Source organism: Nomascus leucogenys, chromosome 11 (genome assembly GCF_006542625.1).
Source record: "Nomascus leucogenys isolate Asia chromosome 11, Asia_NLE_v1, whole genome shotgun sequence".
Taxonomy (NCBI): domain Eukaryota; kingdom Metazoa; phylum Chordata; class Mammalia; order Primates; family Hylobatidae; genus Nomascus; species Nomascus leucogenys.
The window spans coordinates 75842280-76130637 of NC_044391.1; the positions used below are offsets into that span (position 1 = coordinate 75842280).

The window sequence follows — 288358 nt, forward strand, 5'->3', positions numbered from 1 at the left end:
TGGGTTGCCGGGGGTAGAAGTGGCGGCAAGGGATTGACTACAAAGGGGTAACAGGGAAATTTTTAGCTGATAGAAATGTTCTATATCAGCTGGGCACGGTGGTTCATGCCTGTAATCCCAGCACTTTGGGAGGCCAAGGCAGGTGGATCATGAGGTCAGGAGTTCGAGACCAGCCTGGCCAACATGGTGAAATCCTGTCTCTACTAAAAATACAAAAGTTAGCCAGGCATGGTGGCGCGTGCCTGTAATCCCAGCTACTCAGGAGGCTGAGGCCGGAGAATTGCTTGAACCCGGGCGGACGAAGGTTGCAGTGAGCCGAGATCCCACCACTGCATTCCAGCCTGGGTGACAGAGCGAAACTCCGTCTCAGGGGGGAAAAAAAAGTTCTGTATCAAGATTGTGGTGGTGGTAATTACACTACTATATATTTGACAAAATTCACTGAATCATATACTTAAATTGGTTAATTTTATTATATATAATACCTTAAAATTTATTATATATAAAATAATACCTAAAGTTTATATATATCAAAATGGAATAATGGTAACATGATTTACTTTGCTACATTTCCAGATATTGTCCAGGGAGGACATATTATTTTAAAATCAAAACAAAAATCCCATTTAAAGGCAATTAGCATATTAAAAATATATGAGTATACATGATCACAATGACTTATAAATAAATACAAACTCAGAGCTAAGAACAGAAGGAAATTTACCACTATTTATTTCGGGTAAAGGAGTACTAAAATTCCTCCTAAAGCTTTTGTATAATTCATAACTTTTAGGGGAGGACTTTGTTTTAAAAATGCAGTAATAGAGAATGCCTTGCAATAATTGGTGTAAGTTTATCTAGAACTTTTGCCCAAATTAATTAATTGGGAAGGCATCACATGTGCTCACTTTTCAACGATGCTTTTGAAAGATTATTCAGTAGTTTAATTTCTTTTGTTTTTTTCCTGTAAGTTTCTGTTTCAGGTTTTTTTTTTTTTTTTCAGTTATTCTCTGCATTACTCAGAATGATGAATCAAACAGATTTTCCTTCTTAATTTAATGTCTTATTCTTCAAAATCCACTAAAGAACAAACAGTTCTTAGACCTAGAATGTATTTTCTACTCAGTAATGCCCTATTTTGTAAACAAAAGAAACAGAATGTAAGTAGCACCTTGGATTAAAATGTCCATCTTAATCAGCTGTACAGAAGACATAAATTGGAGGTAACAATAACTGCTTTAATCTCTGTGAATACCTCATCAATTAAATAATTCCTCAGGAACATTTTCCCCATTCATATGGGAATTACATATTGGTTTGCAAACACAAAACCAACTAATAATCTTTTTTACAGAATCTCTAAACCCTTTCTTCCAAGACCATTTTGGTCAACTGACTAGATTTAAACTGGATAATAAAAGGAAAAAAAAAGCACAAACATAAACTCTTATAGAGCAAGAAAGACCAGACGGTCACCTTGACCTCAGAGGCAAACCAGTATGCCCTAATATTGTGACATGACTCTAATGCCAGCATTCAATGAGAGACAGATCACTTTTAGAAGAACAGCCAATATAATGAACTTGAGACATAACAGGTAACACACATTCCCAGGATTGGGAGCAGTACCTGAACAAGTGCTGCTAATGGATCACTGTAGCATTATCAATACATCCCAGTCATTGTATGATACTCTTAACTCTTTTGGTTTCCTTGCATTTATTGGAAGGCACATTAAAATTTGCACTTTTTAGAGTGCAGCAAGATGCTTTTCCTGTTTCTTTCTGCAGCATGTCCAGCACTTTTACACCTTCTGTCAGACAAATAGGTTAAAACTCTTATATTGCAAAATCAATAGTATAATACTCAGTGATGGATAGTGTATGTTTCTGATTAATATCCTTTTTGCCAAGTTAAAAATACCCTACTAGGGACCAGGTGCAGTGGTTCATACCTGTAATGCCAGCACTTTGGGAAGCCAAGGTGGGCAAACGGCTTGAGCACAGGAGTTTGAGACCAGCCTGGGCAACATGGTGAAATGGTTCGCTACAAAAAATACAGAAATTAGCTAGGTGTGGTGGTGCACGCCTGTAGTCCCAGCTGTTTGGGAGGCTGAGGCAGGAGGATCACTTGAACCCAGGAAGTCGAGGCTGCAGTGAACCAAGATCACACCACTGCACTCCAGCCTGGGTGACAGGGCAAGACACTGTCTCCAAAAAACGAAAAACAAAACAAAACAAAAAACCAACAAAAAACTAACAATATCCTATTAAAAGTGGCTTAAACAATTGAAGGGTTTTTATTGTATCAAAATAAGTCCACATGTAGAGCAGTTCTAGAATGGGTTAATTCTAAAGCTTACCAGCATTATCAAAGGCTCTGGTGAGTTCTATTTTTCCACTGAGCTAACCTCAGTCTATGAGTCCGTGTCCCCTTGTGATCATCAGTTGGCTGCAACAGTTCCAACTATCAGAGTCAGACAAAACAATGTCCAGAGAGAGCAGGATTTCCTCCTCTAAATCTATTAGTGAGTAAAACATTTTTTCAGACACCCCCTTGAAGATCACTTCTCAGTTGCCATTCACTAGGACATGTTTATGTACTCATGCCTTATCAATTACTTATAAGGGGGATAAGACCACATGTGATTCATTTAGAACAGCAAGACTCACTCTTAGAGAAACGGTCCAACATACCTGGGCACAAAGCTGCACAGATGGGAACACCTGAATAAGTAAGCAAGAAGGGAGGGACAAAATAGTTGCTGGCCGGCAACCAACAGTATTTATCACAATCTGATAGGGCTGAAAATGTACAGCATGTGTTGTTACACTATTCCTTGGCTAAGAAGATAAGTAGCAATAAAATAAAAAGTGCAATATAATAGGTTGTTAGACATTTACAAAAATATTTCAGGGACAAATAACAACTAAGATTCAGAGAGTACAGGCACTAGCCTATGTGCTTTACATGTATTAATGTATTTCATCCTCACAACTGTTATGTGTACAGTTGTCCCTCAGTATCTGTGGGGGACTGGTTTCCAACCCCAACCCCTCAAATACCAAAATCCATGGATGCTCAAGTCTTTTATATAAAATGACATAGTATTTGCATGTTACCTAGGCACAACCTCCCATATACTTTAAGTCATCTCTAGATTATTTATAATACCTAATACAACGTAAATACTATATAAATAGCTGTTAAACTGTATTGTTTAGGGAATGACAAGGAAAAAAGTCTGCACATGTTCAGTATAGACACAACCATCCTTTTTTTCCCAAATATCTTCTATCCACAGTTGTTTGAATCCACAGATGTGGAATGCATGGATATGGAGGGCCAACTGTATCTTACAAGATAAGGAAAAAGAGAGAGAAGCCAAGACACTGACTAAGTGACAGAGCTGAGACTGGAACTGAGGTAATCAGGCTCCAGACCATGCTCTCAATTGCTGTATTATGAGGCACAGGGTGATATAAAGAGGGCACATGTGTTTTAAAAATAGTAAAAATATCAAATGAACCAAGCCATAGGTGAAAATGTAGAAACCAATCCAAGAAGTTGGCTGAGTTTTAACATTGTACATTTTATTAAATACTGGACTTTATTACAACAAATTAATTTACTTCCGATAGAAGTTTCATTTTAAAAAATGTGGTTGTGTTCAAATTCTTAATTGACACTTTTTTTTGGGTAAACATCCTATTTTTACTGGTGGTATCATCAATCATTACGAGCAGAAAGATTAACTTTGTGTAACAGAACAAAGGAATTTCTCAAGTGGTACAATAATATATATAAAGGGAATATACTCCCAAAGAATGGGCATGACCACAGCAGAGTATATGATCAGAGAACATATTGCTTTTATAGTGTGTGTGTGTGTGTGTGTGTGTGTGTGTGTGTCTATATATATGTATATAGCTACATATAACATCAAGTCATGCACATTAAGTCTTTACTACCTACTGAAGGTTTCTACTTACACACGAAAATTGGTCATGTCCCAGGGTTTGGCATCCAGCCAAAATTTAATGATGAAGAATGGCTGTCAAACTGGCTTTTCAGACCACCTATGAAAAGTTGTCAGCTGTAATATCCATCCTGGAATCGTGGCGGAAAGTTCCTGGGAGTTGCCTTTTCCTGTGTTTTGATCAAGTCTATAATAGCTGACAGTACTGCACAGTCTCTGGATTTAGTGTCATTCCAGTCTACAGGATGAGGACTTTCAATCTTCTCTTGCAGAAGAATATCTAATTCCTTTCTTAATTCCTAAGGTTGGAAAAATTACACATGTTCAACAAAGGCAGATATATTACCAACTAACATAATAAATGAAACTAATTTACCTGATACAAGGAGTTTCACAAGCGATGGCTCAAAAGCTAAAACATTTAGTGAGCAATCAACTGAAGTGTGGTTATGAGTGAATAACTAAAGTGCAGTTAAAATTCACACTGCAATCACACTGAGCCATTTAGAATGGCTGGTCTGTTACCATCTCAAAACACAATTCAGAAAAACCAGGAATCATTTTTTCAAAATTATTTGCTCCGCTGAAATAGAGCAAGAAATGTTAATCTATTTAACAGTTGGAACAAAATCACATGACCACATGCTGACTTACATGTAGATTAAAGATAATCATACAAAGTCAGTCACCTTAACAAGATGGGCAATTCTTGCTGGAGACTGAAATACAATCCACTCATCTACAGCAATAGTTTCCTGATCGTTATCCTTCTGGATGGAAATGTCACCTCCAAAAAACAGGAGACAGTATGGGGAAACCTCTGTGCAGTCATACAAGTATATCTGTAATGAAATACATTCAGGAGTCTGAAAAGATTACTACATAAATTCAACAATATTACCAGTATTAATTAATGAGTACCTTCCTTCTAAAATATTAACCTTCTATTGTAATTACAGAGATTAATTTGTAAGAAATACCATTTTAAATGAGCCATCTTCATTATTCAGAGAACATAGGTATTTTAATATTTTTTAGTTTAAACTAAGCACTACTCTGAACAAAATATTTTCTGAGTGACAAAACCAAAACACTAATGTTGCTGAAGTTATTTTTATCCAGTTTTTTATAAATCATCTCAAATTACTGTTCTAAAGAGAAAAATATAAACAGAATCTCACTTAATATGCTGAACAATACTTATAAGGTAAACTGACATGCTAACAAAACTCTCTATACAATGTAAACTCCTGTACACCATAAAATATGCCAATATTTCTTGAAAGCAAGCTCTGAAAGAAAATTATGCAATCAAATAACTGTCCTAACTAATTAAAATACAAAGATCCATCATTACAGACCTGAAAATTAAAAGAATAGGTTATTTGTTTGAGGGAAAAAGTTACTCATGTCACAGGAATAAGACACAACGAAAAAGAAAATTTTGTATGTAATTGTTAAAACTATACAATCATAAAAATACAATGAGACTGATAATCAGATCCTTAATTATTTTAAATGTTCACTTACACTGCTTGTTCTCATCTTTAGGTGATAGATAAGCCAGTTGTAGTGAAAGTCTGTTTGCTCCACATTAACAGATTTAGGATGAACAGCAACCAGGCCATCGGTTTTTGTGTAAACTTTTACCCTTTAAAAAAAGTTAAAATGCAGTTTGTTAAAAAGAAGTCTTTTAGAGGATTTTTTTTTTTTTTTTTTTTTTTTTACACTACTTGAAAAAACTGATAGAAGAGCTTGGTAAAAACCAAACAAATCCCCGAATCTAAAAAAAACTCCAGAAAATAATTCAGTTTATTTTTGCAAAAAATATATTTATATTTGAGGACAGAGCATAATTTCCTCAAAAATAAATGAAAAAATGCTATCAGTATGAATAATTTAAATCATGTAGCTAATCTTCTTGCAGGTATAATTACTCAACATTTTAGAAAAATGGCAGAATATTCTTTTCCTTAAAGTTAATGCACACTATACCACTGAATAAAGAACAAAAAAGTATCTAAAATAATTAAGTGATTCATACCAACAGTTTATATATTTTACTATGACAATCATAATACTGATAAACACCCCTTGATTTACAAAATAACTGTAAAATTATCAACTTAAAAATTTTACAGAGTATGACCTGTAAAAAAATGAAAAGTTAAGAATTCTGTTTAAATTCATGTTGACAGTTCTAATTCAATCTCTCAATTCCTAGGTCATTTTTTTTGATACTCATATACATTTTATCTCAATTTGTAAAAGTCTTTAGTATTACTCAACGGAGAGATGTTTAATAATTTATTTTTAAATAATGTTAATTACCTGTATTAACTAACAGCATAAAGCTAATAATCCACTAATCTTTCCTATTTGTTTTTACGAGTGTCTCTTTCGAAGTTTTTTTTTTTGTTTTTTTGTTTTTTTTTGAGACGGAGTCTTGCTCTGTCACCCAGACTGGAGTGCAGTGGCCCAGTCTCAGCTCACTGCAGCCTCTACCTCCCGGGTTCCAGCGATTCTCCTGCCTCAGCCTCCTGGGTAGCTGGGATTACAGGGATGTGCCACCACCACGCCCAGTTAGTTTTTGTATTCTTATAGAGATGGGGTTTCACCACGTTGGCCAGGCTGGTCTCAAACTTCTGACCTCAGGTGGTCCGCCTACCTTGGCCTCCCAAAGTGCCGGGATTACAGGTGTGAGCCACCGCACCTGGCCACTTCTGAAGTTCTAAGAATTCATAATACTTGTAATCAAAATCATGAATCATAGTTATGAATTTATAGTTGTAAATACTTAGAATAAAACCAGAAATTATTTTTTCTCATTTCAAGTCAATTTACCAATGCCATCCTGCCACCCTGCATAACTAGAGCAGTAGAAGTTGGCAAATTTCTTTTTTTTTTTTTGACACAGGGTCTCCTTCTGTCACCCAGGCTGGACTGCAGTAGTAGCATCATCTCTCAATGTGCAGTGGTGCGATCTTGACTCACTGCAACCTCCACCTCCTGGACTCAAATAATCTAACAGCCTCAGGCAACCAAAGTGCTAGGATTACAGGTGTGAGCCACTGTGCCTGGCCCAGCAAATTTCTATACAGGACCAGAGAGTAAATATTTTAGGGTCTATATTTGGGGTGCTATAATTTCTGTCCAACTCTGCTAGTGTAGAAGGAAAGCAGAATAGACAACATGAAAACAACATGTTTGTGTTCCAACAATAAAAGGACAAAAACAAGTTTTTGGCCTATAGGTCAAAATTTGCTGGCCCCTAGTCTGGACCAAAACAATGCACCAGTCCAAAGAAAACTACATTTTTTCAGAAAGCCCTCCCAGGATGGCAGAGAGGAAAATAAAATGAATTTCAAAGTGACTCACTGTTAAGCTACCTGTAAAGTTAGGTACACACATACAAAAAAATTTCTGGCCAAGTATTATTTTGAGAAAGTACTTAGGTCACTTAAAATGTGAATAATCCAACCACAATGATTAAAATTCATCAGCTACCCATTACCTTATACCTTGGAATAGGGTTTCTTGACTTTAGTACTACTGACACACTGTTACGACAACCACAAGTATCTCCAGACACTGTCCAATGTCCCCTTTGGGGGCAAAATCACGCCAGTTGAGAACCACTGCCCAAGAACATGTCTGCACTTTGGCCTATCTTTAAAGTCTTTATTTTTTCATGTTTATAATTCTAGAATATCCAACTTTCATTTAACGTCAGTTTAAATATTTTACATGTTACTACACAATGACTGTTTTAATGCCCACCTATGGAGATGCATTATAGTATTATAAAACCACAATTTTCCCATGGCTACTAGAAATCTATATTATTTACAATATAGCTGTTAGAAAACATTTGAAATTACTTCCTTAAGACACGTCTATCAAATTAAAAACTCAATCATCATGCACTGGGTCAGTGACTATTTCAATGACTCAATACATAATTCTAATACAGAATGTCTTCCAAAATAGTAGCAACCACACTACTGGCCATTTGTGACTCTTAGTTTCTCTGTATCCTTTAGCTAGAATGAGCTCATTCTAGCTCATGCTTCACTGTTGTCTCCAATTACTACTGAGGGTACCTGTACATATATTATTATACTTTATTTCTCAAAATAGTGAAATTACAATTTTATTCAAAGAGCTAAGTTATTCATTTGTAAGGCAAGAGGAAAAAAGTTTCTGAAATAAAATCTACTCTAAGCAGTCTTTATCCAGCCACTGGTATTTACTAGCAGGCTGGCTTTTCTAATATTTACACTGGTATCACGTGGTAGCATTCTTTGTGAATAATGGGTTACCAGAGAGGTGATTCCAGGATGTGTTGTGAGGGAAAGTGATACCAATGCTATACAGTTCACCTTCTCTGAAATGATTAAAAGAAGAAGAATATAACCCACATATGAATAAGAACAAATTTATAATATAAGCCTTGTTACATGAGCAGATTTCAAAAGTTTAAGAAGAGAATTACAAGTAATTAATAATAATCTTCAATACTTACATTTTTCTTTTTTTACCCAAATTTAGTCGAATTTTAGCAACTTTGGGATATAAACCAGCACAGATGACAGCTTTAATTATCTTCTCATTATCTATGGGGGATGAGAAGATAGAGGGGAAAAGAAAAGTAAAATACTGATACAATAGACAAAAGATACTTATTTACACTGTTTCCTGCTGTACCTGAATTTATATTAGATTCTGGATCTTTAGGATTTCTACTGCTTACAAATCCAGCTCCAAGAAGATGCTCAGCAAACTGTCCTTTCATGTTATGCAGCATCTAGGGAGCAATGGTAACAAATAGAACTAGAATACCTTTCACACATTGAGGCTATAAAATATACATTAATAGATAAATTAGTTGTAAGCTATCCCTGCTTTATGAAAACACTTGTGCCAACATGTTTTAAAGCAAGGGTTGGCAAACAACAAAAGCTGTTTTTGTCAATAACATTTTATTGGAACACAGCACATCCATTCATTTACATTTGGTTGCTTTTGCACTACAACAGCAGAGGTCAATGCTTGTAACAGATCTTATGGCCTGTAAGCCTAAAATATTACCCAACTTTTCATAGAAAAAGTTTGCATGTTGTAAGGAATAGCCACTGATGTTTAAGGGTTACTCCATTTTGTGAAAGACTAATAGAATTTTTAAAATTACTTTCCACCCCCATTTTTAAAAAAATATAGAAAAGCTTAAAGAAAATAATCCACATCCATATTTCTATTACTGAGAATTAAATATGGTTAACAATGGCATGTAAGCGTTTTTTTTTTTTAAATAATGATACATGGCTTATTATAAAGCATCCAAGTAACATAGAAAAGTACTTCCCTTGCCTCAATACTGTCTTCTATATAAACAAGATTGCAGACACCCATGAAGTATATATACTGATAGAAGAAATGTATCCTAATAACAGAATCATAGTATAGAAATTCTTTATAAAACAATTAACTTTAGTTCAATTTAAAGTTAAATAGAAATGAAAGTGAATGGCCAGATGAATCTTAAATTTTCATAACAGAAATATTTCCTAAGGAATTCCTTTTAGAGATTATGAAACATAAAGTTGGTTATATTTAAGTATATATCCCTTTTATGAAAGGTGTGACTTTCCCCACCTAATTTTTCTTACACCTGACTTTCTTAGACACCTCCTGGTTTTTACTGCCATTATTTTATATTGTTCAGGATAATAATCTTTATATTCTATTTTGCATGTGTAATTCCTAACATCGTTTTGTTATTAACTCTATATTTAAATACTTCTAATGGATACTACACCAGCTGATTAAGCACGCACTCTCCATTCCTGAAATCTCCACTGTGATTCCCCTTTTAACTAACAGCATTTCACCCTCAATGGGCTTTTCAAGAAGAGCTCAGGGGTATAGTATTTCTTGAATGCCTGTTGTTTTTCTTTACACCTGAATTCATATCCTGACTGGACATGACATTCTCAAACACTTGGATGCAGTTATGTTTTCATGCTTCTGCTCATTTCTCTGTTCATTATTTCCATTTCAAAAAGTGTTCTTATATACATCTCAAAATAAACATTCAATTACACAGGATTTCTATGCAGACACTAATATCTACTGTTCTCATAGTGGATCAGTCCTGTCTTCCTGTCTTTAAGATTTTACTTATTGCTTTTTGTCTTTTTCAGGTACGTCCAATAAACTGTGATTACTTCAAGCTTTTTTCCTATGGCAATAACTTGTTTTGAAGGGGTGTCCATTCTGTTCCTTGTGATTTCTTCTGATCTTCAATTTGTTTTCTTAGCTCAGGTGTCTTTTCATTCACTCTACTGTTTATTTTCTAACCTATGTTTTGCTGAATTCATATTATTAGCTATTCCATATTACGAAACAGTTTAAAGGTGTTTTCTATTGAAACATGGCATTCCACTTTTTCTTCTTTTCCTTTCCTTCCGAATAGTGGTGATCCTTTTTTCCATTTTGCTAATGACTGGGCACTTCTGATTTGGTATGTTAGATTTTTTTGTTTACTACTTTGTAGATCTGTTAAATGTCCAGTATCAGGCCTCATGTCACATAGCTGGAGTGTATGTGTACTGGGAGAAGATGAGGATATTTCTATTCCCACTGGCCTCGAATACCCAGTTCAGTGTAGTCTGAAATGTGATGGCATATGCCCTCTGTACTGTTTTCTTCTGTTTTACAAATGCTTGCCTGTAGTGTTTCACTATACTGAACCAGAAAACTTACAGGTATCTATCCTATTTGATACTTTTCAACAGATTTTAGGAGTGTTAGCAAAAATTCTCAGTTTGAATCATCAAAATAGCAACTAGAATGTGGGGACAGGAACAGAAATTGAACCTTACTGTGCTTTGCTCTTGTCCTCTGGAACTGTGTTTTTTTTCCTTGTTTTGTTGCAGTTGATTTAAGAAAGATCCCCCATTACTTTGTGTATATATACAAATATACTCAATTTCCATATATTTGACTTTTTTGCTATAGATCTAATTGTACAAAATGGATATATATATTCTCTAATCTAGCATATATGATAATTATTGCAAAACATTCACCATTACCTGCAGTGTGTTTGAAGACAGAAAATATTCCCAGCAATAGTCCTTTTCGTATCTGAAACCACGTCGCCTAGCCTCTTCCCAGCCCTATGGGGCAAAGAAATGAAGAAATCTATATTCCTCCCGCAAACAAAGGTTACTACTGGTTTCCCTCTTTACTTTAGTAAAAGCTTAATATTCTACTAATATTTAATTTTCTTTGTAAAAAATTCAAAGAATTCTATAACTGATAAAACTAAAAACACATACACTCCTCATGATCCTAGTCCTTAAGAGATAACCACCACTGAAGTTCCAGACCTTTATACAATTAAGCATACAGTAATATATTATGTATTTTACACAAAATGGCATCCAAACTGTACATAACACACTAATCAAAAAGAGCACACTATTAAACTGACTTAAATGCTATTATATATTTTCAAATTCATAAATTTTCTTTATAGTTTGCTTTTTTTTTTTAGAGGAGAGAAATGGGGAAAAAGGAAAGACAAGCTCAACAAGCTCAAAGACAAAAAAAAATTAACTTTCCCATAATATGTCACATGAAACAGAATGTAGAGCTACAGAAAAAAGATACTGCCTCTAAAAACCAAATTACATTTAAATTTTACCGAGATAGGTGATAAATGTTTACCCTCAGATACACCTGGCTTTTGGGAGCAGAAAATGTGTCTTTAATCTGAATTATGTACATGATTATGATCCTCTATTATATGTTAAATCTGAATACAGGGTAGTTTATTAATGAATAGAAAGAGACTGTCATTAGTGTTACTAAGCCAAAGATACAAAGAAATTATTAAATACAAAATTTTAAAATAAACTATTCACTTGTTCATTCTTACCAAAAACTATTATTTCCCCAAAAGGGTAAATGTAATGAGCTATTACAAAATTGAAAATGAATTATAACTTTTTTCAAATGTTCAGCTAAATTTCAACATTCTCAGCAATTTATTCCTGATACTTATGATAATATAGATTTCGTTTTTTTGGTTTTCTTGAGATTGAGTCTCACTCCATCGTCCAGGCTGAAGTGCAGCGGCATGATTTCAGCTCACTGCAACCTCCGCGCCCCGGGGTTCAAGCAATTCTTCTGCCTCAGCCTCCTGAGTAGCTGGGATTACAGATGCCCACCACCACGCCCAGCTAATTTTTGTATTTGTAGTAGAGACAGGGTTTCACCACGTTGGCCAGCCTGGTCTCGAACTCCTGACTTCAGGTGATACACCTGCCTCGGCCTCCCAAAGTGCTATAATTACAGGCATGAGCCACCGCGCCCGGCCTTATAACACAGATTTCAAAAGGTTAAATATGATCCTTATTCTATTATTAGCATTTCATTTGAATAAACTATCATAAACCAGGACAAGATTTTTTTTTTTTTTTACCTCAAATGCATTCACAACTGTTAAGTGATCACTTCTAGTATTCTTTGCCAATTCCTTTCTTCTTGCATCTGCAATCTTTTCTTTTCCCTTAAAAATAGCAGACATAGGCAATTTAAATTGCTGTGATGCTGTAACGGAGAACGACATTCTAATAAAATGCTAATGAAAAATATATCTAAGCAACTCCTGTTCACATCTAAAATAACTCGGTTTTATTTCCATTTTTCTTACCAGTGGAATGACAAATGGATCTTTGAAACTGAGACTAGCAGCAATAGTGAGTACTGGGTCTAAGCAGCAGAACAGTGCTCCAAAAAGAATCATTTTTCCAATATGTGGCTCAACAGGTAATCGTGCCAAGTGAACTCCAAGAGGTGTCAATTCTTCTTGTTTATCCAAAGCGTTCTGTAAAGGAAGAGTGTTTAAAATAGATCCTGTAAAGCATTACATTTAAAACGATTTAGCTTGCTTTAAAAAGAGTAACAAGCCACTACTCTCTCTTCAAAGTCCAAATGCCTGAATATTGTTCAGCTTTAGTTTTCCCTACCAAAACATTAAGTTGTGAGGTCAGCAAAGGTTACAAACTTATTTAAACAAAACCAAAATTAACACACAACTTGGCTTTTCTGTGTTGGGAGAAATACCAGAAATGACAAACTTTCTGTTAAATAAAATCACCTAATAAAGTATAAAAGTTGTAGAAACGAACAACAAAAACAAAAGATACACTATTATACATTTGGAATGCATAATGCACACTCTCTAGATTCTAGTAGTTTAGGTGACATGAGACAGAAAAGCAAAAAAAAAAAAAGGAACTATCAGCCAGGCGCGGTGGCTCACGCCTGTAATCCCAGCACTTTGGGAGGCCGAGGCGGGCGGATCACGAGGTCAGGAGATCGAGACCACCCTGGCTAACACGGTGAAACCCCGTCTCTACTAAAAATACAAAAAATTAGCCGGGCATGGTGGCGGGCGCCTGTAGTCCCAGCTACTCAGGAGGCTGAGGCAGGAGAATGGCGTGAACCCGGGAGGCGGAGCTTGCGGTGAGCCGAGATTGCACCACTGCACTCCAGCCTGGGCGGGAGTGTGAGACTCCGTCTCAAAAAAAAAAAAAAAAAAAAAGAAAAAGGAACTATCTAAAACTGTAGAAAATGGGAGTGACTTCTGCTCTGATTCCCTAGGTAATTTGGTCCAACCACCCCACTGTGGACAGCTGGAAAAGTAGCCTGAAGATACAAGGAGTTAACAAAGAATTACAAGTTAAGAGGTTAGGGAATGACAGACATCTAGGGGAGGTGAGTGCAGAGGTTGGGGCCTCTTTTCCTGGCAGAAAGGAACATAAATCCTTGCTGAAAAAAAGCTACCCTCATCCCAAGCTTCAAATTTTTATCTATAAAGAATTTTGTAAAGAGAATTTCCAGTGCACAATTAAAATAACTAGGCATATAGATGCAAGCAAAAAATAATAAAAGAACCCATAAGCATGCCATCAGACACAGATTTTCACTAAACAGTTTTGGAAAAAATACCCTTAATTTTTTTTTTTAAAAGACCTCTTTCAAATAAAAGAAAATGAAACAAAAATGGAAAACCCTCAACTTGTTTTCTGAACCTAGATAGCTTGATATCTAAATCTTAGTTATCAGTGGTAAAAATACCACTAACCTAGAAGATTAGTGGTATTTTTGGATTCTGCTTTTAAATATTTGAAATCTATTAAAAAATCTAAATAAAGACATATAAAACCCCAAAGAAAACTCTAAAATACTGAGACTGAATACTCAAATAAACAGAGGACTAGATGATGATCTTTTTGTTAAGACTCAATACTGTAAAGATGTCAGTTCTCCCCAAACTGATTTCTAGATGGAATTCAATCAAAATCAAACTCCAAAGATTCTCAAATGTATTTGGAAAAACGAAGCACCAAGAAGGGCCAAGACACTCTGTTTTAAAAAAATGTACTATTATTATTATTTTTTTTTAGAGATAGGGTCTTGTTCTGTCATCTGGGTTGGAGTGCAGTGGTGCAAGCACAGCTCACTGCGTCCCTCAAACTCCTGGGCTCAAGCAGTCCTCCCACCTCAGTCTCTAGAGTCAAGACGTTCTTGAAGAAGAATGAAAGAGAGTGATTTGTTCCACTAGAAAACAAGATTAGTCATAAAGATAGAGTAATTAAGGCAATGTGATACCAGCTCAGGAGAGAAATACAGGCCAACAGATGAGAAATAAGCCTAGAAACAGACACACAAATCCAGACATTGACCTATCAAAGACTGCAGAACAGGGACAAAAAGAAATGAACTTTTCTATAAATGGTGCTCAGTCAATGGTCTACATTTATTTATAAAAACTTTTATTTCTACCTCAACCCCAACACACATCAACTGCAGATGCATTATAAACAAAAACAATAAAATTCTTTAAAATGTATCTTTATGACCTCAGGAAATGACTTATTAAAGGGTAAAAAGCAATAACCTTTGAGAATGATACATCTGACTGCATTAAAATTAGGAATTTAGACTGGGAGTGGTGGCTGATGCCTATAATCCCAGCACTTTGGGAGGCTGAGGTATGCGGATCACTTGAGGTCAGGAGTTCCAGACCAGCCTGGTCAACATGGTGAAACCCCATCTCTACTAAAAATACAAAAATTAGCCAGGTATGGTGGCAGGTGCCTGTAATCCCAGCAGGAGGCTGAGGCAGGAGAATCGCTTGAATCTGGGAGGTGGAGGTTGCAGGCTGCAGTGAGCCGAGATCATGCTACTGCACTCCAAACTGCGTGACAGAGTGAGACTCTCTCCAAAAAAAAAATAAAATAAAAAAAGGAATTTATCAAGGTACTAAAAAAAGGAAAGTTGAAAACAGATATGCAATATACAACCAATAAAAGGTGCAGATCAAGAGTACAAAAGGACAGTATGATCTGCAACCTAACAGAAAAACAGACACTAGTAATTTATAAGAGACTACACAAATGGATAATAAACATAAAAGCTGCTGAAAACTTCAACAACAGTCATAGAAATGCAAATTAAAACCACTACATACCTATCAGCATGGTTAGAATAAAAGGCCGATTAATAAGAAGGGTTGGTGAAGCTACAAAGCAATGGGAACTCTCATCCACCACTGGTAGGAGTTTAAGTAGTTTGCAACTATGGAAAACCGTTGAGCGTTATCTACCCAACTTGATCATACATGTACCTTATTACCCAGGACGTGGAGGTTGCAGTGATCTGAGATCATGCCAGTGTACTCCAGCCTGGGTGACAAAGTGAGACTCTGTCTCAAAAAAAAAAAAAAAAGAGGATAAAGAAAAAAAACCATAGCTAAAGCAACAATACATTTGACTCTCATAATATTAAGTAAAATAATCCGGAGCTCTGCTCCCTCAAAGAACAAAAAAACCACACACATTCTGTATGGGTTCACGTAAAGTTCACGAAATAGGCAAAACTGAACTCTTTATGAAGATGCATACTTGTATGGTAAAACCATCAAAAATAAAAAAAAAAGCAAGCCATTACAGTTAAAGTCATGATAGAGGTTATCTATCATGATTAGGATTAAGGGACAGTGGAGTGATTACGAGAGGGTAGGAAGGGGGCTTTTAGCATACTGGGAATGTTCTTCTTGATGTAAGTAATTACTACATAGTCCTTCCTTTGTGATAAATCATTTAGCTGCACATTTGTTTTACCTGCCAGTAATTAAAGACGAGTAACTTAAAAATTTCAAATTTTATGTAATCTTAAATCAGGCCTACAATGAAAAAAAAATGTGCAGAAAGATCCTAGTCTTTTAAGAATTATTACGAAGATATCTTTCTAATGCCTATCTCATAACCTGATGGTTCTACATTGACAGTCAAATAGCAAATCAAATTTGGCATTGGACATTATTGGTCTACTTTGCAGTAATGAGAGTAAACATTATAATTAACTGGCTTACATGCTCTAGTATTCTAAGTTAGAATTAAAAAAACAAGAAAACAAATTTACCAGCTCCATCAGGTGTCTTATGGAGAGTAACACTGCCTCATTTGATGGTGGGTCCATTAATCTACTCAGAAAATAAGCAATTCCACCTAGCCTTAAAATCTAGGGGGGGCAGACAAATATAATTAAACACATATAATATTAATATATTAGCATTACAACTTAGTCCTACCTGGGCTGATGACTCAAAGCATCAAATTTATACATGACTTTCAAGTTATTTTACCAAAATGAATTAAAATTATATTTGTATTTCTATAAAAACATGTTTAAAGTCCTATATATATTACTACTTTCTACCATCAACTCTATTAATAGGAAAAGTAGCTGGCTAAAATCTCAATGAACAAGTTGATTACCCACTATCTTCAAAAGTAGCTGGCTAAAATCTCAATGAACAAGTTGATTACTCACTATCTTCAAAATAAGGCTAACTATATCAAAAGACACAAGATAGTGAAAAAATAAGTAGTTTATAATGAAGGATGACATGTTAACATGTAATAACAGTAGCTAATGTTTACTGCGCACTTACTACGTGCCAGGCACTGTTCTAAGAATTTTAGGAGGTTAATTTAAACAACCTTCCCAATATAACAAAACTAGCTTTTCCAGGGTGGAAGCAGGATTCAAACACAGGCAGCCTGCCTCCTCTAGAGCAGTATATAATTTAAAAGTGTATAATATACATTTGAAGAAAGTTTAAATACACAATTTACTAATGCACCCACGAAATAAATTGTGAGTTAATAATTCTTTCTTGGAGATTAATACAGTACTTTGTTCTATAAAAGATGTTGAAAATGAGATCACTTCCATTTAATTTCTTCATTCTCCCACCTAATTTACCTTTATTTGTAAACAAAGTTCTTCCAAAGGAGTTCTCAAAATTTCTGGCAGTTGATAGTCATCTAGAAGACTTGCTCTAAGACCATTATACAGATGATAGCAATGACCAGGTTGAACTCTTAGGAAAAAACAACAACAACAACAAAATGAAACAGAGGGACAGTCGTCAATGACTTTTTAGAACTGCAGAGAAAATAGTAGGCAGGGAAGTAGCCAATATCTATTTCTTACACACCACATAATAGCTAATGTACATAATTATTTTTTCCTTTTTATGAATCACGTATTTCTTCTGTTTAGAAAAACCCTACACCCTCTACCCTCGTCACAGTTTTAAGAAAGATACACAATAATTCCTCCCCATGCCAATAATTTGCTTCCCTATTTCTGACAGATTCCAAATTACTGTGCTCAGTAACAGCAGTCTCCTAGGTTAAGGCTAAGAATAGTAATCTCAAGTATGCCTTGTGATCAATCATATTATGTAATGAATCCTGGCATTATGCTAACCTGTCTATATTGCTGAAAAACATTTTAAGTACTGTATATTCTATTTAGTGAGTTCTCAGAGGGATATTAAAAGTTTCTGTTTTATGTATGTAACTAGAGCCTTGAATGACACCATTTTTTGAACAATAAGACTAGATGTAGGCCAGGCGCGATGGCTCACACCTGTAATCCCAGCACTCTGGGACGCCGAGGTGGGTGCATCACCTAAGGTCAGGAGTTTGAGACCAGCCTGGCCAACACGGTGAAACCCCATCTGTACTAAAAAAAAAAAATACAAAAAATTAGCTGGGTGTGGTGGTGTGCTCCTGTAGTCCCAGCTACTTGGGAGGCCGAGGCAGGAGGATCACTTGAACCCAGCAGGCAGAGGTTGCAGTGAGCCAAGATCGCGCCATGTACTCCAGCCTGGCGACAGAGTGAGATTTCATCGAAAAAAAAAAAAACTAGATGTGAAGAGGTGACCATATTCATGTATTCTCAAGTAGAATAGATATTTCTTTAGGCTCTTGCTGCTATAGGAACAAAAATGAATTCTAAAAATCTTAGCTATTTTTTCCATGAGTCTACATAGACCCATTGTCTATTATATACAATACCTGAATACCTCTCCAGTAGAAACTAAAATAAGAGTACCTCCATTGAGAGCCACATAGTATAGCTTTTTCTGATCTCCAAAATAATAAGGCTTTGCTAAAGGAATTTTTATCCATGGAGCCTACAAAAGACTATTTTCCTTTTAAATTAAGACAGCAATTCCACAGTTAACCTACAGCACAGGAGTGAGGACGAAGGATTAGTATTTAGCTCTATTATTGTTTCATGGAACACATCTAAGGCTTAGTATGTTTATTATTCACATATAAAGGTGTGCCAAAACCTGTTCACTATGGTGAATACTTTTTGAATCAATATTTAGAGGTGATGGGTCTACATGGGAAAACCTCAGTCTTTCTGGGTCCCTTATCAAGTTATTCCCTGATAACTGATATTAGGAAGGTATACTTCTTTGACTAAACCATGATTTTGGTTCAATAGCATCCACTACCTAATAAGCTGTCTTGAATTCAAATTATACTGGGATAATGTGCAAAGATTACAGCAAGTCAGTCAGAGCTTTATAGATACTGTACAAACTTAAAACGAGGGGTTGATAAATGGTCTGTAAAGTTTTCTTTCAACTCTCCTTTTCTTAAGTCTGTATCGAAAGATTAATGGAAATCTCTTATTCTATCTGTAAGAGGCAAAAGAAAAACCCTCTTCTGAAAGTCCATATATGGCTCTTATCACTCATATGAATAAGTGCAGAAATACTGTGAAATATGCATTAAAGTCCAATTCTTTGTAAAAGTTCAAGACAAATCATTTTTCCTACCATTAAGACAGAGATAGTTTTACTTCTTAAGTTATTGTGACATTATGAGGAAAAGTACTTTCCTTGTGCTTTCATTGAAAACTACTGGTGAAAAATCAGTACTGCTATAAAATTCAGTGATTAGGAGCCTAGACTGTGTAGTCAGAATGCCTGGATTCAAATCCTGGCTCTGTAATTTAGAAAGCTATGGGACTTTGGACAAGTCATTTAATTTCCTTGTACCTTACTTTCCTTATCCGTAAAATGGATATAATAACCTACCTCATAGTACTGTAGTGAGGATTAAGAAAGTTAATATGAATCAAGTGTTCAGGAGATGATCTGACACTCAAAAAGTATTAGTTGCTATTACTACACAACATATGCTTTAAAAAAATGAAAACCAACTATTATAAGTAACATAGCTTATTAATCAAATTTAGAAATTGAAGGCAAAAGATTCATAAAATAGAAAACTTGGCAGATACTTTTCCAAACAAACTACGATTAAAACAACTTTCCTATTTAAAAACGTTTTGCAGTAAGCTCAAAATAATAAGAAAGGTAACTCTTTTAATAAATATCTTTAAATGCCAGCATCACATTTTGTTACACAAAATTTTTGTGTGTTCTAAAAGCTTTGGACAGAGTTCCCACCTTACCTTCCAGCTCGACCTTTTCTCTGTTTGGCATTAGCTTTACTAACCCACTCAGCGGACATTGTACTGATATTGTTCTGAGTATCAAAATGTGTCTCTTTTATTTTTCCTCCATCTATCACATAAACAACATCATCTATGGTAATGCTGTTTGGAAAACAGATATATAAAATGTTAAAAAAACACACACACACACATCAAAAGCACTATTAACCTACAAAAGACCTATAAATAGGGATTTCAGAGCATTTTTTTTTTTTTTTTACTGCATCAAATGATTTTAGCCATTCAGGATTTTCACTACTCTTCACACCCACATTTACCAATATTATAGGGATCGAGTACCTAACAGTAGGCAGTGTCAGGCACTGTAAGTAACAGCACAGTATTAGTTCTTCAGATCATATACTAAACTCTTACTTGCCTACAGTCAAGTATCACAGGTTGCCTCATACCTAGCACTATGGGAGCCCCAACGGCATGGTTTAATATCAGCTTCCATAAAAGAATCTGTTTCAGTGACTAAACTACATCTTAGTACCTCCAAGAGAATACAAGAACATTTCAAGGCTGGATATAACTAATTACCAAATATTAACCCCAACCAGAAACAGGTGAAAGGACAAAATTTACCTCAGCTCCCATGTTTCTTTAGGAAAACAAAACAAACAAAATCCAACACCCAAAAGCTATTTCTGAGCTAAAGCATTACTATAGGTTAAAAAACCCCCACAAAACTGGCCATGCATGGTAGCTTAGGCCTGTCATTCCAGCACTTTGGGAGGTTGAGGCAATAGGATCATTTTGAGCCCAGGAGTTAGAGATCAGCCTGGGCAACATAGTGAGACTCCATCTCTACAAGAAATTTAAAAAATCAAACAGGTGTGGTGGCACAAGCCTGTAGTACAAGCTACTTGGGAGGCTGAAGTGGAAGGATCACTTGAGCTGAGGAGATCAAGACTGCCGTGAGCCACGATCATGCCACTGCACTCCAGCATGGGTGACAGAATGAGACCCTGTCTCAAAAAAGCCCACAAAAAATAAAACTATGCTCACTGCCATAAAAAATGTTTTATTTTTAATAAATTACAAGGCATGTGGTAGAGAAAAAAGATTAAGGTATATAAACACTTTATGGTGTTTAAAACTTATGTAATCATCAGTATTTGATATTTAAAACTATTTTTACCTAGTCTCTGCAATGTTGGTAGCAATTACTATTTTCCGAACACCAGGAGGGGTTCTTTTAAACACCTGTAAAAACAAATACATCAGAATCACAAAAGTATACTAACTTCTAATACATTATATTTGTAATTAGAGGAATTACCTCAGATACTGTTCATTTTTAGCATTCTATATTCATTTCACTGATATATACATCTAATATTTATCGATGTAGTTATGAAGTATAGATCATTTTCAATATTGCAAAATTATCTTTTGGTAAACCACACTAAATCTCCCACAGATGTCACAATCTTATCACAAACAAGATTTCCAATGAGGTATCATTATTTAAATTTACAGCAGTTTTTTAACAAAAGCTGGAGGTTATAAAGTAGAGGGAGGGATATTTATGTTAAGGACAAGAATAATGAAGTCAAATCTCCATGGGTAAGAACACTGAACAATCAGGCAGATGCCCAACCCAGCAGAATAAATGTCAACTGTGCAGCTGTACCAACCACTGTCTACGAGCTTGAGATCAGATTGGAGTGAAAAAAAAAAAAATCCTCTTTAAATGGGAAATTCTACAAATACTGCCCCACAACCCGACAATGTCACTAAAGTAGAAAGAAGATAGGTAATCAAGTACCACTGGCAATAATGCAAACAAACAAACAAAAAGCATAAACTTATCCCTTCATTTACGAAACTGGTAATCAAGACAGAAAATGTTTCCCAGGCTATTCACATACTCTCCAGCAAAGGAATACATAATTTACTAGGTTATGGTGTCGAAGATGAATACTTCATGCTGGATACTCTTTCAGCCTTTGGAATCAAGAGTTTTCTTTCTTGCCCCCTCTCTTCTCTCAGGTATGTACTCTGTATCTAATTCATGACTAAGGTACCAGCAACAAAAATATTAAAAGGGTCTCAAAGAAAAATATCTTGATATTTTCTTATAAAAAGAGAAAAGGATAAACTAGAAATGGGGAGAGGAGCAGGTTTTCTAATCAATTTCATTTTCTAAGAACCTGCAAATACTATAGATCATAAAATTATCTTGCCTCTGAGAATGTAGTGTTCACTCTAACTAGGAAAGCGCTTGTATCTGATGGAGCCAAACATTCATAATACATTATTAAAACAAGAAATTTTATACCTGTGAATATACTGATTTTGTGAAATTAAATCTCAAATCATCATCAAACTGTAGTATGTCACAGATTATTAATTTCTAGGTTTGGTTACTTTTAGTAGTACTCACATACCTTTTTCTCTTACTCAGGAAACCCAACCAAGTTACTGGTGAAACCAATTCTTTAAACTTTTCCCTAATGTAAACAAAACTAATCTGATTTGTGGGTTATCCGCTGATACTCAAGTTTTTGAGCAATCACCCCCTGAAGACTCATTTGCAAAGGTTCTCAAAGAAGTATTTTTTACATGAATTACTATTTGAAAATGCTCCTTAAAAAAAATAAAGGAAAACAGGTAACAAGCAGTCCTTAAAGCTTACCTCAGTTTGAAATACATTTAACACATGTATCCATTTAACATACCTGTGTCTGGTTAACTGTAGGCATCAGTGAATGTAACGGTATAATTAAAAATTTATCTGAAAATTAAAGAGAATTAAATTTTAAGATAAAGAGTTGCAGAAAATTCCAACAAACACATATGAGACAATGAATTCAGAAGCTGAACCACTTAATTCTTTTTTTGATAAGACATTGAACATTATTTAATGAAAACAGCTAAACCATCTGAGTTATTGACAAATTGCCCATGTGTTTAAGTGAACCAAACAATTATTTATTTATATTTCTACATACAAACAGACCAACTTAATTTCTTTATAGTCTTGTTTTCTGAGTGCTCCAAGTCCAAGCTAACATTTTGTTCTGTTAGTTCATTTCATATTGATAAGTATTTTCCCCAAATTCTTAAAGAATGCTCAAAAGTTGGGAGTAATCTTTTCAAATTACACCAATAAAAATTGAATGAATAGACAAAAATTCTGTTTAACACGAATATGTTTGTACACTTTGGGTGATCCTATTTTTCTGCTGAGACAGGGTCTCACTCTGTTGCCCGGGTGAGTGCAGTGGTGTGATCTCTGCTCACGGCAACCTCTGCCCCCTGGGCTCAAGTGATCCTCCCACCTCAGCCTCCCGAGTAGCTGAGACCACAGGCATGCACAACCATGTCTGGCTAATTTTTGTATTTTTTGTAGAGATGGGGATTTGCCATGTTTCCCAGGCTGGTCTTGAACTCCTGAGCTAAAGCAATCCATCAGCCTCAGCCTTCCAAAGTACTGGGATTATAGGTTACAGGCATGAGCCCTGCACCTGGCAATCCTCACTATTTTAATCAAACCGATAATATCTAAATTTTTAGAGTGAATTACTTATTAAATACCCATGTCCTAGTTAGAAAATAATGAAATAGTCCTTGTTAAAAATAATATATTCCAGGCCAGGCGTGGTGGCTCATGCCTGTAATCCCAGCACTTTGGGAGGCCGACGCGGGCAGATCACAAGGTCAGGAGATCGACACCATCCTGGCTAACACGGTGAAACCCCGTCTATATTAAAAATACAAAAAATTAGCCGGACCTGGTGGCAGGCGCCTGTAGTCCCAGCTACTTGGGAGGCTGAGGCAGGAGCATGGCGTGAACCCGGGAGGTGGAGCTTGCAGTGAGCCGAGGTCACGCCACTGCACTCCAGCCTGGGTGACAGAGCAAGACTCCGTCTCAAAACAAATAATAATAATAATACATTCCAAAAGTGACCTACATTTTAAACATATTTTGTTAAAAATATAAGATATTCCTATTTTTTAAGTTTCCAAATGAAATAGCTCAAGCCCATTCATGATTATTAGCCAACACAGAAAGTCTGGTGTAATATAGTGATGGGTGAAAGGGAGAGTATTAAGAAAGCAAGGGTTAATTTCACATTTAACTATGCTTACGAAAATGCAATCTGACTTAAATGCCCAAATGATTCAAGTCAGCTATATTTCCCCAGAAAAGAACTGTTGTTATCTAAAGGATATGATGATCCCCATGGACTCTGACTGTGAAGAGATTTTACGAATCTTAAAAATAAAAAGTAGTAAACAGCTGCCAAGCAACTGATGTTGCTAAAAAAGAATGCTCTGAATTACTTGTTTCTGTGATGGTATGAAATATTACAACTATAATATTCAAGCCAAAAATACTTAACTTGAATTGAATCAAGCTTTCAGATATAACTTCCAAGTTACAGGAAATAAAGGTTAAGAGAGAATCAAATGAAATGATAGCATAAAGAGTCAGACAAATTCAGAAAGTTGGACTTATTAGAGAACAACTGGCCTGGTCTTTTCTATGACTTTATTACCATGAGGAAAAGCAGGGAGGGGAGGGGAGCAATGTTCTAGAGCTAGATCAAAAGATGTTGATATTTTCTGTAGTTTGAGCAGGCTAGTTGTGAAAGACACTTTACAGAAAAATGGGAAAATCTGATTACAGACTGGATTATTAGATGGTATTAAGAATTAGGTACAATAAAGACATGATGGTTATATAGAAAACTGCCTTTAGAGATTCTTGCTTATACATTTAGAAATGAAATGTGACAGCTGCAATTGACTTTAACAAAAAACTAGGACTGAAAAAATAATTGTTGGCACTGAAGTCATGGATATATATATATGGTATTCATTAAGATTCTCTAGTTTTGGCCAGTTGCAGTGGCTCACGCATGTAATCCCAGCACTTTGAGAGGCCAAGGCAGGTGGATTACAAGGTCAGGAGTTCAAGACTAACCTAAGATGGTGAAACCCTGTCTCTACTAAAAATACAAAAATTAGCCAGGCGTGGTGTTGGGTGCCTATAATCCCAGCTACTCGGGAGACTGACGCAGGGAACTGCTTGAACCTGGGAGGCAGAGGTTGCAGTGACCCGAGATCGTGCCACTGCACTCCAGCCTGGGAAACAGAGCCACACTCCACCTCAAAAAAAAAAAAAAAAAAAAAGTTTCTCTAGTTTTTTTGTATGTTTAAAATGTTTCATTACAAAAAGTTTAAAAAGTTAGCCAGGGATAATAAAAGTAAAAACAATTCTGTTGAAGACTATATAATTGGGAAAAAAAAATTCTATTGCTGACACCATACAACTAAGAGAGTTAATGAGAACAAAATCTATACTCTTATGAAAAGAAAAAAACAAGAAATTGATAAGCATTTAATAAACTGAGTTTCAAAACTCAACTCCTCAGCACAGAGTTAGGCCAATTTTCTCCCCATGATAGTGGTTAACTATACAACTGATTATCAAGGCTAAATTTTTTTCAAAATAATTTGAGAAAAAACACTCAAGTTCTGGAAAGATTTCCTTTAAAAGGAATTGAGCTGGTAGTGGAAGTGTATACATTAGCAACTCTTTCCTTGAGAATAATTAATTCAAAATAGAAAGTTAACGAAGTCAATTATAATAATCTATAAAATCATACCCTTTTCCCACTTTCTATCACATACACTAAATGATAATGTTATATTTTGGTATATATCTTATCTTTATTGGTAAATATATGCACACACATTTTTTAAAATTATAAGTACACTATACAATAATGTTTATAATAATGGGGAAGGAAAGGTCAGAGTTAGAAGATTTAGCCAATAAAAAATTCGAGTTGTTTGAAAAACTCAGCTGTCTAATCATGACAAATTTTTCTATAAAGTTATCACACAAAAAAACAGAAAGCAGTATTTCTTTATAGAGAAGTCAATTAGATCAAAATACTTTGCAAGCTAGATAGTAAATAATTTTAATTACAGAGAATGCTTTCGGAGCATAACAGGATTTAACAAATAATAAATATACACGTTTATTATTTTAGTCAATACAATTAGATCAAAATATTTTCTAGTGCCAATAAATTTTGCCTGGCTGGGCGTGGTGGCTCATGCCTGTAATCCCAGCACTTTGGGAGGCCGAGGCGAGTGGATCACGAGGTCAGGAGATCAAGACCATCCTGGCTTATAAAGTAAAACCCTGTCTCTACTAAAAATACAAAAAATTAGGCGGGCATGGTGGTGGGTGCCTGTAGTCCCTGCTACTCAGGAGGCAGGGCAGGAGAATCTCATGAACCTGGAAGGTGGAAGTTGCAGTGAGCCGAGATCGTGCCACTGCACTCCAGCCTGGGCAACACAGTGAGACTCTGTCTCAAAAATAATAAATAAATAATTAATTTTGTCAAAAGCACTTTAACAGAGTGAGGTTAGAAATTATATTCAGAGGCCACGCGTGGTGGCTCAAGCCTGTAGTCCCAGCACTTTGGAAGGCTGAGATGGGAGGATCACTTCAAGTCTGGAGTTCGAGACCAGCCTGGTCAACATAGTGAAACCCCATCTCTACTAAAAATGCAAAAAGTCGGCTGGGGCATGGTGGCACATGCCTGTAATCCCAGCTACTCTGGAGACTGAGGCAAGGAGAACTGCTTGAACAAAGGAGGCGGAGGCTGCAGTGAGCCGCGATGGCATCACTGCACTCCAACCTGGCAACAGAGCAAGATTCCATCTCAAAATAAAAAAATTATATTCAGAACTGTAAAAATTAAATAGAATTTTCTTTGTAGTTTTTTATATTTGAAGTTAATGACTGCTGAAAATACTCAATTTTATAGAAAAAAATGTTCTCATTCATTTCTCTAGAGTTCATATGTTTCAAAATATGCCGTTCATACAGGATCAAAATCACTTGAGGAATTTTAAAAACTTCAGATGTTCAGGTCACATTCTTAGATTTGGGGTGATGATGGGTCTAGGTATCTGAATCTTAAAGAAGCTCCATGGGCGACTCTGTTGTATATTCAGAATTCAGAAACACTGGGCCAAGGGATTTCTTTTTTGCAGCAGTAAGTGAAAAAATGAAAAACCTCACATACCTATGCTTTAAGAGCCAATTTTATTAGGCAAATTGTGAAAAAGAAAGAAAATATTCTCTTCATAATACTAAATAAAAAGCTTCACCTTCATCTGTGACCTAGTAGAAGCAACACTTCTTCGAATAAAAGAAAAAAAATACACATGCCATATATAATTCAAATACCACTCTTTGAATTACAGTAAAATATATTTACATAGTACCTGATTTAAACATTACTTGTGACATCAAGAGATCATGTAAAGTGCTGATATTGTCCCAGCCTGGTAGAAAGACCAGTATCGCACCATCCTATATGAAGGGGAAATAGCCATTACAAAGGATCACATCAACAAAATGCAGTAACAGTAAAATTGTGTGCACACTGAAGTCTCCATTAAAATTATACTAGCTCAGGATAATTTTCATTAATAATTAAAAGTATATAAGCTTTTTTTTTTTTAATTATTGTTTTTGAGATAGAGTCTTGCTCTGTCACCCAGGCTGGAGTACAATGGCATGATCTCGGATCACTGCATCATCTGCCTCCTGGGTTCAAGTGATTCTCATGCTCAGCCTCCCAAATAGCTGGGATTACAGGCCTGTGTCACCACGCCCAGCTAATTTTTGTATTTTTAGTAGAAATAGGGTTTTGCCACGTTGGCCAGGCTGGTCTCGAACTCCTGGCCTCAAGTGATCCACCTGCCTTGGCCTCCCAGAGTGCTGGGATTACAGGCATGAGCCACCGCATCCAGCTAAGCTCACTTTTAAAAAATGAGATTTATAATCCATATATTTGTTTAGTCTTTTCTTCAAACAGGTCAAATGCCTAAATCTTTTGCTACTATGAGATGATTTCTAGTATCAAAAGTAATTTCTTCCAGTCTATTTCATAAGCATTTAAGAAAATTGTATTTTTCATGGCCTTGATACATTAATAAAATTAAAATTATGTTAACTGAAAAAAGAAAAATAAACAAAACTAACCTCTTCTTCCAAAACAATGTATCGGATAAGGGCAACAATCAAATTCAGATCAACTTTATCATCATCCATCATTTCTATAACATCTACAGTACTTGCAGAATACCTATCAAAGTTAAACACAAAGTCACGAAATACTTAATCAAGTTTTCTGTTAATTTGCTATAAAAGCTTAAAATTAACTCAATCTGCAAATGGAGGAACATAATCTACAGATCAGAGAGAGTTACTGGGGTAACAGTGCTTAAAAGTCAAATCAGCACAATATTTAGCTCGAGTAAGAGACTCACAAGGTATGTACAGACTCAAGAAGATGCCCCCAGCCCCCCGGCTTTTTGTTTTAGTTATTTAGCCACTGATTTCTCACCTTCAGACAAAATAAACTTACCTTCTTCGCAGTTCCCTTACATAATCTGGCCAACGTTCTTTATATATTGCTTCTTTTTCTTCTTTTTCTTGTCTATTTACATGCCCTTGCATGAAACCCCTCTTAAACTGAGATCTGTGTTCTTTTTGTTCTGGAACATACCTAAAATAAAAACATTCTTGAATATTTTCACTTTTTTGAAACTCTAGTTCTAGCTAAAATCTGTGATATTTTATATTTAGGATTTTCAAAAAGGATTCTAAAGAACATTTTCATTATGCTTTCAAGTGAATGCTAGCTAAAATATCAGTTTGTGTTCATTAACTTATAAAACCTGATATTTTGGATAAAAATCATTCTTCTCTATTGAAGTACATAAACCTATAGACCATTTTTAGTAGTCAAAATTTTTAAAAAAGACTAAAGTAAGTAACTTTTACCTTCAATTTTAAGTTTGCTTTAGAACAAAAGTTAACATTAATGTAAGTCCAAATCTGACTGCACATAAGAATGGAATCCCTCAGGGAGCTTGTAAAATACAGACTCCTAAATCCCATCCCTGATGATTTGGATTTGGTAGGTATGCCTTGGGTCTGTTAATCTAAGAATTTTAATTAGTGCCCGCAGGAGATTCAGATAGTATATCCAGATCTACAGACCCACGCTAGACAACTATTTAATTCTGCTCAGTCACACAGTTGTAGCTAATGGCAGATCCAGAATCAGTATTCAAGTCTCTTATATGTCAATCGAGTGCCGTACTATGATTCTACTACCATCCTGTAGTGATTGCTAAAACCATAGAGGGCACATCTGGACAATAATTCTACCTATCATTGTCAGTCCTGCGAGGCACGAGGTGGGAAAAGACAAAAATGAACCCACACTTTAACCCCAAGGAGTCTCTGAGCTCAACTAGAGGACAGCATCTAGACGGAATGGGGAAGGGGTTGGAGCATGGACTCCAATTAATCAGAATTAATATCCTTACTCTGCTACTGACTAGCTGTGTGACCTTAGACAAGGCATTAAACATCTGGCCTTTAGTTATCTTATTTGAGAGATTAATGTTTGTAACAGTACTGGCATGAGATTTTTTAAAATGTGATAAAGTAAAAAAAAAAAAAACAGTGATAAAGCCTCATGTATAGCAGACACCCAGAAAGTGTTAATCCCCTCCCCTATTCAGTACCTGTGACCCAGAATTCCCCTAAGTCTTCGATACATACAGAGGCACCTACTTGAGGTATGGCAACCTAAGACACAGATTGGTCCTAGTCAGCAGGATGGACCCAAAGTCGGCTCCCTTCCCAGAAATTGCAGAACAGAGGTAACCTTCAATCCTCCCACCTCCAATCACAACCCTCCATATCATCTTGCCCTGCTCTTGTTCTGGTCATTGTATTTTCTTTGCTACCTCCCTGCTGTGCAGCTCTTCTTCTGGGAAGGGGATAGCCGGGAGCTTCTGATGAAAATCTCTAACCAAGGACTACCCTCATTCAACTCTCCTCTTAGAGCTGATGAGCAGATGGCAAATGCACAGATACCATCTTTTTGCTTCAAGAGACTGCTTGGCTACAATTCCATATGCATTCCCTGACATCCAGGGAGCTTAAGAAAGCAAGTTTCCATCAGGTGCCTTCAGATTATTGATCCTCAAAACTTTGTTTTCATTGTTGCCAAGCAGTTCCCTATTATTTTCCTGGCAAGCAATTGCTAAATGTGTCATGATAGGGTGTGGGACACATGGTAAAAAGTGGAAATGAAGAGGGAAGTGTACAGAAAATTTATGGCCACTGATGATAAAATCAGGACATGGAAGACCATTACGTGCTGTCTCTCTGAGGCTTTTAGTATGTTCTACCTTCTCTGATACATACATTTCCCTCTTTCCTACTTTGACTTCCACTGCTTTCCTAACTTGCCCAGTCTCTACCTAATATATATAATCTAATTTCCAATATACTCTTCACTTCCCTTAGACTTTATATATAATAGCTTACGTGTCTCCCTGTCTACAAATAAATTGTGAGAGCATATACCAAGTCTCTCCTTGCTTTATGCTCAGACCCTAGCACAGTGCAAGGCATAAAGCTTAATAAATACTTGTGAAATAAATGCCTGGACAAAACTCAGCAGATTTTTCTTCATGTAAAAATGGTTGTAGGACCTTTGCTCTCACCTTCCACTCTCACTTCCTGGTTTTCTTAAGAGAACTTCAGAGTTTTGAAAAATCTCATCCCAAATGTTTCTACATCTATCCCCCAATCCCCTTTTTTTTTTGAAACAGGGTCTCCCTTAGTCACCTAGGCTGGAGTGCAGTGGTGTGATCTCCACTCACTGCAATCTCCGCCTCCCAGGCTCAAGAAATCCTCCCACCTCAGTGTCCTGAGTAGCTGGGACTATAAGCGCATGGCACCACACCCAGCTGATTTTTGTATTTTCTGTAGATAGGGGGTTTCACATTGCCCAGACTGGTCTTGAACTGCTGGGCTCAAGCGATCTGCCCCGCCTCTGCCTACCCAAGCATTGGGATTACAGACATGAGCCACCATGCCTGGCTGCCCTTTTTTTCATTCAGATTTAGCGTAGGTCAGGCACTGTGCTATGTACTAATTACTAAAATAAGACAAAATCCTGGACCCCGAAAAGTTTGAAATCTAGTGCAAGAGGCAAATATAGAGATACACTACACAACAAATAACATAAGGGTTATAAGAGATATGATACAAGGGGTATAGGAATACAGATGAGAAAGAACTAAAGGTGGGGCGTGGTGGCTCACATCTGTAATCCCAGCACTTTGGGAGGCCGAGGTGGGCGGATCATGAGGTCAAGAGATCGAGACCATCCTGGCCAACATGGTGAAACCCCATCTCTACTAAAAATGCAAAAATTAGCTGGGCATGGTGGCATGTGCCTGTAGTCCCAGCTACTCGGGAGGCTGAGGCAGGAGAATTGCTTGAACCTGGGAGGCGGAGGTTGCAGTGAGCAGGGATCACGCCACTGCACTCCAGCGTGGCGACAGAGTGAGACTGTCTCAAAAAAAAAAAAAAAAAAAGAAAGAAAGAATTCAAGTCTGTGAGAGGAATTAGAGAAGGCTTAACAAGCAACGAAGCTGGGATTTTTTTTATATCATCAATAGTGTACACATGAAAGGATGGAGAAGATGGCATATAAAGGTCTAAGAGGAAGAAAAACATAACAGCGCAAAATGGGCATGGCATGCTAAATACACCACTATGGAATGGTATACTTAGCACAAGCAGGCCACAGGACACATGACTGGGAAATGAGGCTAGAAAAGAAGACGGGGACACACTGTAAAGGGCCTTGGAATGACCAGCTAAGGAATTTGAACCTGATCCTATGGGGCTGTGCTTCTCAGCCTTTTTCCCATCAAAGAATACAAATACAATTCTATACAAACTCCTGGAGAAGTCTGCAAGCAGCAAAAGGCCAGTGGTCAGAATGCTGAGGGAATCAGTAACTTGGGCATACCAGCTGAGGTGCTCTGTTATAGCCATGGCAAACCAAAAAAGGTTCTTAACAGTTTGTTGAAGAGATACCACATATGCGAGGAGCTTGCCCAGGAGAAGAAAGCTCACATGAACAAATTGTTTTTAGGAAAATATATGGCAGCAATCCTTTTGGTACTATGAAGAACATAGTACCAAAAGAGGAACTATTGTATTAGCACAGGGGAGATAGTAATGACCTTAGCAAAGAAATAAAAATGAGAAGGCATGTTCAAGAAGAAAATTCCCAGAGTTTGTGTGTGTTTGAAGGCAGTACAAAATGACTTGGATTAACTCGGTTACTCAATGTGTAAAACAGTTGCCATACCTGCCTGATACACACAAACTTTTGATTTATAGGTCAGAAAATTAAGTGGAGGATAATCATTAACCATGATAAAGTATGCTGGGCAAGACACATTGTTTTATTTTTATTTATTTATTTTTTTTTTTTGAGACACAGTCTCGCTCTGTCGCCCAGGCTGGAGTGCAGTGGCGCAGTCTCGGCTCACTGCAAGCTCCGCCTCCCGGGTTCACGCTATTCTCCTGCCTCAGCCTCTCCGAGTAGCTGGGACTACAGGTGCCTGCCACCACGCCCAGCTAATTTTTTGTATTTCTAGTAGAGACGGGGTTTCACCGTGGTCTCAATCTCCTGACCTCGTGATCTGCCCGCCTTGGCCTCCCAAAGTGCTGGGATTACAAGAGTGAGCCACCGTGCCCGACCCATTGTTTTATTTTTTTGGTGGGAGAATATAAGATAATGATTTAGGCTTGAGACATGTTAGGTTCAAGGCATCTGTGGTACTAGAATACTACTGAGTAGAAAGCCAGTTCAAAGATCAGGAGAAGCTTCAGTTCTGAAGCTATACTACCGAAAGCTGTGAAAATATAGAACTACAGTCAGGGATATAAACAGGTTTACACGGTGAAAACATAAATGATTGAGAAGACTGGGGGAAATTATATTTAAAGGTTGGGCAATGGAAGCCAACAAAGGAAAGTGAAAATCAGGCAGGAGAACCAGCAAAAGGGCTAAAACACTAAAGACAAAGGTTCTCAAACTTTGCTGCCCAGGGATCTTCAAAAAACACTGATGCCAGCCAGACGTGGTGGCTCACACCTGTAATCCCAGGACTTTGGGATGCTGAGGCAGGCAGATCACTTGAAGTCAGGAGTTTGAGACCAGCCTGGCCAACATGGTGAAACCAGTTTCTACTAAAAATACAAAAATTAGCTGGGCATGGTGGCACACGCATGTAATCCCAGTTACTTGGGAGGCTGAGGTGGGAGAATCACTTCAACCTGGAAGGCGGAGGTTGCCGTGAGCGGAGATCGCTCCACTGCACTCTAGGCTGGGCGACAGAGAGAGACTCTGTCTCAATTAAAAAAAAACACTGATGCCTGGCTACCACCTCAGACATTATAATGTAATTTAGGTAGGGAGTATAAATCAGGCATCTGGATTTTAAAAAGCTCTAGGTAATTTTAATGTGCAGCCAAGTGTGGCTAATTCCCAGAAAAATGTTTTACAAGGAAGTAGTCAATGGTGGGTTTCTGAGACTAAAGTTTGACATGAGAAAAGTGATATATTAGTACTTTTTAATGTTTTTTATTTCCTAATGTTTACATACCTTATTTTTTCAATTACATCTTCCAAAAGATATTCCACAACCGGAAAGGTAAAACCAGGTATATGTATCATTGGACAGTTACCTATTATGGCAGACAAAATAGAAGCATAAATTTGTACTCAAATGTTAAAAACATCAATATACTGTAAATAGGGCAATGACTCTATTAGTACTAATTCCAGAAAATGGTCCTGTAGCTTTTACAGTTCTACCCTATTTTTCCACATCTACTTTAATAAAAAACAGCAGTCTAGTCTTCACTCAATACCATTTTACTGCTACCAAACTGTACATACATCTCACAGTTCTACAAAATAACACAGAATATCAAAGAATAGTTTTAACTTGAACTCAAAATCCATTAGTTAGAAGCCTATTTTCTCTTCATCATTAACCCAGATGGTACCATAATAGAATATCCAGAATATCAAAGTTTTACTGAATTCTAGATAAGCATTACTACTTGTAGCACCCGGAATTAGCGGAAAAAGGTAATCAAAACAAAACCTAAACAAATAGATTGTTACTATTTCAAAATTACTAATAAAAAAATCACTTCAGTACTGTTATTTAAATGCTCTTTACATTTCATAACAAGCGAAACAAGCAGTACACACTGTAAAAAGCAAACATCACATCAAAGGTCAAAATACCTGAGTAGGTATCACTGCTCTACCCATGATGTGCATACATTTGAGCAAGGTACTCAATGTTAGTTCTACAAGTCTCATTTAAAAATAACAATAATAGGCCGGGCGCAGTGGCTCACACCTGTAATCCCAGCACTTCGGGAGGCCGAGGCGGGCGGATCACAAGGTCAGTAGATCGAGACCATCCTGGCTAATACGGTGAAACCCCGTCTCTACTAAAAATACAAAAAATTAGCCAGGCGTGGTGGCGGGTGCCTGTAGTCCCAGCTACTCGGGAGGCTGAGGCAGGAGAATGGCATGAACCCGGGAGGCGGAACTTGCAGTGAGCCAAGACTGTGCCACTGCACTCCAGCCTGGGTAACAGAGCAAGACTCCGTCTCAAAAAAAAAAAATATATATATATATATATATATATATATATAAAAATATATATATAAAATAAAAATAACAATAACAACACCTACTCCAACTAATCTTACATGGTTTTCAGTATTAACTGGGATGTATTTTAAAGGACTTTTAAAAAGCTGATAAGAACATTTATTAAACATAAATATATTACATTGTAATTCCCTCCCTTTCCCCCTCCTTCCTTCACAAGTATAAGCAGGAAAGACAGTGAGGATTAATTTTAAAACAATGTGCTTTGCAGCTGGTCCAATCTAGGTTCGGCTTGGTAAAGCTACTTAACTGCTCTGAGGCTGCTTTCTCATCTGTAAAAATGTGAATGATAATAGTACCTACCTCATAGAGTATTATAAAGACTAAGAAAGACAAAATGGCAAATATACTATCTGGAACATTGAAGGTGTTCCATAAGTGATCACTAGCAGTATTCGCAGCAAACTGCCACCCTAACCTGTGATAAAAGCCACAGAAAAATGACAGAAAGAAGTTTATAAAATTATGCAAATCTGTGGTTTGACTTCAATGATGCCATCTTAATTGTGTGGTGGTACCAAGAAGAAGCTACCTGTCTTCACTATGAGAGATGATGCCACCATTTAAAAATAGACCCAATTGTCTAATCCATGAAACTGGAGGGTAGAATAATATTAAAATAAAATTAATAGCTAAACATTCATTTTGACTACTTTTTACCTAGTACCATATTAATTTTTTTAATTAAGTGGTTTTCTAGTACTTTTTCTAATGTAATAACTATACATTTTACTCACCAAAATATTCTGAAAACTTTTCCGCATTCAATGTTGCACTCATCAATATTACTTTCAAGTCAGATCGAAAATTGAGAAGATCTTTAACAACAGTCATTAAAACATCTGACTGCAGATTTCTTTCATGGATTTCATCAAGTACGATATGACTAACACTGGACAAATACCTAAGGCAGAAGTGTGAAGTACAAAATTTTAAAACCATTTTTCTTTAACTAGTAAAATCCAATTTAATAATTACATCTTTTGATAATACTTATATTTCCTTAATTGAAACATACTCACGGGTCTGACTGGAGCCACTGAAGGATGATTCCTGTTGTACAGTATAAGATAGAACCCTGTTTCCTTGGCAACCGACTGTGAATGAAAGACATTAATTAATAAGTCTTGGTTTTCTCTTCTAACTACCACAAAGGTTTATATCTTCAATTTTAGAAATGCTTTCAGTTTTAATGAAAATCTTCTTACTTAATTTTTTAGTTATAAGAACACCTACCACAATGGGGTAATGGGAAATACTTCAAGTTCATTATACATTATCTTTGTTGTCACCAATACAATGTTAATTTCTTTTAAAAGATATGACCATTGACATTCAGACAACAACTGAATTACTTATGGGGCCTAAATATTTGGTTCATAATTGGAAAGCTCATTTGAAAAGGCAAATGTGTCAGGCATGGTGGCTCAGGCCTGTAATCCCAACACTTTGAGGCTGAGATGGGAGGGTTGCTTGAGCCCAGGAGCTCAAGACCAGCCTGGGCAACATAGCGAGATCCAGGCACGAAAAGTAAAAAAATTAGCCAGTCACGGCGGTGTGCGCCGGTAGTCCCAGCTACTTGAGAGGCTGAGGTGGGAGGACTGCTTGAGCATAGGAGTCTTAGGCTGCAGTGAGTTGACTGCACCATTGCACTTCGGCCAGAACAAGAGTGAGAACCTATCTCTAAAAAACATTAAGTAAATTAAAACATAAAAAGGCAAATGGAGTTCTAAGCTCCAGAAAAGGACCAAGTATGTACTGCACAGTGGAGTTGGATAGGGGGTTAAGATACCAAAATCAATTAAAAAAAGTCAGTCAGAAGTGTGTGGAGGTGGTACTGAAAGGTATAGAACACAATCTTTTCAGAGAGTAATGGTCTACTAATCTATGTCCAGGAAAAATGTTTATTTTTCTAATCATTCCAAATATAAAAGCACCATTTAAAAAAGGCAATCCAAGTCTGATGTGGGGTTAAAAGATAAATTTGTGGCAGCAAGCCATCTATGCTGCAGTTACTTTAAATGTTAATTGTAATAGTAATAACCGTCATAAAAATGGGGAAAATATCTTTTCTTTTGAATCTCCAGCTTCAAAGTTTCACTAAAATCTGCCTGTATATAAGAAGTGAACATTTCTTACCTCTGGAGACGAATTTGATATCCAGTACTATTACCATTGCCACAAGATTCTGCCCTTTCTGCAGCTACTCTTTCCGCAACCTTTAATTCAAATAAAATATAAAGAGAATATAATTTCCTTTAGACCAAATATCCTGAATATCCATGAAAATCTAGGACTGTTGAAAAACTGTTTTTCAGATTTCTAAATGAGTTAAAAAAATAGATATTAAAATCTGAGCTATCTAAAACAGTGTGTGCCTCTCTTAGCTGTTTATGTTTATTTTTCATTTCCTCTTATAAAGTCTTTTAAGGCCAAGTTCTCTATCATTAGTTTCAAAGTGCCTTTCTATAGCATCCTTTCATTAATTTATACTTTTTTGGTCTTTTTTAAGAGTTGTAAATCAAGATCTAAGCTTGTGGAAGTTATGTGTAATTTGAAAGTAATTACATATTGATACTCTTCCCTTGTGTTTTTGTTTGTGGTAGGGACTGGTGTTGAATTTCTAGATCTTGGTCACGTTTTGAAAGTTATGACTGCCAAAAATAAGATTTGGAAAGATGAAATGTTATAATCTAATACTGATTTGTATAACTAAAAGTAACCAACAGTTATTCTGTGACAGAACAGTGATAATAAGGGATCAGAATAGAAAATGGCATAATTTCTAAGAAATAATACTTTAGACGTAAAACTTTCCAACAAGTATATCTAGTATACACTGACAGACCACATTAACCTGTCTACTCAAATTCCAACAGATGGTCGAAAAAAAGAAGAGAAAAATTACCTACTTAGCATTTCTTCCTACTATCAGCATATACAGTAACTGCTATATATTAGTGAAAATATTTAAGTCTAGCTACAAAACTGTGTTATGACAAAAGTGGTTTTTCACCATTCTGTAATTTTATGCAATTTCCTGGAATATAGTCCAAATAAAAGGGTGAAGACTACCTGAAACTGAAACTACTAGAAGAAAACCTGGGGAAAAACTCTTTTGGACATTGGTCTAGGCAAAGAATTTATGACTAAGACCTCAAAAGCACAGGCGACAAAAATAAAAATAGACAAATGGGAATTAACTAAGAAGTTTCTACACAACAAAAGAAACAATCAACACAGTAAACAGATAATTTCTAGAACAGAAGAAAATATGTGCAAAGTATTCATCCAGCAGTGGACAAATACCCAGTATATACAAGAAACTCAAACAACAACAACAAAACACAAATCATCCCATTAAAAGGAGAGCAAAAGACAAGAACAGACTTTTTCAAAAGAAGATATTATACAAATGGCTAACAGGTATATGAAAAATGCACAACATCACTAATCATCAGAGAAATGCAAATTAAAACCACAATGAGATATCTTACCCCAGTCAAAACGGCTACTATTAAAGGGTCAAAAAATAACAGATCTTGGCCAGGACATGGATAAAAGAGAACTCTTACATATTGTTGGTAGGAATGTAAATTAGTACAGCCTTTATAGAAAACAGTATGGAGATTTCTCAAAGAACTAAAAATAGAGCCATCATTTGATCCAGCAATCCCACTACTGGGTTTCTAACCAAAGGAAAAGAAATCAATGTATCAAAAAAAAAAATACCTGCTTTGCATATTTATCACAGTACTATTCATAACAGTAAAGATACGGAATCAATCTAAGTGCTCATCAATGGATGACTGGATAAGGAAAATGTGGTGTATATATACCACAATGGAATACTATTTAGCTCTAAGACTGAAATCATGTCGAAATAGACACAGAAAGACAAAATACCATATTTCACATAAGTGGGTGCTAAAAACCAGGTATATGTGGACATAGAGTGTGGAATGACAAACGATGGAGACTCAGAAGAGAAGATAGGAGGGGGATAGATGACGAGAAATTACTTAATGGGTACAATGTATATGATGTGGGTGATGGACACCCTAGAAGCTCTCACTTAACCACTATACAACCTATGCATGTAACAAAACTGCACTTGTATCCCATAAATTTACACACTTCTTTTTAAAAAGGGGTGAAGTCTACTGCTCTTTCTTTATAGTACTTCTTAGAAACCAAAGCTTAAAAAACATATACTGTATTTACTGCCAAATGCTGTCATAATTGGTAATGTTTTTAACCACAGATTCTATATTAAATGACTTAGACACATGATAAACAGCACTGTCATAAAACCAAACACAAATCTTTATAATTTATACACAGAATTATATAGCATAAGTAAATTCACTATGCACACTGATATATGACAAGAAACCCCAAACAGCTTTAAAAAATATATAACTCACATATTTAACTAGGTCATCTAACTAAAAACAACAAAGACAACAAAATCAATGTACAGGCTGAGTATTCCTTAGCCAAAATGATCAGGACCAGAAGTGTTTCCGGTTTCTATTTTGGAATATTTGCATTATACTTGCCCTTGTTAAACATTCCGAATCTGAAAATCCAAAATGTGAAATGCTCTAGTGAGCATTTCCATGTTGGTACTCAAACAGTTCTGGATTTGGGAGCATTCTGGATTTCGGAGCATTCTGGAATTCATATAGTCAACCTGAACTAACAGTTACTTATAACTGTTACTTAAGTATGCCTTCCCAAAATTTTGGACTTGACAAAGCAGAAACAATACCTTATTTTTCCTCATAAATTTCCTCTTACTGAGTAGCTGCATTCAAAAATGACTGACTATGGTCGGACACAGAGGCTTATGCCTGTAATCCCAGCACTCCGGGAGGCTGAAGTGGGCAGATTGCTTGAGCCCAGTAGTTCGAGGCCAGCATGAGCAACATGGCAAAACCCCATCTCTACAAAAAATACAAATATTAGCCAGGTATGGTGGCACATGCCTATAGTACCACCTACTTGGGGGGCTGAGGCAGGAGGATCACTTGAACCCTAGCGGTTGAGGCTGCACTGAGCCGTGTTATCACCACTGCACTCCAGTTTAAGTGACAAAGTAAGACCCTGTCTCAAAAAATAAATAAATAAATCACTGACTACAGAAATGCAGCTTAAAAAAAAAACAAGGTTTCCCATTTTCACCACCATTCAGTGTATTTACATACTCAAAAAATGACAGAAGTAAAAAAAATATTAAATAAACCAAGTAGTAAAATTTAAAGAATCAAATGATGGAGATTATTTGAAGCCTGTAATCAATTCTATAAATATTTTATCTATTTCATTCTTGTGAATACGTACTGAAATTTGCCTGGATATAAAGTTTATCTTGAATTCATAAATATCTATTATCTGTTAAGAGAGAGGTTACTCAATTTTTTGGGCTTTATTACTAAACATGTTAAGCAAATATTTGCTTTCATAGTCACCAATCCCAAGCCTAACTAAGAATCACTCCACACCTTCAGAATCAGTAGGTTCTAGCAAGATTACTTTTAAAAAGACATTTTTAATAAGTTAAGAGCTTACTTACTGAAATGGCACTAATTCTTCTTGGCTGAGTACAAACTATCCTGCAAGCAGATCCTTTTCCTCTTTCAATGTAGTTATCCAAAATGAACTGAGTAACTTGAGTGGTTTTGCCACAACCAGTTTCACCACTTATTACTGTTACCTGATGGTTATCAATTAAATTTACCAATTCCTATTTCAAAAGGGAAAATAAGGAATATCACATGTTGACTAAGTCTGAAAAAAGATATTAATCAAAATTCGACCAAACTGAAGATAATTATTTTTAACAAATATATTAATGCTTTCTAAATTTTGCCATATCCAATACTGGCAGTTTGGATATCTGGATCTACCAACCTGCAAGAGATAAGTGCACCAAATTATAAAGAACAAAGCCAAAGCACTGTTAAAGAAAAACATATTGACATAAACAAGAAGAGACAGCTTATAAGTTCCATGGAGAAGAATTAAAATAATGTTGATATGTGGGGCTACTAAGTACAGAAGCAAACTCGTGGCCTAAACAACTACTGAGGACGTTACAAATTTATACCATAATTTATAAATATGGCTTTGTCTGCAGAACAAGTTTTGTATGCCATTTTAGGAGCAAGGAAGAGAATATTGTATTTTAAAATTACCTCCTATCAAATAATTAAAGTCATTAAATATCTAAACCAAAGCTATCTAGAAAACCTTATATTTTGGGAAGACGTTCTTCTTCAAAATTGTATATACTAATATTTTTAATAATAATATTCACTGTATAAACAAAGTCATCTTACTACCTCAAAGGGATGTTAGGGGTTATTTTCATGTATAAAACAATTTAACTTGAAAACCTACCTTTTAAAAATTCCCCACTTAGGCCGGGCATGGTGGCTCATGCCTATAATCCCAGCACTTTGGGAGGCTGAGGCAGGCGGATCATGAGGTCAGGAGATCAAGACCATCCTGGTCAACATGGTGAAACCCCATCTCTACTAAAAACACAAAAATTAGCTGGGCGTGGTGGCGGGTGCCTGTAACCCCCAGCTACTCAGGAAGCTGAGGCAGGAGGATCGCTTGAACCTGGGAGTCGGAGGTTGCAGTAAGCCGAGATTGCGTCACTGCACTCCTGCCTGGCAACAGAGCAAGACTCCCTCTCAAAAAAAAAACAAAAAATATATATATATATATTCCCCACTTATTCTAACACATTATACATACATAGATGTGTATATATCAGAAAAAGTTTTACGTTTGAACACTGAAATTATAGCTGGTAAATACTGAGAAGTGAAATGTGATTTATCCAATCAGAAATTTATTTACTGGAAGTCTTTAGAATGCCAGGCACTGTTCTGAGTCAAGAGACACAGAGTGAACAAAACAAATCCTATCCTCAAGAACTTACACTGGTCTGGGAAGGGAAGACAAACAGATGTCAGGTGGTAACAAGTGCTATGAAAAGCAAAAAATAAAGTAAAATAAAATAAAATAAGGTTGGGAAAACAGAGAAGGATGAGAGACCCTATTATTCTACATAGGGTAATCATATTTTAAGATATAGTGTAATAAATTAAAGAACTGTATTTTTAGTAGTACTTTTTTGTACACTGACTTTAATACATTAATTTGTGCATTATTTTTAACTGAAGTGTTTGATCTTGATTTAACTGCAAGGTATTTATCCAAAGTAACTTATAGGAGGAAATTTTACTTTTTAAATTTCAAAGATTTCAATTATGGACAAAAACAGGAGAAAACATCAGGAAAATTGTTTATGAACCTTTTTTTCTTTTTGTCCTTAATTCAAAAGAATAAAATTAACTTCCAATACCATCCTGTAAAAGAAAGTTCATTAATTTACATTTTTTCTTGATATAGAGCTTTAAAAAAAATTGTGTATTTAATTTGCAAATCAAATTAAATAGTGGAAAAAAGCACTTTACCTTTTGCATTCCATATGAAGGCAGCTTTTCTCTGAAATGCTGAAATTTAAAAAAAGTTTTAAATTTTCACAGAAGATATGTAATCAAATTACAATCATGGTGTTTAGGATACATCACAGGGTAAATTCACTAGAATCCGAAAGTATTTTTATTATCTTATGGCTTGTGTAAAAACATTATAAATAATAATTTACCAATTCCTTTTATGTCTGAAACATTCAAAAGCAGAACTCCATTACATCCAGCAAAATAGAGACAATGCTTTAAAGTCAGTGGCAGTAACATGAAATCGGATCTGTCCTCTAACAGCATTCTAATGATTGCTACATTACTTTCACTATTTTTCAATATGTTTTATATATTCATCTTAGATTTGATTTCTATATTATGTTTTTCCCACCCAACAGTGCACTATTTACTAATACATTAGGCACTGGAGCAGATTCAAAAATTTCAGGATATACTTGCCTTTGAGTGTAAGAGAAAACTTAAAACAAGTAATATCTGCAGTCAGAAAATCTGGTACTGCCATTTTAGAGCTGTGATCTCAGTTAAGTCAAACTTAAAAGTATGAAAGCCTCAAAGATTTTATCTCAGAGGGTTGCCACAAGATCTAAATGAAAAACCTTTATATAAAAAGCAAATACGAGTTTCTGACACATATAAGCTACTCAATGAATTTCAAATGTGTTAAATTACAATTAGAATACTACAAAAGGAAGGACTATTTTTCCTATATTTATGTGACAATTTCTTCCTAATTCTGAAAACTTTTATGGAACTCTATACCCATACTACATAAAAACATTTAAGAAGCAGTACTGTAGTTTACATTCAACTAGGTACATATAATGTAAAAAAAAAAAAATCTTCAGTGGCATAAAAATAAAGTCAGCTTTAACAAACACCCTTTATTAAAATGGAAAAAACTGGCCAGGTGTGGTGGCTCACGCCTGTAATCCCAGCACTTTGGGAAGCCAAGGCAGGCAGATCATGAGGTCTGGAGTTTGAGACCAGCCCGGCCAGCATGGTGAAATCTCGTCTCTACTAAAAATACAAAAAGTTAGCTAGGCATAGTGGTGCACGCCTGTAGTCCCAGCTACTTGGGAGGTTAAGGCAGGAGAATTGGTGGAGGTTGCGGTGAGCCGAGATCGTGCCACTGCACTCCAGCCTGGGTAACAGAGCAAGACTCCATCTCAAAAAAAAAAAAAAAAAAAAAAAAAATAAATAATTAAAAAAAAAAAAAAAGAAAAAAAAATATATATATATATAAAACTAATAAATAAAGAACTGTCTTTGTAATCTAGTATTATATTATTGCCATGTTTGTTATGGTCAGGTAATTCTCACCAATACCATAAAAATAACAGTCAATGTGAAGACTGAAATGAATTCTACTGATTTAAAATAACAAAAGCTACCACACTTATCTTACCTTGTAATAACTTACTTATCTTGTAATAATTTTTAAATTATCTAAAAACTATTTTAATGACATAAGTATTAACACCCCAGGTAGTAAAATGTTACCATCTTAACACATAATTATACACAAGCTATCCCACTGCATTTCAAACTGGCATTGATCATATTTGCTTTATACGTGTAAATGCCACTGGAAGGAGAGGTATAGTCCAATATTCTTTCCCAAAGCAGCCAAAAAGTTTCTATTTGTTAACTTTTGACCATAACCAAGATGTAATTCAACTGTAAGCTCTCTGAGGACAGGAAATACCTTATTACTCTTCAAAAACAGTAATAAGCATAATTGGCTGGTGTGGCTCACTCCCATAATTACAGAATTTGGAGAGGTGGAGGTAGGAGGATTGCTTGAGCCCAGGAGTTCAAGACCATCCTGGGCAACAAAGCAAAACCCTGTCTCTACAAAAAATACAAAAATTAACCAGGCGTACTGGCACAGCTACTCAGGAGGCTAAGGTGGGAGGATCACTTGAGCCCAGGAGGTCGAGGTTGCAGTGAGCCATGACGGCACCACTGTACTTTAGCCTGGGTGACAGAGTGAGATCCTGTCTTAAATATATATACACATACATGTACACATATATAGCACAGTAACTGGCATCTAGTAAGTAGAAAATTAATGTTTATTAAAGAACATAAAGAAAAAATATTGCACATGCTAAAAATGATTAAAAAGCTGAGTTCTTAAACACAGCTGAATTTTAGATCTGATTCTGTTATGAGCTATGCAACCTTAGGTAGGTCACTTAAATCTTTTTCCTCATCTACAACAGACATGTAGTCTCTTATTCAAGGTTGTTGAGAAGCTTAAATAATGTAGTACACATGAAGCATTTATGACAACATAGGGGAAACAGGAAGACCACCAACTTTTTAAATGTTTTACACATTTCTTTCTTTCTCTGAACTAGATCAATCACCCATCTTTAGTATATGAGTTCTGTCCACCACATACAGCAAAGAGAAAGACACTAATTCTCCTTGTTAAGGCTGTTAAAGCAGCTCTTCTCAACCAGAAGATTCTGAATTAATTCATCCTGAAATTTCCTCCATTTTCAAATCACATTTTTACCCAACAGGCATCAAAGAGCTACACAATTTGGCCCTGGACAACCTCAGCTTATCTATTCTAACACGGAAATCCAATTTTCATCAGTAACAGTCAATGGATCCTTTCTTTCCTATTAAGGAAATTCAGCTTTCATCAGTGTGCCAAGGGATCCTTTCTTTCCTATAGGACGTGCTATATCCTTCATCAAAGACAGCAGTATGTATTTACATATTAAAGATATGGCCCTCAGAGTTTCCTCAGTAATTTCTCTTAAAAATATACATATACATGTGACCACTTTATTACATCTCTGGAACACCCACAAATCACACAATTTTATGTTTTAACTGAAAGGGACCTTAAAATATCTTGCCTAGCATAGAAAGAAAATATCAGAATTCAGGAGATCTCAGGTGTTGTGATAGTCCTGTATTTAAAATGTTAGTGAACACAGCACATCACATAATTTTTGAAATATTTAATTTTATCATCTATAAAAAGGAGATGTATTAAGTAATCTGGAACAAGCTTTATAATTTTAACTGCCTTTACTGCACATGGCACCTCACTAAATTGGCCTAGAAAAGCTGAAGAGTAAGTTTTTCTTCCATTGGCACTAGCATTTCTCAAACATTTCTTCTCCTCACCACATAAGCTTCTGTGGATGAGATAGGATACTGTAGGTTATGTGTAACTTCCATTCCCACTGCTTTTCTCTACCATTCAAAAAGAAAGTAATTCCCACAGAGGATGTCTTGTTGAGGATCTCACTGATCTATGCCATGCAGCTACCTCTAACCATACATACATTTTTATCAAGTGTAAGAAAAAAAATGACAAAATATTTTTTGACATCTTTCCACTACCTGCATTTCAATATACCGAAGGTCATTTTTTTTCTTTTGTAAATCTTCCAATAATTTTTGGTCTAAAGTTCCATCTGGTTCATTTTCTTGCAAGAGATACTCAGAATCTCGGTCAATATATGATCTGTTCCTGATTCTAAACATTTTTTTTTCTTGGTTTATCAACTTCTTTTCCTGGACGTCAAGTTTCTTCTCTGAGCATGGTGTGTTCTTAGTAGAAACTTCAGTACCGTATCTGTTTTGACAAAATAAGAAAGGAAGAAAGGTCAGAGGAAGAGCCACTCAAACCCTGGAACAAAACAAAACAAAACAATACGCTGTTGAAATATTGCAAAGTCATCCAAATCCAAAGCTTTTCTTTTCTCTTAGTACAGTAATTATGAAAATATACTTAGATTCTTATAATAAATTCAAATTTTTCTTCCCTTTATATTGCCAGATTAAGTTATTCCTTGTGGTAGTTAAAAATAAAAATCCACACAATAGTCATTCATTCACTGCGGTTATTTACAGTGTTTCTCTTTTTCTGGTTTTCTCAAACTTGTTTTATGTCACAACATCTTTTTTTCGTGCCACCCTTTCTGAGCTACAAATAGGATGCTACAATACACAGTCCTTGAAATACTTGCACTAATTCTTCCTCTAAATGATACAGTTCTTGTAATCTTTCTAAAACAGTAGCAATTTCACTTCTTGCAGATCTCCCAGACAGAATAATTACATAAATACAAAGAGCACAGGTAGGGAGAACAATAAATAACAACTTAATACATCTCATATCCAGATACACTATTATTCACACCATTTAGCTTTCCTGTGGAAACATGCCGTCTAAATTTTTAAAAGTCATTTTCTAAATCTGTTTAATCTACATAAGAAAAAAAAAGTATGTCAAGGTTAAAATTTACTTATCAAAGAAAATAAAGATGTTACTTTTATTATGAAAGTGTTACTCTTTGCCTATTCTTTAAAAAAATATTTCTTGTCGTACCCATGATCCTCAGGAGCAAACCAGGATATCTGTGCTTCCGACTCTTTATCATTCTTCGCTTGAACAGAATTCAGTAACTGTACAATTTGTTCTTCTCGTCGTTCATCCATGTGTACTACAGCTCTCTAGTTTGTGCAAAGAAAAAAACATCTTTGTCAATGTAAGAAAGCATATGCAAAAATTATTTGATACTAAAGAAAATAAAGGCTAAGTAATACATGTTCAACAAATACATATAAAATAAGTTATCCACACGTGTCCTCTAGCCCAATCCCCCTTCCTAGACCTAATTAATTAATGTTAAAATTTTGGTACATATCCTTCTAGCCCTTTTCCAACAAGCATTTATAAAATTAGCCCTAATATGATTGGCAAAGAAAGCTCATTTATGTCTCTTCCTACAACTCTGGTTCTCTTACCCTCAACCCTCACATACTAATTATTATGAATTTCTCCTCATCTTAAAATTTCAGTTATTAAAACTCAAATCGTTTACGAAAAAAGTTGAAAACTGGAAATAGTTTGGTTGTAATGAACATTTGAAAGTTCTTACACTAAACAGAAGAATAAATTGGTAAGTAAGGCTGAGCTCAGAAGGAGTAAATAAAATTGATCAGTGCTCATAAGGTGATCCAATGTGGCAAATGACGCAGTTGCTTCAAAGAATGAGAATAAAACACAACAGACTGGACAAAGATAAAGGTCCTTGGTGAACTATGAAACTTTGCAGAAACTTTACGCATCTAAGAAATGTCCAAGGTGAAAAAAAAGAGAATGAATGCCAAAACCCAATTCTCTGGAGACTTTTATATTTAGACATAGTAAGCTGAAAAGTTGAAAAACAGATTCTTCAAAATTTATGGGACCACAAACCTTAGCTTCTAACGTGCATATAAATCCACAGGCAAAAGGAAACACACGAGGAGTGGTGAAAATTAGAGTGTGTTAGGTTAAAGAACAAAAGGAGGAGGAAGGTAAAAGTATAAATGAAAAGAAAACAGTCAAAAATCGAAAGAAAGAAACCATAGGACTTAATGACTATTTGGTGGAAGTTGGGGAGAGACAAAAAGGAAGAAAGAATCAAAGACAACTGTTTTCAAATTCAAGGGTGGATCCTGAGAGCAGCAGTAAGATGAATCATTAGGAGGAGGCTGCTCTGTGTTACTGTACATTTTTGTGTACATGTAGTGGTGATGGAGGTAAAAATAGGATGCTAAGTTTGGATTTTAGGCAATTAAGAACAATGATGAAATTTCCTGACTTGTAATAATGATTAGGTAGATGAATATATGGAAATTGATCTCTGAGAGGTTTTGCTTTTAGAGTTATGATAGAAATTTTGGAGTGTTCTGCAAAGTTGAAATCACAGAGACACAGGAATTCTCTTAATTTACAAATAATACCACCTCCAAAGATGAGGACAGACGGTTGACCAAGTCTGGCATTCACGGGGCCAAGGCAAGAAAATAAGTCAGAGGAATAATCAAGAGAACAAACAAAAGACTAGGAGCACACAGTGACAAACCAGCCCTAGGAAATGAGGAAAGGTGTTAAAAAAGGACTCAGAAGTATAAAATTGAGGTTAACTAAGGCAGAGAACTGAAAAAATTACTACTGTATCCAACAACTAGGCAGTTGGGAATGATCTTCAAGGTATTTTTGGTTTTTGAGGTTTGGTTTTGATTTTGGGGGAGAAAAGAGAGAAGCAGGAGCTAGGGTAAGGAGACTGATGAAAGCAGACAGCAATGTGTAAAATACTGTAAAATCTAGAGCAATAGATTTCAACTGTTTTTTTTTTCATAGCAACCCACAGTAAAACTAATGACCCAGTACATACATATACGAGTAAGTAATTTCACAAAATACTTTCCTTACTCTGTACAGTGCAACTCTTATCTTCTCTTCACTGTATTCTATCCCAATTAAACAAACACCAAAATAGCTGTTCATAACAAAGTTTAACATAAAGTTTGAAAACCCAGGGTGGGTGGAGGAGTATGTGTCCCAGGAGAACAAGACATACGCATGTTTAAGACAAGAGATAGGGTTTTATAAGACATTCTAATTCTAATCAGTATTACATGCTTTTTGAAAGCTCACATAAGTTTACATGGGTAGGAAAATAACCTAATGTAATAAAAATAAGAAATTATTAGTGATAAAACAACAAACATGAAGAAGCAAAGCAAATGAACTATACGTTACCTCCTTTTTTGAAGTGAAAATGAGTGGCTAATTTCAGTTGTCAGGACACAAAATGTCTCTACTAAAAGTCCTCTTAAGGTTTCTTGATGTATCTGTTTAGTTAGAATATAACCTGTATCTGCCATTCCTACAGTTCTCACTTTTCCATGTTAACTCATTACTCTGTATTTTGTTTAGTAAACAATTTCCTAGATTGACATTTCACAATACATTGCCCACCTCCTGCCCATAACAGCACAAAAGATTATTCTAATTTTATGAGATTTCACACCCCCGGGGAAAGGTGAATTACTGGATAACGTAACAGTCTACAGAAAATAAACAGATCTACACAATCCTTCAGTCCAAACTATCACAACAAAATTCGTTTTCATTAAAAAGTCAACATCATTGGTAGACTTTAAGATACCTTACACAATGCATATGTATCAAGTAAGCATCTGCTAATCAATAAGCAATTAGTTGAATTGTAGTACACCCAGTGGTCAACAGTGGGTAGATCTTTCTGCAAGTATACAAACAGGAAAGATGACCAAAGTATGAAATAAGTCAGTTGTGTAGTAGGATCTTGTTTTTATTACTATTAATTTGAAAAGAGGTTATTCACTCTCCGTAACCTATACTTTTTGCCAGTGTCTCTGTCAGATATAATTCTGGCACATGCTATATGCCCCAGAGAAGTCTGTCAATGGAAGGAATGAACAGTTGAATCTATCTTTTACAATAAACATGTATGATTAGCCCTTGAAAACATAATTTACACTCTAAATAAAGACATTCGTATTTTTTTAATGATGTTCTCCCCACAATGAGTTTCTGGATGCTGCAGGTAGCAGAGAACATACCTTAATTTCAAACTTGGATCTTGCCTTTTTGTAGGATGCCTCTCTCCCCCTCAACAACCTTCTTCTAGTTCTATCACGCTTCACTTTATTTCACTCCTTGCCTGGAGAATCTCAAAACACATTTTTTTCATGACTGTTCTCTTTTATCACAGAATTTTGATTATTTCCCACTTTCTTGGACATTCTCAAATACCCTGCTTCTAGTTTTCAGTTCCTGGCAAAAAACCCTAAATGATGTCCATCAAATTTATCTTATCAGCTTTCTAATTATCTGCAACTACTTCAAACTGTCTCCCCATTATCTGTAACAGGCCAATACCACCTTTCTGTTTGCCCTCAGCATTCACGCACAGTTTTTCACAAAACAAAAGCCCTAAGAAGAAAAGGTCCTTAGTTGGTTATCACCAAACCTAAACCCACCTGTATCAGAATTTATCCTTTTCTCTTCTTTCCTGTTATAAAAGAAGTGCATTTTAAAGGCAAACCCCTCAACCTGAGCTCTGCAGTCCAATTCCTTTCATATCCTCAGGGCCACCTCCTTCACTGAAATTTACCTTGCTTTCTAAATTTCTAACCTCTCCAGTAGACATTAGGCAGTCAACCGATATTCTGGTTTGCTTCTTTTAGTAATGTGGTAGAAAATCAAACCTTGCTTGTTTTAAACCATTAAGATTTGGCAGTTGGTTTTTACTGCAGCATAATTTGGCCCACTTTGATTTCCTCTTCACTGGGTGCTTCCCTCAGGGCATGAACATGGTCAAATCTCTTCACCTTAGAAACAACAAAAACAAAAAACCCTCTCGTGAATTTCCCTACCCCATCAGCTACTGCCCTATTTTTCTTCCTCCTCTTCACAGCAAAACTGCTGGAAAATGTTCCACTTCTTAATCTGTTTCACTTGCCACCCTACTGCAATCTGGCTTTTACTTCCACAATGCCACAGAAAGGGCTCCCACTAAGATCATCAACGACCTTGTTGATAAATCCAATAGACATTCTCTGCTCTTACATCATTTGTGCATGCTTGCCACTATCAATTACTTCCTCTTGTTGATACGCTCTTCTGTCCTTTAAGCACTACTCTTAGATTTCAAAACAACACGCACCTTATTTTTCTCTTCTCTGGCTGATTCTTCCTAGATTCTTTTGTAACCTTCTTTTCCTCAGCCCGTCCCTTAAATTTTCATTTTCCGTATTTGAGAGCCTGAGTGATCTACAGACCAGGAACACTGGCATCACCTGGGAGCCTGTAACAAAAGTCGAATCTCTGATCCCACCAGTGTTCTACGTTTTAACAAGATGTCAGGTGATTCCTATGCACATTCAAGTCAGGTGATTCCTATGCACATTCACGCCGTTTCTGACTGTTCACTCCCACACTCCAACTACTACCCATGAGCCCATTAACTGTCAAATACTTATCTCTATCTAGATTTTTCTAGGCATCAGATCTACATAGCCCTCTCCCTCCTGCAAATCCTCATTTGTATGCCCTATAACAATATCAAACTCATAGTGTCCATAGCTGAGCCTATCACCTTCTTCCAACAAGCCTGATCCTTACACATAGGCATAAAAGAGTCATCATTAACACTATACTCGTCCCTTCAGATAAAATACAACACAAAATCATTTTGAGTCTACCTCCTAAATCACTTTAATCTGTCCACTTCCCTCCATCTCCACTGCCAACGTGCTAATTCAAGCTGTCATTTCTCACCTTAGTTACTGCAAGGGCTACTTAACTGGTCCCCCTGAACCAGGATTGCCTCTCTTCAATCCATTCCTTATACTGCTACCAGAGTGAATTTAAACATTTAAAATCCAGTCATTTCACTCTTTGTTTAACATGTTTTAATGACTTGCTACAGTCCTTAGAAAGACCCAATGTATCTCAAGGCCCTGCATATTTTTCTAGCCCAGAGATTTTCAAATTGCTGTTTCTGAAATTATATTAAAGGATCATGACCAGCATTAATAAAGAGAACAGAGAAGTTCAAAAACAAAAAAACCTCAAAGCAACGTGCAGGTAAATATTATTTTACAAAACTTTTCATCTAGTTATACATATGTGTGTACTGGGTTGTAAATTCAAATATAGTCCTTTTTGGGCAAAGCGGCCAACAAGTTTGAAATTGACTGCACTAACCTCATCTCAATACTCTCCACATCCATGTTCTTATCTTTTACAGTTTCTCGAACTGAACATGTGCTTCCTTGATCTCTATGTTACCGCACATGCTACTGCCTTTGCCTGGAATCTTTTCCAAACCCCAAACTTCAAACACACACACGTACATTCACTTTGCTATCTTTCAAGTTTCAGCTTAAGGGTTACTGTCCCTGAAAAATCTTCTAAAATACCTTGCCCTGAGTTAGGTGATAGCCCAAATTCTCTAATACCTTAATATTGTATTCTATTTATCGCTTCAAGTAGAAACCCCGTCTCTACTAAAAATACAAAAATTAGCCAGAGGTGGTGGCAGACGCCTGTAATCCCAGCTACTCGGGAGGCTGAGGCAGGAGAATCGCTTGAACTTGGGAGGCGGAGGTTGCAGTGAGCTGAGATCGCGCCACTGCACTCCAACCTGGGCGACAGAGTGAGATCCCGTCTTTAAAAAAAAAAAAAAAAAAAAAAGTTGCCTAAATGATGATCTAATTACACTCTATAATACATTTTATAAGGTGCTTTTAAAAAGGAGTCACCAAAGGCCTATACTAAGAAAGTTCCTGCTTTATAATAAAAATTATTTTTTATCAGAATTTTATTTATTAGTCAGTCGGAAAACTTTGTTTCCTTTACTACAAATCTTTAAGATACAAATCAACCTGACAATCACCTGAAGAGAGGAGAGTAAGCCAAATCATCTCTGGATATTCCTTTCACCTTCCTTTTCAAAGAGAATCTGCTAATCAATAGAAATTTCTCCACCCCAACATAAAAAACAAAGAAACAAAAACCAAAGTTTGCGGATAATTTTAACACTAACAATAAAGGCTGGACTATTTTTCTGAACGACCCACATCCAAAATAGTGTCTGACTGCTTTTGTTCCGCGCAAACCTATCTCAAATGTAGAAAGGTCGCTATGTGCTTCTTCACCAAAGACCTTAAAGTGACAACTATTATTCTAAGGGAAAGGACAGCCAGAGATACGACGACACTCCTAATAAAGTTAATTTCGGCTGGAACGTGAACTTAACATTTGCTTTGTCACAGTTCTCAAGTCCTTTAAGCAAAGTATATATTCAGCCTGCATAAACCCTGCCTGTTTTTGATCAGAGGCTAATGTTACGCAGTACACTCGCTACGGGGAGCGCCAGCATAATACATTTGCGCCTCATTTACATTTCACAAAGCACGTGCATCACGTAAGAAACAAAACCAGGAAAAAGGGGGCAGCGGGAGAGAGAAGAAAACCTGTGTTGCCTCATCCCCTCCACTATCGAATCCGAGATTACCTCTTGCCTGTCCGCTTCCTTGTTCTTCTGTCCCTGTTTTTTCGCGTACCACATGCCGATTTCGCGGCCTTTCAGGTGCCCGGGATGCCGGCCCCTGCCGCCTCGACCACCCCCTCCGCCGCCGCCGCCGCCTCCTCCGCAGCCTCGGTTCCCTCCAGGACCCCCTGCTGGTCCCCCTCCATAGCCCCCACCGGAGCTGCGGGGACCCCCATCACGGCCCCAGTTCTGATGGTAGTCATAGCTCATTGTCCTAGCGGACTACAACCCGTCAGAACCAGCAACCGCTGGAAATGGCGTCCGGGCCCGGAAGCCACTGTGCTCCCACTTCCGTTTTGCTTCCGTAGCGCCGCGCAAGAGGGCGGGCCATTTAGCGTCACAAGCAGTGGTTTCTGGTGACGTCACGGGGGAACAACCCAGGTGGTACTGGAGGGTGGCAGGGGTCAGGTTCTGTCTGAGCCCCCGAGTTGTCTATCTTTGTACCTCTGGAGCAACAGCTAGCCAAAGGCTCGTAGATTTTGTTTCCCTAGGCCCAGCAAGTGAGCCAATAGCTTTTGGTTTTTACTTTCTTATTCCTGGTAAAATCCGCAGTTTTCTTGCACTTAGGTCCTAGGGTAGTAAACGTTGATTGAAACAAAAGAACCCGTGGATCAATTCACTGTCTTCTAAAGAAAAGTCTCTAAAAAATGAGTTCTTCTAGTCTTGAAAACAGCCTGACAACTTTTCAAATATATAATTTAAAATACACTTACCTCCTTGAAAGTATTGTCACTATTTACTACGTTTATCCAATAGTGTAAGATGAGCGTGTCTACCCAAATTCAGTGCAGAGCTCTTAGGCAATGTAAATAAACTACTTTGAAGATTCATGTGTTCATATGAAGCCATATACTGTTTATTAACCAGAACACTGAGTGTTTTGTGCAAGCTGTTCTTGAATAATCAAGTAATTGGGCCACGCAGGCTTGGATGTTCACCAGGAGATATCCAGGTCATGTTACGGTTAACTGATGCAAAGGTGCTGGGAATACTCACTGAACAAAGCAAGTATGGCATGAGCTTTTATTTGCCTACAGTCTTAAGGGAAAGACAAAGGCTATCTTTGTGCAGTGAATTAAGAAAGGGAAATGCTGTATGCCAGGAAGGGGTCTACGATACACCACTGTGGCCTAAAAATTATTTTGAGCAAAGACATTTGAGTTTCTGAAATCTATCTGTCTAAATGCAGAACAACACGGAAGAATTCAAATCAAGCTCCTCCCTGGGAGGGAAACCCAGAAAGACTGACTATTATCACTGGAGGTTGGAAGCTGGCAACACCCTTGAATAGACATTGTCACAAAGCTATCATATCTAGCATCTGTTTTAAGGTGTCATTTATTTTTACTAAAAGTCATTTGTTTTTTCCATAAGTGCTGTTTTCCCCTTCCCTTCCCCTTTTAAGATGGTAGATAAGCCGGAACTCTGCCTCCCTGAATCACCTTTTTCTGTGAACTCTATTATGTATGTGGTTAAGTCTGTCTTTTCTCTTGCTAATCTGTTTTGTCACTTTAACTCTGGGGCCTGCAAACGCTGAATCTAAGAGAGTAGACAAAAATTATTTCCTCCCTGAGAGCCATGAGATACTACAGCAAAAGAATTTAATTTTGGAGTTAGGTGAGTTATGCAACAACTTTTGAGATAAGTAGACTTTTGTCAGACTAATGGGCCAAAGAAAAGTATGACAGGTGCAAGGAACAATGTGTAAAGACAGATAATGATGTGAGACACCAGAGAACTTAGACAACTACCCTGAATCTTAAAGACTGATGGGGAAGGCCAAGGAGGTAGATAGGGGTCTGATTATGGACAACCTTATGTGCCACTTAAAGAACAGTGGTATGTTTTAAGCAGAGCAGTGATTATTTTGACTGCTTCAGTTAGAAATAAATGGCGGAGACAAGAGTGGATACAGGGAAACTAATGTGCTGTGATGTAGGGGAGGCAAAATGGGATGACAGGGAATTACATATGGAAAGAATTGGAATCAGGAGACATTAGAAGGTAAAATTACTTAAATTTGATGATTCATTGAATGTGGAGAATTAGAAGGGTTAAATGACTCCAAGTTTAAGATTTGAATTATTAACCCATGGGGAGGCACATTATATCCTGAGATGAGAAACATAGGACAAGGAACATTTTGGGGGTGAGGGGCAGGGCAAATTAATGTGTTTTATTTGTACATGTAGACTTTGAGGAACTTATGAAACATACAAACAGAGTATCTGGAAAGCAGCCTATAAGAGTTAAAAGCACAGAGACCAGGTGTAGTGGCTCACACCTGTAATCCCAGTACTTTGGGAGGCCAAGGTGGGCAGATCACTTGAGGCCAGGAGTTTGAGACCAGCCTGGCCAACATGGCGAAAACCTGTCTCTACTAAAAATACAAAAATTAGCCGTGCATGGTGGTGCATGCCTGTAATCCCAGCTACTCGGGAGGCTGAGGCAGGAGAATCGCTTGGACCCAGGAGGTAGAGGTTGCGGTGAGCCGAGATCGTCCCATTGCACTGGGCAACAGAGCTAGACTCTGTCTCAAAAAAAAAACAAAGAAAAGAAAAGTTGAAAAGTTAAAAGCACAAAGAGAGTAGACTGATATTGTATGTTTTGGGAGTCCTTGGCACATGTGATTAAGGCCATAGGAATGAATAGTTTCTATAAAAGCATCCCAATTGTGCACTCCTTATATGAAAAGTATGTCAATTGTCTAAAAGATGAGATTGAGTAGGCATATTGAAGATGATAGGGGCAAAGTGGGAAGAAAATGGTGAGAGTGTTATGGGCTAAATCTTTGTGTTCATGCAAAATTCATGATGAAGCACTAACTCCCAATGTGGCTGTAGAAGAGGCCTCTAAAAAATGTAATTAAAGCAAAATGAGGTCATAAAGGTCCTGATACTAGGCTTAGTGCCCTTTAAAAAGAGACATCAGAGAGCTTGTTCCTCCCTCTCAGAGGAAAGGCCATGTGAGGACAAAACAGCCATCCATGCTCCAGGAATAGCTCTGTAAACCAAAAATAAAATTCTTTTTTTTTTTTTTTTTTGAGATGGAGTATCACTCTGTTGCCCAAGATGGAGTGCAATGGCACAATCATGGCTCACTGCTGCCCCGACATCCCTGGTTCAAGCGATCCTCCCACCTTAGCCCCCTAAAGTAGCGGGGAGCATAGACGCGTACTGCCACACCTAGCTAATTAAAAAAAAAAAATTGGTAGGGATGGGGTCTTCCTATACTGCCTGGTCTGGCCTTGAACTCCTGGGCTTAAGCAATCCTCCTGCCTTGGCCTCCCAAAGTGCTGGGATTACAGGTGTGAGCCACCACACCTTGCCCCAAAATTAAATTGGAGGCCCTCTCAACCAACTGAATGGACCCGTCCTCTCAGCCAAGAGCATCCTAAAGTAAACCTGAAATACATGGTCAGGCCATGATGGGAATGGGAGGTTGGACATGCTTCATTATACCTTCCTTCCTTTGGAATCAGGTACAGCTGACCGGTATTAATATTGAAGCAGAGACCTTAAGACTGACAGAACAGACTTTTTGTAGCAATATGATATCAACATAGTAGTAGGCCCTGTAAGAAAGCATTTTACCCCAAAATATATTTCTTTGACATATTTTGAAATGGCCCTTCAAGGCTGTCTCTCGTGGGGAAAATCTACATTCTGTAGAGAATCTCCTTCCTTTTCCATATCTTCTCGATGATCCAGGAGAGGATTAACTAAGAGTCTCGAACCTTTTTAAGTTGAATCAGAAATATTTACAATCTATTCTTTCTGAAGCCTGCTACCTTGGAGGTCTTATCAGCATAATAAGAGCCTTGGTCTCCACAACTCCTTATCTTAACCCAGACAGTCCCTTCTATTGATTCCAGGTCTTTAGACAAACTCTGTCTATCAATCAGAAAATCTTTGAATTCACCTATGACCTGGAAAACTCCCTCCTCCTTTGAGTTGTCCCACCTTTCCAGATGGAATCAATGTACATCTTACATGTATTGATTGATGTTTTATGTCTCCCTAAAATATATAGAACAAAGCTGTAGCCTGACCACCTTGGACACATGTTCTCAGTATCTCCGGGGACTGTGTCAAGGGCCATGGTCATTAGCATCTGGCACAGAATAAATCTCTTCAAATGTTTTAGAGTTTGACTTTTCGTTGACAGCTCTCATTAGAAACTGGATTAGCTGGCACCTTGATCTTGGACTTCCTAGTTTCCAGGCTTTAAGAAACACATTTCTGTTGTTTTAGCTGCCCAGGCTGTGGCATTTTGTTATGACAACACAAACAGACTAATACAGAGAGTCAGTGGGGAAGAGAATTAGTGTTTATTTGTCACTTAGCATTTGCTAGGTATTAGACTAGGTGACAGGCATTTGTGGCAGAATAATGGCCCCAAAGATGTCCTTGTCTTTTTTTTTCTTTTCTTTTTTTTTTTTGAGGTGGGCTCTCACTCTGTTGACCAGGATGGAGTGCAGTTGCATGACCATGGCTCATTACAGCCTCAACCTCCCAGACTCAAGCAATCCTCTCACCTCAGCCTTCCAAGTAGCTAGGACTGCAGGTGTACACCACCATGCCTGGCTATTTTTTTAATTATTATTATCTGTAGAGATGAGGTATTGCTATGTTGCCCAGGCTGGTCTTGAACTCCTGGGATCAAGTGATCCTCCCACCTCAACCTCCCAAAGTTCTGAGATTACAGGTGTGAGCCACTGTGCCCGGCTGAGATGTTCATGGAAACTCCCTGGAAACTGTGAATATATTACACGGCCAGGGCAAAATAAAGTTGCTGATCAGTAGATGTGATAATTAATTTTATGTGTCAACTTAATTGGGCTAAGGGATGCTCAGAGAGCTGGTAAAACATTATTTCTAGGTAGGTCTGTGAGGGTGTTTCTGGAAGGGATTAGCATTTGAATTCATAGACTGAGTAATTTCATCAACGTAAGTGTGCTTCATCCAATCCATTAAGGGCCCAAGTAGAACGAAAAGGTGGAAGGCTAATTTACTCTCTCCTCTTGAGCTATGACATCCATCTCCTGTGCTTGGACATCAGCACTCTTGGTTCTCAAGCCTTTAAGCTTGGATTAGAACTATACCACCAGCTTTCCTAGGTCTCCAGCTTATAGAAAGTATATTGTGGGACTTCTCAGTCTCCATAATCATGTGATCCAATCTCTCATGATATAGCTCAGTTTCTGTGTATCTATATCTATCCTATTAGTTTTGTTTCTCTGGGAAACCTGATGAATGCAGCTGACTTTAAAATAGGAAGATATCCTGAATTATCTGGGCAAGCCCTTTGTAATCATAAGGGTCCTTAAAAGTGAAAGAGGGTGGCAGAACAGAAGGTCATAGTGATGTGACATAAGGATTTGACTAGCTGTTGCTGGCCTTGAAGATGGAGGAAGGAGTTACAAGCAAAAGAATTCGGGCAGCCTCTAGAAACTGGAAAAGAAAATAGATTCTCCCCCAGGGCTTCTGGAAAGAAATACAACCATACTGATCCTTTTGCAGTTCATGAGCATGATGACTGGGTATTCGTGTGCATGTGTGAGATGTGCAACAATGTCAAACCTTGTTATGACATTGGCACATTGCTCATCTAACATGAAGAAAAATAAATAAATAAAAAGAAATACAACCATATTGACCCCTTGATTTTAGCCCAATGAAGACTCTTGTCAAAACATTATGCTACAGAACTATAAGATGGTACATTTGTGTTAAGACTGTGTAGTAATTTCTTATGGCTACACTAGAAAAGTAATACAATTCCTTATCTCATTTCACACAATCCTCATGACAGCCCCAGAAAAAGTTAGTGTTATCTCTATTTTCTGAGAAATTGTTTTATTGCCCTTCACCTCATGTTTGCTGATCCTAAGTAGATTCTTAGTTATAAATGTACAATTACTATGTTTTCCATACTTCTTCAGCATGAAGTAGTATTTAAGGTATTGCTTGAGCCTATTCCTTTAGGCAAACACTTTAGTACAAATGTCACTGTAGTAAAAATCTCCACAAAAGGAAGATTTTTCAATGAAAGACCCAAGAGATATTGATGGGAAGGAAAATGTCAGTTGTTACCTGCTTTTTCTTTTTTCCCTGCCTTGATCAGAACTGTGAAAATTTTTACATTACCTAATGTCAGAAAACAAACAGAATAGTTCACTATAATTGCCATTGTTTCTCTTACTGATCCTCTGTTGTGTGCTGTTCTTTGGGCAGGCAACAAAGATGTTTCTCTCAAATGTCCTCTTCATTAATGATGGCCTGGGCCACAGAATGCATAGCCATTGCTTTCAAACCCACAGCATTTGGTGTCCAGCTTCTGCTCTCCCCATCACATCTGCCATCCCATTTGGAATGCAGCAAAGGTGAGCCACACAGAGCCACACCACCACTGGAAACTGTCACAGTTTTCTCAGTATCAGGGAATCTTTTATTCTTCATCTTTTTTTTTTATCTGAACCCTGGGAAACAACTCTTATATAACTCATTCATAGGTGTAATATTCACAAAGCCATGGGGGTGAAGGAGATTTTCTTCAGTGTTCTTGGAAAATGAAACCTTTAACTTCTACTTCCACTTGGAGGTGGGGATAGGGACATGAAGATAAAAGTGACCTTACCCTTCTATAGAATGTAAAGTCTGGCTATGGGCTGGAACACCTACACATAGCCTCTCCATTTGGTTTCTCTGTGTGGCCTAGTTTGAGCCTCCTCACAGCATTGCACCTGAATTCAAGAGCAAGTGTCACCAAGCAAGGTGGAAGTATATGACATTTGACATCTTTATGAACTAGTCTCAAATGTCACGTAGCATCACTTCCACTGTGTTTTACTAGTTGAGACAGTTACAGATGTCCACCTAGGTTTAAGGGTGGCTAGGGCCTTAGCACACCATGGTAGTTGAGCCAAAGTCACATTAGAAGAGCAGGATGCAGGAATTAGAGACCAGCCTGGGCAACATAGGGAGTCCCTGCTCTACAAAAAATCAAAAATTAGCCAGGCATCATGGTGCAAAGCTTGTGGTCCCAGCTACTTGGGAGGCTGAGGGGAGAATAGCTCGAGCCCAGGAGATCGAGTCTGCAGTGAGTGCATTCATGCCACTGCACTCCAGCCTGGAGAACAGAGCAAGACTCTTGTCTCAGAAAAAAAAAAGAAAAGGAAGAAGAGGAAGAGCATGTGGGATGGAAGGAAAACAATTCTAAAATAGCACTATCCTAGGTGAATCAGATATTTGTATGAACAAATGCCATGCCTGCCTACTAATTCCATCTGTTTCCCACAAAAAGGAAAACAAAAATTGTGACTTTGTGAGGTCACAGGATTTCAAGATCCACATTAAATACCTTCTTGAGAGATTTTCATATTTTCCTTTTAAAACTACACAATCTCATTAAATTGGTGGATTTTCCTCACCCAATTTAAGCATACAATCTTAGATCTTAGGAAAAAATATTGTGAAAGAGTGCTAAGAAATTTTATTTAATGAATAGAATTTTTTTTAATTTAAAAAGGATAATGAAAATGTAAGGCCTTAAGGTTTCAGTTAGCAAGTAGATAACATAACTTTGCCACTCTAACTAGGTAACCATGGCTTTGTCTAAACTCTAATATTTTTTGACCCTGACATTAGAAAGTTTTTGGGGCTGGGCATGGTGGCTCACACCTGTAATACCAGCACTTTGGGAGGCCGAGGCAGGTGGATCACTTGAGGTAAGGAGTTCAAGACCAGCCTGGACAATGTAGTAAAACCCCATCTCTACCAAAAATTAGCTGGATGTGGTGGCAGGTGCCTGTAATCCCAGCTACTCAGGAGGCTGAGGCAGGAGAATTGCTTGAACCTGGGAGGCAGAGGTTGCAGTAAGCCGAGATCGCACCACTGCACTCTAGCCAGGGCGACAGAACGAGACTCCGTCTCAAAAAAGAAAAAAAAAAAAAAAAGAAACAGAAAAAAGAAAGTTTTTGGAAGTTTGTATTTCTACTAAATGTTGGAGAATACAATTTACCTCTGAGGCATATTTTTTCCCTTATTCTTGAAAAATTACCCAGTGAGACTATGCATATGTGAAGGTAGAGCAAAGGTCCTCCTCTGTAACAAAGTGTTTCAAAAACAACATGCCTCTGGATATCTAAACTGCTCTATATGACATTGCAAACGATTGTGTTCAAAGTTTTTTTGTATTCGGATCTTTGACTGCTCATTTCCGGAAAGTGACTGCGTATTCTTGAGAGGAATGTATGTTTCTATGAGTGTGTATGAATGTTTGTGTATGTGTATTCTCTATGTATTTGAAATTAAGACTTCAAGACTGTAGGAAAGACTAGTAGATATGATCTTCTTTGTATATTAAGCTATAAAAGAGATTGTATAAACAAACTAACATACATTTGGAGCAGTATAGTCTGAACTAGAGTGTTGACGTCACAGATTCAGGGTTAAGACCATACAATTCAAAGTTGGGAAAATGTATCATTGTTCAATTACCATGTGCAGTGCCTCTGCCTCTGCAGCTTATAAAAATGGGCAGGGAGCGCTATTTACATTCTATTATGGTATAGTATGTGATTGTCTAGTTGGTTATAGGGCATGTAACAGAGACAGGCTAGCTAGCTCTTCACCATATTTTGGGTTCTTCTTCCTGTAAACAGCTAGATATATTTCCTAGTCTTCTCTGGAATCAGCTGTGGTTCCGTATTGAGTTCTATCCAATAGCAGAAGCTGCAATGACTGAGGTGCAGTTCTTCCAAGCCAGTCTCACTAAACACTCCAGTGCAGAATACTTCATGTCCTTTTCCCATCTGTTAGCTGAGGCAGATGAGCATAATGATCATAAGAACTGTACATTAAAAATGTAAAACTACATGAACCTAGGCCCCTGAACCATATCTTAAAGAAGAAAGGCTCTACTGATAAGGAACATTCATTTAACTGCTGCTGCTCTCTGCCTTCCAAATCTTGTACAAATGCCTCTCATTGTTAGATGCTAAACCTGAACTTTGAGGAAAAGAGGGTCTTGGAAATAAAGTTTTCTGTCTTCTAGCCTCTGTGATACATAGAGGAGTTGAGAAACATTGAGATATTGCAGAGTATTGACAGAAAATAAATGTGATAATTGTTTTTCCCTCGAGCTACAGACTTCATAGATAGGCTTTTAAGAAATGTGTAATTTATTTCATGTTACCAAGGAAATCCTCTCCACTTATTGAATCAGAATACAATTCTGATGCCATCCCTACTACTACCACCCTAAACCTAACCAACATCATCTCTAGCCCAGACTAGTAAAATAGCCTAACTGTTCTTTCTGTGGTGGTCTTTGTGTCTGTACAGTCTTTGACCCTTGCAATATACAATCATTTTTGAAATCAGATCATGTCACTTTTTTGCTCAGAACCCTCCAATGGCTTTTCACTTCATTTAGAACAAGACTAGATGTTCATACCTGGTCTGCACGGCCAGTTTCCTCCTGCCATTATCTGTTTGCCTTTACCTCCAACCACTCTCTCCCTTTCTCACTCAGCTGCATTCACATTGACCTCCTTAATGGTTTCACAAATTACAAAAGGCATACTCCTACTTCTGGATACTTGCTGTTCCCTTTGCTGGGACTGTGATTTCCCTAGATAATCACATAGCATGTTTCCTCACTTTATTTGAGACTCTGATAAAATGTTACTTTATCAGTGAAGGCTTTTCTGACTAAATTATTGAAAAAAGCGCTCTTCCCATCTTTGTCCCTTTATTCTAATTCTACTCTTTGGCCATTGTTACCTCTGGTCCCTATTTTCTGTCAATACACTTAATACCAGCATACATATATATGTACCACACACTTATCACTGCCATATGTATATACGTAAATATATAGTAAAGAACTTAACCTACCCAAAGAGAGGTTTGGCCTTTGTCCTTGGCTTCAGGGGAGGTAATTTCTAAGCCCTTGGAATGTCACGGCTGTGACAAACAAATGTCTTTGTTTGTCTGGGAGCCTTGGACCAGCAGATAGTAACAATGTGTTTTTGAGAGGGGACTTTTGGGCATTCTGTATCAACTTGGCCCCCTGGGGAGCCAGAAAGAGACATCAGTCATGTGAGTAGTCAACCATGCTTACCCTTGCTCCTACCATGATACAGCCCCAGGAAGGACGCTGGACATCAAGGTTCAGTTGAGATTTTCTGCTTGGCAATAGTCTGTGCAAGTTGTCACACATTGACGCCAAAGAAAGTAATGCCGTCCATGACTCCGTGGGGAGAGTACCATAGAAGTTCCACATTTGCAACTTTTCCTGGACTTGGCTCTATGACCTCTTCTCTAGGCTGATTTTATTCTGTATCCTTTTGCTGTAATAAACCATAACCATGAGTACACAGTTTTCTATGAATTCTGTGAGTCCTTCTAGTGAATTATTGAAACTAGCAGTGGTTTTGGGAATTCCTTGAATTTGCGATTTATGTCAGGAGTGAGAGCAATCTTTTGTGGACTGTGTTCTCTGACTTTGTGGTTGTCTCAAACTCACAGTAAATATAAATACATATATTTGTTTTGCTTGAGTTTTGTTCAAAAGTTATAAAACCAAGTATCTGGAACAATTTTTAGTATGTAGTAGTCATTTATTAAATATTAGAATGAAGAAATGAATGAAGGTAGCTGAAAAGTATAAGAAATTAAGAGAAAATCGATTTATAAAATCCAATATTACAGAACCACGCCAAGAAAAGCTTCCAAAAAATGCATAACTAAGACTCTTTTATTATATTTTAAGTAATATTGTGGCATTTGCTGTCTTCAAAGAGTTGCCTCTGTCAGTCACAACTCTCAGAAGTCTTAGGGATTATGTATTAAGTGTTTATGCTATTTGGGAGTCTTGGGGATTACGTGTTTGCAGTTTATAGGAGTCACCACCAGATAGCGATATTTTTATTAGGTAATAAGTTTTTGCCTTCAGATACATCGATTTATAGAGAAAAGAGAAAACTATACAAAATATAGTATTTATTAATAAGAAGAACAATATAACTATACAAGGGTAAGGTATTTGGCTATATCACAAGATATCTAGAAAGGTATTTCTTCTACTAGAAACACACTTTTATAATCAATCACTCTAAAGAGTAAGTGGACTTAAGGAAAATTATGTAGTTTAACCTTCTCCTCCCTTAACAAGGATTTGGAATGTCATTCATGCTTAGGCATAGCTCTAGTAGATTTTTCTTGTATATTCAGCTATTGTTGGCTTGGAGTTTGAAGTGTTACAGGTTAGTAATATGATGCTGATTAGCCTTTCAAACTAAGACTTTGGGCTAAATAATACTGGTGTTGTTTCAATGCAGCAGAATTTTTACGTGCATCCATTATACAGTTAATTCAACAACCAAGGGCAATTAAATGGGAATATCCTAATTATTTTTCCAATTCCCCCAGTTTAAGCCCTTGTCCAGTTAAAATAAAATGAGGGGGAAAATGTGTATTATTGTCTTCTATCTATTTCTTAATGCTCTTTAAACCTTGATTTCTGTTACAATCTCTGTCCCATTCAAATTGCTGTGCAGTTATAAAGAATTTGTTTGCCTTCAAATCTTTGCTATTTTCTTCAGTTTTATTATGATCCTGTGTCTAATTTCCTTTTTCCCTGAAATTGCATTTTAAAGCAGCAATATCACCTTTCTCTTTCAGAAAATTATATATCTAAGTTTACGATATCAAAGCCTATCTTTTACAAAGCATTATTAGAATATTCAATTCAGTTTTTCTTTTATAAAGACATTTAAATGCTACTGATTTATAATATCTGATTGATCTGTCCATTTGTCACTGTGTTAAAATAGCTGTTAATATTGGTGATACAGTCCTTTGAAATAAAATATATTTGTAATGAGAATACATTTGACTTTGAATTTATATGTTACACATTATTTGAGGCTTGCTTTACAAACATTATTAATGGTAATACATATGTTTCCCAAATTTAGATAACTAGATATTCAGAAGTTAAAGATCGAGAAAGTCCATTGAGATAATTATTTTGAAAATGACTCGTCCTTGTGGCAACAAAAGATGAAACATTCTGAAAGCCCATGTCAAGTAATTTTGAATTCTAATTCAACCTAATAAAACAGAAACCAAAATAAATCATTCTAAAACACAATTCATTCAATCTGTAAATAAATAAATACAGTATGTGAGTGGGGTGAAGGGCACAAAGTCTAAGACTATGTAAAGTGTCAACTCAGTAACTTTGGAAAATAAACTTTTAGGTAATACATTTCATATATGTTCACAGGAAGGTTAGAATAAAGCAATTTGAAGAAAAATCACTTTATAATTTTTGAAATACACATTACTATTATTCTGCCAAGGTGATTCCTGCATTTTTGCAATGTAATGCATTCTAGAATTATCTTGAAATGTATACCTTACAATCACTTAATAAAATAAGTTCGATTGTTTCTTTGAGACAACACATCTTCAGAGAAGAAACAAAAAAGCACCTAAACTTGATATAATATTTGAAGTAAACTTTTCTATTTCAAGAATGACGAAGAAAGTTCGCCCAATCCACAGCTTTAAAAACAGGTACTTTTGTTTTAGACTTAGAGGATTTTGGTCAGCTGTATCCAGAAGCCTGCCATGTTTGGATGCACCTCTCATAACTGAATCTGCCAGTATTTTTGCCCAATTTCCACTCAAGTTAAAAAAAAAAAAGAAACAATTTTAGGATAAAGTATACAATTACACAATTACAACTTTTTTCCAATAATGTTTGAGTTAAAGATACTTCTAATTCCACCTCTAACACACAACATGTTTGTTTTATGGGACAGTCTTGACATACTGAAAAGATGAAAGGAAAACTGTTATAGGTAAGAAAAAAGAAAAAAACAGTAAACAATTTATATTTGGTAGAAATGAAGGAAACAACTATTTATAGACTAGGAACATGCGTGTTTCCCAGTTGGAAGCTAATTTTTCATTTTACAGAAGAATGTAAAGCTAAAGCAGTAAGTGTAATAAGCTTGTTTTGCTAGCCACATTTAGGCAAGTTCCTTCAAATACAATTTGGGGTTTTGTTACATTTCTTCCATTCCCAAAATTCCCTTTTTTCCCCTTTGCAGTAAAAGCCAACATTATATATAGAAACATATGCATGGAACAATATATTCACTGAGTTTATACAATTTTCTGTTTACTAGGAAGTTGACAAACAAGCGAAAACATTAGTAAACTAGGTCAACATTTGATTTATAAAATATTTTTTGGAAATTAGATAAGAAGTAAAATCTTTTCATTACCACAGTGTGTGATCTTTAGGTAACACATCAAATGCACTTGAGTGTTTACACTAGTTCCAGTTGTTCCCACAAAAAAATTAACTATTAAATCAGTAAAACTTATGTAAACCAACAAATAAAAGGAAATCAGTCTCATAACTAAGGTGTTAGTTTCACAGTTGATGTTGCAGATCCATTCTTGCTCCTGTTAGACCAAATACCCACTAACTACCCTTGCTTTCTTCCTCTCTTTTTCTGTAAGCTTTATTTAACAACTGGATTTCCTCCTGGTAGCCATCCCTCTCTTGATGCTGCCTTTTACTGTTCTGCCTGTGTGCTTCTACGGTGTCTGGAATGGAGATATTGATATCACCATCAGGATTACTGGTGGGCAAAAAGAGGGAGTATGAGGCCGTTTCCCCTAGATCACATGAAACAAATCTGTTTTCTTTCCTGGAGTAACGTAGGGATGGAGATCTGACTTGTGTGGAGGACTGGCTGATGTTACTAATGATTGACACAGTGTCCAAGGCCTCTTCATTATCGCAAATTTCAAGAACCTCCAAGTGTATTTTCACACTGGTGTCCACAAACGTGGATGAAGAATCTTCTGAGTTTGGTTCATGGCCAACACTTTTCGATCGATAGACTTCTATTTTCTTAGAGGCTGGAGTTATTTTTTGCCCTTCTGCACTTACCTCATAGGTAGAAAGAGATAGGGTTTTCCCTGTAGGTGCGTGGAGAGACACAGTCCCCTGGAATGCACACAAGGGAATGGCAAGGGCACCACCGGAACGCTGGGGACAAAAACAAAATTGTTATTATTGAAAGCTAGTTTCTGAGGTTGAGACATTTAGAAATTCATTTTGTTCATCAGAATGATAAAGCTTTTCTATTTCAGATCCATTTCCCTAGAAACATTTTACATATATGGGATTTAAATACTGCCACCAAAGCACCATACCTCAGTTTCTCCTAGGTCAAATCAGACACTTAATGAGGGTAGTTAGGAACCTTTATTTGAAGATGAGGGGCATATTTCCCCAGTTAAAGGCAAAGGCGTGTACTGATGGGAAGCAATAGATGTTTTCAAAGGCAGAATTTGAACATAAAATTGAATGCATATTTACAATCTGAAATTACTTTTATATTTTTGTTACATACTCAGTTACATTAAAACGTTTGAAAAAGTTGGAAGAAATGTAGACTGTGTTATCAACATGAACTTTTTTTTCTGTTTAGTATGCCAAAGTAAATGATAATTGTGAAACAGTGACTTAAGGACAAAAGATATTTCAACTGTTAGGGATGAGCATACTTAAGAGGAACCAAATGTCACCAGAACTGCGCTACAAAGAGCGTACTTTTCCACAGAGAAATCAGTCATTACAGTAAACCCAATAATAAAGAATACTATTCCACCTCTTTCAAAAACTTGCCTAAAAGTGTAAACATTTTCCATTATGCTTTGTGTATTAAGATTTTTTTAAAACTGTACTTACCACAGAGAGGTGCTTCAGAAATGAAGAAAATAAGATTGATTCTTAAAATAGTCTGTACTTTCTATTGCTGATTCATGTCTTCATACTTTCAACTGACATGTTTTGATTTTTGATTATGTGTTAGTCCCGGAAGATGATAATGTACCAAACTTCTAGAGCAGTAATTCTCAAAACTGAGTCTCCAACCCAGCATCATCAGCAGCTTCTGGTAACTTGTCAGAAATACAGGTTTTTAGCATTATCCCAGACCTACTCAATTAGGTCTCAACCCAGGTACAGAGTCAAGCAATCTGTATTTTAACAAGCCCTTCAGGTGATTCTGTTGCATACTAAAGTTTGGGATTGATTGCTCTAACTAAAGAAATGTAGTCCAGAAAAAAAGGGGTGGTGGTGGAGGTAAACAGGCACTTTTTTTATAAGTGCTTACCACCTGTAAAACCTACCGTTACTAATTGGATTGGCCTAAATATGTCTGTCCACCTGGGGAACTGGCATGGGAGATAATGGAATTTTTCCAATTTAGGATGAGCAGCTTTCTCAATTTTCCTGGGACTGTCCCATATTTAGCACTGAAATTTCTGCATCCCAGGAAATCCCTCGGTCTTAGACAAATGGGCAGGAGTCGGGGCAGTGGGAGATTGATCACTCTACTTGCTATGGGCATTTTCAATCTGGACCCAACACTGGCTAGAGGAAGACAGGTTCTCACTATTGGAGAACAGTTTAGATTATTTTCTATTTAAAGAAGTTTGAAAAAGAATGAGTTTCATTGGGGGTGACTTCATGCTCTACTTCTTTTTTTTTTTTTTTTTTTTTTGAGACGAAGTCTCCCTTTGTCGCCCAGGCTGGAGTGCAGTGGCTCGATCTCGGCTCACTGCAAGCTCTGCCTCCCGGGTCCATGCCATTCTCCTGCCTCAGCCTCCCAAGTAGCTGGGACTACAGGCGCCCACCACCACGCCCGGCTAATTTTTTTGTATTTTTTTAGTAGAGACAGGGTTTCACTGCGTTAGCCAGGATGGTCTTGTTCTCCTGACCTCGTGATCCTCCCGCCTCTGCCTCCCAGAGTGCTGGGATTACAGGCATGAGCCACCGTGCCCGGCCCATGCTCTACTTCTTGAATTGAGAGACTAGAAAAAAATACAGTCTGGGCTGTTTGAGACATATGATCAGTTCCTGGTGATTCTCTGTGGAGTGGTCTTGAATTCTCTTTACTCAGAAGGAGACCTGGGAACCTAACTGTAGAGCCTTACACAATAAAGTTTTGGAAATTTTGAAAATTTACACTATAATATTCAGTCCAGCCGTCTGCCAAGACAAAGAACTTCATTGACTCTACATGTGTAATGCTGGCTGAAGTAAGTGAGACAGCGGGACCACACAGGTTCATCACAGCATCAGACTACTATTAATATTTGAGTGGTGGCAACTTTTGGCAAGAGAGAAGTAGGTTTAGTAGGTTTCATTCCTATTGTTATACATCCACTTGTTAAACATTTGCTAAGTAAGGATGTACATGATTCTGAGCTTGCATTGGATGTATGGAGATGCTATCTCTTAAGACCCCACAGATGATTGGATGAGAAAATCATGTAAAGAAACAAAAAATAAAAATTTTAGTTCTAAATGTAGTAACTGAGAGATAGGTACCAAGTTCTATAAGGTCCAAGGAATGACTATCTCGGGTAGGGAGATTTCATATTGTGGAGGGGGGACATGTGAAATTGATCTTAAAAATCAAGAAAAGATTTACAGTTTTGATTGTTTGTTTTTGAGACAGAGTCTTGCTCTGTTACCCATGCTGGAGTGCAATGGCACCGTCTTGGCTCACTGCAACCTCTGCCTCCTGGGTTCAAATGATTCTCCTGCCTCAGGCTCCTGAGTAGCTGAGACTACAGGTGTGTGCCACCACACCCGGCTAGTTTCTGTATTTTTAGTAGAGACAGGGTTTCACTATGTTGGCCAGGCTGGTCTCGAACTTCTGACCTCACGATCTGCCTGCCTCAGCCTCCCAAAGTGCTGGGATTACAGCCGTGAGCCATCGTGCCTGGCCAAGATTTACAATTTTAAAACCTTGCTTTCTGAGTGATAAATCACAAAGGGTTATATTGAAAACTTTCCATCCTGAGAAAACAGTTTTGTTATCAAAGACTGAAACTTCTGTTTTTTTTCCTAAATCAAAATTGACTGAAACATTATTCAATCAGAAAATTTGACTGTCATTTAATAATATCATTCAATAATGTGAATTATAAATTTAAGAATAATATTATTATTTAATAATGTGAATTATAAATACAGCCTAAGAGATATAGTTAATTTGAAAGCTGAACTTTCTGACATTTTACTTTATTACGGAATTTAAAAAAAAAACCAAACTCGGTGCTTAAAAAATGTTTCTAAAACTTAATAATGTGATGATAAAACTGAGTTATTAGACAGTACCCAGCAGTATAGGCATGGCTATCTTAAAGAAACTTTTGCTAGAGCTCTAACAGCGTAATTATGTCATTATATGTGCCAACTTGCATCACTGATAAGTAGTTGATATAAAAGCAAAAGTAATGAAGAATTTTCCTGCACCTGATTTTATGCATCCACACAATGCAGATTTCAATAACTTCCCCATGCTAACCTTACCTTAAAATGAACAAACAAGCTTTACTGAGTTATCAAATGACAGCTCATTAAAATTGGCATTTGAGAATTGCATAGTGCCAGAGTCTGGCTATATATGAAGTCTGATTTTTCTGAAAGAGCACACAAAGTCTCGAGTTATTAAAATCATTTCATGAAACATTCTTATTCAAACAAGTAGTGTTTATATGAGAGTTATAGAGGTAAAACCATAGACAACAACAACAAAAAATAAACAACATAATTAAAAAATGGCCAAGAAACTTGAATAGACATTTCTCAAAAGAAAACACGCAAATAGCCGAGAAGCACATAAAAAGATGCTGAGCATCACTAATCATTAGACAAATGCAGGTCAAAACTATAATGAGATACCACCTCACACCCATTAGGATGGCTACTATCAAAATAGAAAATAACAAATGTTGTTAAGGATGTAGAGAAATTGGAACATGTGAGCACTTTTGGTGGCAGTGTGAAATGATACAGCTGATATGGAAAATAAGATGGCATTTTCTTAAAAAATTAAAAAATAAAATTACCAAGTGATCCAGGAATTCCAGTTCTGGGCAGATACTCAAAAGAATTGAAAATAGGGTCTCAAAGAGATATTTGTTCATAGCAGCATTATTTATAATAGGTAAAATATGAAAGCAACCCATATCCATTGATGAATAAATGGATAGCAAAATATGGTGTATATATATAGCATATATAATATATTATTATATATTACATAATATTAATAATACATTAATATTAATATATTAATCATTAATTAATAGTATTTAAATTATATATTATATGTCATATATAAATATTATATATCATATATTAATATATGATATATAATATATAAATATATCATATATCATATATAAATATATTATATATCATATAAAATATTAATATATGTCATATTTAAAAAATGGGATATTATTCAATCTTAAAAAGAAAGAAAATTTGGGCATATGTTACAACATAGAAATTTGAAGGTATTATGCTAAGTGAAATAAGCTAGTCACCAAAAGACAAATACTGTATGATTCCAGTTACATGAGGTACTTAGAGTAGTCAAAATATAAAGACAGAAAGTAGAATGATGGTTTCCAGGGGCTGGAGGGAAGAAGGAATGGAGAGTGATTGTTTAATGGGTAGAATTTCTGTTTTGCAAGAGGAAAAGAGTTCTGGAGATGAATGGTGGTGATAGTTGCACAGCAGTATAAATGTACTTAACACCACTGAACTGTACCCTTAAAAATAGTTAAGATAACGGCCGGGCACGGTGGCTCATGCCTGTAATCCCAGCACTTTGGGAGGCTGAGGCGGGTGGATCACAAGGTTGGGAGTTTGAGACCAGCCTGACCAACATGGTGAATCCCCGTCTCTACTAAAAATACAAAAATTAGCTGGTTGTGGTGGTATGCACCTGTAATCCCAGCTACTTGGGAGGCTGAGGCAGAAGAATCGCTTGAACCTGGGAGGCAGAGGTTGCAGTGAGCTGAGATCACACCATTGCCCTCCAGCCTGGGCGACAGAGCAAGACTCTGTCTCAAAAAAGGAAAAAATATAGTTAAGATAGTAGATTTCATTTTCAAATTTTACCACAACTAAAAAACGAGGGAAAAACACAGAGGCAGATTATATAGAAACAGATCTAAGTGTACATCTTTATATTATTAATTCAAAATTGATAGGTTAGTTTTGGCAAAACAGTACTGTCACTTTAATTTGGTCATTTTAATGATGCTGGTTTTGAAAGTAGTAAACGTAAAAATTTGGTTTGGTTTTAGATTTGTATAAGAACTATAAGTGTAAGAAGTTTACATCAATTTTATTTGTATATCTTTAAGCAAAATCACAAAAATTTGATTTGACAGCAAGATTCATGAAGTTTTTTCCTTTACAAGGGACTAGTATACTATTTAAGTTAGAGAAACATTTCTCTAGGTAAGAGAAAATAGGAGCTTGAACTGAAAGAGAAGTAATAGGGATACAGATACAAGGAGGAAGCTGACAGAGTCTTCCACCTTTCTTAGGAATATGGAGTGAAGACTAATACAGAGTTAAAAGCTAAGAGATTGGGAGGCCAAGGTGGGCGGATCACCTGAGGTCAGGAGTTTGAGACCAGCCTGGCTAACATGGTGAAACCACATCTCTACCAAAAATGCAAAAATTAGCCAGGTGTGGTGGCGGGTGCCTGTAGTCCCAGCTACTTGGGGGGGTGAGGCAGGAGAATGGCGTAAACCTGGGAGGCGGAGCTTGCAGTGATCCAAGATAGCGCCACTGCACTCCAGCCTGGGTGACAGAGCAAGACTCCATCTCAAAAAAAAAAAAAAAAAAAAAAAGGTAAGAGGAAAAACTAATTGAACCACTATTATGTACTAAGAACTGGGTAAGCCGGTAGGTCCAAAGCAATGCAACGATGAGTGAGACTTTCATACCTTAAGAGCCCATAGAATACAGAAATGCTCAAGCTCATAAACAATTGCATGTCCATGTGTTTGATGCTACAATAGACCCAGGCTGGGGTATTATGAGACTATGGAATGGGGTGCCTAACGTAGGTAGGGTGAGAAAAAAGAAGACTTGAGAATCCTTCCCAGAGCAGGGCTCGATTTTTATAGATAATATCCATATTATTGTCTAACATTGTTCTAGAGGTCCTGGCTGTGCAAAAAATCCAGAAAAAAATAAGACATATATATATAATGAGCAGGAAGAGACAACATTATTGTAATTTACAGATGAAAATATTATCTTCCTAGAAAATTCTGGAGAAGTAATCTAAAAAAAATAGAGAGTTTAGTAAGGTGGCTGAATTTTAGGTAAAAATATTAAGAAATCAATAGCTATTGCCAATCAAAAAATAATTTTTAAAAGGTACCATCCAAAATAGCAACAATACTATAGAGTATGTGAGACTTTATGAAGAAAAAACAGCAATAATAAAAGAAGTGTTGAATAAGTAAGAGAGAAAGAATAATGTTTCTGCATGAGAAAACTATCTCATGACTCTGGCAGTTTTCTTTTAATTTATTGATTTAATACAATATTAATAAAAGTTCCACTGAAATTTTATTTTGGAAGTTTCTCTTAAGATATAGTTGCAGAGGTAAAAGCTTGCAGATAACCAAGAAAACTTGGAAACAAACAATAAGGTGGATTCCCAAGTATAATGTGTAGCTACAGCAATTAATACAGGGTGTTCATCGCAAGATTTGGTAAATCCATGAAGGAAAACAGACAGCCAAGAAAGTAGATATAGTGTACTCTGAAGATGGCATTTCAAAATAAGCAGGGTAATTATACTTTAAAAACAAACAAACAAAAAACAGAATAAGTTACTCAAATAAACTTTTTACATATTTTTCATTATCCATTACAAAATTAAGTTAGATAGCTTTCTCATGTTACATGCCAAAAATTTTAAAAAATTCTTAATAATTCTTTTAAAGTGCTGAGTGAGTAAGACCTTTCCAAATCTGGAATGAAAACTGGAAACCACAAAGTAAAAGATGGACAGATTTGATTGCAAAAAACTTTAAAATGTCTGTATAGAAATATATGCTATAAACAAGAGTGAAAGACTTAAGGCAGCTTAGAAGAATATATTTGTAGTCTATATAGAACAAAGTTTAATAGTGATGCTATGGAGAATTCTTCTAAATCGGTAAGATAAACAATCTAGTAGAAAAATGGAAAAGGGAAGTGGGCAAAACAAAGAAAAATGGAGAGTAAACACATAAAAGTATGTGCAATTTTACCAATTATTTTTTTTTATTATTATTTTTTTTATTGAGACAGAGTTTTGCTCTGTTACCCAGGCTGGAGTGTGGTAGTACATGCGATCTCAGATCACTGAAACCTCCATCTCCCAAGTTCAAGTGATTCTTGTGCCTTAGCCTCTCAAGTAGCTGGGATTAAAGGCGTGCTCCACCAGGACTGGCTAATTTTTGTATTTTTAGTAAAGACAGGGTTTTACCATGTCGGCCAGGCTGGTCTTGAACTCCTGACCTCAGGTGATTCACCCTCCTCAGCCTCCCAAAGTGCTAGGATTACACATGGCCACCATGCCCGGCCTCACAAATAATTTTAAAAGTAAGTAAAAACAATGGTAATTTTAGCTTTTCAGAATGCCCTCCACAAAACATAAACAGAAAAAAAAACCCAGCAGAAATAAAAAGATTGATGCCACCTTTAGAGTATATTTTGATTGTGCATTTGACTATAAAATAAAAACTACATATACTTACCATTGATCCTATGTCTGTGAGTCGGTTCCTCCAAATACCAGAACATCATGTTTGTTTATTTCAGCACTTTTGTAAGCCCCAAATTAGAAACAATCTAAAGATCTACATTTAGAAAATAGTTTAATAAATTGTGATACAGTTATGTTCTGAAAAGCTGTCTTGAACAGATGAGGTAAGGCTGTAAGTTCTGCCACGGTAAAATAATTTCCATATGTTTTAAGATATAAAAGCAAGCAAATTGCGAAACAAGTGTACAGTATGATCTAGTTTTCTTGTTAAAAATAATCATGAGAAATCAGCCCAGAAAATTAAGCACGTATAGGAATGAAAATAGATTCACAGACATACAAGCATACCTATATATGACAGGCATAGAAAAAAAGTTTGAGAGGCTACACACCAGGAATTGTTTCCTCTGGGAGTGAATAGTGGCTTGGCATTTCACTTTCAGTAATTCTATATTTCTAAATTATTTTCTCATTATCATGATTACTCTTTTGATCAAGGAAGTTTATTAGGTAGTGAGGGAGGCAGAGATTACAAAATATTACTAGAAAGGCATCCGGGAGGTAGGGGTAGGGTACTGAGTGTGTGTTGTTGATGGTGGATGCTGGTAGGTAGCCGCAGGGTTCATCATCTGGAGTATGTGTTGGGGTTTGTTCTATTTTTAGTTTAAGAGACAGGAGACAAGTTGGGTAGAGGGCACTATTTCAAAAATTTGCCCTAATGGTTTGGCTGACTAGAATGAGAATCTCAACTGGGGTATAGCTAATTCCCCATTCACATTTGAAAAGGGTAGAGTCTGGGTGCGGTTGTTCATCCCTGTAATCCCTTTGTCAGTCAGCACTTTGGGAGACTGAAGAAGTAGAATCACATGAGCCCAGAAATTTGAGACAAGCCTGGGCAACATAGTGGGACCCTGTCTCTAAAAAAATTCTTTAAATTAGATGAGCATGGTAGTATGTGTTTCTGTAGTGCCAGCTACTGCGGAGGCTGAGGTAGGAGCATCACTTGAGCCCAGGAGATAGAGGCTGCCGTGAGCCATGATTGCGCCACTGCATTCCAACCTGGGTGACAGTAAGACCTTGTCACCACCCCCAACCCCCCAAAAAAAAGAAAGAAAAAGAAAAAATGTAGAGAATGGCACTTATGACTGGAAAGAAATATTTTAAAATTATCTGAAACGAAAAGTGATTAAATAATCCTATGGTTCTAGTAAGACAAATATTTATAGCACTCTGAAAGTGTCCAGTGTCTGTAATAAGTCAGATTATCCTCACTAATTTTACTAGAAAACTGTTATAAACATTTGAGTCCAACAAACTGTCAATGTAAAGTTCAAGTAAAGAGTCTCATCTCAGGAAACAATAACAACGAACAAGGAAATACTATACAACTTGAGTCACAAACCACAATGTAGCCAACATATTTGAAAATCATTCAAAAAGTTTAAGGACAACTTCAAAAAGAAACTTCAAAAGTAAGGCAATAGTGTCTTAACAGAAAATGAACATTAATTGAAAGAAGTAGAATATGATACAAAAACTGTTAATATTGGTTTAATTTATGTTCATGTTTGTAATGAGTTGAATAGCATCCCCTTTCAAATTCGTGTTCCCCTGTAAACTGTGAATATGACCTTATTTGGAAATAGGGTTTTTGCAGGTGTAAGCAAGTTGTATGAGGTCATACTGAATGAGGATGGGCCTTATCCAATGACTCTTATCCTTTTAAGAAGAGGGAAATTTGGATGCAGATGTACCTGGGGTAAGACAGTCATGTGAAGATGCAGATAACAATTGGAGTTATGCTGTCACCAGCCAAGGAACACCAAGCATTTCTGGGAGCCACCAGAAGCTAGGGAGAGGCAAGAAAGGATCCTCCCCAAGAGCTTATAGAGGGAGCATGGTCTTCCCAACACCCTATTTCAGACTTCTGGTTTCTAGAAATGTGAGACAACAAATTTTTGTTGTTTTCAACCATCTTAATTTGTGATAATTTGTTACGGCAGCCCTAGGAAACTAATTCCATTTTGTATGCAAACAGTACAAAAATACATTTGGAAAAAAACTTATTTTTAAAAGTCCTTCAACAGACCATCTTTTTCTGGACACTGGGGCCATGTGGCCCTTTCTGTCAAATCCACATGTGATGTAATCTCTTCAAAAGAAGTGAACATTCTCTTGTTGATCTTTGTCTTCTCTCCTACCTATAACAGTGTCTGGCATATGACAGGCCCTCAAAAATATTTATTGAATGGATAAACAAAAGTGTGCATAAATTGGCAACACTGACCTTATGTCCTTTTCAGATTCCATATTTTAACTTTTCGCACAAAAAATAGGATCATCTTTTAAAACATTGCTGTTTAAAATTTATACTTAAACAGCCTTATATAATAAATGAATAAATGATGATAGTTACAAGCACATCAGAAGGTCGTATTAGAATAGATTGTTTTTATGAAAATAGAATATTATGGCACTGAATTGTATGTGAAAGTTATTGCATGATAAAGAATGATATATTCAGAGAGCATAAAATGATTCATTTTGTAGTCTCTGCTTTCTTTTCATTTAAAAGTCTATGAATTAGCATATTCTGTCAGGAATAATGATAATCCATTATTGCTATATTCTTGAGTGTAGGTGGCAAGGAGCTTTTTTATTTGGTAATAAAGAACAGTCTTTAAGCCACACAAATGCTCCAGGAGAAGACAGCATGCCATGTAAACACACTAGCACACATAATCTTCTGTGATAATTGATTCACACTTACTGATCTTCATCACATTGAATGTTTTGATTTCTTCACTATGAGCCTTCAGGTGAATCCAGGGTGAAATTATAATATAAAAAGAGTTGCAGAAAATTTTTCTCCTAAGAAGGTGAAGTAGTCTGTTGATAATCTGAATCATTCAATTTTAGAAAGACATTATATAGCACCTAGGATCATGGCACTTATCAGAAACCATGGCATTTTAATTTCTTATTTTATGAAACAAGAACTCATACCCAGAGAGGTCAAACACTTGCCCAGGGCCACACAGATAGTATCAGGACTGGCATCAGGACTCAAGGATTCTTAACTCTCAGTTAAGTGCTCTTTCTATTATTTGTATCATGTTGTTATTTTAAAAGAAATCTGCTCTAGCTAAGAGTCAGTTGTAGGTTTTCTGACCTAGAAGGTAGAATTCTGTCACTAACTCATGAGTAACCCGAATGACTGACAATTTTAATCTCAATTAAACTCATGTAGATGATCATTAGGTGATTTAGGTGACTTTAGGCCTCTTAAATTACAGACATTGAGGAATTTAAGTGGAACACGACCATTTAAGATGATTAGTAGAGATAAGGACATTGAGAGGGAAAAAAATAGCACTAAGAACAAGAACTTTGTGAGAAAAACAAAAGTAGATTTTTGATAATTTACTTTTTGGAATTTATTTTTTATTCAATATGCAAAACTATGTAGTTACTGTTTTCACATATTCAACTCGCAGAATATACCTTGTGTCATTCTGTCATTTTCATTTAAATGTTTAATGAACACAAATTAGAGAAAACCCATGAATTCCTCAAGGAAAGAGAGAACAAGGGCAAGAAAATGAGGGCCTTCATCAAGGGTCTATAAGAGGCATGAAATGTGCTAAGAATTTTCACACATTTCACATTTAATCCTCAAAGGTCTTCAAGCTACAAATTAAGGTTTTTCTTTTCTTTTCTTTTCTTTTTTTTTTTTTTTTTTGAGATGGAGTGGCACTCTGTCACTCAGGCTGGAGTGAGTGGCACAATCTTGGCTCACTGCAATCTCTGCCTCCTTCAAGTGATTCTCGTGCCTCAGCCTCCCAAGTAGCTGGTATTACAGGTGTGCCCCACCACGCCTGGCTAAATTTTTGTATTTTTAGTAGATAAAAGGTTTTGTCATGTTGGCCAGGCTGGTCTTGAGCTCCTGACCTCAGATAATCTGCTCTCCTTGGCCTCCCACAGTGCTAGGATTACAGGCATGTGCCACAGCATCTGGCCAGCTTATTCTTTTTGATGATGAAAACTCTAACAACTGAGTAACAGATTTTTAGGACTGATATCCATCCCCCAAAATATTTACTGATCCTGCTGAATAAGAGCCTTGTATCAACCTTCTTGCTAAGCACTGTCTGTGCACTTTCTTATTTAATATTCACAACAACCTTAAAAAATAGAGATAGTAATTATCCTGAACTCATAGATGATATAATTGAGTCATAGGGAGGTAATAAGGGAAGGTAATGAATATATATGAAGTGTCTACTATATGCTGGCACTGCACTTGGCATTTTACATGTTGTATTAGCTGGTTCTCATGCTGCTAATAAAGACACACCCGAGGCTAGGTAATTTATAAAGGAAAGAGATTTAATTGACTCACAGTTCAGCATGGCTGGGGAGGCCTCAGGAAACTTAGAATCATGGTGGAAGAGGACGCAAGCACATCCCTCTTCACATGGTGGCAGCAAGAAGTGCTGAGCAAAAGGGGGAAATGCCCCTTAAAAAATCATCAGATCTCATGAGAATCCACTCACTATCACGAGAACAGCAGCATGGGGGTAACTACCCCCATGATTCAATTACCTCCTACCGGGTTCCTCTCATGATGGGTGGGCATTATGGGAACTAAAATTCAAGATGAGATTTAGGTGGGGACACCGCCAAACCATATTACATGTGAAATCTACTGCATGTGAAATATATAAGATAATCACACAGGTGGTAAAATTATTTACATTTTGCAAACAAATAAATTTAAATGTGAAGAGATTAACTAACTTGCCCAGGTAATATAGGAAGGTAAAGTTTTCACTGCGATCTAAATTCAGCTCGCATTCCAAATCCTTTCCATGATGCCACTGAGGATCTAAGATGAATTGGAGAAAGGAGAGTGTGGTGGAAGGGAGCGCCAATAGAAGGTTTCTAAAATCATATGTGGAAAGAAAAAACAAGATCTGAACTTCAGTAGGTAGCAAAAATGGCAAACGTGGGTTGGACTATAAAAGTATTGCAAAGGCAAAACTATTGAGGCTGTGGAGGGTAGTGGTGAAGTACTGCTGTGGAGTTGCATACATCTGAGTCACTATCTCTATAATCCTTACTTCTCTAAGTCTCAGTTGTCTCACTTGCAAAATATAAAGATTAAATGAGTTAATGCATGTGAAATGATTAGGGGAGTGCCTCATACATAGTAAGTGCTCCATAAATGTTAGTTATTATTGGAAGGTGAGTAAGAGAGGAATCCAAGATGTTTTTAAGCTTTCTAATCCTAGTGTCTAGTCCAGTAGTTGAGACTAGGAAGAGCTAGATAATAAAACATGATTTCTACAATCTTTATCTCTGAATTAGACAGCAGATTCCTCTGCAGTAGTTTATTCTTATAGTCTAAATAAACCAATTGAAAGCCAGACATTGCCAGAATGGATTAAAAACACAACTCAATTATATATTGTCTATAAGAAACTCATTTCAAATATAATACTATAAGCAGGTTGAAAGTAAAAAAAGAAGATCTATCATGCAAACATCAATCAAAGGAAAAACAAGAGTGGCTATATTAATATCAGATAAAATAGACTTCAGACCAAAGAAAGTTATCAGAGACAGGGAAAATTACTATATAATAATAAAGCGATCAATCCGCTTAGAAGACACAGCAATCCTAAATATGTATAGAGCAAGCAACAGAACTGTTAAATATATAAAGCCAAATTGATAGAACTGAAAGGAGAAATAGTCAAATTTACAAATACAGTTGGAGACTTCAACCCCTCTCTCACAACAATTCATAGGATAACTAGAAAGGAAATCAGCAAGAGTGTAGAAGAGCACCATTAATCAATAAGATCTAATCAACATTTGTAGAAAATGTTATAGATAGAAAATTTTCATTTATAGGACACTCCATCCAACAGCAACAGAATACACATTATTTTCAAGTGCCCACGAACCATATACTGAGATAGACTATATCTAGGCCATAAAACAAACCCTAGGGAATTTAAAAGAAATACAATTAAACAGTATGTTCTCTGACCACAACAGAAATAAGGTAGAAATAAATAGCAGAAAGATAGCAAGACAATCTCCAAGCTCTTGGAAACTAAAGTAAACACTTCTAAATCATCTAAGAGTTAAAAAGGGAGTCTTGAGGGAAATTAAAAAAAAAAGTCAATGAAAATGAAAATACAACATATTGAAATTTGTGCTAGGGAAAATCTGAGAGAGAAATTTAAAGCACTAAATGCATACATTAGAAAAGAGTAATAGTCTTAAACCAATAGTCTAGCCTCCCACCTTGATAATCTAGAAAAAGAAGAGCAAAATAAACTGAAAGCAAATATAAAGGAGGAAAATAGATAAAAGCTGAAATCAATGACATTGAAAACAGAAAAACAAAGAGGAAATTAATGAAACAAAAAGTTATTTTTTTAACAGATCGATAAAATTGAAAAATCTCTAGCAGCAATGACAAAGAGAAGACACAGATTACCAGTATTAGGAATGAAACAGAATATCACTGCAGGCTCTGCAGCCATTGAAAGTATCATAAGGGAATACTACAAACACCTTTACACATTTAAATTTGACAACTTACATGAAATAGATTGATTCCTTGAAAAACACAAACTACTACAATGTGCCTAAGGCGAAGTAGATAATTTGAATAGCCCTGTAACTATTAAGATAATTAAACTCATAGTTTAAAAACCTTCAAAAAGAAATCTGGGCTTATGTGTTTTCTCTGGAGAAATCTAGCAAATATTTAAGTAAGGATTAGTATAAATTCTGCACAATCTCTTACAGAAAATGTAAGATGAAGGAATGCTTCTTGATTCATTTTATAAACCTAGTTTTACCCTAATAATAAAACTCTACAGACAGTACAAAAAATAAAACTATGGATTAGTGTCATTCATGAATACAGATGCAAGCATCCTTAACAAATATTAGCAAACAGAATTCAGCAATCTATAAAAAGAATTATGTACAATGATCAAGCAGGGTTTCTTTCAGAAATTCAAGGCTGCATCGATATTTATTTATTTACTTATTTCAGATAGGATTTTGCACTGTCAGCCAGGCTGAGTGCAGTGCTATGCTCACAGCTCACTGTAGCCTCCACCTCTATCTGTACAAAAAATAAAAAAATTTAGCTAGGCATGGTGGTGTGTGCCTGTAATCCCAGCTACTGAGGAGGCTGAGGTGAGAGGATCACTTGAGCCTGGGGGTTTGAGGCTGCAGTGAGCCATAATCATGCCACTGCACTCAGCCTCAGTGACAGAGTGAAACCCTGTCTCAAAAATAAAAAAGAAAAGAAAAGGAAACAAAAATTGTACAGACCAGAAAGGAAGAAATGAAACTGCTGCAACTTGCAGATGACATGATTGATTTATGTAGAAAATCCCAAGGAATCAACAAAAAATCCTCAAGCAATGATTGAGCTAAGCAAGGTCACCACAGGATATAAGATACATGTACAAAATCATTTGTACTTCTATGACTAGCAATGAACACTTGGATGTCAAAATAAAAAATGCAGTACCATTTACAATTGCTAAAAAGGTTAAAGATTTAGGTGTAAATCTTATGAAACATGTATAGGACTAATATACCGGAAACTACATGACACTTTAAAAAGCTGACAATCTGAATAAATGAAGAGACATATTGTGTCCATGGACTGGAAGACTTGACAGTAAAGATATCAATTCTGTAGAAATTGATCTATACATTTAATATAATTCCTATCAAAATCCCAGCAAAATATTTTTGCAGTTATAGACAAGATCATTCTAAAATTAAAATGAAAAGGTACATGAACCAGAATAGCTAAAATTATTTTGAAAAAATAAATACAGTTGATCTTTGGTATCTGTGGGGTATTGGTTCCAGGACCTCCTGTGGATGGCAAAATCTTCAGATGCTCAAGTCTCTTATATAAAATGGCATAATATGTGTATATAATCTGTGCACCTCCTCCCATATACTTTAAAATCATCTCTAGATTACTTATAATACCTAATATCATGTAAATGCTATGTCAATAGCTGTTTACTATATTGTTTAGGGAATATTGACAAGAAAAATGTCTGTATGTGTTTAGTACAGGCACAATTTTGTATCTGAATATTTTTGATCCAAAGTTGGCTGAATTCATATATAGGAACCCACAGATACAGAGAGTTGACTGTATAATGGGAGGAGTCAGGATATCTAATTTCAATATAGCTACAATAATCAAAATTGTGTTGTTGCTAGAGGGATAGAGACATAGAAAAATGAAACACAATAGAGAATCCAAATGTAGACTCACTCAAATATACCCAACTGACTTTTTACAAAGGTACAAAAACAATTCAATGGAGGAAAGTTAGCCTTTTCAATTAGCAGTGTTAGGGCAATTACACATCCACATGCAAAAAAAAAAAAAAGCTACAACTGTTTCATAGTTTATTCAAAAATTAACTCACAATGAATCATAAATATAAAATGTAAAACTAAAAATTTTATTTGAAAAACATTGGAGAAAATCTTTGAGATCTAAGGCTAGGAAGGAGTTATTAGACTTGACACAAAAAGCATGATCCATAAAAGGATATTTGATAAACTGGACTTCATTAAATTAAAACTTGTTTTGTGGGAAAGCAAATTTTGATTCAGGGGGTCTATGGTTGAACCTGAGATTCTGCACTTACTAAAAGTTTTCAGATGATGCTGAAGCTGCTGGTGTAGGAACCATACTTTGAATAGCAAAAGACAGACAATCTGTTTGGCTCCTTACAGTCCTAAAATTACAGGGATAAATAATTTAATGGACAAATAAATTTTGCTATTTTATAGGGTTCACAATTTAGAGAAGTAGAGGAGATAATTCCAGTTGAAGGAATAACAGAAACCCCTCAAAATCCAATTTTATAGCTGCTTTAATAAAATGAGAAACAAAATCTTATCTTTTCAAATTATCTAATATTCTCATTTTTTTCTAAAAAGAGATAATAAAAGGAGGTTTTTTAATTCAAAGGTATAACTGAATAGATAGATTTGTTTACAACTGTTCTCGTGAAACACTTTTTTAAAAAAATACGACCAACTTCTTTGCAAATAGCAGACACATACCTCAACCATCATGAGCTAATTTTTGGTGGATAATGTACATAATTAGGCAGAAATAGGCAAGCTCACACTGGAAGATTAACTATCAAATATTCAGTCAAAACTCCATTTGTGGCCCTCACTTCTTGATCGAGTTCTATTCCCACTTCATCTTCTACCATCTTGTCGACTTCCTGAGTGACTCCCTTGTCAACTCTGTCTACCTGATAGGCCACCAGATGGACCATCTGAGCAGCCTGACCTGCCTGACCAGCCACTTGACCAGCCATTCCTCTGTTGGGGATTAGAAGATTTGTTTCTATCATAATATTCTTCAATTTCAGGTAATTTGGCTGGCACTGAGAGTATCCAGTTGAAATCATGCCACTCTGCCTGTAATCTTTCTGATTCAGTTGTAGGAATATCAAAGCAAACACCCATATTTCCTTTCAGGAGGCATGTACTGGTAATCTGAGACACTGCATTACTACTTAGCTTTCTGTTAAGTTCATTCCAGGCACAGGTGACATCCTGTATTTCCTCTAGGCTTTCCAGAGTCATGGTCATCAGAGGCGATCAAAGATCGTGGTTCAAAACTTGATGCACCAGAAATGTGGGCTAAAATTGCAGCCAATGCATCCACTGCCCCTTTCTCTTCTATCAGTCTCTGAGCTGATGGTCAGAGAAAATCAACAGCAGCATAAGAAACGGAAGTCAGAAACCTGATGGTATCCATGCTTTTAGATTTAACTAAATCCATTGTAGAAGGAACACCTACACATTTAAAAGTAATTCCTGCTTTTTGTTCCACATATCTTAGTTGACCTCTTTCTCTTGGTTGATAAAAACATATACAAATCCCTGTCCAGCTCTACCTGTGCATCCAGAGGATGGATACAGGCCTCAACATCCTGAGGAGGAGAATGTTGAGTCACCAGGTCTACTTCAGGAATGTGCAAACTACGGGCAGCCACGTTGGTTGCCACCAAAACTTTAAAACTATCTTCTCTGAAGCCTTTTAGTGTAATTTCTCTTTGTGACTGTATAATGTCCCCATGTAAATACTGGGCATTCTGTTTTATGTGTGGATTCATGGCCATTTCAGTTACATTCTTCTTGGTCTCACAGAAAATACTAGCCCTCCATTTAGACCCACTGTAGACTTGAAGGGCATCTCCAATAACTTCTGGCCTCTGAGACCAATGACACTGAATGGCCAAGTGTTCCACAGTAGTTGCAGCCTTTTGAGTCATTTTTCCAACAAGGTCAACCTGTTCATATCTGGATTTTATGTATTTTTTTTGCAACTTTTATACCCACTGTGGGCAAGTTGCAGAAAAAAGTAAAGTCTCAGGATGGTCTTCAGATTCAGTTTTGTAGGATTTGTGAATCATATCTTCAACTTGTTCATCAAAATCTAAATCTAACGTTTGATCCACTTCATCAAGCACAACATGGCACAGTTTAGAAAGATCCAATCAGCCACTCTGCAGATGATCTTTGATATGACCAGGGGTTCCAACCAAGATGTCAATACCATTTCGCATATGATTAATTTGGCTTTGATATGGTGTTCTACCATAAAAACACACGATGCTGAGTTTCCTAGTTTTGTCTTTGAAGTCTTTGGCTGCCTGATTTGCCAGTTCCCTTGTTGGAGCCAAAACAAGTACCTTAGGTGAGCAGATTTTTAAAAATTGTTTCTTGATTTCTTTGGAGTCTTTCAATCAAGGGGATGGCAAAAAAGAATGTCTTTCCTGTTCCTGTCCATGCTTGAGCTATTAAGTCTTTTCCTTCATATACAGGACAAGGTCCTAACTTGAATAGGAAAGAGATATGTTACCCTTTAATCTTTCAGAAGCTTTACAGTCTCTTCAGAAATATGGAAATAGGAGAAGGCTCCTTCTTTCTGTTCACATGGTAAGGTCTCCTCTAGTTTATTATCACTTGATTTATGAGTAGAACTATCTAAGGATGATACTTGCTTTGATTTTTTTTTTCATATTCATCAATATTTCCATTTGGTAGATCTTTTCTTCCTATGAGATTTAGAGAATTTATCTGAAAGTCTACTAAATCCTTCTTCAGTGTCTCCATTTAGCTTCTCTTTCATTTTAGTTTTTTTTTTTTTTTTGGACTTGGGAGCATCCAGGTCATCTATCACAACATTTTCTCTTGTTTTTGATTTCTCATCCGGGTCATAATGGTGCCTTGACTTCCTTCTGTCACTCCAGCACTGTGTAATGTGTTTTCAGCTTATCTTGTTTAAATCTTCATAACAACCCTATAAGGGAAGTACAGGTCTATAATCCCTTATCCGAAATTATGATACCCATAGAGCTCTTAGTGATAAGGTCAGGGGGTAGATTCTGCTTTCTAAGCTATACAAAATAAATCTCATTCTTTTATTGAATGTCAGCCTTCAAATATTGCCACCTTAGCCTTTTCAGCTGATTTCTTTTTTGCAGGTCAAATGTCTCCAGTAAAAATTTTACCTGTACATTTTCCAGCACCCTGTGATCCTCTGAGTGTTTCAGGATTTTTTTTTTTCCTTTTCCTTTGTTTTTTGGAGGGCAGGGGGGTGGGAGGAGGAAAGATGCTACAACTCCTCTACAGGCTCCTTGAGGGCAGGGACCATCTTGCTTAGTTTAAGCCCCTTGGTGCTCAGCAAAGAGTATGGTACAAATTAGGGTCAATAAATACCTTTTGCCTCTCCTTCTTCTGGCTCTCAGACTCCTCCAAGGGTGTTTCCAGCTCCATAATGTTGCTCCAAGGAGTTTCCCAGGCACTACTGGCCACCACCACCTCCCTCCATGCACAGTGGCCACAACTACCTATGGGCATTGACAGCGTGGAAGGAAGCTGGGCCTAATGCTTTATTCAAATCACACTGATATTGAAAATGATGAACCATTCTGATGAAAAACGATCAAGTTTCTGCATGAAAGCTCATTTTACATTGATTTTACGGCCAAAACATAAGCTTCTGAAATGAATATATCATGATACTTAAGTTACTTTATTTATTTATTTAGAGTTGGAGTCTTACTCTGTCGCCCAGGCTGGAGTGCAGTGGCGCGATGTTGGCTCACTGCAACCTCTGCCTCCTGGGTTCAAGCGGTTCTCCTGCCTCAGCCTCCTGTGTAGCTGGGATTACAGGTGTGTGCCACCAGGCCCAGCTAATTTTGGTAATTTTAATAGGGATGGGGTTTCACCATGCTGGTCAGGCTGTTCTCAAACTCCTGACCTCATGATCCACCCGCCTTGGCCTCCCAAAGTGCTGGGATTACAGGTGTGAGCCACCGTGCCCGACCACTTTATTTCTTATTATTAAAATTTGTATTCTCATATTTTCAATTCATACTTTTTAGCCCTGTGTGAATCCGTGTGACAATCATCACAGTCTGCAAGAAATCCTTAGGGAGTTTTGGATTTAACTGTGTTGTTGCTCTTGGGATTATTAGACAGGGTTTTCCATTCTCTGTTCTAATAGAAATGAAACCTCTAGTTTTATCTCTTAAAATGGCATTTCAAATCAGATATGATATGTATCCAAATTTATTTCCATTTATTTATTTTATCCATTATTTCTGTTTTTCTAACAAAATAAAAGAGGATAAACTAGCTTGAAAGAAAGCATACACTGATTCTAATTTAACAAGAAAATAAAATTTCTTCAGGAAGAAATGAATCCTAAGAAATGAAATAATTTTTTATATCCTAATGATAAGCACTCATTCAATTGGACGTTAGGAATATCCTACAAAAAATGTTTGCAAGAAAAAAATTTCTCATACCTAATTAACCAGAATTAGGTCCGAAATGATATATTTTCATTTGTAAGACAGTTTCAAAGGATAAATACAATGTTTTTGTAAGGTTGCTATACTCCAGAAAAGGTGTTAAAGTTTACATTGATGTTATACATGTAAGTATGGAAGGCAAGAATACTTTTGTCAAACATCATACTGGGATACAAAGAGCATCAAACTAAAAAGCAAATTTAAAGAGGCAAATAGAGTAGGCAGTGTCCTCGGGTAGAGGAGGCTAGTGACAGTGAATAAGAGTAAATGAGCACTTGGGACCTTATTGGTGTGATGAAATGTTCTAAAACTGATTTATGGTGATGTCTGTACAAGTTGGTAAACTTACTAGAAATCATTGCATTGTTCACTTGAAGTGGATGACTTATGGGCTATGTTAGTCCATTTTCATGCTGCTATGAAGACATAGCTGAGACTGGATAATTTATAAAGAAAAGAATTTTAATTAACTCACAGTTCTGCATGGCAAGGGAGGCCTCAGGAAACTTATGGCAGAAGGCACGTGAAACAGGGACGTCTTACATGGCAGCAGGAAAGAGAAATGAGTGAGAGCAAGGGAAATGCCAGATGCTTATAACATCATCAGATTTTGTGAGAACTCACTCATGATCATGAGAACAGTATGGGGGAAACCACCCACATGATTCAATTACCTCCACCTGGTCCCTCCCTTGACACATGGGTATTACGGGGATTATAATTCAAGGTGAGATTTGGGTGGGGCCAAATAATCAAATTATATCACAGGCTATGTAAAATATTCCTCAATGAAGTATTCTTAAGAAAAGAGCATTTTGGCCAGGCATGGTGCCTCATGTCTCCAATCCCAGCACTTTGGGAGGTTGAGGCAGGCAGATCACTTAAGGCCAGGAGTTTGAGACCAGCCTGGCCAATATGGAGAAATGTCAATCTACAAAAATCACAAAAAAATTAGCCAGGTATGGTGGCATATGCTTCTAATCCCAGCAATTTGGCAGGCTGACGCACGAGAATAGTTTGAACCCTGGAGGCTGAGGTTGCAGTGAGCACCACTGCACTCCAGCCGTGGTGACAGAGCAAGACTCTGTCTCAAAAAAAAGAGCATTTTACTGACATTCAGGAGACCATGAAAGACAGCACTTGTTCTGCCACTAAATAGTTGTATAACCCTGAACAAGTAGTGTATTCATTAAAGATCTTTGTTTCATTATCTATAAAGAAGATGGGAGGATGGAGCCAAGATGGCTGAATAGGAACAGCTCCAGTCTAGAGCTCCCAGCATGAGCGACGCAGAAGACGGGTGATTTCTGCATTTCCAACTGAGGTACCGGGTTCATCTCACTGGGGAGTGTCGGAAAGTGGGTGCAGGACAGTGGGTGCAGCACACCGAGTGTGAGCCAAAGCAGGGTGAGGCATCGCCTCACCTGGAAAGCACAAGGGGTCGGGGAATTCCCTTTCCTACTCAAAGAAAGGGGTGACAGATGGCACCTGGAAATCGGGTCACTCCCACCCTAATACTGCACTTTTCCAATGGTCTTAGCAAACAGCACACCAGGAGATTGTATCCTGCGCCTGGATCAGAGGGTCCTATGCCCAAGGAGCCTTGCTCATTGCTAGCACAGCAGTCTGAGATCAAACTTTGAGGCAGCAGTGAGGCTGGGGGAGGGGCGCCCACCATTGCCAAGGCTTGAGTAGCTAAAAAAAGTGGCTGGGAAGCTCGAACTGGGTGGAGCCCACCTCAACTCAAGGAGGCCTGCCTGCCTCTGTAGACTCCACCACTGGGGGCAGGGAATAGCCAAACAAAAGGCAGCAGAATCCTCTGCAGCCTTATATGTCCCTTTCTGACAGCTTTGAAGAGAGTAGTGGTTCTCCCAGCACACAGCTGGAGATCTGAGAATGGACAGACTGTCTCCTCAAGTGGGTCCCTGACCCCCGAGTAGCATAACTGGGAGGTACCCCCTAGTACAGGCAGACTGACACCTCACATGGCCAGGTACTCCTCTGAGACAAAACTTCCAGAGGAACAATCACACAGCAACCTTTGCTGCTCACCAATATCTGCTGTTCTGCAGCCTCTGCTGCTGATACCCAGGCAAACAGGGTCTGGAGTGGACCTCCAGCAAACTCCAACAGACCTGCAGGTGAGGGTCCTGACTGTTAGAAGGAAAACTGACAAACAGAAAGGACATCCACACCAAAACCCCATCTGTATGTCACCATCATCAAAGACCAAAGTTAGATAAAACCACAAAGATGGGGAAAAAACAGAGCAGAAAAACTGGAAACTCTAAAAATCAGAGCGCCTCTCCTCCTCCAATGGAACACAGCTCCTCAGCAGCAACGGAGCAAAGCTGGATGGAGAATGACTTTGACGAGTTGAGAGAAGAAGGCTTCAGACGATCAAACTACTCCGAGCTAAAGGAGGAAGTTTGAACCCATGGCAAAGAAGTTAAAAGCCTTGAAAAAAAATTAGATGAATGGATAACTAGAATAACCAATGCAGAGAAGTCCTTAAAGGACCTGATGGAGCTGAAAATCCAGGCACAAGAACTACATGACGAATGCACAAGCCTCAGTAGCCGATTCGATCAACTGGAAGAAAGGGTATCGTGATGGAAGATCAAATGAATGAAATGAAGCAAGAAGAGAAGTTTAGAGAAAAAAGAATAAAAAGAAATGAACAAAGCCTCCAAGAAATATGGGACTATGTGAAAAGACCAAATCTACATCTGATTGGTGTTCCTGAAAGTGACGGGGAGAATGGAACCAAGTTGGAAAACACTCTGCAGGATATTATCCAGGAGAATTTCCCCAATCTAGCACGGCAGCCAACATTCAAATTCAGGAAATACAGAGAATGCCACAAAGATACTCCTTGAGAAGAGTAACTCCAAGATACATAATTGTCAGATTCACCAAAGTTGAAATCAAGGAAAAAATGTTAAGGGCAGCCAGAGAGAAAGGTAGGGTTACCCACAAAGGGAAGCCCATCAGACTAACAGCTGATCTCTTGGCAGAAACTCTACAGCCCAGAAGAGAGTGGGGGCCAATATTCAACATTCTTAAAGAAAAGAATTTTCAACCCAGAATTTCATATGCAGCCAAACTAAGCTTCATAAATGAAGGAGAAATAAAATCCTTTACAGACAAGCAAAGGCTGAGAGATTTTGTCACCACCAGGCCTGCCTTACAAGAGCTCCTGAAGGAAGCACTAAACATGGAAATGAACAACCAGTACCAGCCACTGCAAAAACATGCCAAATTGTAAAGACCATCTAGGCTAGGAAGAAACTGCATCAACTAACGAGCAAAATAACCAGCTAACATCATAATGACAGGATCAAATTCACACATAACAATATTAACCTTAAATGTAAATGGGCTAAATGCTCCAATTAAAAGACACAGACTGGCAAATTGGATAAACAGTCAACACCCATCAGTGTGCTGGATTCAGGAGACCCATCTCACATGCAGAGACACACATAGGCTCAAAATAAAGGGATGGAGGAAGATCTACCAAGCAAATGGAAAACAAAAAAAGGCAGGGGTTGCAATCCTAGTCTCTGATAAAACAGACTTTAAACCAACAAAGATCAAAAGAGACAAAGAAGGCCATTACATAATGGTAAAGGGATCGATTCAACAAGAAGAGCTAACTATCCTAAATATATATGCACCCAATACAGGAGCACCCAGATTCATAAAGCAAGTCCTTAGAGACCTACAAAGAGACTTAGACTCCCACACAATAATAATGGGAGACTTTAACACCCCACTGTCAACATTAGACAGATCAATGAGACAGAAAGTTAACAAGGATATCCAGGAATTGAACTCAGCTCTGCACCAAGCGGATCTAATAGACATCTACAGAACTCTCCACCCCAAATCAACAGAATATGCATTCTTCTCAGCACCACACTGCACTTATTCCAAAATTGACCACGTAGTTGGAAGTAAAGCACTCCTCAGCAAATGTAAAAGAACAGAAATTATAACAAACTGTCTCTCAGACCACAGTGCAATCAAACTAGAACTCAGGGTGAAGAAACTCACTCAAAACCACTCAACTACATGGAAACTGAACAACCTGCTCCTGAAGGACTACTGGGTACATAACGAAATGAAGGCAGAAATAAAGATGTTCTTTGAAACCAGTGAGAACAAAGACACAACATACCAGAATTTCTGGGACACATTTAAAGCAGTGTGTAGAGGGAAATTTATAACACTAAATGCCCACAAGAGAAAGCAGGAAAGATCTAAGTGATCAAGTGGGCTTCATCCCTGGGATGCAAGGCTGGTTCAACATACGCAAATCAATAAACATAATCCAGCATATAAACAGAACCAAAGACAAAAACCACATGATTATGTCAATAGATGCAGAAAAGGCCTTTGACAAAATTCAACAGCCCTTCATGCTAAAAACTCTCAATAAATTAGGTATTGATGGGATGTATCTCAAAATAATAAGAGCTATCTATGACAAACCCACAGCCAATATCATACTGAATGGGCAAAAACTGGAAGCACTCCCTCTGAAAACTGGCACAAGACAGGGATGCCCTCTCTCACCACTCCTATTCAACATAGTGTTGGAAGTTCTGTCCAGGGCAATCAGGCAGGAGAAGGAAATAAAGGGTATTCAATTAGGAAAAGAGGAAGTCAAATTGCCCCTGTTTGCTGATGACATGATTGTATATCTAGAAAACTGCATCATCTCAGCCCAAATTCTCCTTAAGCTGATAGGCAACTTCAGCAAAGTCTCAGGATACAAAATCAATGTGCAAAAATCACAAGCATTCTTATACACCAATAACAGACAAACAGAGAGCCAAATCATGAGGAAACTCCCATTCACAATTGCTTCAAAGAGAATAAAATACCTAGGAACCCAACTTACAAGGGACATGAAGGACCTCTTCAAGGAGAACTACAAACCACCACTCAATGAAATAAAAGAGGATACAAACAAATGGAAGAACATTCCATGCTCATGGGTAGGAAGAATCAATATCGTGAAAATGGCCATACTGCTCAAGGTAATTTATAGATTCAATGCCATCGCCATCAAGCTACCAAAGACTTTCTTCACAGAATTGGAAATAACTACTTTAAAGTTCATATGGAAGCAAAAAAGAGCCCACAATGCCAAGTCAATCCTAAGCCAAAAGAACAAAGCCGGAGGCATCACGCTACCTGACTTCAAACTATACTACAAGGCCACAGTAACCAAAACAGCATGGGAGTGGTACCAAAACAGAGATATAGACCAATGGAACAGAACAGAGCCCTCAGAAATAATGCCACGTATCTACAACCATCTGATCTTTGACAAACCTGACAAAAACAAGAAATGGGGAAACGATTCCCTATTTAATAAATGGTGCTGGGAAAACTGGCTAGCCATATGTAGAAAGCTGAAACTGGATCCCTTCCTTACACCTTATACAAAAATTAATTCAAGATGGATTAAAGATAAAGACTTAAATGTTAGACGTAATACCATAAAAACCCTAGAAGAAAACCTAGGCAATACCATTCAGGACATAGGCATGGGCAAGATCTTCATGTCTAAAACACCAAAAGCAATGGCAACAAAAGCCAAAATTGACAAATGGGATCTAATTAAACTAAAGAGCTTCTGCACAGCAAAAGAAACTACCATCAGAGTGAACAGGCAACCTACAGAATGGGAGAAAATTTTTGCAATCTACTCATCTGACAAAGGGCTAATATCCAGAATCTACGAAGAACTCAAACAAATTTACAAGAAAAAAACAACCCCACCAAAAAGGCACAGCCAAAAAACACATGAAAAAATGCTCATCATCACTGGCCATCAGAGAAATGCAAATCAAAACCACAATGAGGTACCATCTTACAACAGTTAGAATGGCGATCATTAAAAAGTCAGGAAACAACAGGTGCTGGAGAGGATGTGGAGAAATAGGAACACTTTTACACTGTTGGTGAAACTGTAAACTAGTTCAACCATTGTGGAAGTCAGTGTGGCGATTCCTCAGGGATCTAGAACTAGAAATACCACTTGACCCAGCAATCCCATTACTGTGTATATACCCAAAGGATTATAAATCATGTTGCTATAAAGACACATGCACATGTATGTTTATTGCAGCACTATTCACAATAGCAAAGACATGGAACCAACCCAAATGTCCAACAATGATAGACTGGATTAAGAAAATGTGGCACATATACACCACAGAATACTATGCAGTCATAAAAATTGATGCATTCATGTCCTTTGTAGGGACATGGATAAAGTTGGAAACCATCATTCTCAGCAAACTATCGTAAGGACAAAAAACCAAACACCGCATGTTCTCACTTATAGGTGGGAATTGAACAATGAGAACACATGGACACAGGAAGGGAAACATCACACACTGGGGCCTGTTGTGGGGTGGGGGGAGGGGGAAGGGATAGCATTAGGAGATATACCTAATGCTAAATGATGAGTTAATGGGTGCAGCACACCAATATGTCACATGTAAACACATGTAACTAACCTGCACGTTGTGCACATGTACCCTAAAACTTAAAGTATAATAAAAAAATAAAATTAAAAAAAAGAAAGAAGTTGGTCTAAATAAACCCCATAGTATCTCTTATCTCTTCCTATTCCAATATTCTATGGCTAGTTTGGCAAAGTAGCCTCAATGAAAGCACTTTTTTTCCTTGAAAAATATCTAAGTATAAAAGCTCTTCTGAAAAACATTAAAATCACAAAACCTTCTTTAAAAACTTCCCCAAAGAAATTATGGATCCAAGATACTTCAAAAGAAACTTTATTTATCAATAAAGCATTGTTGAGGGAATATTTTTATCCTTCCAAAATATATGAAATCAAAGCCACTATGCAGCCTACAATGAAAATGTCTGAGGTGGGAAGATATAACAAGAAAGAAAAGAAAGCAGATTATAAACCAATGTTAATGAGTTTCATAGACCTTTATGAACTAGAAAGAAACCTGTAAGGATGATTTAATGATGCTCATACACTTTTAATTTATACCCTCTTTCAATAGGAAACATTTACTAAGCTCAAATACAGGTAAGAGACCATGTAAAATCCTGTAGATATGGGCATATACAGATATGTGCATGTCTTATATATTTGCATGTGCATGTTTGTATATATAATGTATAGTTAACTCTTTTCTGGTGATAGAAATAATATATTACTGCTTCATTTTGCTATTGAAATATATCTAAAGAACATGAACCAAGAAGTGCCTTAGGTTATAGAAAATTAAGGATGACTTCTATATGACTATAACGTTAATCATTTCAACCCTTGTGAAAAAAATCATTTAACTCCCTAGAGCCTATATGGGTAGTATGCATTATTTAAATCAATGGAATTTTCTTCTCAGTTTTCTTTTTGTGCAAAATAAGGGACATTCTTTAGAAAATTCTGTGATACTTCTTATCTAGAAAATAATTTGATAAGTTTAATATTTATGCCTTAAAAACATAACATATGGCATTATACCCTGGTAGTTCGTATTCTTGCCAGTGAAGCTAAGCTGGGAATTAATTACATTTCCCATATGTCTCTTACTTGTATCCCTCCAGATTGAAATTGGCCAAGAAAGGAAATTACATGCTATTTGAAAGGTGGAAAAAGCAGTGGCCATAACCATTTGAAAATCTTCTCATAGACAGAATCAGAGACAGACAGAATAAAGGGTACCAGACAGGGGCCAGCTTGTCATCACTGCCTTCTGCTCCACATCTAGCTTTTCTTGACTGCTGCTATTGTTGACCAACAGAGCCTCTGATCCATCCCAGATGCTTGGCTATGGGCCCACAGAGGTCATAGTTATTCAGAGGCAACAGCTTTTCATAGACCTCTCCACAAATTTTCCCTTTGTGGTCCTACTTTGTTGGCTAGACATACTTGGTTTCTCAAGCTGACTGAGTGGTAACTCTGTCTCTGATCCTCAAACTTCTCTTCAAGTCCTCTTCTTCTCCAGCTTTCTCCACAATTCTAAATGAAGTATCTTATCCCATAACACCCATAGTATTTTTGCTCCTTGGACTAAACCTTAATGGATACAAATTCCTAATCAATGGAAGAGAAAACCTATCTAAAATAATGAAGAAAAATATGATGATTTTAATTAATTCAAAGACCCCAAAACATTTATGGATGAAGGTGGTGGAAGGTAGTCCAATCACAGAATCTCTCTCATCCAGTAACATGAAGAAAGACAACAGTCATAATAGATTCACTAGGAGCAACCAAACAAGAAAAGCGTCCAGTCTCATGCAAAAGCTACTAAGAGTGGTGGCCATCAAACAGAAACAAAACATTCATCCACTTCTGTAAGCAGTTGCCCAGAAAGAAGACAATTTGAAAAAATCTGAGAATTCTGGCTATGAATGAATTCCATTTTGGTAAGAGATGGTTTAAAGTAATGATTCTCAAAATGAGGGCTGCAAGCAGTTTCAGGGGGTCTGTGGTCAAAACCCATCTTACAAACAGTTTCAGGGAGTCTGTATGGCCAAAGCTATTTTAATGACTATACTAAGGTTTTATTTATCATTTTCACCATGTTAACATTTTTACTGAAGGTACTAAAGCAATGGTGGGCAAAACTGCTGGCAGTTTAACAAGAATCAAGGCTGTGGCACCACATTTTCTTGGTAGCCACTGTGTATCTAATCACTGCACATACGGAGTAAAAAGTAAATCAAAAATTTCACTTAAGAATGTCCTTGATGAAGGTGTGTATTACGATTATCCCCATTTTACAGATGAGAAAATTGAGATGCACAGATGTTAAGTATCTTTTTCAAGGTCAAACAGCCAATAAGTGGTAGAACTGGAATTCCAATCTGGGCAGTATGGCACTAGAAAAAAATAGATAGTACAATTCGATTTATTCATTCGCTATATTTTTATTGAGTACTTAATATGAGGCAGATACTACTCCAGGGACTGGAGATACAACGTGATTATCCATCTGTCCATCCAAACATCCATTCATTATTCTCTCTGCATATGTGCATAGAGACCTATGGTAATTTCTGGGCAGTATAATTTTAGGTTAGCTGCCTCTCTCTTCTTGGTAGTTTTCTGTACTGCTTGAATTTTACAAATAATGAGCATATGCTATTTTTATTAAAAACAATAATTATTCTTAAGACAAAACTGAACAGAATTAATTTCTCTTTTGAAGAAAATACAAAGTAAAATTTCAAGTCTTAAAGGAGTATGAAAAGACTGCTCTGTTCTTTCTTCCACTTTTAAGTATTCTTTCTTCCAACTACTTACATAGCAACAGAATATAGTATATGGAAAATTCTTTTCTAAAACTGATTATGAAGACAAAGTCTCCAAAATCTTCCCATCCCACACAGCAGATACTAAAGCAATTCTTTTTAAAATACATTATTACAAAGATTCTTTAGAAAAAATTAACTGAAAATTCTAGTGGTATTATTGAATCTCAAATAAAAAGAATGCTAATGATGAAGTTATACATAGAACATCACTCATATGCACACTTTTCAGAAATTAGACACTTGCCTTCAGAGGAAATGAGTTCTGTGAAACTGAAAATGGCATATTCAACTAGTCTTCTTATTCCTGGGGAGAGAATAGCATACACATTTTAACAACATCAGGAATACATAAAAGTACGTGTCTTAATAAAATCTAGATGTTTCTTTGTAACCTGATTGATAGTGCTTTTTCAATTGATAGAATTACTAAGATATTTGCATTTAAATTTTTTCTCAGTTTTGGTTTTAATTCACATTCATTATTTATATAGTGGACAGGACAATCATATGCACCAATGTATATTTTAATTTTACAGGGTGAAAATTTGTGATGCTCCAAAGCTTTTGTTTTCACAAATTTGGACCAGTACGGGGTGCTTTTTTTCTTTTCTCTACCAAAACTTGTTAGGGTTTCAGAATAAATTGGCCATCCTAATGTGGAAGTCTAGGAATCTGGGTATCCAGCTTCTTAGAACCAATAATTTCCTTTATTATAAAAGTATTCGAGGAATATTAAATGCACTGATTGAGCCTATTTGTTCTTCCAGGGTCCAGACCTCTAATCTTTATTCTTTAGACATGTTGTTTACAAATGCCAGTCTTAGATTGGTGGTGAACTGACCACATACAAATACAAGCAGAGCTTATTAAAAAGATACATTTATTGTCTCTACTTTGAGAGATTTTAATTTAGTAGTTTAGAATTGGAAGCCAAAATTTATATTTGTGAAGAGTTCTCTAGATGATTTTCATATGTAGCCAGATCTGAGAACTATTGACTTAGAATATCCTAAAAAAGGCGGGTGGATCATGAGGTCAGGAGATTGAGACCATCCTGGCTAACACGGTGAATCCCCGTCTCTACTAAAAATACAAAAAATTAGCCAGGCATGGTTGTGGGCACCTGTAGTCCCAGCTACTTGGGAGGCTGAGGCAGGAGAATGGCGTGAACCCAGGAGGTGGAGCTTGCAGTGAGCCGAGATCATACCACTGCACTCCAGCCTGGGTGACAGAGCAAGACTCCGTCTCAAAAAAAAAAAAAAAAAAAAAAATGATGACAGAGCTGTGATGTCATATGGAGCAAACACTTTCTTGGTTAATTTACTGTCACCCCAAAAAAGGACATGGAGAAATATCTTGCTAGATTTCCATATCCTCCTGTTTCCCAAGTTTTAGTCAGAATTACAACTAAAAGAAGCCAATAAGCATTTTTGTTAGCTGAAACACTTAAAAACTATTAAAAATATCAAAACTTCAGGGGGAAGAAACATTTATCATGAAGCTAATGAAGCTTAAGTTCCACAACCAATCACATGCATGGGCCACTCTGAATGCTGATTATTGTTGAAAGTGGCAGTGCCCTGAGTGAAGAGTGGAAGCCAGGTTGCAATCAAAATGCATTCTTTGTAAGTGTATCTGGGAAACGGCCTAAAGAGATCTCAGGCAAAGTGTGTCTGAATCTCCAAGGCACCAATACACTTATTATTTTTTTAATTGTAAATAAATATTCATTTTTGTATCTAATTTTGTATTCATGATTTGCATACTTTTTCTTACAGTTGTCTTTCCCAAACAAACACTATTCAAGTCCTATGTAACCTGGATCCATCCATGTATCAATGGTCAATATTAAGGATTCAATGCAGAAATATCGGGGCTATTTAGAGATATTCCATTGGAAAAAGATTACACGTGAGATCACTTGATAATACACATTAGCAGATAATCTTTGAAGAATCCTCTAATAAGGATTTGGGTAGAGGCTGCAAAGGTCTTGTAGAAAGAAAGAGCATGGCATATTCAAAGAAATAAAATTAATAGGTTAGAAACTGAAGCAAATAGTTCAAGGGGAGGTTGAGGAGAGATGAAACCACAGGAACCAATCACTTAAGCCACATTAAGGAGTTTTAACCTTGTCCTTAAGGGGAAAGGAACTACCAAAGTGTTCTAAGCATAAAATTGACAGGAGAAAAATTATATATTTGCAAATTTATTCTGGGCTGTGATGTGTAGATCAGAGGGTTATCTTAGTCCACTTTTGCTGCTATAACAAAATACTGCAAACTGAGTAATTTACAAATTATTCAGTCTTGAATAATTGGCCTCCTGGTTCTGGAGGCTAGGAAGTTCAAGATCAAGGTTCCAGCATTAGTGCTTGGTGAGGGGTGCTCTCTGCTTCCAAGATGCTGTCCCATTGCTGCAGCCTCCAGAAGGACAAACACTGTGTCCTCTCATAGCAAAAATGACAGGCAAGAGGGTGCTGTCTTCAACCTTGAGCCCATTTATAAGGATGTTAATCCTGATAGTGACAGGAGACAAATTCCTTAGGCAGACAGGTACAAGTCCCCAGTGAAATCCAGCCTTCAAGCCAAGGACAGTCTAAAATCTGAAAACCAAACTGCCAATTCTGGATAGAGTCCATGACAGGAGTGAGAAATTCCATCCCTGTCTTGCCCAGTTTCTCTTGATTGGTTCCTTCTGAATGATGCCTTTTCAATCCAAAGGTGCTTTTTCCAAGACCACCCATGGACAAATCAGCATGCGTTCCCCTATTTTAAGCCCATAAAAACCCCAGACTCAGCCTCACAGATGACAACCCACTTTTGGGTCCCCCTCCCACTGAGAGCTTTCTTTCTGTGGCTCAATAAAATTCTACTTTGCCTTACTCACTCTCTAGTGTTCATGTACCTTATTCCTCTTGGTTGCAGGACAAGAACCTGGAAATCACTGAAATGCAGGTGTGGAAGCCATGCTGAGCTGTGGGCAGCAGGAATAAAAGAGCTGTAACTCTCTCTCCCTCTCATGGAACAATGGGAGAAAAGAAGTGAAGCTGCTGGGCACCACTCCCTCCTACTCACCAAGGTATGGGAGTGAAGAGGTGAAGACACTGGATGTCACTCTCTACTGCTTGCTGAACTATGGGAGTAAAAAAGCTGCAACAATCCCATTCATGAGGGCAGAACCCACAGATCTAATCAACTTTCAAAAGTCATACTTCTTAATACTACTGCATTGGCTGTTAAGTTACAACATGAGTTTTGGAGAAGACATCATGATTTAAACCATAGCATTCCACTCTTGGATCCTCAAAATTCATGTTTTTCTCACATACAAAATACATCATTCCATCCCAATAGCCCCCAAAAGTCTTGTTTCAGAATCAACTTTAAAGTCTCAGTCCAAAGTCTTATCTAAATGTCATCTAAATCAGATATGAGTGAGACTCAAGGTATAAATCATCTGAGGCAAATTACTCTTTAGCTATGAGCCTGTGAAATCAAACAAATTATCTACTTCCAAAATACAATGGTGAGATAGGCATGACACAAACATTTTCATCTCAAAAGGGAGAAATAGGCAAGAAGAAAGAAGTAATACATTTCAAGTAAGTACAAAACCTAAAAGGAAAACAACGTTGAATATCAAGGCTTGAGAATAATCTTCTTCAGCTCTATCTCCTGTCTTATAGACATACTGAGACTGAAATTGGGCTCCAAAGGCCCTGGGGGATCCCACCCCCATGGCTTTGCTGGGTGCTGCTCATGCAGCAGTTCTCACCAGTTGGAGTCAGGTGCCTGCAAGCTGGGACTGCACTCTGGCATTTCTAGAGTTCTGGAGTTTCTGGGCAGCCTTACTCCCACAGCTTCATGAGACATTGACTAAGTAGAGGCTCTGTGGTGGCCCCACCTTCACAGATCTGCTAGGCATTGCCCTGGTGGGGACTTTTTGCTGTGGCCCCACCCCACGACTCTGCTGGGCATTGTTCTACTGGAGACTCTCTGCAGCCACCCTGCTCCTGTGGCATTTCTTTGCCTGACCCCCTGAGACTCTCTGAGTCATCCTTTGAAATCTAGGTGGAGGTAGCAATGCCTCCACAGCTTGTGTACTTTGCATGCTTGCAATCTTAGCACCACTTCAATGATGAATATTGATACCTTTTAACCCCACAGCTGGGAGCAGTTCACCAGAGTATGGGGGGAGGAGAGACTTGAGGTGACCCTGGGCAGCAAGTCCCAAGGTTCCACAGGTGCCCCGGGCCCCTCCTTTTAAACTTCTGCCTTCAAGTCTCTGGCATTCTTGGCCTGTGATGGGAGTGGCAGTCTCAAAGATCTCCAAAATGCCTTCAGAGTTATTCTTCCATTGTTTTGATCAATAGCATCTGGCTTCCCTCTATTCATAATAATTTCCTTATCAATGAGTAGCTTGGCCACACCCTCAGTTTTCCCTCCTTAGCCATACTTTTGTTCGTAATATAACCAAGCTGAAAGTTTTCCAAATCTTTACCTTCTGCTCTACTTTTGATTGTAAATTCAATCTTGAGCTATTTTTTCTCTTCTCACACTTTACTATAAGCAGTTAAGAAAAGCCATGCGCCACCCTGAACACTTTGCCTAGAAATTTCTTCCAACAAATGTCTTAGTTCATGGCCCTTAAATTTTGCATTCCACAAAGGATTAGGACATGAACATAATTCAGCCAGTTCTTTGCCACTTTGTAACAAAGATGACCTTTCCTTCAGTTTCCAATAAGATATGCCTTATTTCCATCTAAGATGTCTTCAAAATGCTCTTTTCTATCCATATTTCTACCCACAGTCTGTTCATGACCACTTAGATAATATCTAACACTGAAGATTTTATATTGCTTTTCTCTTCTGAGCCCTCACCAGAATTGCCCTTAATGCTCCATTCACAGCAATCTAGGCTTTTTCTAGCATGCACTTTAAAACTGGTCAAGCCTCTACCCAATATCTATTTCCAAAGCTGTTTCTATATTTTCAGGTATTTGTTATAACAATACCTTACTTATGGTACCAATCTGTAAGCCAAAAATAAAATCCTAGGACCTCAACCAAATGACTGGACCCTCTTTGGGCCAAACAGACCCCCAGAGAAACCTGAAAAACTAAATTCTCAGCCATGACAAAAAAGGAGGTCAAACACTCCTTGTTATACTCTCTTCCTATTGGAGTTTAGGCATACAAGATAAGCAATCAGCCTACTAAAATGGAATCCATGCAAAGATGAACATACACATTCTTTACTACCAGGGGCCCATACTGGGACAGTGGCTGATGAAACTTACATTGAAAAGCACTTGGAAGGTTTTAAAAGGAATCCAGGAGCTTTCATCACTGATTGCCAAGTACTTTAATTAAATAGCCTGTGTTTTATCTGACAGTTTCAATTTTATAAAATCCTCTCTTGTTATATTTGTTTGTATTTGTCAGAACTAGTCGTCAGATGTTTTTGTTCAAGGAAATATGGTGCTTGTATATTTTAGGAATAGACATGATTAGAACAAGAGATATAACTCATCCTGTCTTCTATCTTCTTGTACTTAAATGGCTTAGACAAGAACATACATGGGTTGCATCTAGAATTCTCTGTCTTCTACTTCTCTCAGGACTCCTTTATTCAGGCATCTATACCTCAAGTCTTCTGCACCAGTATGATGTGTGAGATTTTAGGTAAAGCTAACATACCATGAATAGAGTAAATGATTGTTCATTGCTGTATTCACAACACCTGATACAGGTCTGACATATAGTAGGCACTTAATAAATGTTCATTCAATTAATGGATGAAAGAAAAATGGGAAAATCAATTTTAAATTTTGTGTCTAACAAAAAAGGGCAAAAATAAACAAACAAAACAACAAAAACACTCACAGAAAATATCTTTTGGGTGCTTAGAGTTTGTCTTCCTGACCAGTTTAAAAAATTTATGAGCTGTTCGAGAGCTCAATCATATATCTGAAGTGACCAGCAAAAGTCTTTTTTTCCTTCTATTTTCTTTTCTTTTTTTTTTTTTTTTTTTGAGACAGAGTCTCTTTCTGTTGCCCAGGCTGGAGTGCAGTGGCACAATCTTGGCTCACTGCTACTTCTGCCTCCTGGGTTCAAGCGATTCTTGCGCCTGAGCCTCCCGAGTAGCTGAGATTACAGGTGTGCTCCATGACACCCAGATAATTTTTGTATTTTTGTAAAGATGGGGTTCGCCATGTTGGCCAGGTTGGTATCGAACTCCTGGACTCAAGTGATCCGCCCATCTTGGCCTCCTAAAGTGCTGCGAATACAGGCATGAGTGACCACACCAAGCCCCAAAGTCTTAATATTCCCCGAGGGTCCCCAAATGGTAGGTAGTTGGAGGTGAGGGGTCTCTAGTCCCTCACAATGTCCAGAAATAGAGGGATGTTTTAGACTCAAACTAGGGTTAGTCAAAATGCATAAAAATTAATATCCTGATTTTCAAAAAGCAAAGAAGAGGAACATTGGCATGCCAAATTTATTTGGGTTATAATATGGGTCCAAAGAGCATATATATATATTAGAAGAAATCATGGCAAATCTTATGAACCAAGGGAAGATTGAAAAGCAGTTGACTGCTGGCTTGCCTTGTGCTTTTCTGATACCATCATTAGTGAGGCAGCCTTTGGTCCTCAGAGAAACACTTGAAATGGGCTAAGCAAACCTACCGGCATTTCCAATAACACACCCAACCTTTCTAACAGACTGCTATTACAGTTACTTAGCCTTGTTTCCTCTGGCTAGCCTTCCAAGCTATATAATGTGGCACAGTTTGAGCAAAGATAAATATTTAGAATTGGATATATGGCAGCTTTTGGCAGAGGTTTGTTCCTGAAAATTCACATTTCATATGCTCCTTAAGAAATATTCAATATGAAATTCTAATTAAAGTGTTTACCCAAGGGCCACATTTTAATATCACTTGCTTCCTTTTCTTTCATTTTCTTTTACTTTACTCTCCTTTTCCTACTAGAGGCACACTGTGTCAACATCGAATTTTATTTGGGTTAAATAGGAAACATTACCTTCAAAAATTTAACAAATGATTTGAGGACACTTTGTATTCAATAGTTCCATGCCAAAACATTACATTTTGTACATGTTGTATTAATTCAAATGACTGTAATTTTTTTAAGAGAGTTTTTTTCATCTGTTTCCTCTATTGAACTCTATTCAGTACCATCATCATAGCCTATCACAGGGCATTTTTGTTGGTATTAACTCCCTATAAATTCCTGTCCAAAGTACCTGTAGGCTGATTTGTCAAATTGAAGCTAAAACATTATTTTTACCAGAGGACTATGTGTTCCAGAATGTAAACTTTTAACATGCTGAATGAATCCTAATACTGAAATTTATCATGAATAAAATTATGTTTTCTCATAACTCATATTCCCTAGTTGCAGTCAGTCTTATCAAACATTTTAACAGATGAATTATGTTGAATTTAGACAGATGTTCATGTCCCTGATTATGGAAAGTATATCATTTTATATGTCAACTTGACTGGACTAAGGGATCCTCAAATATCTGGTAACACATTATTTTTTGTGGGGTATGGGTGGCCTGTGAGGGTGTTTCTAGAAGAGATGAGCATTTCAATCAGTAGACCCAGCAAACAATATTGCGCTCACCAATGCTGGTGGGCATCATCCAATCCACTGATGGCCTAAATAGAACGAAAAGCCATAGAAGACACAAATTCACTCCCTGTTTCAGCTGGAACATCCATCTTTCCCTGCTCTCTAACATCCGTGCTCCTGCTTTTAGGGCCTTTGGCCTTGGACTGGAACTCACACCATCAGCTCCCCTGGTTCTCAGGCCTTCTGACTGGAACTGAATTATACCACTGGCTTTCCAGCTTCTTCATCTTCTAAATAGAAATTTTTGGGACTTCTCAGCCTCCATAATCATGTGAGCCAAATTCTATAATGAATCTATTAATCAGTCTATCTATCTATCTATCTATCTATCTAATCTATCTATCGATCTATCTATCATCTATCTAGCTAGCTAGCTATCATTTATCTATTGTTTCTCTAGGAAACCCTAGTTAATACAAAATGTATACAATGTACTCCTGTTTTTATCATGTATTTGTTAATTATTTAATTCAATCTTTAGTTGCTGGAAGCAGCATCTCTCACGGTACTCATCTCATTGTTTGTAAAGAAGTCGTATGGTCAGGACTTCAAGTTAGTTAAAGAGATTTTAAGTTTCTCTGCTATATATCAATAATCAGTTTCTAAAAAGACATCTATAGTAGCTATGTGCTTATATAAGTCAATTTTCCCTGTTCAGGTTGTTCTTCCTTAAATGTATGTCAAGATGAAACAATATGTATAAAGAGATTAGTTATTGGGATTAATGTCAAAGTTCTACAATGAAGTCAAATAAATGTGTAAGTGTGTACATGTATATGTATTCATATAGTATGTGAATTTATAATTTTTTCCAGTTACCAACACCAAACAAATACTTTGGAGGAATGGAAAACAAATTCATATAATGTGTTCACATATTTCATGTTTTGTCTTAGAGAAACTGGAGGAAAGGAGCAGTATATTAATAGATTTCATAGGGCATTCCTGTTTTGGAGAGCTTTATCTAAAAATATACATGTCTATTATAATATGGAAGATAAAATGCAAAACACTCCTTCTCTTGCACTGCTCCTGAGAGGCAGTGCAGCTCAGTGGTTAAGAGGTTGGGTAGAGGAGTCATATCTTGGCCTTACCACTTTACAGATGGATGCCCTTGAGCAACTTCTCTGTGACTCAGTTGCCTTTTCATAATAAAAAGATAACAATAATGACCACTTCATAGAATTATTTTGGGAATTAAATAAAATAAGGTGAAATAATGAAATAACACAAATGTATAAAGAATTTAGAAGAGTGTATACTTCAAAAATGTTAGCTATTAGTGTTAGCACTGGTAGCCCTGAATTAAAAAAAAAAAAAAGAGGATAACAAGCAATAAAATACATGGGGTAGAGGGGAGTAGAAAATCGCAGCAGGTATTTATAAAGTAAAAAGACATGAATTGACAGTGGAACATAATTTTAAAGTAAATGGAATAGAAATGTGTTATGACTTAGTGAATATTTGATAGTGTGGCCTTTCAACAAGAATATTAAATAAAAGGGATTTTAGGCAAAGGATGTTTTGTCTTTAAATTTATAAAGCATGTCTTTGTAAGCTAATATTGAACAGTGAACTTTGGGCTAGAAGATCTTGATCTGCTCTGTAATTATTATTGAGTCTCATTCTGTCACCCAGGCTGGAGTGCAGTGGTGTGATCTTGGCTCACTGCAACCTCCACCTCATGGGTTCAAGCAATTCTCCTGCCTCAGCCTCCCGAGTAGCTGAGACTACAGGCGTGCGCCACCATGCCTAGCTAATTTTTGTATTTTTAGTAGAGACAGTGTTTCACCATCTGACCAGGCTGGTCTTGAACTCCTGACCTCACGTGATCCCTTCGTCTCTGCCTCCCAAAGTACTGGGATTACAGGTGTGAGCCACTGTGCCCGGCCCACTCTGCAATTATTTTTACAAAGAACTTCTTTGTAATATAATTTGCATTCCACTAAGCTAACTCATTGTAAAGAGTGCAATTCAATGATATTTAGTAAATTTATAGAGTTGTGAAACCATCACCACAATCCAGTTTTAGAACAGTTCCATTATATCCCACAGAAATTGCTTCATGCCTATTTTTAGTTAATTCCTAGCTCCAGCTTCCCAGCTCTGATAATCACTGACATGCTTTTGGTTATATAGATTTAAATTTTATGGATATTTATATAAAAGAAATCACACAATATGTAGTCTTTGGGGTCTGGCTTCTCTTACTTTGAATACTGTTTTTGAAGTTTTTCATGTGGTAGGATGTATCAGGAGTTCATTTCTTTATATTGCTGAACAGGATCTCATTATATTGATGTACCACTTTTTTTTTTTTTTTTTTTTTTTTGAGATGGAGTTCCTGCTGCCGCCCAGACTGGAGTGCAATGGCATGATTTTGTCTCACTGCAACCTCTGCTTCCCAGGTTCCAGTGATCCTTGTGCCTCAGCCACTGGAGTAGCTGGGATTACATGTGTGCACCACCACACCTGGCTTATTATTATTATTTTTTGCATTTTTAGTAGAGACGGGGTTTCACCATGTTGGCCAGGCTGGTATTGAACTCCTGGCCTCAAGTGATCTGCCCACCTTGGGCTCCCAAAGTGCTGGAATTACAGGTGTGAGCCACCACACCCGAACTATATACCACATTTTTAATCCATTCTCTACTTGAGGAACATTTGGATTACTTACAGTCTTTGGCTGTTATGAACAATGCTGCTGTAACCATTCATGTAGCTGCTTTTGTAGGGACATATGTTTTTAATTTTTTTTGTAGAATGCTAGGAGTGGAATTGCTGGGTTGTGTTATAAGTTTATGTTTAATTCGTAAGGAAACAGCTCAACTATTTTCCAATTAGTTTGTACAACTTTGTTTTCCAAACACGTTGTGCAATAGTCTGTACAGAAATTTAGAATTTTACATTCCCATCAGCAATGCATGTTTCATTTTTTAACCTCACCAACACTTATTGCTGTATCTTTTTGATTGCAGCCATTTTTGTCAGTGTGTAGTGGTATCTCATTGTGGTTTTAATTTCTGTTTGTCTAATGATTTTGAGGATCTTTTTATGTGATTATTAGCCATCCTTATATCTTTGATCAAATATCTGTTCAAATCTTTTCTCCATTTTAAAAACTGGCTAAATTAGGTTGTTTTGTTTGTAAGAGTTCTTTACATATTCTGTATATAAAAGTCCTTTATTAGATGTATCACTTGCAAAGGTTTTTTTTTTTCTTTTCCAGTTTATGGCTTATCTATTCATTTTCTTAATGATGTCTTTTGGAGCACAAAGTTATTTATTTACTTTCTTTTATAAATTAAATGTACTTATTTATTTATTTGCTTTGATGTTAAACTTTACCAATTTATTATTTTATGGATTGTGCTTTTGGTGTCATATCTAAGAACACTTTTCTTAATGCAGGGTCACAGTAATGTTTTCCTAAATTTTCTTCTATGAGTTTTGTTAGTTCTTGCAGTTAAATCTTTGACCCATTTTGAGTTAATTTTTGTGTATGGTATGAGGAAAGGGCCTAAGTTTTTGTTTTCATTTTTTGCATATTGATATCCAAGTGTCCTAGCACCATTTGTTGAAAAGTCTAAACTTTGCCTATTCAATTGTTTGGCATCTTTGTGAAAAACCAATTGCCCATAAATGTAAGAACTCTAATGCTGTTTCATTTATAATATCTATATGTCTATCTTTTTCTGTTGTTGTTGTTTGTTTTTTGTTTTACTTTAAGTTCCGGGATACATGTGCAGAACATGCAGGTTTGTTACATACGTATACATGTGCCATAGTGGTTTGCTGCACCTACAATTTTAAAGAATGTATTCTATATGTCTATCTTTATGCCAGTCATGAACTGTCATAATTACTGTGTCTTTACAGCGAGTTTTGAAGTCAGATAGTGTAAGTCCTATGTATTTTTTCTTAAAATATAAGATTTAAACACAGGATAAATTTGGGGATATGTACGTGTATGTGTGTTTTCTGTTCATCTTTTGGTAGAAACAAGCAAGCAAACAAATAAAAATAAAGAACTCCCCCAACAAAGCCCAAAATAATCTTCTATTGTCTAGAGAATCAAATAATTAGGCTCATATGATAAGTGAATATATATATATTTTGTTTTGGTACACAGCTTACATTTGCTAGCTCTTATTCATTAACACCTCTGACAAAATTGTATGTGTGTGTGTGTGTGTGTGTATGTGTGTGAGACAGATAGAGAGAGAGAGAGAGAGAATTTTCCATTGGCTAAACTTGCAAGTATCAATGGTGTACAGTGGACTGGACACTGTGCTTCCAGGAACTTAACTGCATGCATTATATCGCACTGCAGGAACCCTCAAAATCAAAAAATTATTGTTTGGTGTAAAGGTTTCTCTACTATTTGAATTGATGTCCATCTCTGGTGTAAAGGTTTCTCTACTATTTGAATTGATGTCCATCTCTCCTAATCCCCACTGTTGTCCCAGTCATTTAACAGAAATAAGGAAGATAACAAAATAAAGTTAACAAGAAAGGCACAAACCATATTTTGCAGCAGAACTGCCTCTACACTATTCCTACATTTATATGATTGCACTAAATCATTTATGTGGATCTTTCTGCCTCAGCCTCCCAAAGTGTTGGGATTAGAGGCATGAGTCACTATACCCAGCCCTATAAATTATTTCAAGGTCAAATTTTTGTCCCTAAATCAATTAAATTCAAACTGCCAATATCCAACTCTATAAAAGCATTTAAGGATTAAATTATTCATATAGAGTTTTTTTTAAATGAAAACCCACTAGCTTAACCACTTGCTATTAGACCAGGTGTCCAAATAAGTCCCAAGCAAATTCAAGCTCAGTATCTTCTGAGCTAAGCCAATGTCGGATATGGGGTTTTAAAAGTAGGAACATTAAAGCCAATGACCAGGCTCCATTAGCAGGAAGAGCTGAAAGAAAATTGCTATAGCTATTTTATTTTTTGAATCCAGCAGATGTTATGCTCAAAACCAGTGTTTTCTAACTCTAGATTCTCATCAGAATCTCTTGGAGAAAATTTCAAAAATACAAAGATCCGGTCTCCACACTCAGAATTTTTTAACTTAGTCTATATGAAATTGGACATCATTAGATAATTCTAACATGTAGTCAGTTTTAGAACACCATTATTATAAATAAAGCCTCCAAAAGGCAGTTAACCATGCCATCATGATGGATGCAATTGAAATATTTTTTTCCAGGTTAAAATACTTATACTGAATAAAACATGGATACCCTTGGAGAAGGTCACTGTAGACCACCATGGTGTATTCACTGGACCCCAACACCTGTTGCTATTCACATGATCTCATCCATTGCATTCACATTGTCACAATCTAACAGAAAATAACCCAAAGAACTGATGTGTTCTCGTTGCTCCTTATATACTTGCTTTTCTGATAACTATACCTTGTACATGTGGCAGTTCAATAATTTCTACAATACCTTTATCTGAGAAATCAAGCTTTTTAAACTAGCATTTTTCTTGAGTGCCAAGAAAAATAAGGTTTTACTATTTTAATGGCTGTATTTACAAATTAATACAGCTCTGTTAGTCTTCAAGTTTTTAGAGTTTAGTTTTTTTATAACTGATAATTATTTTGAAATGTTTCATACCATACCAGAAATCTCTAATTGGTTTAAGATATTTAATATAAAGTCATTGTATCTGTGGTGAGGATGAGGATCTGCAACGTAAAAAAGACTTTAGGATGTTTGGTGGAACTACTCTAACAACTTATGTAGGTCTATTTGAAGAAATAAAGGTAATTATTTGAAGTCTGTTTATGAAAGACCAGGAAAGTCTTCTTGATAAGTCATAATATCCAAAATTGAATTTGGTGATGTGCACTATTAAAAAAATGTGACTACTTCCTACCACAAATTGTTTAGGAATATATATTTGTCTTTATAAGGAAGCAAGGAAAAGTATTATTCTTAACCGAGATGCATCAAATAGATGCTAAAAATGATCCACTTTCTTGCCCAACTACTTCTATCATACCCTAGATGATAAGGCTTTTTCTAATACAGATAGTCTGCTAAAAGCCAGAGAAGATTTTTTTCAACATAGTGAGTCAATCCTAATACATATCCCTGAGAGTTTTCAAGTTTTCTTATCCCCTTTGCATGATTATGAGAGACTAGAAGACATTTAAAATCTGGGTTTTGAAAGTAGAAGAGCACAGGCTGTTGGTTCTGTCATAGTTCAAGATTCACCAGTGATGCCGAGCAGGAGATTGGAAGAGGAGTTGGGTCTTAGAGCTATGTGGCACCATTTGGGTAGGGCAAGGTATCTAGCAATGGTGTTTCAGTCACATAAGTAAGACCCAGCTACTTCAGGGAATGGCATTCTCCAGTCAACACCAGGGGCCAGATGTAGCAGAGCTTAACCAAGGTGGATGGTGTGGGAAACACTCAGAAATCCAGGAAGACTGCTGGTAAGTATAGAAGTATGAACACAGCACCCAGATGGCTCGAGATCCCACTGACAAGTCAATTTGCAGAAAGCTAATTCACTAAAGGGTCAAATGTCAAATGACCACTTGATCAAATTTTTCAATTATCAAAATATCATACTGAAAAACAGTCCTTTTGAATATCTTCAATTAATGTATTTTACTCAGCTGTATTTTAAATACTGTTCAAATTTATTAAATGCTGAAAATCACAAGTCATTTAGTTTTCTTATGAGTATGTTCCTGAAGAATAGTTTCATGAGAATATTCATATTTCCATATACTCAACAAGAATACATTCTTAATCATATCTAAACAAAGTGTGTCTTCAATATTGTCTCAACAAGAATATATCCAAATTAATTTAATATACTCAAAATAAATGTTTCAACAAAATTATTGGCACATTAGAAAATTTATTACATTCAGTGAATTAGTCATTCAAAAAATTGCTCCTTCAGGGAACTGATTTTTGATGACTTGGTCTGTTTTCAATGTGGACTGAAATTAGTGGGGCAGGATTAGGGATGGGATGAGGGTGGTGAGATCTGGAAACAATACAGAATGGCTCTCGTTGAGAATGAAGCAAGGGCAGCCTAGGACATAGTGCCTGTGCCCATCGCTGGGGCCAGCCTACAGGAAAAGGGGTGCTATAATAAGCCTAGATAAATGGAGGCATTGGACTTGAGGCTACTTATTTATATCCTGCTAAAACCCAAATTGCTCTGAAAATAAATAGTGAGGCTGGATCTGTAGAAGATTAAATGAGTTGACCCAGCTGTGGGAGAACTGGGGCAGGCAGAAGCTGGGGAAACAGGAATGGGGGCGAGACATTCCACCAAGCAGGCCAAATTTATGCCATCTCAGACTTAGCATATCTCTGCTACTTTGAAATCATGGGCAGTTCCATTATAGGAAATGATTCAAGTAAGTTCTGGCTGAGATTGGGGGCACCTGATTCTATAGATTTCTTTCCTAGGAAGGAAGCAGTATTTCTATTTCTTACTTTGTGTGAGTCCTTCACAGTGAATATGGGGCACACTGCTTGCCATATTGAAGTAGTTAAAAAAAATGCCTGTTGACTTGATACAGTCATATGTGGACACTTGCAGACTCTTTTCAAGTCATTTATGGACACTTCCATGACAAAGTTCTGATTTATACTTCATGTGGCAAATTGTCCAGTGTTTAGAGTTCATAGGCATATGCTTGGAAAACAGAGGTACTATAGTCATTCCTTGATATTTGAGGAGATGCTATGGTCTGGATGTTTGTGTCCTCCCAAAATTTGTATGTTGATCTTTAATCCCCCAAATTATGGTATTGGGGGACATTTTAAGAGATGATTAGGTCATGAGGGCAGAGCCCTCATGAGTGGGATTAGTGCCAGTGCCCTTGTAAAACAGCCCAAGGGAGCTTGTTTGCCCTTTCTCCGCCATGTGAAGACATAGTGAGAAGATGGCTGTCTCTGAACTAAAAAGCAGATCTTTACCAGACACCGACTTTGCCAGTGCCTTGATCTTGGACTTTCCAGCCTCCAGAACTGTGAGAAATAAATTTTTGTTGTTTATAAGCTATTCGGAGGAAATAAGCTATTTATAAGCTTATTTATGGTATTTTGTTATAACAGCCTGAGCCAACTAAGACAAGATGAGAGAAATTTACATACAAGATACTGCATTGAGACAATGTACTTTGCACTCAGAGTGCTGAAAGTTGAAGGAGATTTAGAAAACTGTGAAGATTAAAAAGCCCTGGGCATTTACATAAAGCTTCGGGTGAGATCTTATTTTCAGTAAACTAAACTCACTTTCTCATAGCTTCTATATGTTCAGGCTCTTTAATTACATATAGTAATTAGGAACACCTCAAGCATAAAAAGAATTATTCAAGACCAAGTTTATTTGTCTCATCAAAAACTGCACCAATAATCAAGGTGCATACCTCTACAGCTGTTCTAAACAACATCAGTGACAAACACCAACTGAGACAATTATATAGTAACCATGGAAGCCTAAAAGTTGTGTTGATGTGACTGGGATGGGGAAAACCCTAATACTCTGTGTTAGGCAACAGGGGTACCTTAATGGTGCCAGTTCCAGGTTCTTCTCCCCTCCTTGACCACGCACTGTCTGAAACTGCCAAAGGAGGGCCAATCAGAAAGAAGCATCTCCCACCTTCCCTTGGGCCCGCCCCATGTAGGCCCAAGGGATATAAAACCCAGCACACCAGCAGCTCTCTCTCTTCTCTTCCTTCTCTGCTCGATACCTCCAATAAACATCTCTTGACCACGACTGGTGTAGTTTGATCCTTGCCCGGCCCCTTTCATTGGTGCCGTGACTCAGATAGGGACTCCCCACCTCCCTCGGTGGGACCCTGATCCCTTTTGGGCTCAGTCCAGACCCTGGCCGGTCTTCACCCATTTTCCTGTTTGCCGACCTCTCCACCCAACACCGGCCTCATCTCGGTAAGTCTCCCCTCCTGGTGTCCAACACCAGCTGACCAACTCCCGTCTCAGCCACCTGCTCTCGGCCGCCGTAAATCTTACTCTAGACTCGGCCTGCAGGGAACGGAGTTTTCTCCCTCTCCTCCTCGCGTCTCCGGCCTGGGCCCCTCTCCTTCTCTCATTAAAATCATGGTACCAGGTGACCCACGGCCTCCCACCTCTCAGAGGTTCCTCAGTCCTTCCGTTTCGGTGATGATCGATCCGGAGGCTCTGACTCTGTCCATGGCAAGCAGCTAGCAGGGGACGCCCTGCCTAGCTCGTCGCCGTCTATTCCTTCCTCTCATTATGGGAGGCTCTGCATCCCTGCCGGCCGACTCCCCCCTACAATGTCTTTTAAATAATTTGTCGGCCCTTGGCCTCGCCTCAGACATTAAACCAAAACACCTAATTAAATTTTGCACTCAAAATTGGCCCACCTATCCCCTAGACAACCAAAACAAATGGCCTCCTTATGGCTCTCTCGATCCTGATCTTCTTCAGGATCTCTACAACTATTGCGTGCGAACAGAAAAATGGGTAGAGATCCCATACCTTCATGGCTTCTTCCTCTTATGGGACAGACCCGACCTTTGCCTCCCTTGCAAGCCCCAACAACTTCTCACTGCCCTTAAACTGCCAACCCCTCCCTCTGCCCCTGACTTTGATCCCGCCGATGAACCTCCACCATACCACCCCCCCCACCCCGCCTTCTGGCCACTGCCCAACCCCAACACCCAACAGCTTCCCCTCCCCCCATTTCCTCCTTACCCTCCTCACTGCCTGCCCTCTCCTCATCGTTTAGCCCTCGCACTACTCGCTCAAAATCTTCCCACCCTGTTCTCGCCCCCCTCAGAGAAGTGGCCGGGGCAGAGGGCATCGTTCGCATCCATGTCCCTTTCTCCATAGCTGACCTATCTCAAATCGAAAAACGTTTAGGTTCTTACACCTCTAACTCTTCTTCATACATCAAAGAATTTCAGTACCTTTGCCAAGCTTATAGCCTCACCTTCCATGACATCTACACAGTCCTTTCTAACACCCTTCTTCCTGAAGAGCATAGGCAAGTTTGGGAACGTGCTCACACTCATGCAGATGAGGTCCACCAAAGAGCCCCAGCCCTGCCACTGGGGATGCAGGCGGTGCCAGAACAGGAGCCCAACTGGGAATATAACACACAAAATGGCACAGCAGCCCGAGACCATTTCGCAACTTGCCTAATAGCTGGACTGCGTAAAGCAGCTCAGAAGGCAGTCAATTTTGAAAAACTTCATGAGGTAATACAGGACAAACATGAAAACCCCTCTGCTTTCCTTGACCGCCTTACGAAGGCACTTCAACAATATACCACTACAGATCCCGAAACCCCCGATGGTAGACAACTACTCATGTCCCACTTCTTCACCCAAAGCTTCCCTGACATCTGAAACAAATTAAAAAAGCTAGACAGAGGCCCCTTCACTCCCCAATCCAAGATACTAGCAATGGCGTTCAAGGTCTATCATAACTGGGACAAGAAGGCAAGAAAACAAAAATACCAATTATTACCACAGGCCCTCCAGGCCCCTTCTCAGCCCATAATAAAATCACACAGCCACAAGGCGTTGTCTGGTCATCGGCCCACACACGAGCCCCCTGGGCCCTGCTTTAAATGTGGAAAGGAGGGACATTGGGCCTGGCAGTGCCCAAATCCCAGGCCCCCCAACAAGCCGTGCCCCAAATGCCACCTGTCTGGCCACTGGGCTGTAGACTGCCCCAGCCCCCAAAGGGGAGCCGGGCCAGCCTCCAGCTCTACACTCGACCTCCTAGGTCTGGCCATCAAAGATTGATGGGGCCTTGGGACTCCTCTCCCGACACAGATCATCACCGCTCAGGAGCCCAGGGTCTCGTTAACAGTAGACGGATGCTCTATCACATTTCTCCTTGACACCGGAGCTACCTTCTCGGTTTTAAGGGAATTCTGGGGTGCCACTTCCCCTTTTGGATCTCCTATAGTTGGGGTTGGAGGCCAAACCATATATCCAAGAGCCACCCCTCCCCTCTCCTGCACCTTCTCCGGTCACATGTTCTCTCATCAGTTCCTAGTCATGCCCCAATGCCCTCTCCCCCTATTAGGAAGGGACATCCTCTCAAAATTCAAAACCTCTATCACCTTTAATCCAGCCACCCCCCCAAAATCCACCTCACTCATTGCCCTAGTTGCTGATTCCATATACCAGGCTCCTGCTCCTCCTCCGCCTTCGCTCCCAACAGGCGTCAATCCTGTAGTTTGGGATACTACCACCCCTTCATTAGCACTATGCACCCCCATACAAATCTCCCTCAAAAATCCACATCACTTTCCCAGCCAACCCCAATATCCTCTCCCCACCTCTAGTCTGAGGGGATTACAACCAGTTATCTCCGATCTCCTCAGGAAGGGGTTCCTTAGACCAATCCACTCACCATTCAACACCCCCATTCTTGCAGTAAAAAAATCCAATGGCACATTCCACCTCGTTCAGGACCTCAGGCTCATTAATGAAGCCGTTAAACCCATTCACCCCCTAGTCGCTAACCCCTCTACTCTCTTGTCCTCAATTCCTCCAAGCGCCACACACTTCTCAGTGGTCGATCTCAAGGATGCTTTCTTCACCATTCCTCTCTCACACCAATCACAAGATCTCTTTGCTTTCACCTAGACTGACCCAGACACCAAACAGTCATAACAACTGACATGGACCGTTCTTCCCCAAGGGTTCAGAGATAGCCCTCACATTTTTGGCCAAACCCTAGCTTCAGACCTAAAAACACTGAGACTTCCCCAATCCGTCCTCCTGCAATATGTAGATGATCTCCTTTTGTGCAGTCCTTCTCTAACCATCTCCCAGGCCAACGCTACTTCCCTTCTGAATTTCCTCGCAGACAAAGGCTACCGAGTATCCCCTCAAAAGGTGCAACTCTCATCAACACAAGTCACCTATCTAGGAGTCCTTCTCTCTCATAACTCAAAGGCCATCACCCTAGACCAAAAGCACTTCATTAGGGGTCTTCGTGTCCCTAAAACAAAACAAGAAGTACTCTCATTCTTAGGACTTGCTGGATATTTTAGAACCTGGATCCCCAATTATTCCCTATTAGCAAAGCCTCTTTATGACCTCTCCTGAGGAGCTCTGTCTGAGCCTTTAGACGCCACAGTAAAATGGCCCTTCCTACTACTTCAGCAGGCCCTCATAGAAGCTCCAGCCCTACATCTCCCAGACCTACAAAAACTCTTTATTATATATGTACATGAACACAATGGCTTAGCCCTAGGAGTCTTGGGTCAAATGCAAGGTCCCACTTTTGCTGCAGTCGCATACTTGTCCAAACAGCTTGACCCCACTGTATGGGGATGGGCCCCTTGCCTTCGGGCCCTGGCAGCAACTTATTTACTCCTTCTGGAGTCAAAGAAGCTCACATTCGGGGCATCTGTCGTCATCACGTCATTAAGCTACCCCTGTTGCCTAACATTCCTCCCTTTTTTGTTTTTTAAGAAGTGGGGAAATGGGTGTTGTAGTTCATCTGGCTAGTTCCTGCTGAACAGGGGCATTGTCGGGGAGGGGTATGGGAGGACTGTGAGGGTTGTGGACAGGGCACAGTAGGAGTATAAGGCCAAGTAGTAGGGCGCTATTTATGAACACCAATCTTCCTGTTTTTCTCAAATGCCTCATTTTTCAGATGAGAAAACACAGGCAAAGGGCCTGCTCACTGTTACACAATTAATCAGTCCCAGAGCCAGTGCTAGAGTCCAAAATCTGGCCAGCAACAAGAAAGCCATCCAAAGTTCTGGGGTTTTTGTGCCCTTTTGTATAATTACTCTGTGCCAGGTTAGAGCTAGTTTAGGGCTTGTCATTGGAATTCTATTATCAGGATGACCACTGTTTTTGGCTATGGCACAACTATAGAATAGTTATCAATATTTCTCCTGGGCAGAAGAGGGCAAAATATGAATCCTTGCTGCCTCTTCTTCATCTTCATTCCTGGCAAATTCTCCTATGGACTTTCTCCAAATGGATATATAAATAAACTAAAGCCTTTGATGAATATCTTTTGTGTGTGGTAGTATGCATGCTTGTGCTTCAGAAATACTGTTTCTCAAAGGATATGAGTGTGTTTCCTAAAGGATAGAAGTGTGAGTGCATAGCTGAGCTTATGTGTTGAACTTGGATCTGTTTGTGCCTGGGGACTTGGTGCTTAGATATTTTTAGCTAGAGATGATTAGATTTTCAGCTAATTTGCTGAAAAGAAATTTATGCTATGTCTGCTGTAGGGCAGGATGGTGGAATTGGAGATTATTTCACCTGGCTTTCATCCCCAATCCCTGCGAATTCTTTGGAGATGGAAAATTCAGAGTGGGCTTTCATATTTTTTGTAATGGTTGTGAACAATAAGAAGCTTAAAAATCAGAAGAGGCACCCTTACTACAGGAACAACACCCTTGGGTACAAATACTTTGTAAAATTCCAATAAACCAATCATTGTCCTCTGTGAATTACTGCCTTGTCTTCTGGGGAGTGAGTAGGGCAAAAACAGAGTTGAAAGTGAATACTGGAGTCTGACACTCTGGGTAGAATGTTGATTAGGCTTTTTACCAGCTGCGTAATTTTAAGGAAACTGTTTTTGGTTTGTTTGTTTTTATTATATAATCACATCTACACATGAAGTTCACTCTTAGGAGCTGTATAAGGGACAGTCACACATCCAAAGATCTCCAATGCAATAACTTTCACAAATTTCTTTTTCTTTTTTTTTTTTTTTTAGAAGGAGTCTTGCTCTGTCGCCCAGGCTGGAGTGCAGTGGTGCCATCTTGGCTCACTGCAAGCTCCACCTCCTGGGTTCACGCCATTCTCCTGCCTCAGCCTCCCGAGTAGTTGGGACTACAGGCGGCTGCCACCACACCCAGCTATTTTTTGTATTTTTAGTAGAGATGGGAGTTTCACCATGTTAGCCAGGATGGTCTCGATCTCCTGACCTCGTGATCTGCTTGCCTTGGCCTCCCAAAGTGCTGGGATTACAGGCATGACACAAATTTCTATAACTCTCTGACTCTTCAGGTACAGGTAAGGGGAATGACTAATGGCTTGTGACAAATATTAGTTGAATGAATACATTATTAAATACATATTTAACGAATAAAAATATCTAATATTTGAAGGATATTTCATACTTTTATCTTGTTTTACCTTAATATCTGGTGAAGTGAGTGTTTTCTTCCTCCGTTTTAGTCAAGGGAATTGAGAGTCAAAAAGAGGTCTAACAATAGTTGTGAATCAGGACTAGACAATACCAGTTTTGAAGTACCTGGATCTGACCCCAAAGACCTGCAATCATAACTTACACAACTGCAAAGAGCTACACATCATTTCTAAAGACCCAAGAATGTCTGTCTACCTTTGTTTGCAACAGTACAGGCTCAGCCTGACGAATTCCCACCAGAGATTCATACCTGACGTCAAGGGCATACTCTGTTGAGAAATGTGGGTGGCACTGTCTCATAGTGTGACTCTGTTGTCATAGAAAAGGCTGTTTGTACAGACATTTAAAAAGAGAAGATCAGAGTTCCAAGGTTGAGCTTGTATTCATCTCCTTACTGCACAGGAAGCCCTTTGTAGTGCAAACCAATTCCTTCAAGCAACATGTGTCATCCCCTCAGGAGATACCACCTCCCACTCTTTGATTTCACCTGGAACCTGCCTTAGGGAGACTGTGTGTTCTATGGACAAACTATTCCTGTAAAAGACGTTGCCAAAGAAAACAAAAGATTAGGGACAAAAAAGAAGCAAAACCACTGCGATTGAATTCTCATAGAGCTGACGTTAAGATTTGGATAGCTAAAAAATAATGTTATAATGTTTTCTTACAAAACCATTCCCAATAATAAGGTTAAATATGTCTGAATAGAAGAGCCAATATTTTAAAACTTTTATAATAATGTATGTATTTCCCTCCTATTCAACTGGGATAAATTCAGCTTTTCTTTTTTGGAAGAAGGAGCTAAAGTATATTTTTCTCCTTTTTTTTTTTCCCTATTAAGGGAAATAGCCAAGAGTGTCTCAGGATTATGCTACAGCATATGTTAACATTTAAAACCATTAACTGAATATATATAAAACAATACCTATCATGACAATTTTTGAATATACATTTTATACTGAGAAGAAATGCAAAAAGTTCCTGGACATTTCATGCTTTTTGGTGTTGAACACATTCTCTTCCTCCCACCTTTTCTGCAGGGTGAACTATTATTCCTTTCAAGGCTCACAGTGAAAGCTGTAATGACTTCGCTTCTCCTTTTGGCAAAATTACCTGTGCCTGTAACACTTTTGCACAAACTGTAGAACTCAATTTTCTTGAGGTACTGTCATTATCTGTGCCCTCCTGTTCCTTCTGATCTCTGAGTTACTTGAGAACAAGGGCTTGGTCTTATTTGGCTCTGAATGTTTCAGACCCAGCCTTGGGCTCAATGAATGTTTGTTGAGTGAATAATATAGGCCATGTCAGAAGCATACTCATATTCTCAACGGTGTCTGAGGTTGAAATGCAGTGACCTGACATAAGCTCAAACCTGTCTGGAGCCAAGTATAGGTCAGATCCCATGTCTCCTTCAATTTTGGTAGAGTATGAGTCAGTGAGCCTAAATTATTTCCCCAGTTCAATCATCTACTATCTCTGGGTGTCTTATTAAACTTCAAAAATCTGTGCCTTCTTCCATCTCATAGGAATGGTGAAAAATAAATGAGATCACATCTAAAGAACCAGGGTTTCTTATTAGAGAGTACATTATTATCATTATATCAAGCAAGCTCCAGGCACTCTCCAGAGTGCTAAAAAATCTACCCTCAGGAAAAACAAAACAAATCAAAACTGGAAACATTTTTACTCTACCTGTGCTGTTTCAACTATTAAACAGTACACGTCTTGTGAACCTCTATGGCATGACCTTAAAAAAGCTGAAAAAAATAATAAGACAAATGGCAAGAAAAACAAGTCTAAGCATAGCTTATTTTTTTTTATGTGTGGGGACATTGATTTTTATAACTTGCCTCAATGTGAAGAGATATTTAAAATAAAGAAATAATTATTTTTGCCTATTTTGAATTGCAGGAAAACATATTGATATGTGAACTATATAGTTTCTAATAAAATACTTATAAAAACACTGGTTTTTCCGGTTATTTTGGAAAAGTATGCTTTAGTTAATGAGTTATTTAGAAAAATCCACTGATCTACGTTACCTTACATTTATAGTGCGTTTACATTTACTGTTTTTCATCTATAAAATTAGCTGTGAAAAATACACTATAAATTGATGAGTAAATGGCAGTATTCATATATATATATATATATATACACACATATATATATACACACCCCCTTATGAACTGTAGTTTGTGGGAAAAGTGCCAATTTGGAATACAATTTTCCTTTTGCTTTTCTTAAGTGTGTTAGGAGAATTCAAACAATTTCTCTACATCTTTTTTCCTCTGTTTCTGTCTCTCTTTCTCCCCAGCTTTCCACTGTTCTCTAAGCTACTATTTCTGTATTTTTCTTAGTTTCTATATACTTGAGCCTCCAGTTGTGCTTTTACCTGAGGGCTAATTTAGGAGTAATTTTCTGGTACCTTAGAAACAGCATTCAGAAAGCATAGTCCTTGCCTCCTTCCCAGCAATGCCTGTGGAGCTGACAGGCAGGAACAGAGGCAGGCAGGCTATAATCCATTACTCACCATTCCCTAACTCTATTCCACCTGACTCTATTGCCCTTAACTTGACCTCAGTCTATCTGTATGTGCTGGAGGTTGACCATCCTAACACTGAACTTTATCATTCATAGCACAGACACTGGAAAGCAGAATTCTTTCTGATAAATTGACTACTGTCAGAAGAACCAGGGTTATGGTAAACATTTCACACATGTAAACACACATACACACACACGCACACACAGAAAGAACCACTTCGTCTTGCATAAAAGCACTTCCTCCGGAATGGGAATGGGAGTTAATCCAGGTGAGGAGGACAAACAAATGGATTTCCTCAAAGTTCCATGGAAAGCTAAATCACTTGCAGGAAAATATGGGAGAAAGTGGTTGAACCCCAGAGCATTCATTCATTCATTCATTCTTGTGGAGTATTAATTTCACACTAGGCACTATACTAGGCTCTTGGAGATACAATGATTTGAAAATTCAATCAGTAATGTCAGCAAGATGGTAGAATAGAAGCCCTGGATCCTTCTTTCCTCAATGGAAACAATGATTCTATAATAAAATACAAACTAATTTACTTTGTGAGAAATCCTGAAACTAGTCACAAGTCTCCTGCATCCTGGAGCAAGTGTAAAACCAACTACATGAAAACCAGCAAGAGAGACAAGGACACCCTCTTGCCAAGGGCCCTACCCCTGGCATGGTCATGGTGCCATACAATTGAGGGAGATCCTAGCACCCAGCTTCTCTCTGAGGAGGGAAGAAAGGACAAGACCATATATTTAGCATTTGAATTTTTTCTGGAGGCCACCTGAGATACTGGCTTCTGTCTCACTTGCCTTGGAGAGCTGATGGAACCAGGAACACTGGCCACCTGGGGCTACGGAGAATAATGACTGTGGTTTGTAATGGTAAGCTAACACATGAAGCAGCCCAGCTGAGCACAAGGGAAACAAGCAGAAACAAACAAAAGAGCTCCCAGTGTCTCTATGGGAAGGGTTAGAAAGAATAGGACAATGAATCCAATGCTCTAACATTTTTGGAGGGTTCCCAAAGCACTGAATCCTGTCTTCTCTGCCTTAGAGGACTAATGAAATCTGGCATATTATAGCTACCTGGGAGCTACTGAGACCAGAGACTGTGGTTTGAAATAGTAAGTTAACACATGCCACAGCCCCACTCCCTTGCTCAATGCAAAGTGATTGGGTAGGAAAAAACCTTAGCTCCAGATTTTCTCTTGTGAGGGAAGAAAAGAATTGGACCATACTTCCAAAACTCTGATTGTGCTGAGGGCTGCCAGAGGCATTGACATCTATCTTATCTGTCTCAGAACTCTGATAAGACCTAGCATATTCTAGATGCCTGATGATCAGTGAGAACAAAGGTCGCAGTTTTATGTAGCATGAGGATTTGAGGGGCCCCTGGAATCTCTGGCTGGTCTGACTGGGGAGGTCCTCTCCTGTACAAGGTCAATCCATGAAGATTGGGAGTGCGGACATAAACACAAAGAGTCAAGAATAAAGAAACAGGAAAATATGTTCCAAACAAAGCAACATGATAATCTTCCAGAAACCAGCCCTAATGAAACAGAGATATGATTTACCTGATAGAAAATTCAAATAAATGCTCGTAAAGGTGCTCAGTGAGTTCAGGAGAACAATGCATATAAACAAAAGGAGAATTTCAACAAAGAGATAGAAAATATAAGAAAATGCCAAACAGATCATAGAGATGAAGAGTAAATAACTGAAATGAAAAATTAACTAGAGAAGTTCAACAGCAGACTAGATCAAACAGAAGACAGGATCAGTGAAATTCAAGACAGGTCACTGGAAATTATTCAGTTAGAAAAGCAAAGAGAAAAAAGAATGAAGAAAGCTTAAGGGACTTATAGGATGCCATTGAGTGGACTAATATACACATTATGGGAGTGTAAGAAGAAGGAGAAATAGAGATAAAGAGAGAGAAAGCTTATTCAAAGAAATAATGAATGAAAACTTCCCAAATCTAGGGATGGAAATGAACACTCAGATCAAGGATGTTCCACAAATTCAAATCCAGTAAACCCAATGAAATTCACAGTGAGACACATAATTAAATTGACAAAATTTGAAGACAAACAGAGAATTTGAAAGCAGCAAGAGAAAAGTGACTCATTCCATACAGGAAATCTCCATGGGGTTATCAACAGATTTATCAGCAGAAACACTGCAGGCCAGAGAAGGTAGATGAGAATAAATTCAAAGTGCTGAAAGAAAAGGCCCCTGCTAAGAATACTATACCTGATAAAAATGATCCTTCAAAAATAAAGGAGAGATAAAGACTTTCCTTCACAAATAAAATCTGAGGGAGTTCATCATTATCAGACCTGCCTAACAAGAAATGCTAAAGGAAGTTCTTCAAGTTGAAACAAAAGGAAGCTAAACAGCAATAATAAAACATATGAAAGTATAAAACTTGCTGGTAAGGGTAAATATAAAGTCAAATACTATAATACTATAATGGTAGTGGGTAAATTTTAATCATAATATAAAAAAGTCAAAAGTACTGAAATAATTATAACGATGAAACGTTAATTGATACACAATATAAAAAGATGTAAATTATGACATCAATAACATAACATGTGTGTGGGGGGGTTGTAGGGGGAGAAGGAAAAGTGTAGCTTTTGTATGTGACTGAAGTTAAGTTGTTAAAAGCTTAGAATAAACTGTTATGACTATGAGTTGTTTTATACAAGCTTCTTGGTAACCACAAAGAAAATACATACAGAAGAGCCATAACAAAAGAGAAGGAAATCAAAGTATAGCAATAAATACAAAACAAAACAAAATACAAAAGAATACAGCAAGGAAAAAAGGATTAACAGAAGAACTACAAGGTAATAAAAAAACATGGCTATAGTAAGCACTCGCCCATCAAAAGGAGTACATTAATTACTTTAAATATAAAGGGATTAAACTCCTCAATCAAAAGACATTATGTAGCCGAATGGATGAATAAAAAAACAAGATCCCACTTATGTTGGATCAATTTATGTAAACTTCTTAAGTTTGACAACGTATTAAGTTTACATAACATTTACTTTAGATTTAAGGACACATATATGCCGAAAGTGAAGGGATGGAACAAATCATGCTGCAAATTTTAACCAAAAGAAAGACTGGCTATACTTATATTGGACATAATAGACTTTAAGTCAAAACTGTCATGAGACAAAGAAGGATATTATACAAAGATAAAATGGTCAACTACCAAAAAGATATAACAACTATAAATGTTTACACATCCAACATCAGAGCACTTAAATATACAATGCAAAATGTAACATAACTGGTAAAAGAAATAAATAATATGATAATTGTGAGAGACTTCAATATCTCACTCTTAATAATATAGCATTTGAAAAAAAATCAATAAGGAAGCAGGATCTGAACAACACTATAGACCAAATTAATCTAACAAATCTATACAAAACATTTCACCAAAGAGCAGCAGAATATACATTCTCCTCTTTTTCAATCACAATAGAATAAAACTAGAAATCAGTAGCTGAAGAAAAACTGGAAAATTTGCAAAATGTGGCAATTAAACACACTCTTGAACAACTAATGGGTCAAAGAAGAAATCAAAAGGAAAATTAGAAAGTCTCTTAAGACAAATGAAAACAAACAAACAAACAAACACAAAAACCCAACCAAAAACCTCCAACATACCTGAACTTAGGGGATGCAGCAAAAGAGGTACTAAGAGAGAAGTTTATAGCAATCAATGCCTATATTTAAAAAGCAGGAAACTCTCAAATAATCAACCTAACTTTATGTCTCAAGAAACTGAAAAAGAAGAACAATCTAAGGCCAAAGTTAGCAGAAGGAAGGAAATAATAAAGATTAGAACAAAAATAAATGAAATAGAGAATAAAAATGTGACAGAAAAATGGATGAAAGTAAGAGTTTATTTTTTGAAAGAATAAACAAAATAGACAAACCACTAGTAGATTAAAAAAAAAGAGGGAAGGCCCAAATAAATAAAATTAGAAATAAAACAGGAGACATTACAACTGATGGAACTACACTATTAATAAAAAGATTGTAAGAAACTACTATGAGCAACTACACATCAATAATTGGATTACCTGGAAAAGATAGATAAATTCTCAGAAACATACACCTACCAAGATTAAGTCATGAAGAAACAGAAAATCTGAACAGACCTATATCCAGTGGAGGGATTGAAATAGTCATCAAAAACTTCCTACCAAAGAAAAGCCTAGAACCAAATGGCTTCAATAGTGAATTCAAACACACATTCAAAAAAGAATTAATGCCAATTCTTTTCTATCTCCTCTAAAGAACTGAGGAAGATGGAACACTTTCAGTCTGATTTTATGAGGCCAGTGTTGCCCGATACCAAAGCCAGACAAAAAATATCAGAAGAAAAGAAAACTACAGGCCAATATCCTTGATGACCATAGATGCGAAAATCCTCAAGAAAATACTGACAAACCAAATTCAACAACTTACTGAAAGGATCAGACACCCATGACCAGTTGCACTTTATCCCTGGAAGGCAAGTATGGTTCAACATATGAAAATCAATTAAGGTAATACACCACATTGACAGAATAAAAGATAAGAATCACATGATCTTAATAGATGCAAAAAAGCATTTGGTAAAATTCAACATCCTTTCATGTTAAAAACTCTCAACAGACTAGAATAGAGGGAAAGTACCTTAACATGAAAAGGCCATACATGAGATTATCATAGCTAACATTACACTCAATAGTGAAGAGCTTTTAAAAGTGTTTTATTTAAGACCAGGAACAAGGCAAGGATGTCCACTCTCGCTACTTTTATTCAGCATAGTAGAGAAATCCTGGCCAGAGTAATTAGGCAAGAAAAAAAGGCATGTAGGTGAGAAAGAAAAAATTAAAGTTATCCATGCCTGCAGATGGTATGATCTTATATATAGAAAACCCTAAACACTCTACCAAAGAACTATTATAATTAATAAACGACTCAGTAATACGGCAGGGTACAAAATCAACATACAAACATTAGCTGTGTTTCTATATACTAACAATGAGCTATTTGAAAGGAAATTAGGAAAACAATCCTGTTTACAATAGCATCAAAAATAATAAAATACTTAGGAATAGACTTAACTAAGGAGATGAAAGACTAATATACTGAACCCTATAAACCACTGACAAAAAAATTAAAGAATACAAACAAATGAGAAGATATCCCATGCTTATGTGTTGGAACTTAATATTGTTAAAATGTCTATATTACTCAAAGCAATGTAGAGATTCAATGTAATCCCTACCAAAAACCCCAATCACATCTTTTACAGAAAGAGAAGAAATAGTTCTAAGATTCATATGGAATCACAAAAAACACCAAATAGCCAAAACAATTTTAAGAAGGAAGAGCAAAACTGGAGTCATCACATTTCCTGATTTTCAAAATATATTACAAGTCTATAGTAATTTAAACGGTATAGTACTGGCATAAAGACAGACATATAGACCAATGGAATAGAATAGAGAGCCTAGAAGTAAACCCACATTTATATAATCAACTCATCTTTAAGAAGGACATCAAGAATAAACAATGAGGAAAGTATCATTTTCTCAATAATTGGTGCTGGGAAAATTGCACATCCATATGCAAAAGAATAAAAGTGGACCCTTGCTCAAAATGGTTTAAGTGCTTAAACATAAGTCCTGAAACTATAAAACTATTAGAAGAAAATATAGGGAGAAAACTTTATGATGTTAGTATTGGCAACGATTTCATGAATGTAATTCCAAAAGCATAGGCAACAAAACGAAAAACAGCCAAGTGGAAATACATGAAACTAAAAAGCTTTTGCCCAGCAAAGGAAACAATCAATAGCATGAAAAGGCAATCTACGGAATAGAAGAAAATATTTGTAAACCATATATCAGATAAGAAGTTAATATCAGATAAGAGGCTAATTTTCAGAATATATAAGGAACTCATACAACTCAATGCATAGAAAAAGCAACAATTAATAACCAACTTTTAAAAATATGCTCTGGGGTTGAATAGATATTAGTCCAAAGAAGACATACAAATGGCCAACAGATATGTGATGAGATGCTCAACATCACTAGTCATCAGAAAAATGCACATAAAATCACAGTGAGATATCACTTCACATGTGTTAGGATGGCTGTTGTAATGATCTTCTAATAGCATTCCAATTCTTAGTGGCTTCCATCTACTATTTATCATTCTAGTTAACTCCTCCCTTCTTTATTTATAAAACAAATAATTGCCTTCTTACAGATTACTAGGCAGAAATATATTGTCTTAAATCAGCAAGTCTATAGTTCATGTAGGTAAAAAACTATAATGAGGAAGGATTTTTAAATATCGGAATATTTTAGAAAGAACAGTGAGTGCTGGGATACTAACTTGCTAAAAAACCAGAACAGATATGAAGATTGAGATACTGACCAAAAAAAGCAATAAATAATACTTCTAAGAAGAACTGACTTATTCTTAGAATGTGAGCAGCAAGTTAAGAAGGCAGATTTTGGGAAATATCTTTAAAATCAAGTTTTATCGTAATTTCTAGAGCAAGACTAAAACCATGAATACCTTAAAAAACACATACATTCTACCAGTTAAAGGTAATGTTTTCTAAACCTTTATATTTATATATATATAAATGTAAACAAAATATGATTCTTAAAACACAATATATATAAAATTTTATATATATATGAAATTTTAAAAATAGTAGGAAAGCAGGAAATCATTTATAAGATACTTTTTGGGCTTTAGCCCATGCCTGTAACCCTAGCATTTTGGGAGGCCAGGGCAGGAGGATTGCTTGAGCCTAGGAGTTGGAGCCCAGCTTGGGCAACATAGTAAGACTGTGTTTCTACAAAAATAAACTAAACTTTAGCCAGGCATGGTGGTGTGTGCCTGTAGTCCCAGCTGCTCAGGAGGCTGAGGTAGGAGGATCCTTGAGCCCAAAAGTTGGAGGCTTCAGTGAGCTATGACTGTGTCACTGTACTCCTGTACTCCAGCCTGGGTGACAGAGGGAGACCCTGTCTCAAACAAACAAACAAACAAAAAAACAAACAAACCAAATGTGATTTCTTTATAGAAAAAGACAGCCAGGGGCTTCAAAATATTTAATATTTGAAAGTGTATAATTTCTTGACTATTCAATATTTTTCCTGATTCCTTAGGCTCAGATAGAGGAAACGGCAATCAAGAATTATAAATATGCTAATATGTGTCTAGTTTTGAACCTAAGTCTAAAAAGCACTGAGGGGGACTGAATTCTGAGATTCTCACTGGAACGTTTTGTTCCAAACAGATTTTTTTAACGTTGCCTAGCTGAATTTTGACTTATAAATCCTATAAAATTATATAAATTTTTCATTTGGATCAAGTCCCATTTTTAAATTAGGAAATGTTTAGTGTGGGATCAACATAACTATTCTCATTTTACAAGACAGGTAACAGACACTTAAGAAACAAATTCAAGCAGCTAATTAATTGTTGAGGAATAGTAGAGTTCACATGTTTTTATTTCCATTATTAAGAAATTTTCATTTTTGTTTAAGGCATTACTAAAGCAACAGTATTCTTGATTATAAATATATCTGCTTAAAATACATTTTCTTTTGATTTATGACTTTTAACTTGTAGCAATGGGAGGCTTAAAATGTTTCTGTCTGTAGTTAGATGACTTTGTTACTTTTCTTTTGCTTCAAAGTCTCCACAAATCTAAATTTGTTGTGACTCAGTATGAGGGCATTGGTAGGGTGTCATTTTTAGAGAGTTTAAATTAATCATTATATAATTTGGTAGGGTATCATTTTAGGGAGTTTAAATTTAAATTATAATATGCCTAAATGTAAACAAAATATGATTCTAAAAAACACAATTACAAATAAAGCTTGATATCAACAAAATATTTTTAGGAGTATAAATATCAAGATCAGACTTTATTATGTATATAAGAACTTTGTAGGTGCGAGTTCCTATTGCTCTTCCGTTTGTCTTTTTAACACTTTAGCTCTTCATGAATCATTTCTATCAGACTGTCAGACTGGAGTAGTGAGGGAGATAGAGGTTAAAAAAAGTAGATGGTCTTTTCTGTTATCTCCTTATTTTAAAGAAAGGGTTTTTATTTTTATTTTATTTATTTTTTATTTTTTTTCTCATTGTAGTTGTTGTTTTTTTTAAGAGCACTGAACATTGAGTCAGAAGGTATGACCTTGAGTTTAAAACGTATAATAATGCCAGCCTTGTAACTTGGGTGTTTGAGTCTTTCCCACTGATTATTGTGTCTTTTGGATATGGTGAGAGGAAGGAGAGAAGTAAGTGTTGCTGAATTAGAGCTTGAATTTGAAATGGAAGCAAATCCAACTCCTATTAATTGGGGAAAGTTGAGAGTCAAACTGGGAAGACCAGACACCTAAACCAACTCTCAGGTGAGGTGTCTGGTAAAGGACAGGCTCATAAATGAAAAAACAGAGCAAGAATCCAATTTTAAGAAGGGTCAGAAAAGGTCAGTCTGAGAGAGGGCAGAGAGGGTAAGAGAAGTTCAGGACAGCCAGCTTGGAGGGACTATGGCTTATATGATCAGACTTTGGCTGTTTTTGAATGCATTTTGTGCTGTATTTTCTTAAAGAATGGATTGTCAGGAGTGTGCTAGAGTTGGCTCAAACTGGGTCATGCAATTTTTAGAAATCTTGCAAGCTGATTATTAAAAATAAATTATATAAACTTAAACTGAATTATATTAAAAACAAAGGCAATAAATACTCAAAACTCATCACTCCCAATTATTCTAATATATTTTGTTATTACTCATGTTCTTGAGATTATTTCCATCTATTGTATCTGTATGTTGGAAATACTATATAATATTGTGTTGCTGCACATCACAAGTCCTAGTTTGTCACATTTTCTGACTTGCATGCTATAAATACTCCCACCATGACTGATTTAAAGCTAGCACTGTGACATCATTGAATGCAGACTTGGGAAGAGATGCACAGGAAACTGTATATTTGAAAACTATTGTGTAATTCAATAAAGAATTACTCATTGACAAGTGAGTTTAGCATATACCTTAGTTATTTAATTTTTATCTTACTCATTAGTATATATAAATGTTAACCAACATTTATATTGTCAGTTGTAACTACAGGTTGGTAATGGTTATAAGATTTTTGTAAAAATCAACCAAAGCATTCTGTGAGAATCAGGTAGCTATACGGAAATTACAATACAAAGTATTATCTATGTTAATATCTGTTAATATTATTTGTAAATTATGTGCTACACATTCTTTATATCAGTAAAGGTCGTATAAGCTTATATATATACACACTTAAATACATACACATTTTCCCCACAATGCCAGTTGCAGTTGTTAAACATTTATCAACACACCATTGGGATATTAATCTCAGTTCAACTATCTGTCAAAGAGGAAGAAAACATCTTCCCTGACTATCTAGAAAGAGGATGAAATTAGGCAATGCATGTGAAAGTTTGTTACACACTGCTAAGTACTACACAAATAACATTTCAGGTAATGATTAGGGAAACCACCTTTCCTCTTCTGGTCCAGGCTTTCTTCAAGCTTCTAAAATGACAATATCTTGACTTTCTGAAACAAAAGAAGTTTCACTGGAGAATAAAGTTGCTTTTAGTAAATTGTGTCAATTTTCTCTATCTCTGATATTTTTCTTGCTTATTTTAATGGTCTTTTATCCTAAATTATAAAACAGATCATTCAGAATGGTTATTTCTATTTGCATCTGAATTGAAACCATTGTGGTTTTTCAATTTACACAGCTGAGAACAGGAATCTTTGAGTACAATTTAAAAAGAAAGAAAGAAACAACAACAACAACCCTATAATATCATGGGGAAATGAGGTAAGCAGAATAATTACTAAAATTGAAATTTGGCTGAAATGATAGGTTCAAAAACCCAACTATTTCCATATGTGCTCTTGGATCTTAAATAATTAAAAATGGCCATGACTCATTTCATCGATGTAGGAACTGACTCAGAGAAACCAATACCACTTGTTCATGGATGCTCATGATTATTACCACTTGATGACTTGGCAAACAGCAGGAAGATTGGATCAAGTCAGCTCTGCTTAATTTTCACCATTTGCTCAAATTAACGTACAAAATGATGTCTCATCCTATTCATAGAGCTGAATGTGACTCCAATAAACATAAGAGGACTCTAATTAAAATTGGAACACTTTTTCCCTCATTATGTTATAACTTTGATTTATAAAATGCAAACTAGCGTTATTCAATCTAAGATGTTCATTGGAATCATTAATTTAAGAAACACTAAATGCTAGTCCCAACCTGCTGGGATCCTCATTTGGTTATTCAAAAGTTGGGCTTTGGTATTAGTATTTTTTTTAAGTTTTAACTTCTGGAGGAGGTTGAGAACCACTGACTGGATTTATAATATTTTCCTATAGTAAGTACTTCTCCAGAGGTCAGGCTCATTAAAGACAAGTCAGAGCTTACACCTGTCATGTGAATATCTTGTCAAAGATTCATGTTACAATAATTTTTTCTTCATACTTTTGTAAAAAATACTGCAACTCTCATATAAAAGTTAAACTTTATGTAATATTAGAAAACGAATAAATGCTATTATAAATTAATATTTTTCACATAAAGATGACCAGTTATAACCTTTCTTTCCCAAAAAATGTTCAAAAATTGTCAGTCATCACTTAGTGTAGTAAATATCACCTTTATCCTTAGTCTAAGCTTGTAATCCTTCTTTCTAATCACTCTGTATTCTACTTTGAACCTAGAGTTCCAGATAGAACTTTAAGTTCAATGTGGAACTTAACTTAAGTCTTCACATTGGAATCAAAATTTCCTCAGTGTTTTCAGGGCTGTTAGCAACTTTCCTCTGCTCTAGAGATTGATGGTCCATTTGGTCATTTAAACCCGTTAGAAGTATTTGAAGGCATGGCCTGAAGTATCTTTGGTGCGCTATTTTTAGGAAGTCTTTGATATCCTTTGAGTTTCTTTACCAAAGAGCAAGGAAACAACTCTATTACAAACACCTAAATCACCTCCGCACTCCAGCTTGAAAAACACAATTGCTTTCACTGAAATTTATTCATTCAGTTCACAACATATTATAGAGCCCCTACTCTATGAAATACATGCATATCTGGAGGTTCTCTCAATAGTACTTCTGTACTATTATCATATACGTGTGTCAATAATTGTATTTGAAATTATTATTATTATTATTTTGAGACAGAGTCTCACTCTGTCGCCCAGGCTGGAGTGCAGTGGTGCGATCTCGGCTCACTGCAAGCTCTGCCTCCCGGGTTCACGCCATTCTCCTGCCTCAGCCTCCCGAGTAGCTGGGACTGTAGGCGCCCGCCATTGCGCCCGGCTAATTTTCTGTATTTTTAGAAGAGACGGGGTTTAACAGTGTTAGCCAGGATAGTCTCAATCTCCTGACCTCGTGATCTGCCCTCCTCGGCCTCCCAAAGTGCTGGGATTACAGGGGTGAGCCACCGCGCCTGGCCCATATTTGAAATTATTTACAAATTATCATAATATTGAATCCTCATAGTAGTTTTATAAGCTTACTAAGGATCAGAGATTATATTATTTGCCTTAAGTAATATTTCATATACTATGTAGTGGTTGTGTCAATGGATAACCTTGAAGAGGGTCTTAGTATACTTTTCAATATTCTTCACTGTGTTCTCAAAGCCACTTCAATAAACATGCTCTCTAATGAAAACCAAGGAGCTTTACATGCAAAGCACTTTAAGATAATTTCTCTAGACACTCCTTCCACAAGATTGTCATTCTGATGCTCTCTCTATGTAGAAATCCCAGAGCCTCCCCTGGTATCACTGTACTATGTTCTATTGAATTACATGACATCATCTCTGAGTAATTTCTGCTTCATTTTTATTGCAATGAATCAAAAGTTATAAAGCCACCCTCCTAAGGTTACAGAATTAAGTTATATGCAGTTAATAAGAGTTATAATCTTGAAATTTTTGAAGGAGATTTAAAGCTCAGGCCTGCCTGTTTCCAAAGCCCGTGATCTACCTGCAACATTTCGTAAGAGACTAGCCACTACTAAAGTGAAAACACATGATAATTAGTGATTAAAACAAAGGACATTAAATATCATTTTATCTACAGTAATATTTGTTCCAAAATGAATGGACACATGCTAGACTTTTACACTAAAATATTATAGAATTTTTTGTTATATCACAGGATGACGAATGTGTTTGAGTCCTGGTTTTACCACTTAGAATTGTATGATTCATGAGAGAAGAAAGCTGGTTCAAATTTTATCTTTATCTCAAATGATGAAATGCAAAAAACTATGAGCTATTTTCTGAAAATTTTCTCTTTTAATTCCTATAACTGCTTAAAATTGGTGACTCTTACACATTGCTAATAATTGTTAGTAAGTGGTATTAATTTTCTTTTTGTGTTGACACTTTTCTGGCCTTGCAGATAGTGCCACTGAACTAAATAAAGATTTCTAAATCACAGCTTAAGGTATAGAAAAGGTGGCTCTTGAATAGAGATTATTGTCGAAGGTGGAGAGAATCTGTGTTTGCCCAGTAGCAAGGCAATGTTTTCAAATGATTCTGCTGGGGTCTATCAAACTATAAAGCAAATCAGATGGCATATTTTTGCCTTGCCTTGCTGACGGTTTCATCTCACAGAGAGTACAGGAAGCAAGAAGGAACAGTTTCTTAGAATATAATTCTCATCAATAAGAGAGAAATAATTAGTGAAAGTAGAAGAGTTGGACACCTAATGAGAAAAACAACTATTAATTCCTGGAGTATGTGATATCCAGAAGAAAAATGCTGAACTTAGTAGGCTAGATACATTTAAACTCTCAGAAGGCAAATTGGGGAGTAGGGAGGGGAACAGGAAAAAAAACCTACATATGAGTGTCAAGACTGCAATTTTGGCTGTATAATCATAAGTGATGCAGTTAAGGGATAAAGGAAAATTTCATCTTTAAAATTAGTGCAGATCAGGTCTGGCCTGAGGGACACCTACACAACAAATTACTCATTGCAAAAGATGGGAAGGTTGATGTTAGGAAGTCTAAATAAATATAATAATCTGTGGCTTGCAAAAATACTAAAGCAACAAAGTAGGTCTTTGGAAACCTATGTTTAAATCAAAAGGTCAAAAAAAGGAATAGGCCCACTTCTTGCAGCTAATGCCATCAAGTCAAGGGATGGCAAAGAAGAAGCTGATATCCTCAGCTCCAAATTTGTTTCTGTATCCTTTGTAAATGAATCTTAAAGCACTAAGAAGGTATTTGTGAATATTAAGAAAGACAAATTTAAAATAAAAATAATGAGAGATCCTTGCTACTGTAGAAGTACAAATTTCTCTCTGAAAATAATTATACTCAAAGTTACCGTGAAAAGTTGCTATATGAATATGGTTGTTGCTGATGTCCTTAAAGCAAACGGGAACATTAAAACTGTGCAAATATTTTCAGTTTTTCAAATGGGAAGCAGGCCAGGCACCATGGCTCACACTTGTAATCTTAATACTTAGGAGGCTAAGGCAGGGGATCTTTTGAGTCCAGGAGTTGGAGGCTATGGTGAGCTATGGTCATACCACTGCACTCCAGCCTAGATGGCAGAGTGAGACCCTGTCTCAAATAAATAAATAAATAAATAGATAAATAAATAAATAAATAAATAAAAATAAATAAAATAGAAAGCAGTGAATTCAACAAAGTAGACAAGTGATATTTACATCAATTCCTAGAAAGTTTCAAAGATCCATGAAAGTTTCTAAGATCCATCTTTCTAAGATGAAAGGACAGAGTTTGAAAGCCAAGAAAAAAAAAGCTGTAAGACCCAAAACACGGTATGTGGAATTGATCCACAACTAAGTCTTTGTGGATCAATTCCTTTCTTCCTCAATGTTGCTGGACTTACCACTCCACCTTCTGTGGTCTGTAAGTGCGTTGTCTATGTCCTGTACACTTTTTTTCTCACTGAAGTACAGCTAATTGTTTGAAAATCTTCTTCACATACATGCCTGTGTGGAACTTGAAAGCAGGAGGCTTATATCTTTATATCCACAGTGCTTCTATGAAAAATATTTACTGAATAAACTAATGGCAGATGAAAGAAATGCATTTGAAAATTTTATGTTAGTATTCCATTAAAGCATTTTGTAATTTCCTAATGGTATCTTTGTGAACAAGAGGGAGGAAAAACATATTGATTGCAAGGGCAACTAAGTAAATTAATAACTATTGGAACCCACAATATTAACAGTGTTTTTAAATAAATCAAAATGAATGAGAGGACTTGTTTCTAGTAGTGTATAGCAGGGCTTCTGTCTTTGGCCCTGTCTTGATCCACAATCAATGGTTTGGATAGAAACATGAAGGATAACTTATTACGTTCATAGGTGACACAAATTTTGGAATCACAGTATAGAAGCCAGATCTTAGGATCAGCATCTGAAAGCATTTTTTACAGCATTAGAAAAGGCTATTGAAATTAAGGAAGAGTAAACTAAAGGAAGCAGAATGAAATTTAACAGAGATACGATATAACTGGGTCCAAACAACAGATGACAAATGTACAACATGGGACGCTTTATGCTAGGCAGTAGCATGGGCAAAAAGGGCTTGAGGGTGTCAGCTCTTTTTATGCTACATTTCTGTCATGTTTGCAAAACTCATTCATGTTTTGTTAGCTTTAGTTTTGTATTGTTCTTTTTTAGTTAGAGGTAGAACCAGATTTCAAGGGGCTTGAAAGCGTATATAGCTTTGTTCTTTAAAAAAGTATAGAAATCTTGTTTTTGTTAACTTTATGAAAACATATTTTCCCATGAACACATTGATAGGGATCCTCCCAGCCTTGGAAGAGATCAGCACAAGCGAGTTGCCCAAAGTTTTAGCTTCACTGGGTTCGTGAAAAATACAATTCTGCATGTGGTGTTCTATTGTAAAAATAATTCAACAATATATTCTAATGTTGATGGACTCTTGGTCCATTCCTAAATGCTAACTCTATGAAAAAAAAAAAAGAGCTGTCAGCATGTAAATATGATTTAGGTGGCACTATCCAATAGAACTGCAAGATGGTCATGTTCCATATGGGTGGTGTTCAGTACAGTAGTCACCAGCCACATCTGGTTACTGAGTACTTGAGCTGTGGTTAGTGCACCTGAGGAACTAAGTTTTAAATATAAAAAATGTTTAATTTATTTAGATGTAAACAACCACATGTGACTAGTGGTTAATGTATTGGACAGTGCAATTCTAGGATGTGTAACCAAGAGTGTCATTGCTGAAGCATAAAGCATAGATATATTTAACTTTTGGAAATATTTCTAACATGTTTTACAAAGTGTTTTTAACAATTTATCCTACCAACAGTTTATATACATTTAAGTTTTTCCATATTCTCATTAACTCTTGAAATTTTCAGATTATTTAATTGGAGCTATTTGTGTGGGTGCGCAGTGGTCACTCACTGTTATTTTAATTGAGATATCTTGATTATTAATGATGTGGCATACCTTTACACATGGCCATGATTATTTGGGTTTCCTTTTACATGAAGTATCAGTTTAAATCTTTTGTTCACATACTATTGGGTTGTCTATTGTTTTCTTGTTGCACTATTGGTGTTCTTTATAAGTTACATACTCTAAATATAAGTTCTTTGTTATATATTTTTCAAATATCTACACACAGAGTTTTAGAGAATAATACCCAAATCTCACTCCAGACCAATTAAATCATAACTTCTATGGGTGAGATTGTGACATATTTAAAGATCCCCTGGGTGATATTAATCTGCCTCTGTGAGGGGAATAGATTTAAACTCAGTGTAGGAAAGGATTGCTAATTATCAAAATTATCTCTCTGAAACAGTGTATGGTAGTGAACATATGGACTGTCTCTGGAATCAGATAACCTAAGTTTGTTCACAGGCTCTGATAGACCTTAGGCTTAACTTCTCTGTGCTTCACTTTTTTCATCTGTAAGATTGAGTAACAGTACCAACCACATAGAGTTTTTGTGAATACTAAGTGAGCAATTTTATGTAAAGTACTTAGAACCTCATGTGAAACATAGCAAGTATTCAATAAATACTAGCTATCATCATCAGCAGCAGCAGAAATTTAAATTATCTGCCTCACAAAGTAGTGAGAGCTGTCATCTTTCTTAATAGGAAAACATCAGAAACCTTTCCACTAAGATCAGGAAAAAGGCAAGAATGCTTACCACCTCCTCCACTATTCAACGATGTTTTAGGAGTGTTAGCCAATATAACCAAACAAGAGAAATTAAACAGAGGCATAAGAATTAATAAAGAACTAGTAAGGCAATTTCTATTTGCAGATGATATGATATTATACTTAGAAATTTTTGATAATGATAAAATAAATTTGAACAATAAAAGAATTCAGTAATGTGGCAGATATAAAATTTACGGGCATAAATCAATACCTTTAATACACACAAACAATAGCCAGTGAGAGGGTATAATGCTAGAGAAAACCTCATTTATACTGAAGACAAAAATGATTGAATATGGCCAGGTGCGGTGGCTCGCGCAGGTAATCCCAGCACTTTGGGAGGCCAAGGTGGGTGGATCATGAGGTCAGGAAAGCGAGACTATTCTGGCTAACACGGTGAAACCCTGTCTGTACTAAAAATACAAAAAATTGTCTGGGCATGGTGGCTTGTGCCTGTAGTCCCAGCTACTCAGGAGGCTGAAGCAGGAAAATCACTTGAATCTGGGAAGCGGAGGCTGCAGTGAGCCGAGTCTGCACCATTGCACTCCAGCTTGGGTGACAGAGCAAGACTCCGCCAAAAAAAAAAAAAAGTAGAAAGCCTAGAAATAGATCCAGGTAGATATAGAAATGTATAAGATAAAGATGATAACTCACTGTGGGTAATGATTGACCTTTAAATAAATAATACTTTTTAATAATAATAAGCAACCATTTGGAAAAAATATACAATTATACCCATATCTTACATCTACCACAAAAATAAAATCCAAATGGACCTGGGATCAAAATAGAAATAATTAAGCCATACAAGTACTTAGAAAAAAGCATGGATGAATTCCATTTTAAACTGGATTTCTAACTATTATTAAAAAGATTCAAATGCAATTAATAAAAAGATTGATAATTTTTATTATAAACAAACAAAAAATTGTGCATGGTAAAAAATACTATAAACAGAAATCAAAAGGTATCTGATAAATGATGAAAAATATTTGTAACATAGTCTATAATGGATGAAGAACTAATATTTCTAATATGTAAAGAACTCTTAAAAATTAGATGAAGAAAAAGAAATCTCTATAAAAATCAGAAAAAATAATAACAATTTATAATAGAGAAAAAGATAGAAGTTCCTTAAATATATAAAAACTATTCAAGCTTACTTACAATTAGATAAGTATAATTTAAAACAACCCTGAGATATCATTTCTCTCCTATCACACTGGAAAAAGTTTAAAAGTGTGATAATATACACTGTTACTGAAGTGGTGGGAAAAAAGATCTTCTTTCATACATTGTGGGTGGGAGTGGAAACTGGTATAATCCCTCTAGAGGGGTATTTGGCAATTCCTAGCAAAACTATATTTATCATTTGACCAAGAAACTCTAATTCTAAGAATTTATCCTGAAGCTACACCTCCAACAATGTGCAAATACATACATACAACGTTAGTTACTCATTGCAGTACCGATTTTATTGCAAAATATTGGAAACAAGCTACAGAGTAGTTAAATTGACTATGGTATATTCACACTGGGTTATTACACAGCCATGAGGAAGATGTCTATGAACTAATATGTAGAGATGTCCAGTATTTATTGTTAAGGAAAAGAGTAAAGCATGAAGCATATCTACGTGTAAGAAAAGAGGGGATATCAGAAGATAAACATGTATCTACCCAGTTGTGCAAAAAGAAATACAGGAACGTTAAACTATAAACTATATGATTGGTTACTTACAGAGGGTATGTAGGAACAAGGTGGAAAGAATGAGAAAAATAAAATCAGGGAAGAAAAATGAATAAAGCGCATATGGCTTTTGTATTAGCCCATTCTCACGTTGCTGATAAAGACATACCTGAAACTGGGTAATTTATAAAGAAAGAAAAGTTTTGTGGATTCACAGTTCCACATGGCTGGGAAGGCCTCACAATCATGACAGACAGGGAAAGGGATGTCTTAGATGGTGGCAGGCAAGAGAGAATGAAAACTAAGTGAAAGGAGTTTCCCCTTATAAAACCATCAGATCTTGTGAGACTTATTCACTACCACAAGAAGAGTATGGGGGAAACCACCCCCCATGATTCAGTGATCTCCCACTGGGTCCCTCCCATAACACATGGGAACTATGGGAGCTACAATTCAAAATGAGATTCGGGTGGAGACACAGCCAAACCACATCATGTTTTATATAGTTCTGATGCTTGAAAACCTGATCATGCTTCACATAGTCAAATATAAATAATGAAAAATGTAATATAAAATGAAGGGAATGGGAAAAGGGAAAAGCAAAGAACTGACCTAAGTAACTTTGGAAGATAATGTTTTAACTGTAACCTGTAAGCTAAAGGTAATAACCATACGCAATTACTATACTCTTAATATTCTTTTCCTACAGGGGTGTGGGTTAGCAATTCTAAGATTTCTTTATGTGTATATCAGAACTGGGCAAAAAAGTAAATGTATTTGTGGATAAAAGCCTGTTTTTTCACTGACAGGAAAGGAAGTAAATAAGAAAAGAGAAAGGCTTGAAGGAACTCTGTAGTAGTTGATTGGAATTGGAGGTATAAGTATAAACTTGTTTTAAAACTATTAATATGGAGTGATTAATATAGAAATATAAACACATAAGCATATGTGTATATATATGTTCATGTGTGTATATTTCATGTGTACACACACACACACATACACACATATATATATATTTCCTAGCTCTGTAGGATAGGGCCTAGAAGCAAGACACCTCAGTAGCAATGAGCATATCTAGCACCCAGATTTTGGCTTCTAAATACTATTTTCCAGTTAAAGGAACCAGGGCTCCTTGGAAAAACTCTTGATTTTGGGGCCAGGTTAAGGAAAATACACAATGATGCTGGGATATCTCGTGCTGTCAGAAAGTCAGAAAATGCTAAAAAATGATTATGGCATGTTGGATAGATAGAGATACCAACATTAAAGAGCTCCCGATGGCCAAATATAGGATAGTTGGGGTAACAAAATAAATGATAGTATAGTTTATGATCTATAAGTTAAAATAAATATCTGTGAGTCCATACTGATATAAATAAATAGGTAAATGAAGGAGAAGAGATAGCTTTTCCTGACAATAGAATTCCCATACTAAATATAGAAAGAATGGTAGAAGTAAGACCTTGTGAAGATGGCAGATAGGAGGTAGGACTAGCTTGCAGCTCCCACTCAGATGGACAGAGCAGCATGTGGAGACTCACATCATGAACTTTTGCTCCAAGAACTACTGCAGAAACATACCAAGAAAGCCAAAAGAATCCACAGACCCTTTGATGGAATTGGATCACCGCTGCGGGCTCCCTGAGACCCCAGAAACCTGTGAGTCAGCTTGCATTCTCAGCAGAGAGGCCCATTGTCTGAGGCAAGTTCTCAGCCTGGTCACTGGCTGCCTGGAAATAGACGCGAGGCTTAGTGGGGCACGGTGGGAGTGAGTCAGGCCTCTAGGACTGTGGGCTGCATTTGGGAGAGGGGTGAGGCCTGTGACTGTTGACTTTCCCCCATTTCCCTGGTGACCTGTGTGACTCAGCATAGGTAGCCATAATCCTCTCCTTGGGAATATAACTCCATCGGACAGGGAACCACACAGCAGCTACAGCAAGCCCTGCTCAAGGAGAGCTTGAGCTCAGACATGCCTATCCCTGCTGCCACCTGGTGGTCTTCCTCTACCTGCCTTGGTAGTCGAAGGCAAAAGCACTGATCTCTTGGGAGCTCTATGGTCCTGCTCACCACCTGAGAAACCTGAATACTTAACCAGGTGTCCCTAGGGCAAGTTTACATCCTCCCTATAGGGCTGCAGCTGATGCACTCTTGAAAATGTCACTTCCTGGCTGAAGGCCAACCAACACAAAACCAGCACACTAAACAAAAACACGACCAAAGGCCCTCACAGAGTCCACTTCACACCCCTGCTACTTCCACCGGAGCAGTTGCTGGTATCTGTGTCTGCAAGATCTGAAGATGATCACATCACAGGACTCTTTGCAGACACTCCCCAGTACCAGACTGGAGTCCAGTTGCTCTGCTGGGTGGCTAGACCCAGAAGAGCAAAAACAATCACTACACTTTGGCTCTCTGGAAGCCCCATTCCCAGGGGAAGAAGGAGAACACCATATCAAGGGATCACCCCATGGGAGAAAAGAACCTGAACAGCAGCCCTTGAATTCTAGATCTTCCCTCTGACATAGTCTGCCCAAATGAGAAGGAACCAGAAAAACAATTCTGGTAATATGACAGAACAAGTTTCTTTAACACCCTGAAAAGATCATACCAGCTCACCAGCAGTAGATCCAAACCAAGACAAAATTTTGGAATTTCCAGAAAAACAATTGAGGTCAATTATTAAGCTAATCAAGGAGGCACCAGAGAAAAGTGAAGTCCAACTTCAAGAAATCAAAAACATGATATAGAATATGAAAGGAAAATTCTTCAGTGAAATAGAAAGCATAAATAAAAAACAATCACAACTTCTGGAAATCAAGGACACCCGCAGAGAAATGCAAAATGCACTGGAAGGTCTCAGCAATAGAATTGAACAAGCAGAAGAAAATACTTCAGAGCTCAAAGACAGGCTTTTGAATTAACCAAATCCATCAAAGATAAAGAAAAAAGAATTTTAAAAAATGTACAAAGCCTACAAGAAGTTTGGGACTATGTTAAACATCCAAACCTAAGAACAAATTGGGTTCCTGAGGAAAAAGAGAAATCTGAAAACTTGAAAAACATATTTGAGGGAATAATCCAGGAAAACCTCCCCGGTCTTGCTAGACATCTAGACATCCAAATACAAGAAAGTCAAAGAGCACCTGGGAAATTCACTGCAAAAAGATCATCTCCTAGGAACATAGTCATCAGGTTACCGAAAGTCAAGACAAAGGAAATACTCTTAAAAGCTGTGAGGCAAAAGCATTAGGTAACATATAAAGGAAAACTTATCAGAGTAACAGCAGATTTCTCAGCAGAAATCTACAACCTAGAAGAGATTGGGGTCCTACTTTTAGCCTCCTTAAACAAAACAATCATCATCCAAGAATTTTGTATCCAGTGAAATTAAGCCTCATAAATGAAGGAAAGACACAGTCTTTTTTCAGACAAACAAATGCTGAGAGAATTTGCCACTACCAAGCCAGCACTACAAGAACTGCTAACAGGAGCTCTAACTATTGAAACCAATCCTCAAAATACACCAAAACAGAACCCCCTAAAAGCATAAATCTCCTAGGACCTATATAACAATAACACAATGAAAAAAACCAAGGTATTCAGGCAACAAATATCATGATTAATAGAATAGTACCTCACATCTCAATACTAACATTGAATGTAAATTGTCCAAATGTTCCACTAAAAAGATACAGAATGGCAGAGTGGATAAGAGTTCACTGACCAAGTTTCTGCCATCTTCAGGAGACTCGCCTAACACATAAGGATTCACATGGACACCAAAAGTGAGCAAGAGTAGCTATTCTTACATCAGACAAAGCAAACTGTAAAGTAACATCAGTTTAAAAAGACAAAGAGGGACATTATACAATGATAAAGAACTAGTCCAACAGGAAAATGTCATAATTCTAAATATACATGCACCTAACACTGGAGCTCCCAAATTTATAAAACTATTACTGCTAGACCTAAGAAATGAGATAGATGGCAGCACAATAATAGTGGGGGACTTTAATACTCCACAGATAGCACTAGACAGGTCATGAAGACGGGAAGTCAACAAAGAAACAATGAACTTAAACTATATCCTAGAACAAATGGACTTAACAGATATTTACAAAACATTCTACCTAATAAGTGCAGAATATACATTCTATTCATCAGTACATGGAACATTCTCCAAGATAGACCGTATGATAGGCCACAAAACAAGTCTCAGTAAATTTAAGAAAATTAACATTATATTAAGTACTCTCTCAGACCACAGTGGAATAAAATTGGAAATCAACTCCAAAAGGAAGCCTAAAAACCATGCAAATACATGGAAATTAAATAACCTGCTCCTGAATGACTATTGGGTCAAAAATGAAATCAAGATGGAAATTTAAAAATTCTTTGAACTGAATGAGAATAGTGACAAAACCTAACAAAACCTCTGGGATACAGCAAAAGTGGTGCTGAGAGAAAAGTTCATAGTATTAAATACCTACATCAAAAATTCTGAAAGAACACAAATAGACAATATGAGGTCACACCTCATGGAACTGTTGAAACAAGAACAATTCAAACCCAACCCCAGCAGAAGGAAAGAAATAACAAATATCAGAGCAGAACTAAATGAAATTGAAACAAACAAACAAAATTAATACAAAAGATAAATTAAACAAATAGGTGGTTCTTTGAAAAGATAAATAAAATCTGTAGACCATTAGTGAGATTTATCAAGAAGAGAAAAGATCCAAATAAGCTCAATTACAAATGAAATGGGAAATATTACAGCTGATACCACAGAAATACAGAAGATTATTCAAGGCTACTATGAATGCCTTTATGCACATAAACTAGATAACCTAGAGAAGATGAATAAATTCCCTGAACTATACAGCCCTTCTAGATTAAACCAGGAAGATATAGAATCTTTAAACAGACCAAACAAGCAGCAAGATTAAAATAGTAATTAAAAATTTGCCAACCAAAAAAAGTCCAGGACTAGATGAATTCACACCTGAAGTCTATCAGATCTCCAAAGAAAAATTGGTACCAATCCTATTGACACTATTCCAAAAGATAGAGGAAGAGAGAATTCTTCCTAAATCATTCTACGAAGCCAGTATCATTCTAATACCAACACCAGGGAAGGACATTATAAATAAAGAAAACTATGGACTAGTATCCCTGATGAACATAGATGCAAAAATCCTCAACAAAATACTAGCTAACTGAATTCAACAGCATATCAAAAAGAGAATCCACCATGATCAAGTGGGTTTCATACCAGGAATGCAGGAATGGTTTAACATACGTAAGTCCGTAAATGTAATACACCACATAAACAGAATTAAAAACAAAAATCACATAATCTTCTCAATAGATGCAGAAAAAGCATTTGACAAAATCCAGCATCTCTTTATGATTAAAACCCTCAGCAAAATCAGCATATTAGGGACTTATCCTAAGGTAATAAAAGCCATCTATGACAAATCCACAGCCAACATTACACTGACCAGGGAAAAGTAGAAAGCATACCCCCGAGACATGGAACAAGACAAGGATGCCCACTTTCATCACTTCTATTCAACATAGAAGTCCTAGCCAAGCAATCAGACAAGAGAAAGGAAAAAAGGGCAAATTGGCACAGAGGACGTCAAGCTGTTGCTGTTTGCAATGATCCTGGAAAACCCTAACGACTCATCTAAAAAGCTCCTAGAACTGGTAAATAAATCCTGCAAAGTTTCAGGATACAAATTAATGTACACAAATCAGTAGCTCTGCTATACACCAACAGCAACCAAGCTGAGAATCAAACCTAGAACTCAACCCCTTTCACAACAGCTGCAAAAACAATAAAATACTGAGAGGTGAAAGAAAAGAAAAGCTACCAAAAACTGCTGAAATAGATCATAGATGACACAAGCAAATGGAAACACATCCCATGCTCATGTATGGGTAGAATCAATTTTGTGAAAATGACCATACGGCCAAAGGAAATCTACAAATTCAACGCAATTCCCATCAAAACACCACCATCATTCCTTCACAGAACTAGAAAAACAGTCCTAAAATTCTTGTGGAACCAAAAAAGAGCCCACATAGCCAAAGCAAGACTAGGCAAAGAGAACAAATCTGGAGGCATTACATTTCCAAAATTCAAACTATATTGCAAGGGCATAGTCACCAAAATAGCATGGTACTTGTATAAAAATAGGCACATAGGCCAATGGAACAAAATAGGGAACCCAGAAATAAAACCAAATACTTATAGTCAACTCATATTTGACAAAGAAAACAAAAACATAAAGTGGGGAAAAGATACCCCATTCAACAAATGGTGCTGGGATAATTGGCAAGCCACATGTAGAAGAAAGAAACTGGATCCACATCTTTCACCTTATACAAAAATCAACTCAAGATGGATCAAGACTTAAATTTAAGACCTGAAGCCATAAATATTCTACAGGATAAAATTGGCAAAACCCTTCTAGACATTGGGTTAGGCAAAGTCTTAATGACCAAGAACCCAAAAGCAAATGCAACAAAAATAAAGATAAATAGATGGGACTTAAGTAAGCTAAAAAGCTTCTGCACAGTGAAAGAAACAATCAGCAGAGTTAACAGACAAGCCACAGCATGGGAAAAAATCTTCACAATCTATACATCAGACAAAAGAGTGATATCTAGAATCTACAAAGAACCCAAATAGGTCATCAAGGAAAAAACAAACCATCCCACCAAAAGGTGGGCTAAGGATATGAATAGACAGTTCTCAAAAGAGGATATACAAATGGCCAGAAGCACATAGAAAAATGCTCAACATCACCAATGATCAGGGAAATGCAAATCAAAATCACAATGTGATACCACCTCACATTTGCAAGAATGGCCATAATTTAAAAAAATAGATGTTGACAGGAATGTGGTAAACAAACACTTTTACACTGTTAGTGGTAATGTAAACTAGTACAACCACTATAGAAAATAGTGTGGAGATTCCTTGAAGAACTAAAAGTGATATACCATTTGATCCAGCAATCTCACTAGAAGGTATCCACCCAGAGGAAAAGAAGTCATTATACGAAATAGATACTTGCACATGCATGTTTATCACAGCAGAATTTGTAATCTCAAAAATATGGAATCAGCCCCAAAGCCCATCAATCAATGAGCTGATAAAGAAATTGTAGTATATATATATATACATGGAATACTACTCAGCCATAAAAAGGAACAAAATGATGGCATTCACAGCAACCTGCATGGAATTAGAGACTATTATTCTACGTGAAGCAACTCAGGAATGAAAAATCAAACATCATATGTTCTCATTCATATGTGTGAGTTAAGCCATGAGGATGCAAAGGTGTAAGAATGATACATTGGACTTTGGACGCTCAGTGGAAAGGGTCGGGGCTAGCTAGGGATAAAAGACTACACATTGGGTACAGTGTACACTACTCAGGTGATGCGTGCACCAAAATCTCAGAAATCACCACTAAAGAACTTATTCATGTAGCCAAATACCACCTGTTCCCTAAAAACCTATTCAAATAATAAAAAAAAATAAATAAAATGTGTTTATGTGCATCAGGAATCATGTATAAAAATGTTTATCACCACATTATTCATAATATACAAAGAATGAAACAAAAAGAAGAATCATAGAAATAGAAAATTACCATCACATAATAATTGTTGCAGGTAATATTCATCAGTGCATGCTAAAGTTAGTGGGCAAGTTGTGATATGAAGCATAATATCTTCATAACCTCAAAATGTCTCTCCACAATACACTTAAAAATTACAAGGGGTAAAAATAGGAACTTTACATAGAGAAATCTGGCAGACACCAATTTTATGAAGGGATCAAAATTCACATCACCATCATAAGATGTATCAACATCATGTACCTTTTGCTATGATGCACTAGAAAAGACAAACATCACTTTTGTGACATTCTTGTCTTTAATTATATCAATTGAAAAATAAGACAATTACTAATTGAGGGTTATTCCAAAAACAAAAAACAAAATTGGCCAGTAGTCTTCAAAAGAGTAAATGTCATGTGAAACAAAGAAAGACTGAGAAGCTGTTACAAATTGGAGGTAAGGAGACATAAAAACAAGTACGATTTATCATCAGGGATTAGATCCAGAACCAGAAAGAGGACAATTGGTAAAACTGAAATAAAATTTAGAGATTAGTTATTAATTTCTTGATAATTGCATTATATGGTGTAACATTTACATTAGTGGAAACTGAATTAAGATATATTGAAACTCTGTACTATTTTTTTGCAACTGTTTTGTAGGTCATGTATTAGTTCACAATAAAAAGTTTAAAAAATGTAGTGAGTTCCTAGTCACTTGAGTTCAAGTAGAGAGTAACCAAGAAGAGATTTAAGTCACAACTGGGTCATTTCAGTACACAATCTTTTAGGTTTCTTAAGCCAGGAGACTTTTATGAGAAGGTTAACAGAATTCTTAGCTAACAGATAAATTATATGATTCCACACAAGCTTTGATCCGATGCTAATTCCCTTGAATTTGTAGAACGTGAGCAGTTAGAGCTATTTTCCTCATTGCAGCAAATGATGCATGCTGTGAAGATCACAAAATGTACTATGAAATATCTGAAGTAGTTTAGAATAAAATTCCCTTAGGTTCAAATTCCAAGATCTTATATACTTGAGAACAAATTTATATTCATGGATGAATTTTCAGCCACACTTCAAAGAGCCACTCTAAACTATACCAGATAAGGACACAAAGAGCTGAAACAATTAAATTGAGGTTAGAGTTATGCTGTTAAGTGGAGAAAAGCAGAGCCCATGCAGCAGGACTTTTTTTGGTTTGTTTGTTTTTGTCAAAAGTAAAAATATATGCATAGAAAACAGCTGATATTTTATACAACGAAATGTAAACAGTGGTTAACTCTGGGTAGGTGGAAGTGAGTTTTTTCTTTGCTTAACGGCAATTTCTAGATTTTCTACAATAATTGTATGTTAGTTTAATAATTACAAAAACAATAAAGTTTATACTTTTAAAAAACTAGGCAGTGTAGCAAATTTTCAAGTTTCTGAACAGCAAGTTATAAACTAAGCACTTCAAACAAATGGATGTAGTCAAAAGTAAAGTATATTCCAGATGATCATTTTTGTTAAGATGACCGGGTGGGGGCTATAAATAGGTTTTAAGTGGATTTTTTTCTAGTATGGTCATTTCAGTTAAAATGTCAGAAATTACTCACAGACAACTTTAGGCATCTTCATTTTAAGCTAATAATATCACAGAAAACAGCAATACACTGTTCTTGTTTTTTAAATAGTTTATTTTTTAAAGTGAAAAGAAAAGATGCACAGTTTTTAGGAAGAGGAAAGAGATATGTGTATTGAGTATTTTCTTCCAGGCTTATACTTAATGGGTCATATATTAAATAGAAAGAATTAATTTTGCCCTGCACCTCAAACTCATGCGCATTCTCTAGCCATTAGAATCTAAAGCAGCACTTTAAAATTTTTAATGTGCACATTAGCCCACTGGGGGATTTTGATTCTGTAGGTCTGAGGTGGGACCTCGGTTTGCACAGAAATCATCTGGAAGCTTATTAGGAATGGAGAATCTTGGATCCCATCTCATATCTAATCAATCAAAATCTGCATTTTAATAAGATACCCATTTGACTTGTATGTACATTAAAACTTGAGAAGCTCTGATCTAAAGAACTCAAAATAGCCTAGCTGGCTTTTGGATTCTGTAGTTTCCTATGAAAATTACTTAAATAAATAATAATATTAAAAAATACTATAGAAACCAATGCTGCTACTAAACTCTGTTAACAACTGACACAACATAACTTTAGAAAACTATTTTTAGACAGCTAAAACATTTTCCTTAAAATGAAAATAAAATTTCCTTGATTCTCAGGCGACTGTAAAATTAGTTCTTGTTGGCTTTATTTATCCCTTAAGCTAAGTGGTTATGTAGTAAATTTAAACACAATTACCTCCCCCTGCTGTCTCTCATTTGAGAGGGAATATTTCAGAATCTGTTTTTAAAACATCCTGCTGGCAAATTGGAGGACCTTGCACCTTACAGATCCTATAATGATAGGATTGTAAATAGATTAAAAGTTTCAGGATATCTATGTTTTTGATTCACAAAAATAAATGAGTGAGTTTCTGGAACTCTAAAACAAAACATTAAAAGGAAAGAAAATGGAATCCAGGGTAATTTTAGGAACTTAGTATTAAAAGAGAAAATAGAGTGATCACCCACAAGCCAGTCAATTATTTTATAAGTCCAATTTTCTTTATTCATAGATGACAAAATTTGGGGTTCTAGAAAATTATCATTTCATTTCAGAAAGAGTCATACCGGTGGCTATAACGTTAAGACTTTCTAACTAAAAACTCTGACATTTCTGACTATTCCTTCTGAACTTTCAAAATGGTAAACTGCTTAGATTTCTACGTATTAGGGGTTCAAAAAGAAGTAATTGTGTGGCCAGGTTAAAATTGAATTTTAGTCTTAGGAATACCTTCAATTCTTGTAAATTTTATGGGATCACATTTAAATCTACTGAAGCCATTCTAATCCCATAATTTCTACACCTTAACCTTGAAGTGTTGATATTCTCACTCCTACCAGGACTTCCAAGAAAATATTCTGAGAATTGTTAAAATAAACTTTTTAAAAAAAAGCATATTGTGGAAATAAAGGAGAGCTCACTAAATATGTTTAAAATCAAATCTGCTTTTTAAAAAATCCTGAGAACACATACTATTAAATGTAGTACCATTAGATACAAACTGGTAAATGTTTGAAAGTACAACCATAAAATAATCAAAAGCAGTAGTGTTTTTATAGAGTAACTGCAGTGTCTACAACACACTTTAATGCATCACTATATAAGATACGTATGTTAACATTGCTTTGAGAGCAAAAAACAGCACTGGGAAGAAAAAGATAAAAATGAAAGTCCTTTCTAAGTCATCATTCACTTCCATGTAATATTTGCTGCTGAAGAAAAGGGTAAGAATTAAAAGCTGTTTTGGTCTTAGGAAAAGTTCTCATAAGGTTTTCAGTCCTAAATGTGCTTTTGCTAGCATTTTAAATTACAATGTGAACATTTTAAAATTTGTGATTTCAAATGTTTTGTAGAATTTTGTAAAACTTTTTTAATTTAAAAATTTGTATTTGTATTTAAGGCTAACCTTAAAAACCACAGGTACTTTTACTAAGGGAAGGTTATACAAAAAATGTCAGTCTGTGGTTTAGGATTTCTTCCTGTTGTTTTAAAATTTACGATAGTATTTTATTTAATTTTTATTAGTCCCTGGAAATAAAAGGTTTTACCTTTCCAGAATATTGTATTATCCATCTTTTACCACTAATCATTATTTTTCATAGCGACCATTTCAGAGAAGTTTCCTGGAAGACTTGATCATCACAGTTGTTTAAATTCTATATTTAACAAGACAATATTTATAGCTGAAAGATATCTGGATTGATCAAAGTTTTATACTTTACATAAATCATTTTAATTTTTGATTTAAAGAAGATTGTGGGTAAGTTTTTCTTCATCATTCTCCCAGGACAATGTACTTATGTGCAAGCAGTGTCTGATTCTTTCACATTTCTAGTTATAGTTATTTGACTCTACTTTCCAAACTATAACCAAGGCTTTTAAATGAGGGCGTTAAGTTGTGGTATTTTACATAATAATTCCCACGGTTTTGATGAAATAAATAAGAAAATTAAGCTACTTAGTAACATTAAATGAACAAAAGTAGGCCCCAGAAGACTATATGTAGCATGATACCATCTTTAGAAGGCTCAAAATTAGCAAAGCTAAACAATATAGTATGTTAGAAATCCATGCACTTGTGATAGAAGAATACAACAAAAAATATGGGTAAGATTCAAGATAGCTGTAATCCGTAAGGAGTAATCACGAGGATGATATAGGTGACTAGCACAGAAGGTAGTTACGAGTTATTGGGATGCACACACACACACACGCACACACACAAGCGCGCTTCATTATGAATATAACTTAACAATTTCTAAGTGCAAGACTAAGAGGTTTAGATTATTAAGGAGCAAATTGGCGATGAAAATGTTGGAATTCCCCTCTTAGCTAGGGAAACACATTTTTTCTAAACATATGGAGCGTTGTGTTCTTTGGCCTCTAACTTTTACTGTATTATTTAATTTATAACAAATATTTAGTGATATTTTCCTTTGATTTCTAATCTCTAAACAATATGCACAATTGTCTCTTCTTATAATATATTTTATACACCTTATTTTACTATTCAACTCACTTTTAAAACAATGGTGTCAGAAGACTAGTAGTTTTATTTAATCAGTGAGAATAAAGAAAATCTCAAATTTATTCTGCTTATATTTATAGTTGGTGTTATATGATCATACTTTTGATCAATGAATACATTATTCATAGCAGTGTATTTCTAAAATAATGCTTTCGATTCCAGAGATTAGGTGCATGTAGATTCTGATTTCCATTAACTCATGTAGAAAAAAGACTCCTTTTTCCTAGGAAATCAATAGGTGGAAAGCAAGGGCAACTTATCACATATGAGAGCTTGGGGAAAGAAAAAATCTCATATAAGTACCACACTGCCATTTCAATAAATAAGAAGGATCCCTCACCATTTTAGGAAGGCTGAAATCTAGGAAAGGATGAGAAATTCAAGTGCAAATTCTTTTAGTTTTATAAAATATTATAAAACCATTCTTCCATATTTAAGGAGATGGAACATTCATAAGGGCTTGCAAATGCTCACGAGAATGTATTCTGGAATAATTTTTTTCTGCTGGGTACTGGAGGGATTAGTTCTAGTAAGACTGATAGGCAAGCTGCTTAATATAGTTTCAACAGAACAACACTTCTCACTGCTAGTTGTGTAAATATTTGCCTTTACATGAAAAAATAAAACTTCCCTTGGAGACTTAAGAGATACCTTTGGAATGGAGGAGGGAAAAATGAAATCTACAAATTAAATTAATTTGAACCATGAGTTCTGAGAATCTAATCTGAATTTATGCAGGTTACTTGAGGTTAAAAAAGAATGCCCTACCCTTCTTAAAGAGCCTGTTTAACTCTTCCTATTATAAAATGTATAGATTTTAAACTGATTAAAAGAATTAAAAAGTCCTTCAAAATAAACTTTGAAATAAAATTAAATATCATGGAAATTAATTGAGGCAAGTGAAGTTAATGTTGGACTTGATTGAATAAAATAAACACCTGATAATATTTTTCATGACTATCATATTTAGTATCACTTTTAATTTAACAGCAAGAACGACTTTTACTGTACCTGACGAGGGGTTCTTTCTGATTTACTCCTACACCACTCCCAGTCTGAAAGATCTGGTTTCTGACTCTCTTCATGAGACAATCTTCTTTCTGGCCCTTCAAAAAAGGTAGTTTCTTCATAGTTAATATCACCTCCCGTTTTGTCAGAAAACGCACCCTTTTTGTTGTTGGAATCCTGTTTAGCTTCTGTAATATCAGTATTTGTGCATTTGTTGATGCCTCTTTGTGTGGAGCTGTCCAGAGAGGGTGTGGTGCTGATTTCTACTTTTATAACGTTGAAGATGTTACGGTTGTCTCTCGGAGGGTCTTTTGTAGTTTCACACTCAGAGTTCATCAGGTTGTGATAGAATATGGAATTTTCATCATCATCATAGTAATCTTCATGTGCTATTTTATAAATCCCATAACTTTTTTGGAATGATAGATTGAATTCAAAGCCTTTTCTCTTGACTGAGTAAAAATAAAAACAACAGTTTATGGCTAGTAAGTAGATAAAAACAACATTGGATATATATAGCAAATAAAAATAGAAAGTGCATTCAACCGATTATTATAAATTTTAAAACTACCTTCATTTACTTTTTGTCAATTATGCAAAGAAATTGTGCCTCACAAAATTATCTTATCACCCTGTGCCTAATTTTTCTCATTTTACACAATGAGGGTCTTGAAATATATACAATCTTAAAAACTCTTTCAGTCTCTAAAGAAGCCTTACATAACAAAAACTTAGCTATACATTAGGAAATTCTCCAATACATTGTTTTAGCTTTTCTTAGTCTAGCAATTATTTCGCACATTTCCTTGTATTTTGGGATAAGATATAGTATTTATTAATTTTATTTTGCCAGAAATTATTAAGTAGCCTTAATGTTATGTGAGTTATTCAGCTAAGAATACCACCAATAAATATAACTTCTTTAAATATTTTGGTATATAATTTTTTGTCATTTATATGTCTATAAATGCATACATTAAAAATTAGACCATGCTGCAAAACAGCTTTTAAATTTTAAAAAATAACACGTACATTTCTGATACAAATAAATGTGAAACAAACTGTAAAAAATTAGATGGATTAATTTTTTTGTAAATTGAAGCACTTTACAATGTCTATAAAGCTGATTATTACAAGAGGAGTTTAGCAGGAATGCATAAAACTTTTTATGATTTAAATCAGGTGAAATATGATGATATAATAATTATAGTACTATTGGTGGAGTGATGCAAGGTCTTAGAATAAAAAGCAAGAAAGTGACAGAAAGTGATACAATTTTTATGTTGAATGTGATTAAATGCTAGATAAGTTTTATATATTAAGAATGAAATTATATCAAGGTGGTAGACAAGATATAATTTAATGTTTTTGCTTTTATCTGTCAAAACATGGTTTGTTTCAAACAAATTTTCTACTTTGATAGCTCTGTGTTTTATACTGAGACATTTAGCTGTCTTTGGCAGAAAAAGCATATGAAAATCTATAATATTTCTATGGAAAAAATCAGTAAAATTTGATTCATTTTGCAATATACCCTAGTGTCATTCATATGCTGATTCTATTACTGAAATGTTTCTCAGAATCTAAGATTTATAAACCAATTCTGTTGACTGAAAAATAGAATTTATTAGTATCATTCATTGTTGTTTGAGCCAGAACACAAACAAGAACAAGTTTGATCCAAAGAAGAAATAAAAGTAGAAACAGATGTTCATATTTTATATACTGTCTCATTTATATTTTTACTGACCTTTTCTAGTAACATAGTCAAGTAAAATTAAGTTATGCTGTTTAACTTGCTTTAAGAATGTGAAAGGCGAAGGAACTAAAAGGATGTTTAAATTATTGATGGGTTTCTATTTTTCTCCAAGAAAGATATAAAGTGACAAATTGTCATTTCAAGGCCATTAAGAAAACAAATGCTATCATAAAATCCCAATTTTGTGATATAACATGATAAAATTGATGTCTATGACTATAATTTTATTAGTTGCACATTGTAATCTCAAATATATAAAGCAAAAATGAGTAATGTTTTTGAAGGAGTGTGCAGAATGTGTTAAAGGAGACTTCACCTCCATGTCACAAGGGACAAGGGGCAGTGTAAGGTAGGCTGTGAAGAGAAGGGAGGATTATCAAGAGACCATGATGTGATAGAACATTCTGAGGCCATTTTGCATTTGTCGGTTATCTCATTTAACACACCAACAACCCTATATAGTAAAAAACTTATTGATTCTATTTTACACTGGAGAAAACAGGGGGTGACAGACAAAAGCTACTGAAGATTACTTACAGGTAAAATGATAGGAATTTAAAGCTAGCTGTTTTCAGAATTGGAGTTATTTGCCTTTATTTGAAATTGCTTTCTTGCTGATCAGACCCATGAAAGAATTATGTTAATGGAAGCAGAGTTACACAATGTGCTGTTTTTAAGTCAGAGGAAATACAATAATTATGAAGTATAATCAATGGAAACACTTCCTGTTAGTGACTTATCACTTAACTGGCAAATTCTGCCTGAAGTAACTAATGTACCTGAGATACTTAACTTGAGATAATAGGTTATAACAATATCATAAAGTTGACAATGTAAGATGAGAGGCTGGTTGTAAGGGGGTGAATCCCTATAAAAATACATTGAAACAACATAGTTAATAATCAAAATTATGTTGAAGAAAATACGAGAATCAGAGTCAAAACTAATCACTTTTAAGTTCTTTGAGGGCAAAGACTAGGTCTTTTTTTTTAATGAACCAAAAATATAAAATAAAAAGTATCTATGGGGCCAGTTAGGTAACATTAATTATTAACAAAGGCAAATGGGAAAGTTCTTCCTCCATCTAAAGGAGGATTCTTGGCTCCAGCCAGTTGTGGGGAGATTAGGGGTTGTGTTGTCAATAATTCTAATTTTTCAGACAAACCAGGTTCATAGACTTGATATAAAATATCTTGATCTTAAAATTTCAGTCCACAATTAAAATTAGTTATAAGTAACTATAAAAATTGGTTAAAAACCAGATCTTTGAACCAAATTCAGCTCATGGGTCATGGGTTGGGAATTTCTGTTCCTTGTTGAACATGCAGCACAGTGCTAGACATATAGTGACTTTTTCCCTAATAAATATTTATTTATTGAGTGAGCGAATGAATGAATGAATGAAGCAACCTGTAAGAATCATGCTTGGTGTGATAGGAATGGCTTGTTAGGTTAGCCTTGACTCAGTGATGCTAGCTGAATAAAAGATGATTTCGAAAACATGGTATCTTTATAATATTGATTTATTTATAGGAGGAAGGCCTTGACAGTGCTACAGTTCCTGACTCCTACTTTTATATCACTAAAAAAATTACATAGTTGAGATTTTTTAAAAACTTTTTTCGTATTTCGTGTGTGTGTCTGTGAAAGTCAGAGATCTTTCATTGATTAACACTTTGCACGAAACTTAAAAGCCATCAGAATATTGTCCAGTATCTTTTGAAATTTATACTAAACATCTTAAAAATAAATATAATTTTTTGTTCTTAAAAGCAAAATCCTTATTCTTCCAAAGTCCTTGATAAAACATGAATTAGCTCTAGTCTTCTGCTTTTAATCACATCTTGCCAATTATAATTTTAGATGTGAGTAATTACATCAACTTATAAAAACAAATCATTCTTCAGAGTAATGTCACTTACCAGATACTATCATTTTGTCAAAAAAAAATACCAAAAATCTGTTTTTTATACAATGTGTTTGACATTTAGCTGTTTAATTAAAAAAAAAATCATGTCAGGCAAACAAAATGAGTCTGAAAGCCATATCCAACCAGTATGTCTACCTCCTGAGACCTCTATGTTAAAATCATTTGAGGAAAAAACAAAAACAAAACAACAACAACAACAAAAACACTTTTGAGACACTAGTAGTACAGATTCTTGTTGGAAACAGGAGAGGATTATTATTTCTGCAAATTATTTTCCACTGCTCACATTCATTTTCTGGTTGCACATCTTTCAGTTCCCATTTAGTGAAGTTGAGATGTATAATTATATTTACATCTTCAACATTAACCTATGATAAATATGTTAGGAAAAAAATATCTTCTCTCCCTTGCTTCTGAAGTTCACTGACTGATAAAGGATGTAAAGAGAGGGAATCTTAGTTTGTTATGGACAAAAAGTTTAAACATAAAACTCGAACCATCGAAGAATTAAGATACTCTAGCTGATCAAACACCTGGCCCACCTAAGCATGTGCTACCTTTGGGGTTTTAAAATTTTGTTGTGTTACACTATCAATAGGAAAATTGATGGTGGCTTCTCAGACAGTAGAAACACATCATTGTTATTGTCAGAATTTTCTGATATCACAGCCTGAATCAGAAGAGGGAAATGGAGCCATTTGAACATTAAGCATCTTAAACTAAAGTTTCTCACAATGTTTTATTTGTGAAGCCATGCTTCTTTTTCATAAGCCTTCATATTTCAATTCCTTCTTTGGGATTTTAAAATAAACACAAATAAAAGCAATGGTAATTTTAGAAAAAAATGTTATTTTGATCTTGAAAGACATATTTTTAATTTCAAACCTGTGATATGAGTGTGACTGTTGATTCTGCTAGCCTGCTGTAAGACTCTTCTGCCTGTGCAGTACAGAAAGCAGAATATTTCATAGGTCATTTACAAGAATAAGTCTGTTATTTGCTTTGTTTTCAGCTCTGAGATGGGTGGTCCCCACTTTTAAAAATGACTGCCTTCAACCAATTCATTAAGACTTTTCATTTCCACTGGCACTAGACTCATCCCTCTCACAATTTTAGATGTTGTAAGACTGGGCTGGTTCACTAGTTTAGTGGCAAAATGCTAAGATTTATTAGAATGTTAGAGTTTTGAGGTTTGTGAATTGTTTCCTTTATGTTATATGTTTTTATAAGTGGCCCATAAGGGTTTATTATTAATTTTCTCTGTCACTGTTGCTCTGGATATTAATCTTTAGAGACACATCATTATTATAAGTTCTAAGGTTATTTTGAAGACAAATGCATCTGCCATCTACTATTAATAAAACTTAATGGCATTCTTAACAATAAAAAATTTTCTTGTCATTTGAAAAATATCTAGACATTCTAAATTTTAAATGCCATCACTATGACAAAGGAAAAATGGCCAGTTCATGGCTAATTATATAAAATAACTTTGTTGTTGAATTGATTGCAGAGTATACTTTGATATCCTCTAGATTTTGCAACCCTAAATAAAATAGCCTGAGATGGACTGTTTTTATTTAATCTTCATCTCTGTTAAAGAATAATATACTTGCATACTCTGAGCAAAGGACAATTAATAGGACAGTTAATGCAGCATACACTAATGCATTCTCAGATTTATTAAGTGATAGAATATCCTATATTCTGTCTGGAATAATACAATAATCTCCTTTTTCTTCCTGGCAGAGTCAAAATAACCAGCTCATTCCTCAACACTTTTCCTGTCTTAGCATATGGGAACAATTACACTGTAGGGAGTTCTGGAAGGGACCCTGCTTTCTACTCTCATTCTAGGTGTACTCTTCAGAACACAGAATCTTCTTTAAGTAAATAACTTGGCTAGATTCATACATGAACACATAATAACAAACTGTCACTTGTGTCTTTTTTTTGAAACTGAGAGTTTTGTTTGTTTTTATGTTTGGACCAGGGCGTGTGTGTGCCTGTGTGTGTGGGTGTGAGAGAGAGAGGCCTACACTTACAATTTGTTTTGAAACTGTTTTCAAGCACTCTAATTCCTTACTCTGAAAACTTTCCAAAACCCTGGAAGAATACTAGCAGTAAAACAACAAAAATGCATTTCTTTACTGTTCCATTGCATAATAATGTTATCTAAGTGCCTTTGTTGACATGGTGTGCTGAATGAATTCTAGTCTTTCCTTTTTTTTTCTACCTAAAATAATTATTCAGTGCCACAAGCACTTCATGGGGTTTTTCAAAACCAGCTGCATTTAAAATCTACCCCCAAACTGTTGTAGTGATTGTTTCATATTATAATTTCTTCTCACTATTTACCACTTACATTTATCCTTGGACTCTCCATCCCCTATTGAGGCAACTTTGTTAATAGACCACTTTTCTGAAAGTCACTGAATGCATATTTCTGCCAATCACTGCAGTGTTGAGGACTTACTTTTTTCCCCATCGGATGCCACTGCATATGCGTTCTGCCTGCAGTTGATGATGCAGCCACAGGGCAAGTGGGTCCAGCGTTTGGACAAGACAAACACTGGGGTTACAGTGGTGGCCAGCAGGGTAAGTAGAAAGCTGAATGTCTCCAAGGGAAGGCTCTGAAACCCCACGACGTTCTGGACCACCATGTGCATCTGCAAGGGCAAGAGAACTTCAGACCTAACCTAAAATTATACTTTATACTTCTCAAGCCTTCTCCCACACATGCTGCCTCAGTTCCCTTTCCAGTTCCTTCTCCTGATGGACAGCGGGGACCTCTGCTGCGGAGCTGGCTCCCTGTCCTTGGTGATGGGCTCCTGGGAAAGGCGGGGCGCACCCGCAGGGTTGGGAGGGGTTTCAGCTTTTGAGTGCCGGGTCTGCGCCCCCGTCTATTCAAGACTCCACCAGAAAGGCACACAGTCTACAACGTGGAGGACGCTAGCTGGGAAACAGGCGTCCGTGAAACCCGCATCTGATTCTCCGAATGGCCTTTGTCGCCTCCCTGGACCCTCACCTCCGCCCATGCGCGCTCGTCACAGCCGGGCGCCACTCTGCCACCTCTTAATCGGCTTCCTCCTGGAAGGAGGAACAAAAGCCTGTTTTGTCCCCTGTCTTCTCCCTCCACAACTGATCTCTCCTCCCCTCTATCCTGCCCTGCTGGAGATGGGCGTCGTCCTCACTAGGCGGAAATGGAACGGCGAGAAAGGGATGACAGAAGGTTGAGGGGGAAAAAACCTTTTAATTCCCTCTCTCCTTTTCTGAATACTCTCAGATTTTGCTGTGTGAGACAATATCCTTGGCCACCACCGATATGGAAAACTAAGTCGCTCGCTACGGAAAGCGATCCCCACGCCCCTGACTTTTGAAAGGAAAAGCATGTAGTAGTAAAGGTTTCGCAGCCAACTAGCCCTCTCCGGAACTGCCTTCTAAGTGCATCTCTAAAACCCAGCGAGATACACTTGCAAGCGGACTTCACTGTGTCTCTTGGTGACTCCCCAAACCGGCGACGCCGGTCCCAACATTCATTTACACTGTCTGGCACACACACTCGCGCTTTGTGAGCAACTGCACTTTTACCATCATGGGCAGCCAAAGGACGACTTTTGTAAGCGCTAGGATCAAAGCGAAGCGCTTCTGCGCTACGCTCACGGTGAAGCTCCTGGTGCCATAGAGAGTACCCCGGTTCTCACGCCTGCAGGCTTCAGCCCCAGCTGCAGTGGGCGCACCCGGTCCGAACACGGTGTCTGAGCTCGGGGAGCATCCCCCAGAGCGCCGCAGACTCGGGCCCGGAGCATCCTCTGGGGACAGGGAAACCACTCTCCCCGCAGTGGGAGGGGTCCCAGGAATTGAAGCTCCACGGGTAATTTCCTGGTAGTTGGCGTGGAGTCTCGGCGGCTCCTCCGAACACAGCAATCGGTGAGTGAGAGGGACTGAGAGGCCCAAGAGGAATCCGAAGGCCAAAGCGTACACGGTAGAGAGGAGCAGCACGTAGGAGCTGGAGCAGTCCACCAGGCAGCCCCAGGGCGTGCGCACGAAGGCGCCCCAGCCGCACAGCGGGAGCGCCGAGAGCAGCAGACTGGCTGTCCACACGGTCAGCGCCACGCCGAGCACCTGGCCCGATCTTCTGGAGGCTGTCTGGCTCCCCACACCTCTGTGCATCGTATAAAAGTTGTAAGAGACTAGGAGAGTCGCCTTCAAGTTGCTAGAGAGGCCCTGGCATAAATACAATAAGGCAGAGGTGGTGCACAGAAATTGGAAGTAACTGGGGACCTCGTTTGGCCACTGCAAAAACATGAAGATGGTCACCGACAGGACGCTCATGAGATCATCCACAGACCAGGAAGCCACAAGCATGGACACAACAGTTCTGTTCTGCATTGTCAGCAGGGAAATTAGTGAATAAATGCTGCCCACCAAGGCTGCAAAAGTCATGAGACATGTCAAGCAAAAAAGATAGATATTCAGAGTTCCTGGCGGATTTAAAAGGTCCGTAGAATTATGATTCTCTTTCCACAGGCTAGAGTCATTTGTTGATAAGTTACTGAGAAATAAAGACATTGTCCTTGGTCAATATTTAATTTCCCTTAGCAATGAGTCTGATAATTTTCTCAAAAGAAAGACCGGTTGCTGCAAATCAGATTTCATTCCTCCTACCAAGCTCCCCTCTAGATGTTCTCCTGGTCAGTCCTGCAGGAAATGGTCAGGCATGTCTCCTTTAGATCTGACTCAAGCTATATTTAAAAATTAGGTTCCATTTCAAGCATAAAAAAATAAAACCCCGAACAAACAACTTTTCAACATTCCAATTAAAAACAAAGCAAAAACTCCTTCCCACCATCAAGTTTCAGGGAAGAAAGCCAAAAAAAAAAAAAAAAAAAAAAAAAAAAAAAAAAAAACCAAAACAAAAGAAACAAAAAAACAAAAACAAACAAACTCTTCAGGTATATTGAAAACCAATGATGTCTGGATCCTTTGGGGTCCTTCTTATGAAGCAAAGCAGCTTGTAGCTTGAGATAATCAAACTCTGTTCACTTTTAAGAGCAGTAAAATGATGCATCTGGTTCCAGAGCTGGATTCAAAGGCAGGAGATTGTCAGGTAGGTTTCAGCTTTGAAGGTGGAGAGAGAGAGAGAGAGAGAGAGAGAGAGAGGGCAAGCGCGAGCCAGTCAGAGGGAGCTTGTGCACAGAATCCCATCTGAACCGTTGTGTTCTTCAATCAGCCTGTGATCCTCGGAGCTGCAGGAAGGAGGAGTCAGCTCCAAGCAGGAGAGAAGCAGGAAAGAAAGGGAGGGGAGTTCAGTGTGTGAACAAAATGATATACGTATATCTTAGACTGCCTCTTTCAAAGCAAGAAACGGTGTCCTTGCTAAGCTTCCCCTTTGGTTTCAACATGTAAAACTAGTCCAAACACTTGCTCATGCTTGATGTGAACTACAAATATCACCTGTGAGAGGTCTAAGCTACTCCAGTAACTAAAGGACTGCTTTTATTCTTACCTAGACTTCCTGCTTCATAATCCATTGGAAAAATGATATCATCAATCCCATGTATAAGAGTAAGATGTATCAGATTTCTTTTAAAAAAATAGTGTACTTAAGATTGTCATTATAGTCCTCATTACTCTAAATGGGATTATGCAGAATCTTTGGATAGAGTCACACTAGCTTTAGACATTTATTTATAACTATTTATTTTCTGTCAATGGCATCAAGTAAGCAGGCTGTCATTTGAATAAATGATATGTCTAAGTATCCATAAAGTCCGAAGATATTACATAGGGCCTAAAAGGAAGATCACCTTACATTTTTAACCAGAGTATTTGGGACATACAATAGTTGTATCTCTGAATGGTCAATTTTGCAAGATGCGTGATTTAGCAAAGAAGTAACTAACAGAAATACTTCTGGTCCAGCATTTCCCAGGGTGCTTTAGGGCAGCATTCTTTTCAGCTCAGCCTCATGACCAGATGGCTGCATTCTCCCACATAGTGCTGGAGGTCTAAATGGAAACAGGGGAAGGGAAAGGAAACAGTTGATATGATAATGATTTAATAACTGGAAGTAGTAATAGGACTGCAATCATTCTTTTCATTTTAGAAATAGCCGAAGTATCATTTTGAACCTGAATCTGTTCAAGTAGAAAATGGTTGCAGTAGTCATTACCAGCCACACCCTTCAATAAACACAGCAGGTATTTCACTTATCTTGATATGTTGATTGTTTGATTTTCCCCCTCACTCAGCAAATGGAAACAAAAAAAACACATGTAACAGCTAGCTCAGCACTCTAGCTCTCCCTACTGGTAGTATAGACTGTGTAGGGCTGTGTGAGTAGGAAAGGTTGGGGGTACATTCATTTTAAAATAATGTTGATTCAGAAAGCATGATGAAAACCAAATCTTATTTTTGAAGACTTCAAAGTTCCGTGACATGCCATTCTGCCTCTTCTCACAAACCTTATTCTTCCTTGCCATTGCAAAAATATTATTCTTCCATATGGTATTGAATCCTTCATTTTCAGTTAGGTTGGACAATAAGTCTCAGATTGTTAATATACAATGAATAGAAATTAATAATAGCTACTGTAGTACCATTTCAGGTCTGAGAACATTTCCCCTATTATTATTATCATTTATGGGTTTTCCATTAAATATAAATTTGGAAAAGGGATACTTAATCACGATGTTGTACTGTTGTACTATTACAGAAGAAACAAGAATGTTTAGCACATTTCCAAAGGTTGGTAGTAGAACTGCAGCCAGGAGAGAGCTAGTAGAGATATCTGAATTTAACTTTAGACTCTGCTATTGCAGGATAGGTAACCTAGGACAAAAATTCTTGTACTTTCTCTGGGTGTCTGTTTCTGTGTCTGTAAAATAAAGAGGGGTCTTAGTCCATTTTGTGTTGCCAAAACAGAATAGCACAGACTGTGAAATTTATAAAGAAAAAAATATTTCTCATAGTTCTGGAGGCTTGGAAATCCAATATCAAGGTGCCAGCATCTTGCAAGGACCTTCTTGCTGCATCATCCCATGGTAGAAGGTAGAAGGGCAAGAGAGCATGAGGGAAAGAGAGAGAGAGAGAGAGAAAGAGGGGGCTGAACTCACTTTTTTTTTTTTTTAAAGAGCCAGGGTCTTGCTCTGTCACCCAGGTTGGAGTGCAGTGGCACCATCATAGCTCACTAAAGCCTCCAACTCCTGGGCTCAAGTGATTCTCCTGCCTCAGCCTTCCAAGTAGTTGGAACTACAGGTTTGAGCAACCATGCCCAGTTATGGTTTTTTTGTACTTTTTAGAGGCAAGGTCTCACTATGTTGCCCAGGCTGGTCTCAAACTCCTGGCCTCAAGTGATCCACCCACCTCGGCCTCCTAAGGTGTTGGGATTATAGGTGTGAGCCTCTGAACATGGTCTCACTTTTATAACAAGCCCACTTTCTGCAACTAACCCACTTCTGAGGTAATGGGTACACTCATGAGAGCAGAACCCTCGTGATTGAATCATCTCTTTTTAGGCCCCACTTTCCAAGACTCTTGCATTTGTATTAAGTTGTCAACACATGAGCTTTGGGGGACACATTCAAAGCACAGTGAGGTATTTGACTGGATTATTTTTAGAGACCTTTCTAGTTCTAAAATTAAATGATATAATTTTTAAAAGTTCAGGTTAACCTTATCTCTATTTTATTTCCTGCCTACTTTGCAATAATCAGCATTGTCATCTAATAAGAGGTAGAAGCCAGGAAGAACTAATGCTTGGGTCTGCATGATTTCTCCTTCTCTGTGATAGCATAGAGGCTCTTGTTTATATGAAGGTAGTATAAGATTCAAACAGCCTGAAATCTTGAGCCAACTGAGAGATTAAGGCTTGCTCTGGAGATCTGTATGAACCTAAAGCAAGTTTTGTATGAATGAGAGGTAAAATTTGTTGTGTAAATCATTGAATTTGTGGAGCTGACTGATAATGGATAATATCCTAGCTCATCTCAATATTGTTAGATATATTATGGCTGCCCTTTCATAGGTGAGAAAACAGAGGCATGAGAGATTAATTGATTTGCCCGAAGTCACACATTTATTAAGTTAGATTTTAAAATTGCAGTTTAGTTCTGCATTCTTAATCACAACAGATACATATTTGCTAGTAACTCCTTTTTAGTTCTCCATCCTTGGGAACACTTTCAATGGATATTGATAATCATAAAGTTTTATTTCTGCTTTTCTTTCAAAGTATGTTTGAAATGTCTCATTTTATAAAATTTTAACTTACAATATTTTACCAGCCTTTATATTTTATAATGTATTATATATGTATCTACAACATACATAAATATATGTTTCATAATACATTATATGTATTATAAATGTATATATGTATTTATAATGCATATGTATTATAAAACATAAAGGTTGGTTAAAGATTGTTTGTAAATTGAGTTCATGAACATTATTATATATGAGTGATGAGTTTCTTGAAAATTGTCAACTTTCTCCTTAGCCATAATTTCATTTTCTTTAAAATATCCTCCTGAGGGAAAAAAATCATTCTCAACGCATTTTCTTTTTTTTAAAAAAATTATACTTTATGTTTTAGGGTACATGTGCACAATGTGCACGTTTGTTACATATGTATACACGTGCCATGTTGGTGTGCTGCACCCGTTAACTCGTCATTTAACATTAGGTATATCTCTTAATGCTATCCCTCCCCCCTCCCCCCACCCCACAACAGGCCCCTGTGTGTGATGTTCCCCTTCCTGGGTCCAAGTGTTCTCATTGTTCCATTCCCACCTATAAGTGAGAACATGCGGTGTTTGGTTTTTTTGTCCTTGCAATAGTTTGCTGAGAATGATGGTTTCCAGCTTCATCCATGTACTTACAAAGGACATGAACTCATCATTTTTTATGGCTGCATAGTATTCCATGGTGTATATGTGCCACATTTTCTTAATCCAGTCTATCATTGACGGACATTTGGGTTGGTTCCAAGTCTTTGCTATTGTGAGTAGTGCTGCAATAAACATACATGTGCATGTGTCTTTATAGCAGCATGATTTATAATCCTTTGGGTGTATACCCAGTAATGGGATGGCTGGGTCAAATGGTATTTCTAGTTCTAGATCCCTGAGGAATCACCACACTGACTTCCACAATGGTTGAACTAGCTTACAGTCCCACCAACAGTGTAAAAGTGTTCCTATTTCTCCACATCCTCTCCAGCACCTGTTGTTTCCTGACTTCTTAATGATGGCCATTCTAACTGGTGTGAGATGGTATCTCATTGTGGTTTTGATTTGCATTTCTCTGATGGCCAGTGATGATGAGCATTTTTTCATGTGTTTCTTGGCTGCATAAATGTCTTCTTTTGAGAAGTGTCTGTTCATATCTTTCACCCACTTGTTGATGGGGTTGTTTTTTTCTTGTAAATTTGTTTGAGTTCATTGTAGATTCTGGATATTAGCCCTTTGTCAGATGAGTAGATTGCAAAAATTTTCTCCCATTCTGTAGGTTGCCTCTTCACTCTGATGGTAGTTTCTTTTGCTGTGCAGAAGCTCTTTAGTTCAATTAGATCTTATTTGTCAATTTTGGCTTCTGTTGCCATGGCTTTTGGTGTTTTAGACATGAAGACCTTGCCCATGTGTATGTCCTGAATGGTATTGCCTAGGTTTTCTTCTAGGGTTTTTATGGTTTTAGGTCTCACATTTAAGTCTTTAAACCATCTTGAATTAATTTTTGTATAAGGTGTAAGGAAGGGATCCAGTTTCAGCTTTCTACATATGGCTAGCCAGTTTTCCTGGCACCATTTATTAAATAGGGAATTGTTTCCCCATTTCTTGTTTTTGTCAGATTTGTCAAAGATCAGATAGTTGTAGATATGTGGCTTTATTTCTGAGGGCTCTGTTCTGTTCCATTGGTCTATATCTCTGTTGTGGTACCAGTACCATGCTGTTTTGGTTACTGTAGCCTTGTAGTATAGTTTGAAGTCAGGTAGCATGATGCCTCCAGCTTTGTTCTTTTGGTTTAGGATTGACTTGGCATTGCGGGCTCTTTTTTGGTTCCATATGAACTTTAAAGTAGATTTTTCCAATTCTGTGAAGAAAGTCATTGGTAGCTTGATGGGGATGGCATTGAATCTATAAATTATCTTGGGCAGTATGGCCATTTTCATGATATTCATTCTTCCTATCCATGAGCATGGAATGTTCTTCCATTTGTTGGTATCTTCTTTTATTTCATTGAGCAGTGGTTTGTAGTTCTCCTTGAAGAGGTCCTTCACATCCCTTGTAAGTTAGATTCCTAGGTATTTTAGTCTCTTTGAAGCAGTTGTGAATGGGAGTTTACTCATGATTTGGCTCTCTGTTTGTCTGCTATTTGTGTATAGGAATGCTTGTGATTTTTGCACACTGATTTTGTATCCTGAGACTTTGCTGAAGTTGCTTATTAGCTTAAGGAGATTTTGGGCTGAGATAATGGGATTTTGTAGATATACAATCATGTCATCTGCAAACAGGGACAGTTTGACTTCCTCTTTTCCTGATTGAATACCCTTTATTTCATTCTCCTGCCTGGTTGCCCTGGCCAGAACTTTCAACACTATGTTGAATAGGAGTGGTGAAAGAGGGCATCCCTGTCTTGTGCCAGTTTTCAAAGGGAATGCTTCCAGTTTTTGCCCATTCAGTATGATATTGGCTGTGGGTTTGTCATAGATAGCTCTTATTATTTTGAGATATGTCCCATCAATACCTAATTTATTAAGAGTTTTTAGCATGAAGAGCTGTTGAATTTTGTCAAAGGCCTTTTCTGCATCTATTGAGATAATCATGTGGTTTTTGTCTTTGATTCTGTTTATATGCTGGATTATGTTTATTGATTGGCGTATGTTTAACCAGCCTTGCATCCCAGGGATGAAGCCCACTTGATCATGGTGGTTAAGCTTTTTGATGTGCTGCTGGATTCGATTTGCCAGTATTTTACTGAGGATTTTTGCACCGATGTTCATCAGGGATATTGGTCTAAAACTCTCTTTTTTTGTTGTGTCTCTGCCAGGCTTTGGTATCAGGATGATGCTGGCCTCATCAAATGAGTTAGGGAGGATTCCCTCTTTTTCTGTTGATTGGAATAGTTTCAGAAGGAATGGTACCAGCTCCTCCTTGTACCTCTGGTAGAATTCGGCTGTGAATCCATCTGGTCCTGGACTTTTTTTGGTTGGTAAGCTATTAATTATTGCCTCAATTTCAGAGCCTGTTATTGGTCTATTCAGAGATTCAACTTCTTCCTGGTTTGGTCTTGGGAGGGTGTATGTGTCCAGGAATTTATCCATTTCTTCTAGATTTTCTAGTTTATTTGCGTAGAGGTGTTTATAGTATTCTCTGATGGTAGTTTGTATTTTTATGGGATAGGTGTTGATATCCCCTTTATCATTATTTATTGTATTTATTTGATTCTTCTCTCTTTTCTTTTTTATTATTCTTGCTAGCAGTCTATCAATTTTGTTGATCTTTTCAGAAAACCAGCTCCTGGATTCATTGTTTTTTTGGAGGATTTTTTGTGTCTCTATTTCCTTCAGTTCTGCTCTGATCTTAGTTATTTCTTGCCTTCTACTAGCTTTTGAATGTGTTTGCTCTTACTGCTCTACTTCTGTTAATTGTGATGTTAGGGTGTCAATTTTAGATCTTTCCTGCTTTCTCTTGTGGGCATTTGTGCTATAAATTTCCCTCTACACACTGCTTTGATTTTTTCCCAGAGATTCTAGTATGTTGTGTCTTTGTTCTCGTTGCTTTCAAAGAACATCTTTATTTCTGCCTTCATTTTGGTAGGTACCCAGTAGTCATTCAGAAGCAGGTTATTCAGTTTCCATGTAGTTGAGTGGTTTTCAGTGAATTCCTTAATCCTGAGTTCTAGTTTGATTGCACTGGGTCTGAGAGACAGTTTGTTATAATTTCTGTTCTTTTACATTTGCTGAGGAGTGCTTTACTTCCAACTATGTGTTCAGTTTTGGAATAGGTGTGGTGTGGTGCTGAAAAGAATGTATATTCTGTTGATGTGGGGTAGAGAGTTCTGTAGATGTCTATTAGGTCCGCATGGTGCAGAGCTGAGTTCAGTTCCTGGATATCCTTTTTAACTTTCTGTCTCATTGATCTGTCTAATGTTGCCAGTGGGGTGTTAAAGTCTCCCATTATTATTGTGTGGGAGTCTAAGTCTCTTTGTAGGTCTCTAAGGACTTACTTTATGAATCTGGGTGCTCCTGTATTAGGTGCATATATATTTAGGATAGTTAGCTCTTCTTGTTGAATTGGTCCCTTTACCATTATGTAATGGCCTTCTTTGTCTCTTTTGATCTTTGTTGGTTTAAAGTCTGTTTTAATAGAGACTGGGATTGCAACCGCAGCCTTTTTTTGTTTTCCATTTGCTTGGTAGATCTTCCTCCATCCCTTTATTTTGAGCCTATGTGTGTCTCTGCACGTGAGATGGGTTTCCTTAATACAGCACACTGATGGATTTTGACTCTTTATCCAATTTGGCAGTCTATGTCTCTTAATTGGAGCATTTAGCCCATTTACATTTAAGGTTAATATTGTTATGTGTGAATTTGATCCTGTCATTATGACGTTAGCTGGTTATTTTGCTCATTAGTTGATGCAGTTTCTTCCTAGCCTTGATGGTCTTTACAGTTTGGCATGTTTTTGTAGTGGCTGGTACCGGTTGTTCCTTTCCATGTTTAGTGCTTCCTTCAGGAGCTCTTTTAGGGCAGGCCTAGTGGTGACAAAATCTCTCAGCATTTGCTTGTCTGTAAAGGATTTTATTTCTCCTTCCGTTATGAAGCTTAGTTTGGTTGGATATGAAATTCTGGGTTGAAAATTCTTTTCTTTAAGAATGTTGAATATTGGCCCCCACTCTCTTCTGGCTTGTAGAGTTTCTGCCGAGAGATCAGCTGTTAGTCTGATGGGCTTCCCTTTGTGGGTAACCCGACCTTTCTCTCTGGCTGCCCTTAACATTTTTTCCTTGATTTCGACTTTGGTGAATCTGACAATTATGTGTCTTGGAGTTGCTCTTCCCGAGAAGTATCTTTGTGGTGTTCTCTGTATTTCCTGAATTTGAATGTTGGCCTGCCTTGCTAGATTGGGGAAGTTCTCCTGGATAATATCCTGCAGAGTGTTTTCCAACTTGGTTCCATTCTCCCTGTCACTTTCAGGTACACCAATCAGACGTAGATTTGGTCTTTTCACGTAGTCTCTTATTTCTTGGAGGCTTTGTTCATTTCTTTTTACTCTTTTTTCTCTAAACTTCTCTTTTTGCTTCATTTCATTCATTTGATCTTCCATCACTGATACCCTTTCTTCCAATTGATCAAATCAGCTACCGAGGCTTGTGCATTTGTCACGTAGTTCTCATGCCGTGGTTTTCAGCTCCGTCAGGTCCTTTAAGGACTTCTCTGCATTGGTTATTCTATTTAGCCATTTGTCTAATCTTTTTCAAGGTTTTTAACTTATTTTCCATGGGTACAAACTTCCTCCTTTAGCTCGGAGTAGTTTGATCATCTGAAGCCTTCTTCTCTCAACTCGTCAAAGTCATTCACCATCCAGCTTTGTTCCATTGCTGGTGAGAAGCTGCATTCCTTTGAAGGAGGAGAGGCGCTCTGATTTTTAGAATTTTCAGTTTTTCTGTTCTGTTTTTTCCCCCTCTTTATCGTTTTATCTACCATTGGTCTTTTATGATGGTAATGTACAGATGGGGTTTTGGTGTGGATGTCCTTTCTGTTTGTTAGTTTTCCTTCTAACAGTCAGGACCCTCAGCTGCAGGTCTGTTGGAGTTTGCTGGAGGTCCACTCCAGACCCTGTGTGCCTGGGTATCAGCAGTGGAGGCTGCAGAACAGTGGATATTGGTGAACAGCAAATGTTGCTGCCTGATTGTTCCTCTGGAGGTTTTGTCTCAGAGGAGTACCTGGCCGGGTGAGGTGTCAGTCTGCTTGTACTGGGGGGTGCCTCCCAGTTAGGCTACTCGAGGGTCAGGGACCCACTTGAGGAGGCAGTCTGTCTGTTCTCAGATCTCCAGCTGCATGCTGGGAGAACCACTACTCTCTTCAATGCTGTCAGACAGGGACATTTAAGTCTGCAGAGGTTTCTGCTGCCTTTTGTTTGGCTATGCCCTGCCCCCAGAGGCAGCGTCTACAGAGGTAGGCAGGCCTCCTTGAGCTGTGGTGGGCTCCACCCAGTTCGAGCTTCCTGGCCACTTTGTTTACCTACTCAAGCCTTGGCAATGGCAGGCACCCCTACCCCAGCCTCACTGCTGCCTTGCAGTTTGATCTCAGTCTGCTGTGCTAGCAATGAGGAAGGCTCCATGGGCTTACGACCCTCTGAGCCAGGCGCGGGATACTATCTCCTGGTGTGCCGTTTGCTAAGACCATTGGGAAAGCGCAGTATTAGGGTGGGAGTGACATGATTTTCCAGGTGCCGTCTGTCACCCCTTTTCTTGGCTAGGAAAGGGAATTCCCTGACCTCTTGCACTTCCCAGGTGAGGCAATGCCTTGCCCTGCTTCGGCTCACACTCAGTGTGCTGCACCCACTGTCCTGCACCCACTGTCCAACAATCCCCAGTGAGATGAACCTGGTATCTCAGTTGGAAATGCAGAAATCATTCATCTTCTGCGTTGCTCACGCTGGGAGCTGCAGACCTTGGAGCTGTTCCTATTCGGCCATCTTGGCTCCACCCCAGTGCATTTTCAATAACCAGAATAACTTTTAGGAGACCATGAAGAAAGATTTCTAAAAAGCTTCTTTGTGCCTTAAAAAATTTTACTCAGTTCCTGTGAGTGAGCTTTGTTCATCTATCTCACTTATAATAGAACTTTGTATCTTTAATGATTGTAAATTCTGTCTTTAATTTGTCAATGCAAATTCACATTAATTTAAATAAAATTTATGGTTCTGCCAGAATAGCTTAGGTGAAGACATTTATTTTTATCTCACTGCTTCTTTGGCTACTTTAAAACATGAACTATATGTAATATAGTATTACAAACTGTTAAACAACCTACAGAGTGCTAAATTACAGAAATTTTACAGGAATAAATTGCAGACAATTTAAACAACCTACAGAAAATTACATGGCAATAATTCCATTAGGCTTGTAGTTTATTAAGCCCTGATGTAATTATATCTTTGCAAAGCACTACAGGCAATTTATTTCTCTAAAAGTCCACACTATATCTAAAAATTCTCAAAGCATGATATCTGAAAATCCTCAAAGACTAGGAAATAGTGTAAAAAGTTATAGTTGAATATTATAAAATAACATTCTTAGCAATGTGGGGCTTTGACAATAAAAAAGTTACCACAGGACCAAATGAAATACTTTAGCTTTGTTTTATAAAAATAAATAAAGCATCATAGATAAAGTTAATCATGAAGGTAGTTTTTTTTTCTGTTTTTTTATAAATAGAGTGCTATGCACCCAAAACATTTTAGAGTACTGGCTTAGCATAAGACGCTTACAGACTCATCAACAAATCTCAAGTGAAAGATCCATAAATTATTCAATTTCACACATAAAACATATAAATAAAATTCATATTTTATAAATACAAATAGATGAGTATATAAATTTATAATTTATATAATTGTATATATATCTACATTATATAAAATACATGCATACTCTGCTTCAGTTGATAGTTTTCCAAGAAAGTGACTAGCAATTTGGCATCATAGGAGAACTCAAATGCTGTGATTTATTTTCTTCTTTTTGAATGTATCATTAGAAACTTACAGCATCTTAGTACTATCTAATAACTATGAGTTAAGGACACAATTTCACATGGCCCAAAGTCAGAGAGACTTTTTTTGTGAATATAATCTTTAGAAACCTGATTAATATGCTGTCAGTTCAAAGACAGTACTTGATATTTGTGGGGATTGTTTTAAAGGTCTCTCAGATGGGAAATTACTTTTTTTTTTATTTAACGATTCCGTGGATAAGACACAAAAATGTTAAAGATATGTGTGTTTATGTGTAAAAGTAGAACAGCTAGAGAGGAAATGGTTTCTCATTAGTGGGTGTTGTTTATTCAGTTTTAATAATACTCATTCTGGACATGGATCTTAACCATAGTAGTAATGTAACATCGTTTAGCCATATAATAAAACTATCTGGAGGAGAGCTTTTATATAGAGCTGTGTGAAGCTGTTAAATGGATTGGGAATAACTCAACCTATCCCATAGAATAAAAATATAAATAACATACTGCCATCCTAACATCATAATATACTATAAACATTCATTCATTCATTTATTCAACAACTATTAGAGTGTCTAGCAATCACACAATGTACATTAGTGGTATACAGAACATTGTAGCTCCTGTTCTTGTGAATCTTACAGTCTAATCACTTTTCATATTATCACCTTCCTTAAATTCCTCTTTGAAAATAACCTCTCATCCCAAGGGACTCAATATAATAAATAATTAATGCTTGGAATGAGAATGTTCTAATGCAAAAAAATAAAGTTGACTAAGCCTTAAGTTAGTAATGAGGTAATGCAGGGGGAACCCTTGTGCCTTATTATGAGGTCCACTTGAGTTACAAGACTTCAAAGAAATTCTTTCAAACATCTCAGTATTTCAAGAATAGAATATTACCCTGAGCTAATTACTATCACTATAAATAATATGCAAGGGAGTTCTGCTATTAATTTTTAGTTTCTTTTTTATTAGAGAGCTGGTGAAAACTGTTATATAGTTATGAGAATGGTTTTCGGTTCTGATATAGTCCCTTTCTCTTCATCTTGCATGGTTCATGTTATGCTAATCCTTGATGATTATGTACCCCTCCCCCGCACCCTCATTATTTCTGTCCCATACCAGGATGTATTGGGATATTGCTCCTTTTAAAATAATGCCTTTCTTAGCATTTTCAGAAATATCTCATTCTCTACATCTACAATTGCTCAAAGTTTACTTTAAGTACCAAAAGTTAATCAACCATGTTCTCAAAGATGGTTGCTCTTCCCAATCCTTTGCAAAATGAATGACATACATTGCCATGGAAGTAATTTCTCTCTTTGCTAAGTACTATAGCTTTGCTTTTTCACCTGAGCACTCTGTGCACTCTTTAAGCATCATTGTCTTGTCTTGAGGTGGTATCTGGAGCATGTAATGGGAAATATGTTTTATCTTATGTCTTTCAGCAGAAAAGTAACTGTGTTATTGTGGTCTAAGCTTTCCTCACTAGGTTAAAACAAGGACTTTGAAACATTTCTTGGTTTATTTTAGGGGTTGGCAAACTATGACCTGTTTTTGTACATAAAGTTTTATCAGAACACAGTCACACTCATTCGTTTACTTTTTCTTAAATGGCAGCATTCAAGCTACAACAACAGAGCTGAACTCTGAGTAGCTCTGAAAGGAGCTATGTGAACAAGAAAGACAAAAATATTTACTATCTGGCCCTTTTCAAAAAACATTTTGTTGATTCTTGGTTTATATGAAGGAGGAACATTTCAATGTAAAATTATCTCTGATTGGTAGAATGTTTGGGTCATTCGTGAGATTTAGACACATCCATATACCCTGTCTATTCTAAAATACATAATAATATGTTATATTATGCAATACAATATGTTTATACATAAATTATGTATAATTATTAATAATATTAATGGCAACAATATCAATGGCTAATATTTTAGTTCTTATAATGTGCTAGACATTCTTCTAAGTTATTTACATGTATTAACTAATTTAATTTCACAATCTTATGATATGGGTATTAGGTTTAGCCCCATTTTCCAGACAAAGGAACTGAAGCAGAGGTTAAATAACCAAACTATAGCCACATTGCTGGTAATCGAAGGGGTTAGGACTGAACCTGATTATTCAGAGACAGAACCCTGGCTTATAGGGACAGGATGGCAGGTGCTTTATTTTTCTGCCCTATTCTCTCGATTTCTTGCTTTTCCAAACATACTGTGAGCCTCAATAAATCAGAATGATTGCTAGGGAAGAGAACTTCTTGAGGCAATACATATTTTACAGTTCCTAAATCGCAGATGGCCTCCTGTTCTTTCTTTTCATTTAGTATCATTGAGCTCCAAGGTCTTACAAAAATTACCTCAGTAACTTTTAGTGTCCGAAGAAAAAGTTAGGTTTTGTCCAGACTCTACACTTGAGATGTTAAAGCACGCAAACAAAATCATTTGTTCACCACAATTTAGTGACAATTAGAAATTAAATAGATCTCCCTCGTTTTCCTCATGCCTCATCTACTCACAAAGGTGGAAGTGACTTTAAGATATGTAGTGAGAAATACCCCTAGTTTGGGTGTATTTGGGAGTGCAGTGGGGCGGTCATGGCTCATTGCAGCGTCGACCTCCCAAGCGCAACCATCCTCCCACCTCGTTTTTTGATTTTTGTGTAGAAACGAGGTCTCACTCTGTTGCCCAGGCTGGTCTTGAACTCCTGGGCTCAACTGATCTATCTGCCTTGGTGTCCAAAGTTCTGGGATTACAGGCATAAGCCACCATGCCCAAACTTTAGGTGCATTTGAAGTGAAGCATTTATGAAGGATTTTTTAAAATTTTGAATGAAAGCAAAACATGGTGAGGGCTTAAAAATAAGAGTCCTGCAAAGATGAAAAGTGCTATCAATTCTCTAGTTACTGTAGTGGAGAAGTTGGAATCTGATAACCCAAATGTCTCATTGTGGATTTCTTTTTCTTTCTTTTCTCTTTTTTTTTGAGACGGAATATCGTTCTGTTGCCCAGGCTGGAGTACAGTGGTGCGATCTCGGCTCACTGCAAACTCCGCCTCCCGGGTTCACGCCATTCTCCTGCCTCAGCCTCCCAGAGTAGCTGGGACTGCAGGGGCCCACCACCACGCCCGGCTAATTTTTTTGTATTTTTAGTAGAGACGGGGTTTCACCGTGTTAGCCAGGATGGTCTTGATCTCCTGACCTCGTGATCCACCCGTCTCGGCCTCCCAAAGTGCTGGGATTACAGGCGTGAGCCACCGCGCCCGGCCCTCATTGTGGATTTCTTTGATTCCTTCAACAAGTCACTTAATCTATGGCTGAATTCCACTATCTTCATAAACATAATAATATCTATCTTGAAGAACTTTTAAAGCTCAGGTGAAAAGCAGATCAGAATAACAAAAGTCACTGTATACACAATTAAATTCTCCATTTGGTGCTCAGATTAATATGCTTTGCATTGAAAAGAGAGGAGAGAAAGGGAAGAGGAAGCGGTATAGAGAGAGAGAGAGAGAGATTGAGAGAGGAGAGAAGAGAGAAAAGGGAAGGGAGAAAGAGAATACATAGTGGACTTGGATTTGAGGTGTCCAAGCAGATGTATTCTGGTGCTCGTGTTAAGGCATTGGAATTTAAAGAAATATGGTCAGCCCAGAAAGGTTAGGGATATAGACAAGTTAATAGACAAAGATTACATATTTTAAAGTTTATTTGTTTCAAAAAGGATTTGAGACGAATGCCATTAAGTCAGACTTGAAAATGGGCTAAATATAAGTAAAGGTATGGCAAACAACAGTCACAAAAGTACAAAAGAAGACTATCTTCTCCTTGTGCAGAAGTTATGACTACTGGCAGTTTCACGTGTACACACAAATGAAATCTACATTTACATATGTTTCAATATCTTGTTCTTTCATGAATCAAATTTCATTGGAGATTGCATCATATCATTACTTAATTATTTTTATGTTACTATTTTGTGTTTTATTTTATGGATAAACTATAATTTATTTATTTTCTAATTGAAGTACATATTAGTTTTTTTCGTATTATTTTGCTTTACAAAACAATCCCGAATGCTGTCTACAAGAGACTCACTTTAGAACCAAAGACACAGTAGGTAAAAGTGAAAGGATAGAAAAAGATACTTCATGCAAATAGTAAGAAAAAAGAGAGCAGATTATTGTAATACCAGACAATAGAGACCAAACAAAAAAAATGCTTACAAGAGACAAAAAAAGGACATTGTATGTTAATAAAAGTGTCAATACAACAAGAATACATAACATAAAAAACATTTATGCATCTAATATCAGACCATCAAAATATACAAAACTGGGCTGGGCACGGTGGCTCACGCCTGTAATCCCAGCACTTTGGGAGGCCGAGGTGGGGGGATCACCTGAGGTCAGGAGTTCAAAACCAGCCTGGACAAATGGCGAAACCCCATCTCTACTGAAAATACAAAAAGTAGCTGGGCGTGGTGGCGCCTGACTGTAATCCCAGCTACTTAGGAGGCTGAGGCAGGAGAATTGCTTGAACTTGGGAGGCTGAGGTTGCAGTGAGCTGAGATCACGCCACTGCACTCCAGCCTGGCAACAGAGCAAGACTCAGCCTCATCAAAATAAAAAAAGAAAATATACAAGGCTGAATAATGTTCCATCATATGTATGCATCACGTTTTGTTTATCAGTTTATCTGCTGATGGACATTTGGGTTCCTTCCACCTCTTGGTCATTGTAAATAGTGATGCTATAAAAATTCATGTGCAGATATCTCTTTGAGATTCTGCTTTAAATTCTTTGGATATATACCCAGAAGTGAAATTGTTGGGTCACGTATTAGTTCTATTTTTTATTTTTAAAGGCATCATCATATTGTTATTCATAGTGTTTGCACCATCTTATAGTCCTACTAACAATACATAAGAGTTTAAATTTTTCTGCATCCTTGCCAACACTTGGTATTGTCATTTTTTGATAGTGGTCTTTGCTATCACTTTTTCATTTAAATTTTTACCTGTTGAATTTATTTTGGCATAAGAACTTAGAAAAAAACATTATTTTATTTTTATTTCCCAAGAAGCTATTCAGTTGCACCAACATAATTTTATGTATGTATTCTATCTTTTCCCAATTGATTTGATATGACACCTTCAATATACAGGTATAACAATTTCCCATATGAATTAGGTCTATTTGAGACTTTCTTTTCTGTTGTACAGATTCTTTTCTGTTGATTCATCAAAAGAAATAATATTTTTCAATGAATTCAATTGAAGTATAGCACGAATACAGAAAAGTGTGCAAATGATAAGTGTGCAAATCAAAAGTTTTCACAGAGTGAACTAACCTTGAAGAAAAACACATTAGCAGAGTGTAAGAAGCCACATTGTTCTCCTTCTAGTTACTACTTTTCCTCACGCAACCACTATGCTGATTTTACTCTGTAATTACTGATTAGGTTTCCTTGGAATGAATAATGTACTTTTGTGTGTCTAGCTTCATTTGTTCAATGTAATGTTTGTAAAATTTATTCATGTTTTGGAATACAGTGGTTTGTTCTTTCTCTTTGGTGTATAGTATTTAAGTTTATGAACCTTCCACAATTTATTTATTAATTCCACCACAGATGAACATGTATGTTGTTGACAGTTGGGGGATATTGCAAAGAAATGCTGGTATATTTTATCTTTGCCAAGCTAACTTGCAAAGCTAATAAATGAGCTTGCTACAGTTTCTTGGCAAAAGCATAGAATTCCTGGTCCAGAAATAAAAGACTGCAACAGCAATGGTCGAAATATTATCATTTTCTTTTGCCAGTTTCCCAACCCCAAATTCCTAAAGGAACAGGTGCAGAGGATGAGGTAGCATCCATACATACAGTAAGGGTTATGTTAGAGAAGAGGAAATCTGAGTTTAGAGAATGCAAATACAGTCATGCGCCACATAATGACATTTTGGTCATAATGAAGTTTCAGTCAACGACACACTGTATATAGAAAGGTGGCCCCATATGAGCTGAACAATTTCTGTTGCCTAGTGACACTGTAGCTGTCATAACATCATAGCACAATGAATTACTCATATGTTTGTGGTGACGCTAGAGTTTTTGTTTCTATTTTTAATTCTATTTTTGGAAGAAAGGATGACTGATTTTGTAGAGAAGAGTTGGGTAAAATTATGTTTTCACCATCTTTGATTGGAAGTCCCTTTAATAAATAGCTAGTGTAAACAAACCTATTGTGCTTCCAGTCCTATACAAGTCTAGCTCATACAATTACTTGCAGGACATAATACTTGATAATAATGATAAATGACTATGTTACTAGTTTACATATATACTGTACTATGCTTTTAATTGTTATTTTAGATTTTACATCTTCTACTTACAAAAAAGAAGTTAACTGTAAAGTAGCCTCAGGCAGGTCCTTCAGGAGGTAATCCAGAAGAAGGCATTCTCATCATAAGAGATCACAATTCCATGCATGTTATTGCCCCTGAAGAGCTTCCAGTGGGTCAAGATGTGGACATGGAAGGCCATGATGTTGATGATCCTGACCCTGTGTAGGCCTAGGCTAATGTGTAGGGTCTTAGTTTAAAAAAAAATTTAAGAAGTAAAAAAAATGTAAAATTAAAAATATAAAAGTTTATAGAATAACTATATAAACAGAGAAAATATTTTTAACTGCACAATGTGTTTGGATTTTAAGCTAAGTGTTATTACAAAAAGTCAAAAAGTGAAAAACATTTTGTTTATAAACTTACAGTAAGCTAAGATTAATTTATTATTAAATAAATAACTTTTAAAAATAAATCTAGTATAGCCTAAGTGTACAGTGTATATAAAGTCTACAATGGTGTACAGTAAAGTTCTAGGCCTTCACATTCACTCATCATTTATTCATTAACTCGTCCAGAGCAACCTTTAGTCCTGCAAGCTTCATTCATGATAAATGCCCTGTAGAAGTATACCATTTTATCTTTTATACCACCATTTTATCTTTTATACCACCTTTTTACTGTATCTTTTTAATGTTTAGATATGTTTAGATACACAAATATTTAGGCAAATATTGTGTTAACAATTGCCTACAGTATTCAGTACAGTAACATGTACAGTCACATGCTGTACAGGTTGGCAGCCTAGGAGCAATAGGCTGGACCATCTAGCCTAGGTGTACAGTAGGCTATACCATCTAGGTTTGTGTAAATACCCTCTAGGATACTAGCATAATCCACTGACAAAATTGCCTGAGGAAACATTTCTTAGAACATATCCCTATTGTTAAGTGACACCTGATTGCAGTTTATAATGAGAATACCTGCCCCTTACCCTGGAGACACTATCTCTTTCTTCCAAGGCTGTGAGCAAATTTGCCCTTTACTTTGGAAGGAGATAGTTTCTTTTTCTTCCCAGGCTGTTTGATATATACAAACCGCACTGAAAAGAGAATCCAGAAAAAAGGCAGTTGGTGTCTTTTCTTGCAAAACATACAGAAACATGAGAGACCCATGGAGAATTGCTTCCCCACAGGAATAAGACAAGGTTATCCACTATTGGCATTACTGTTTAATATATTATTAATAATATTACCCAGTGCTATGAGGAAAAATACAAACAGAGTTTGAAAAGGATAGATGTAAATAAAAAAATTATCATAATGTGCAGATGAAATTATCATAAACATAAAAGTACCCAAAGAATTTATAGATAAATTATAACAGCTACAAAGAGAATTCAATTGTTGGGTATAAGATCAACTTTAAAAAATCAGTAGCAGGAACAAACAACTTAAAAAATCTAATAAAATACTTATTTTCATAATTTAATTCCTTGAAGCACTAAAAGTTATGAAGTATTTGAGGAATTAATTTAACCAGTAACACTCAAGCTCTACTTAGAGAAAACTTGAAAGCTTTAATAAAAAAGGCATAGAAGATGACCTAAATAGAGAGATTCTATGATTCTGGATAAAATGACTTAGTATTAAAATGATAGAAATTATTTCTAAAAATAGCTATATACTAAATACAATTCACATAAAAATTCGAGTTGAATTTCTTGAGAAATTCAATGAACTTAAATTACTTGGAAAAAATAGAGGTCCGTGAAAAGCTAAGTCAGTATTATAAAAAAGCAACAATACATGCAATAAAGCTATTGTTGTAAAGGTAGTATGTTATTAGTACAAGAACATATGAACTACCAATACAACAGATGACAGTTCAGAGACAGGACTGAATGTATATGACGCAGCCCATTGGCTGCTTCCTCCTGCTAAGCCCATTGGCTGCTTCCTCCTGTAATTTTGAAACCTGAGGAAATGAGGAAGAAAATGGTTGAAGCCAACTGATCTAAATGGCAGTGCCAAGGGTTGGTTAATCAGTGGTGCAACATGCCTTCAAAGAACTAGGGGTTTACCTTGTTTTATTGGACATTTAATCTCTGCAGTGTGTAGACTTCTCTAAGAGCCAGGTTTACCTCACGGTCTCAAGATGGCTGCCATGCATCCAGATATCAAAAGACAATGTCTAAATGTAGAAAAGTTAATTTTCCTTTGTAATATCAGAGAACACTATTTACGAAATCTTACCACTAGGTTTTCTGTCATATATTATTGGCCAAAATTGCCTTGTAGGTCCATTCCTAAACCAGTCATGACAAGGCAAGTGGGATTACTATGATTGACTCTGTCTGATGTCACATGATTCTAAGGTAGCCTCAATACTTTTTGTTGTTGTTGGGAAAATATCCGAATTCAGCATACTGTGAAATAATTTCTTACTTTCATTTAGCTATATTCTAGTTTCTTCAGTTATGTTCATATAGGAGAGACAATCTAACCCAAGGTTAGGAACACAAGCTCTTTCTTCATATTTCTACTCTGTATTTGTTAGCAGTACCTCAGTTTTTCTAACTCTGTAGTAACTCCATAAGGCTATTGTGAGGACTAAGTGAGTTAATGTATGCAAAGTATTAGAACAGTACCTGGTACATAGTAAGCTCTCAATACATGTCAACAAATTTTATTAGCTAAGGTAGAGGCAAGGGGTGGAGAGATAAGCTTCTGGCATAACTTCAATTTACCACATTTCTAGGAAGATTCCAATTTGTATTTTCAGATATACTCATTTTGGACTACATTAGTCAAACAGATGATAATAATAACCACTATTTATTGGACATCTGTGATGTGTAAGGAAATGGCTAGGAATTTTTTTTGTGTTTATTGTTTGTAACCTCATGTCTATTCTGTGAGGCAATGGTCATAGAAATATTCTTTCCTTGTAATAAATTCTAACATGTTTTGAATTGTGATTCTAACCATAAAAAATCAATCCAAATAAATGGTAACAAGGTCAAGGTCAAGGATTTTTAATAAAACAGTTTTTATTATGAAAAATTACACACATTTAAAAGTAGAAAGAAGAGGATAACGAACCGCCATTACCCAACTTCAACAGTGCTTAACTCATGGTCAGACTTGTTTCATCTGTGCTCCACCACTTCTTTCTAGATTATTTTAAAGCAAATTCCAGATACCATGGCTTTTCATCTGGAAATATTTTAGAATGTACTGTATTTTTCAAAGATAAACATTGCTTTTTAAAATCATACCATGACACATAAAAATACTAACAAGTTCTTATAAAAACAATTACCTAGACTGGATTTGCATTTCTTTAATTGCCTCCTCTCTCTTTGGTGTGATAAGAAGTAATATTCTAGGCCCATTTTACATGTTTGCTGCACCCAAACTGGCAGTGAATTATTTTCTAGTCAAGGTAAGTTTCAGGGTCAGCTTAATGTGACTGATAAAGTCACATAATAGATAATCCTGCAACACAAATGGCCAAAGAATATTTGGGGAAGAAATATATTACTGGTGACTCTATTTTATAGCAGCATTTGGGAAGTGAGCTATTGAGTGTTGATGACCTCTACTGATTGTAGTCTTTGGACTGAATTATGTTGAGTGGCTCCATTCATCTCCACAGATAATGGCACAGGTGGTCCCTGGCTCTGCTTACTGGAGGCTTTTCAGACTTATCTGTCCTCCTAACATGTTTAGTTCTATGTATAGATATAATGCGTTGGAACAACTTCTCATCTTTCTTCCTGACCCCTTTGAGCTTGATTCTGTCTGTGAGTAGTTTATTTGGCATTGAGCTGCCCTCCTCTATGAATGTTATCCTTCCCCTCTACCTAGGCTTCTTGCTGCACAGGGTGAGCTGACCCCACCTCACTCCTTGCCCAGAAGAGTCTCCCAGCACCTCAGCCAAGGCAGAAATTTGTCCTTTCTTATTCTTAAAGAGGAGCTTGAAATTTTCTCAATAGTGTAATTCACAATTAGTAATACGTCTGAAAAGATGATATCACGATGATTTCCTCTAGGTTTTTGTGAGAGGAGAAAGATACCACCTTTGGACTAATAACATATAATTGGATTTTCTTTTTTTGAGACAGAGTGACACTCTGTCACCCAGGCTAGAGTGCAGTGGCATGATCACAGCTCATTGCAGCCTCCATCTCCTGGGCTCCACCTCAGCCTCCCTAGTTAGTTGGGACTACAGGTGCATGCCACCATACCTGGTTATTTTTTTTTGAAGTTTTGTAGAGACAAGGTCTGACTATGTTGCCTAGGCTGGTCTTGAACTCCTGGGTTCAAGTGATCCTCCTGCCTCGGCCTCCCAGACTGTTGGGAATACGGGTGTGAGCTACTGTGCCTGGTCCCAGATATTTCTGAAGAATAACTCTTAACACATAAAAAGGAAATCTTTTAAATTAAAATCTTCCAACTTAGTTACCAGTTTTAAGGGATAGATGCTCAGCTCAATCTGTCTAATTCTACTGTGGCTTTTATCGTACTCCAGTGTTTTGTTACGTTCCTGTCTATATCCAAGGAGGGACAGAAAATTTTATCATTGTCTTATATCAGGTAAAAGTAAAACATGGGTCAAATATTTTCCTTTATAGGCTAAAAATCTTGAATTTGACTCACTGGGAAAATACTAGTTGAGGATTACCACATAATACTTCTTAATTTGGATCATCAACATATTTTCCAGTAGTCAAACTAAAGTTAGTTTTATCTGATGCTAGAATATCTCAATGTTGTTGAATACAATGATTTTTTTTTCTGGAAAAATCTTGATTAGATCTGCTAAAAAAAAGACACAGTTGATTACTTTTGTAAGATACTGAAATATTAGAAGAAAACATTCTGCTTTTTCAAAAGCATTTGTTATAAGTTGTAATCAAAAGTTTTAATTGAAAGCCATGTTTTGATGGCTTATCATGAGATTTTGCTACATCAGTGATAGACATTAAGTTCAAATGAAACAAGTGCCTTTGATTCTCTAAAATATATGCATCGTAATAGTCCTTTAGTGATAATCAAGAAATTTTTCTGTAACAGTCTTTTATCTGATTAATCTAATTCCTTTTTCTTAGAAGTGTTTCTTTATCTAAAATACGAGTGCCGGTTGTTGGCTAGGGGGAGCTTTATCCTCCGTATTCATTTCCTAGGGCCACCATAACAAATTACCACAAACTTGGTGGTTTAAAATAACAGAAATGTATTCTCACAGTTCTGGATGCTTGAAGTATGAAAGAAGGTGTAGGACTGGCTGTATTCTCTCCGAAGTCTCCAGGGGAGAATTCTTCCTCGCCTCTTATAGCTTCTGATGGTTCCAAAGAATGACTTGTGGCTGTATCACTCCAATCTCTACCTCTCCCTTCATACGACCTTCTCCCTTTCTCCCTGTGTCTGCCGCCTGTGTGTTGCCTATAATGACAGCGGCCATTGGATTTAAGTCTCACTTGAATAATCCAGCACAATCTCATCTTCAGTTTCTTAATCACATTTGCAAAGAACTTTTCTTTAAGTAAGGTCATATCCACAGGTTCTAAGAGTTAGAAAATAGAAATGTCTTCAATCCGCCTGCACAAACTCAATGTTCAAGAACGGGCTTTGGGGTTTGAAAGCTGCAGAATAAAATGCTTGCTCAACCACCCATTAGCTGCGTAATATTTGAAAAGTATATTGTACATATTTGGAAACTATACTGACCATGAGTTGATGGACATAGGAATTTTGGTATTAATTGATAATTGACCCTCTTGCCTACTAAAACGAGTTTCTTTTGGCCATCCATATTCTACATGGTCACTGAGTTGATATCTCTGTGTAATTTGGTACTAATGACCACTCTCTTCTTCTTGAGCATCTTTATTGCTTTAGCTTCTTTCTTAAAAAATTTAATGATTATTGTTGTTACTATTTTTATTTTAGAGATGGGGTCTTGCTTTTTTGCCCAGCCTGGCCTCAAACTCCTGGGCTCAAGTGATCCTCTTGCCTCAGCCTTCTGAGCAGGTGGGACTATTGGCATGTGCTAGTGTACCTGCTTTTAACTGTCTTAGCTTCTAAAATAGTGCACTTTCCTAATTATTTTACTGCTACTTTGACTGTTCTTTGCCCTTCTTGTGCTCTTTTCCTGCCCCTTAAATATTAGTTTCCAAGGCTTCTAACATAGGCCTCTTTTTCAGTTATCCTATATACTTTCTCCAGATGACTTAACCTATTTTCAGAATGTCAATTGACAACTGATTGCTGATGATTGAGAAATCTATATCTCCTAATCAAATATTTCCCTTCAGCTAGAAACCTGTATGCAACTGCCTCCTAGGCTTTCATACTTAGATGTCCCATTTCTAAATCTTCATATTCAAATTCAAAGCTAAACCATAACTTTTTTTTACATCTAGGAATCTATACCTTCTTTGTAGACTACTGTTATTCTCTAGCCATCCTGATTGACCAGTTGTTCCCTAAATATGTCATGTTCTTTTTCCCCTGCTTTATCCTTATCCACACTTTTCTTTCAGTTTGTAATTCTCCTTCTCATCTTATGAACAGTTGTTTATTTTTTAAGACTTAGCTCAAACATCACTTTACCCCCCTTTTTTTTTTCTGAGGTGGAGTTTCGCTCTTTTTGCCCAGGCTGGAGTGCAATGGCACGATCTCGGCTCACAGCAACCTCCGCCTCCCTGGTTCAAGCCATTCTCCTGACTCAGCCCCCAGAGTAGCTAGGATTACAGGCATGCACAACCACGCCCAGCTAATTCTGTATATTTTTAGTAGAGACGGGGTTTCTCCATGTTGGTCAGGCTGGTCTCGAACTCCAGACCTCAGCTGATCTGCCCGCCTCGGCCTCCCAAAGTGCTGGGATGACAGGGGTGAGCCACCATGCCTGGCCCACTTTATCCTTAAGATGACCATTTGCTCTTTGCTTTATATCCCTATTGAATCTCATACCTGTTTCCATTACACCAAAAGGCATTTTCGGGGGCTTTTCTTCCCCATTCAACTATGAGCTCCATGAAAGGTAGGTAACCATGCTCCATTTATCTTTGTAACCTTCCTTTTCAGAATAGCATCTGACACACTGCCCTCAATAAACATTGGTTAAAATGGTTTTTTTTTTTTTTTTTTTTTTTTTTTGAGACGGAGTCTCGCTCTGTCGCCCAGGCTGGAGTGCAGTGGCGCAATCTCGGCTCACTGCAAGCTCCGCCCCCCGGGGTTCATGTCATTCTCCTGCCTTAGCCTCCTGAGTAGCTGGGACTACAGGGGCCCGCCACAGCGCCCAGCTAATTTTTTGTATTTTTTAGTAGAGACAGGGTTTCACTGTGTTAGCCAGGATGGTCTCGATCTCCTGACCTCGTGATCTGCCCGCCTCGGCCTCCCAAAGTGCTGGGATTACAGGCGTGAGCCACTGCGCCTGGCGGTTAAAATGGTTTCTTATGCCTACTTAAAGGACATCTTGCTATTATTATTATTTGTGGTTAGCTTATTCTTAAAGGCATTTAATGATAGTAATAATGGTTAACATTTATTGATAACATACTTATCATCAAAATTCTGAAGTTGTCTATGTTTCTCTTGCATTTAGAGTTTATGGAAACACCAAAACAGGCTGTAAAAGATGGATTATAAAATTAAAGGGAGTTTGATTTGAAAGGAATTAGACAATGAGCCATTTTAAAGTATTTTTTAAAAAATTCTGGCAACTAGATGTGTAAATAAAAATAGATATAAATAAATAAGTATAAATAAAAATAGAGAATTTTGTAGTTCCCACATTTCTGGAGGATAAATTAAATATACAGTAAAGATACATACGCTCATGGCAACAAAAGCCAAAATTGACAAATGGGATCTAATTAAACTAAAGAGCTTCTGCACAGCAAAAGAAAACACCATCAGAGTGAATAGGCAACCTACAGAATGGGAGAAAATTTTTGCAATCTACTCATCTCACAAAGGGCTAATATCCAGAATCTACAATGAACTCAAACAAATTTACAAGAAAAAAACAAACAACCCCATCAAAAAGTGGGCAAAGGACATGAACAGACACTTCTCAAAAGAAGACGTTTATGCAGCCAAAAAACACATGAAAAAATGCTCATCATCACTGGCCATCAGAGAAATGCAAATCAAAACCACAATGAGATACCATCTCACACCAGTTAGAATGGCCATCATTAAAAAGTCAGGAAACAACAGGTGCTGGAGAGGATGCGGAGAAATAGGAACACTTACACTGTTAGTGGGACTATAAACTAGTTCAACCATTGTGGAAGTCAGTGTGGCGATTCCTCAGGGATCTAGAACTAGAAATACCATTTGACCCAGCCATCCCATTACTGAGTATATACCCAAACGATTATAAATCATGCTGCTATAAAGACACATGCACATGTATGTTTATTACGGCACTATTCACAATAGCAAAGACTTGGAACCAACCCAAATGTCCAGCAATGATAGACTGGATTAAGAAAATGTGGCACATATACACCATAGAATACTATGCAGCCATAAAAAATGATGAGTTCATGTCCTTTGTAGGGACATGGATGAAACTGGAAAACATCATTCTCAGCAAACTATCGCAAGGACAAAAAACCAAACACCGCATGTTCTCACTCATAGGTGGGAATTGAACAATGAGAACACATGGACACAGGAAGGAGAACATCACACACCAGGGATTGTTGTGGAGTGGGGGAAGGGGGAAGGGATAGCATTAGGAGATATACCTAATGCTAAATGACGAGTTAATGGGTGCAGCACACCAACATGGCACATGTATACATATGTAACAATCCTGCATGTTGTGCACATGTACCCTAAAACTTAAAGTATAATAAAAAAAAGACACATATGCTCTTAAAAATGGTCATGACTCATATATTTTAGTGAACTGTTTTTTTCTGTAGATTTCTTAAAGCAGGCATAAAAGTTTTCATTCTGAAGAGGTTCTTTAGTTATCATTTACCATGTTTAAGTCAAATTAATTGCTGTATTTCAGAACATTCATCTTTATTTTTCATGGAGGTTTTGTCATACTCCAGTCTGAAACAGTCACATAGAAACTGCATGGGCTAAAATGCTGAAATGTGTGTAAATCATTGTATGCTAATTAAATTCAGTATTATTGGAATCTTTTAGTTTCCTTTTTACAGGAAGCTATCTAAAGATAATTGATGGACAAATTACATTTGGGGACACACTTAGGGCTATGTGCACTATAAAAATAGAAAAACTTGGAGTCCTAAGGCTGAATTTGTAAGAAAAAATGCTGTCATTGATATTTGAAAAGTTTGTACATTTAAAGTATTTTATCTTAGTAAAATTGTTCATAAAATGAGAGTGTCTCAAACATTTTTGTACTGATAATGATGGTCTTTTATGTTAGGCAAGTGATCACTTCCGAAGATAGGAGTGTATAGGCTGCTAAGCACACAGCATGGTGCGGTGCCATCTTGTGTGGTGGTTAAAAACAGAGGGTCAGATTGGCACCTCAGCTTTCTCATCTATAAAATGGGGAATGTGCTGATACTTATCTTAAAAGGGTTTTGTAAGGAAACAATGAAATCATCTGTATGGAGTCCCCAGGCCCTCTTATAAGCACTCAAAGTTAACTTTTATTCCATTACTATAATTCATGGTATCATTTTCATAGGCGGTTTCTGGAATGCTAACCCATTGCTTTTCTAATGCCTCCTTAATGGCATTTCTTTCAAGAAAACCTGATAATATTTAGGCATTAAATTGAACTATGGCTGTCAGGCCTCAATTATAATGGGATTTCACTATGTTTCAGTGCCAATCCTCATTCTAGATGAGGTTGGGGAAGGGCTTAGATGTCCAGGGAAGGGAATATTCAAGCTGTTTCCTTTTCAAAAGTAATAAATCTAAACCTTCCCAAAACAATTCACGCAAACATTTTAAAACAATATTGTGATGTCCATTGTGTAAAAGAAGCTATCTAGTAAATAGACCATCATTCTTTCAATTTTCTGTATTGTAAAACTTCCTTTTGTGTATGTGTGTTTTTTAAATTTTGTTTTGTTTAAAGATGGGGTCTCACTATATTGCCCAGGTAGGTTTCAAACTCCTGGGCTCAAGCGATCCTCCTACCTCAGCCTCTTGAGTAGCTGGGATTACAGGAATGTGTCACTGCACTTGGCTCTGTCCTAAGTTGAAAAATATATGAAACTTAGAACAGACTTCTATTCTGCTTTTTAATTTGTGGGATATTTGTAAGAACAAGGTCTCTGGCACAGCATGAAGAGCTGCCATCACATTCCCACACCTCTGTGAATCACTCCTGGGTGTGCCTTCCACCTTCCCGTCGTAACTGCTTGCTCTTCTTTGATGGTTCTGGTTTCTCTCTTCTGTAACTATTCAGATCATTTGTAACAGTCTTTCAGCTTAATTCTGGTTTCACCTTAGACAATCTGTCTTTCAGTTTTTCCTTTTTTGGCTTCATGTTCCTCCAGACAGAGACCTTGGGATGTTCTACCCCATCCTAAGGTCTCTGTCTGGAGACAGGGAGTCAATAAGTACCCTGAATCTTGGGTATTCCCAGACTAGAGATTGTCCTGGAGAACCAAAAGCTCAAGTTCATTTTTCGGCAGAGTGACCCAAGGTTATGTAAATAAGGTGTCCAGAGATCATTTAGGCTCTGAACCAGGAGTAAAGTAGAGCTGACCCTGGGAGGCTGGATACCTTTCCTGGTTGAGGTTACAAGAGTGTTACAAATACCACGGATGTTGCAGGTTGACCCAGCTTGAGTCTACTCTTTTGAGCCTTGATTTAGAACTGTACAAGCCCTTCATATGGTGAAACAAAGTTTTGATGGATATTTCTGAAGATCAAACTTGCAGGAGTTGAGGAAACATTTAAAGGTGATGCTCTTGCTGAATTTTTTTTCTCTCCAAACTTTAGACAGATTTGTCCTGAGCCATTCAATTTTTCTGACCTAGTCCTCTTGCAGCCAAAAATCCTCATGGCTTAGAAGTATACTTTTTAGAGAATTACCCAGCCCAACTGTAGCTGGCTTTAAAAAAAAGTGCAGGGATCTCATTATGTTGCTGCTCTGAACTCTTAGGCTTAAGCAATTGTCCTGCCTCAGCCTCCTGAGTAGCTGGGACTACAGGCACTTTTCACCACATCCATCTTGTAATTGGCTTATGTGGGATATGAAGCTATGCTCTCCTAAGGCAATACCAATGCCACAGTGAGCAACTCTGTAGCCCCTAAATTACAATGGTCAATTACTTAACTGGCAGATCCTTTTAGAATACATTATTTAGTCCAAATATTGCATTGGTAGGTTTTGAGGGAAATACAGAAAAATGTATGGATAATTCTTATGCTTGAACAGATTCTTACCTATGAGACGTCAGAGAAACAATTACATGATAAAACATATATTTGTGTTTCAAGAAGTCAGATAAGGAAGTAATTATTTCAGGTTGGTGGCAAATGTTTTCATGGGTGAGTTAGATTCAAGCTGAGGCTTGAATACTTTAGACAGTTTGCACATATGGAAAACATTGGATGGGGAATATTCAGAAAAATTCACACTGCATATGGAGCAACGCTGTCTATGTTATTCCCATGCTTAATACCCTTTCTTGTTTTTTAGTTGTGCTTCTCAAAATTGAATGCATGCATACAATTAAACTGATGACCTTGTTAATTGCAGATTCAGATTCAGTGGGTCTGCAGTGGAGTCTGATATTCCAAATTTCTAAGTTTGCTGCTGCTGGACCTCAGATGAAACTCTGAAAGACAAAGATCTGTACTAGGGCTGAGGAGCGGGGCGAACTACAGCCTATGAGCCAAATCTAGCCTGCCAAATGTTTCTGAAATTTTGTTGGAACACGGGCACATCTCTTTGTTTACCTATCGTCTATAACTACTTTTGCACTATGATGGCAGCATTACGTATTGTCACAGAGACCTTATGGCCCACAAAGCCTAACATATTTACTATCTTATTCTTTACAAAAAAGACTTGCCTACCTCTGGTATATACTATAGGATAAAATCCAAATACTTTAGGATTGTATATGAGGACCAGCAAAATTTGTTTTCAGCCTATCTGCCCGATCTCTGCTCTGCCTCCTTAGATACTTGAGTGCCATATAATCAGCTTGCTATTATGCAAATCCTACTGGTCTTTCTCATTTCTTTGCAGGAGTATATCACCTGAAAATATATTGAGCACATGATTTGACAATTAAACTAAGATTACTTAACAATAAGCTTGCCCCATTTTTCCCAATTTTGCAGACACCCTGTAGAACATTACACATTCACATGCTCACATGCATACTGATGAGTAAGAAGTGGGTGACATAGGAACAATAGCTGTGGGTAAAAGACAGCTGAAAATTTTCTGAAACTTTTTTTTTTAATGGCAAGCTTTAAATTACACTCACATAGATTTGAATTCTTATCCTGAATGAATGTATCTGAATATTATTAAAAAAATACTTAGTGCTGTATTTTCTCCAATTATGTTTCCCACAGGAGTTCATGAAGTATTACATAGCACACATACACACACACCCCTTGGAAAATGCTGGTTAAACATATTTCTTTACTGTAGATATTCTCTGAGCCTTTATATAATAATATGCATTATGAATCTGTACAAAAGGGATTTAATATGCAGGCCTTCTTAAGATTATTCAGTTATGAAATCTTTTTGATGTGGGATATTATTTATCCTACAGTAGTATTTTATGGGATACCAACTGAACAATGTTTTACTAGTATATAAATGTGCCATATATAGATATATATCTATCTCACAGAATTATTATAAGATTACTATAGAAGATAGCTTTACATTCACAGTTCTCTGAATAGTAGCCTGGCTCTACTGCTCAATAAATATGTGATCTTGGGTAAACTTAATCTCTTGCAAATCAGTATTTCATATATAAAATAGATACAATAATTCTGGTAGTCACTATATTAAAAGTTGTTAGACTTAAATAACATAGTGTAAGTAAGGTGCTTAGCCTGTCACCTAGCACATTATAACCAGTAGTAAATACTGTCTTTTATTATACTACAATTATTAGCACAATTTGCATCTACTGTTCAATTTTATCACCACCAATGTTTGCCATTACCCTTCTGCTTTCCTGCCTTGAGCTGTGACCCAAAGTCATTGCCTAGGATTTACTCTCAAAAAGCCTAGAAATTACATACTGGCTTATTTTATACTGATATAGATTGGTGTGATAAAATCAGCTTTAATGTTAAACTGGAAACATTTTATCCTATACTTTCAAAATACTATGTTTCAGTACATTTTAGCAACATTTTTCACATAATTGTGGTGTATAGTAGCTAAGCGTATTATTGTAGTCTTCTGAGATCCATGAGGCAAAAAAGGATTTCTCATTTCATGAAAAGATGACAAGAATATTTCTTAACCTGTTCCCTGAAATTTATCATTGTAAAATGATACAGAGAACCACACATTTCCAGAAAAGCTAGAAAAAACTTCTTGTTATTTACATAGTTGATACTGTCAGAATGCTAGGGAGTAAAGAAATCCTAGGAAAGATATAGGTAGTCTCAATAGGCCTCTGGGAATTGAAGAAAAACTTATATTTGTGTAGTTCTTAATACCAATATCAATAATAGAGCATAATAGTTTGTATTATATCTTTCAAAACTCTTATACTAATCTCATTGGATCATCAACTATATCTCCGTCCTAGGTAACCCTAGATTTTGAAAATTGTACATAGATTTATTCTGAAAATTGCTAGATATGGGGAATATATATGCTCAAAAATTTTTTAAAGTAAGTTCTACTCTTTTGGCTTTCACAAAATGGTATTTATCTATTGTTGTTCAAATTATCGAGGGAAATGCAAGTCAATAATTAGCATAAGAGAGTACTATAAACCCTCAAATCTAGATGACCAAAACTAAAACTCTTAAATGAAAAATAGAAAGCAGTTAAAATCTATAGTTATATAATTACAAATGAATTATTGACATCTTTTATAAATAACTGAAACCTAAATATAATTTTTTTCTTGTTTTCTATCCTGTGTATGATATTGATATTTCCAGACTTGAGGATACTCATTTTCTTTGGAATCACAGTAACAAGAAACTGGGTCAAGAAGGAATGGCTGCCAAGGAGCCATCTGCAAATCCTGTCATTGGCAAACCCTTTGATCTCTCTGAAGCCTAGTTTCTCTAATATCAACTGTATGTTTTCCACAATATTATTATGGGGATTAAAAAATCAATGTATGTGAAACAGAAATGAAAACCATAGAACACAACATAAATCTTAAGGACTGTTGTGGATCATAAACCATCTGAATTGTTTTTGATCCCCAATTTTTGCAAGCCTGGCTGCTTCTCATCATTTAGGTTTTAACTTAAATGTCATCTCCTCAGAGAGGGCTTCCCTGAAGAATTAATCGAAAGTAGAAATCAGAGCCTCTGCCAGTTACTCCCTGCCTGCTACCTTTTTTATACCACTCATAACAATATAAAATTAATCCAGAATTAATCTGCTTTTCATTTGTGTTTTTATTTTTTTCGCAGTCCCCTGATACTGTAATGTGAGCTCCACATGTCAGGGACTGTTGTTTATTGTATTCGTTGCTGACTCCCAGTGTCTGGGACATTTCAATGAAGACATGTGCTCTCCACAATCACCCTTGTTTTCACACATGTCTATTCATATGAATTTAGGTCTTGCGGCTATGTCAAGCTGAACATTTTCATATAACTTTCTATGTGTTCAGTAACAAAAGGTCTTCAGAAAGCAACTCATTCCTGATGGCAAATCTTATCCAAAAGAGAATGGTTCTCTCTGTGGAGTCATTTTCATGTCAGATAAAGTCTCTTTACTCAAAATGCTGCACAGAATTCATCGATCTCCAGAGAACCAGAAGACAGATTTATTTTTTGATTCTCCCTGTTAAAGTGGTTAAGATAATTTAGACCGCTGTTTTGGCATTTCTCTCTCCAGAGTCAGCCTGGAGTTATGATCGTAAAGCTAGAAGGTCAGTCTGGCACTCCCAAATGGCATGACTGTACTTCGTAGGTTAAAAGACTGGGTAGTTTATTCCTATTAAGTGAAGAATCCCAACGTTTATGTGATTAGAGAGCTAAAATATCCATGCCTTATAAAACGAATGAATCAAAACCCGTGGTTATAGCCACTTGTGAAGTCTCACACATCTAGCCTCCCACTGGCCTCTCTGGTTTTATGGCTAGTGCTCTTCCCATCATTTCTTCATCCCAGCCACATTGGCCTCCTTGCTGTTCTAATCCTCCAAGAGGCCCTAACCCCAGGAAAACACAAGACTTGCTCCCATTTATCTTCAGGTTTTAGCTCAAATGTCGCCTTAGCAGAGACATCTTCCTGACCACCCTGTTTAAAATCACAAAACATTGCTCTGCGCTCTCTACCTCCTTCCTTGTTTCTTTATTGTTTTTCCCATAGCATTTATGACCGTCTGACATACTTCATAATTTACTTATTAATTTCTTCATTTTGGACAAAGATTTTTGTATGTTCACTGCTAGGTACTGTTGGCACATGGTAGGTAAGTACGTAATAAATATTTATTAAATTAATTAATGAATGAAGAAATTAATATGCAAAAGAGTAGCATAATTTGAATAATTGAACTTCAGACAATTCATTAAAATTGATTATTTATAGTTCTCCAGAACTTGAAGCTGGTTGTTAATTAGATTACTGCAAGGAATAAAAACTGTTGGGTTACTCCAGGAATTATTTTAACGGACTGAGGGGGAAGTAAGGAAGAAGAAAAACAATCTGTGTGGGCATCCAGGAGTTGCTCATGGGAAGGGGATGTCATAGAGACCACTGTCACTGACCTAGTACAGTAGTTCTCAAACTGTAATGATGTATCAGAATCACCCAGGTGCTTATTAAAAACACAGTTTGCCTGGCCTCCTCCTGTCTTAAAGTCAGTAAGTCTCAATGGGCTCTGAAAATGTGCATTTCTAATTAGTTGCTAGGTGATTCTCATGTTGCTAGATCAACCAGGGTCCACACTTTGAGTACCCTGGCCTCATAGTATAAAAGCCACTTCATTGACCTTGGGCCACTCTAGGCCTATTGACTTAGTTTTTTCAGCTGTGCCTCCATATTCCTGCTGGATCCTCCGACACCAGTTTTCATTTTTAATTTCAAGTCTTTGGCTCCTTATGAAATTTAGTGCCTTGTGACTTCTGCTTTTTACTTTTGCTCTCTGTGACTCCTGCCTTTGTGCCACTTTGTGCCTGCTGACTATGTCTGTGTCTCTTATTTGCATTCCCCTGGGGAGTTTAAGGGTTGGGTTAGATATTCTAATCACTCTTCAGTAGAGAGTATCTCTGTAAGGTACAGCTCTCATAACAGATATCTCACATAGGTCCTCTTGGTCATGTAAAGATGCTGCACTAGCAAGGTCACATGGAATAAAACATAATTACCTATGTGTAAGGCACCTCATGTATCTTTATTCAGATGGGGTCTGTGAGAATGAAAGCACTTGTGGGTGTTCAGAAAGGACCACTGTATATAACATCCAACTGGCATGGAGTATCTGCTTCAAGGTGATTTAGGATATTTTGAAATGGTGTAGAAAAGAATGTCTGTATTTTACTGCCAAATTAACACTAAATTAGACTAGTGATACGTGACAAATTTTTGTTTTTCTCTGGGCCTGTGTTTCCTCAGTGACAATGTGAGAGAATTTGGCATGGGGAGCTTTAAGTTCCTTTCCATATGCAGTGTGCCAGGACTTGATAAATCTAATTCATTAGGGTACATACACAGGTACATGACTAGGTCAGCCTCTATTTCCAGGTTGCTATGATCTAATTTTTTACAGTTGAACATTATATTCTGTTTTCTTTAAGTGCATGGATATTCAAACTTGCCTGGGTTTGAATTCTGGTTTTGCCACTTACTAGCCATATGACCTTGGGCAAATTATTTTGTCTGAGTGTCAATCTTCTCATCCATAAAATGAGGATTATAGTAATTTTCTTATAGTTTTGTTAGATCGAATGAGTTATTACATGTGAAACTATAATAGAAATGAAATTCTAAAGTGTTTAAAAGGCTATCTGGCACATAGGAAAGACTACATAAGTGTCTTAAATTATTTTAACACATTTTTATCAGTGCTATGTTTTGTCTAATTTAAGACACATGACTATAATATGCATGGGAATTTTACTTAGAATTGTGCTTAGAATATGAAGCCATCAGAAATTCTTTCATTAAAATGATGCTGTAATGAACCCTCTTTGAAGTATTTTAGAAATACCTACATTCTTTTAAAATATATTTCTGGAAGCAAAGATGCACATGACATTTTGTGAAAGACTAAACTATGAGAACACAAAACACGTCAATCTTTGCCAAAGGCTAGGAGTTTGTGGGGAGTGGGAGAATTTTCTACAAATGAGCATAGTGAAGCTTTTGCGAGTGATAGCAAGATGCTGTATCTTGTGGTGATGGCTACTTGATTGAATATGTTTGTAAAACTCATATGCAAAAGAAGAGTAAATTGTATTGTATCTATATTATAGCTAAGTAAACCCCATTTTTACAAAGTTCTTCTCAGTGCAATATTTTGATATGTGAGATTTTGTAAACCACACAGCTGTGTATAATTCTGTCCTTGCACATTGCTTTCCTAAACTTGCATTTATTCTTATTTCAAGTGTCTGAAATATAACATACAATGTCAGTGGAAACACTGCCACAGCTGCCTCCATCTTTGCAGGACCTCATATTTGCATTTTCGGTATGTGACCCTTTCTCATTAATACTTGCAACCTCCCTCTCGCCTCTGTAACTCACATGCCATTCTCTACTCCACCTTTATTGCTGCCTACTCATTTCTCCTGGGGCTCCTTAGGCTTTCACTGACTCAGAAAACGGAAGCAAAGAGGCCTATGTGACATTTGTTGATGCTATTGTGAGTGGTACTGTTTTATAAATTGTTGCTACTGCTTTTCTGGAAAAAAAAAAAAAAGTTTTTGGAAGGTGGATCTCATAGTCATTAACCTAACCAAACTTATTTAATATTTTGCGGATTATTTTTGGTATTTAAAAAATCTTATTCAAGAAACTTCTAGCTTGCTGAGTACTTTTCAATGATTATAAATGGATATCAAATTCTACAAAACTTTTTTTCTCTGTATTTGCTGAGATCACATGACTTTATTTTGTTAATGTGTGAATTACACAAATTGATATTCAAGTGTTAAAACAACCTTGCTTTCTTGGTATAAATCTATTTGTTCATTATGTTTTATTAATTTTCTGTTTGTTGAATTTGATTTGTTAACATCTGGGTTAGAATTTTTGTGTCTATGTTCATGGATGAAGTTGGACTTGATTTTCTTTCCTTGTGGTTTTCTTGTTAGGTTGTAGTATCAAGATTATAATTGCTTTATAAAACAGATGGAATGGTGCTTACCCTTTTTCCATATTCTAAGAGTTTTTGTAAGATTGGGGATAACTATTACTATTTCTTACAGGTTTAGAAAAATTCACCAGGGAAGCTGTCTTGGCCTAGAGTTTTATTTAAGACAGGTTTTAAATTATGGATTTAATTTCTTTAATAAACACAGGACTATTTATATTTTAAAATTCTGCTTTATTCATATTGCTAGATAGTCTTTATTATAATTTTTTCATACTACTTAAATTTTCAATATTTTATCAGCATAAAGTCGCTCATAACATGCTCCTACATCTTCAGTGTCTAAAGAATCTGTAGTAATATTTCCTTGGTTTTATGTGTTGTCTCTTTTGGATATTTTTGATTATTTTATTCAACAGTTTTACCAACTTATTAGTCTTTTTAAGTAATCAAGCTGTGACTTTGTCAATTCCCTCTAATATGTATTTTTAAAATTTTTAAATTTTTACTCTTATCTTTCTTCTTTTTTCCTTGAGTTTATTTTTGCTTTTATTGTCTTAATCTTGAGATAGATACTTAGTTCATTAATTTTCAACCCTTCTTTTCTAATCTATGCATTTAAAGCTATAAATTTTCTTTAACACTTCTTTATCTGCATCACATAAATATTAATATTTAGTTCACTGTATAATTTTGTTGTAATTCAGATAAAAGTGTTTTCTAATTTTTATTGTAATTCATTATTTGATGCATGGGTAATTTAGTATTTTTAAATTTCCAAATATGTAGGTCTTTTCTAGTAATCTTTTTGTTATTAGTTTCTAGCTTAACTCCACTGAAGCCAGATTTTAATTTTTTGAAATTTGCCTTATGATTCAGCATAAGTTCAACGTTGATAAGCAATATGCCTGAAAATAATGTTTTCTGCAGTTGTTAGTTTTTGTGTCCTATATATATTTGTTTGTCCACATTTGTTATTCATGTTTTTCAAATCTTTCATATCTTTTCTGATCCTGTCTCTTCCTGTATCATCAAATATTGAGGCAGATGTGTTAAATTTTTATGTTAATTGTGGATTTTTAAACGTATTTGCAGTTCTGCCAGTAGTCCTGGAAATTTTAAAATGTTACATCTTCTTGATGAATTGAACATTTTATTATAAACTATCTTCATCTATGGTAATTTTTTTTGCCTTAAAGTATACATGGTCTAATACTTAAATACACTTGCTTTTTCTTGATTAGTGTTTGCTGGCATATAATTTTTCATTTTGTTAATTTTAATTGTTACATATCTTTATATTTTACATGTCTGTCTTGTAAACAACCTTCAGCTGTGTGTGTGCATGTGTATGTATGTATGTATGTATGTGTTATCCAGTATGAAAATCTTTTCAGAAGTTTTAAAAAGTTTTTAATGAAAAATTTCATCACACAGAATGTTAGCATTTTCACATATATATGCGCCCATGTTTGTGGTTAAATATATATTATTAATATTTTATTTCAACCCATTTCAAAATAATGATTGTCAACATCATGCTACTTCATCCTTAAATATTTTATTCACATCCCAAGAATAAGGACATTTTCTTACTTAAGCATAATACTATTATCACATCTAAAAATATGACTCATTTTTCTGATATTATCTATATCTAGTCCGTATTCAAATTTCTGCCAGTGTCCCCAAAACTCTTTCATAGCTTTCTTTTCAAATCAGAATTCAATCAATATCCATACTTTATTTGGCTATTATGTCTTTATATTCTTTTGTCTTTAAAATCTAGAACAACCTCTCCCAACCTAGCTTTTCTATTATGATGTTGAGTTTTTTTAAGAGATAAGGCTACTTATAGATTTGTCTGTGATATTATTTGACTTGTTTCTCTAACTCCTATATTTTGTGTTAACCTGGAAGTTAAAGGGTTGGTTAGATTCCTGTTAAGTATTCCACTGTCGCCTAGATTTTATTGTCTTTGTTGAAAAGTCAGTTGTCTCTCTACTATTGCTCTTTTTAGAATACTGGGTTTCAGCCAGGTGTGATTTGTTTTCCCCCAATGAATATTTGATTGTCTGGAGACATTTTCAGTTGCTTCAAGTTAGTGGGTGGGTATCTTACTGACATTGGGTGCACAGAAGACAGGAATTCTGCTAAACATCTCACAATCCCTCTACAACAAGGAATTACCCAGTCTCAAATGTCAATCATGTTGAAGTTGAGAAACTCTGGCTTTAGAGTAACATGTCCTTTCTCTTTAGATTCTTTTAAGGTATCTTTTTTCACTTTTTTAAAAAATAGTTTCACTGCAATATAGCTATGTGTTTTGTTTTGTCTTTGTTTTTAATACTGCTCTGGGTTTGCTGGCCTTTTTGAATGTGTGTATTGATGTCCACCATTAGTTTTGAAATATTCTCAGCCATTACCTCTTTAAATACTGCTTTTGCTTAGGTATGGATCTAGGTTTTTCGGGACCTAAAACTTTTACAATTTCATAATAACACTTAAGAATACAAAGTTGATATGGTTTAGCTGTGTTCCCACCCAAATCTCCTCTTGCATTGTAGCTCCCATAATTCCCACTTGTGGGAGGGACCTAGTGGGAGGTAACTGAATCATGGGGGCAGGTTTTACCGGGCTGTTCTCATGATAGTGTATAAGTCTCATGAGATCTGATGGCTTTATAAAGGGCAGTTTCCCTGAACATGCTTCTCTTGCCTGCTGCCATGATCGTGGGGCCTCCACAGCCATGTGGAACTGTGAGTCCATTAAACTTCTTTTCCTTTATAGATTACCCAGTGTTGGGTATTTCTTCACAGCAGTATGAAAATGGACTAACACAAAAGTTAGGTACAAATCATATTACTTATTTAGTATAATACAATAAATCTCAACAAATTCCAAAAAAATTCAAAATACAACAAAGACCTTTTAAAAATTCAAAATATACTAATTAATTAACTGCCTGACTTTAGTATAATATTTTTCCTCTGTCCATTTTGGATTTTTCAGTTACCAATTTGGTAAGCCACTTTCTGTTTATATAACAACAATTTGGTAATAGCATTTCTGATGGAGAGAGTGAAAAATAAATGTAATCTTTCCTTCTGCATGATTAATCAAAGTTTTTTAATGTATTATTTATATTTTAGAAAAGTTTATTTTAGATTAAATAAGAGAAATAGAGATGAGAAAGTGGAGCCAGAACCAATGATTCTAACAAGCTCCTTTGAGTAGTTTTACCATAAACAGAAACAAAGAAGTGAGGGGCACAAGATAACAGGAATTATTTCTGTTTTTTGTTTGTCTGTTTGCTTTGAGATGGAAGATATTAGAAAACAGTTGTATACCAATGGTAATAATTAAGTAGACAGGTAAGGAGCTCAGAATTATTTCAGGAATGTAACCCTTACACAGTTATCTATGAATACTTTACATAAATGGTATTTAATGCACAAATAGAGGGGTTGGCCTTATCTGGCATGTTAAACTTGAGATCCACTGACTTCCTGGAAACCCATAAACAGGATACATAAAGTTTGTGAACTTGAATGAGCAAAATATGACATTTTTATTTTTACTCATCTCTAACTGAAATTTAACATTGCCTTCAATATTAAATGTTGTCAACAAATCAGAATTAGGTACTAATACAAATATTTTCAAATCACATAACAACTGTTGGAAATATCTTTAAATATCATTTACTATGCTCACTACATTAAAACAGATAGCTATTAGGCTGCCTGCTAAGTCAGTTTATATTATACATTAATAAAGAAGTACATATGTTACTAAATCACAGCTCAAAAATATTTAGATAACTGAATTTAAATAAAATCAGTCTCCTTTGTATCCATACGCATTTCATTTCATGCACTGAGAACATTATTCTGAAAAGAGTATACAGGCTTCACCAGATTGCTAAAGGGCATCAAGGCACACAGAAAGGTTAAGAACACACATTGTAACAGGAAGGAAGGCACAGAACATGGACACAGAGGCAGAGACTTTAGCAGATTTGGTGCTGGAAATTGGAGATTTTTTCCCTAATTGCTTCTAGTTTTCTGAGAGAAATAGAAGGCAAGATCATCAGGAGGAAGTGAGAACGGGGCGGGGGGTGGGTGGTGGTGGCAAGAGAGATAATGAAAATTTGACTATAAGAAAGAAGGTGTGAATTAGTTTTCTAAGAGAAGAAGAAAGCTAATTTACTAGGAGAATGAAGCAAGATTGCAGGACAGTACTGAGTAGCCACTTGTATTTTCAAAGTTGAATAGAGACCACAGTTGTCAGTCTTCCTTCTGCTCTGTTCAGCTGCTTGTATACAGGTGCAGAGTAAGTAAAGAGTTGAGCTAACCAGAGTTAGGTCTTTACTAAAGAGGAAGGTGGGCAGAGCACGGTGGCTCACCGGTATAATCCCAGCACTTTGGGATGCCGAGGTAGGTGGATCGCTTGAGCTCAGGAGTTCAAGATCAGCCTAGGCAACATGGTGAAACCCCTTCTCTACAAAAATACAAAAATTAGCCAGGCATGATGGCGCATACCTGTAGTCCCAGCCACTTGGGAGGCTAAGGTGGGAAGATTGCTTGAGCCCAGGAGGTCAAGGCTGCAGTAAGCTGAGACAGTGCCACTGCACTCCAGCCTGGGTGACAAAGTGAGACCCTGTCTCAAAAGGAAAAAAAAAAAAAAAAAAAAAAAAAAGGAAGGTAAAGGAAGAGAGGAGAGAGGGCAGAGAGGAGTAAGGGAATTCATGGTTTAAGTGGAAGAGTGATACTAGAGATAAACTTTCAATATTCAGCTGGATAAAGAGGAAAAAAAAGAACATGAAGGGTGTTATGGTCAGTGGTGGGGTCAAAGGATATTATTTTCACAAAGTACATGAGATGTGTAAAATTAGGGATACTACAGGAAATAAAATGGAGAGAGGAGGTTAAGTAGAGAGAGTGAATGAAAAAAATTCTAATAAAAATGGACACAAATTATGATTTAAGGGAGTGAGGCACAAGTGAATATTTTAAGGAGGTTTATAAGATTAAACTCTAAAATTTCGACATTGTCACTTTTCTCGACTCTCTCCTAAGTTTCCACACCTAACGCTCCATATGGGCTCTTCTCATTTCTCTGCCTCTGAGTCCTCCTGAAGCATGTAGTTAGCTTCCTTTTATATTTGAAAGACCCACGCCCCCTTAGTGTTATAAAATAGTAATAATGCCAATTAGTAAAACAGTGGCTGAGAATTAACATGTACTTTGTGTTTGCTCTATGCTCTGAAATATCTGGCACTTTTTGTCTCTTTTACACACAACCCTGTGAAATATAGATGAATAGGCTTATTTTGAAGAGGGAAATGAACAAGATTACGGAAGTATAGGCAGCACCTGATGGCGCTGGAAATTTTAAGAAGTTCTGAGTATAAACACTTGATTTTCTCATGCTGTCACCTAGGCCAAGAGTCGTATTTATGCCATTTGTAGGATATATTTATATGCAAGCCTAAGTCTTGCCATTGATGGCTCCATGGGGAAATCCACTCATGCTATTAGATAACATGAAACATAAACCTTATTTTTGTTGTAGTTTATTAAATCTGCTGGCAATTTTTCTTTCTTTTTTCCTCCTGTATCCATCTTCCCTGAGCCAGCAATTTCAATTTTAAGCAAATTTGAGACTATCCAAATAAAGTGTTCCCCAAATCCTCCTGACCTGAATATCTGAAAGTTATTTTTGTCATTTTCTCTCTGTTATTGTTCTCAGTGTTATAATTTCTATAAGTTGTAATTTGTTTCCATATAGTGCCAAAATGACCAGTTTATTATGAAGTCCATGGAGGGAAAATAAAATTAACTGTTTAATCATATGTATACCTAGCATGAGGTACAGCAACTAGATTTTTAAAAGATCATTGGGTTGATTTTGCACTTCCTGCATTCGACCTATTTATTATGAGGTTAAAGCAGTTAATAGAAAACATTTGGTTTGGCAGAAAATATTTATTCATTCATCCATGCATCAAACTATCCATTTATCCATTCATACATATATTCATTCAGAAATGTCTAATGAATCCACACAAGGGACTGTGCTAGACACTGCAGATATACAATGCAGGACAGAATCAATTTTGTTTTCACAAAATATATTATATATTTCATGAGAGACAAAGAGAACAAAGACAACTAAAGTGGGAGGGGCTTTAGAGTGCTTGCAGACAGCATTCAGCTTGGAAGGACTCATGCCTTCTCACGGCCTAAACTCTGATTCATATGTATGGAAAGAATGCTGTACAAGAAAGAGCCCTGTTTCTAAAATCGCCCTAAGCCATGGAGCATCATTAGAGATCACTAGAGGACTTGGGAAAATGACTGGGACCACTCCTGCATATTTTCATTGAGTGGCTCTAAGGCGGATGTGAGGTAGGCCCAACACTGGTCTAAGACCTTGTGAGTGTTAAGGACTAGCATCCCTCTGATGAGTGTGACTACTTGGACAGTATGGCTTGGCCATCAGATGACATGCTGAGATAGGCAGTCCCATGCCAGGGTGCGAGCTTGGCAAGTGGAGCACAGGATGGATTTTAGCCCTCTTTCCTCCTTTGCTCAGACACATTTATGCAAGGCCCAACAGCAGATGTCTAGACATCTGAAAACCGCTCTCCGTTTGTCATTGTTAGTTGTGTCATTGTTCCAAATGTTCTCCTTAAGTGAATGTTGCCCATAGGCCTCTGCCTCTCTAATCATTGTATACATATGTGTCAGAGAACCTGAACCTCTGAGTAATTTTTTCCATTGAATATGTTTCATTGTTGTACAGAATTGAGCCCTCCCTGTCACCTTGTATCTATATGATGCCAAGTAATGACATAAAATAAATGGTACCTACATGTACACCATTTGTGTATTTCTAAGCTCCAGATTTTCTTAAAGTTTTCATGGTTGGATAAAATTAATAGCTTTAATTTAATGATACTAATTAAAAAGTTAGTAAATTTGTTGCCTGTTCTGACTGATCACTGTTTACTGAGTTCTGCATGGGATGATTTGATAGTTGGTGATCACAAACACAAGGGTATGAAAAAAATGACTTTGTCAGAAAATTAAGGACTAGCAAAGTTTTGATTACAAATTTAATAATATCTTTATGTTTTTGGAATTTTCCAGGCTATTTCTAGGTGGAATGGTATAAATTTGCCAAATGTTAGTAACAAACAATGCCAGAAAGAGCAACATAGAACTGATCGGGGAAATATTACATAGATCCAACTAGGGCATCGGATAAAAATGGCTTTGAATTCTCAGGGAAAAAAAATCAAGGATAATTACTTTTTAGACATTTGGCCTATTCTGGAGTTCTCTGTCCAAGATAAAGGTAATGATTTTGGAAAGTAAATGTAACAGCTCAAAATAGCTCTTTTTTTTAAGATCTAAATGTAATAGTCATATTTAGAAAGGAGAGACAGATTTTGCACTTTAGAAAATGAAACCAGAATTCTAAAGAGGAAGAACAAAGGAGAGAAAAAATGTGCAGAAGGCAGTTAAATAACCCTGATTAAAGTTACTGGAAGAATCTCAGGTCATAATTAAAAATGAATTTATATCTGAAATAGATCCTACATTTTGAGCATCAAATAGATATAAGCTCACATTCTTTTTACTAAACTTTTGATATTGGTTTTTATTTTTTCACTTTACAAAATATTGATGTACATTTTCTGGGGATAAATGAAATATTACTTTCATTTTACTCCCTATTCTCCAACTAGAATTTAATTTTTTAAATGCCAGTGTCAAGGGTTTGATATTTATGAAAAAATACAAAGCCACCTATAATTTCTTTACTTTCTTATTTATATTTTTAAAGAGACTAAAGTATTAAAGTAGATAAATGTTATTTCTCTAGAAAAATTTTTATACAAAAAAGACTAATATTTATTAAAGTGATTAGAATTTCTGTTTTAAAAAATAGAATTATCCCCAGATTAACGGTGAGGTTACAAAGAATGGGCTGGCTTCCCTATACCATAGTAGTTTTATAAAGGCTGGCAAATGATGAAAGAGTGTCTATTTAAAGATGACAATTTAAAATTCAAGACCAAATATGCCATCCGAAAAGCAGCCATTGTTCTTTCAGTGGATATTATTGACTATTTACTGCATGCCAGGCTCCGCGAATATCAACATGAAGCGGGGAAACACCAGTGACTGCTTGTTACAGTAGTTCTCAAATGTCAGATAATTGATTAACTCAAAACTAGAGTGACAGAGGTCTCTGCGGATCATATGAAACATAGTTTCATTATGAAAATGTTTTAACAACCCCATTAAAAAGTGGGCAAAGGACATGAATAAACACTTCTCAAAAGAAGACATACATGCAGCCAATAAGCATACGAAAAAAAGCTCAACATCACCGATCATTAGAGAAATGTAAATCAAAACCACAATGAGATACCATCTCACACCAGTCAGAATGGCTATTATTAAAAAGTCAAAAAATAACAGATGCTGGTGAGGTTGTGGAGAAAAAGGAACACTCACATGCTGTTGGTGGGAGTGTAAATTTGTTCAATCATTGTGGAAGACAGTGTGGTGATTCCTCAAAGACATAAAGGCAGAAATACCATTTGACCCAGCAATTCCATCACTGGATATATACCCAAAGGAATATAAATCGTTCTATTCTAAAGACACATGCAGGCATATGTTCACTGTGACTATTTACAATAGCAAAGACATGAAATCAATCTAAATGCCCATCTATAATAGACTGGATTAAGAAAATGTGGTACATATACACCATGGAATACTATGCAGCCATAAAAAGAATGAGATGATGTCCTTTGCAGGGACATGGATGGAGCTGGAGGGCATTATCTTTAGCAAACTAAATGTAGAAACACAGAGCCAGGTACTGCATGTTCTCACTAAGTGGGAGCTAAATGATGAGAACGCATGGACACAGAAAGGGGAACAACACACACTGGACCTATCAGGGGATGGAGGGTGGGAGGAGGGAGAGGGTCAGGAAAAACAACTAATGGGTACTAGGCTTAATACCTGGGTGATGAAATAATCTGCACAATAACCCCCCATGATAAACGTTTACCTATGTAACACACCTGTACATATACCCTTGAACTTAAAAAAGTCTTAAAAAAGAGTTTTAAATATTTACAATAATAAAATATATTATTTCTCTTAGATCAATTACATATATTGAATTTAAAAACATGTTATTTTAAAATAAAATACAGATATAGAAAAACTTCATAAACAAATAGATAACTTTTTGAGATATTGAAGTAAACATCCATACAATCACCAGCAAGTTAAGAAACTTTGCCAGCGTCCCCAGATGTCCCTTCATGTGTGTGGCCCCCACAAAGGCTACTACTATCTCAACTTCTAAAGTAATAACTTTGCCTTATTTACAGTGTTATCACTGAGGTGTGAATCTCTAGTTTAAAATATAGTTTAGTCTTGTCATTAAAAAATTTTATTTGAAATGTTTTTTAAGTCTCTTTTAATTCACAGTTTCCCCTTTCACCCCTCTACCCCTCTAACATTACATCTGCTAAAAGACCCAGGACATTTGACCTGCAGAGTTTCCCACTGTCTATAGATTTGGCTGACTGCATTTTCATGGCAAACTTCATCATGTACCTCTGTCCTTTGCAAACTGGTACCTGGAACGAGAGGCTCAATTAAATTCAGATTGGATCCTTTTGGCAAGACTGTAGGTGGTGGTGTGTTCCTTCAGATGGCATGCGGTGTCTGCTCATCTCTTATGGTAGAGGTGGTAATGGCAGTGATCTTCAAGTGGTCTCTTGAGTCCTTTCAACATGATCCTAGACATTTGTGAGAACTTGCTGACTATATGGTTTGACAAGATTTCCTAGTTCATCACATGCCTTTCCTGTCCCAAGCCTGGAATCAACCAATTCTTCAAGAAGCTCTGGTTTCTTTTATTAGGAAATGACAATTGAAGACTACAATCTGGGTGCAAGGAATGTTAATTGCTACTGAGTAGGTCACTACTTCTTGGCGTCTTAGTGGGCAGAAAACATATATAATTTTAAAGAGAGAATTCCTCGTGACTTCATCTTGATATTTGCAATTCAAATTCAAGACTACAGGATTTCTACATAGCTTCATTTAAATTATACAAATAATCATTCTCAAATGCACAGGAGATAGTAAAATTTGAATAGCCCATTTATTTTATCTTACATCATACACACATCTGTCTTAAAATAACACCACTATACTATCATCCTCAACATAATTAACAAGAACAATTAAAATATTGTTTGCATATGCTCTTCCCATGCTCCACCATTTTTTAGAGTTATACTGTATCTACATTGCCTGAACTTAATACCATTGCATACTGCAGTCTTTCTTTCTTTTTTTTTTATTATTATACTTTAGGTTTTAGGGTACATGTGCACAATGTGCAGGTTTGTTACATATGTGACCATGTGCCATGTTGGTTTGCTGCACCCATTAACTCGTCATTTAGCATTAGGTATATCTCCTAATGCTGTCCCTCCCCCCCTCCCCCCACCCCACAACAGTCCCCGGAGTGTGATGTTCCCCTTCCTGTGTCCATGAGTTCTCATTGTTCAATTCCCACCTATGAGTGAGAATATGTGGTATTTGGCTTTTGTCCTTGCGATAGTTTACTGAGAATGATGGTTTCCAGTTTCATCCATGTCCCTACAAAGGACATGAACCCATCATTTTTTATGGCTGCATAGTATTCCATGGTGTATATGTGCCACATTTTCTTAATCCAGTCTATCTTTGTTGGACATCTGAGTCTTTCTTTTTTTAACCCTCATTTAGTCTTAGTTCTAAAAGTAACTATATATTCTACATGTTTAATTCTCTTCAGTCATTTGGTTGTCTGGTGTTCATTCTCTACTACATTCCTTAGTAAGGACTTATGGAAACAATATTTACTGCAGTCTTTCATGTTGATAAGTTTGTATCTAAAATCATTGGTTCACATTTTCTTTCCTAGAATATCCTCCATTTTGTTGTGAAAGAAAGTGTGACTCTTGAAAAGTCTGCTAACGATGTAATATCTATAAATCATTTGCTATTGTTGTTTCTTTTGCCTAGATGGACAAATATTTTTTTGTTTTCATTAAAATCCAGTAGTTTTATTCGAATATGATTTGGTATTGGTTTTTCTAAGTTGTATATGGACTCAAGTATATGGACTGCTCTTTCAATATATAGATTCAAATTTATTTTATTTAAGGAAAGTTTTTTTTGAATTATAGTTTTTGTATTGGTTCTGTTCTCTTTGGTTTTTCTCTTCAGAGACTCCTTTTATTTGTATATATCTTAAAAACCTATCAAATATTTATCACTTTCTCTCAAATTTTTAAATACCTTCATCATGTTTGTTTAAATTTTTTTTCTCCTTTTTTCGCCATGTATTTCTCATAAGTGATTTTCTCATCATCTCAGTGTTTACTGACTTTTTTTATTCCCTCTGGTTTAATCTTCATTTTATATGTGTTTTTTTCTTTTTGAGCACTGTCATTTTATCTCTGAGGTTTTCTGACACTGATTTATATTATTCTTTCACTATTCTTTTATAGTTTTATTAATATCTTTTAGCTCTGTGTAAAATAGGAGACTGTTTTGAACACTTTTTTTTCAATTTGTTTTCTTATAATAGTTTCACATGAGATTTAACCTCAATACTTAATCTTTGCTCATTTTTAAGATAAATTAGTTTTCCTGCCATTTTTGAAGGAGGTTTTGCTCAGATAGGTTTTCTACTTTCACAGTGCTCATTCTTTTCCTGTTTTTGCATAGTGTTCAAAAATATGGCGACTTGCTTTCTGAGATTTCTTGACTCCTTCCCCTTCCCCACTTTTATCTGGAGCTTCTATTTTCTTCATCTCTGTTTCACATACTCTACTTGATTTTTATTCTGCTCCCAGGAGTTGCTACTGAATGTCAGCAGTATCTGAAGAAGAAGCCATGGCAAGTCAATTGCAAGAGTACACATGGTTTAGTGGCCAGACTTTTAACTAATCCTTTAGCTCCCCTCATGGACTCCTTGTATTCATCCAACTTTGACTTAAGCAAAACCTCTCCAAATTTTGTTATTTCCAAATCAGCCCACTGTGCTTTCCAGTGATTAGTTTTTGGCTCTTTTGGAATTTTCTTATTATCAGGCCCATCAGATGCTCTGTTTCTCTCCTGTGTGTTTCCTGCTCAAATGCTAATATCATCAAGTCTTGTGGCTGTATAGTCTGTCTTCACCTGCTTGTGTTTTTGACATTCCTGAGGATAGTCTGTTCCCTAATGTTGCCATGGTTGATTCTATGTAGTTTTTCTATCTATTTTTATGTAGGAATTCAAAGCTTGTTGCTGCTACCATCCTCCCAGAATCCCTTTTACTAGATTTTGATATAGATAATTTGTAGCCGATACCAAGTTTAATAAAAATGTGTGAAAGAAAACGATGACTGAAAACATTGTATCCATTACTTATTACTATCTTACAAATGTGGGAAAATTAGATTTTACTTGATTTATATGAGCAAAGCCCCTTTAGATATTGATCTCAGAAAGCCTCTGTGGTGCTGAGACAGTAATCTGGGGAAAATTGCTGCAGAAAAGGGAATATATTAAAACTGCCCATGGTAAATGATTTATCTATAGTCAGAGAAATAGACTTCATGGTATTTTTGTCATGCAACGATCACAAAAATAAGATAATTTAATTATCTGAAGAGAACCTACTTCTGAATTTTTTTTTTCAAACTGCATTTCCAACTTAGTTGTGGAATACTTTGAAGGGAAAAGTAGAAAAGGTATTTCAAGGTTGTTATTTTAAAAATAAAGATGCCAGTGAAGATAGTACACTCTGGGGGGTTGAAATTGCCTTGCTGGATGAGTAAATTGAATAGCTTGGAAGGTAACATCATCCCTTTCAGGTCATGAGAACATCATTCCGGAAGTCAGTGATATTACTACTAAAGATATTATCCCTCTTACGAGTTAATGCAGTTTCTAGGGGAGACAGGCAGAGCGCAATAAGCAAAAGTGTTCAACATATAATATCTAGTCCCAGTCCCGGTGTTATCATTTATGATCTGTGTAATCTTAGGCAAGATATTTAATGTTTTTAAGCCTTGAATTCATTACCTATAAATATACATTATATGAGACAATTTAAAACAATGATAAATATTATTATGTAAATACTAATTTTATTTACAGGGAATGGATTAACACACCAAAACCGCACCTCTTCCTCAATTTCCAATCTGTAGTAAGTGGCATAGTACCTGTCCAATTGCCCAGACCAGAAATATTGAATATTTCTCTCCTCCTTACTGGCAGCCAACCAATCACTAGGGCCTACAAAATCTACTTTGTCAATATCACTCAACTACATTTATTTCTCACTACACCCACCATCACTGCTCTAGTTCAGGTCACCATGCTTTTTCATCTGAATTATTGCTAGAACACCCTTCAGAATTTCCCTGCCTACAAGTCTAACATTTTCCAAGAATAGTATCCATGGCATAGCCAGAGTGATCATTCAAATGTGCACAAGATTATGAAATTTTCTCCCTTAAGCTCCCTTAAATAATTATTATTATATTCAGACAAATTTCCAACTTTTTAATATGACTTGTCAGGTCCCCACCGACCTGGCCCATTTGTTACCATTTACAGTCCTTACTCACTTCTCTGCAGCCCAGTAAACTAGTTTCGGTTTCCCGAAGGTGCTGTGCATTCCGTTGCCTCAGTGCCCTTGTCTGAAATATAGAGCTCTTCCATGTCTCTCATGGCCAACTGCCAGTTTTCCCTGAATCCAAAAATCTAGGTTGGTTGTGCCTCTTATGTATCCCCACTACTTATTTTGCATTATACTCATACTTATTTTGCATTATACTTGTCTGTTTAGTTTAATGCTTTCCTCATTTGAGTTCAATCTCCAAGAAGTCAAATACCATAAAATATTCACCATTGTATCTTTTCTCATAATAATATTTGCTGGATTAATGATTTACCACATTGTTCCCAGAAAACTCACACTTTGTAGATGTAATGGTGAGCTGCCTTTCAGACTTGATTAGGAGGTTATTCTGAACTAAACCACAAAAAACAGCTCCATTTTTTAAAAATAGAAACACATTCTGTCCCACTCTTATATAGAAGTTCAAATTATGTTCTAATAGTGTAAAAAAATCTCTAATGGACATAATGAATATCTTCTCAATAATTCTTTTATCTCCTTTCTAGATATTAAGAAGAATCTGTACACATTAATATGTGTGCCTCAGGGAGGAGGGGCCAAGATGGCTGAAAGGAACAGCTCTGGTCTGCAGCTCTCTGCGAGACCAAAGCAGAAGGTGGGTGATTTCTGCATTTCCAACTGGGGTACCCAGTTCATCTCACTGGAACTGGTTAGGCAGTGGGTACAAACCATGGAGGGTCAGCAGAAGCAGAGTGGGGAGTCGCTTCACCTGGAAAGTGCAAGGAGCTGGTGGATCTCCCTTCCCTAGCCAAAGGAAGCCATTGAGGACTGTGGTACCTGGCCTGGATAGTACACTTTTCCCATGGTTTTCACAGTTTGCAGATCAGGAGATTCCCTCATGTGCCTAAACCACCAGGCCCATGGGTTTCAAGCACAAAACTGGGCAGCTGTTTGGGCAGATACCAAGCTAGCTGCAGGAATTTTTTTGTACCCCAGTGGCACCTGAAACCCCAGCGAGACAGAACCATTCACTCCCCCGGAAAGGGGGCTGAAGCCAGGGAGCCAAGTGGTCTTGCTCAGGAGGTGCTGCTCCCGCGGAGCCCAGCAAATTAAAAACCACTGGCTTGAAATTCTCACTGTCAACACAGCAGTCTGAAGGCGAACTGGGATGATTGAGCTTGGTGGGGGAAGGGGCATCTGCCATTACTGAGGCTTGAGTAGGCGGTTTTCTCCTGACAGTGCTAAGGAAGGCTGGGAGGTTAGGACTGGGCAGAATTCACCACAGCGTGGCAAAGCGGCTGTGGCCAGACTGCTTCTCTAGATTCCTCCTGACTGGGCAGGGTATCTCTGAAGGAAAGGCAGCTGCCTCACTCAGGGCCTTACAGATAAAGCTCTCATTTCCCTGGGATACAGCACCTGGGGGAAGGGGCAGCTGTGGGTACAGCTTAAGTGGATTTAATCTTTCCTGCCTGCTGGCTCTGAAGAGGGCAGCTGATCCTCACAAGGGTGAATCTCCCAGCACAGTGCTCGAACTCTGCTAAGGGACAGACTGCCTCTTTAAGTGGGTCCCCAACCCCCATGACTCCTGACTGGGAGAGACCTCCTAACAAGGGTTGACAGACCCTTCATACAGGAGAGCTCTGGCTGGCATCAGGCCAGTACCCTTCTGGGATGAAGCTTCCAGAGAAGGAGCAGGCAGCAATCTTTGCTGTTCTGCAGCCTCCACTGGTGATACACAGGTGAACAGGATCTGGAGTGGACCCTCCAGCAAACTGCAGCAGACCTGCCGAAGAGGGGCCTGACTGTTAGAAGAAAAACTAACAAACAGAAAGCAACAACAACATCATCAACAAAAAGAACCATCACACAAAAACCCCATCCAAAGACCATCAGCCTCAAAGATCAAAGGTAGATAAATCCACTAAGATGAGGAAAAAACAGCAAAAACGCTGAAAATTCCAAAAACCAGAATGCCTCTTCTTCTCCAAATGATTGCAACTCCTCTCCAGCAAGGGCACAAAACTGAACAGAGAATGAGACTGTTGAATTCACAGGAGTAGGCTTCAGAAGGTGGGTAATAACAAACTCCTCTGAGCTAAAGGAGCATGTTCTAACCCAATGGAAGGAAGCTAAGAACCCAGATAAAAGGTTACAGGAACTGCTAACTAGAATAACCAGTTTAGAGAGGATGGAGCTGATGGAGCTGAAAGACACAGCACAAGAACTTTGTGAAGCACATGCAAGTATCGATAGCCGAATTGATCAAGTAGAAGAAAGGATATCCGAGATTGAATATCAACTTACTGAAATAAGGCATGAAGACAAGATTAGAGAAAAAGAATGAAAAGGAACAAACAAAGCCTCCAAGAAACATGGGACTGTGTGAAAAGACTGAACCTACATTTGATTGAAAGTGATGTGGAGAAGGCAACCAAGTTGAAAAACACACTTCAGGATATTATCCAGGAGAACTTCCCCAACCTACCAGGACAGGCCAACATTCAAATTCAGGAAATACAGAGAACATCACTAGGATACTCCTCGAGAAGAGAAACCCCAAGACACATAGCATCAGATTCTGCAAGGTGGAAATGAAGGAAAAAAATGTTAAAGGCAGCCAGAGAGAAAGGTCATGTTACCTACAAAGGGAAGCCCATTAGACTAACAGCAGATCTCTCTGCAGAAACCCTACAAGCCAGAAGAGAGTGGGGGCCAATATTCAATATTCTTAAAGAAAAGAATTTTCAACCCCAAACTTTATATCAAGTTGAACTAAGTTTCATAACCAAAGGAGAAATAAAACCTTTTCCAGACGAGCAAATGCTGAGCGATTTTGTCACCACCAGATCCGCCTTACAAGAGCTCCTGAAGGAAGCACTAAATATGGAAAGGAAAAAACGATACCAGTCACTGCAGAAACACATCAAAATATAAAGACCAATGACACTTTGAAGAAACTGCATCAACTAATGTGCAAAATAACCAGCTAGCATCATGATGACAGGATCAAATTCACATATAACAATATTAACCTTAAATGTAAATGGGTTAAATGCCCCAATTAAAGACACAGCTTGGCAAATTGGATAAAGAGTCAAGACCCATCAGTGTGCTGTATTCGGGAGACCCATCTCATGTGCAAAGACACACATAAGCACAAAATAAAGGGATGGAGGAATAGCAAATGGAAAGAAAAAAAAAAAAGCAGAGGTTGCAATCCTAGTCTCTGAACCAATAAAAATAAAAAAAGACAAAGGGCATTACATAATGGTAAAGGGATCAATGCAACAAGAAAAGCTAACTATCCTAAATATATATTCACCCAATACAGGAGCACCCAGATTAATAAAACAAGTTCTTAGAGGCCTACAAAGAGACTTAGACTCCCACACAATAATACTGGGAGACTTCAAAACTCCACTGTCAATATTAGACACATCAACAGGACAGAAAATAAACAAGGATATTAAGGACTTGAACTCAACTCTGGACCAAGCTAACCTAATAGACATCTACAGAACTCTCCACCCCAAATCAACAGAATATACATTCTTCTCAGCACCATATAGCACGTATTCTAAAATTGACCACATAATTGGAAGTAAAACACTCCTCTACAAATGCAAAAGAACAGAAATCATAACAAACAGTATCTCAGACCACAGTGCAATCAAATTAGAACTCAGATGAAGAAACTCACTCAAAACTGCACAACTACATGGAAATTGATCAACCTGCTCCTGAATGACTACTGGGTAAATAATGAAATTAAGGCAGAAAAAAATAAGTTCTTTGAAACCAATGAGAACAAAGAGACAATGTACTAGAATCTCTGGGACACAGGTAAAGCAGTATTAAGAGGGAAATTTATAGCACTAAATGCCCATATCAGAAACCTGGAAAGATCAGAAATCAACACCCTAATATAACAGTTAAAAGAACTAGAGAAGCCAGAGCAAACAAATTCAGAACAGAGCAGAACTGAAGGAGATAGAGACAAGAAAAATCCTTCAAAAAATCAATGAATCCAGGAGGTGGTGTTTTGAAAAGATTGACAAAATAGACTGCTAGCTAGACTAATAAAGAAGAAAAGAAGCATCAAATAGAAACAATACAAAATGATAAAGGGGATATCACTGTTGATCCCACAGAAATACAAACTACCATCAAAGAATACTATAAACACCTCTACTCAAATAACTAGAAAATCTAGAAAAAATGGATAAATTCCTGGACACATATACTCTCCCAATATTAAACCAGGAAGAAATTGAATCCCTGAATAGACCAATAACAAGTTCTGAAATTGAGGCAGTAATTAATAGCCTACCAACCAAAAAAAAAAAAAGATGCCTAGGACCAGATAGATTCACAGCCAAATTCTACCAGAGGTACAAAGAAGAGCTGGTACCATTCGTTCTGAAACTATTCCAAACAATAGGAAAAGAGAGCCTCCTCCCTAACTCATTTTATGAGGCCAGCATCATCCTAATAACAAAACCTGGCAGAGACACAACAAAAAAGAAAATTTTTAGGCCAATATTCCTGGTAAACATTGATGCGAAAATCCTCAATATAATAGTGGCAAACCGAATCCAGCAGCACATCAAAAAGCTTATCCACCACAATCAAGCCAACTTTATCCCTGGCATGCAAGGGTGGTTCCATGCACAAAAATCCATAAACATAATCCATCATATAAATAGAACCAGTGACAAAACCACATGATTATCTTAATAGATGCAGAAAAGGCCTTCTATAAAATTCAACATCCTTTATGCTAAAAAGTATCAATAAACTAGGTATTAATGGAACATATTTCAAAATAATAAGAGCTATTTATGACAAACCCATAGCCAATATCATACTGAATGGGCAAAAGCTGGAAACATTCCCTTTGAAAACCAGCACAAGACAAGGATGTCCTCTCTCACCACTCCTATTCAACATAGTATTGGAAGTTCTGGACGGGCAATCAGGCAAGAGAAAGAAATAAAAGGTATTCAAATAGGAAGAGAGGAAGTCGAATTGTCTCTGTTTGCAGATGACATGATTGTATATTTAGAAAACCCCATCGTCTCAGCCCAAAAACTCCTTAAGCTGATAAGCAATTTCAGCAAAGTTTCAGGATACAAAATCAATGTTCAAAAATCACATGCATTCCTATACAACAATAATTGACAAGCAGAGAGCCAAATCATAAGTGAACTCCCATTCACATTTTCTACAAAGAGAATAAAATACCTAGGAATACAACTTACAAGGGATGTAAAGGACTTCTTCAAGGAGAACTACAAACCACTGCTCAAGGAAATAAGAGAGGACGCGAACAAATTGAAAAAACTTCCATGCTCATGGATAGGAAGAATCAATATCGTGAAAATGGGCATACTGCCCGAGGTAATTTATAGATTCAGTGCTATTCCCATCAAGCTACCATTGACTTTCTTTGCAGAATTAGAAAAAACTACTTTAAATTTCATGTGGAACTCAAAAAAGAGCCCGTATAGCCAAGACAATCCTGAGCAAAAAGAACAAACTAGAGGCATTATACTACCTGACTTCAAACTATACTACAAGACTACAGTAACCAAAACAGCACAATACTGGTACCAAAACAAATATAAGAACCAATGGAACAGAACAGAGGCCTCAGAAATAACACCACACATCTACAACCATCTGATCTTCAAAAAACCTGACAAAAACAAGAAATGGGGAAAGGATTCCCTATTTAATAAATGGTGCTGGGAAAACTGGCTAGCCATATGCAGAAAATAAAAAATGGACCCCTTCCTTACACCTCATACAAAAATTAACTCAAGATAGATTAAAGACTTAAATGTAAAACCTAAAATCATAAAACCCTAGAAGAAAACCTAAGCAATACCATTCAGGATATAGGCATGGGCTAAGACTTCATGACTAAAATACCAAAAGCAATTGAAACAAAAGCCAAAATTGACAAATGGGATCTAATTAAACTAAAGAGCCTCTGTCAGCAAAAGTAACTATTATCAGAGTGAACAGGCAACCTACAGAATTGGAGAAAATTTTTGCAATCTATCCATCTGTCAAAGGGCTAATATCCAGAATCTACAAGGAACAAGAAACAAACAAACAACCCCATCAAAAAGTGGGTGAAGGACAAGAACAGACACTTCTCAAAAGAAGACATTTATGAAGTCAACAAACTTGAAAAAAAGCTCATCATCACCGGTCATTAGAAAAATGCAAATCAAAACCACAAAGAGATACCATCTCACTCCAGTTAGAATGGCGATCATTAAAAAGTCAGGAAACAACAGATACTGGTGAGGCTGTGAAGAAATAGGAACACTTTTACATTGTTGGTAGGAGCATAAATTAGTTTAACCATTGTGGAAGACAGTGTGGGTATTCCTCAAGGATCTGGAACTGGAAATACCATTTGACCCAGCAATCCCATTACTGGGTATATACCCAAAGGATTAAAAGTCATTCTACTATAAAGACACATGCACACGTGTGTTTATTGCAGCACTACTTACAATAGCAAAGACTTGGAACCAACCCAAATGCCCATAAATGATAGACTGGATAAAGAAAATGTGTCACATATACACCATGGAATACTATGCAGCCACAAAAAAGAATGAATTCATGTCCTTTGCCAGGACATGGATGAAGCTGGAAACCATCATTCTCAGCAAACTAACACAGGAACAGGAAACCAAACATTGTACATTCTCACTCATAAGTGGCAGTTGAACAATGAGAACATATGAACATAGGAGGGGAACATCACACACTGGGGCCTGTGTGAGGGTGGGAGGCAAGAGGAGGGAGAGCATTAGGACAAATATGTAATGCATGTGGGGCTTAAAACCTAGATGATCAGTTGATAGGTGCAGCAAACCACCATGGCACATGTATACCTATGTAAAAAGTCTACATGTTCTGCACATATATCCCAGAACTTAAAGTAAAATAAAATTTTATATATATATGTGTGTATGTGCGTGTGTGTGTGTGTGTATGTGTGTGCTTGTGCCTCATAACTCTCTGTGGTGCTTGCTGTTGTTCTTTCAGATGTGTAATACCTGAAATTCTTGAAAATACATAACCATCCAGGAATCACTCTTTTGAGTCCTAGTCTTACTGTTATGAATTGAATGTGTGTGTGTGTCATATGTTGAAGCCCCAAATTCATATGTTGAAGCTGTAATCCCTAGTATAATAGTATTTGAGAATGGAGCCTCTGGGAGGTAATTAGGTTTAGATAAGGTCATAAACATGGTGATATGGTTTGGCTGTGTCCCCACCCAGATCTCATCTTGAATTGTAGTTCCCATAATCACCATGTGTTATGGGAGAGACCTGGTGGAAGGTAATTGAATCATGGGGGTGGTTCCCCCTATGCTGCTATTCTTATGATAGTGAGTTCTCATGAGATCTGATGGTTTTATAAGAGGCTTTTCCTTGCTTCACTCTGCACTTCTCCCTGCTGCTGTCATGTGAAGAAAGATGTGTTTGCTTCCCCTTCCACCATGATTGTAAGTTTCCTGTGGTCTCCCAAGCCATGCTGAACTGTGAGTCAATTAAACCCTTTTCCTTTATAAATTACCTGGTATGTCTTTTTTTTAACAGAATGCAAACGTCTCGGGTATGTCTTTTTTAGCAGCATGCAAATGTGCTAATATAGGTCGGATCTCCATGATGGGATTAGTATATTTATAAGGAAAAGGAGAGAACAGAGTTCTCAATCTCTCTCTCTCTCTGTCTCTCTCTCTCTCTCTCTCTCTCTCTCTCTCTCTGCCATGTGAGGACACAATGAGAAGGCACCCAACTGGGAACTAGGAAGAGAAAGCCCTCACTGGGGAACTGAATCAGTCAGTACCTTGATATTGAACTTGTCAGCCTTCAGAACTGTGTGAAATAAATTTCTGTTGTTTAAGCCACCTAGTTTATGGTATTCTGTTATGCAGCTCCAGTTGACTAATACATTTACTAAACAACCATTAATCATCATCGTATTCATCTAAATGGAGGGCTAAATGAAATATATGTTTATAAACAGAAAACCAATGTGAACTTTTGGTACTTCTAAGGTAAGAAACTCCAAAATGTCAAAAATCAATTAAAGTAACCATTCATTCAAAATATTTGTGCCAGTTCCCTACAAAAAGGGAGAAAGAATACTCCTTCTCATAGGGAAAACTTTTATTGACTGTATTGCGCTCTGGGACTTTTTCTCCATTTCTCACATCCCCAAATTCCCCTTTTCAGGAATATAGCAATATATTTGATTAGATGAAAGCCTACCTAATGCCATCATTCTTGTTGTACATGGCTATCAGTACATACAGTATTTTTCCACTTGTTTCATAACAACATGTTTTTCCCATTATTGGGATATCTGAGATCACAGGAAATAAAAAATTATTACCTTCTATACTACCAGAGAAGACTCTAAAGAATTCTAAAAATGTAATGGATCTTTTTGGTACTGAATTTTTTGAAGAAACTTAGAAGACGATGCACGTACGAATGTAGATCCTCCGCTTTATCCTAATGTGTCAGACATTGTATGTGTGTATTGTTTCTGTAGAGATATCATCAAGTGAACATCAGTTTGACAAGAAAATAAACATTATCTTTAGAGCAATAGCAATACATTGATGTTAGTGTTGTACTGATATCCATGGGCTCTGGATAATTTTAAGAACTGAAAGTCAAGGAAGAACTCAGGAGGTTCACAAATGGAAAAGAAAACTGAATTGAGAGGAGTATTGAATGTTAGGTTAAACTGTCACTAGCTGTGAATCTGAAAAATTCACGAATATATGACTCAGTTTCCTCTCTCACTGAAATGTCATTCCATATGAAAGAGGAAGTCAAATAAAATAAGTCAATGGATATTGAGAGTTAAAAGTTTTAAATTGGTGCAGTTTAAGCACTGCTAGAATATAGAAAAATTGAACTCCTGCTCACTTACTGGATAACACCCTTAGTGGGACTCCAGTCAACCAGGCACCCTACATGCTTCACACCATGTAGTCTCTCTCTTGAAAATATCTGGTGAGGCAATTAAAAAAATTAATAACATGTACTTAATAACATGTACATTGTAACTGAGACCAAAAGGGATTATCCAGAATCACACTGTGTTTATATGTATTAACCTTGTACTTAAACTATGCATATTATGCAGTAGATGATATGCAATATAAAGTGTGATGTACAGCTACCATTTACTGGCAAAATGATAATAAACATAGCAGATGCTTTTAGTGCTTTATCTATATCCTTGTCCTTACCACCTTAGTGCATCCAAGCCCATCTTCTAAATTTCAGCATCTGTATGTCTTTGTCTGAGAGCCTTCTCTCTTGCTAACATAGTCCAGTTTCTCATCCATGTGTTACCTGAAGTAGTCTCAGAGTGCTGGCCTACTAACAGCACCACCCTCCTGTGTAGGCAGTCTTCAACATATTACTCACTGGAGTTGATGTATAAATGCCCCAGCTCCCTTGCACATTAAAGAACACTCTCAGACATGTGGTTTACACTGATTCTGAATTTCTCCAGACAGATTAACCTCCAGTTGCCCACCCTTCCCTTTCTCATTTCTCCTATCCCTAATACTTCCTGTATCTCTCAAATAAATTAATTTTGCATTTGAGCTCTTGCTCAGGTGTTTTTTCTAGAAGAGCCTAAATTAGGAAAATAAAATTGTTCTCTCTCTCTATATATATATACACACACACATACATATATATACACATATATATACATATATACATACATATATACATATATACACATACATACATATATACATACATATACACATACATATATATACACATACATATATATACACATACATATATACACACACACACACACACACACATATATATATACACATTTTTTTTTTGAGATGGAGTCTTGATTTGTTTCCCAGACTGGAGTGCAGTGGCATGATCTTGGCTCATTGCAACCTCTGCCTCCCAGGTTCAAGCGATTCTCTTGCCTCAGCCTCCTGAGTAGCTGGGATTACAGGCGTGCTCCACCATGCCCGGCTAATTTTTGTATTTTTAGTAGACATGGGGTTTCGCCAGGTTGGCCAGTCTGGTCTCGAACTCCTGACCTCAGGTGATCTGCCGGCCTCGGCCTCCCAAAGTGTTGGGATTACAGCCATGACCCACTGCTCCCAGCCAAAATTGTATTTTAAGTCATATTAGTATTGATGCTCCTGGAGTCCTCCTCCTTTGCTTTGGGAAGGAGAAGCCCCTCTTCATTCCTACCACTGTGGGGAGGGTAGGTGTGTGGTGATGGGAATAGTCTCTTTTTAAAAACCCTGAAGCACTCAAAAGGGTGGCCTTCTTTCTCTTAGTCCTCCCCTTAAAATATCTTGGGATGTGGGTGGAATCTAGGTTGTTAGGATAGCCTTTGAACTGATGTTTCTAAGTGGTTCTTGAAAGGAGATGGATGGCATAGCTTTGGTGCTTCTCTGAGCTCAGAATGTGGGATCTTTACCTAGGCTGCAGGGAAATCCCACTCAGCCTCCCAGAACTGTTCTCTGGGTTAGGCCCTCTCCAGCACCAGGGTAAGAGGTTCTCAGAGAAATTCACAGGGATGTGGGAAATACTTGTGGGGACAGGGACAATGGTCTTGGGACAAGGGAGAGCTAGGACAGCTGGGGAATAGAAACACAGGCAAGAGGTAAGGCAGCATCCTCATTGTGTGCCCTGGGGAGGTGTAGAACAGCTTCTGCGTACAGAATTAGGGCCTGGTAAAGCTGTGGGGAGGAGATTGTTGGAGCCTGTGTCTTGAATGGTAAGTATTTCCCTGGGTAAGGAGATTGGAGGCTTGGAGAGGAGCAGGGAGGACTCTCGTAGACAGAACGGCATATGCAAAGGCATTGAGACTTAAAATACCTTATGGGTGCACTCTGGGAAAGCATTTCCACAGTCCTTGTTGAGTGACACTGCTGTTATCATTTATGGCATTGTGTATTTTAATTTTTAATTAGCAAATTGAAAAATAGTTCTAGATACCAACGATGACAAGAATTATGACCACTTCTTTAAAACTTGAGTAGTGAAAGATCCTTCTCACAAGAAAAGAAAAAGTTTAAAAATGACTGAACCTGAAAGCTGCCATGTGATGGCTATTTAAGCCACAGCTTCTCTTCTGGCTTTTCTAACCTTTCCCCAAGACTCGTGGTGATGCCAGTGCTTGTCATCTTCATCATCACTCATCTGTTCTCCCTGTAGGACATCCATGTCCAGATGTCAAGGCAGGGCAGCTGACTGGCAGTGTTAAGATGACTTTTATTCTGTTCTAAATGATGAATTGCTTTAGGCAAAATGACTCATCACCTTCTACAGCCTTCCTGCTGACACAGAAAACCTTAAATTTCATAAGCCTTTTGATTGGTATCATACGAAAAGGATTGTTCAGCAGTAGGCCATCTTTTTAGTTATTTTTGCTTTTGTTTTCCAGCAAGACACCAGGGATTTCATTCCCCAGCTAGGTGGCACACTGAGTATTAGTTCTTAGGAACGCATTGTTAGGTTTTACAACTCCATGGAACCCTGTTCTTCAGGCAAGTGGTCATCTGCCAAGAATCCAAAAGGAGTTGTCACACTGGGGATAACCATCATTCTGTGAGAATGTAAATGTCACCTTGCCACCTGGATTTCTAAACCAGGATTGTGTTTTAATTTTTAATTTACGTAGGGCCATCTCTCCTCTAAGTTGGAAATATCCAACAGAAGAGAAAATGATTAAATTATAATCTGTCACTCTATTGTGTAATAAAAATGATTCAAAAATTTCTCATAGAAAACTTATTATTCTAATTACAATGTTAGTTGAAATCCTTATTCAAAATTGTATAATTATTAATTATTTAGAAATCAATAGAAAAATGGATAAAACTGAAAAGCAAAGTGTTCTTGCTATTTAGAGTTAAAAATTATGAAAGAGTTGAAAATAGTTGCTTAAGTAGGGCAAGAAATAGGATAGTAAAGAGAGAATATTTTTCTCCCACAAGCCTTGTAAAACTGTTTGGCTCTAAATTACTTTATGAAAATTTTAAAGGGGCTATAAAGAGATTTGAAAATTAAGAAGAAAATATTTTTAAAAGTCTACATTTGGTTTTTAATTAAAATTATATAAAAATTTAGATTTGTTTAATTTGAGGAGAATTACTTGAGACATGCTAACCTGGGAAGAAGGCAGAAACAACTTTTACCATCAATAGTATTTAAAACCTGTGAGCAAAAACTAGGTCATAATTGAATGACCGCAGAGGATCCAGCCAGGGAGTGTGTCTGAAATGCATGCTTAGTGAATCTCTTCTAAGGTGACCATTGGAGCCAAAGTCAGAATTCAGAAAAGACCAGAGAGTTAGGGAATACAAGAGAAAAAGTGAGTCTGGCCAAATACTGGAAACAATACATCTATCAAGTTTATCCAAGTCACCTTATTTTGTTGTTGTTTTGTTTTACTTTAGGCTTTTAGCAGCCTGAAACCATGGTTTTTAATTTCTGTCTCTAATGATAAGCAGAAAAGAGGGATGAGAAAGGGGATTTACTGGCCCAACCAGAAACAGAAACTAAGAATCCATGACTATATTCTGTCTCCTGGATATCCCTGATTCTAGATTTTTATATGTTGTTGCTGTCATATTTTTGGGTGAGCCTGTCCTGTTTAAGGATTCCAGAAAGAAGGGGCTCCTATTTTCCTCCAAACTTCCATTTCGAGTTTACCGTTAGAAAATTTGATGAGTTATAGTACTTGCTGAGGCAGGCAGTGAGTTCTGAGGAATTGCTGTCCCAAGTCATTCCCAATGAGCTGAGTCTTAGAAAAGCCTTTGGTATTGCCAAAGGTCAGTTGCCTCTTCAATGATGGTTTCTTCTCATGTTCTTCTTTTTGGAATATCATCTGCTGTGGAGTGGGATCCATATGCATGATTGTCATGGAAAGAGCTAGTTGGAGTTCACACATCATCTTCACTGGCCTGTGGTGTTGGGTCTCCTACTTCTGGCTTGAATGGGTGATATAAGCATAGTAGGAGGAGAGGCAGATATTCCCTCTTGGGTTGTTTCCTTAGTACTTGGCACTGGCTGTGCTAGAGTATCTTCTGAAGGTTCTTTTAACAGAGGGAAATACTTTATAATTCTGTTAGATATTGACCTGGTGTCCATGTTGTAGGGGAAAATGGCAAAGAAGCAAGGATGGAAATGGCTGTGCTAAAGAAATATTCAGTATAAAATTCGCATCCCAAAGTGACTTGGGAGTTAGATCTATTGCATTGTATGCAAAATAAGTATAAGAGAAGAAATATTTGTTGTCCTGATGACATATATCAGGCATTCTTCTTTGACTGATGAGTAGCATACAGGTGATTGCAAATGTAGAGGACTTACTATAGTGCCAAAAAATGCAAATTGTGGGTAATTGCGTAACTCATTGAGCAAAGATCTTAATAAGCAAACGGGCAGTGACTGATGTGAATAGGATTAAATGATGATTTTGCAAATGGTTCTGATGAGTTTACATTGTAGATAAAAATTTTATCCTTGGTCGTGGCTTACCCCTGTAATCCCACCACTTTGGGATGCTGAGGCAGGTGGATCACCTGAGGTCAGGAGTTCAAGACCAGCCTGGTCAGCATAGTGAAACCCCGTCTCTACTAAAAGTACAAAAATTAGCTGGGAGTGGTGGCACACGCCTGTAGTCCCAGCTACTTGGGAGGCTGATGCAGGAGAATCACTTGAATCTGGGAGGCAGAGGTTGCAGTGAGCCAAGAGTATGCCACTGCACTCCAGCCTGGGTGACAGAGCGAGACTCCATCTCAAAAAAACCAAAACAATTTTATCTTTAATTGGAAAAAATCTTCTGAGAGAACTGGCTATTGGCACTGGAATTTGATGTCAAAGAAATTTATCAAATCTCTCCCCATAAGTATTCAATAATGACAGTCACTAGTTATTGATTCTATGTGCTAAACTCTGTGATAAAAGTCTTAGATGCATTATCTCATTATATACAAGCTAAGTATTAGTATCATCCTACTTTTACAGATGGGGAAACTGTGGCACAGGTATGTTGTTACATGGTTACTCGGTAAGTAATGAAGTTGCATATAAAAAGTTCTGTTGGCCAGGTGCCAGGTGCAGTGGCTCACACCTGTAATCCCAGCACTTTGTGAGGCCGAAGTGGGCAGATCATGAGGTCAGGAGTTCGAGACCAGCCTGACCAACATAGTGAAACCCTGTCTTTATTAAAAATACAAAAATTAGCCGGGTATGGTGGCACGTGCCTATAATCCCAGCTACTCGGGAGGCTGAGACAGGAGAATTGCTTGAATCCAGGAGGAGAGGTTGCAGTGAGCTGAGATTGCACCACTGCACTCCAGCCTGGGTGACAAGAGGAAGACTGACTCAAAAAATAAAAAAATTCTGTTAACCAAAGGTCACAGTGGAAATGGCATGGTGGAGGTCTATCTGACTAGAAATGGGCTATGGAAATTTAAACTGGCATTTCTGTTTCTACACTTAGTAACAAATAATAAATTAATATTAATTTTCTCTTCCATTGGTACAAATAGAAAAACTGTTATATACTCTGTTCATGTATATTTCTGTTAGCTTTTCTGCCATGTCACCTTTTAAAATATTAAACAGCTGAATAAAAGTCATGTATCATTTAAAAATAGCTCTTTCTTCCTTCCAGCTGTTTGTGTCAGTGCTAGCTCTCATTAATAAAGAGAGATGGACTAGTTAAAATGTTAATGTTAAATGGTAACTATTAGGGAGTGTTCTCTTTTCGAGATACTGAAGTATAAGGTCTGTAACAGTAGCAATGATTGATGATGTTCTCTAAGGAAACCAGACCTCTATAAAATTGTGGGAATAACTAATGGTTACTAATTATTCCTCTGTTTACATGGCAGAATTTGCCCTCTATTATTCATGGATCTTTCAATGTATGCTAATATCTAACCAGACACCTTCAATTTTTAAAATGATGCTAGTGTTTGCATTTATTTCTCTCTCGCTCTCTCTCTACTTTATATATATATATCCTACTATGTATATGTATGGCCTACTATGTGCTAGATGCTGTGCTAAGTTCTAGACATAAAGATTGAATAAGATGACACAATCCTCATTTTCACAGTTGATTCTTACTTTCATGTGATTCTGCTGGAGGCAAATATAAAACAGATAATTTTACAAATAAACAGTTGTTTAATTACAATGCTAACAGACTGTCAAGGGAAAGCATAAGGCTTATGAAATGTCAGGGAGGCTAATTCTAATACTAACGTTACACAAGGAAGTGGGAGCCAGATCATGCAAAGGCTTGTAAGCCTTTAGTGGACTTTATTTTGAAATCAATAATTAGTTATCAGGTAAAGATACCGAAGAGATAAGCATTTCCAGCAAGAGACTACTGAAATAGTGAAGTTGTCAGATGGTAGGGTCTTGTCTTAGTGTGGTGGTCTCTGAAAAAGAAAATGAAGGGACATGTTAGAAAGTTGAGTATGTATCCAAGGGCCTGGTTATGAGAACTTGGGATTTGAAATAACAGGAAATTTGGGTGTGAAAAACTAACTTTGATTTTTGACATGTCAAATTCCACATGACACTGGAGTATTCACAGGAACTCTTTATGATAAATAAGGCATGGTGTCCTGGCTAAAAAATCGGGAACCATTCCCAGGATTTCTGTGAATAGTTTTTACACTTGGGTAAGCCCAAGGAGGGGGCAGATCTTTTAAATTTGCACCAAGGTGGAAAGAGTCTGTGCATCTATAGTGTTGCATCTGGTGCCTAGAAATTTTGTCATTTTTGCATTCACGCATGTTCTGTATGACCTAAGAGTAATTTAGATGTGGGAACTGGCTGAACTCTTGAGGGATAAGTGCAAAGGGAGAGATTTAGAAGGCCATTATAAGTGAGAAGGAAGAAGGTGGTGAACAAGGCAATCTGATGGAAATGTAATAATGTGAAAAGAAGGGAGACATTAAAGCAAGCACAGGAGAAGATATCGAGGAGGGAGAAGTCAACAGCGTCAAATACAGCAAAATTTTTAAAAAGAGGTTAGGATGATAAACAATTACTGAATTTGGTTATTGGGATTTTAATTAGAGAATTTAGAGAAAGTTGTAAGAGTAGAAGCTAGATTTATTTCATTTATACATTCATTCATTGGGTTTAAGCAGATTAAAAAGGTGGGATCTAGAGGAAGCCACCTTTATGAAGATTCATTCAAGGAAAGCAAAATCTAATTATCTTTAAACTAAAAGTAAAAAAAAAAATTGGTGCATGAGGAGAGATTAAACTAAAAGTAAAAAAAAATCAGTGCATGAGGAGAGATATTATAAAAGGGAAACATATGGAAGCAGAACTTCAGAGATTTGAAAAGAGAAGGAAGAGCAGATAATTACAGGATTAGCTAGCATAATTTTAAACATGGATTCGTTAGTAGGAGAAAGTTTGGTTGTTAGGCTTAGGGTAGAAAGCCTAGAAATGGAAAGAAAATACTAAATTTGGTTAAATTATTTAACAGTTTTTATTTCTAGTGTTATCTATTACAGTCCCCTAAATAGCTTTATTATAAATTAAGAGCCAATCAATTTATGAAGACATTAGTGGGAAATAAGTTCTGAAAAATCAATTTTATATGTATGTAAACTGTATTTTGGTTTGTAGTTTACGGAGTTAAAGTTATTTGTTTTTTATCTTTTAAAATCATCTTATTCATATGGTAAATCTGAAAAAAATATTTTAATCAGATGAACGATGGAGATACTAGTGTTTTCATATACTAGCAACAGATATTTGTAAAACAAAACAAAAATAACATGCTTTATAACAGCATCAAAATATTATATACTTATGAATAACCTTAATACGAGTATATATGACTTCATACAGTTAACTAAAAAATATTTCTAAGAGAAATTTCAGGAAATCTAAATAAATGGAAGTTCAGCCCATTTTTATGAATGAGACCATTCAATATTTTTAAGATGTAAATTCTACCAAATTGATATTTAAACTCAATGAAACCCCTTTTAAAATAGCAATAGGCTTTTATTCTTTTTTTGGGTAAACATTGTCAATGTGATTTTAAACTTTATTTTGAAAAAAAAAAACCCTAGAATAAACAAAATAATCTTGCAAAAGAAAAATATTTTAGGACTTATCCTACTTGACTTCAAGACATAGTATAAAGCAATAATAACTAAGAGAGTGAAATATTAGTATAAGAATAGAAAAATAGGTCAATAGAACAGAACACAGTTCAGAAATAAACCCATCATATATGGTCAATAAAGTTTTCAACAAAAGTACTAAGAAATGTCAATGGGGAAAGGAAAGTTTTTTCAGGAAATTGTGCTGGATAAATATATGAAAAATAATTGATCTTAATTAATTACTTCACACTATTTACAGACATTATTTTGATATGGATCGCATACTTAAACATAAAAGCTGGAAGTATAACTATTCTAGAAGAAAATGAATAAAATGGACTTAATACAAAATTGAAAACCTCTGCTTTTTAAAAGATACCATTTGACCCAGCAATCCCATTACTGGATATATACTCAAAGAATTATAAATCATTCTTCCATAAAGACACATGCACACATATGTTTACTGTGGCACTGTTCATAATAGCAAAGACTTGGAACAAACCCAAACGCCCATCAATGATAGACTGGATAAAGAAAATGCAGCACATATACACCATGGAATACTATACAGCCATAAAAAAGGATGAGTTCATGTCCTTTACAGGGACATGGATGATGGTGTGGTGGAAACCATCATTCTCAGCAAACTAACACAAGAACAGAAAACCAAACACCACACGTTCTCACTTATAAGTGGGAGTTGATCAATGAAAACGCATGGACACAGGGAGGGGAACATCACACACCACGGCCTGTCAGGGGTTGGGGGGGGCTATGGGAGGGATAGCATTAAGAGAAATACCTAATGTAGATGACAGGTTGATGGGTGCAGCAAACCACCATGGCACGTGTATACCTATGTAACAAACCTGCATGTTCTGCAGATGTACCCCAGAACTTAGTATAATACAAAATAAATAAATAAATAAATAAATAAATAAAAAGAAAATTAAAGGTAAGCTATAGAGTAGGTGATACTTGCAACACATATATCAGGCACAGGACTTGTATTCAGTATATATAAATAACTACAGTTCAATGTTGAGAAGGCGATCACCCAATTATATTGGGCAAGAGATCTTAACAGAAACTTCACAGAAGAAGATATGAAGTAGCCATTAAGCATACACACAAAAAAACTGCTCAGCATTATTAGTCATAGGAAGATGCACATTAAAGCCACAATACAGTGTCATCTTGCCCCCGCTAAAGTAGTTGCTGAAGATGAAAAGCAGTAGCAACAACGAGGGTAGGAATGTAAAGTAGTAACATCTCTCTGGAAAACTCTTGGCAATTCTTTGTCAAGTTAAATATATAACTACCCTAGCACCCAGCAATTTTATTCCCAGGTATTTGTTCCAAAGAGATGAAAATATATGTCCAGAAAATGACAGATAAAAGAATGTTTATGTGTGATTATATATGAATAAAGGTGTCATATAGCACCTTTATTCAGGTGCTATAAACATTATTTATAATAGCTCAGAACTGGAGACAACCTAAATGTCTATCAACAACAACAAAAAAATGAATCAACAAATTGTGCTATTCATACCATAAAGTAATACTCAAAAAGAACAAACTTAATACGTGCTATGACATGGATGAACCTTGAAAATATTATGTTGAGTGAAAGAAGCCAGACACAAAGGACTATAAATTGTATTATTTCATTCAGGTAAAGTTCACAAATAGGCAAAACTAATCTATGGTGAGGGAAATCAAAACAGGGGCTACCCATGGGAAGGTGTTATGAAACTCATAGAAAGATCTGTGAAATGCAGTATACATAATGTTTACATAAACAAATAAATAAATTGCCTCTGTGAAAAACAACAGCGAATCAAATTGTTAGACTTTACATAGACTAGGTAATTTTTTCACTGGGGAGGCTGTATGCCATAGAGGGAAAAAGCATAGGTTCAGTAATCAGACTGTCGGGGTTGGAATCCTGACTTCACTACTTAAGCACTTTAAGCAAGATATGCAACATCTCTGCTAATTAATTTGTCCATCTGTAAAATGGTGTTTTTGTTTGCATTTTGCATTCATCCTTTTCTCTTGCAGTTTGTTTGCTTGTTTGCCTCCACCTGAATTTCTGGTTGAGAAACTGGTGGTTTGCTATTTTTGTTAAGCCTCTCATCTTTTTTTTTTTTTCCTTTTTTTTAAGATCCAATAGTTTTTTTTTAAATTTTAATTATTATTATTATACTTTAGGTTTTAGGGTACATGTGCACAATGTGCAGGTTTGTTACATATGTATCCATGTGCCATGTTGGTGTGCTGCACCCATTAACTCGTCATTTAGCATTAGGTATATCTCCTAATGCTGTCCCTCCCCCGTCCCCCAACCCCACAACAGTCCCCGGAGTGTGATGTTCCCCTTCCTGTGTCCATGAGTTCTCATTGTTCAATTCCCACCTATGAGTGAGAACATGCGGTGTTTGGTTTTTTGTCCTTGTGATAGTTTACTGAGAATGATGGTTTCCAGTTTCATCCATGTCCCTACAAAGGACATGAACTCATCATTTTTTATGGCTGCATAGTATTCCATGGTGTATATGTGCCACATTTTCTTAATCCAGTCTATCGTTTTTGGACATTTGGGTTGGTTCCAAGTCTTTGCTATTGTGAATAGTGCCGCAATAAACATACGTGTGCATGTGTCTTTATAGCAGCATGATTTATAATCCTTTGGGTATATACCCAGTAATGGGATGGCTGGGTCAAATGGTATTTCTAGTTCTAGATCCCTGAGGAATCGCCACACTGACTTCCGCAATGGTTGAACTAGTTTACAGTCCCACCAACAGTGTAAAAGTGTTCCTATTTCTCCACATCCTCTCCAGCACCTGTTGTTTCCTGATTTTTTAATGATGTCCATTCTAACTGGTGTGAGATGGTATCTCACTGTGGTTTTGATTTGCATTTTTCTCTGATGGCCAGTGATGATGAGCATTTCTTCATGTGTTTTTTGGCTGCATGAATGTCTTCTTTTGAGAAGTGTCTGTTCATGTCCTTTGCCCACTTTTTGATGGGGTTGTTTGTTTTTTTCTTGTAAATTTGTTTGAGTTCATTGTAGATTCTGGATATTAGCCCTTTGTCAGATGAGTAGGTTGCAAAAATTTTTCTCCCATTCTGTAGGTTGACTGTTCACTCTGATGGTAGTTTCTTTTGCTGTGCAGAAGCTCTTTAGTTTAATTAGATCCCATTTGTCAATTTTGGCTTTTGTTGCCATTGCTTTTGGTGTTTTAGACATGAAGTCCTTGCCCATGCCTATGTCCTGAATGGTATTGTCTAGGTTTTCTTGTAGGATTTTAATGGTTTTAGGTCTAACATTTAAGTCTTTAATCCATCTTGAATTAATTTTTGTATAAGGTGTAAGGAAGGGATCCAGTTTCAGCTTTCTACATATGGCTAGCCAGTTTTCCCAGCACCATTTATTAAATAGGGAATCCTTTCCACATTTCTTGTTATTCCCTCTGAAAACTGGCACAAGACAGGGATGCCCTCTCTCAACACTCCTATTCAACATAGTGCTGGAAGTTCTGGCCAGAGCAATCAGGCAGGAGAAGGAAATAAAGGGTATTCAATTAGGAAAAGAGGAAGTCAAATTGTCCCTGTTTGCAGATGACATGATTGTATATCTAGAAAACCCCATTGTCTCAGCCCAAAATCTCCTTAAGCTGATTAGCAACTTCAGCAAAGTCTCAGGATACAAAATCAATGTACAAAAATCACAAGCATTCTTGTACACCAATAACAGACAAACAGAGAGCCAAATCATGAGTGAACTCCCATTCACAATTGCTTCAAAGAGAATAAAATACCTAGGAATCCAACTTACAAGGGATGTGAAGGACCTCTTCAAGGAGAACTACAAACCGCTGCTCAGTGAAATAAAAGAGGATACAAACAAATGGAAGAACATTCCATGCTCATGGGTTGGAAGAAACAATATTGTGAAAATGGCCATACTGCCCAAGGTAATTTATAGATTCAATGCCATCCCCATCAAGCTACCAATGACTTTCTTCACAGAATTGGAAAAAACTACTTTAAAGTTCATATGGAACCAAAAAAGAGCCCGCATCGCCAAGTCAATCCTAAGCCAAAAGAACAAAGCTGGAGGCATCACGCTACCTGACTTCAAACTATACTACAAGGCTACAGTAACCAAAACAGCATGGTACTGGTATCACAACAGAGACATAGATCAATGGAATAGAACAGAGCCCTCAGAAATGATGCCGCATATCTACAACTATCTGATATTTGACAAACCTGACAAAGCCTCTCATCTTGTGATGATGCCAGGGATGGTTCAGATTTAGTCTGACATTGACGTAGCCCAGTTGTCTGCTAGTGGCTGTCTCTGCTCCCACCACAGCCCTTGACAATGGCTACAAGCTTTTTGAAGCTGAATTTTTGGCCAGAGAAGTCCTTTTTATTCCTGGTTTCACAGACGGCCAGTATGCAGCACTCTCAGAACTTAATTACTCAAGAAAACTCTGAGTATCCTTGCCCCTTAACAATCCGGAGCTCAGTAGTTTCCAGGGCCAGTTCTGCCTTCTACTGTCTACTTCTGTTCTGTTCCTGGCCCATGTACTTTAGAGACTTGGTTTTTGTTGTTGTTTGTTTGTTTTGAGATGGAGTCTCACTGTGTCGCCTAGGCTGGGGTGCGGTGGCATGATCTTGGCTCACTGCAACCTCTGCCTCCCGGGTTCAAGCGATTCTCTTGCCTCAACCTCCTGAGTAGGGAGAAAGGAAACAGTGAAATGATGTGAGGAAGGAAACCAGATGAGGTGAAGGGCCTCAGAAATGTCCCAGAATTAGGTTCTAAAGGACTGGAGGCTGCCTGCTATTTACTGTGAAGTTGCTCCTATTGTTATAATTTAGACCTCCTCTGTCACTCTCAAGTGTTTAGGAAAGTCATTTTGGCCACAAAAGCTGTGTTTAAAAGAGTATTTTCAGTGGAAATCCATGAAAGATCTGGATTTCATATCTGTATCAAAGCAGTGACAAATAGCAAAAGCATGTGTAAAAGTAGGAGTTGGGCATGGAGAAGACCATGAAAATATAAGACCCTGAGAAGTTGCATGATTTTTCTGGTGCATTAAATGGGGGATTTGGGCAGATTTTATTAGAAACTCAATGGTTAGAAGGACCCTAGCAGACATTTGGGCCTACATTACCAGCATCATCATATCTCAATGGACATCTAGGGATATTACACACATATATTATCATCACCCAGGCCAGGGTTAGGATGCATTGCTGCCAGAATTAATACAACAATAAATTAGGAAAAATAACCTATAATAGAGACCAGCTAACTAGTCACAAACCATCCTTCTTTCTCCTTGGAACCAGCTAGACTTTATTTCTTAGCTTGTCTTACAGTTAGGGGTGGCCACATGATTGATTTCTTGCCAATGGTATGTAAGCAGAAATGATAGATGCCACTTCCAGACCTTGCCCATAGAAACCCTTCTCACAAAACTCTCTATATTCTTTCTCATTTGACCAATCTGATATAGCCAAGTGCTGTGACATTAAAAACACTACATGCAAAAGATGGAAAAACCATAAAGAAGAAAAAGCCGGGGCCTCCAACTCACCAGTTAGAGGAACACTGTGCAAAAATCAGGATAGCCATGTGGACTAGATCTGAGTAAGTGGAATGTTATTGATTTAGTGCCTCTCAGCTTCAAGTTCAGTATTTCTTTATGTTACTTAGTGAAAATGGGTTTGGGCTCTTTAAATATTTTTCCACTGCTTTTGTTGCAATTGCTTTTGACATCATCGTCATGAAATCCTTGCCCATGCCTATGTTTTGAATGTTATTGCCTAGATTTTCTTCTAGGGTTTTTATAGTTTCAGATTTTACATTAAGTCTTTAATCCATCTTGACTTGATTTCTGTATGTGGTGTAAGGGAGAAGTCCAGTTTCAATTTTCTGCATTTGGCTAGCCAGTTCTCCCAGCACCATTTATTAAATAGAGAATCCTTTACCCATTGCTTGTTTTTGTCAGGTTTGTCGAAGATCAGATGGTTATAGGTGTGCAGTCTTATTTCTAAGTTCTCTATTCTGTTCCATTGGTCTATGTATCTGTTTTTGTACCAGTACCATGCTGTTTTGGTTACTGCAGCCTTGTAGTATAATTTCAAATTGGGTAATGTGATGCCTCCAGCTTTTTTCTTTTTGTTTAGGATTGTTTTTGTTATTTGGGCTCTTTTTTGGTTCCATATGAATTTTAAAATAGATTTTTTCAAATTCTGTGAAGAATCTCAATGGTAGTTTAATGGGAATAGCACTGAATTTATAAATTGCTTTGGGCAGTATGGCCATTTTCACAATATTGATTCGTCCTATCCATGAGCATGGAATGTTTTTCCATTTGTTTTCATCATCTCTGATTTCTTTGAGAAGTGGTGTATAGTTCTCCTTGAAGAGGTCCTTCGCTCCCCTTGTTAGCTCTATTCCTAGGTATTTTATTCTTTTTGTGGCAATTGTGAATGAGAGTTCATCCATGATTTGGCTCTTGGCTTGCCTGTTGTTGTACACCACATTTTCTTTATCCATTTGTTCATTGATGGACACTTAGGTAAAATCCATATTGTGACTATTGTGAATAATGCTGCATGTTTATGGGCATGCACATATCTTTTCGAAATACCGATTTTATTTCCTTTGGTTAAACAACCAGGAGAGGAATTGCTGGATCATATGGTATTTCTGTTTTTAATTTTTTGAGGAAACTCCACACTGTTTTCCATAACGGCTGTACCAATTTACATTTCTACCAACAGTATACAACAGTTTCCACTTCCATGCCAACATTTGTTATTTTTTGCCTTTTTGCTAATGTTCATTCTAGTTGGGATGAGGCGATATCTCATTGCAGTTTTGATTTGTGTTTCCTTGATGATTGTGATGTCAAGCATATTTTCATGTATCTATTGGCCGTATGTATCTATATACCTTTTTAATAAATATCTGTTCAGGTCCTTTGGCCACTGAATAAATAAATAAATAAATATATAAATAGATATCCATGTATCTTCTTTATAAATATCTATTCAAGTCCTTTAGTCCCAGAAGCAAATAAATAAATCAATTTATTTTCTTCTTTGAGTTCATTTATATTCTGGATGTTAACTCCTTGCCAGATGCATAGTTTGCAAATATTTTCTCCCATTCTGTGGGTTTTCTCTTTACTCTGTTATTTCCTTTGTTGTGCAGAAGCTTTTTATTTAGATGTCACCCCTTTTGTCTGTTTTTGCTTTTGTTGCCTGTGGTTTTGAACTCTTATCCAAAAACCTCCTTGCCTGGACCAATGTAATGAAGGATTTTCCTTTGTTTTCTTCTAGTAGTTTCATAGAATTGGGTCTTACATTTATGCTTTTAATTCATTTTGAGTTGGTTTTTGCATACAGTAAGATATAGGGGCCTAGTTTCATTTTTCTGCATATGAATATCCAGTTTTCCCAGCACCATTTATTAAAAACTGTCCTTTCCCCAATGTTTGGCACCTTTGTCAAAAAAAAAATGTAGTTGTGAAGTATGTGGATTTATTTATGTGTTCTCTATTTTGTTCTATGTATCTATTTTTATGCCAACATTGTGCTGTTTTGGTTACTATAGTTTTGTAGAATATTTTGAAGTTTGGTAGTAAAGTGCCTCAAGTTTTATTTTTTGTTTGTTTGTTTTTTTGCTCAAGATTACTTTGGCTATTTGAGATCTTGTGTGTTTCCACATGAATTTTGGGATTTTTTCCCTATTTCTGTGAAGAATGTCATTGATATTTTGATAGAGATTACACTGAATATGTAAATCACTTTGGGAAGTATGAACATTTTAACAATATTAATCTTCCAATTCATGAACATAAGATATCTTTCCATTTATTTGTGTGATCTTCAATTTCTTTCATCAATGTTTTGTAGTTTTATTGTCTAGACCCTTTACCTCCTTGGTTAAATTATTTCTTGTTATTTAATTTTTTGTAGCTATTGTAAATGGGATTGCTTTATTGATTTTTTTCAGATACTTTGCTATTGGCATATAGAAACACTACTTATTTTTGTATATTGATTTTGTATCCTGTAACTTTACTGAATTTATTTATTAGTTCTAATCAATTTTTTTGTAGTCTTTAGGCTGTTCTATATATTGTATATGGACATGTCATCTACAAACAGGGACAATTTGACCTCCCTCTTTTCAATTTGGGTGGGCTTTATTTCTTTCTCTTGCTGAATTTCTCTGGAAACTGCCCAATCTTTAGTGTATTTAATTTAATTGGAACTTTGAAGAGGTGGGAAATATTGAAACAGCATTTTTTTTCCACGAAAAGTTTTTAATTGTGGTAAAATATTCATAGCATAAAATTAACCAAATTAATTATTTTTAAGTTCATATTTTAGTGGCATAAGTATGTTTACCTTGTTGTGCAACCATCATCATCACCCATCTCCAGAACTCTTTTTATCTTGCAAAACTGTACCCATTAAAAAATAGCTCCACATTTTTCTTTCCCCTCAGCCCCTGGAAATCAACAATTTATTTCCTCTCTATATAAATTCCCTGCTGACTCCAGGAAACATATGCATACAGTATATTCCTGGGGAAAGAACAGTCTTCAATAAATGGTACTGGGAAAATGGGCTATTCATATGCAGAAAAATGAAACTAGGCCTCTATATCTCACCATTTTGAGGTGCAAAAACCAATTCAAAATGGATTAAAAGCTTAAATGTAAGACCCAATCTACTTTCTCTATAAATTTGCCCAAGGCAGGAAACTTATATACATACAGTTGTAAATGACATGACCATACACAAACACACACACACCACACACAAGTATTTGTCCTTTTGTGACTGGTTTATTTTATTTAGCATAATGTCCTCAAGGTTCATTCAAGTTGTAGTATGTGCTAAAATTTTCTCCTTTTTTAAGTCTGAATAATGTTCCATTGTCTGTATTGCAAAAGCTGTCAGAATCAAAATAGAGTCACTTGTGTTAAAACCCTGACAAGTGGAGCGAGTGAAGGCCATGAAGAGAGGGTTCTCACGCATGTATACCTGATAACAAGAACTAGCACAAGATGGCAAAAAACCACAACCTTGCACAAAGGCCACACAACCTTACAAAAAATTACTTGGGTGACAACATCTGCCCAGGTACTATCTGTCCAACCTTGGACTGATGCCGTCTTTGTTATTGATCATCGTAATCAAGAATAATTATCTCACAACAATTATGTAGCCTTCATTTTGCCTTTGAAAACTTCCCCTTACCTCAACCTCTTTGAATATGCACATAGTTTACCATGGCACACATATTCTCATCGCAATGCTACTTCCAATAAATACCATTTTCCTTTAGACAGTCTATTTCTCTGTTAGTTAGTTTGACAGTATATACTGCATTTTGTTTATCCATTTAACTGTTGATAAATGGAACAACTGTTGATAGACACTTGGGTTGCTTCCACCTTTTGGCTGTTGTGAATAATGCTAGTGTGAACATGGGTGTGAAAATATGTCTTGAGTCCCAATTTTCAATTCTTTTGTCTGTGTAGGCAGAACTAAAATTGCTGGATAGTATGGTAATTTTATTTTTATTATTTTATTTAAAAAACAGCATATTGTAACTCTTCTAGTTAATGTAAGGATTATCTGAGTCAGCATATGATCACTAATACCTTCAGAAAAAATGGAAAATTTTGAAGTAAGCAGCTACTCAATTGTGAAACCGACAGAAGAAAGGTATTTTTATGTACCTTCTCCAGAAGAGGTCATAATTAATTTCATACAATAACATGGCTTCTCTCAGGGCACCTGTCATTGAACTACAGAGTTAATTCATGAAGGCATAAATATGACAAGAATTAAAGTTTCCTACTGTTTGCTAATATCACTTTGTCAACCCACTCTTGAAACCCTAAATCTGGGACACTTAAACCCTGTTCACTCATTTTAAAGCTAATCCTTACCCAAGACCATGGAGCCTATGCTATTACTAGTTAGGAGTACTTCGAGGAACATCCATTCAGTAGTTGGCTCAGCATCAATTCAGCCATTTTATTCACGACCATATTAATTGTCTATAAGGACACCAGAGTGGGTTTTAGCTTTAGATTATTATTCAGCCTAATAAAGCTGTATAGGCTTACTCAGCAAAATGTTATTAGCTTTAAGAAAGAAGAAAGTACACACTTATGCATAAAAACAGTGTCGTGGAGGCCACAAGCTCCCAGATGCTTCTTCATGATCACTGTTACCACATGGGATATGCTTCCATCATATGGGATAAGAACTGGCAGGCATTTGAGTCATATCAGCACAGGACAGCCCCAGGGGCTTGGATATTTTCAATTTAAATACTTTGCTAGTCTTCTTGGATTTAGCTCTCATTCTTTAGTTTAGCTGTGGTCCATAATTTACCAGATTATATAATAGACAAACCTGACAACCAGATACCATATGCTCAGGGACATTTATTTCCAATCAGACACATTCTTTTAGTTGATGTTGCAAGAAATTTGTCCAATGGCCAAGTTTTACTGAAGTGTTCCTGTAACTAGAGGAGAGGATTGAGTGTCCAGGGGTTAATCCATTCCTTCCAGGGTATTGTCCAAAAGAGACGGGCTCACATAATTTTTCTGTGACACAATTTTACACACTGTAATTTCAGTCACATCACTTTTACTTGTGTTCATATATTTACAACCCAAAAGTCATCAACTTTTATTTTAAAATCAGGGGGTACATGTGCAGGTTTGTTACAAAGGTATGTTGTGTGATGCTGAAGTTTGGAGTATGAATGAATCCATCACCCAAGAACTGATCATAGTTCACAATAAGTAGATTTGCAACCCTTTCCCCACTTCCTCCCTCCCACCTCTTGTATTCCCCAGTGTTTATTATTCCTGTCTTTATGTCCATATGTACTCAGTGTTTAGCTCCCACTTAAAAGTGAGAACCTACAGTATTTGCTTTGCTGTTTGCATTAATTCACTTAGGATAATGGCGTCCAGCCACATCAATGTTGCTGCAAAAGAGATGACTTCATTTTTTTTCTTTTTTTACGGTTGCATAGTATTCCATCGTGTATATGTACTGCATTTAAAAAAAAATCCAATTCACTGTTGATTGGCGCCTAGGTTGATTCCAAGTCTTTGCTATTGTGAGTAGTGCTGTGATGAACATGTGTGTGTGTCTTTTTAGTAGAACAATTTATTTTCCTTTGGGTATATACTAAGTAATGGGATTGCTGGGTCCAATGGTAGTTCAACTCTTAGTTCTGTGAGAAATCTCCAAACTATTATCCACAGCAGCTAAACTAATGTACATTCCCAATAACAGTATGTAAGTGTCCCCTTTTCTCCACAGCCTTACCAACATCTGTTATTTTTTGACTTTAACAGAAGCCATTCTGACTGATGTGAGATAGTATCTCATTGTGGTGTTAATTTGCATTTCTCTGACGATTAGTGATAATGAGCATTTTATCATGTTTGTTACCACTTATATGTCTTCTTTTGAGAAGTATCTGCTCATATTCTTTGCTCATTTTTTCATTGGGTCATTTGTTTTTGCTTGTTAATTTAAGTTCTTATAGATTTTGGATATTAAACCTTTGTCAGATGCATAGGTCTAATATTTTCTCCCATTCTGTAGGTTGTTTGTTTACTCCCTTGATAGTTTCTTTTGCTGTGCAGAAGCCCGTTACTTTAATTAGATCCTATGTGTCAATTTTTGTTTTTGTTACAATTGCTTTTGAGGATTTAGCTAAAAATTCTTTACCAAAGCCGTTATTGAGGAGGATATTTCGTAAAATATCTTCTAGGACTTTCATAGTTTGAGATTTTACATTTGAGTCTTTAATCCATCTAGAGTTAATTTTTTTATATGTTGATAGGTAGGTGTATCCTATCACCAGTACATGGTGATAGGAGTTACTCATCACCAGTTTCATTCTTCTGTATATGGATAGCCAGTTATCCCAGCACCATTTATTGAATAGGGAGTCTTCTCTATTGTTTATTTTTATCAATTTTGTCAAAGATCAGATGGTTGCAGGTGTGGGGCTTTATTTCTGGATTTTTTATTCTGTTTCATTGGTTTGTCTATTTTTTCTACCAGTACCATGCTGTTTTGGTTACTGTAGACCTGTAGTATAGTCTGAAGTCAGATAATGTGATGCCTTCAGCATTGTTCTTTTTGCTTAGGATAGCTTTGGAATATTTTGGGCTGTTCTTTGATTCCAAATAAATTTTAGAATTTTTTTGAATTATTTGAAAAATGATGTTAGTTTAATAGGAATAGCATTGAGTCTATAAATTACTTTAAAGCTATCTTAATTTCTAGAAGAGTGGAACTGTGTTTTCATCAATTCTCCCAAGTCTTGTATTCTGGTTACTGAATTTCAGACTTGCATTGAGGGCTCCATGTCACCTGATCTTATAATTGTATCTACCTAACTACCTGCCTACTTAAATAAATTCATGTTCTAGGAGATCCTTGGTCAGAGTATCCTTTCTAGGTTTGGTTTCCCTAACCTTCACCACATGCCCATCTGATTAAAGTGTCATCACTGCTCTGGCACACACAAATAGTAAGCTGCAATATCCATTCCTCTTTTCTGCCTTCCTGGTAAACCGAGATTTATTTGTGTTTCTACCTTTCCTCCCATAGATCAAAGTTAAAACCTGAATAATCCTATTCCTCTTGATGGTGATTGCTTTAACTATGAGCAAATAAACCCTTTCTGGATAATTCTGAAGATATTTTTCTACTGAAGTCTGAAGTAAGGGTAAGCTGATATGTATAATTTCATTTAACCCTCCCCAAACCACCAATTAGATACTGTTAGCTGCTTCTTTCATAGGCTAGAAAACTGAGGTTGAAGATGCTAAATAATCATACCACTCAATAAATGCTGAAATGCATTGTGCAAATAATTTCCATAGAGGAAATAATATAGTAAAATTATATCAAATCTGATATTGTTACATGGAGAAGCTTAATGACTTTTTTTATTAGATTCTTTCTCAAGTTAAATGAAGCTATGCATTAAAATATATCAGATTCTGGGAATAATATCAGATGGTGTTCCTACCTTTGCAATTATTGAACTCCATACATACCAAGTTCTCTCTCAGGGCAGTATCCATGCTATATCTTCAATTCTTAGCCCATCATTTGAGTGCCTGCCCTCAATAAAGTTGGTTAACTGACTAAAAGAGTAAATTTTGAAAATTTTGTTTTGCATCTTCCTGAATGCATCAGGCTGTTGTGCAATTGAGTTCTTGAACAAAATGAAAAAAATATAATAATACAAAACATGATTTAATCATTAAATAAAACTGGCCTGCATTAAGGAAATGACTGGTCTTGTCTAAATAGAACTATTTCAGTCTCCTAAGAGAAGCATCAGCTCAGCAAACAATAAGCTAATGATTAAACATTATGTAAATAATCTTTAAAGATAAGGATTTTACATAAAGATTATGATTTACATAAAGATTACGATTTTAACTGATATTATCAAAGGTTTTATTTCTATTATTTTTCCAACTGTCATCTTTTCTAACCAATTTTCCCAAGGCTAGGGAGAGGAAATGTTAACATTTCTGTATCAAATATTTTGTAAGTTTTAAAGTTAATTACATGAAGAATGCAAAAAGTTATGTTTTAGCTCTCATTTTAGAGTCTCAAACATTGATAAACTAAGCATAAATGTGTTCAAAATGTTGTTTCTTTTGTTGTTTGAGAAGGAGTCTCGCTCTGTTGCTCAGGCTGGAGTACAGTGGTACCATCTCGGCTCACTGCAACCTCCGCCTCCCAGGTTCAAATGATTCTCCTGCCTCAGCCTCCAGAGGAACTGTGATTACAGGCATGCGTGCCACTACACCCAGCTACTTTTTGTATTTTTAGTAGAGACAGGGTTTCACCATGTTTGCCAGGCTGGTCTTGAACTCCTGGCCTCAGGGGATCTGCCCTCCCCAGACTCCCAAAGCGCTGGGATTACAGACATAAGCCACCCGTGCCCGGCCCGTTGTTTCTTCTCACTATTCTGGCTACCTCATAACGTACAATACCAAGTTGTAATTTTGTATTATAATTTCTCATTATACTTGTAAAGACCTATCAAATTTACTAATTGCCTGTGACATTTGTAAAGATCTCAGAATTGAGGACATGCTATACATCTTCCTTTTTAAAATTCTTTTTTCTAAACTTGCAAAAATTTAATCTTAATACATATCTATAGTTATACCAAACCAATAATCTATACATGTATTTCATTTCAAAAATCAACATAATAAATTGTCATTTACTGGCCTTTACTACTGTGTTAATATAGAATATTTTCCTTAATTTCTAATTCATTTTGTAATCAGCTTCTTCCTTATAGCTTTGAGAATGTTAACCGGTGAGCTTCAATCAAGTGTATTTTACTACATTTTAAGAATGACAGGCATTGAATGTTCTGTTGTATTATTTGGGGTCATCATATCAAGTTTTCTTAAATTTTTTTTTCTATAGCCATATTGGCCAGCGGGAAGACTCATGAAGCAGTTTCCAAAAGAAATTGCCTCTGGGAGTGTTCCAGTGAATTTGCCAGTGGATAAACTGCTTATTACAAAAATGTTGTTTATCTTCATTAAAAGAATCTTGAATTATAGGAAATATTACTTAAAACAAACTGAGATAAAAATCTAAATCCACTGCAAATAGGGAAGTTATTGGGCTTTTTGTTCCAGCCAATGGCAGTTTGCCTGTATGCATAACAGCCAACAATTTAAATCCTGCTCAGTAGCTTGCATATCACACAGAGATAGCCTATATAGCCTCTGGACCACTCTCTAAGTAAAGCTAAGATTTTTCATGTGTTTGCTCACCCTATTCATCTAGGGAACTGAGACATGCATTCATGAAAGTCTATATGATGCCATGAATACCAGCATCTCTTTATGCAAGTTTCTCGCATTAATACTAAAACAATACTCAAGTTAATTACATTCCATTGAGCTGGCCTTGAGTTGCACACAGGCATAGAAAATGTTGCTTAGCAGATGTGATTTCAGGAGCCTGGGGAAAAGCACTTTTTCAGAAAAACAACACTGCAATTAAAAAGATGCAACCACCTGTTCTTTGATATTTGTAATGTTTTAAAAGTACACATGGATATAGTTTCAATGATTAGATAGCTCTGAAAGTAATAAACTGCTTTAATTTACACTAAATACCAATGGCAGATACTGGATTGCTTTTGGAAAGCAATGGTGAGAACGGACACACCACTAGGCACCTCTGAAGAAAATGGAACCATACAGGAGAAAAGGACTGTGGAAAAGGGCTTGGGGAGGCGATATAAATTACAACATTTGACACATAATTATACAAAATTTCGTATATTTCCAAATTTCAAACTATGCTGACATTTTGTCATATTCGTTTCAGATCATTTTTATTTTTTAATGGTGAAAATTACAGTTGAAGTCCCCTCCTTTCTTTTCCCAGTGTATGCTTCTTTGTCTGGAGCAACAATTGTGCTGTTACTATATAATTAGTTTGTATTTATTTTGCTTTTATTGCATACACATGTGTCCAAAACAAATGTGAAGTTGTTATCCTATTTTTTACAATTTGCGTAGCTGGTTTCATATACTGATATATTTTTCTGCAACTTTCTTTTTTTCACTCAGCATATTTTAAAGCTGTATCCACTTTAATTGTGGCATTATATTCATTTGTTTTAACGCATCACAATGTGCCATTCATCCCCCCCCATGAACATTTAGATTATTTTCAAATTTTGACTAGTAAATATTGGTGCAATAAACATTCATGTCTCCTTCTGCACTTGTGGGAAAGCCTATCTAGGATTGCACATGCCCATTGACTACTTTGCTAAATACTGACAAATTTCCCTTTGTGACAGTTGTAATTGTTTTGTTGAATGGATAACAACTTGGACAGCTACAAACATTTTTTTTTTTTTTTCAAATCAGTGCTTGTAACTCTGTTCTTTTGAATCTTTTTTTCCGCTGGGTGGTAGATTTCTTAATGGTATTGTGGGTAGATCTTATAACTTTTTGGTTAATTTCAAAAATTACAACTTATTTCATGCCAGTTAAAACTTCAATATCACTTCCTGTTCAGAATTATCCCACTCCCCCATTAAAGTGAAGAGATATGGCTCTAGCGACCTGTAGAGAAGAGGGCAGCATGATCTGCTATTTTACTCTTAACATCTTAGTGGCAAGATGGAAGTGGTCAGGGTGTGATCTACCTTTGTAAAACTTCCTCCCTATCTCTTGCTCTAGATCTCCATCTTTGAGGATAGGACAAATAGGATGGGTGAAAGCAGAGATCTTCTCACATAACTGGTATCCTCAGGCGGTTGAGGAGTTCTTTGTCTCACTGAGTTACTGTAATTCTGCCTGCTGCTTGTTGCCTTCACTTATGTTGTGTTAGGCAAATAAAAAGTAACCATGGTTTTTTTTTTGGATTGGTGTGCAGCTTACACAGCCCCACTAACATCCAGAACCGTTTCAGAGAGGTAGCCATGACTACTTTCAACCCAGCTAGTTGTCCATATTCCCAAATCCCTTTCAAAGAGAACATCTTGCTTAGTGGGCCCTACCTCCTTTCTCTAAGCTCTGTTCTCCAATGCACATTGCTATGGGGACCACTGAGTTGCTTGTACGCAATTTCAGAGGACCATAATATAGGTTCCTCCTGATCCTTTTATTTCCAGGTATACTACATCATGGTGCCTACCTGCCCTTATATTGCAACTACCCCATCAAGCCTCCCTCCTTCAGAAATATTCAGGTGAGGAGCAGAGAATAGTCTCGTTAATCATGTATGCCCTCAAACTCCAGGGGATATATATCAACATAGCCCAAGAACTCCTTCACCATGCTCCATCCCCTTGCACTCCTACAATGATCCTAAGACTGAAGGAGAATTCTGCAGTTCAGCAGGCCACCAGCTGGGGTGTGAGATGCCATTTCCCCCTTCTTGCTAGCACTCTGATATTATTACGTGATTTTTCTTGGAGTTTGCCTCCTTTATTTCGCCTTGGAGCAGGGAAGCAGCCTTTCTTGCTTTTATGACAAGAAGGGGGAAAATCAAGAACATTACATTTCCTACAAGACAAAGGTTCGTAATGTTTATTTCCTCACTCTACTCCCTTGTCTTCTTAACCAAAGGAGGAATGGAATAATTCCTGAAATAGAACTTTATTTATTACATGTCAAAGAGGCTCTTCAGCTTCAACACAGGTAGCATTTCTTAGAATGTGGAACATGAGACCACATTCTGTATTCTGTTCAGTGATTGGTCTAATGTATTCCTCTCCTATCTGTGAAAGTGTTCCTGTTTCCCCACTGCTACACAAACATCTGATTATCAGGGTCTAAAATTCTCATCAATCTGATGGGTATTTTGTTTTTCTTTTCTTGGTAGTTAAAACACCTTTTCATTCTTATTTTCCATTCAGTTTTTTCTTTGTGAATAATCTTTTTATATCATCTTCCAACTTTTCTATTTGTTTTCTCTACTGATTTGGGTAAGCCTTTTTTTGACTTTGTGTGTATAATCAAACGTGCAAGTTTTAAAAAGCATCCTAATGGTTTATATGTGCAAATATTTTCCACCAGTTTGTGTCTTGCCTTCTCTATCCTATTCTACAGTTTTAGGTACATTTAAATCTATGTTTAGGCTTCTTTTTCAGCTTTCTTGACCATTTTGCTTATTCTTGTGCTGTTATATACTCTTTAGTTTTTAATAAACTAAAGCAGTACTGATATCTGGCATCTTCCTGTTTCTCAAGTGTCTTAATATTTATTCAGGCATATAAATGTCAGAATTAGTGTGTCAAGTTCCATAAAGAACACTGGTGAAATTTTTATTTAAATTACATTGATTTTCTAAATTACTTTATAGAAAATTTTCTTCCTCAGAGTTTTCCCATCCATGCTCATTTATCTTCACTTCATATGTCTTTTAACTAAACTTCAATAAAATTTATATTTTCTTAGTGGGAAATTCCTACATATATGTTATTATATCTTTCCCTAGATACCATATAGCTTTTAAATCTTTATATTATTACACTTTCTCCGGGCATACCTGAGAGATCCTTCAGGTTCAGTTCCAAACCACATTACAATAAAACAAATATCTCAATAAAGTGAGGTACACAAATTTTTTGATTTCCCAGTACATATAAAAGTGATATTTACACTATATTGTAGTATATTAAGTGTACCATAGCATTATATCTAAGTAAACAATGTAAACACCTTAATTAAAAGACAATTTATTGCTAAAAACTGCTAAGAATCATCTGAGCCTTCTGCAAGTTGTAATGTTTTTTTGTTAGTAGAGGGTCTTCCCTGGATGTTGATGGCTGCTGACTGATCAGGGTGGTGGTTGCTGAAAGTTTGGGGTGGCTGTGGAATTTCTTAAAATAAGACAACAATGAAATTTGCCTCATCTATTGACTCTTACTTTCATAAAAGATTTATCTTTAGTCTGCATTGCTGTTTGATAGCATTTTACCCACAGTACAACTTATTTCAAATTGGAGTCAATTTTATCCACAGTAGAACTTATTTCAAATTGGAATTAATCCTCTTAAGCCCTGCTGCTGCTTTATCAACTAAGTTTTAGTTAGTTTTGATGTATATCCAGTGGATATTTCTTGAGCACTTACTGTGTTCACTGACTTAGGACCACATAAACACAAAATTGTTGCCACAGAGATGCCTATATTCTAATAAAGTTTGCATGCTATTTTATCTGCTGTGTTCTCTTTTCATTGCTGTCTATGTAGTTTGTCATCACCTTTATATTTTTTTTGATGCAAGCATTATCCAGGAGCATGTTTCCTAATACCTAAGTACTTAAAGTTTTCTTTAAAAATTTGTTTCTCACTTAATTAACTTTTTTTCTGAGAAGATTTTCTTATAGCAAGTCAAATCAATTTGGAAATACACTATTTTTTGACTAGCTCAATCTCATTTTGAAAGAAGCATATTGTAGCGTTTTAACAGTCTACATATCAAATCTTATTTCATTTGGAATGTTTTTGCTTTCTGTAATTAGCTGCTTTACTTTTTTGTGCATACTGATTGCTTCTTCTTCAAAAATTCTTCTTTCTATTCTGATTTAATATATCTTTGTATCCTATGTATTGCTCTTAATTTTAAATTTCACTTTGTTGGTATTCTATTCCCTCTACTTTTTTTGTTTACTTTTGCCTGGTATTTTCTTCTTTTCTTTCCCTAATCCTTTATTTTATTTAATTTTATGTTTATTTTCATTTTTTAAAAATTTAATTTAATTTTAAGTTCCGGGATACATGTGCAGATGTGCAGGTTGGTTATATAGGGAAACATGTGCCATGGTGGTTTGCTGCGCCTATCAACCCATCACTTAGGTATTAAGCCCCACATGCATTAGCTATTTATCCTGATGCTCTCCCTTCCCCACCCTCCCGCCCCATGCAGGCACCAGTGTGTGTTGTTCCCCTCCCTGTGTCTGTCCATGTGTTCTCATTGTTCAGTTCCCACTTATAAGTGAGAACATGCTAACCCTTCATTTTTAATCATTTTTGATAACTTTGTTTCCCGTGTATTTCTTCGAAGCCACAAATAGCTTGTTTTTCTTCAACCCACTCTGATTAATGATAGCTTTAAGTTTGTTCACATTTACTGTAATGACTAATTTACTTGGTTTATTCCTTCTATCTTTATGTTTGTGGTTAATTTTTTCTGAAGTCCCATTTCTTTTTCGCTATTTTTGCTGGGCTGATCAAGTTGCAATTTATTCTATTTTCGCCTTGTTAATATGGAACTTCTACTTTATTTCTGCATTTTTACAAAGATTACTTTTCCTTTCCTGGTCATAAACAGATAGCTAGCTATCATATAAAAATGAGACACAACTCTTTACCAAGTGATTATATATAGCTGTTCTAAGTGTCTCACAAACCCATTTGGATGAGATTTTTGTAATGCTTTTACTTCCCTCTTTCACCTCTTCCCCAGAGGAGATACTTAGAATATTTTAATGTATTCACTCTCCCAACTTTTTGCCTCTATCTTCTAGTTATTGTAGAGATAGCTTAGTAGTTTTATTTCAAATATATTTTATTTTATACCTATATAAAATATTTCCAGCCTTTCATTATTCCTGTAAGGGAACTATGTTTATATGTTTGAATATTGTAAGATTCATTACTCAGTGTCCATGTCTTTCTCTTCATCTTCCCCACTCTTGGATGATGTTTCTGCCCTGGTTTACTTATTTTTACTTGCTTTAAAATTTTAAGTTGACATTTATTTTTTCTCATCACTTTGAAAATATCACTTCATTGATTTCTCGCCTCTTTGTTGTTAGTCTGAGTATTGTTTCTTAAAATAAAATCTGTTTTTTATTCTTTGCTAATTTTGAAGACTTTCTTTTTTATTGTATAGTTTTCATTAGATATGTCTAGGTGTTGACTTAATTTTGCTTTATTTTGCTTGGAACTCTATAATTTTTCTACATGAAGATACATGACTTTAATCAATTTCAGAATTCTTACTATTTGTGGGTTTAATCTTTATTGCTCTCATAATATATTTATTTTTCTTTTATCTTTCTTTTATTTTATCTTGTTTTTTATCCTTAGTTTTATCTTCAGTTTTAGTAATTTTTTAGCTGTGTTTAATCTTTCACCTAACATTTGCATTTTGTTTTTAATTTTAATGTCTACCTTTGTATTTGTAAAAGTTCTACTCAGTTCTTTTTTACATCTGTTTATTTATTTCATAAGCTTTGTACTGTTGTTAACATTTTTGTTTCTTGTTCTAGGTATTTAATCGCTGAAAAAATACTCATATCTTTTCTAATTTAAAAAAAAAATTACATGAAGTTCATGTGTCTTTACTCCCACTATTTTTGCTGTATCTGCTCACTTTCACTCATGAATTGTTTTTCTACTATGCTTTTAATTTTTGTGTGTGTGAACTTATTTTTAGTAGGGCTTAATTTTTTTTTTCCTATGGAAACTCTTTGTAGCTTGAGTTGCAGGAATATTCTCCATGACTGGTTTTGCATTGTTTCTGTTATGTATTCCAAGGATATAACTGTTCTGGGATGATTTTTATGTTAATCTTTAGCTCAATGCAAAACCAGGAGTTTGATGTTTAGCAGAAATGTTTGTTTTTTCCTACTCTGAGTCCCAGCAGAGGAAAATGAGTTTTGCTGTATTTTCTCTTCTACAGTGAATGAATTTTTATATATCTATCGTTTTACTGAGTAGCCTAGACTTTATGTGGAATTCTCAGTTTTAATTTTTTACTTTGCAAGGGTCATAGCCCTTGCTGACTGCCTCAGATGCACTTTAAAACCCAGCCCGTAATTTATTGGACTGATATGAGTCTATTACCATGAGAGAGAGAGCTGTGACAACAGCTCCTATCTTATGTCTCTGTTTATCAGTTTAAACTTCATTTCTGTTATGTGCGGATTTTAATTTCGTAATTGTGAGCTCAACAATCCATTAAAAATCTTTTAAATCTTTACAGTTTTATCCATGATTCTGGATGTTTTTGGCAGGGTACAGTTATCTTAGTTTACCATTGTGTTCAAAACAGAGACAATTTTGTCAACTTAAGAGTTTATTGTGTTTAAGAAATGATTTTAGTCTCTGCATTATGGTTCATTCTATATATTTTTCTTTTACATCAATATTTATTATAATAAACTTTTTTTTCTAGTAATAGCAGACTAGCTTGTTATAGATCAAATCTCTCACTGAAAGCGGCCAAAAGGCAAGACTCATGTAGACAGCATTTATCTGATAGCATCAGAGAGCTATGAAGGAATAGAGGATTGAGAGGCTAAGATTCTCAGAGAAGTGAGCATAATGTTAAATGCTACATTTTCTTTCCAGGTATTTTCAACTCTAAAGTGGCAGCAGAGAAGTTAAACCGATAAGAAATCAGTGGCCAAGAGGTTGAAAAGCAGGAGAGCTTGTGGCATTCCCACATAGCTGTGTAAAACAAATCAAAACAAAACTGGAGTTTAGGGCCCACAAAGAGATGAGGTGCTAATAACACACAAGGCTTTCCATTGTGACCCTAAAGAAATAAAGTGAACAAAAGAAGAGCGAGCCTCAAAATGACTGAAGCCCAGCCTCGAAATAATGTAATATCTTAATGAATTAATATGATCCACTCCTACTCAAATGTCTGCTAGAAGGCAAAGTAACACTCTCTGGTGGAAGATGACATCACTCAGGACTTAGATTTGTCTTCCCTTGACTATAGGCAATTTCTGTCAATCAATAAAAAAAAAAACAAGCATGCACAAAGTAATACATACATATACTATATTTTTGGTTTTGTTACACATATGTGAGTTATCCTATATGATGTATATCAGATATGTGATAAATACATTTAAATTTTTGTCTTAAAACATAAGAGTAGATTCACAGGAGATGTGAATATTGGAATTAATAGACACTGACTTTAAAATAGCTATTGTTAATACATTCCAGAAAATGGCAAGGGGAAAACATTCAATAAATAATTGAATACTATAAAAAATTAATTGAAAAATTTAGAGCCAGTTTAAATATACAGTAATTAAAATCAAGAAATCAAGAGGTGGTCTTAACAGATTTAACTCACTTGAACAGAGAATTAGTATACTAGAAAATGAGTCAGAGGAAATATCTAGGCTAGATTACAGAGATAGGAAGAATATACAGCAATGTATATCTGTAATGGATATAATAAAATTATGTAACATGTAAATTAGGAATTCAAGAAAGTGAGTGGAGAAGGAATTTGACAAAAGCAGTATTTGGAAATTTAATATCCAGGAATTTTTCAAAATTGACTATAGAGATAAGGTCATAGATTTTCTCAAGAATTTTTGTGAGTTTTCAGCAGAATAAATGCAGAAAACATCATACCACTATAGTAAAACTACTCAAAACCCCAAATAAAGGGAAACCTTAAAAGCATCCCAAGAAGATGAATATATTACCTTCACAGGAGCAACACTAAGGCTAACAGCTGATTTCTCAATAGAAATAAATGAGAGTGGGTTGAAATCTTCCAAGTGCTGAGAAAAAATTACTGTCATTCTATAATTCTATAATAAGTAAAAATTTCCTTCAAAAATGAAGGTAATATAAAATATTTTTGGGAAAAAAGGCAGAGAATCCATTATCAGCAGACATACATTAAAGGAAATACTAACGGATGTAGAAAAAAAATTATCCCAGTACATGCAAGAAGATATGTGTGTAAATCTAAATCAGTATTAACTATTTAAAACATTTAAAAATGAAACGTGACTATCTGAGAGACACACACACACACACACACTTGCACACAAGTGGCATTGAAATACACAAGAATAGTACCAAAGCAGGTAAGGTGAATGTAAATGGAGGTAAAGTGTTCTATGGTCTTTTCATTGTCCAGCAAGTTAAAAAAACTACTAATTTTTATTAAAATTTGGTAAGGCAAGAAAGCATGTAATTTACATTTAGTGTAATTTTTATTCATTTGGGTTTTTATATATGATCTTTTTTACTTGTTTTCTAATTGACTCATTAGTTTTATTTTTTTTAATTATACTTTAAGTTTTAGGGTACATGTGCACAACGTGCAGGTTTGTTACATATGTATACGTGTGCCATGTTGGTGTGCTGCACCCATTAACTCGTCATTTAACATTAGGTGTATCTCCTAATGCTATCCCTCCCCACTCCCCCCACCCCACAACAGGCCCCGGTGTGTGATGTTCCCCTTCCTGTGTCCATGTGTCCTCATTGTTCAATTCCCACCTATGAGTGAGAATGTGTGGTGTTTGGTTTTTTGTCCTTGTGATAGTTTGCTGAGAATGATGGTTTCCAGCTTCATCCATGTCCCTACAAAGGACATGAACTCATCCTTTTTCATGGCTGCATAGTATTCCATAGTGTATATGTGCCACATTTTCTTAATCCAGTCTATCATTGTTGGACATTTTGCCTGCTTTCTTGAATTTTTTTAGATTAATCAAATATATTTTACTAGTGCCTTATCCTCTCTGTTAACTTGTCAGTCATACAATCCTTGCCCTTTTCCTTTGTTGTTAGCTTAAACCTTACTTCATGTATTCATGTCTTATTTTTAGCCAAATATAATTTGTTATTTCTATGATTTATTCACCCTTGTGTTCATGCTAATTTAGTCTTTATTTCTGAAATAACTTTTGGCTTTTCTCTTAAATCTTCCCATATTATTTTATCTTTCATTTTATATCTTCCCCTTTTCTTACCATCTTGTTTCTCAGTTTTTAAAATTCTAACTTTTGTTGTTCTTTTATAATTTTGATACTTCTCTCAATTTTTAAATTCTCATTTGGAAACATTAGATTATAGTTTTACTTATACTTTTTTTTTTTTGGTATGTATGTAAGAACATTATTCTGTGTAACAACTTCTTTTTACCTTGATTAAATAATTACACAGCCTGGGCAACATGGCGAGACTCTGTCTCTTTAAAAAAATTTAAAAAATTAGCTGGGTGCAGTGATGCACACCTATAGTCCCAGTGAATTGAGAGGCTGAGGAAAGAGGGTCTCCTGAGCCCAGGAATTCAAGGTTGCAGTGAGCTATGATCGTGCCACTGCACTCCAATCTGGGCAATGAGCAATAACTTGTTTCAGAAAAAAATTATATTGCCTATTTTTTTTTAAAAAAAGATAGAGTTTTGCCTACTTTTAGGAGTAAGAGGTATCCAACATTGCATTTATGTCTCAATTTTGTTAGAGTAGAGGCTGGCAAACTTTTAATGTAAAGGACCAGATAGTAAATACTTTATGCTTTGTTGCCTACATAAAGTTTCTGCCTCCTTCTCTCCTTTCCCGTTTTTCTCCTGCCCCTCCGCATCTTTCCTTTCCTCTTTTTCCTCCACCTTCCCTTCCTCCCCCTCTTCCTCCTTTATCTTCTTCCTCCTCCCCTCCTTTCCTTCCTTTCTTTTTCTCCTCTTCTTCTTTCTCCTTCTCCTTCACTTCCTTCATCTTCATCATCTTCTTCATCATCTTCCTTTTTTCCTCCTCTCCTTTCACCCTTTCTTCCTTTTCCCTTTTCTCCTCCTCTTCCTCCTACTCCTTCTCCTTCCCCACTTCCCCCCTGCAACTTCTTCTCTTTTTTTTTTTCTTCTTTCCAATCTTATCTTGTGGGGCCACAGAAAATGGGCCACAGGCCACATTTAGCCATTGGGCTGTAGTTTTTTGACCCCTAACAACATCAAATAAACAAGTCCAGATTGATGTATTACACCAAGGTTAGAGCATTCCTTCTACCATTTTGCAAAGTGATTAAAATATGTTCTTATATTTTCAGATATTAGATTCTTCTGTTCTTCTCCACTGTTACATGGATCTCCTCTTTATCTTTCCATATTTACCTGTGTTTTCTAAATTAATGTCCTACTACCAGCATTTTTTCTTCAGTGTAAACTTTGAAGTCAGATTTGTTAGTGTCAAGAGTTTATGAGACCCAGACTGCTCCAGCACCACTACAGCATAGTCCATTATAATCTCCACTCAGCATGAATTTAAAATGCTTCCACTGTGGCTTTTAGACTTATCCACTACACTTTCTGGAGGATACTTTTCCCTGATTTTAGAATTCTCCTATTTTCAGAGCAAACAGAAGACCACATGCCTTCTCTCCACTTCCTCCCACAGAAATGCTGACACCATGCAGCATGGAGATTTCAGAGTTTTTACTACCTCCTTATATTTTGAGATCTGTGGGCGTATCTTGCCACCTAGTTTTGTTAGAGATGCTATTCGTGGGTTTGTGTTTTGGCTTTTCTAGTTGCTCTCTCTGTTTCTATGAGAGTTTTTGGGAGATTCATAAATGAAGCCTTGGATGTCAAAATAGTCCACACAACTTCCTCTCTGATTTGCTTTTCCAATAAAACAATCTGGCTTCTGTGTGGAGAAAAGATAATAGGAAGAGCAATAGGAGACAAGTGCAATAACACTGACAGGAGAGAATGGTGGCATGGAATATGGTAATTGTGGTAGAAGTAGTGAGAAGTCATCAAATTTTGGAATCTCTTTTGATGCTCTCACTTTCTTATGCAGGGTTCTGTTCTCCAGTCCAGCAAATCTATTTTACTGTAAATTTGTTCTATGATTTTCGATGGTCTCTCTTAGATGGGTTATGTTTTTTCTTTGTTGGCTCATTACAACTCACCTCTAGCTGTGGAGAGTCTTTCAAACTGTGGGATTTCCAATGGTGGTGGAATGTAGAGAGGTTTCTATCCCTGTAGCCCTCAGTTGCAAAGGCAGGAAGTCTGTCTGTTGTCAGCTGAGGTACCTGGCAAAGCCTCTAGTTATTGTGTTCTTGTGCCTTCCAAACTTCAGGTGCAGGAAAATTTATAGTAGTTCTCCCATTACTCTTTCTAGGAACACTTGCCATATTCATAAGGAGCTGATGGCAAATTTACTTTTGGAACCCTTAAGTGGCAAGTTCTTCCCAGTTCCTGTTGCTTTTCATTCCTGACCTTGGCTTGACACTTGGATAAAGTTTCATAATAGTTTTTTATGCCAGGGTAAGCCCAAAGTCTCACTTCAATTGTAGATCCCAGGAGGCATTTGGCCAGGAAAATAAAATAGCTTAAAGTTGAGAGTGGAGGGGAACGGTCACTATGCTACCGTAATTTTCTCTTGACAATCTTCTTTCTAACCTGAATATCTTTAACATCATCAGAACTCGATTAATCTTGTCTTAACATGTTTGTGGATTCAGTAGATTTAGTTAGTGGATTGCCATTATGGTATGTTTTCAAATTATTGATAATAGTATGATGATTATAAATAACTATAGAAAGTAGAACATTGTGTATGAATCTGGATTTATCCATTGAAATTTATGACTTGTTTGGAAATATATGAAAACATGTCAGGATTATTGTTCTCTAGCTGTTTATTGCCTCATTAAATGGATAGGATTCATGTGATTTTGAAAGAAAATGAAGAGAAGAAAGAAAAAGAAACCTCCTATACAAGGCAGCACAAAGTTTCATATGTGTTTTTAAACAAGTTATGTAGAAATTGAGAGGATGGGCATGTAGTAAAACTTTAACTCATTACTTGGGATATTCTTCATATTTTAGATTGATATGGCAATTTTTTTCAGGCTTTGTCTTAGTTTACTTTGTGACCAACAGTAGAATGGTATTGGTCATGTTTAAGGATGAGAGTTGTGATGGGGGAACAGAGCAAACAAAAATAACAAGGAAAGAAAAAGAAAGCAAAAGTTTTGGTGTTTGAACAGTGTTGCCCTTATTATTGAATTGCCGGTGTCGGTGTCCATTGAACAAAATCTCAGTGTTCATAATGGTTGGTGCTACCAAGGAAATCAGCAAATGTAGAAGTCCAGATTTGATGGTGCTTCTTTCAGTTGGATTTAGAAAGTTGTTATGAATGTGATGGTGTTGAAGTCTGTTTCCCAATGTGTGGCAGTACTAAGTATAGAGACAGAATTTCCACTCCATTCCTAGAGTTGACCTTGTTGTTAGAGCGTATGTGGGAAGTGGAAAACAATAAACTTGACTCAGAAGTTATGATTCATGATTCACCGGTATGTAGAGATTTTGTTTAGATGCAACTTCAATCATTTTTAAACTGAATCATTTTCTAAACTTATTTTAAGCAATTGATTTTCCAGTAATAACATTCATCTTTGTGATGTCAAAATCATTAATAATAAAATATTTGTACATAGTTCTCTGAGTAATATATCATTTCATTATGAGACTAAATGACATGCATACATGTTAGCTGTTGATAATAAGAACACTTATAAAGACAAATATGTGTTTTTCTTTTCTTTCCTGTTTTTAAAGATCAATGAATTCTTCCTTTGTTTTTACTCTGCTTAGCAATTCACTCAGATCCTCTATCAGATGTGGATAAATATGCCAAGAAAGGTCACTGAACTAAGTAGAGTGGTATTATATCCTAGAGAAAAGTTGCACAGAAAGAGAATTTATTCTTAGTTTCAGTTATGAAAGCATAATACTTATGTTTCTAAACAGAATAGCGAATCTCCAAAAATGTATTTAGCAGCTCATAGAGCTTTTTTGAGGTTTTTGGGTGTGGTCTGTAAAAATCAAGGGCTAAAATGTTCAGATTTTTTTCTAGTAAAGTAAAAAAGTATAGTCATTTGTCTTATTCATTCATGACTCATATCAAGGTATGGAATAAAATCTAGAAAAACTCGACATTTCTCAATGTGTTAGTGGCTGATGTTTTTTTCAGAATATTATAAATTCTTTCAAATTAAAAGCATGTAAAAACTCTGATGCAGGCTGAAATTATTCAGTGTTCCTGACAAAGGGGCCTTTGGCCGCTTTAGAGTCATCATATCTTAAGTATAATCTTAAACATAATGTTGTATTTCCCTTTCAATATAATGGATTGTATAAGCGTTCTTCAAGTACACATTCATAACACTAAAAATGTTTTTTAAATGTCAAGAATTCAAAACATTCTATTTCTTCAATTGTTTCACAGTTGCCATGGCTTTAAAAGAAGCATTAAAGTATTCAAAAATCCTTTCTCTCAATGGTCGATGGCTTTTCTAAGAAGCCAGCATTGCTGCTATAGTGGAACCAGGGGCTCTTAGTGGCTATCGAAGCTTTGTTACTGCCGCCAGAACACAAAATAAATGAAGGTCATGTCTGAATATCCTTAGAGAATCCTGTCTGCAACAGATCAACTATTGAATGTTTATAATATACAGATAGTTTTGGAAACTTGGAAAAATATCTCTCAGGCTGACTTTAGAATTTATGTTTTTTTTATAATTTACTCAATTTAAAAATCCTAAAGTACAATGCATATCTGTTTCAGGAAGATTATTCTGACTGCCCTCTTCCTTAGGCCTCACTGTATCATAACCCCTATGCCACTTGCATACATATCCATCATCACTGACTTATTCCTTAAGGTAAGAGGCCACGTCATATTTATCCCTGTACTTTCATTGCCTGGTGAGTGCCTGCATCATAGTGAGAGTAAATAAATCTATGGAATACATCAACCCTAGGTTCAAATTCATGAGGAACAACAAATTGATAACAAAGAGGATAAGATACTCTTCTGTAATCATGTATATCGTATCAGTATTTCCATGTACTAATTATTTGTCATCCATTTGCTCTTAGAACTATCTTGATTCTCTTTGTTATGGATATACAGTTTCTTACCAAAGTTCTCCTACAAATGAAGAATTCCAATTTCCAGGGGCTGGAAGCTTAGTCTGAAGGGATTGTTATATTTTCAATATTTTTATGTTTGGTATTTTAAAAATAACATATAATTTCCCTTCTATTATCTCTGTTTATTTTATTATAGACATTATATAAAACATAATATATAAAAATAGAATTGCTCCATGTTTATTTGGTATAAGTATGTTATTTCTAAATCTTCAATGAAGTCTGATAATCCAGGCACGTTCATTATACTTATCCTACGAACTCTTATACGCTCTAACTCTGATAAACGTGGCATTAACATATGTCTCTTTAACAAGAGTCCATTTCCAGAACAAAGGTTATTTTTCAACAGTGTCTTGAGTGATATTCCCACATAACAAATCAACAACTTAGGCTCTTTCTGAGTTGAATTTGTTCTGAAATATTATATTAAAATAAAATTAAAATGATAATTAATAAATAAATTCAGATTTCTTGATTGATTAATCAGGATCAGGAATGTTATCCTATTTGGAGGACACAGAAAATATTAAAAATATAACAGCAGTGAAAGAAACCAGAAGTATGCTTTCAATTGTCATTTAGTAAATGATTCATTTGTTCTTCACCTCATTCATTCATCACATCGTCAAGCATCTAAGAAACATATGACTCATTAAGAAAGACAGGCAAGGAAATGGCTTACCACAGTGTAAGACAGAACATAAGTGCTATGACAAAGGGATGAAAATCATGTTGTGGGAATGCAGAGAGAATTGAGCAGAGTGATGGACAATGGGGAAGGCTTTATGGAGCAAGGGGTATACACATGCTGGCAATTGGAGTGCTAGAAATTGAAGTTTGGGTAAGAAAATCACCACAAATCTTCTAGCAAAGGTCTACCAAACTGTCTGTTGCAGGAAAAAAAGAGGATATGAGATTAGGAAAAATATGTCTATTATATGTGGTTTGAATGTTATAGAAAATGGAGTACTGTGGAGCTTAAGTAGCCCTCGGTAGAGTAGTCAAAGGTATGGTAGCCTGGACAGCTTTTACAGCAGCAGTTTTAGCATATCATATCTCAAATTCATGCATTTGGTCTTAAAAGGGGTAGAAACTAGCTGGAAGAAATTAGGAAGTAAGAGATAACTACTTATTGGCACAATCTATAATGTTCCATTAAGATTTTGAAGTTAACAGATCATTATTATCTAATAGACGTCATTCCTTACTAATGCTGTAGGTATGCCCAGTGTTACTGATGTGGCTGTCTATCTATTCATGGTGTTCAGGGGCAACAATACTTGTGGACTCTTCTGTATTGTTCAAGGTGAAGCTTTAGGGAAAGGAAGAAGAGAGACTGATAATAATAAGAGATAAACAGAAGTGGAGTAGGTTGACAGTGAAATAATAAAGAATGACCTAAATCATTATACCATATTTCGCAGCATTTTTGTATGTTATAAAGAGTTTTCACATAAGGGTCTAGGTAAATGGGTGATGTTTTTATTTTCATTTGACAAATAATAATCAATTGATTATTATATTGCATTCCAGTTAGTAGGCAACAGAGGCCTCACATGAACTAGATTGTGTTCCCTTGCTCCTTTCCTCAGAATTGTTCCTGTGGAGCCTGAGTGGCTGTCAGTCAGAGATGCTCTAGTCTAGAGGGGATTTCTACCACAGGTTGACTTAGATTTTGTTTCACATCCTTGAAATTCTGAGAATCCCTGATTCTGTGACAAAAATTTCAACTCGGGAAGGAGCCTGTGAATTGTGCAGAAAATGGTGGATTTGGAAAATGTTCTGTTCGTAGAAGGAGCAGAACTTGGACAGATGCTGGCTATACAAGGTAAAAGAGGAAAGAAAGTAGAACATAATTCAGAAATTTATCCTTTGGTAAGTTAGGTTAGTAGTGTATTAAAGAAAATTTACATTTGAAAACTCAGTTAATGATTAAAATGATGCCCAAAGTCTCATTTAGCAAGATACTGAATAATATAAAATATTACTTTAATATAATATATATATTTTTGAGACCGAGTCTCGCTCTGTTGCTAGGCTGGAGTGCAGTGGTATGATCTCGGCTCACTGCAACCTTTGCTTCTCGGGTTCAAGTAGCTCTCCTGCCTCAGCCTCCTGAGTAGCTGGGATTACAGGTGTACACCACCACACCCAGCTAATTTTTGTATTTTTAGTAGAGATGGAGTTTCACCATGTTGGTCACGCTGGTCTCGAACACCTGACCTCATGATCTGCCCACCTCGGCCTCCCAAAGTGCTGGGATTACAGGCATTAGTGATGTCTGACTGTAACTATTTCTCTTCATTTCAAATCTTAGGAATGATTTTTTTTTCTATTTTCATATATGTGTATACAAAAACATATTTTGATAACTGTACAAAACTCACATTCTGTCCTTGACATATTGTAATTCTTTAAATATAGAAAAAAGTATAACAATGGTATTACAATCACTTGGAAATATCTATTTCCATTAATTTTTCAGGGCTTGCCTTTGCAGGCTTCTGTAACAGTGACTTCAAGGACAGCAACTCCAAGGACAGTTGCCAGCTGCAGTTTGCATAAGTTTAGCATAGTCTTAACCCAGTGAGCATTGTGGATCTCAAGGGCTTCAGTCTTCTAAACCTCACAGTTTATGTGGCAACCATTTGAAAGAGAAGCTGTAGAAGAGGGGGAAATACACAGACACGCTCACACACACACACACACGGTAATTTAAACACTATTAATTGTAAGCTAATTGTGAATGATTTTTGTTTTTAGTCCCTCATGACTTTTGATGCACACCTCTTATACCTTTTTAATCCACGGCCTTGGAATAACCTATAATCATTAATTCTGGAAGCAACTAAGAAGGAGGTGATGAAAAAAATATTTCTTTGTAGTTTTATCTTTATTAAAAACACAAATTTAAGGCATTTCTGAAACTATGTTTAGGAAAAATCGTATGTATATAGATAGATATAGATGTCTATATAGTCATTTATTTCTGAAGTTTTAAAAGAAAAACTCTCATTGGTAAAACCCATCTTTCTTTTTGCTGTATTACTGATAAGTCTCTTTGGTAAACCATTCAGCCCATAGCCAGGGTGCTGGCAGTCTAACCATAACCAAGGAATACGTCCCATGCCTTTCTTGTTTTTAGCCCCTACATTGCTGCTGCTCTCCTGAATATCCCCAAGGTCTAAAAATACTTAGATAATGGAGTCCTAGGTCTGAAAGCTTCCTCAGAAATTATCTGGAAAACCATTGTGCTAGAAAATGCATCTGTCTATATCTATTTCTAAAGCACTAAATCCAATTTTGGGGCCTCCAAATGAAAATGTTCCATTTTTTATTCTAGCTGAGACTCTCTGATGAAAGCTTACTCCACAGGGATATTATATTGAATGCTAGATAACAATGCTTTTTACCAGATAAAACTATTTCCCCAATCCATTCTACAAAAGTTTCTTGTAAAAATTAATTTTCTAGGCCATGGACAGAAAACTCTGTGATGCTTCATGATAATCAGTACAGCACCTCTAATGGGTTATTTCTTCCTCTAAGGGTATTTTTGAAAAAAAGAAAATAAAAACGCATTAGTCAACTGAATTTCTTTTATGCTGAGGTTGGAAAAGAGAAGCATAGGTTAATCTGAAAGGGGGAGCTAGATGTGGCTAGCAAAGTGATGTGTCCACTACAAAAGGACTTTACTGTTTTAGACTTTTTCAGCATAGATTTTTTCCCTAGAAACTTAAAGTTTATAGGCCAATGGATGAGATAAAATGCAAATGAAAAGATCCCCTCTCTTTATTTTCCTAAGAAAAATTAAATATTTTTTACTCACAAAGCATGATTTCCCACCAAAAGGACTGCCATGCTCCACATTTCCTAAATACCCAAAAGAGCTCATGTTTCCTTTTTATTAATTTACCAACTTGAGAAAAAAAATTATTTCCTCCAAAATTTTAGTGCATAAGATTACTGGCTATAGAAAGATAATTTAAATAAGTTCAAAAAACTTTCTTAGAAGTTCTCGAGGTAAATAAAACCTATATGTCAGGAAGCAAATACCTGACATTATGCAGTGGCAAAGTCAGCTGAGATATTGTATTATCCACCTAGAGGCTTGAGGAAATTTTGTTTTCTTTAATGTGTTTGCTCAATAGAACATGCTGTAATACTTCTAAAGCTATTTGAAATGAACGGATCTAGAATCCCAGAAGAAGAAAAATGCATTTAACACATTGGAGATTGCATCCTGAAGACTGCCTTTTGTGTCAAAAGAGAATTAACCGGGAGAAGATTGAAACAGCTCACTCAGTTGAAGATGGGTAAAATAATTCCAATGGTTAGGAAAATAAACTGCCCCCCATCCTTTTTCCTATCATTCCCGATTACCCTGTCTTATTCCAGAAAATATTGAGATGTTTGACAGTGATCATAAAGCATGAGATCTCTAAGAAAAACATAGTCTAAATTTTTTCAACAAACTTTTTTTGAGGGTTATATCTATTGAAGTCTCAGCAAGAGATAGCACACTCCAAAGGGCAACTGAAAAGACTTCACTGGAGAGACTGTTTACAAATCGTGGGCAGGGCTCAGGGAACCAATTGGTAGTAGTGAAACACTCAGGAGTTCGCTAGCAATAGCAGGAAGCCATTACCATCCTTAGGCCAGAAAGGACAAGGGAAGATAACGATTACATATTGGAATCCAATGAGAGCTGTAGCCATGCAGAAAGGGTCCCAGCAGGAGCTTCGGCCTTAGGTATGGGGGAAAGCCACTGCCAAACCTTGGACCAGCGGGCAGAACACAGAGAATAAATGTCTTAGCCTCTCTGTCTCCTTCTATCCTCTTTTCTCCTATTGGCTTCTCCCATTGACAAAACCCAAGTACAAATTGGAATGTAATAAAACTTGGCTGAAGCAACCTTTAGAGTTTACTTCCCAGGGCACAAAGCAGTATAGAGAAGCCTGCAGAGTTGATCTGGAAGGGCAAAGATTATCCAGCACAAGTAGCTACCAAATGCCAGGCAATGTATCAAATTTAGCATCATTGTTTTCTCTTGATCATGTAACTAATTCGGGTGGTAGATTAGGAGGAAGTTATAGAAAGAATAGATTCTGATTTTTTAAAAAATGCACAAATTTTCCTGTGATAGGGTTTGTTATTGTTCTGGTGGCTTTTTTTGAGACAGGGTCTCATTCTGTCACCCAGGCTGGAGTGCAGTGGTGCTATCATAGCTCACTGTGGCCTTGACTTCCTGGGCTCAGGTGATCCTCCTACCTCAGCTTCCCAAGTAGCTGGGACTGCACTGCAGGCATGAACCACTATGCCTGGTTAATTTTTGTATTTTTAGTGGAGGTGGGGTCTTGCCATGCTGCCAGGCTGGTCTACAGCTTCCCAAGTAGCTGGGAGTGCACTGCAGGCATGCACCACCATGCCTGATTAATTTTTGTACTTTTAGTGGATGCAGGGTCTTGCCATGCTGCGGAGGCTGGTCTTGAACTACTGGATTCAAGCGATCTGCTAGCCTTGGCCTCACAAAGTGCTGGGATTACAGGTGCGAGCCACCACTCCCGGCCTGTGATAAGGCCTAAAACACTCTGGTAGAATGTTTTCCCACTCTCAGATGCAAGTTATTGAGGAACAATAACTTTCTTATTTGTCTTTGTTTCTTTAGTGCCTGGTGCAGAGAATATATTCCCTAAGCAGATGTTGCATTTATGAAAGAACTTTAAAGACATTTAGTGTGAAAAAAAGCCAAAGGGAAATACCCAAGATAGTTATTCTCAAGTATTTCTGAGATTATGCCATTATATTGGAGCAATAGTACATTTTCTTTAAGACACACCTGGGTTTAATGTCAAGAAGTTATATGGAAGAAGAGGTTTTGCACAATTTAAGAAAATTTTGAAGATTAGAACTCTCCAACTGGAATTAGAAAAGTAGGTGAAATAGGCTGACTCTGTTACTGGAAATAAAGAAGAGGACAGGCTGGCTGCATGCACATGTTCCTCAGGAAGGGATCCCTGCATTGGATGTGAGGTGTTTTGGTTTTTGAAATTATTGTTAGATTCCACATGACCTGTATTAACACTAGATTCTATGATTTCATAAATTTTAAAGACTGATTTCAACTTTGTGAGTCTAGAATTATTTTAATTTCCAAGACTACTTCCTGTATACTCATGTAGCAGCATTTTAAATCTCAACAGCTTTAAACTTTCCTTTCTTGATTAGTTGCATTATTTTTGGGTGCACGGTTTTATTTTCTGTTAAGTAGATTGAATATTTGTTTACAAACAAGCAGGATGAACAGCAGCTCAGCACAGTCTCCAGAACCAGGCTGCTTGAGTTCAAGTCTTGCCTTTATCACTCACCAGTTTTGTAAGAATGAAAAAACTATTTAACTTTGCTCTGTCACAGTGCATTTATCTGTAAAATGGGATAGCACCAGTACCTACCAAGAAGTTTGTTATCAGGGTTAAAGGATTTGATACCTATAAGAAATTAGCATAGTGGCAGACACGGAGCCAATACTGAATTTACTGCTACTGCTGCTATTACTACTACTATAGCAGGACTTATATTGCTTACGTTCATCAATTACATATGTTATCAAACTCTAAATATATTATTCACTTTATTCACTTTTATTTCATATGATTCTGCCTACTTAGTTAACCCAATTTAAACTTGGCCTATATATTGCATGGTAAATTTTTTTAAAGTTGATTATTTCTTCATAAATAATAAGTCACATTGATTGTAGAAAACTAAAAATTATAGAGATGTTAAAGGAAACCCTCCTAGAGAAAGCTCTCATTAACAAGTTACTATATTTCTCTCAAGATTTATTATTACGCACATGCACATATGTAATGTATATTAACATCTATCTATCTATCTATCTATCTATCTATCTATCTATCTATCCATCCACCATCTATCTAAATACAAGGTGAAGGGATGAGACTATACATACTGGTTTTTTTTTCACTCGAAAATAAATTTGACTTCTCTTGTAAATAGGCAATGTCTGCTTTGTTTACTTTAGCCCAAGAACTATGCTCAACTACTTTGCAGTCAGTAAACATTCAAGAAGTGTATTTTGAATAAACAAGTATACATTTTGGGCTACCTTTTAATGATAGAGTAACATTCTGTTGTATGTATATACTACAGTGTATTCATAATCTATTGTTGGAACTTAGGCTGGTTTCAGTTTTCATCATGATAAATGGTAAATATCCTTCTTTGAACACTTTTGGATATTTTACCAAAAATTTAACTAGATTCAAGTCCTAGATGTGAATTTCTGTGTTCAAAGTCATGTACTTTTCAAGGCAATATATATTTCACTTACTCTCCAGAAAGATTTTTATGGCCGATAATATCGTTTTTAAAAATTCTGTTATTTCATAGTAACTAAAGGTAGTTTCATTTTCTATCTATCATCCTATTTGTATAGTGAATTAATTTTCTGTCTTTCATGTCAATTTCAGGATATGTTAATTTGCTCCAAGAGACTTCAACCATTTCTCTAGCTTTCCATTATGTATATTTTATGTACATGATGCTTCCCTGGTAATTACTTAGTGCATCTTTAATTTCTTTTAATATACTGAAATGTTTAACACATTGGTTTTTATTTTGTAATCTACAAGGAATAATTAAGATTCATACTATTTATCTATAACATTTGATAAGGAAGACATGCATAATTTATTCTTCTGTGCTACACTTATCTCTGTATTGAAATAGCTTTGAGCTATTCTGTATATCAAAGTGTTTATATTAAGAATTACTTATTATAGAAGCATATTCATAATTATAAGTTTTGTGCTTGTTGTGACTATTCAGATCTCATCTGAAACATTAAAATCAATACATAATGTAACATATTAGAAAATGAAACAGTGAAATCTTTCCCATTTCCTGATTGGCCTTTTTACTTCACACAGCACTTTCAGTTTGAGTTTCTAGGTAGGTTTGCTATCATATTCTCAAATCACTGTTAGGTTTTGCAATCTTCTAGACAGAACCTAAAACATGATCTCTATTTTTAACCTGAAAGTGAATTTCTACTTTAGATATTTTAAAAGTTTCATGACATCCTTTGAGGTTACTCCAAGTACAGCTGAGATGATGTATGAAGGTAGCTGGGAGTCACAGCTTCAGACCTATTTGTTGATGCTTGTGGAAGGTGAAATGTAAATTGCAAATGCTCTTAAAATTCAGACGCATTGTATTTCCTGCTCTCTCTTTGTCTGACTGGACCGTTAAGCTATTGGAGGCAAATTTTGTTACATATAAATCTTTGAAAATCCACGTTAATCTTTGCAAATCCAGAAGGCCGTAAGATGGTTGCTGAATGTAATAGGTTACATTTGTTCCTGTACTTGCTCTGAGTTTACCAAATCTTATATTCTTAATATTTTAAATTCAAATATAAAACCAAATATCAACTCCAGGAATAGGCCAATAAAATATACTTAAAAACACCTTTAAATAGAATAAGTAGAATTGTTCTCAAAGAAAATTCATGATTTTGGTTTATGGTATCATCAGATATTTCTATTTTATTTTCACTTTGACCTTTTTATTATTTTTGAATTGTTATTATTCAACTTGAGTCCATTTGAATTGGCAACAAAAGCCAAGTTTTCTGAAGCCACATTTTCCAATAAAAGATAGGCACTGAATATATTAATAGACTAAATTTTGATAATTTGACAGTTACAATCAGACAAGTATTCAATGAAAACTTACCAAGCATTTATTATGTGGTAGGTATGGGTGGGGGGTCCAGAAATTAAATGAATTTCTTCCTCTTAAGCAATTGCTTATGAGGAGAGAAAGATAGTTATGATAACATATAATGACTCCTCTATTACAGGTATACTGTGATTGCAAACACAAAGAATGAGTATTCAGCATCAAGTCTCAGACTGACTTGAACTTGCAATTGCAACACAAAGAATGAATGTCTATTAAGCATCAAGGCTCAGACTGACTTGAGCTAGGGGCTGAATGGGGATCACGCAAGTGAAGAATGAAAGGTGAAATAGGATCATCCAGGTAAAGAATGCAGACCAAGGGCAGTGTGGGTAGAGAAAAGAACATGTGCAAAGGCACAGAGCCATGAGAAAAAGAGGCATGTGTGGCATTGGAGGTATGTAGAATGGTAAAGTTGCACAAAAAGATAAGATTCTGTTTCTGGAAGATCTTGTATGATGTTGCATTTCTTGAAGCTAAAGGTGAGGCATGAAAGATGTTAAGCAGTGGAATAGTGTGATCCAATTTGTGCATTTGGCTATCGCTTTGGCAGAATCAGAGCGTGTAAAGAATCAGTGAAGGGGAAAGAAGGACACTTTGTAATAATTCAGTCAAGAGCCGACAAGAGCTGGACTGGTACATTGGCAGTAGAAATGGAACTTTGAGAGCAGGTTTGAGGGGTATTAAGGAGGTAGTAAAGTTAGGACTTAGTGAGGAATTTCTTACTTGGGCAACTGGATAAGTGATCAGCTGTATTGTGAAATGGGGAACACAGAAATCAAGTAGATTATAGGGATGACTAAATCCAGATTGAACACACTGAGCTTGAGACACCAGTCATACATTCAGTAGAAGTGTTTGTAGGAAGTTGGGAATATGGATTTGGCAGGGTAGGAGAATAGATTCTGGAGATAGTAAATGAAATAAAACAAAAAACAATAACCTAATATTGGAATGAGAGCCCTTTCCCATAAGTTAGACTAGGACAGGATGAAATCACATTACTTCAGTTCCAGTACTATGCTTTAGACAGAAAAGCTGTTCTTTAATTCCACATAGAAGGTAATGAGGAGGTGCTCTCAGTGTGTCAAGGACGCCAATACAATTGACAAGCACAAAAGATCCATGGTGCGCTTCCTGGATGATTAAAACATGTGCTTATTCTTTGCACTCTTTGTTTTGTGTTTTATCCAGAGAAGTAGAATGGCCCAAAATGTGACTTGGGTTTTTTTTTTTTCTTTACTGTTAAACAAGAGGCCCCATCTGTTAAAGCATAAATGTCAAGGCGAGGATGTCAAATATGTGTGGTGTGTATAAAGAGGAGCCACCATCTATAAATTATAATGCTCTGGGGGCTTCTGTCAAAACACCACACTTTCAGATTTAGCAGCAGGCAGTTTTCAACTTATTAGCATTTCATTTCAAGAGGAAGGATAAAACCTCCATAAAATATACTAATAATCAAACTGTGCATGCAGGTTGATGAAAATAACATAAAAAATAGGCAAGCAGCCAATCAATAATTTAAGAATAGGGAGACATCTTAATAACTGAAGGTAGCTGACAAATGAATAAAGAAATGGCCATTCCAGCAGGACTAAATTGACAGGGTAGATAAGATCTCTCTGCTACCTGAGACAGAACTGGCCCAATCTGGATTTGGGATAAATATCTTCTTCATGTTTTTTCCTTTGTAATATTCTTTTTCAGTGTGAATAAAAACCCTGTAGCTTTCTTTAATCCAATGTTCTGTTTAGACAAGCTTTATGACACCTTTTTAAGCAACTCCAGGGCAAAGGGAACATTCATTAGTGGTTAAAAAAGTTTATATATGTATATATCTGAATATATACATATATAACTAAATATATATATCTATATATCAATCCTGAAAGAAAATACACAGTAAATTGAGAGCCAATTAAAAATTAAAATGACTACGATATGTGATATTTTATTTGCTTATATAGAAAATTATAGAAATAACCTCATACTTAAAATTCTGTTTTTCTAAGGTTCACAAATTATGGGTATTTATCTGTCCGTTTCTGTTGATTAAGATTAGGGCAAAAGTAAGTATCCTGGAGTAGTGATAGTAGTTGTTTCCAGCAAGTCTTGAATGGCTCAAGAGATGAGAGATTTTATAGTACAGCCTAAATTAGCAAAGAATTATAGGACTAAAAATACATAAAATTTAGAAATTAAAATAAAGAATATGTCAGTAAGCTGCTAAATTTATCTGTAGCACGTGCATTGGGCATCTGCAGCCATCTAGAAAATTGCTAGAGATGAAGAAGAAACTAAAAGAAAACCTCTTGAGGAGACTAAATGGAAAACTCCAGGCAATACATTAAAGCTCATGTGCTGTTTACAGTTAAAAGTGCTATTCTGACTTATACATGATTGTGTACTTTTTTCCCACCCAGAAGAAAAATTAGAAGTAGTAAATATGAAGTAAATTGTCTATTGAAAAGGAATTACATTTTAGTAGAGAAATAGAGAGCAGAGGATGGTTGGGATGGTAGGGGCCACGGAGAGGAATAATTCACATAAATCTAGTCAATAAGAATTCTTAAAATTAAAAGAGGGTATCACAAAAGTTACACCCATTGAGTACCAGATGTGGGACCTGAAACATATATATATATTTTTTTAATGAGACCTAGATTTGATCCCTTGCTTGATCACTTACTGGCAATGTGACTTTATGGGCAAAAAACAGGGACCTCTATAGGGCTGAGTTCGAAAGGGAGTCAGAATTGGCAGGCCAATTATGAAGATGTCCTATTTATAAAATTATAATACTAGTGCTACATTTCACTGATTCCAAGGAGCATATATGTCTGCATTTTAATATTTAATAGAGATGTGTCTTATAATTTAACATTTAACATGATAATTTAATATTAACATTTAATAGATATACATCTTACCATTGATGGCATCTTGCCATTGCAGTGAGCTGGGCAGCTTTTGTGATGGTTGTGACTGCCTGCCTAAGCACAGACTTGGTTCCTGCTGTCATGACTGAACAACTAGAGCCCATCAATGATGCAGTCGACCAATCAATTAAGGAAGAAATATGTGTCTTGGTTGTTGTCTTGAAGCCTTTTATTGGCATCTTCTTGTAAGATCAAAAAAGCACCAGCATCAAAACTTGCAAAATAGCTGTTACTGGCTTGGAAGAAAATTTCTGAGACAGAAGGGGACACTCTTCTGTGAAATGTACCACCCATCATCCTAATGGCACAGAGATTGCCTTGGGTAGAAAAACAGGGACCTCTACAGGGCTGAGTTCAAAAGGGAGTCAGAAGTGGCAGGCCAATTATGAAGATAATTGAAAACGTTCTTTAGCCAATTTACCTCACTTCTGTTACATATTTTAAGTTGCACAGGAGTGATATATAGGATACAAATTTATCCTTAAATAAGTCTAAAAGAACCTTTTGAGTAAAAATTGTTGGCAATAAATCATTGTGTTTAATTGGCAACTTTTATTTCTTTCTTAGTGCTACATTAAATAGTGGTGTCTTACAATCAGTGGCATCTTATATTTAATGAAATATGGTATTTGAGAGAGTTGAAGAGGTTACAAGAAAAATGAAAGTGATTTGCAAGACTGGAAAACAATGACAGTATTTTGGGCAATTACAGTGAAAAGAGATGGTTGAAAGCTGGCTGAGGGGAAAGGCATAAAAAATGGACTCTAAATCAAGGTAGCTCAAAGATCACAATTCTACTCTGGCCTTTGTTGACATTTTCAGGAGCCTTGCCAATTGCTACTGACATAGAAAAAAAGAAATAAAAATGTCAGCATTGGTATATGCATCTGCAGAGTCAATCGTGGAAAGCAGGTCACTTTAGTATGTTTATTTGCAGGACTTCTGTATGAAAAAGAATGCAGATCACTGTATTTTACTTTAAGCGTTTATAATATACCTTTGAATGTTAATATTAACTTAATTTATAAATGCAACTGGGTTCAACCTAAAAATATAAATACCAGTTACATTTTGTTCAGAGTAAATACTACCGATACTACAAATTTAATAAATGATAATGTAGTATTTACATTTTGGAGATAGTATATACAAAGACTTTTAATTTTGAGTATAAAATTCTTGAAGTCTAGGATACATTTATAATTATTATTATAAAACAGTACATATAAATATATACTATTTTACAATCTACTTTTTAAACATAGTATATTATATAAGTTTGTATAGCAGATTCTGTCTCTTTTTGTGACTGCTTTGAATTCCATTGCCTAGATATGCCACAATTTATTTAACTAATACTTTAATAACTGCTGTAAAGATAATTAACTGCTTGCTCTCATAAACAATGTTCCAATAAACAATTATTGGAATTGTTCATTTTTGTACACATTTGTTTATGTTTTCCTTAGGGTAAATTTATACATATGAGAAATTGATACATTAAAAGATATGTAGGCTTATTTTGTATTTGAGAGAATAGAATTGTTTTTTCTCCAAAAAAGCCATATAAGATTGTGTTTGCCTAGTAGTATTTTGTACAAGTGGAAGTAATTTTATAGCATAGGTTAAAAACCTTATAAACTGTAGTAGATTTACTATTGAAACCTTGTGGATTTAAACATGGAGTTGAAATTGCACCCTTCAGTTAGACAAGCAGGAGATGGTTAGATGTTTCTCATTGGGATGCTACTGACATTTTGGGCAGGACACTTACATGTTGTAGGACTAGTTTGTGTCCTTTAGGAATTTATAATCTTGGCTCTGACTTTTAAGTGCTCTGCAGTGTCATTGTGACAAAGGAAAACACTTTCATTTATTTCCAAATGCCTCCTGTGGCCTGGGAACCCAGTGGCATGAGAATATTGTTCCAGGACTAGACAGGTTGGGGAAGGCTTTATTAAATTTAAATAGGATCTGTCTCTCTCTTGTTATGCTTACTGAACAGATTCACTCTGGATATCTCATCTTGCTGGGATATTCAATGCTAAACTACAAAACTTTTTGTAATCATCTAGGGATGCAGCCTTCTAGTTACAAAGTGTGGGAATCTCAAAGCTTGTAAAATATGGTAGTACTCTTTTTAAATCATTAGAATAAAAATATGTTGTAGGAATTTTTTTACCCTAGTTAAATAATTTGTTAGCTTTGCTCTACCACAATATAAATTGTAGAGGGTATGGTTGAATGTGTTTGATATTTAGAATACCCAAGATCATCTCCAGGTCTGATTTTCACCTTGAAGCCCTACTTAAAATACATATTGCTTCTGGCAAATTGAAATGCGGACATGACTAACAGCCTCCTTCTACCATATGAAAATTCTTTGTCCACATCCTTATCAAATCTGGTTGATAATAATGAATTTGGGTTAAAATTACAGCTCTGAGATCAAACTGTCTCAGACGTTGTTCAGTTTTTCTGTGTTTCACTCTCCGTATCTGAAAGGTGCAAGAATAATTCCATAACTACTTCAAAGAATTACTTTTGAGACTGAGACCCATCTCTGACCTATAGAAAGCACTCAATGCATGTTTGTTATCATCATTAACTGTTACTGTTATTGGCGATGGCTTTGTAGTGTGTAGCTTAGCTAGAAATAATGCTTCCCAGAATCCCCTTTCCTGCATGGCATGGGTTAGGGCTGACCACAAGAGCAATCTGTGTGCCCTTTGGAAGGGGAAAGTGAGGCAGAAGCCCTGTTTTGTTAGACACTGTTGCAGCTCACATTTGCTGTCTGGGCTCTGCTGGCACCCCGATGGAGCGGGGCACCATCAGCCTAGTCCGTAGACCCTCCAGCTCCTGTTCCTCCGATTACTGATAGGTGTGTGTTAAGCTCTATGACGAAGTGTACCATTATTCTTCCTGGACAACCCATCATCAAAACTGGAGGTTTGGAAACAGTGAGAGATCAATGGGGTTTCTGGTTTTCTGGAGAGAGCTGTAGGTTCCTGCTTATCCTCATGAATTGTAGCATTTTCTTGTTTTCACATTCATCTTCCCTTTTGATTGCCAGCAGACTCAGGAACTGGCTTGGGGCATCTCACTTAGGCTGTTTAACCAGCTCACACAATCACATCAAGTCCAATCCCTGTATAGAGGCTCTGCTTCGCCAATCAAACCCAATACCTTGTTCTTGTTATTTTGCTGTTTTGATGGGTAAACATCCTAGACCCAAGACTCCTTTTGTTTTCATTTGTAATACTTTATTATTAGAAGCTCTGAATGTCTTTTGGAGTGTTCATTGACCATTTACATATAATCTATGTTTGCCTATTTGTAGTTTCCCAATTTTCGATTTATATTGTTATATAGGAGTGCATTATAAGGATATAAGAACTTTTGTAATATGTATTATATATGTTGTTTTTCTTTTTTTTTTTTAACACTTAAGAAGTTTTGTTGAAAACGATAAAAACAGAAGCACCAGATTCTAATTTTAAAGTAAAATTAAAATCTTTAAATTTTTTAAATGGAGTCTTGCTCTGTCACCCAGGCTGGAGTGCAGTGGTGCAATCTTGGCTCACTGCAATCTCTGCCTCCCGGGTTCAAGTGATTCTCCTTGCTCAGCTTCCTGAGTACCTGGGACTACAGGCACACGCCACTATACCTGGCTAATTTTTTTATTTTTTTAGTAGAGATGGGGTTTCACTATGTTGGCCAGGCTGGTCTCGAACTCCTGACCTTGTGATTCACCTGCCTCAGCCTCCCAAAGTGCTGAGATTACAGGTGTGAGCCACTGCACTCGGCCGAGTTTAAGATTTTTTTAAAAAATTAAATCTGGTGAATTATGCTACTTTATAAATTCTAGTCTTGACTCTGTGCCTTCCTCAGCCAGATAATAGATAAATATTTATTATTTTTTAATTTGAAGAAAATGTATCACCAGGTCCTTGATATGTTATGGTAGGAACTGTTATTATTCAGATAAAATGACTAAATATTTTTGTTACTGTTGGATGGATTTCCCTTATAATGAATATGCACAGTTCTGTAAATGACAGATGAAACTACACAAATATTGCCAGTTTTACAAAATTAGAACAGCAGCTTTAGTAATCAGCAAAACAAAAGAAACAAAAACTGAAAAACAAATGTATTCTTTGTATTTTAATATTGTTTCCAAAGAATATTAAAGACAATATAGAATATTAAGGACAATATTAAAGACAAGAATATTAAAGAATATTAAAGACAATATAATCTAAACTTTCAAGAAATAAAGAATACTAAAGACAATATTAAAAATGAAAGAATATTAAAGACTATAAATTCTCAGTCAAAAAAGAACATTTCTATCTTCTTTTCTTGCATAGGAGAGAAAAAATAATATCTTTTGCTTATCTATCTCAAGATTCATAGCTGAGACACCCATAATAAAAAAAACAGATTAAGAAAACAAATACATATGAATTTGATGTAAGCTTTGTGTGACATGGAAACCTTCAGAAATAAACATCCAAAGAAACAGAATACAGAGAAGCCTGTGTATTTTATACTAAGTTTAGTGAAGAAGCGGATAGTTGTGAAATACAATTGGACAAAGCAGGTATGATCTAATTGTACTAAGCTGGGCCAGGGCCAGGAGGATTTAGCAAGGCCTGTTTGTTTAGATTCTTCTCTGCGTCCCTGTGTCTTCAGAGATAAGGACATTTCTTTCATCTGGGTATTGGGAGGGTACCTCTTGAATAAGGGTCTCAGGACCTACTTTAGAAGAAGGTCAGAGACTTCTTTTATGGCCTGCTTCAGGGGAGAAAGGTAGGAGAAAGTCAGAGAAACTCTCCTGCTTTTGCTGTTTTCTCAAATGCCAAAGTGCCATATACTGGGCGTAGTGTGTCTTAAACCCCATCACTTGATAGCTCATTCTAGCTTCAGTTATTAGAAATTCTTCTGTGATTTCTATCTTGTTGGTTCTAGTTTTGTTATCTGAAGCCCTACAAAAGATGTCTAATATTTTATATTCCACTCTACAGCTTTTAACTTTTTGAAGACAGCTTTTGTAGTCTTAAGTTATGTTTTCCAGTTCTTCAATCATATTCATTTGTTAATTTATTAAACAGTTATTTACTGAGCACATATTATATGTGAAGGGATATTCTAGACATTGGTTATATTACGGTGAAAAATACAGACCCCACCGTAATGGAGCCTATGCTCAAGCAGTTAAGAGCTCCTCATATTACACAATTTTTATACTCTTTAACACCTTATTGAGACTTCTATATTTATCCATTTCTGGTTTTTTGTTTTGTTTTGCTTTTTGTTTGAGAGGGAGGGTCTTACTCTGTTGCTCAGGCTGGGGCACAATGGCATCATCATAGTTCACTACAGCCTTGAACGCTTGGGCTCAAGTAATCTTCTGACCTCAGCCTGTAGATGGGACTATATGCACAGGCCACCACGCCCACCTAACTTTTTAGTTTTGTAGAAACGGGGTCTCTCTGTTTTGATCAGGCTGGTCTAGGACTTCCCACCTCAAGTAAAACTCCTACCTCGGTCTCCCAAAGTGCTGGGATTACAGACATGAGCCATCACACCTGGCCCAATTTCTTCTTTAAATGCTTTGCCTATAATAAACACAACATGATAGATACATGATCTAACTAGTGTAGCTATGTGATGAACCATGTGTTGTTTACCTAGAAATACTTTTCAATTGAATGCAATTGCACTCCAACAAGTAAATCAATTTCAAATATAGTAGCAAGACGGGGTTAAATTTTACACAACAACATGAAGAAATGTCTGATTACACTTCATAGAGTATCAGAAGTTTACCTAGGAAAAGAATTTGAGACCAGAAGTCAATAACACTATAGAGGTGGTTAGACTGCAGAACTTTTTAGTAAACCATCCGGCAACAGAACTAGATTCTAAATCTTTTTGTATATACGTAGAGGGTAGGGCTCTTACTGGAAGGAATCTGTCAATTAGATTTCTTTTTATTTTGCTTCAACTCTTATTTAAGTTCCAGGGTACATGTGCAGGATTGCAAGTTTGTTACACAGGTAAACGTGTGCCATGTTAGTTTGCTTCACAAATCAACCCATCACCTTGATATTAAGACCGGCATCCATTAGCTATTCTTCCTGATGTTCTCCCTCCTGCCCCACAATAGGCCCCAGTGTGTGTTGTTCCCTTCCATGTGTCCATGTGTTCTCAAATTTGATGTCTTTTTACTTTATAATTGACCTGCTTCTTGTCTATGTTCTGCCCTATTTATATATATCACGTAGTTTGAGGTTGTAGCCTTTGTATTACAATGACTCACACAAATACAATATGAGCCCATGCTTTCACTATTAAAAACTAAAGTGATAATGACTAAGAAATTATTAAAGGGATCTATGTCTTCAATAATGAGTATAAAGGCTTATTGATAGAAAAATAGTGAGGCAGCTATAGAAGGAATACAATTTCCTATTCCATATTCCTACTAGGGCAGCAATTACATATTAGGTTGTACAGTTTTTCTCACTTTTTCTTTCTCCACTTATGGTATTGAAAGTCATTAGTTTAGAATGAGTTAAAATGAGAGAGAGGGTCATTGGATACGAATCTGGATGCCTGCTACCTGTCTCTGAAGAGGAAAATAGAGAGCAGTTAACCATAATTGGCAGTTCATTGACTTTGGCAGTAGCCTTTTGTGCTAAGAAACTTTCCTGGGAAACAAATGAAAACTCTACAGATTCCTGAAATGCTGACACAATCTGCTCATATTTCTATAGAAATGTCATATAAGTAGAGGAGAGATTGCTTGGTATTCCATCAAGAAGCTGTTTTTCATCTCCTGAGTAACTTCTTTAAGTTTCTCATGAAGCAAGCACAAAAATTTTCCTCTATAAAACTGAATAGGCAGAGGGTTTGTTCAACTATGCAGTTATACAAATGCCCATGCCACACTATTATGACACATGGATGTAAAAATAGGTTAAGGTATCCTGAAACCATTCAAGTTTGCATGGCAGGAAATAAAATTTTACATTCTTTTAGTAATAGGTTCAAAGTAAAATATATCATTTAAAAATATTTTAAAACCCATTCAAAAATATGGCATTAAGATGATCATTTTAATGTTTATTTCCCTTTCTTTAGTATAGCATCCAATTATTAATGTCTTTTATATTTGAATTCAAATTTTAGTTAAATTTTACTATTTAAAGATATTTTCATTTTATAAAGATATTTATAAAAATATTTTCATTCATTCATTTGTTCATTCACCATTTAACAATTACTTACTGGCACTTAATGTTCCTAACCAATGTTAGGCACCATTGATGCAATGCAAAGTTCTAATTATGGAGAAATTGGGTAGGACAAAAATATACAAGACTGTGGAATGCATTGGTAACAGATGAAGTGGTTAATATCTGGGTCTAGAGAGGTAAGCAGAGATCACGCAGCTAACAAAGAGTTAGTACTTCGCCTCTAGGATAGTAGGAAACTGTTAAAGGGCTTAAGCAGGGGATTAACATGAGAAAGATCACTTTTGGGTGCTATGCAGAAAATGGATTGCAAAGAAGCCAGAAGTACAGAGACTAGTTAGGAAGCTGTTGTAATAATTTAAGCAACGACGATAGTGTCCACAGTAGGAAGAGGCAGCTCATAGATGGGTCTTCTCATCAGAGAATATGTGTAAGGTCAAGAGGGAATAGACATTGAAATTGTTAGAAAAATAATCTTTAAGATGAGTTGAGGAGAAAGAACCCACAAAGAATACTAGAAAGGGTGGCCAGAGAAATGGGCGTAAAACCAGAAGATTGTTTTGGGGGTGTCTAAAACAAAATGTTATACTGCATTACTTATATGCCTGAGAAGAAAAATGCTTTCATATTTGTGTTAGGTGAAAATAAAGCAGTGGCTCACTTTTAAAAATAAGGCAAAGCATCCAATAAATTATCACTATTATTTGGTTGATTGTCAATAAATTAATAGTTTTTTTGGGAAAAGGAATTAGAGCAAACCTCCTTTATTGGAGGCTCTGTCAGAGATTTCTTAGGGTTTGGTGTCACTTTGCATGGGTAATGAGGCTAATCTATCAGCATCATCATGTTATTCCAGTGATGCAGTGATGATAAATGCAGAGTATGCGATAGTGCTAGAGCCTCTCTGTAATTAATTACCATCTTACAATTATCTTCAGACATTTATTAGCAACATTGAGACTTGGTTTTAGCAGTCTGTCATAGTCGATTTGAGTAAGAAGTTTCTAAATCCCAGCAGTTGTTTTCATCAGTTGACAGATTATAAGAAATATGACCATGTGCTATATGCAAGTCAGAAGAGCCAGTTACACTATGTTATCCCTCAGGGTTCACAGATCTGCAGGGAATAGCTGCAGCCACGAAATTAATAAAGGACTACTTTTCTTTCAGACCTATATTTCAAATAACATTTTATGTATTATCTTTGTAGTTTTTATTAATAGTATCTAACATGTATGAACAAAACGTGATTTTTACAGCTTCTGTCTTAGTCAGTTTAGGTTGCTATAACAGGACACCCTTGACTATACAACAATTTATTTCTTGAAGTTCTGGAGGCTGAAAGTCTGTAATCGGGGTGTCAGCAGGGTTGGATTCTTGGTGAAGGCCCTCTTCCTGGTTTGCAGATAACCTCTTCTAGCAGTGTCCTTCATATGTCCTTTCATAGAGAAAGACAAGAGATCTTTCTCTACTTATAAAGCACTAAGCCCATCATGGGGGCCCAAACCTCATACTTTTTTTTTTTTTTTTTTGTTTTTTGTTTTTTGTTTTTTGTTTTTTGAGACGGAGTCTTGCTCTGTCGCCCAGGCTGGAGTGCAGTGGCGCAATCTCAGCTCACTGCAAACTCCGCCTCCCGGGTTCACGCCATTCTCCTGCCTCAGCCTCCGGAGTAGTCCCAGCTAAACCTCATAACTTTATCTAAACCTACTGACCTCCTAAAGGACTCACCTCCTAATACCATCCAATTGGGGGTTAGAATTTCAACATATCAATTTGGGAAGGATGCAAACATGCAGTCCATAAGAGTCACTATTCAGGAAATTCTTATAACAGTCCTGTGAAGTCAGTATTTGCAGTGTCTCCGGTTAACCAGCAAGAGACCAGAGGCCTCAAAGTGGTTCTGTTTACACATGTACAAGTGTGAGAACTTGACCTTGAATGTAGGCCTTTCAATGCTCTAGTCCTTGGTCATTTGACTTTTCCAGTGGTTTTAAAACATGTTTGTGTCTGAGCCCAGCATGCTGTCTATTAAAAAACTTAATCTGGAACAGTTCCTACCCCTGTTTCAAAGGTTCTGATGTACCTTTTCAGAATTTTTATGTCTCTTCAAAGCTAATTTTAAACTATGTGCAGGCCCCTAAGCTTTCTCCTATTTAGGTGAACTGGGGCTCTAGTGTAGAAAAAGATGAAGCAAAGAAAAATCTAATTTAACATATTAATAATTTTTAAAAGATTTATGTTTATTGAATATAATTCAGTATTGTCTAGAACTTTTTAAAAAAGTATATTTCTGTCATCACTTAATTTATTTTAATTTTTAAATAATTTTAGACTAGAAAAGTTGCAAAAATAGATCAGAAGGTTTTTGTATTTCCTTCACCCACCTTTCCCTATTGTTAATATCATACATAACCATAATTTATGTACTTACATAGTACATTTATCAGAACCACGAAATTAACATTGCTACATTACTATTAAACTACAGACTTTATTATTTGTTCACCAGTTTTTTCTGCTAACATTCTTTTTCTGTTCCCTAACCCAATCCAGCATCCCACATTGCATTTAGTTATTATAGTTCTGCTCAGTGTCCTCCAGTTGGTGACAATTCCTCAGTCTTTCCTTGTCTTGACATTGTTTAAGAGTACTGATCATTATTTTGTAGAATGTCCCTCAATTTGGGTGTGACTGATGTTTTCTCTTGATTAGATTGATGTTATATGTTTTTGGCAAGAACACTACAGAAGTGATATTTTGCCCTTCTCAAGGAATTACATCAAGGAGTGTATGAAGTCTTATTATTGGTGTTGTTGACCTTGGTCACTAGTTAAGGCAGTGTCTGCCAGCTTTTTCCACTGTAAAGTTATTATTTTTCTTTTTATAGTATCTTGGGGGAAATATTTTGAGACTGTGCAAATATACTGTTTCTCCTGAAGCTTTCATTCATTAATTTTAGCATCAATTAGTAGATCTTGCTAGAAGCTATTACTGTTGGCATTGGCCTCATGATCATTTTATATTTCCCTCATTCCTTTTATATTGATTAATTAGAATTCTAAATGGAAGAGGCTACCCTTTCCCAGATTTATTGATTCAATTATTTGTATTTATCAGTATGGACTCATGGATATTTGTTTTATTCTAAGGTATAATCCAATATCATTGTTATTTATTTTATTGCTCAAATTATTCTGGCTGTGATCATTGGGAGCTCCTTCAGCTTGCTTCTATGACCTTTTTATATGCTGCCCATCCCTCTTTGAGTATTTTCTTATGGAAAAAGAAGATATTCCAGGCTCATCTTGTAGTGTCCCTGCCTCAGTACTGGTATCAACTACTTTTCTAAGAGGACTGTTTCTTTTTTTGGAGAATATATTTAGAAACCAAGATCTGGGTGTTAGGTGTGTCTCATTGCTTCTAGGCCCTTTCAGTGGACAAAGCTTAGAAATATATATATGTATACTAACCCAGGCATACATGCATTTATATTTCTTTCTTTCTATATCTATCTGTTAACAAACAAACAAGTAGAAGTTTCTATTGAAACCTCAGCCATGGGTCTACAGCTAAATTGATCATATAAACTGTTCTAATTGAAAGCCTTAAATAATGAAATTTTCAAGGTTGCCAGCTCTAAGCGCACTAGGCTGTGAGTGAAAAATTTATGCTTTCTTTTCAGATTTGCCAGAAATCAATTGTGTCACCTTTATCTCTCCTTTTCTGCCACCTGAACTATAAAAGCAGAATAACAGTGCCTGCCCTATCTAGGTCACCAGGCTGTTACTTGGATTTAATAAAAGTCTGGATTCTGTCTACACTTCTCTGTATTCCTTCATTCCTAGTTTTCTTCTGTGCCTTCAGTCTTGTTCCCCTCAGAGCTTTCCTCTGCTCTGCAGTCAGAGTAATCTATCAGAAATTAAAATCAGGTTCCATTTCGATTCCTCTTTAAACTTTTCAATGGCTTTTTATCTGCTAAGAAAATAAGACCTAATTTGACATGGCAAACAAGGCCCTCCATGGTCTGAGTCTTTCCTCTTCATGAGTCTCACCTCTTGTTATTTTCTATTTCCTGTTTTAAGCTCTAATATTACAATATTGCTTGAGATCATTTCTGCCCCCTTGCCAACAGCATTCTTTCTTCCAGCTCTTGGCTTTTTTGATACTATTTAGCTAGAGTCAGATTGGAACACTCTTGATAGTGTCTTCTTAGTAAAATTTTACCTACATTTCAAAGACAATTTCAGTGTCATGCTTCTGCCTACCTTGTTATGTACTTAGTCAATTCAGTAAGTACTTCATGAGGTGGATGAGTTGCCAGTTCTTTCTGTTACCACTTCATCAGTACCTTGTCTGATACCTGAAGCCACCGTAGTTTGTTTTTTCATTTTATTCCTTATCTAAAATTGCTCTCGATAAGGTCCTAATTGCCAAATCCATAGACAGTTCTTGATCCTATGTAACTTGACTCTAAAAGTATTGGACACTAGAGGTAATTGGTGGTTGCCATGAATAGCCCATGGTTGCCATGCAGAGGGTCATAATGGTGCTGCATGATTGTTGGAGAGGCTTATTTGGGAGAAGAGTGGTGCTGAGAGACAAGGGTGGAAGGGTAGATAAGGGCCATCTCTTATAGAAATCAGGAGGTCACAGCAAGGTGATCACATTTATCCTGAGAACCACTGAGAACTGTGTAAAAGGTTTAAATGAACAAGCTTGTGTTTTAGGAACATAATTTATGGACATGAATGAATTTGGCAAGACTAGAAGGCAAGTAAAAATAAAATAGGCAAAGACTGGAAGGAAGGGAAATTAGGTTGTTGCATAATCCTGGAGTAAGATCATACTTTATATAAACTAAGATAGCAAAACCATGGGAGAAAATGGATGTATTAGAGATAGTAGATAGAATCAAACTAATCTGATGATGAATTGGAAGTGGGCGATGAGAGATAAGAAGAAATAATAGTATTTTGTTTCTTATTAAGTGATAGAGGAATTTCCTGAGATTGGGAATGTAAAAAGAGGAATGGCTTTGGAAAGATGAAATGGTGACTTTGTTTTTGGAAATGTTGTTTGAGATACCTGGGGACCATCTAAATGAAGCTGTTCCATTGGCAATTTCACATTTGTCTACAGCCTGAAACACATATGTGGGCAGGAGACACAGATCTGGAAATAAGGGCATGATGATGGTAGATGAATTCATGCTTGTTGGTAAGCTATCCCAGGATGTCTCCAGTGTGAAAGGGACTCTACTTTTTATCTTAGTGTGAACAGCAGCACCACCTACCCATTTTACCCAGCTAGAAAACTTGGAGTCATATTCAACTGTACTGTCATCAACCAGTCAACTCATTTTGATTCCATATCCTGCTTAAGTCCTCTTTATTCCAGTTGTCTTTGCTTAAGCTTGGGCTCTTAGAATTCCTTTCATGAGCTACTTATTGTTCTTGCTGGTCTTCAGACTGTCCACTTATGTGCTTTGTATCCTCAGAATATAACCTTATTCATACTAAAAATGTTAAGATATTTTTGAAAAGTATAAAGTGAAGGAATATAAATTAATAAGTTTTACCTGAGGTTGAAATGCCAATTTTTGTTTTATAATAATTTATGGGTGAAATTAAACAAAAAAATGGACATTTACTCCCTTTATGGGTACCTAATGCTATCTATCATGAGTAGAAGAAACACTGCCTCTCAGAGTAAGTCTTGGAGAAATATCTTATTATTATCTGCGAGTGACGTATGAAAGGTGATCTTGATAAGGGAATAAGAGCTGTTGTCCTGAGACAAATGGAAGAAAGAAAGTCAGAGAGGACTTATCAGAGTAATTGTGTATTTTGCCCCAAATTTCTGACATGATATTAGAGGCAGTAAGCCACAAAATTGCAATGGCCAGCAGCCAAATTGCATCCTCTACCTGGTAGCCAGCTGCAAGATGGTGAGGAGCTTCTATGTATGCCGCCTCACCGCCTGCCAGGACCTGGTATGGAATACATAGTAGTTCTTTCTTGAATGCTAAAATGGCTAGTAATTTAAGAGAATAGAGTAAGCAACAATTGTGGATATTGTAACATACTTAACACTGTGCATAGAGAAACATAAAAAAGAGAAGATAAATTCCAAAGAAGAATTTAATCCTTTTGTGAGTTTGTTGAAAGGCAGGACCCAGACAAAGGTTAGGGGAGGGAAAATATTAAAACTAATTTTGATTTAAAAACAATATTTTTTGAGTAAAATTTCTTAGCCAGTTGAGTAGATCTTTACTTGTGTCTGCTACTTTAAATGCTCCTTTTCTTTGTGTGAAATATCCAAAGACAACTTGTTTTCCTGTAATGAGAGTTTTGTTTTCACACCATCAGACAGAGGACATTCAGAAAAGCAGCAGAAAACAGATGTTTGTTTCAGACTCTAAATGGCAACCTTGCTTATAAATACGGTGGGGTTTAGAATATTGAGATCAATGAATCACCACAGTAGTGTTGTGAATTTGGAGTAAGGTAATATAATGATATCCGTAACATTGATATTTGTTTATTCATTGATTAGCATATATTTATTGAGAAATAAATCTGCATCCGATGCTGTAATCAATGGAGAGATACCATATTGTATAAAGCAAGGTCTCTGTCCTCAAAACACTTACATTCTGAAAAGGGAGATTGACAATAAGTGGGTATTAAACAAATATATATTTCATGTCAAGTAGTGATAGGTGTTGTAATGAAAAGTGAAGCTACATGTGGAAATAAAGAATAAAAGAGGAATTATTTTGGAAACGAGACAAAATGCCTAATAGGACATCTAAGTTCATTTAAAGGTCTTCTAAGTATTTTATTTATATATGTGGAGGGAATATCATTTGGCCTGTGACACTGTATATTGCAATCCATGTAAAAATGGGATGCCTTCTCTTGTTCATTCTAAGGTTGTTGGCCTCTGATTTTTCTGAGCCCTAGTAGTGAAACTTCTTCAACAAAAATAACATAGAAAGATATAAATTGGCTGTCACAGTGACTCACGCCCATAATCCCAGCACTTTGGGAGGCTGAGGTGGACAGATCACTTGAGGTCAGCAGTTTGAGAGCAGCTTGGTCAACATGGTGAAACCCCGTCTCTACTAAAAAAACAAGTATTAGCCAGGCGTGGTGGTGCATGCCTATTATCCCAGCTACTTGGGAGGTTGAGGCACGAGAATCACTTGAGCCCAGGAGGTGGAGGTTGCAGTGAGCCAAGATCATACCACTACACTCCAGCCTGGGTGATAGAGCAAGACTCTGAAAAAAAAAAAAAAAAGATAGAAATGTATAATTTTGCATCTTGGAAAAGCCCTCACAAAAAATTGATGATACCTATAACAAATTACTGCATGGAATTATGTCTTTAGCTTTTATTCCCAGCAGCAGGAAGTACTTTAGCGCTTGAATTAAAATTCTAAGTGCACTCTCAGAGGGCTGAAGGCCTGAGCCAGAAAAGACAACTGTTCTCACTTTGGCTTCTTCACGGTGAGGGGAGGCTGAGCAGAGCCCTAAATTCACCAAGTATGCTCATCTTGGTTACATTTTACAGCACTTTACATTTGTAATCACTTAATAGCTACACTGGGGAAGTCTTTTAGGACTCAGTAAGAGCTGTCAATTTTCTCTTTAAAGAATGGTGATTATACTTCCACAGAGTCTAGGGGTAGCACTGTCAAATAGAAAGATAATGTGAGCCTTATATGTAGTCTAAAATTTCTCAGCAGCCACATTAAAAAAAGTGAAAAGAAACAGGTGAAATTAATCTTAGTAACATTTCATTTAACCCAACATATCAAAAAATGTCTTTTCAATATGAAATCAATATAAAAATTATTTTTTAATACTAAGACTTTGAAATCTAGTGTTTATATTACACTAAGACCATCTCAGTTTGAATTAGCCATATGTGAAGTGCTCAATAGCCATGTATGGCTAATGGCAACCATAATAGCACAGTTCCAGAAGCTTTTATGTTTTGAATCAAGCTTCCTTTTATTTTAGTCTATATTTTATTTCTGAACATGTTTTAAGCCTCAGAACTCCTTTACATTTCTTCCACATGTGTGCTCACAACAGATCTACTGTGATCATGGACGACATGGAGACGTATACTAACTGTGTTATTCCCTCCTCCTCACTCCATCAGCTTTTGTCTGAAGCCAGAAGCAAATCAGGCTGGTGAATAATGGAACACTAACAATATTATTGATCAAAGAAATGTGCTTTGCAAATCTAAGCCATTCAGGATCTCAAACACATGACACTCAATCTGCAACGGCTCTCTAATTACAAAAGTCAATCGAATGCTATTGCTGAGAAAACAAGCAGCACAAAGGATTTTTGCTAGCTTAAATTACAAAGTGTAGTTTTGTGAATAACATGAGGCTATCTCCTGGAGCCCAGAAAATAGATGTATAATGAAAAACCAGACAGTACATTACTCCATGCCCCAGTATGTGTGCTGAAAAACTTTACTGGACAATTGTCATTTCAAAAGACTCAGCTCTAACAATGTCCTGCTTCTGAGTTCATTTACTCTAAATATCACAATCTTGAGAGAGAAAGAAGGAAAATTGGCTTGGCCCAACTCACATCAGGAGTCCACTGCTGGACCATTCAGCTAAGAAAAGAGTGCATGGTGATATACTAAAAATAATTATTGGAGGCCCAGCCTGGTAGATCAGAGATTATTCTCAAAGAAGAAAGAATCACTGGTGCTAACAATGTTTTGCCCCAAAGAACAAGAGCCATAGGAGATGCTAACATGGAAATAATGTTTACGTTGCTAAATTCATGCCTTAAATTTTGTTTACTATACTACTGACCTGTGCCTCTTCATCTGTATTGCCAAGAGCATAGACAATGGTAGCATTTCTTTGTATGAAAGCCTCACAGTACTGACTGTATTCTTAGTTTTTCTAAGAGTGTAGAGCTAGTTACATTTCAAAATAATTCAAGTGGCAACTTCATTTAAACATAGATTTAAGAAAGCAAAGAACTAGTATAACTGTGAAGAATAAATTAAAATCTCAGGATATACCAAGTGAAAAACCTGAAAGACTACAGAAACAATATGGATTAAGAATGATTAATTATAAAAAGAGATCCTTGAGTCATTTTGGAGTGGATTCTTACTTCTCCTTTATTCTGCCAAATGTTTTTAGTAGCAATGATGCAACCTGATGTTATACTTATATTAATTTATACATTTGTTTATTGTCTTCTTACCCCATTAGCATTTAAACTCTATGACAGTAGAGCCTGCTACCTATTGCCATATTTCCTGTGCCTAAAATAGTGTTTGGCACATAGTAGGCACTAAATAAATGATTGTTAAATGGATTAGTAGGTGAATAAAAACATTAAATTTTCTATTTTTTTGTCACCAGGACCAAATAAAAATGGCATGTGGAGATTGAGAGCTGAAAATTACCTTGGGAGTTATTTTAATTATCTTACTTTAAAACTTAAATAATAGAAGCCCATGTAAAGGTGCTTTTGATTTAGGAGATTATAGGAAAAGATGAGTCCAACACAGAAAGCCAATAAAATAGTTCAACCATTGTGAAAGACAGTGTGGCAATTCCTCAAGGATCTAGAACCAGAAATACCATTTGACCCAGCAATCCCATTTACTGGGTATATACCCAAAGGATTATAAATAATTCTACTATAAAGACACATGCACACATAGGTTTATTGCAGCACTATTTACAACAGCAAAGACTTGGAACCAATCCAAGTGCCCATCAATGATAGACTAGATAAAGAAAATGTGGCACATATACACCATGGAATAGTACGCAGCCATAAAAAAGAATGAGTTCATGTCCTTTGCAGGGACTTGTATGAAGCTGGAAGCCATCATTTTTAGCAAACTAACACAGGAACAGAAAACAAAACACCGCATGTTCTCACTCGTAAGTGGGAGTTGAACAGTGAGAACACATAGACACAGGGAGGGGAACATCACACACGGGGGGCCCGTCGGGGGTTGGGGAGCAAAGGGAGGGAGAGCATACAGGTCTTAAAACCTAGATGATGAGTTGATAGGTGCAGCAAACCACATGGCACATGTATACCTATGTAACAAACCTGTACGTTCTACACATGTATCCCAGAACTTAAAGTAAAATAAAAAATAAAATTAAGAAAAGAATACAAATGTACTATGCTAATATCAAGTAAATTATAACTCATCTATTTATTGGTAATAAAATTTTATAACGACTACTTTTCTGCGTTCAACTCTTCATGAAGTACAGCTCTGCTCCAAACCGCCAAAGTACTGAATATGGACATGAATATAAATATAAAATATAAATATAAAAAGGTTATTCAAAAATTAAAATTTGGAGCATCTGAAAATCACTCTCCAGAAGTTTCAAATATGTATTAAAATACATCAGTGTTTTCTGTGCCTAGCTTCTGTTCAAGCCAACATATGTGAAGCTTCCAGAAGATCAAGACATAATGTCATGAATTCTGTGCTTAAATGAGGCCCGCCTGATAATCCAGGATAATCCCATCATCTCAAGATGCTTAGCTTAGTCACTTCTGCAAAGTCTCTTTTACTATGTAAGGAAATATATTCCCAGATTCCAGGGGTTATTAGGACATGGACATCTTTAGGCAGGGATGGGGGGTGGTCATTATACTGTCTACCTCACATCTCTACTAGAACAGTCTACAAATTGACCTCTTCCTCTTCAGACCTGTAAATGGCTGAGTCAATAGAAAGTTGTATTAGTCCATTCTCATGCTGCCGTAAGGTCATACCTGAGACTGGGTAATTTATAAAGAAAGGAGGTTTAATTGATTCACAGTTCTGCAGGGCTGAGGAGGCCTCAGGAAACTTATAATCATGGTGGAAGGGAAGCAAACATGTCTTTCTTCACATAACAGCAGCAAAGAGAAGTGCAGAGTGAAGTGGGGTAAAGCCCCTTATAAAACCATCAGATCTCATGAGAACTCACTATCACAAGAACAGTATGGAAGTAACTGCCCCCATGACTCAATTACCTCCCACTGGGTCCGTCCCATGACATGTGGGGATTATGAGAACTACAATTCAAGATGAGATTTGGGTGGGGACACAGCTAAACCATATCAAAAGTCAAACCCAATATTGTGTTTAAAGAACAGCCAATAATCTCTTTTATTTATTTTTGAGTTTCAGATATTTTTTCTAACCATTTGAAATCTGGTTATATTTTAGGGAAGTGTTATAAAGGCCAAAGTCACTAAACAACAGAAAAGAGATGCATTTCTAGAGGGTAAGGTTATTGCTTGGAAAAGAAATGCTCTGGCTTAAATTTGTTAAATAATTTTGTTAAAAAGGTCTCGTGGTACTGTTGTGGAGGTTATGTAGGTATATCAAGAGACGTGGAAAATGTGCCAAAAGAGTGAGCAGTACCCATAAAACCCTATGTCCCACACTTTTGAAAAATTATCAGCACATCACAAAGAGAATGCTCAGAATAACAGCTCAATGTCATGAGAAGAGTAAGTCATAGCAAGTATTTTAAGAATGCTTTCTATTTTTGAAAGACTTCCTTCCAAAAAAAAGCTTAAAAAGTTAAACAGTTGTGATATAAAGCTCCATCATTAACTAATGTGTTCATTAATACTCAGTGTTGTAAGAAAATTTGGCAATTATATTGGAAAACTACTATTATATTTCTAGCATGTGTAACTTCATTTGTGACCTGGCTTGGAGTGTCAACTTTGATTTATAATATTGTTTATTAATTAATTTTCAGAACATGAAATACTTATTAGATGGAAACTATTCTATACTTGTATCACATAAATATTTTAAAATTAAAATTAAGTGAATATAGGCTGGGCGCGGTGGCTCACGCTTGTAATACCAGCACTTTGGGAGGCCAAGGCAGGCGGATCACGAGGTCAGGAGATCGAGACCACAGTGAAACCCCATCTCTACTAAAAATACAAAAAATTAGCTGGGCGTGGTGGCGGGCGCCTGTAGTCCCAGCTACTTGGAGAGGCTGAGGCAGGAGAATGGCGTGAACCTGGGAGGCGGAGCTTGCAGTGAGCCGAGACTGCGCCACTGCACTCCAGCCTGGGCGACAGAGCGAGACTCCGTCTCAAAAAAAAAAAAAAAAAAAAAAGTGAATATAAAGAATTAACATTTTGTATTGAAGTTTTATGGATAACAATAAAAACCTCATGCTGCAGCAATGCATTCTATTACATTTTATGCATGTG

The 288358-nt window shown here is 36.5% G+C and overlaps 2 protein-coding genes, 1 non-coding gene and 1 pseudogene across 3 annotated transcripts; 1 reads left to right on the top strand and 3 right to left on the bottom strand.

The window, feature by feature from the left end:
* Window positions 1–454: 454 nt before the first annotated feature.
* Window positions 455–53239, bottom strand: DHX36 (DEAH-box helicase 36). The gene is made up of 25 exons (XM_003256318.4): window positions 52913–53239; window positions 46402–46526; window positions 45411–45645; window positions 42012–42050; window positions 40097–40267; window positions 36658–36737; window positions 35541–35615; window positions 35256–35422; window positions 33428–33509; window positions 28300–28440; window positions 27915–28017; window positions 27152–27239; window positions 22576–22631; window positions 21033–21097; window positions 19847–19990; window positions 17327–17444; window positions 16481–16579; window positions 12702–12875; window positions 12471–12557; window positions 11077–11160; window positions 8687–8786; window positions 8505–8595; window positions 5510–5630; window positions 4669–4821; window positions 455–4278 (listed from the first exon to the last, which is right to left on the bottom strand). Exons 1-25 carry the CDS (start codon window positions 53156–53158, stop codon window positions 4093–4095), a joined length of 3030 nt encoding a protein of 1009 aa, XP_003256366.2. The 5' UTR covers window positions 53159–53239; the 3' UTR covers window positions 455–4092.
* Window positions 53240–58458: 5219 nt separating this feature from the next.
* On the top strand, window positions 58459–58564 carry LOC115837436. The gene has a single exon (XR_004032477.1). It is a non-coding gene; the product is annotated as a small nucleolar RNA U13 (small nucleolar RNA).
* Window positions 58565–66430: 7866 nt separating this feature from the next.
* On the bottom strand, window positions 66431–161098 carry GPR149 (G protein-coupled receptor 149). Its single transcript, XM_003256319.3, has 4 exons — window positions 159894–161098; window positions 158779–158971; window positions 152617–153065; window positions 66431–67030 (listed from the first exon to the last, which is right to left on the bottom strand). The coding sequence occupies exons 1-4, from the start codon at window positions 160872–160874 to the stop codon at window positions 66458–66460; spliced, it is 2196 nt and encodes a 731-aa protein (XP_003256367.2). The 5' UTR covers window positions 160875–161098; the 3' UTR covers window positions 66431–66457.
* Window positions 83865–86594, bottom strand: LOC105740480 (annotated as a pseudogene).
* Window positions 161099–288358: the final 127260 nt, after the last annotated feature.

Bases quoted from the DNA above. Each gene is read 5' to 3' on its own strand.
- DHX36 (XM_003256318.4), bottom strand. From the start codon at position 53,158: ATGAGCTATGACTACCATCAGAACTGGGGCCGTGATGGGGGTCCCCGC. The intron at 28,441-33,427 runs GTATGTAAACAT...TTTTTATTTTAG, and splicing joins GATGTAATTGAAAAAATAAG to GTATGTTCCAGAACAAAAAG. The intron at 4,279-4,668 runs GTGACTGACTTT...TTCCAACCTTAG, and splicing joins GAATTGCCCATCTTGTTAAG to GAATTAAGAAAGGAATTAGA.
- GPR149 (XM_003256319.3), bottom strand. From the start codon at position 160,874: ATGTCTTTATTTCTCAGTAACTTATCAACAAATGACTCTAGCCTGTGG. The intron at 153,066-158,778 runs GTAAGTCCTCAA...ATTTTTACTCAG, and splicing joins GGCATCCGATGGGGAAAAAA to TCAAGAGAAAAGGCTTTGAA. The intron at 67,031-152,616 runs GTACAGTAAAAG...TTTTGTCCCCAG, and splicing joins CAGAAAGAACCCCTCGTCAG to CGTTCCGGTGGTGCCCTTGC.